At 44.8% G+C, this 287,574-nt stretch overlaps 9 protein-coding genes and 3 non-coding genes across 27 annotated transcripts in view; 7 read left to right on the forward strand and 5 right to left on the reverse strand.

The window, feature by feature from the left end:
• Positions 1-477: 477 nt before the first annotated feature.
• On the forward strand, positions 478-20,305 carry LOC118785372 (voltage-dependent calcium channel gamma-1 subunit-like). The gene is made up of 4 exons (XM_036539992.1): positions 478-1,066; positions 11,586-11,660; positions 17,458-17,595; positions 18,372-20,305. The coding sequence occupies exons 1-4, from the start codon at positions 826-828 to the stop codon at positions 18,602-18,604; spliced, it is 687 nt and encodes a 228-aa protein (XP_036395885.1). The 5' UTR covers positions 478-825; the 3' UTR covers positions 18,605-20,305.
• Positions 20,306-27,640: 7,335 nt separating this feature from the next.
• helz (helicase with zinc finger) lies at positions 27,641-88,036 on the reverse strand. Of its 2 annotated transcripts, none has more exons than XM_036539858.1 (31): positions 88,004-88,036; positions 82,787-82,993; positions 80,538-80,574; positions 79,901-80,025; positions 78,155-78,211; positions 77,775-77,823; positions 77,452-77,527; positions 74,513-74,711; positions 74,054-74,161; positions 73,574-73,871; positions 72,342-72,609; positions 67,500-67,833; positions 65,537-65,667; positions 60,839-61,018; positions 59,051-59,152; positions 57,431-57,609; positions 54,442-54,560; positions 52,529-52,674; positions 51,481-51,628; positions 50,666-50,849; positions 49,544-49,772; positions 44,892-45,108; positions 40,222-40,273; positions 37,043-37,227; positions 35,112-35,316; positions 34,855-34,937; positions 34,105-34,672; positions 33,287-33,491; positions 32,038-32,617; positions 28,532-28,778; positions 27,641-27,984 (listed from the first exon to the last, which is right to left on the reverse strand). In XM_036539858.1, the coding sequence occupies exons 2-31, from the start codon at positions 82,973-82,975 to the stop codon at positions 27,656-27,658; spliced, it is 5,829 nt and encodes a 1,942-aa protein (XP_036395751.1). In that variant the 5' UTR covers positions 82,976-82,993; positions 88,004-88,036; the 3' UTR covers positions 27,641-27,655. The 2 variants fall into 2 exon arrangements, with proteins under 2 accessions (XP_036395751.1, XP_036395760.1); XM_036539867.1 differs by having other exon boundaries at positions 82,787-82,990; positions 88,004-88,035.
• Positions 88,037-89,960: 1,924 nt separating this feature from the next.
• psmd12 (proteasome 26S subunit, non-ATPase 12) lies at positions 89,961-97,574 on the reverse strand. The gene is made up of 11 exons (XM_036539909.1): positions 97,371-97,574; positions 96,500-96,559; positions 96,190-96,318; positions 95,814-95,921; positions 95,533-95,637; positions 94,827-94,976; positions 92,837-92,971; positions 91,713-91,825; positions 91,330-91,504; positions 91,105-91,182; positions 89,961-90,706 (listed from the first exon to the last, which is right to left on the reverse strand). The coding sequence occupies exons 1-11, from the start codon at positions 97,476-97,478 to the stop codon at positions 90,497-90,499; spliced, it is 1,371 nt and encodes a 456-aa protein (XP_036395802.1). The 5' UTR covers positions 97,479-97,574; the 3' UTR covers positions 89,961-90,496.
• Positions 97,575-98,803: 1,229 nt separating this feature from the next.
• Positions 98,804-169,431, forward strand: pitpnc1a (phosphatidylinositol transfer protein cytoplasmic 1a). 2 transcript variants are annotated; one of them, XM_036539949.1, is made up of 10 exons: positions 98,804-99,655; positions 144,856-145,004; positions 150,757-150,845; positions 152,157-152,164; positions 156,369-156,440; positions 161,352-161,447; positions 162,763-162,918; positions 163,589-163,652; positions 166,443-166,579; positions 167,103-167,171. In XM_036539949.1, exons 1-10 carry the CDS (start codon positions 99,608-99,610, stop codon positions 167,106-167,108), a joined length of 825 nt encoding a protein of 274 aa, XP_036395842.1. In that variant the 5' UTR covers positions 98,804-99,607; the 3' UTR covers positions 167,109-167,171. The 2 variants fall into 2 exon arrangements, with proteins under 2 accessions (XP_036395842.1, XP_036395833.1); XM_036539940.1 differs by lacking the exon at positions 166,443-166,579 and having other exon boundaries at positions 167,103-169,431.
• Positions 169,432-172,328: 2,897 nt separating this feature from the next.
• Positions 172,329-179,936, forward strand: nol11 (nucleolar protein 11). Its single transcript, XM_036540003.1, has 18 exons — positions 172,329-172,479; positions 173,033-173,146; positions 173,350-173,406; positions 173,865-174,013; positions 174,302-174,359; positions 174,494-174,635; positions 174,910-175,107; positions 175,785-175,861; positions 175,998-176,121; positions 176,447-176,547; positions 176,759-176,824; positions 176,964-177,148; positions 177,811-177,936; positions 178,274-178,507; positions 178,762-178,840; positions 178,953-179,045; positions 179,132-179,239; positions 179,531-179,936. Exons 1-18 carry the CDS (start codon positions 172,333-172,335, stop codon positions 179,642-179,644), a joined length of 2,172 nt encoding a protein of 723 aa, XP_036395896.1. The 5' UTR covers positions 172,329-172,332; the 3' UTR covers positions 179,645-179,936.
• Positions 179,937-180,734: 798 nt separating this feature from the next.
• trnas-aga lies at positions 180,735-180,816 on the reverse strand. The gene has a single exon. It is a non-coding gene; the product is annotated as a tRNA-Ser (tRNA).
• A 2,585-nt stretch (positions 180,817-183,401) lies between these two features.
• trnas-aga lies at positions 183,402-183,483 on the forward strand. Its single transcript has one exon. It is a non-coding gene; the product is annotated as a tRNA-Ser (tRNA).
• Positions 183,484-187,033: 3,550 nt separating this feature from the next.
• Positions 187,034-235,119, forward strand: bptf (bromodomain PHD finger transcription factor). Of its 13 annotated transcripts, none has more exons than XM_036539805.1 (33): positions 187,034-187,723; positions 197,144-197,966; positions 200,176-200,396; positions 205,909-206,118; positions 206,863-207,054; positions 209,306-209,491; positions 210,057-210,238; positions 211,532-211,887; positions 212,216-212,347; positions 212,902-213,031; positions 213,306-213,441; positions 213,573-213,887; positions 214,097-216,401; positions 216,930-217,066; positions 217,689-217,817; positions 218,100-218,250; positions 218,584-218,623; positions 219,048-219,291; positions 219,391-219,558; positions 221,544-221,698; positions 222,163-222,292; positions 223,349-223,605; positions 224,042-224,074; positions 224,272-224,536; positions 224,968-225,620; positions 225,857-225,939; positions 226,723-226,948; positions 227,609-227,880; positions 227,981-228,154; positions 229,594-229,786; positions 230,182-230,266; positions 231,330-231,516; positions 233,157-235,119. In XM_036539805.1, exons 1-33 carry the CDS (start codon positions 187,243-187,245, stop codon positions 233,191-233,193), a joined length of 9,288 nt encoding a protein of 3,095 aa, XP_036395698.1. In that variant the 5' UTR covers positions 187,034-187,242; the 3' UTR covers positions 233,194-235,119. The 13 variants fall into 13 exon arrangements, with proteins under 13 accessions (XP_036395698.1, XP_036395725.1, XP_036395641.1 ...); XM_036539832.1 differs by having other exon boundaries at positions 222,163-222,277; XM_036539748.1 differs by having other exon boundaries at positions 216,930-217,054; positions 218,584-218,704.
• A 2,357-nt stretch (positions 235,120-237,476) lies between these two features.
• Positions 237,477-243,473, reverse strand: LOC118785328. 2 transcript variants are annotated; one of them, XM_036539919.1, is made up of 5 exons: positions 243,348-243,472; positions 241,673-242,314; positions 241,232-241,318; positions 240,157-240,348; positions 237,477-238,996 (listed from the first exon to the last, which is right to left on the reverse strand). In XM_036539919.1, the coding sequence occupies exons 1-5, from the start codon at positions 243,415-243,417 to the stop codon at positions 238,809-238,811; spliced, it is 1,179 nt and encodes a 392-aa protein (XP_036395812.1). In that variant the 5' UTR covers positions 243,418-243,472; the 3' UTR covers positions 237,477-238,808. The 2 variants fall into 2 exon arrangements, with proteins under 2 accessions (XP_036395812.1, XP_036395820.1); XM_036539927.1 differs by lacking the exon at positions 241,232-241,318 and having other exon boundaries at positions 243,348-243,473.
• A 1,567-nt stretch (positions 243,474-245,040) lies between these two features.
• Positions 245,041-245,113, reverse strand: trnar-ccg. The gene has a single exon. It is a non-coding gene; the product is annotated as a tRNA-Arg (tRNA).
• A 388-nt stretch (positions 245,114-245,501) lies between these two features.
• On the forward strand, positions 245,502-250,305 carry kpna2 (karyopherin alpha 2 (RAG cohort 1, importin alpha 1)). Its single transcript, XM_036539906.1, has 11 exons — positions 245,502-245,564; positions 245,872-245,983; positions 246,130-246,270; positions 246,708-246,796; positions 246,920-247,188; positions 247,289-247,383; positions 247,588-247,851; positions 248,851-249,084; positions 249,481-249,663; positions 249,779-249,928; positions 250,098-250,305. Exons 2-11 carry the CDS (start codon positions 245,918-245,920, stop codon positions 250,185-250,187), a joined length of 1,581 nt encoding a protein of 526 aa, XP_036395799.1. The 5' UTR covers positions 245,502-245,564; positions 245,872-245,917; the 3' UTR covers positions 250,188-250,305.
• A 1,425-nt stretch (positions 250,306-251,730) lies between these two features.
• The window catches only part of smurf2 (SMAD specific E3 ubiquitin protein ligase 2), a 67,897-nt gene continuing 32,053 nt past the window's right edge, over positions 251,731-287,574 (forward strand). The window contains exons 1-3 of the mRNA XM_036539879.1: positions 251,731-252,195; positions 285,351-285,389; positions 286,929-287,037. Coding sequence (XP_036395772.1) covers positions 252,144-252,195; positions 285,351-285,389; positions 286,929-287,037 — 200 coding nt within the window. The 5' untranslated portion in view covers positions 251,731-252,143. The remainder of the gene's footprint in view (positions 252,196-285,350; positions 285,390-286,928; positions 287,038-287,574) is intronic.

A 287,574-nucleotide genomic window follows, 5' to 3' on the forward strand; every position in this document is an offset into this window, starting at 1 on the left:
TTTTAATCATGACCTGAGCAAAGTGAGAAATGGTGTCTTTCCCCCCATTTAACAGAGTTAGAAGACATGAATAGACGAAGCAGCTGAACTCTGGCTGTGACTGACATGACTGACATGAAAAGTAGACCAACTCATTAAAAGGCAATGATGGAAATGCTTCCATGAGTTCTTACCTTGAGGTGAGTGACAGTTGATCATGAAGAATAAACCAATTAGGCAACACACATACTCATAATAAAAAAAAAATATTGCACGCAGGGTACTTTTTGAATTAGGGGGAACATATGAAAGGATGCAGAAAAAAAAAACCTCAGAAAAGATTTTGGGGAATTCTCTGAAGCATTATCTTTCAAACCGACACCCACCCACCCACTCACACAGATGTAACCTGATAATCAGAGCGGCCTGACATCTTGACTCACAGCACACATTAATAGCAGCAGAACCCCACACCCAGCCCAGGCGGTCTGTGGTGGTCATCAACTTTCCTGATATACCTCAACAGCTGTGGTCTGAGCCACAGCCCTCCTCGCTCAACGCAACACGGGGAGAGGGAGTGTGTAAAAAAACTAGGGCACTGTTCTCTGGCCCCTTTTTTCAAACAAGCAGCAGAAATTTGTGGAGAGCAAGAAGGAGTAGAGAAACAGCAGGGAGCTGTAAATTGTTGTTGTTGTTGCTGTTGAGCAGAGAACCCAGAACCCCACAGTCCCCAAAAGCCAAGTGCCACAGGGGGGGCCTTGTTTCTGGAGGAAGAAGCAAAAAAAAAAAAAAAAAAAAAGACAGAAGCAAAACCAATCAAGCAAGTGATCGAACAAACAGGCCATCATGCTGGAGGACAAGAGGACAAAGGTTAAGATCACCTTCTTCATTATCCTGGTGGGCATCGCATGCATTTTCACTGCAGTGGTGACGGATTACTGGGCAGTTCTGAGCCCCCGGGTGGAGAAGCTGAACACCACCTGTGAGGCGGCCCATTTTGGGCTCTGGAGGCTCTGTAAGAAGACCATCTTCATTGTGGATGAAGACTACAAGGGCAAGGGCTGTGGCCCCATCAGCCTGGGTGGAGGTGAGTGCACTTCTCATTTCCTCACCCCTTCCTGCCACACCTCTTCCACACTAGCTGATCTGAAGCTGTGAATGATCCTTGCTGCTAAGTATCAGTTCAGTCCGTTGAAAGAGGTCTGCATGTCATGCTGGATCATTTGGTGCAGAAAGCGTAAGTGTTGGTGGTGAGAGTCCTTTGGGGGAGCAGGAAGGTAGCAGGGTAGCATTTGGGGTACAGCTGCAGTGCCAGAGAGGAACACCTGTGTACACTGGATCCACACAACACCTTTGTGTTGTAGACCTCTCCTCTCCTCTTTCTGTTGACCTGGGGGGCTCCAATGACAGAAGTCGTTTTCTGGAAAGCAAGTGATAGTCAAAGCAAGTCAACATTTCATAGACAGAAACAGCACATTTAATAACTGAGGTGAACACTGCTGTCGCATGTTGGTCGGGGCAGCTAAGATGTAGCTATGTGTACGTCAGAACACACACTGTATATACCCCCAGAGAGCACCAAACATTTAAGAAGGAGTTTGGTCTTTGGGAAACTAATTAAAATGAGGTCTGTGTTTCAAGCTTAGGCATTTGTCAGCCCCACCAAAACATTTGTAGCAACTACGTCCTATTAAATCCATAATATTCCCTGATGTCCAGCTTGATCAGGGTTGAACCCTACTCCAATTCCTTAATAATAAACTGTATAGTGACTGCAGATGACAGCCACCAGTATGAAAACAGAACTGGCCAGATCTTATGCTTGCATTTGTGAGAACCAATATTTCAGCAATACAACGGGTTGCAATAAGCACATCTGATATCATATGCATTGATTCAACAGGTGTGTCTGGTAACCTCACACAAACATACATTCAGAGTGTTCCAAATATACACCATGGGGGGAAGGTCACTGAATAGAAAGTGTTCTTGCTTGGAAAATTATCTATCATGTCAGCAAAGCATTCAGTGTGCATGTTATGGGTTTCTTCCACATAAAAAGTTAACAGTAAAAAGGGCCATTGTAGCAGAAAGTTATTCAAGAGTCAGGAATTTGTGGACTATGGTGAAGGGCCAGTGTTGCATTGAACAGATTTATCAGTCACTTGTGGATCTGAGGCGTGTAATGGATTCCGGAAAACCCAGATACACCTGCTGATGAATGATTTGTGCCTTCGCCATTCACACTGGCCACTGGCACTGGTGCTGGTAAGAAGGAATCTTCCAACTGTTGCCCTAGAGAAACCAGCAGCTCACCCCTTCCTCCCCCTTGCAGTAGTGCTTCTCTTCTCCTCAATCACATCAAGCAGGGATCAGTGTGGCTAATCAGGGGAAGAGGTCATTTCCGTTCACGTCAATCAAAATAGGACCTCCTCCAATTGAAAGCCAGGCCTCCACAGGCCTGGATTGTTGGGAATTCTGACACTGTCTGGTAGTCGCTCAGGGTAAGGTGATGGGCTCCACTGGGGAGTGCCTGATTGGGGTTTGTTTGAGAACTACGGTTGGTATGTGAGGAATTCAAAGGAATTGCAGGCCCCCACAGCTGAAAAGAAACAGGGGAACCACCACATTCATCACCAGTTGCTGAACAACCGATACCATTTTTTAAATAACCATACACTGCAAGGAGAGCAGATGCCATTTGTTCGTTTATTTTTAAAAGTGCTGAGGGTGGGTTTGTTGTTGGAGCCCATTCCTGTCCTCGAATACCTCATACCAAATTTTTACACCAAAGTGTAATCTTAACTTGTCATGTGTAAGTATGAAGACAGTGGGTGAAACTGTAAGTTGCTCTGGATCAGAGTGTCTGCTAAATGACGATAATGTAATTTATAAATCTGCCATTTACAGGATAAAAGCTGCCATTATAGATGAATAAAATAGTAACCTATGTAAGTTGCTCTGGATAAGAGCATCTGCTGAATGACAATAATGCAATATAATGTAAAGCATAAAGACATATACAATGTGTTTTTAATAGACATTAATACCACACAGTGTGTGCTACATGGTCTCAACCCCTGAATCAGCTCTTTATGAGCTTATCAAAAGTCTACATACTAGCCCAAAGGAGATGAGTCTAGCCATTGAATCTCCTTTGTTTTGATAAAATAGGATTATCAGTCCCTGAAGGAACACAATTACAGTTAATATAAATATAACAGAGCATCACAAACAAACACACACACACACACAAAGTAACATGCATACATAAACACAAACACACAGTGTTGAGGAGTAATGAACTACATGTAATTAAACTAGTAGTTTACATTTTGCAGTAGCTTGCTGGTAACTCCATTCATATTTGCATAGTGATTCAAATAGTTTTTTGCCATTTTTTGTGTAGTTAACTAACAATTTTGGGTCATAAAAAGCTGACAGTCCTTGCACTTTCCCATGAACAGTGGGCTATTTTTTTTTGGTTTATCTGTGAATCTGACCTGTGAACAAGTGGGCACTTTTTGCAATAAACTCAATTAAGTGGCATTTTTTGCTGGCATGTGACTTTTTTGTATTATATTTTGTTATAATTTCATATCACACGTACATTGTCAATTTGATCATTTTTTTCACAAAGTAGATTGAACTACTTTTTCTAAGCAGCTTTAGTTAACCAAACTAGATTTCTCCTTAGGGTAGCTTTGCTGTAGTTCAACTGCTTCCAGTGTGAAGTAATTGGCAGCTTGCAAAGCTATGCTTTCAAAGTAGCTTCCCCAGCACTGCATATACATACCTATATACAAGCATACATGCAAATACGCAAAAATGCAAATGCAAACCTCTGTTTATCAGCACCTAGCCCCTGACATAACGGGAAAAGAGGACAACTCTGTTCTGGACTGTGCAGCACCTTGCGTGTGAGGGGATATGAATTGGAGGGAGGCCAGGATGCAAATAACCGTCCCAGTGCTCCTCTGTTGCATGCCTCAGTCTGTCACGGCGTCAGAGCTGTCTTTAGAAAAGAGCACATTTTATGGTAGGCCCACGTTTAGTACCCGCTGTTTACTCCGCAGCAAAGCAATACGCCCAAATAAATAGCGAAGGCAGGGAAAATTTTTTTGCATTGGTAGATGCACTGGGAGGGGGGCACGCTCTGAAGGAATTCCGTCACCTCAGACGGGAATGAAGCCACAGCAGGCGACCTCTGACATCGCAGCCGTTAGGTCTGTGCAGAAAGGCTCCTGTCAAGTAAAAATAAAGATTCAAGGCCATTGACTAAATGGCCATTTGTTCCAGAACGGCTGAACAAAATGAAGGCCACATGGATAAACACAGGAAGCTTAAGGCCGTGGATTCTCCAGGACTGGCTGCTCTAGAAGGGAGAATCTGAGCAGGGAATATGTGAGTATTAGCAGCCTGAATTCAAGATTGGAGTGAGCAGGTCACCTGCTTTGAGAAATTCTGAAATCCTAAGACAATAGATGGCAGAGCAGGCAGTGGTCCGTTAGCTGTGTGCTCCCTTGCGCTGGCCGCACACGGTCCAGATGTGAGCGCACATTTGTCGGACAGGGTAAACAGCTGTTATCGAGCAAGGAGCAGAGAGGCGTCTCTCCCCGGAGGTAATGGCAATCCATTTGAAGCATTAGCAATGTCACATGATGTTTGTGTAGTGCTGTGGGGGGGAGGGGGAGGCTGAAACACAACCAGGGTGTGGTGAGGAGTGGGTGGGGGGGTGTTCAGGGGGGTGCAGCATTTCTGCACTCTTAGAATAAATCTAAGTGTTGCCTCTGATAAAATTGGAGCATAATTTGAATTTCAGAGCCAGACACGTTACCCACTGTGAGCAAATCATTTTAATTAGCTTTGCATTTCTAAATAAGGACAAACAAATCCAATCTTTGTCTGAGCGCGTCAAGGTGTTGATTGTCACATTGAATGCTTTCTAATTTCAATTACTGTCTCTTTGTCAGAGATGGACAGTAAGCTTTACTGTGCATGTGATGTTCCTCTCGGTTTTCATCCAGGAGAAGCTGAAATAATAATACACTTTCGATGTTACTTTTTTCCACCTGTGAGGTATAACAGCTTGAGTCTTGTTAAAATCCAGTGACATAGACTTTGAAGTGATTAATCAGAACTGTGAAAAAACCCCCACAGACAGACAATCATTTTAAAACAGTGTAATGTGCTGAAGAAACGGCTCCTGCCAAAATATGTGCCGTATGGGATTTAAAAAAAAACTGTGTTCACCACCGAAGGTAGCCGAAGGCAGATAAATTTAGGTTGTGTAAATAGCCAGCTGTCCTGGGAAGAAGCAGAGAGGGAGTCAAGTGTGCACATGAGATCCGGACGGCCGTGACTGACAGAGTCAGCTGAGAGCACCACGCATAGCCATAAACCCACACAGCCCTGCAGGCAGCCTGGTGAGATTACCCCCCCCCCCCCCCCCCAGGCCACAGCCTGTCCACCGGAGAAATCATTACAGGCCTTGTGGGGGGATTCAGAGCCCCTGCGCTCACAGGGCACCCAGGCACGCGGACACATGGACGTAGGCGATAATCCCAGGAGAACTCCTCCGTCTCTCACAGCACTGTCAGATCTTCCCCCCCCTCCCCCCCCCCAAAGGCGACCCCCGCCCAGCAGCTCTCAGGTGCAGGCATTTTCACACCACCGTTATGAATGTGAGGACGTGTGGATTGTATTGAATATAGTTTCTACTGAAAGGGAGTTTTTTTATTATTATTATTTCATCATTTTCACAGACTTTACCACCAGCTAACACGTTTCCATTAAACACTTCCTTTTCCCACCTTGTGCACACTTGTGTATTAACTGACGCGCCTCTGGCTCCATTCCCAGTTCTGGGTGTTGCCACAGGGGATGGAGGTGGGATGGGTCATTTCCACTGTATAAAAAGATATCCTCACACATGATCTTAGATAAAGCAGATAAACAGTAATTCAAAGACATTTACCCATCTTCAGCAAAGATTATAATAATTAGCAGCAGAGAATTGGGCATTTCTCAGGGCACACCTGGCTTATTGATCACAGTGCAGTGAAGAATTGGATTTCAGTTCATTCCACTGTCCACATCACCCCCTCTTGAAAGTAAACACGTGTGCGCACGCACACACGCACGCACACACACACACACACACACACACACACACACCCTGGTGTGTGTGACCGAAATGGTCAATTTATCAGAGCCCTGAGCAGATTGGCTGCTGTACCATCTGATCTTTGATCATTAACCTAGAATTTCAAAAGTGGAGTGCATTTCCCTGCTCCAGCCCCGCTCATGTGCTTGATCCTCCCCGCGGGACGGGTGGGTCCCGAAGGGCGTGGCAGGGGAATTTCCTGTCTTTCCTGTTGGAGGGGGACCAAGGCTGGCAGCCCTGTAGAGCAGTAATCCCACCACTTAGCAAACAGGCTATTTCAAGGGTACAATATGGAGACTGTTTATGGGGATTATTCTGTAATGATGATGATTCACTCACAGTGACCCATTCCAACAAGTAAGTGTGACTAAACCTTTCACATGAGAGAGCCAGGCCCTTTAGCAAAAGGGATTTGTCATGGTTGTGGACATGTAGAAATTATGCCAGTGTCAGATGGACTATCGCCACCACACTTGCAATGTATCTCTTAGGTTATGATATATATTTGATATATATCAAATATAAGCCAGAAATAACAGGATGGCATCTCTTTAGTTTAGTTGATATGGTCTAATTTGGAACACAGAATTTTGAGAATTATTTCATCTGCTGTAATGAATGTTCATACATAATCATAGGATATTCTACTTTCTGTGGCTTTTTGGTGAAATTGGTATAAAAAAAGCACAAAAAATAGGAATTCTGAGAGTATATTAAAAAAGCACTGCATTTATTATATAAAAATGTCCTGCAAAAGCAGACATAACAGGCACACAAGTTGTATAACAAAAATGAAGGATTATCCAGGTAAAACAAACAAATGGCTATGTGTCACAGCCACCTCTCTCCACTTTGTAATCAAGTGCACTCTCTCAACACTTCCCACTCGCCTGCTTCTAAATCATCAACAGCAAGTGGGAGTGGCCATATTCAGGTATGAATCAACACCACACAGCCAAACCGCTACACAGCCTGCTTACAACCATCTCTCAACACGTCAAATTAATCAAACTTTGGGACCATGAAGATCATGATTAGCTATCCTCTTTGAAATGGTTTGAGATAATGGCAAGTAAGAAATATTACACTGCCAAAAGCATATGGCAAGGCTCATTTTTTTCCTGTTGTTATTCTGAATTCATCTGAATTCATCAAGAACAAAGGTCAGGCCTTATTTTAAGGGTCTATTTATTCTATTAGGAAACAGGTGGTTAAAGCATTGTCATTTACTAATCATTATATTTCTATTAATAAGCAGGTAATTGAAAGGTAATAGAGATACAACAGAAGATTTTAGTGGTTTCTTTACCACTAAGGAGAGAAAGTGAGTGATCTTTCAAAAAACATTTTTTATATATTTAGAATCTGATGTGAATTCAACACAACAAATGTTAACAGAATTACATCTTTCAAATAGTCATTCCTACATTTCAACCTATCAGTTTCCTTATTTCTATTTTTGGACTGCCTGCTATCTGTCACCTATTGTTATAAATATACCAGGGTACAGATTTATCTAAATAACAAGTGTTAATGTGTTTATAAGCTGTCCCAACAGAATTAACACACTGATGAAATAAAATGGACACCAAATAAAAGGTTTGATTTGTGAGGAACCGTGTTGTTATTCCATATGGGAGACTTTACATTTATAGGGCTATCACCAGTAACTGGACAGGGGTCCTTGCACATCTGTGACTGCTCTGATGTGCCATCCTGCCATCTCATAAGTGTGTCCATCACTACGTGGGGCTCAGGCGGCGATTTTGATGGGCAGCATCTTCACACACACTTAATAAAAGAGTAGGGATTAGGTGTGTTTGTGGAGGGGGGAGGGGATAATTAGGCAGTAATAAATCAATGACGCAGGCACTGCAGCCGCATAATTGACAAAATCCCAAGGCTAAGTGTCCCCTCCACTGAATCTGCAAGGTCAATGATATGGCCCAAAAGGCCTGCCTGCAACCGGGGCAGTTGAGACACACAACACCCTGTCCCCTCCTTTCCCCTCAGATCACATGACACAGGCCATGTTCCTTTGTTGAGGGATCTCTGCATGTCACACAGTCTTCACTGTGAAGATCTCACAGTCTGTCATGATTTACACAGCAGCTCATGGTGAGAATGCAAACGGCAGGAGTCAATATTCAGAACTGATTCTATTTGTTTTGACTGTAAGAAAACGAAGAATGCTGACTTTATTTCATTGTAAATGTAGTGCGAATAACCGAAGGCCCTTTTTTTTCAGAAAAGTTACCTTCAATCAAATCTACCTTCCTCTTCACCTGTCTACCCTGCCTGGTCGCAAAATGCTCACTCATACACACACACACACATACACACACACACACACTACTTGCAAGACCCTTTGGTGAAGTTGGAAACTCAAAATGTTGTTCTGGAAAGATTGACATCATTATAACTGTAGCTCACAAACAGTGGGGAAACTCTGAGAGATTACAGGTTTTTACACAACAGACTGATACAGAAACGACAACGTGCCATCAACACATACCCTCATTCAGGTCCCAGGCAATCTGTTTTGCTTCTGGCTTTTGCTGAGAGACAAAGGGTATAACCACCATCAGCAGCAATAAAAAAAATGTTTTTGGGTTGCTGGCAGAAGGGCATGCACAATAGCTCTGACACCAGTGTGCCCTCACAGGGATTGTTAAAAAAAAAAAAAAAGAGAGAGAGAGAGAGAGAGAGAGAGTAAATTCAGGTCTGGCGGCACCAGCATGTCAGACCCCTCCTCCCTTTTACTCATGCCTTAACTGATAAAGCACAGACAAGCCTGTTGCTAGGTAACGTCTTCTTTTTCTCTTTCTGATGGCGATTCTCTGGCCTGAGTCACAGTCACAAATAGCTCCTCTGTCTGTGTTGTCCATAGACTGTAAAAAGCCACAGCTCTTTGTTCAGATCTTTGAGGAGCTTGTCCCCAAGCACCTCCCTCAGAGTGGGCCTTTTGACTGGTGTCTTTCACTGAAATGAAACCCGATAAACGGCAGAATTATGGGAAACTGTGATAATGAGCTGCAGCAAATGCCGGAGACAATCTCCACGCAATGCAGAAACACAATGGCGGAGGAGTGTGAGCCAAATCATGTAATGCCCTGATTTGAAACTTCCTGTATTGCATATTGTGCGTTGTGCCACCAATTGCACCAATTGCATTGCTTCCCTCTGCGGCTTTCCTTGGAGATCTGAAATTAACAGACATCAGCAGGTGGTTCTGTAGAGGGCTGGAGACGTGGCATAACGCGACAACATGCATTGTCTGCATAATGCTGTTTTTCCCCCTGCTGAATGACAGAGGATTAGCGGAATGTAGGAGATACTTCACTCATCACCTAGCCCAGAGCCTTTGAAGCGGAGCTCGCGCGATATGAGGAAGTGGATTCTGTGGATTCTTGCGTATGCTTTTTACATATGTACTATGGATTTGTGGGTCCTCCTTTAATGGTTGTTTTAACATCTGGTTTGACATCAAAGTGTAGCGTATATGCAGAGCCCTTTTGAACCGTGGAGATCGGATTCTGTGCCGTGCTTAGCAACAAGGTCAAATACTGAACTGATCCCCAAGGTTTAGCACTTTTATAAGCATGTACATCGCCCCTTACGTGCAGAGCAGGAGTTGTTATATTACTTACTCTGACTGTCACGCACATACTGTTCGGGAGAAAGTCCAACAGAGATATTGCCAGGCAAATACGACAGGATATTAATAAAGGGTCTTGGGTAATATCCGTGAAGCACTTACGAAGCAATTTGCATCACTCTTTTCTGCAGTAAGGGGAAAAAAAGGATAATGCTTTCATCTGAATGCTTTTATATTCATTAACATGCTGTGTCACTATATGAGTGCGTGGCGTTACGTCAATTGTAATATAGCTTACAGTTGTTTTCTTCCTTCCAGAGTGTTAATGGAGATGGATTCCTTCCCAGACTCGTTCACTTTCGATGATCATGTTGCAGAATGTTGATGTATTAGATATACACCATGGAATATTATACCCTAACATAGTTCTCTCACATAGTTTTCTGCTCATTAACTGCTGCTATCAGGAGCTCCAGGGAGTCTAAAACATACAACTATTGCTCTTTGAAAATAAAGGAATTAGACTGCATTCAAGACTGATCTGTTTCTACTGTCAACTCTTCAAACAGAATCTCAGAATACATATCAGCCCAAATCATAGCAGAGTTTATTGTGTTTGCCATCTTTCATTCAGTTCAACACACAGAATTCACCCAGATAAAGCCTCACTCTGATTAGTACATAGTTGTCTGGAAAGAAATGGTGTTTTATTTATTTATTTGTGCTGTAATTCGATGACATAATTGAGACACATTAAGAAATATGGAGGCGGTTTTTTCATTGACTACTCATATTAAGGTATAATTATTTCTCCAAGGTATGTGCCCCTTTACAGGGGAGCCACATCAATGTCAAATGTATCATACACATGTATCATGTGTATAATCCTTTTTCCATGTATCATCCTTTCTAAATATGCCCTCTGTGCCCCCTCTCCATATGCACAGAAACGAGCATCTCCACTGCGTGGTAGCGTAAGGAATCGAAGACGGCATCAGGATAACGAGTAACGCACGCTAGGATTTGCCTGTTTATCAGGCCCTTTTCCTGCATTCAACTGAGGTGATGGATTCCTAGGCGGCTCCGCCTTAGGGAGGGGGTGCTTGATTAGCGTAGCGTAGAGCACACAGAGGAGCGCTCGCATGCGCTGCTCTGCTGCCTTTCATCTGTAAGGCGCGGACCGGAACAGGTGCCACAAACGGGACAAAGCCCCTGTGAATTCCCCCCGTTCACACAACCCCCGGAGGAGCAAGGAGCAGAGCTGCAGGCGAAGACCACCGGTGCAATGCCTCGACTGTGATAACAATGCCTACCTGCCCGCCGTAGATCGAGAGGCCCTTTCTCTTAAATGTTTGTGGCTTAAAAGCTCTTTTGATATTCATGTTGCAGTTTATTTTCCATCGCTGACATTTAGCAGATGATCTTTTCCTGAGTGACTTACATAGCTTGCAATTTTAGCCATTTATATGGTTTGATATTTACTGAAACTATTGTGGGTTAAGTACCTTGGCCAAGGGTACAACAGCAGTACCCCAGCAGGGAATCAAACCAGCAACCTTTATGTTACAAGCACTGTGCCTTACCACTACACCATGCTGCTGCCCAGTTTACAATAAACATGAGTCAGTTGCAATGCAGGATTTTATTACGCTTGTTAAAAATAAACCTGTCTTTGTCTGCACTGCAGGTGAGCTGTGTGTATTCAGTGTCATGCGTACATACATATACAGTATAGTCCTTGGAGAAAAATTTTGTGAATTTCATTGGTAAACAGGGGAACCATGGAAATGCCTGCAATCTGAACCCTCCGTTATAATCCCTCTTCACCTCTCTCTCCTGCAGACCACAACTGCTCCTACTTCAAACACTTCACTCCAGGACAAGATGCAGAAGTTTTTGAAGTGTTAACTCAAAAAGGTAGGCGCTTTTCCCCCTCCGCATATTTCACATTTCAAACGGACCCACTCCAGGATCCATCTGAAAGAAGCTCCATCAGGATTTGCAGGACATGAAATAAACCTCACGTTATCTCAAGCCTACTCTAATCTCAGCCCTGATACATCTACATCAGCATATAAATCTGACGTCTGGTGTTTTTGGTAGATGTCTTTCATGGGACGCTGGGAGTAAGATCATTCAGGATTCTGTGGGACATACCTGAAACAGGAGAGATACAAACATACAGAGTTGTGCTCATATTCATATTAAGATAGGATTAACATTAACATACATGTAATTTCAGGAAGAGGAAAATGGTCATTTTTCCAAGATGGTTGTTTTCTTATTCTACAGCACTATAAAAATGATCTCTTACTTTATACCAATTTTGACCAATAAATATTATCACAATAGAGTAGAAATATAGATAAACATAATGCCACATTGGTAATCTCAAAATATTTTACCAACCCACAGCATATACACAACATATCAAAAAGAGAGAATCACGGATGACTACACAAGTCAGGGAGAAGGGAACAGCTGTTGTGAGAAACCAGTGGGGTTTTGATGCAAAACCAGAGTCCGGTGCTCTAGCCAATGGCCATTTCTATGCGCTGATCTGTGAATTCCTTTCCCAGTAAGCGAAGGGTGGGTGTTACCAGTGGGGAGTCAGCGGGGCCATGATGGGTAGATAAGCCTGGCAGAGAGGGTTTCATTACAGCACCTGCTCCGTGGAGAACAGGGAGGCTCAGAGGGAGACCCTGGCCATTCTCTGTGTCGGAGCCACGGGCCAAAGCATGCAGCCAGCCTCTGTTTCCTTCAGCCTCAGATGCGCACCGACAGCTGCGGGAACTTGAGCCCCCCCGATTAAAGATTAGGCCCAGCGTACAGACAGCCAGATACATCGGAAAGATATGCATTCTGAGCTGGGCAAACCTTGTGCTCCAGCTGCTAGAGGCAGAGGAATTCCCAGCGACAGGACTCGCCCTCAGCTTCTGCTGCTGCCGCTGCCGCTTCTGCCACCTCAGTCCCTCCGTAATTCAGCGGGCGCCTCCAGTGCCCGCTCGGCACTCCGAACATGTTAAGCACAGCCTTAGCGTGTTTTTCTTAGAGTGTCACACCGCCTGCTGCCATGACGCTATGATGGCGTGCTCCACATGTGAGGCACTGTCAGACCCGATCACACGGGTGTAAGTCATAGCCCACGTTTAAAGGCGCCCTCACGCTCGCAGAGAACCCTAAAGTAACCATGGCCTCACTCAAATTCTGCATCAGCACATTCTCATTGGCTCTCCTAATCCACTTCCTTGGTGAGTGGCTTTTATTTATTTTCATTGTTAATAAAATGCACAGTAATAAACCATAAGATGATGGGAAAATTTTAGGCTGCAACCATTAGGAACATATCAAGCTACTATTTTTCTGTTCCATTTTGTAAAGCACTTGACATTCTAACACTTAGAAACTACTGGAAACTGGTTTACATTTACACCTACAGTTAGTCTAGAATTATCTGAAAAGCAGTTCTCCATAGTACAACTGAAACATTTTTGTGCTCCTAAACTATTTAAATTCAATATTTATTCCATAATTTGGTCTCAATTATTTTTACATCAGCTCAAAACCCACCAAAGCACTTTAATGCAACAGTCCTCAGCACCTTAAGCTCAAAAACTCACAAAAAAACATTCCTAAACCAGTCCAGGGGCTACTCACTTCTAATTATAAAATTCAGCTCCCATCATCCATAACTACAAAATATTACAGACATAAAAATCCATAGCTATCAAGCTACCTTGTCAATCCTAAAGCTGATGGAAGTACCTTTAAACATAAGTAAAGGTAACCATTTAGCTGTGCCTCTGATGAATTGACACCATTTTCCAATGGTGAAAATTGGCTGACTTTCATAAAATACAATTATATCCGTGTTAAAAACATAATTTAAGCCAATACCATGCAGACAGTTAAAATGCTGCACCAGTAGATCCTAACACCATCACCACCAGTAGCACCCCCAGTAGCAGAGAGTGAGAACATCAGTGAGAACTCCAACCAAGTGCCATGTACAACAGAACTGTATAGAAATAATTAGGTTACTGTTTAACTAATGAGTTGGGTAATTTTATATACTGCAGCTCATATATCATTTTTTACAAGGAATGGAACCGTATTGACCCATTGGGTACCAGCGTGGCTCAGGGGTATTAATGTAAACTGTTGCAGTGAAACTACAATTAAAAAGGGTTTTGATAGAATAGATATGCTTTGAAATCTGCTGCACTCAGTTCAAAATAGATTTATATATTGCCTTTAGCCTGTAGTGCCACAAGGCAATATACAAGCAGGGGTCAAATGTCAGCCTGAAAAAGGTAGATACAGTATTTAGCTGGAATTTAAAAATATAGAGTCTCAGTCTCTGATTGTCCTAGACATAGTTCTATAGGAAGCCCAGTGGTGGAAGATTGATTACCAACAGCCTTCAGGTGGGTACAAGGGGTAGTGAACAGGCCAGTGACCAATCATCTGAAGGTAGTAGATCGGGTATATTTAGGATGAGGAAGTTAGACTGAACACTGCCATCAACGGTTTTATATGGGAGCCAGGGTAACTGGTGTAAAATGGGGTATGTGTAGACTAACCCTTAAATCTGACTAAGGTGAGCAGCTGAATTTCAAAGAAGCTGAAGGTTGCATAATGAAGCTTTGGACAGATCTCTTAGGATAAAATTATAAAAGCTCAACAGGTTCAGAAATAAAATGATTGCTGAGGATAGAGAGGGCTGTTTGATTCAAGCGTCGCTTTGATTGGTCTGGTTTTTGCTAGCCTTTGCGTGTAATTTTGTCATGCTGGTCAGGTTTAGATTAAAAGCAGATGCACTGTAAACAAGAGAGATCAACACATAATGCCCACGAATGCATATAGCACCTACATGGTTAAAAATGCACGCATTTAACCCTGTGTACATTATAAATACATCTGGTATGAATCAGTCATTGCATGGGCACCCGCACAGAGCAAAATGGCATCAAATAGTGAGTGATAAATATAGCAAGATATGTCCTCTACTCCCCGTAAGGGCAATGCTCAGGCTTGAGGGGTGATTTCATTCAACCCCGTGTGTCCCCGACAAGAGCGGTGGTGGCCTGCGTTCTGTTGAACAGACAATTGATCAAAGTTCCTGAGAACATGCAGTCCTGTCCAGCCCTATCCGGTCCCTGACACTGGCACTCACTCCTTGCCTTGCTGTCTGTCAAAACGGCTTTAAAAAGCAATCCGTTGCTCTGTTATCAAAGATTTTTTTTTTTCTTCCACCTTGCTCTGCTAATGCAAAATGCAGAGCCAGCTGTAGATTAGAACGCAAGGAGCTGGCAAAACGCTGGGCCATGATTGCTCAGGGGCAAGTGCTGTAAAGCATGCTGTTGGTTTGTCATTTTTCATTTGACTCCTGATTTCTCCAACAAGCTGTTTTCTTAAACACCACCCTTGCTGTTTACCAAAGATCGATGGTTACAGCTCATACACCGTCTCCTCTCATTGTCATGCCCGCCATCCTAACATTGGCTATGCTTTTTTGACCAAAAAATATGACCACACGGTACCCAGAAACAAAGAATACTTGAATCATGTGTTCACAAATCAGATTTTTTGTTGTGCATAATGCTGGGCCCTAGGGGTTATAAAAGGATCCATGGTACATTAATGTAAAAATGAACTAGTTTCACAGCATTAGATAGGGCAGCACATCGCACCTCATCCCCTCAATAAACTGCTCATTAGGATTTCTATCTCCTGACATTTTGTTAGAGTCAGGGCAGTGAATTATCTACAAAAACAACATGAGACCAAGCGCCATTGATTCAGAGCTCACTGTACTTGTCTAACACCTTATTTCATGGACCTACCATGTTTAGCAAAAATGGGTGCTTATAAATAAGCCATTGTTATCTTTCGGAAAGCAGACCGGTTAAAAGCAGACTGATTAAGTGAACCTAAGCACTCAGTTCTCTACAGTGAGATGTCCAAGATCATGTCTTCAGGTGGTGTCCAGGTACCTTTAAATAAGAACGATTGACTCTTGAGGTACGAGTGATTCCGCTTCCCACACAAACAATGGCTGCATTTTCCTCACAGTAAACACACATGAAGTCATGTAAATGCACCTGTTCAGTATGTTGACTACATAACCTCCTTAGACAATCAGAATATATGATTTTACTATCTGAGTTGAATGAAAACCAGAAAACCCTGTGGGGTGAACTTGGCCATATCTGCCAAAAAAGGAAGTTCTTAAGTTCTGACCATGACTGGAACTAACTACTTAACAAAGTTGAATGACGACTGCCTGAACACAGAAGAGCGTTTATGGCAAAATAAACTGACTCGCTGACTTCATCTGGGGTAAATCGGGCTGTCAACAAGACTTCCTGTGTCTTGAGACGTGGTATGACAGCAAGACAAATTATTAATCACACACGATTAAAAACCTTGTCTTTTCAGTTATGTACAATGCTTCTCACTTATGTGCAAATAATGAAATAGATGCCTTTAATAGTATCTCATCCTCCAAAACAAATATGTAAATGAGGACCCACACCAAGTCTGTCTGCCTTATCCAATTATCTGTTACAGTTGTCAGTTTTTAGTCCTTTGAAAAAATCCACCCTGAGAGGCTAGTCTTAATATAACTGACAATGGATCATAATGGATGGATAAAAAGAATGTGCATATAAACAACTTGATGTTGACAAGACAAGAGCGCTGATGTTTGTTTTGGCATCCAACTGAAAAGCATTTTTTTTTTTTCAAACAGCAGTTTTGGGGGAAAAAAAAGAGCAACCGTGAGAAGTCAGACATACAGTCTGAGAATCTGTCACGATCTTTAATTCAGGGAGACTTCATCAGTATGTTTGTGGAACAAACAAGCAAAAAGTTGAGGCCGCTGCCTCCTTGTAACAGGATATTCCTCCGAAAGCCGAACGTCTCCCGCATTCCCTTTTTTGGCCGATCCTCTCTTTTATCTTCTTAATCATCAGCATCGAACTGGCGGGCTCCTGTGTTCTCCGTCTGCAGCGAGATGACTCAATGAATCAATGTAGGACGCTGTCTGCATACTCAACGTTTTAATTAGAAATCATCAATTCTTCCTCTGTCTGAGATTAACGTCTGATTAACACGGTAGCATTGCCTTTGCACCAAGCTAAATTTTAAAAAATGCTGGATTCTTCTGTGGTACATGGTTGATTTCACTGTTCAGACTACACCTGTTCATGCAATCTTTAACACAAATAAGCTTTTTTATATACTGCCTTTGATTTGTCTTTTCTCACCCTATGGGTGCGCAATTTCCCAAATCCATTAATTATCATTTAATGGTTCTACTTGACTTAAATATGTGATGTTACTCAAAATGACTGTATGCCCACATCCACCTGCACATCACTTTGTGTCCAACATTTTGTAAGAAACCAAGTTTAGGAAGTGTCCCCATTTTCAACATTATGTTCTGTTTTCCTAAGTTAGTTTTTTATAGTAAGTTTCATTGCAGGCTTCAGTGTTCAACGTCTATCACTTGCTAACGGTAAATGATGAAAAATCTTACCTTTCGAAGTGATTTCTACGGGAACGTACATGTTTACAAGCAGCTGCAGATCCTGCGTGTTGCCTGGTAATGACGACGTGCTTACGCACGGAACGTCCGTTTACGGGCAGAGTTCAGAGGTGCTGCACGCTGCCGGTTCATGTGCTTCACTTCCTCTGCTGTCATTCTCAGAGTACAACATCTCAGCAGCAGCCATCTCCATCTTCTGCCTGGTCTTCATCATTCTGGGCACACTGTGCATCCTGGCCTCCTTCAGGAAGGGCAAGGACTACCTTCTGAAACCAGCTGGCATGTTCTATGCCTTTGCAGGTAAGACAGAGCACTGGGGGGAAGAGATGCCTGTTTGTAGTAAGAGGGTAAGTCGGTAAGGTGTGGTCATAGTAGTGGTAGTGGTAGCATTAGTATTATTAGTAGTAGTAGTAGTAGTAGTATTGTGATATACAATGTGTGTTGTATACAATATACTATGTGTGTTAGATTAATTATATACTTTAGGCTAAAGCTAAAGGCTAAAATGTTTTAATGGCTAAAGAAATATCACATTGGATAAGAAAAGCTGTCTTGAACAGGAGGGACAGACCAAAGGTGAAAGACCACACTATTATAATGTTGGTGGGTAAATTTCTCCACAAGGAGGAAGGAGTCGAATTTGCTGAGGACTTTTACCTTCATGTTGAGGAGAATGATCACCAGCATTCTGGCTAGTTTGTTTATGGGTTGCAGCAGTATTGATGGAAAAGCACAGAGTAAATAAGTGCACACAAGAAACAAGCCAAAAATACTAACTCTGTCGTTAATAGATTTGCTTATTAATGGTCTCTCCAAAGACATCCTTTAAGAAAACAAGTCCTTTGTACCAAAATTCAAACAGTCCTGGAAACAATGTTGTTGAGCGATATCTCACAGATATTTGAGTCAGCTGTGCACAAATTCATGAATGCTACATTAGTTTTTTTCTTAAGACAGCCGCAAACATCCTGACTGAAGTGGTATAAAACAAGAGAACGAGGAAGCGTTCTAAATTACAGTGAAACAGGGCTATTAGCTATCTCAGTTTAAAAGCCCCCGTTCTGCTTTCACCTCAGGACTTTGCACCATCATCTCGGTAGAGGTGATGCGCCAGTCTGTGAAGAGGATGATTGACAGCAACGAGACCATCTGGATCGAGTACTACTACTCCTGGTCCTTCGCGTGCGCCTGTGCGGCCTTCGTCCTCCTCTTCCTCAGCGGAATCGGTCTCCTCCTCATTTCCATGCCTCAGATGCCACGCAACCCTTGGGAAACCTGTATGGACGCCGAGCCGGAGCCCATAGAGTAGCTGAGAGAAAGTACGACAGCAGACGCTGTGTTGCAGTCTTTACAAAGATCACGATAAGTTACACAAGCAGGTCACGAAGGATTAAAGCATTGTTTGTAGGTAGTGACAAAAAAATGAGATGCTCAACTATTTAAGACACGTATTTTCGGTGAGAAATCATGAACTGGTATCTTATGTTTGAAGCAATTAACTCGGTTCTACATACTCTGTGTTTTGTGTGATTTTTCTGTACATATATGTCCCCTTTGTAATTGAAATGGTTCTTGTGCTTTGGGGAATTTTCATTGTAGGCATACTCTCAGATATGCAATAATCCTCCAAAAGGAGTCTTAGATTTTGAAGTTTGATATGGAAATATTTTCTTAAATAAAGCCGAACCATATCAAATTACAGGACACAGGTATTTTTTAAAATATGGGACATTTAATATCAAGATCTAAGTGCCCATTGAATGCCATTTACAGGTGCTCATATCATGGCCTAATTAGCATTGGGCACTAGTAAAATCTTATTCTTGTACGGTTTGGGCAAATTGATGACTGGCAGATTACACAACTGAATATTGTTGCTTTCTTTTTAAGCTATTAAAGGGGTATTTTTATATAATTTCACAATATCTGAGAGCCTCTAATGACCAGCATGCTAGAGAAGGAATGACATATAATCAAACTGAGCCATCTCAGGCTGGGATAAGCAGGACAGCAGAGGCCTGTTTTACGTTAGTATTTGAGGAGACTGTTTTGAATGTTAATGCCCAGTCTTTCTGAAACATTGAACGCTTGTGCAGCCATGTTGGACAGGGTTCAAGATTTGCAGGTGCTCATAAAAAGCAAGAAAATTCAACGGGTTTTTAAGTTGCTTTTTACAGAAGACAAGCAAGCATAATTCCTTTTTTCCCCATTTATCAGCAATTCCTATGTTGGTGAAGCCAGCCTTTTTCTCCTTTTTAAATGAGGGAATTCAGTTTCAATTCCACTCTTTTAAGCCATTCTTTATCAATTGGTGGCATTTATCTAGGGGCTGTTTTAATCAGCTCTCCCACACTTGAGATGAAAAAAATCACTTTAATGGAAACCGTTTTTAACAGAAGCAATATTTTCATCTTTCCTAACAAGAGCACTTCATACATGCTGCATGTTTTGTCCCCTTCGTAAATGTTTCAGACTTCAGGCTGGGGCTAAATATCCTCACTTCACTTCTTGTGTGCAGGAACACAATATGCACGATTGGTCCAAACTGCTGAGAAATCTTCTGCAGAAGATGCACAAGGATAAAGAAATGGATGCACAAGCCCATTAAGTAGTATGTTTTGTACAGGGGGGGAAGGAATCGCTTTTGTATTATTCAATAGCAGCATTGTTCTGTCTGCTCAGATTCTCTTGATGCAGCAATAAGCATGCCAGTTTCCTCCAACAAGCTACCGCTTCTGATGCTTTTCTCCCTGGATGATATTTATTTGAATGGAGGGGGGACTACAGACAGCATAAGAGTCAGTCCACTTCACAAACGAAAGGACAGAAAAGGCACAAACAGCATCAGCAGTTTCTCTGGAACCCTTTAGGATTTTGGCATGTGGAAATACAAAATATAGGTAGACTCTGTCAAAAAGAACTCTTTGGGATGTGTACATGTTTTGACCTAACCACACAATCAGATGTATTTTTAATGAGAATAAATTCATTGAATTCATGTATTGACGAATCATGCGAGTCTTGCGTTTTGGTTATTTGTTACCTGGAAAAGTATTATTGTTATCCTATGTTGCTACTGCTCTTGATGATGACTATGATGAATATTACTCATTTTACTGACGACATCAACACCGATGTCTATTCTGTCCACGTGGTCAGAGTAATTTCTAGGTCTGTTTCCTTTGGGATTCATCAAACATTAAAGCAAACACTAAATCATTTACAGTATATTTTACCTATGTACACGATGACTGTGGCATATCCATTGTTTGCATGCCCAGATGTGCACAATATAAAACTGACAAGAGAGGATCCATGATAACTTCACTGTGAGGAAAGCACAGATGAGAGAGAAATCTGGTAAACTCCGTGTCCTCTGCTGCATCATAAATGATTAACACAATGTTTGATGCAGATGATTTCATTTTTATGCCCCCCGATAAGTTAATTGCAATTCCAAACTCGGTACTGCGGTCGGATGGCGGAGAGACATTTGTCTTTGTAGTGTCAGTTATATCATTAAGAGCAGCTGTCGAGAGAAGGCTAAGAAGACAAACACAATGCGGAGCGATTTAAATTTCACGCCTTGTTCTGTTTGGCAGCTGTTTAAGTGAGCTCACACCTGCTAGGATGCAGGTTACTGTCTCCTGACAGCAAGGCACACCTAAACTTCTAAATGCCTAATTTCTCTGCAATGCCTGCAGGACACTCCCGATTGCAGCAGGCATCTCCTAGCAGGCCCATGATATTGCAGAAAGACATTACCTTTTTTTTATTTTGACAACAATTCTCGTGAGCATTTCAGGAAATTTAATGAATTTAATGAAACCGAGTAAAAGTTGCTTTACATTCACCATAATGAAGTGCTGACCTTTGGATCTTTGATTTTTCTTAAAATCTTTTATGTAATAGCTACCATTTAATACAATGAACTGATAGAATGAATGATTACTAAGGGAACAACCACTGCATGGAGTTCAGGAAAAAGCCCACCATTACCCCCCTCCCCTCAAGGTATTGATAAGGTGCTTATATCATCTTGAGGCACCTATACCTTAACATGGTATTTTGAGTATTTATATTTGCCCTGGTATGCAGTGCCTAGTCCTAAATCAGAACCAGCCTTTGACTTCTTTTCAGGTATGAGATTCAACATGGCCAGAACCAGGATGAGCAGACGCATATATGTTTTGTGGATATTTTCATTTGCACACTTCCTTTAACTAAACAGCACAGCAAATGTTTTTGCTTGCTGTTGTGGTCTGATGCCGAGGTTGACATTTACAAAACAGGGAGGAAAGGAAAATCAAATGTTTTGGATAACTGCTGTTTTCATTATTTCTCCTATTGTAACAAAGGATATGTCCTAGACCACGTGGGAAGGCACAGGAGTCTTTTAATTACCTTCAACAGTACAGGTGGAGGTGTCAGTGGAAGCAGCTATTTTAGGGATACACTGCTAAGGCAGAGAACTGAGCTAGAGACACAGTGCAGTCGAGTGTGCTTTCTCAGACTGGGGAAACACAATTCAGGTATTAATGTCATTAGTTAACATTAGACCCTCGACTTCCTTAAATTCAAGCACGTGTTACATGAACTGACCGTTGTCAAGTTACACCTCAATGCCAATCCAATGTGATTTCATTGCTGACAACTAAGATGTTGCATGCGCAAAAAAGACATTAAAAAGCTCTACTCGTGGTCTTAAATGACACTCAGGAGCAGGTAATCTCTGGAATGGTTCTGAGGTCAGGCATATATAACAGCATTTCAAGTGGCCCCAAGCAGACACGCCACAGTCCATCTTCACTTGAATGGAGCCAGTAAGAATATTCAGTCCAAAGTTGATTGTCATGCAGTTACATGGTTTGCCAGATTGATTGGGTGCCATGCCCAACCAATCACAATGAGCCCTTTACTTGGGTCAGGGATTAATTTCATCAGCTGAGGGTTCTGTAGATGCTAAGAGGAGTGTGTAATGAGACCATAAAAAACCATACCAGATGGTAACATCACCACCTGGAGTCTTTGATAAAAAATACTCTGCATATTAGGACCTGGGTCTTTTGCCTAGAGTGCAAAATGTCTTCTAAGGTGTTGTCTACTATGCAGTTCTGAGGCTAGCTAGTAAGTCCACTTGTGGCCTAGTGCTATAGACTACACTAGCCACATATGCAAAATCGATTGTAGCTCCACTCTGACAAGTAAACCAATTAGTACTTTCCTCACTATTTCGACTGCATAAATAAAAAGATGAGAAAATGGTTTCAATAAAAACACTTTAATAGAGAAACAAATAAAAAAGCAAATCAAAATTAAACTTGTTTTTCATCACAGCCTAAAATCGTCAAAAGAACCACCACCAAATGAAAGCAAAAAAAAATAAAAATAAATATATTTATTATTTACCACTGTGTGGGAACTGAAGGGAAGAATGATGGTGCCATTAATTTAGGGGAAAACAGACTGGAGAGAAAGATGGCAGACAGCTGAGGATGATGATGTGGTGTCACAAAAGGCAGAACACAGTGCTCTTTACCAATGGCTGGGCAAAAACCACTCCTACCTGCTGACCAGCCAATCAGGAGAAGAAAAAAAAAATCGGCTCAAGAGCACGAGCTGTGACTGTTCAGTTAAGAACACACCAGACTTCAATGATTGGCTAGGTCCTTGAGACACACTTACAGAATACTAATTAGTGTACAAGCCACCGCTTGAATACACACTTTCACTTATTTCACAGGCGACACAAACAAACTCATTGTTTGATAATCTCTCAGCAATGTTCACCTTCATTTTTCCCTGTCATGACACAGCACAACATGGCCTGGGCGATGAATGTCTGACGGTACAGTAACGTATAACCCAACCGCAGCAGTCTCACTTTACTCTGCCAGACACACTTTTCCGATGAAAATCCGACCTTGAGTTTAACCTTACCCTGCAATTCCCGTGGGCATTCAATAGCAAACGAATATAATCACAGTGTACAAACTGGTCTACTTGAACGACAGAATTGTGCAACAAAACTTGATGGTAGCAACTGACACAACGCATCCGAACAGCTTTCCCAATAATGCTTCCTGAACTACATCAGAACCTTAAAACTAAAGATGTACATGTTATGCAGTACAGTACGAATATGTTTACATGTACCTGCACACATTTAAACACATACACACTCGCACACATATGTATATACAAACAGAGACAAACACATACACACACGCACATATAAATGCATATACAAAAGGATTCTTTCAGATACTTCATTAGGTTAACCATTCAAAGCATGAGTGGAAATGAGCTGTGTTGGGCAGCCGTGAGTCGTGAAGGTTAGGGCACTGGCCTCTGTACACAATGGTCACGGTTTTTAATATCAGGTGGGACAGAGCTGGTGTGCCTTCACCCGATTTATCTATCTATGGCTTCAAAACTATGCTGTACATACGTGCTCCACAGTACAGTACTGATCGTCCAGGTGTGAGTGCTCCAAGTCTCCCTGGATAGGGGCAAACAAAGAAAATAATGCTCCCATAGAGGCATGCTGATATATGTTATACTTCATCCTGTCAAAGTGCACTACAGAAAGAATAGAGAGAGGCTCAATGGTAATATAGTCACTATTTGATTTCTGAGACACAAATATCCTTCAGCTACCAAACTACCCAAAATAGTTTCATGGGCAAAGCTGACCATGAAACACCTATTATAGCATTCAGTCAGCCAGCAATGAGATCTGTACAAATTAAGCGCATAAATAAATGCATGTAATGAATGTAAGACATATGGTGGTGTTCAACACAAAAATTTGATCTACATGCGGGTAAGAAATGAATTTTGCTGAGAGATTATATTTAAGCCATATCATTGGGAAGTCAGCTGAGAAACAGCTTTTGCCCAGCACTGTAATAACAGAAAAATAAAAACATACATAACTCTATTGCATTATTCAACAACATGAATGTTAGTAAAATATTAGCATTCTTTTTCATAAAGTCACAATTTATTGTACACATCAAATAATATACCAAAATCTGACTTTGTAGGGAGACAACAGAAATTTGAATGCTGCACAATTCCGTATACCATTTGAGAAGTGAAAGAAAATAGCCAGGTCACTCTGACATGCACAGGAAAAAAGTACGCTCTTCACAAATTTGATCATTGAAACCACAAAGCACCTATGAAAGACAAATGTTTTCCATCCATGATTTATTACCAATAACTAAAAACAGGAAAAAAAACAGCAACAGCAATTTAAAAATAAATGATCTAAAACGGAAAAAAAAAGAGATTTATATGCCTGCAATACAACGTTCCACTTTGTAAAGCTGCCCGACACTGGATTTTATAAAAATTAGTTTAAAAACTTCTCTCTTCCTCAGAGATACCGCCAGTGTCGACACACCATTTCTTTTAGTCAATTTTTGTCATTTTTGTTTTTTTTAATTTGCATAATTAAAAAGAGCATACTTCCTCTTAACAGCTTCTAAAAAAGTGAGGCGCCCCTTTATACCTTGGTTGTAAAGACCTAGAAAATGCCTATTTACAGAAACGTATTTTAGTGATGAATTAAAAGCATATAACTTCTTGAATCTGGACAATGAGAAATCAAAATGGCAGCAAAGTATCAGAAAACGCACTGACGTCGCATTTTTTCCTTTGATTTTTTTTTTCCACCTTATGCCCAGAAAGAAAGATTTACCTTCAAAGAAATAACAGTGCAGCTTTGTTTGTTTTTTCCAGATTAGTCTGTTGTAGACCTATGCTGTTTATCTTTTATACACCCTCAAAATGGTACAGTTGACTATTAGCTGATCTGACCAATTATATTCCAACACAAGACAATGACAATGCAAAAAAAAAAAAAAGCTGTATTAGTTGGCATAAGTCAGAGTATTTAAACAGCAATAACCTCAACGATATTTGGGAACTTGACAGGTATTTTTATACGAGTGTTTTTTTTTTTTCTTTTTTTTTCTTTATCTTTTTAACAGTGCAAAAACAAGCCAGAGCGTCATAACATTGTTACGCCCACGATGACACTGGAATAATTTCTCAACGAATCCTAAATGGTATCTCGGCAATCTGCGTGGAATTTGTTCCAAATCTTAAATTCAGGGCACTGGGTTGGGTTTAGAACACACTTGCTGTTTATCACATATACATGTACAATGATTGCTGTCATAAAAGTGACATAAAAGCAGTTCTTTGTACAAAAAATGTGTTTCTACACTATAATCAGATCAATACAAAATCCCACTGCTCGGAATGCAATTAAATATATCAATACGAGTACTATGCACTGCTCAATGAATACATTATATTGCCATTAAGTAAATAGTTCATTTGTCTGTAGTCTATCTGTATAAAATGTGTGGCATTTTTTTACACTGCAGGGCAACACTGCCAACAGAAATTGCCCATTCAGGGGTTTTTTTTTATCTTATCAGAATGAGGGCTGATTGATCTGTAAACATCTGCTAGGCCAGACCATTCTACAGGGCAACATCAACTGATGGGTAACATTGATCAGTGCAACACACATTTTGTAATAACAAAGGAACAAGTGTGCATAATGTTGAAAGGACTCAATCTATTCTGGCGGAATCTTTTAGGGGTCCAATGCCAGGATTATCCCAGACAGGTTACCCAGATACCCAACTGTCATCCCACTTCTCACTGCGCCCACTTTGTGTGACAAGAGCCTTCTAAACCTTTCCCGTTTCACTTTGATCTCCCACTGGCATCATGCTATGTAACCCACCAGTAGCTCAGAGGTCATCGCTAAAGACAGCCACGGCACTGAGCAGGCGCTGGCCTCACCAGACTTCACCTCTCAGTGCTTCACCTTCATTCAGCTTCATTCGATCATCTGCATAACGTACCATGCTAATTCTGACCCGAGCTCTCCTGTGCACTTCCTTAACTCTGTGCTACACATCATCTACCATTCCCATCTCCACGAATGAGCCGCATTTTGGAGATCATTAAAATGCTAACGCGTACGCTACCTTCCCCAGCTCTGCCTCTCTGAAGAAGGAAAAAAAAAAAAAAAAAAAAAAAATCATCCCCAAACTTCAAATGGAGAACTGAATGTTCAAAGCCTATAATTTTGTCTATAGATGGTTTTCTGCACATCGGTGCACAACGCTGACCCTAGCAGAGGGAGACACTAGCAGCTTCTGACAAGCACAGTAAGTGGGTCGGAAAATTAGAATTGTTCATGACTAAAGCCTGTTTTATTGGTCACGTGGAAAGTGTGTGTGTGTGTGTGTGTGTGTGTGTGTGTTGTTGTTCAGGAAGACGGGGGACCAAAGACGCGCGCATCTAAACCTGGTGTTTCCGGTGATGTTCGAGGGGAATCCAGATATCTAGAAAAGATGTACATCGCTGATTGTTACCGTTTTGTCCTCCTCTTTCAGAAGGCATGTCTATGAACAGCTCAGGGGGCTAAAGGGTGTGTGCACTGACCAGCATGGCGGCTGACAACTGTGGCTGTCACTTCAAACCGGTTCCAGGAAATTTTAGCTCTATGTGTCTCTGAGCTGACATAAAAGCCTTCATTAATATTTTAAAAGGAGGATGAGGGGGTGGGGGATGGGTGTAACCGGCAGAGTTTACATGAATTGTGTTCTTTTGGCTTGTTTTGCATTGCATTGTTTTTTTTTTAATATCTGCTTTACCCATGATTATCTGGTCAAGTCTTTACAGTTGAAGTCTTTTTTTTTGACAGACAATTCACTAAAGGAAAAAAAAAACAGGTTGGGGGGGGATCCAAGATCATCTGCCACATATAAGCAACGGAAAGTCTTAAGTCAATGCTAACCTGGTACAGGAAATTAAGCACATAGCATACATCTGGTTTGTTTATTTCCATTATATGTACAGGTCAGAGAAAAGCTGAACTACTTCTATACAATGTTTCGTACAGTTTTTTTTACCATTTGGTTGACCACTCAGCTGCGCTTTTAATAAAGGAAAGTTATAATGATGAAGAAACTCAACATTAAAACAAGCAACAAAAAAGCCAGCCCAAATTAAAAAAAATATATTAAGAAAAACAAAGACAGGCAGCTTAGTGGTCAACTAAGTCATTTTGTGTTTTTAAAATCTTTTTTTAAAACAATTTTATGTATTTTTTTAATATATACGTTTTGTTTTCTTTTTTAAATCACAGATATGTCAAACTGTAAAAGAATGGAGCATTTCTAATATAAGTTTAAAAAACAAAATAAAGGCAAAAAAAAAAAATCTATCTATAAGAACAACTTCTAAAAGCACTTTTTATTGTCTTTTTTCAGAGGAGTATTTGCTATTTTTTTGTACATTTTTTCCAGGTATTTAATTGTTATGCTCATTTAAAATATGAATAATATCCATTGGTGTTGTTTGAACTGCCTATTCTAAGTTCCTGTAATAAGGACAAGGGGTCGCTGTTCTTTTTGACCTGTTCAGGCAGAGGTCGGGGCTTGGGCGGGGCACGGAGGGCGCTGGCGTACGACATCGTGGGGGTCTTGTTCAGGCCAGGACCTCCCCCTCCACCGGGGTCAGGGCTGGGCTGCTTGTTGGGCATAAGTGGAGGGAACTGTCCAAGGTGCTGAAGAGAGTTGAATGAGTGGACTGGTGGCTGGACACCCTCTGTCTTTCTGTGATCTTCTGCTGAGCGCACTGCCTTTGATGATGCTGGCGGAAAGGACAGAGAGGGAGGGGGAAGGCTGTTATTTCAATGTCCTAAACAAAAAAGGATATCCCTGCAGTTCAAGATGTCTTAAATACCCCCAAATGCTCAGTGAGGCACAGGTAATCTCACCAGAATACAACATAATTCATATTTGGCAACCTGTTGCTAAGCGCAACATCCCCTAAGAATATTCATTCTTTTTCTTTTGTTTTTGTCACGGTCTGGATTTACACCATCGCCGAGATGACAACCCTGTGACAAGCTTGTCGACGCATAGATTAATTCTGGCTCAAGTTTGCAAAACAGGCGGCGAGAGGTCCGAGCCTTAAATTGAATTTGGCATGTTTCTGAGAACCAAGCGTCCCGCCAACCCTGCACCTAAAAACAGATGACCCTGCTGAAACAATCTCTCGCCTCCTCCATCAACACCCAGACAAACACATGAGCCCGCTGTACGCGGAGTCCCTCCCCACCTCCCCCCCGAGGGCTTGAGACACTAAGAGGGGAGGGCAGCTCCAGCACGGCCGGCAGTCTGCCTCTGCAACCTACCTAGGAGGTCCCTGTGTGGAAGTGTGCTGCCTCCATTGCATGGAATGTTCTGAAATGGGACAGGGGCGCTGTTGCCGGGCCACGGTTCTGCTGATGGGTAGCTGTATGAGAGATGGGGATGGTCCTGCGGGTCCTTACACTGTGTGAGGATGCCCTGGGGGTTGCCTGAGTCGTCCGGGTACGGCTGCGCGGAGCTGGAGGAGATCCTCCTCTGGTACAGCGGCCTGCCAGGCCCTCGCGGTTCATACTGCACAGGGGGAGAGAGGCGGGGGGAGGGGAGGCGAGAACATGTTCACTCAGACGTCTCATCTATTCACCTATAGGACAAGGGGATCAATCACTTGACATCATTGCTGGCAGCCTTGTGTCCAGTTCCACGGGAGAAAAGGAAAAAAAAAAACTAGCTGGGCGTATTAAAACAGCTTTGAACAATCAAGCCCCTGACCCTCTGGACCCTCAACGGCATTCTTTTGGAAAAAAAAGAAAAAAAAAAGGGCTCCTGACACGGAGAAGCCCCCGCTAGTGGGGCACCTGCGGGGAAGGCAATCACGACAAAGAAGCGAACGCAAACATCTGGGCAAAGCGCGGCATCTGCGGAGTGCAGCGGGGAATAACAATGAGCTGGAAACCGGGGCTTTCTGGGGGGGGAACGCCGCAGAATGCAGGATGGAGCCCTGGCGGTCCCCGAATATCAGCGGCCCCCGGTCCCCCAATCCCAGCACACCCGGGACATCAAAAGCCACAGCTGAAATCCATCAGGATGTGTTAATTACTGAGGAGAGCTTTGAGATGAGGCGCCCAGTCTGCGAGCATGTCCCCATCCCCCCGGGGTGCTCCGTAGTGAATTTCACACTCCAACAAACAAATATATACATGGTTGTAAACACCTCATATTTGAAGGCACCTTTATTATATTTTTTAAATAAGCTCTGATTTTACTCTTACATTCAATAAACAGACTTAACCCCCCTTTCCTTTTTTTTTAAATAAACTCTTCCCAGGAAATAAAAATGTGAGACAAAGCTGCCGTTTAATCCTGGCTGAAATGGAAAGTCACACAAGCGCTGCTCGCTTTCTGAGCTTTGTGATCCGGCCGCGGCACAATTCCTGCCAGGCCACTGAGCCCTACTTTCAAGCCCCCAAAAATAACCGCTTAGAAAAAAAAAAAAAAACAAAAAAAAACACAGACCGATAGGGGCCCATCGGACAAATCTCTGATCAGTCTTCCTTTGTGCTCCCATATTTAAGACGGCTGTCTAGACCCAGTGACTTGGAGCCGTCTCTCAGAGAGAGACGCTTACCGCTGTAGATTAGAGGGCCCCCTCTGTCAGACACAATTTTACAATTCGCTGCCAATAACTGCTAAATTTCCACCGGATAACATTTCTGCTTTGTGGGAAGCGGGGATTTGGGGCTTGTGCTTCCTTGATTCTTTCCCTGAGAGCCACTCAGTGACCATTTATGTGGCATTATTCCGTCTCAGCATCACCGCCCTGCTCAGAGCTTGAAAAGGATGTGAAGGCTGCCTTTTATATTCATTTGCTTTGTTCAGGCTGCCCTGAACCCAACCTGAAATGCTCATTTGACCTTTATTAAGGTTTCAGACTGACTGGTCCTGTGTCTCAAACCAACACCCAGATATAGTCGATCCACGAAATCTCAAAAACCAAACTTTTTTTTTTTTTTTTACACAGACCCAGCAGCTGTACTGAGAGAGGCTTGTACTCTCAGTCTGCAAGAAAATGAATCTGCACCTGTAAAAACAGCTACGCAAATTGTAACAGTCTTAAGTTTTGAGATAAGTGATTTTGTTTTGCATCCTCTGAAATGGATGGGTAATTAGAATTAGATTTAAGCCTCTTTAATCTACTTCTAGAGAAACTTCATTTTTTGGAGGCACATGCACATTAACCTGTGCAATATGCAAACCAAACAAGGTAGAGATGAAAGTGAGTTGGAATAAAAAGACACATGCAATCATTATGCGCATTTGCTTGAAGTAAACAAAATCAGTAAAACTACCCGGAGTGGCCTGTCATGGCTGCCAATTCTCATTCCATCATCAAAAAAAGTAGTTATGTTTCATTACTCAAATTAAAAACAACAAAAAAAAAAAAACGGATGAATCTTAAAGACAAAAACATGGTTTGAAATGCTTGTAAAAGGGCGTGCAGGACGAAAGGGAATCTTGCATTCCTTTCTGTGGGTTTTTCCCATGATGCTCCAGCGCAGACGCTGGTGCCCTCCCACCCGGACGCTGAGCAGGCAGCCACTGCAGCGATCTGGCCTGAGGAGACACACCTCTTCATGCGCTCGAGTGTCCCTTTCGAGGACTCTCCTTCAGCGCGTCCCACCGCTGCTCACACCAGGAAAGGCTGGCCTTAGAGACACAACCTTAAAACATCCCATTATCTGACCCCCGGAAGCCAACGCTGGCGTGCAGGGACAGTAGACAAGAGTACCCCTCTATTCCGACTGTCAGGCAAAAGATGGCCTGCCAATCACCACAATGCTTACAGTCTACACGCAGAGACGGCCAGGCATGGCAGGAAAAGAAAAAAAAAAGACCAGAAGAGAAGTTCTTTACTAAAAACCAAACGACAACTCATAAAACAAAACTAACTACTAAAATAAATATTTCGCCACCATTTATGTTCAGCTGTTCCTTTTAAATTTAGTCAGTGTCTAAGTATAATTATTCAATAGGGCTTGACAGGAGTCTAGGTTTTCGAAAACAGCTTTCCAACTTGCACGGAAACACAGGCACACACAGAACCAGAGCAGAATTTTCCTGTTTATGCTCGAGTTACCTGTGCCAATAAGCCTACCGAGAGCCTGATCACCTCTCGGTCATTAATTTGAGATTTTCACTTACATTTCGACACGTTTTCTTTCTCATTAACAGCACAAACAACACTACACTGGCTGCAAAGACAATTTTCAATCATTCTGTTGTTCCTCGGAGCACTTCTCGAAATGACTGGGATTGCTTTTTTTAAGTCAGTGTTTATTTGATTCCAGCGTTCTTCTTTCTGCACGGCTGAAAATTAAAACTCCCTTTGAACTCAGATCCTTCAGATGTATAACGGATACTAAGAATTCAGAACATTAGAACAGTTCACTAAGCCACATTTTTGTTTTTAGTGTGAATCGCTAATCGAGGGTGCAGTAAAACATAGGTTGCCACTTTCCAGCCCTTGGCAGCTAACAGTGGCGTCTGAGCTGTGGAAAGACATCAATTCTGATCCTAAGCAGGGTGCTCAGACACTGATGCCATCTGCACATAAGTCCAAATCCTCTGGCACACACCCCACACTCTTTTCCATATCCCATATCCCAGACCTAGAATCCCCTGCTGGTAACACAATGCCTTGTAAAACTGTCCCCATGGCATATTTATTAAATATACCTTAAGAGTATGAATGTCTATTAACGCCTATAACTGCTTATTAACAGCTCTGCATGCCTACTTACTGGGCCTTACACGCATATATGCTGGGTCTTACCTCTTCTACATTGTGAAGGGAGGAGGCGGCCATTGTACGGGGGGAAAGGGGGTGGTAGGGCTCCTGCTGTCCCGGGACCTGGCTCTGCTGCTGCTGTTGTGTCTGCTGCTGCTGCTGTTTCTGCTGCTGCTGCTGCTGCTGGTGATGCTGTAGCTGCATCAGGTGGAGCTGCTCCTGCCGATGAGCCATGACAGGAACACCGAAGGGGAAGCCCTGGCCCAGCACGTGGTTCTGGGGGAGGCTGGCGTGAGTCCACTGGGCGTCTGAGAGGAGGTACTTGACCGGGGGCGGGGTGGAGTGTCCGGGGGCATGGGGGAAAGCCGGGGGGTACATCTGAGAGGCCGGATGCTGCTGGAAGGCCTGGCTGTTGATGATCTCCAGCTCCCGGCTGGCATCCGGGGAGGGCCCGGGGAAGGGGCCGCTGTGGTTGGGGCTCGCGGAGGGCGAGGGCAGGTCCCCGGGGTTGCAGGGCTGCACCTGCCTGTACTGCAGGAGCCGCGACTGAGGCGGGGGCATCTCCGCCGGGTCCCTCTGCTCGCCCTGCTCCGGGGGGGCCATCTCCCTCAGCAGACCGGGGAACCTGCAGCAGAACCACCCTCCATTAAGCCTCCATCCAGCGCACACCAGCCACCGTGAGGCTGATAAGGACGCTTTCGTTCACGTCTTTTTTGTTTTTTTTAATCTGCGCTGGAGGGCTGTTGACAAGCTCAGAGCTTAATGCAGCTATCTGCCATATGCAAAACCAAGACCGTGGCGTAGAGCAGGAGCTCCCGAAGCACTCAGCCAAGATGGCTGCGTGTCCGAGCAAAGCGGGGGCCGTAAAACCTGACACTGAGCAGGGAGTGTTCCCGCCCTGGGAGATAATAGGGGAGTGACACAGAGTGACAGAGAACAGGAATGGCTTTTATCTATTCGGGGAGATGAAAGTATGCGCGGGCGACGCTGATACTCAGGGATCAGCGGACAACCAAACACGAGGTTCAGCTGCTGTAAAAGGAATTCTGATGACATATCAGATGGTCGGTGGCCGCACGCTGGCACGGTTGCACTTTCCGTTGTAAAAGCAGGCTGCACCAGCTCGCCAGCCGCCATCAATCCTAGGTACCGTACCTGCTCGTAATGCGAAAGTGGCATAAATGCCCCCCCCCCGCCCCTTTGAAGTCAGACTTTCTTTAATCGCCTTCTCTCAGAGGTGGGCGCCGCAGACAGAGCAGCGGGCAAACGGAGAACAAGGGCTGATGAAGGTTACCTGGGGAAAGGGGGGCCGGCCTCGTCCTCGGCGCTGGCGCCCAGCCTCCAGTTGGCGCGCAGCAGCTGCGGGGGGAAACGCAGGCTGGGCTGGGCCAGGTGGGCCAGGTGCTGGGGCAGGGGGAAGGCCACTCCCCCCTGCAGGATGTGGTTGTGTTCGTTCCACTGGCTGAGCCGGGCCTGCTGGCTGAGGGCCTCCTGGATGTCTGTGGAGAGAGCAGGGCAGACTTTAGCCTTGTTGGACCAGAGGAGGCAGCTGGCTTCTTCTGCATCACAAGTACATATTGTTTTAAGCAACTTGCAAACTTTGGTTTGTTTGGAAAACATTTTCTTTGTAATTAAGAGCGCTAACTATGTGTAGTGTTTCCTTAAACAGATATAATACTTCACACATAGCATATATATGCAAGTATATGTATGTGTGTGTGTGTGTGTGTGCGCGTGTGTATATATATATACATATATACAAATAAGAGATTAAAATGAGTTGTTTGAGACCCTGTCATGTTTGGCCACAAAATGATGCTGAAACAGGACTGGCATCACTGGATCAAAATTAGTCATATTGGAATGACCCACTCTTCCTGATCACAAGGACATTTCACATATCCCATTTCATCATTACATTTTCCACCCTCCAAACCAACACATCCTGGACAGCGCAACACATAAATACTCAGTCATGCATAACTATATGCGAGGAAAACACGGCACTGATCACCACTAACACAAGATGATAAATAGGTCAGTCTTCTGGGAAGACATTAACATTTCCAGCGCTAACACACAACGTGCAGAGTGAAAATGAGGGACACATACCCAGCCCCTCTGCCAGCATAGCCTCGGGGTGCTCCTCCGCAAAGCTGTTGATGCGATTGGGCTGCGGCAGGGGCGGGGGGTGTGGCTGGTGGCCCAGCTGTGGGGGGATGGGTCTAATGGAATTATTAACATCCTCTGGCATCATGCTGGGCCCGGCGGTCTCTCCGGACATGGGCTCCAGGCTCGGGGACTGAAGGGCTCTGTTGTGGAGCGGGGCGTGGAAGAACGAGGGGTTCCCTACAGGAAAGGCTGGTGACAGCTGGGCTGAATGCTGCTGCTGCTGCTGCTGCTGTTGAGGAGGGAGCTGGTGCATTTGGCCCAGGTGCTGAGGGGGTAGATTGTTCTGCTGCTGCTGCTGCTGCTGGACTCTGAAGGGTGGCCTGGCCATGGGGTACTGGTGCGGGAACTGTCTACTGTTGGGGTGAGGGTGGATGGCAGGGTTTGGTGGGGCCAGGTGGAAGTTGAGGGGTCTCTGCCCAGGATTGTCCTTCCGGTGAAGCCGAGCATTCGGGAAGCCCAAGGCATCCTGGGACTCCGGACTCCTGTTCTGGCCTGTGTCTAATTCTCCCTGGAGGACACAAACACAACATCATTGCACCCAGGAACAGACACCGTCAGCTATCAGGAGCCGATAATGACACTTTTAAAACAAATGGCAACATGAAGAATTCACCATGAACGTTTCACTTTTTAGCAGACATGCTAACAGTGTAAGGATGGAGACTGAGAGCGAGTAAGCTACGGCAGCACCTGTTTTCCTTTGCCATCAGGAGCCTTCCTCTCTGGCGTCTGAAGCCGGCTCTGCTCTGCTTTCACGCCTCCATCCATTTTCCCTGAAGGAGATCAAACAGAACTTACACAACTCCAGCAAGGATATGTACGGGCCAACTGTTGCAACAGACAGATCACACCTTCAGTTCAGTACATTTAAATCACATACAGTCTCACAGTGAAGAAAACTACCTCTAAGGGCTGCTATATATCGGTTAAGAAATCTTCACACACACCGTTTCTGCTGGCTTCTGGCAGTAACTCCTTGTCAGGGGTGGACTGTTGGCCCACGCCCAGAGGGGAGGGGTGGCTGACACCGTAGGGGATGGGTGAGCCGCGGTTGTGGGCCTGGAGGAGGTTCATATTGTAGGCCATGGCTGCCTGATGGCCCATGATTCGTGGATCCATGGCGAAGCGGCCCTGATAACCCGGCCAGGGTAACTACAGGACACACAGGACACTAAATCAGCACACACGCAATCAGTGCAAAATGACCCTCCACACCCAGCTGTCTCACTGTTAGGGGAGATCTCTCCAGAGATCATCAGGGTACAGTACAGCAATAACGAAAACCACGACCTGCACGATTTCAAGTTTTTTTTGGAATCACAACAAAAGCAAGCCGCACAATGTTCAGATACTGCACCTCCGTTGAGAACCAGCAAAGTGATCGGCTTGAGCGGTTTGGACACTACTGCCTATCAGGATGACTGGCACATTGCGAAGAGTGCTCTTTGTTGCTGTGGATACGAGCAGACTGACAACAACTGAGCAACACAAAAAAACAGCTATTTTGAACCAACCATCCCAGATATGTCAAAACATCAATTACGGTGGAATTAAAGGGCCCAGTAGGCAGGGGCACAGACCTCTCCTGCGTTTCCGCCCCTGGTTTGGGGCACGTCACTCAAAAAGGCACAGGGGTGAGCTGGGGTAAGTATATCTTTGGGGTAAATATAACAACTGCAGATTTATGTCCAGCTGAAACGGGATGTGTCAGAGCCCGCGAGGCTTTTACCTACCGCGCGGAAATAAACAACTGCTTTAATGCGACACAAATTCACCAACACAGCCATGGAATCATGTCTGAAAAGTTTCCTACCAAGCCCGCCCGAAGGGGCTCAACATTGTAACACATTAAATAAATCATTACACTGCAAGTGGTATTTTTAACACTGCTTGCCCGAGTCAAAAACACAGGCCAAAGCCTTTAAATTAGCCTTTAAATTCTTGTATAAGGTGTGAGTTAAGATTAACACTGAACTGTACTGAACTCAGCAATGTTAACTGTGACCTATTGAAACTCTCAGACAATTTTAAAATGTCAGTAGAGTATCACCTTTCGGAGCAAGAATAAAGCGCCACCATCTGCAATGGTGATGAAAATCATGTGTATAATGACAGCGGAGCTGCTGCTTGAAGCAGGATCCTGCAGTAACCCAGAGTTTAATGATACGAGTGAACATGATCACATTTGCCATATTTTATTAGGGCAAGAAGTGAATTAATGACAATGCCAAGGCCTGCCATTTCATCTTGCAACATAAACAAATCCTTTGTTACTGTATGACAGGTTATATTTCATGAGAACTGATTACACTTTATGGGAACATCTGAATATAGATTTCATAGATATAGATTATAGATCTCTATACATGCTCTTGTGTCTCCCAAATGACTCATATTGCGCAGTCCTGATAAGTTGTTATGATCTGTAATGCATTAGTAGAGTCTGGACAAGATTCAGTCATGGTCACTGTGGGCTTCCTGCAGAGCTGTGGTGGGGCTACATATTATTCTCTGACTCCAATCAAAGCTGAGCTGTTCAACTCCCTACATGCTGTAATGTTCTATTCCGAGGTCTGGACATCTGGAGCCAAGTTCAATGACAGCAATTACAGAAATAGATGTCATTGTGCGCTGGATGAGAAGGGCTGTCCCATTTCCACATTATTAGGAAACTGCAAGGGTTTCCAGGAAACTACAAGGGCCCGGGGGGTCCTCCGCAATGCCACAAATAACTTTTCACATTCGCCGTGGTCTGATTATTATATGCGTGCATGGGCACGAATCTCAACAATATGCAGAGACACACCAATCCAGACTGCAAATGCGAAACAGCAAGAATCCCCCCCCCCCCCCCCCCCTCAACCACACACACACTTACGGGCAAAGGCACGGGCATGACCATGTTCCCCCCGTAGACCGCAGGGACGTAGAGAATGCTGGCCCCTGTGTGGGGGTCTATCCTCTGCACCGGGCTGGGAGACTTGCCCATAGCTGGGGTGCCTCCCAGAGGCGGAGTGAATGCTCGAATGGGGTTCCCCATCAACACAGCGGGATTAGGCTGAACTGGAGGGATGAAGAACAAAGAAAAAGATGAGCTCTGTTCCTCTCTGGGCGGAGCATGAGAACAACATGAGGCTGTAAATGGCCAGAGGTGGGGGGGCCAATGAGTATACCAATGGGTATCTACGACATTTTTACACCTCCAGACAGACATATATGAACCCCTATAAATGGCTTTGACTATCACTGATAGAGCTCAGTACGTCATAGTTAGAAGCTCATATTAACATAATCAGAATTGGTTAGAAGCAAAAAAAGAGCACTGAATTTTGCAATTATGGAGTAAACAGAAATATAACATTATTTTCTCAGCATGTACAGTTTGATAATGCTGAATCTATTTGCATTCAACATACACACTGACAATACACGAATATATTTCAATTTGTTGACTTTATAAATGATCGTTAAACACCCCAAATATGAATGCAGAAGAGGAATACATTAAACTATAATTCATGAATAATAAATCAATACAGCATGAAGTGAAAGTCACTATTCAGGTGGATACCACTGACACAGTTACATAAATGGACTCTATATTGCAGATACACCATCCTCACCTTTCTGAAGAGACAATAACATCACATTTGTATTGTCGGCTTTGTTTTCAGTGGTGTTCAGATAGCGTTTCACCAGAATAAAGAGGCGTGAGGCATGATGTTTACTGACATCTGAATATATGCAAAAGTCATGCATGTACATATGTTTCCCTGCACTAAAACAAACAGCATTTCACAGCAATGCGATTGTTCTAACTTCACTATAAGTAATTGCAATAGGCCTGGAACAAAGTCTCATGAATAAAGCTTTTCTGTAATATGTTCCAATGCAAAGATATGAAACACATGAAATGTAGCATAAAACGTAGTGTTTTTCCCTACATGTGAGAATGGTATCCAATCCTTCAGCTGCAATGGGAACTGGTACCGATAAAGAGGTGCTCCAACAGGTAGTTTAAATGGGAATATTTTGATTCGCAGCCACAAAAAGCACATGAATGCTGAATATAAATTGAATGCTGCTGCTTTAAATGAAAAGTACCATTTTCATTTTAAGCAGTGGTTCTTTTTTAGAAATGTCCTGTTTTTCCACAGTGTCAGCTTTACACCTTCCCTAGATTGCGGTCTACCTCTCAGAGGCATAAATAATTTAATACTCTAAACCTAAACTCATGTCTCTGATCTGAACTTCAACTGTTGAAATTACATTGTTATTTCCTAAATTTTCATAATGAAGAGGAACCCAGAGCTGCACTTCACAATAATAAAAAGCAATGTGTATTACTTTTTTTTTTTTTAAAAAACCAAAATCGCCTGTGACAATTTACTTAAGATAGATGCAACTGTCATACTGTACATCCAAACTGCTCACAGCTCAGCTGTGGACAATTTGCATTTAATTATAATTTTGAATATTTAATTTGCATATGTATTTAGGCTCTCCAAAACAGGATAGCCCTTCCTGCTGTAGGTAATCGTAATTTTCTCAAAATTACTTACATTGTAATACATACATAGCACATTTATTTTGCAAAAGTGTAAAATAAACTCATTGTGTAGGGGAGATTTTGTCTTCGCAAATATTTTCAACAGTAGCGCATTCCATTGATGCAAATCTCGTTTCGCACACTTGAGTAAAGCTCATTCTCTCCCGATTGTTTGTATAAATGATTTGATTCTTGTGACGTCAGCCAGCGAAACATTTGTGTTAATGCAGACCCCAGGTGCAAAACTGCTGATCCATGACAGACACGCAATGCAATTTCCCACTTGCGTGTCTTTTCGATTAAGTAACATATTTGAATGCATAAAATGTCAAACGCTAAAATTAGCGAACTAAAAGGAATATAGCTACAGCGCTTCATTCCAAGAAATACTTGCAGCTACAATCACCATGCGAGCGGCTACCTAACGAAGACGGAACTCAAAAACAAAAGCGTTTCTGACATGACAGTTCGTCATGTAGGAACATGTCGTTATGTTGCTTAGTGAAGTCATAATCCCCCCCCGACTCCTGCCACAGATCTACTGGGCTTTAGCTCAGATAACCAGCAGCCTGGCGGAGCCTGATGTCTTCCTGAGAGCACCGTCGCACATGCACACCGAGGCTCCGCATTCTGTGTTGCAGAGAGGCGGAACGGCGGAGGCTCGTGGAAGGCTGCTTGCCTTGTGATGTGCCTTTTTGAGCACAGTTGTAAGAAGCTCTTCTGTGTGTGGAGGCGAGGCGCACCTCAGAGATCCCGTGCTCACTCTGTCAGCCCTGAGTGACAGTTAAGTATGCATCTTCTCGAGAGCTCCCTCCGAGATCAGTCAAGCGGGGCATTCGTAGTGACAGCACAGCCAGAGCGGATGAAGCATACGCACTTGCAACACAGCACACTCGGCTCAAGAAGACAAGTGGGACAACACTGGCACAAAAGCAGCTTCCCTCAAACGAAGGTGGGTGAGAACGCCGTGGCCACTACAATGGACCACTGTGTACTGAAGCAATCAAGAGTGTATTAAAATGGTGAAGGATGCCTGGGTCTAGGCTGATGTGAGGCTTTAAGGCATCACAATCTCTGTCTATGCATCACTAAACAGGGCCTGTGAAGTGCTAAAACTATCTAAATATAAACTAAGCGATGAAGAACAATTCATGGAAAAATTAGCTTCACTTGACTTAGATGTGTGCAAACTGCTTTACTCCCATTACTCATTCAACAAGCAATGGACCCAACAACGGCCACTGGGAAAAAGGGGGAGACATCTGTTGAGAGGACTTCAGTTTCACCTATTCTCGCACATTTACACAAAATGAAGCCATTTTACCGCCTTCCTGTCCACAGTATGAACAATCAAACATCTCCATGCTAATGTGGTGAATTACTCACTAGGCAATCCAATCAGGAGGGTGCACAGCTATACCCCTGGCGTGATCTGACAGCAACAGCCTGTTTCAAGAGGTGCCTCTCTTCTATTATCACAGATCAGGACAGAGAATGGTGAAACTTACCAAATCCCTCTGGTGGAAAGTGTTCAGTCTGGTTTGAATGCTGCCCTTTGCCCTGGAAGAAGATAATGAGGGGGGGCATGAGAGCAGAATCATTTGGTTACCATGAAGAAGAAAAAAAAAAAAAACACAAGCAGCAGTAATAGCATATCCCCCCCCCCCACACTCTTAGCACATCATCTCCAGGAGACCAGGAGAGAAATGGACAATTGACTGGAAAGGATATTAAAGGGCTCTCAGAGAAAATGGTGGCAGGAACAGAGCCGGGAATCTCAGGGAAGCCTAAAAAAAGTCACACTTTTCACCACCTGTGAGGCGCGAGGACAGAGTGATGAGGACAGAAGCATCTTTACCACAGCAACGTGTGCCTCAGGTAGCCATGGTCTATCCATAGACTGCGTTCTATCACCGTGCGCCTGCTGTAGCATGCACTCACACTCCGCACAGGGCTGTCTACACGGCCGTTTCTCGTAACGCAGTCGCTACAACACAAACAACGCCGACGGCAAAACACATTAGTCAGAATTGGTATTCACATGGTACACAGGCTGTCAGTCCTTCGGTTGAAGTAAGAGGGAGAAAAAAAAAAAACAACAAGAAAGGAAGAAACAGACACAAATTTCTGGGGAAGAGATGAAAAAAATGACTTAAATAGCCTCAATCAACATGACTTCCAGCACAGATGTGTACCATGTCACTTCTGAAATGATCCATTTACATACTGCTATGATTCTTCCCATCTTTTAAATAGCTTAATTGCCATTTAATTCTCATAAACATGCAAACACACGCCGGATTTTTTTTTTTTTTTTTTTTTTCCCAGAAACAGCCTGAAGCATCTCTTGAAAGAGACTACACAAGAGACGGCATCATTCTCTCCCTCTCTCTCCCCACATTCAACCAACAAGAAAATAAAAAAAGGATAAAGGAATTTGCTTTCTTCATCGTTTGGTGTAGAAAGCCCCCAATTTCACAGCCACACAGTCTAACTGGATTGGCTTAATCTCATTCAAGCAAAACAGTGACAATATTAGAAATTATACTGAGGTTTACAATTTACAGTTGCACACCTACATTCTCTTAATCCCTCTCCTAAGAGATTGGCCTTTTGTTTTAAGTTAATAAGCACAAAATCAATCAAACACTGCACTGCAGGGTGTAAAAGCGTTTAACTGATGATAATGACAGGGGTAAATAATGAGGTGCTCAGGGAATTACTCTGAACCTCCGACTATCAGTCACTCATTCAGAGACCAAAACTCAAGCCCTCCAAAGCCAAAAAGAAGGTAGCAGACACAGCCACGTGGCTATTGTCAGGCTGGAAGATTATCAATCGACCACAAAATGCGAAGGCAGTCTGCAGCGTTTTACAGGGCTCTCCACTATGTGATAGATATCTTGAAGCGTGTCCATCACTCAGACATCCCAGCAGTCTCTGGGGTCTGGTCTCAAACGGAGGAGATAAAGCAGATAAAACCGATGAAATAATGGCCGCAAAGACTGCCGTGTCAACCTCCCTCGCTCCCGACTCCTGAGGGATGGAGCGTCGCTCGCGACTAAGCGCCTGAAAGAGGTGGATAACGCCACAGCCTCGGCGAGGAGAGTATCTGATCTCTCTCACACAACGGGCTCGGCCAGGCTTGTAAACACACAGAAACCAGAGGCAGCCCAGAGTCAGTGGTGCTGACAGCCAATCATATCGCCGCCACCCGAGCGCCCGGCGTCCACTCTTTCATCAGCTATGGTCAGCTCTTCCGGTCTCCGTCATGCAGAGCCACACACCCTCCTCCTCCTCCTCAGCGCAACTGTGAAATTCTAAATAGCCCCAGCGAGCAAATGTTCAAAACATATGTGCTCTTTTTATTCTGGTTTTCTGAAGGCATCTATTCATTAGCAAAAATCCCACATTAAATGCACACAAATGTTCTATGTACCAGCATATGGTGCTCTGCATTCTGACTGAAACAAAATACAGAAACAATTTAACAATTTAATTTGTTACAACCCCCCCCAACACAGACACTACAAGCTATTCTGTAGTACTAGAAATCATAGGGGGTGGGAGGGGAGAAAATGACTGTTTCCACACAACACAACACAACAGCTTTTCTCCAGTCCTGTCTTAATTAAAGCGGCTCGATACCCGAAGCTGGGGGAGAAGGCAGGGGTGCCACACGTTGAAATCCGGCGTGACTTTCTCCTGCAGGAAGCAGTTAATGAGGCCCGGCTCGAGCCTAGAAACACCACCCTCCCCAATCACAGTGATGAGCAAAACCACTTCAAACAAACAAGCCATGAAAAAACAGGCGAAGCTCTCCCCTGGAAAAACAAAACGCCGCTCCCTAATGCTGGCCAACAGTGTCTAATACCACTCTGTAACGCACAATGCACAAAACACAGCCTACTTAATTGAGCAATTCCAACCATGACAAATACACTACTGCAAGCACTTACAAAATGGCACAGCAGCCAGAGTAATGCACACCAAAAGATCACTCTGGTTCTGTAACCTGTAATATGATTTAAAGCAATACCAAGGCAACGGTTTGCCTCCAAAAAAAGGAATTAAGATACCGTGCAACATTAACTGTGCGCTTCTCTGTATTTCTATATTTAGCCATATATTTAGTCACCAAAGGGCCAATGCTTCAAACATTCAGCCATCTTGCAGCACTATGTTTGAATATTTGCGATAAAAATCTAGAGTGACTATCACAGAGAAAATGAACACATACCACGCTTATAACAATTTCAAAAATGACAACGTTGTAGGAGCCATGTCTTCTCATCATCACTTCCTGCAGCACAGCAGTAACCCCAAAGACTGCTCAACTGAGTCACTGGTCCTAGGGCCATATTTCTCTTCAAAAAATAACAAACAAACGGTGCACCTGAGTGGCTCAGACAGCGAGAGTACTTGTTTCAAGCACAGGCTGAGCCCAAGTTTTAAATCAACACTGCCATCTGACCAGAAGCCCACATCAGCAGACCAAACTGGTCTTGGTCCATTTGGAATAGCAGCATGCATATCCTAGTAGCTCTGCTCTCAACACCCTGTGACTCGTGTGGGTACCTACGATTTACTCCAATAGTGTATGGAGAATGTGCCTTCTGGTGCACTGTGGGACTTGTAGTGGAAAAGAGTCATGGTATGTGTACATACATATCGGGGATTGCATGCACCTCAGCCCATTCTCCTATAGGAGTTCAGCAGTCTTAGTCAAAAGCTTGAAAGCATAATGGTTGACTACTATATAGTAGGTAAAAAAAGAGAAAGAATGCAAACCAACAGCAAAAAATAAATGAAACTTTCCTAGCCTGCTTAACTGTTATGATGGTTTTCAAACATATGCGAGTTCAGGTAGATGTTCTCCAATGTATAAAAACCAATCTCTATTATTAATGTTACTGGGCACATACACAACAGTTCACTTCAGAGAGTTTTACTGATCAAAGCCCCGTTTGCCTCTTTGCTGACCATATTTACCAGATCCTGATTTAGCCTGACAATGTTCCCACTTTGATATCCTTCCACAGCACAATCTGGGTAGCGAGAGAGAGATTACTCTCGAAGTGCTTTGGCACCAGATTAATGATGGCTCCACTGTTCGGTAACCCTAGAAAAGGTGTGTTGCATCCCATTGAATGGTATGGGCTTCGGAGTGAATGGTATAGAGAAGGCCAAAGCTAATGTCAATAAATAACAAATTTGTGTGTAATCATATTAGATGTATAAGTATACCTTTTATGCACCACTCGATAAAAAATAAGTCTTGCATCAGCCATTTGCCATTAGATGGCAAACAATGAGACTGTTCCTTGAAAGTAAAATGAGGGTACACTGTCATCAATTAAGGAAACATGGAGGCAAATTGCTTTGCCACCGCCATACCTCAATGAACCCCAAATGGGAGAGGGTAACAGTATTAAAAGCATTCAAGTCATTCTAGCATGGCAGGTTTGCCTGCAGGCTAGTGAGGCTTGCAACTGTGTGCATTGCTTTGCCGTCACCAGCCCAGGAGCGGTACAGGGTGGCTTTGGCACTTCGGAGTCAGGTGTTTCAGCAGCGAGAGCTGTGCTCCCAGTGTTAAACTCCTCGGTGATAACTACAATTCACATCAGTCATCCGTGTAAGCCCACGGCATTAACTTCTGCTGGAACCACCTACAGCTATCACCACAGCAGACACTTTGAGCTGGTAACAACAGCATCTGTGCTTGTTTTGTTCCCCAAACCACCTCCAGCTCCTTTGTGTGTGTGTGTGTGTGTGTGTGTGTGTGTGTGTGTGTGTGTGTATGTGTGTGTGTGTGTGTGTGTTACAGCCAAGCAAATAGAACCTCTTGGACATCACATTCCTCTAAAAATACTCATAGAAAGAACGGAGAACAGGAAATTCATTCACCGTGATTACAACAGTCTGGAGTAGCTCTGAAGAAAATGTGGTGCTCAGCATCGAAGTTAAGAACAAGAAATGCAAGTCATTTTTTACACCACCTATTTGAAAAAAAAAACTCCCTTTGTCTTCCACCAACAGTTTACCCGAAGGGAAACAGCTTCAAGGTGCTATCAGCACTGAGGCACTTCTTCAAAGTGGCATTTATACAGATCCTGTGAAGGCAGCGCATGGGAGGAGATTGGTCACATGCCTGAGCGCGCAGGCAGACTGGGCTTACCTTCGGGGGGGATTGCTGCTGCTGCTGCTGCTGCTTGCTGAAGCCCTGTGGGTGCTGTGGCCGCAGGGCCCGTGGGATGAACTCGGGGGCCAGGGGGTTCAGCACGTAGGTCTTCTTCAGCTCCAGTGCCTCCAGCTGGGCCTTGATCTGCTCGAAGGTGATCCCGTGCAGGCTGCTGTTCTCGTGGCACAGGGAGACGAACCTCTCCCAGAACTTCCTGCATGACGACAACCAAACCGACAGAGCGCCGGCCGTCAGCACCCTCTCGCGGGCCCCAGACCGGCCAGCTCATACCAGCATAGACACGCCCGAGGTCGGAAGTCACGCCAGGCAGAGAGTATCACTTATTTCGAAGACAACAAAGACCAGGTCCATACGGTGAGATTTACTAAAACAATATGAAAGTTTAATTCATCAGTAATTGGGTAATGGGCAAAGGAGTGGTTTTGGGGTTAAAGGCTGAAATAATGCATCGGACTGTTTTTCCCCCACAAGCTAGAAACCACTCCATGTTTTGCGACACAGTTGGAAATTGTCAGAAATTACATTCATGGCATAGAATATTTTGTGTCACTGTAACTACATAGACAGGTCTGTGATTAGTGTTACTTTGGATGCACAGGGCCTCGTAGCTGACACAGTGCACTAGGCCAGGACCATGTCAACTGCTCTTAAAACACGCGCGCACAGTGTCGTCCTTAATGGGGGGGGGGAATGATTGTATAATACATGAATGAAGCATAAAGGGGATGAATTATTTCACAAGCAGTGCGGAGTTGTCAAATTCTTACGCATCAGGCTTATTCAAATAAAATCTTGGAAGATTGGGGGGATGAATAATTCACAGATTTGCATATTTACACGAAAAAAGGCGACTGAACCAAGGGACCCCGGCAAATAAGCTGTCAAGAACCTGCAGGAGATGGACAGATCCCCATTCAGAGCTACCTGTTCCCTAAATTGCTCCATGAATTAAAGAAAAAAAACACAGCGCGGGGACAGTCTGAATTGCCACCCCACTTCAGATCACAGGATCCTCGAAGAAACCAAGGAATTACTGCAGCTGGAGGTGAAATGAACAGTTCAGTTATTTAAAAAAGAGGAGATTCACTTATTATCTCATTTGGTTGAGACACCAGGCCGCTCGCCCTGAAGTGAAAACATACAGTGGGAGATCCACAATTAGGCCAGCATCATCCCCTCTCTCGGTGAGGCGGGAGAGCACGCGGAGAACGCAGCGTTATGACTCAAGTGACATTTGCCGTCTCCTATCATTGTTCCGGGGAGATGTGTGGAGTAATTGATCTGCAGTGACTTGTTAAAGCTATTTTTACCTTTCAGCTTCTCTTTAGACTTAATCGCCCTTCAATAGAAACGGTCTGAGGCTGGCCTCCGGCGCGACCCTTACTGTTTCTCCCTTCTCTTTCAATTACACCCATTTACGGCATCTCTTCTCTCTGACCCCGCAGAGTCCCGATCCAAACAGCCTACCTCAGATCCCTCCCTCTCGGTTGTGCAACACCTCGAAATCAGAACGAATTACTAGACGGTGCCCGATTATTCTGCATTAGCTGACAAGACACTTTGGCTTGCTGCGAATTAAGAGAAGAGCGTGCTTGAAAATGAAGGCCCTTTTGTGAGACAAGAACAATGGCAGAGTATAAAAAAAAAAAGAGTGCTAGCCTTCCCACAGGTGAGCGCTGTTTTTCCAGTGTCTGCAGTAGCCGAGAGTCTGACACCTAAGTATAGGTTGAGACATCACCTGTAAGCATTTGTGCCACAAGCCTTAACCTCCACCATTAGCCCGCGACAGCTACCACACTCAATGTGCAGAATCAGAGGGGGCGAGTCACACTATCCCACCCCCCCCCACCCCCCCCAATCCCCTCCCCACTCTCATTTAACACTGGCTCTTTATCCACAACCTGCCATTTCATCTCTGACGGGGAGCGCGGGAGTGGAGAGAGGAGATTCTGGCCGCGCGCTCCGGTCTGCTCTTTAAAGGCGACCGTTTGATCTGGGAGCACCCCCCCTCAGGCCGCCTCAAAACAATCCTTCCTCCCGAATTACCCACATTGATTTAATTGGCAGCTCTTCGAGTGACATTTCCAAACTGCTGTGGCCGGGCGGTCGCAATTGGCTGACGCGCAGCGGTTTCCATGGCGACGAGGGTACTGCAGCTGGGGTCGGCGAGCACCGGAGGGGGGTGGGGGCGGCGTTGAGGCTCAGAGCGCAGGGTGGCTGACAGTGCCAGGGGGACAGACTTTCCCATGAGGAAGGGGCGCTACCTCTAAAGTTTGTTAATGAGAGATCCTCTCATGTACTGTAAACAGCGATAAAAATCAATGTCTCACGGGCTCTGGAGTAGGAGGTGTGCGGCATCGATTGAAGAATACACACACGCCGCTTAAAGAATGCAAGTGACAACGCACGTCAGAACCGCAGCGCTCCTCCATCTTGGTTTCACCAACTTCACCTTATGTTCTGTTGCTTTTTTCCAGCAAGAACAGCACACCACTCTCCACAATTTAAACAATTTTCATTGGAGCAATAAACACACACCTGTCCATCTGCTGGTAAACACCAACCACTATCCAACAGACGCTGCAGACTATGATCAATGGCCACATCACCAATGAACACTGCAGTACAATGTTAATGTCTTCCCGGGAATTTCCAGTGTTTCCATATCAAGCAACAGAATGTCCAAGTGCCACTGTCTTTCCCTAGCTACTCAAACAGCATACAAGCTGACTGGAAAATGAAAGAGTCTCGACTGCATGCTTTAGAAGATATCACGTCATCAATATGTCATAATTGCTACCATAAATATACTCAGAACATTAAGCAACAACAAAGGATCAATGACAATGACAGAACTGTTAAAGGTACATAAACACATCTTGACTGACTGCAGGCAGCAATATTTTATACAGCAAGGAGGTGGATGCTTGCAGTTAGCTTATGGTTTAAGGCTGACAATAAGATGATTACAATTACAATAACAGTAGTTATTAGGGAAGCAGCAACGAAAGTGGAAAAGAAACATTCCATAAAATATGAGACCAAAGAAAGAAAGAAACAAAGCCAAGCCTTCTGGAGAAGATAAGGTGAGGGAGCACTTATAATTTGTTGATGGTGAAGGAAGACTGCTTAGATTTTACAGGCGTTCGGTTCACTTGAGGGGATTTATTATATGTGTTTTTTAACACTCGCACCTACACATGCACGCACGCTCAGAGGGAGCGATCCGTGATGGAATGGAAGCAGAACAGTGCGGTGGGGGGCAGGGAGAAATCCGATGGGGGTGGGGGATGGTGTGAGTGCATACGCAAGGGAGAGGGAGACATGCTGGCAGGCTTTCTACATTCAACTTTTACCAGGGAAAAGGAGCCCTTCTTCCAGCATTCTTCCAAACGAGTCAAATTAAAGCACACACTTTCTTGGCCTGCGTAATGACAGATCGTTTCAATTTCTGTCCATCAAAATGTTTAATGTTGTGCTAAATGAAGGAAAATTGCCGATAAACACAAACTCGTTTTCCCCTTCTGAATAGAGCGATTTAAGACATTGAAGTCCATTACATATTTAAGAGTAAATAGCCACTGTAATGAACAATCAGTGCATCTGTCTCATGCCTGCCTGCCCCAGAGAGCCACTCCGTCAACCCCTCTGTCCCAAAGCAGCACGCTGGGGGTTATCCAGGCAGGGAGACGTGTCCCCGCTGTGCCACATCTTCCTGCACAGCTGCCACCGAGAGGCCCTGTCTCCCCCCCCCCCCCCCCCCCCCCCAACACACACACACACACACACACACACACACACACACACACACACACACCCACGCTCTCCCCCTCCTCCTTCCTCTTTCTCTCCCTCTCTAGGGGGTTATGCCTTAACTGTCCAAGTCTGCAAGCATTAGGCTTATTCCCCAGACAAGTTCACAGGCCTCCAACAACCTCATTTAAAACCTGCACTACTTCCCGCCCTGCATGAGCCAACCTGTGCTTGATGGATTTTCAAATGCATGACAGGGGGAAGAATTCTGTGCAAGGTGAAGCAGGAAAACAGGCACGGCTGGTGGGGGAGGGGGCGATGGGGGGGGGGGGGGGGTGAGAGTGGGCCTGAGTTAAGGAGAGCATTCGGGCAATCCAGTAACAGAGGGTCAAACACAGGCAATTTCAAACCCGTGCTGCAACCAACACCTTCATTCTGTGTGTGGAGGGGGAGGGGGGGTCAAACACCATGGCAGAAATGCAGGGGAGCTCACAGATTCTCCCAATCTGCACGGCTGTTCATGGATGAGTCTTCTAAATACCACGTCGTTCTGGGTGAGCTGTGAAGCGTGGGGGTGCGAAAGATCAACCGGCCATCAATTTCTAAGCATCGCTGCCCATCACCCTTTTCACATTGTTACAGGGATGAAGCGGGCTCTGGGGAGGCAACGCAATTTCGAGCCCTCGTCAAATCGCAGGAACAGAGCCGGATGGGCGAATCATTCAGATAATTACTTGCAAGTGGCTTCAAGCAGAAAGGGAGCTCTCGCATCTCTGAAGTGGCAAAGATCGAGCAGCCGAAGCACAGATGAGCAAAACAGGGCAGCCAGCCTGATGTGAGCCTGAAGCTGAGGGACAGCCAGAGAGAGACTCTACCTGCATCTGCCCACAGAGCAGAGGGCAATGGGGTCTCCCACCACGGCTACCAGGGACTGGGCACGAGTGATGGCCGTGTTGAGCAGCTTGTAGTTGGACAGGAAGCCGTAGTCCAGGTCCTCCGTGGAGTCCTCCACCAGCTGCTCCTTCCTCTTGATGGCGGTCTGCTTGTGCTTGCAGGTGTGCCGTGTCCGCACCGTGCTCAGGAACAGCACCCGGAACTGCTTACCTGGAGAGAGACGTCCGATATTGCTCATATTCAGACAGGGATAACCACTCAGCTATCCCATCCCAACACACTCACACTCAGACAGGGTTCAGTACCCGGCAATCTCAACCAAACACTCTCAGACAGGGGTCACCACCTGGCAATCCCAACCCAACACTCTCAGACAGGGGTCACCACCTGGCAATCCCAACCCAACACTCTCAGACAGGGGTCACCACCTGGCAATCCCAACCAAACACTCTCAGACAGGGGTCACCACACAGCAATCCCAACCCAACACTCTCAGACAGGGGTCACCACCTGGCAATCCCAACCCAACACTCTCAGATAGGGGTCACCACCCGACAATCCCAGCCCAACATGCTTATTACTCAGACAGGGGTCACCACCCTTCACTCTGCACCCAACACACTCACACTCAGATGGGGCTTACCACCCAGCAATCCCTACGAAACTCTCTCACACTCAGAAAGGGGTCGCTACCCAGAACTCCCTAACCATGAGCCACTGTATCAAACTTGGAGTTTTTCCTGCTTCTCCTGGCTGCCTGCTTGGGGACCCAAAACCCAATTCAGTGGCTTTTTCCTCCTCATTTGTCAGCTCTTCTCACAGCCAGATCCCAGTTACACTACACATGGAAACAATCTGTCATTTGCTCACGTGGAATAAATCTCGAGCTCCGCAGCTGTCAGTACTTAAAAATTAATGAGCTAGACAACGGCTGCAATGGGGATTTTTTTGGCAGCCTTTCATCCCAAAGTGCAAATGTGAAGTAATTGACTACAAACTGGGGCTAATGGCGGCCATGTTCAAGGGGGTCGCCGAGGCTGCCGGAGCCAGGAGAGCAGCGAGACGGTGCCACCTGCCCCCCCCCCCCCCCCCCCCCCACTTACCCTGGACGTTCAGCACCCTCTCCACGCTGACCTCCGACATCCTCTTCTTGCGTAGCTCGGCGCGGATGCGGAAGACCTGGTCGGCGTAGGGGGACACCACCCCGATGCTGCCCTCGTCCAGCTTCCCCCACGCCACCGGCCACTTCTTCCGCATCTCCTCCACCCTCTCCACGATCTCAAACACCTGGGCGGGAGAGAGGACAGCCTGAGCGGAGCCATCGAAGTGAAGATCCCACCAACGCCACTGTATAAGCGCGGGTCAGGGCAGTTTTACGATGCAGCAGCAAACAGACAGAGATAACACTAACATTTTATAGAGGGGTAAAGCCAAACTTTCCAAATCCTGCAGTGACAAATTGGGTATTAAACTGAGGGCGAGTCATTTATACGGATCTCGGAGCGTATCCGTACGTGTCAGGCAATCTACCCGAGTTTAATTGGGCGTCACACGCAGCTGCTTTCAGACAACTTCAGGGGTTCCCCAGCATGCTCCTACCATTCAATAAGAGAAGCAGAGCAGGGGGCAGACCAACACCAAGATGTATTGAGCACGGTGGCGGGCCATAACGGTCTCCTTCTCAATAAGCAGGCCAACGTGGTTGTTTAACCAGAGGAGCATTATGTCTGCGCTCGTTTACAGCACAACCTCCTGGGAGGCTGTCCGGCGCTCGCGGCTTCGCAGCAGTCCGTGTCGGCGGAAGGGCTCCATCCACCGACATGGAGGCAAAGGCATTTCCACAGCAAATTTAAAGCAGGTGAGGCTGCAAGCAAGGCATTCTGATTGGCTGTGAAGGAGGAAAAGGTGAGGAAGGTACCTCGGCATTGTTGTAGTAGGCAGTGCTGTTCTTCTCCTGCACATCCTCCCCTCTCGCCGTGAAGAAGGTCAGGGGGTAGAAGTCCTTGTGCGAGGGCTGTTTCCCGCTGGCCATCAGCTTCCCATCATAGAAGAGCTCCGACGTGTAGCTGGGGTGGGGGGGGGGGACACCACAGGGCCTCAATTTTAACGCTCTTTAAAGGTCACATCTGCAATCTGCATTTCGGTTACATTTAGACTCACATGACAACGCTGATCTGACAGTCTAGCTTGTGTGTTCACCTTTATTATTGCTGGTCAAAATTACAGTCTTCCTGGCTAAAATTCTGTTCCAAACACATGGTCTCAGCTGAGCATCATGTTCCAGCAGGCTGTGTGTAAAAAGCAGATGATTTTCCTAATTGTGTGGAGAGGTTTTCACATACTGGTTTAATTTTGTGATAATAATCACAGCATGCTGAGCTAGATGCAGGGATCATAAGCATGGAGCTGCACCTACTGTGGTGGGAAAAGCACACAGCTTTGAAGAGAAACTGATCCAGTTCTTCAAAAATGTTGGATAGTTTTTTTCTACAATACAATGGCTAAAATGCAGCAGAGTATGGCGCAGAAGTTTAGCCTGCTTGAAAAGATGCTGATGGGTAATAAATATGTAGATTTTATGCGAAAGGAACCAAGACAAACAGATGCTGCGTCTCTTTTTCAAAGGACACAATATCACACCTATTTTGTATTAATTACCATTTAAACACTTCAGCAGACAAACCAAGGTCAGTTCACTTTTTCTCGAGTCATTTGACTTCCAAAGACTCAAGAACTTTGGAATGAAATCTGGCTATCGACAAGACACCTTCGGCGGAGCAACAAGAGGCAGGTTGGCAATTCACCGAGTTCATCTCGGTTTGGCACTTGGCAGGCGTTTAGTTGATGATGTCCCTGTGTTTTGTCCAGGCCTGATACCCTCCCCCCTCCCCCTCGGCCCCGGGAGAGAGGCGAGGCGAGGCGAGGCGGGCTCCGCAGAAGTGCGATGTGAAAAAGTTCACACCTACTTGATGATTGCCTCGTGGGAGCGGTAGTTTTCGCATAGCAGGATCCTGCAGGGGTACTCGGCGGGGTAGTGCTCGTAGAGGCGGTCCAACAGCGACACGTGCAGGTTCCGCTCCCGGGCGAACTCGCTGTACACGAACGGACTGAGCTGGTGGAGACAGGGGGGAGGAGGGTGAGGTCAGCGCGCTGCACGCCGGGACTACTTACATCCTTACTACCTGCATCCAGCAGCAGGCCTTCAATACCGCTTTAAACTGCTAACCCCCACAGAAATAGGTATATTGTTATCATTCTAGTTATCGCTATTTTTATATTTTAATCTATATTATGTATGTACATTATGTATGCACATTATTATTATCATTACTATATTTACTACTGAATCATATATCTAATATGATGCTGGTTTGTCACATAAAGCAACAATGAGGTTCCTCATTGTTGAAAAATGCATTTGCTATGAACAGTATTTCAGCGTTTAGGTATTTACCAGTTGCTGTGGTTACCTATATCCCCACCGAGCAGTAAGTGTCTCTTAGCTAAGAAACCATCAGGCAGCATACATGCCACATGGGATTTTAATCCTGAGCTGCACATGGAAATCCTCCACTGACTGCAGATATAGATTCCATAGCAATATGTGTCGTCTTCACATTTTTATGCGTTTTTCACAGGCAGCTGATCGCCTCTGGGCTCTGCCGGGCTTTGTGTCCAATGGTTACGACACTCTAGGCCTTTCCCAGGATAGCTGAAGCACTACTAGCTGTCAAAGGAATGCACAATTGGCCACTATCTTAGGTGTTTATATAAACAAATAGCCAATGGGAATGTGCATACCGGTCCGGAAAAAAAAAAAAACATTTACTATATATACAGTCGTGGGTTAAATGTAACTAATAGGAACATAATGCAACTGCAGCGCTAATGTTAGGGCTAAAAGATCATGCATATTGTCAATTCAATTAGCATAAGTAGATAACTGTGCATGTCTCAAAATAACATTAGAATAAAATATGGGACACAAACATTATCTTAAGGTGAGATATAATCTTTTTTTTATTCAAAAAAAATAAATAAATAAATAAACCAATTATTAGCTAATTAACTAATTAAGTATCTAAGAGCAGAAATTTGGCACAAAAACCCAGCGAGCTCCCCAGGAAATGAGATTGACACCCTTGGTCTATACAACATAAAGAACCCTCATACTGTTGAGTCTAGTCAATAGACAACACAGCTCCCACTCACAACTCATGTCTGGTGATTCAATACCGGAGCAAAACAGAGGAAATAAGGAAGAGTAAAGTGACGGCCAGGAGAGGGAGAAACAAAGGGCTCCGTAATCCTTGGCAACAGGCACGCTGCACAAAAACAATAGATTAGGCAACGGAGAGAGCGGGAGAGAGAAGGAAAAGGAGCTGTGAGGTGATTTCAATGCAGAATGCTTCTAATTTGCAAGGAAATCAGCTCCAAGTGAAGGGAACCTCCATAATTAAAACCATTTCGGTATTTGTTGAAATTCCAGGAGCTATCTTCTTTGAGGGCCTGTCCTTCACTCTGTCCTCTACACCAGCAGTAATTAAACACATTGGCCTGTGGAACTACTTTTCTCTGTGCCTGTTGGTCTGTCCCACTGTTGTACACACTCAGCTACAAGGGGATAATTACGAGAGGGGGGGGGGTCTAAGCCAAGTTTTGTTCTGCGGTTCAAGTTCAACAGAAACTTGTTTTAATGAACCCAAAGTTTGATCAATGGCTAATGATGAGGTAAGAAAAAAAAAACTGGTTCAACAGTTACAGTTACACAAGCCACAAACAACAAAAGGAGGAAAACTGGATTATGAAGGTACAGCTACGCACCTTAGCATCTTGAATTCTGAAAAGTATCACCTGGCTGCGTCTCCGTGGCATTTACCTGCATGTGGTCTCCTGCCAGCACGATCCGGGTGCTTTTGCTGGCCAGGGCGAAGGGCATGATGGTCTCACACTCCATGGCCTGCGCCGCTTCGTCCAGCAGGATGTGGGAGAAGAGACCTTCAGGCAGGGGAAAAGATGAAACATCAATGGAAAATCACCTTCTGGGCCGAAGAAATAATCGACAGGCAGTCCTGGATGATGGAAGCTCTTCGGCCCGCTGTGCCGTGGCGCGAGAGTCACAGCCAAACCTGCTGGGGATGGAGCAGTGACAAGCCAGCCCCTGTGTGGCAAGCGCTACTGAAATGTTCACAGGTAGCCTCCAAGGTAGGCGCATTTTTCAGAATCTGAGAGCTAAAACAACATTACATTATTGGCATTCAGCAGACACTCTTATCCAGAGCAACTTACATAGCTCATCATTTTTGACATGTTTTCCATTTATACAGCTGGATTTTTTCTGAGGCAATTCTGGGCTACCAGAAATGTACCTTGACCAAGGGTACAACAGCAGTACCCCAGCACTGCTGGGGTATATTTAATATACCCAAAAATATTACCAGCCATGTTTACGTTGGTGTCAGGGAGCTAGTTCCATCCATCAAATTCTTCAGCTAAGTGGCCATTCAAGGAAAACAAATTCTGATGAATATATATTTTTGCCAATTTTTTTCCACAACAGGGTACCCAGTAAAACCTCTATTGAGTGCTCTGCCACAGTCAGACTCAAGAGAGGGATTTGTGCTGTGAAGTTGGAGACCCTGAGTCTCCAGATACTGTCTCTATGTGGGAAGTGGGCCTATGTATATTTTATATACAGCTTCGCTTCAAAATCATCGGTAGCCTTCACCAGGTGCCTGTACTGTATTTGCTGGTTTAGTCATCATCAGGGACTAATGTTTCTCATATGTACAAGAGATCAATTGTTTAAATAAGAATATCAAATTCACAGCAGGGAAAAAAAATCATGACCATCTCATCCTTCAATGCGTTTTTCAATTCTGAAAACACTTGACTGAAAAATTTGAATAACTGTTGCACAACATTCACCCTCTCTAATGCATTTTTCCCTGCAAACTGATTTTTTTCGTTGAAAGTGATACTTCTTGAAACACTGGTAGACACTGAGTGTATGCCTAACTCCTGTTCAACTGTTCCTTCTATGTTCCACTCCTCACACTATGAAATTGACCATGTCATGTCCCCTCATTAGTACATAGCTACTGCACCAACAAAACTGATTTAGACTCACATTACATACAGTGAGATACAAGCCAGCTAAATACGAAGCTGACACCTACAGCTTAGAGAAAGGTTAGCAACAATACAAGCGGCAGGAAGAAAGGGAGGTGGAGGACTGGATCCTAGTTTCATACTGATAACCTAAAATACTACAAAAACTGCTTTCAGAACTGCCCGAATTCTGAATTATTTAAACTAAAGGAAAACTTTTCAACATGGATACCTACTGCCGTACAGCAACATCAAATTTTAGACTTTCAGCACAGTAACCCTTTAAGCTGTGTGGAGAGAAGCGCAGATCTGGAATATCCTGCGCTGAGGTCGTTTGATCCTCACTACCTTATCCTCCACACTCAAAAATTCAGCTTTAAACTGTCTTCAGTGCTGAGGCTGATTCATGCTTTAAAAGAGTGCAGTGGTAGAACTGAGCAGATAAAACAGCATAGCAAATTGCTGGGAGAGTCGAGCTACAGAAAGGAAAGAAACACATTTTAAAAAAAAATTAAGTTTCAATGTATCAAGACACCACCCTTAATTAAAAGGGTTACAGAGCGGTAAACTGTTAGTACGTCCTTGCATTATTCACTAAGTGCGGTGTACTTACACAGTACTTGCAGTCAATTTAATTACGTGCCACCAATTTAAAATAAAGTCTAATCCATTAATTCATCTGAGTAGTTCCTAAACTGTAGTCTATAAATCCGTAGTCTATAAAAAAGTTCATTTAACCCTCTGCAGCTCTGCTGAAAATCAATCTGAGTGCCAAAAGATACTGCTCTCTCAACTACACAACCAGCAGATAAACCTTGCCAGCATCCTCTGACCCTCTGATCCTCTAACCTGAAAAAACCGCCAGAAATACAAGCACAGACAATGGCAAAGGAATAACCAACAGAAACAATTAATCAATTATTTCATCCCTCCATACTGGAACAGGAGAGGGGGGGGAAGCTCTGTACTTTATTAGGAGGCCATGTTTATCGCCAAGGCAATGAACTTTACTGTACACCTGGGATTTGCTGCGGGCTTCCTAGAACGAGCAGGATATCGCATTAGCATACCTGCTATCTGTCATTTGGCTAACGACTGTGGTGGAAATCTGTGGAGCTCAGGGGGGGGCGGAGATGAGCTCACAGTGATTTGCCAGCCCTTTACCTCACACAAAACAGCCTCTTTAGACACGAACGCAACAGGCTCGGATTCAAGTTAGACGGCACAGGAAATAAACCCCCGAATACAATGAGGAGGGGAGATGCGTTTTGGTCTGAGGGGGTATGGCATTCGTGATTTGTTGCCTCCACAAAGGAGTCGCGGGCTCCCCCAAGCCTCATTTAAATCAGATTTTCATCAACAGCAAATGCACTGCTAAGGAGGATGAAACAGGAGCTAATATGTAAAGTGCGTTAGAGAGGCAGATGGTGTTTCCAAGCAACAGACAAACCTCTCAGCTGACGCATTAAAGCCGGTTATTAGCTCGCCCCGACAAATTGTTTTGATTTTAATGTCTTTTTGTGGACTTTAATAAGTTCTTCTGGAAGCGATGTCTCCTGTCCTCACCATTACAGAAACTTTCACTGCTCTAAGGCTCGTGGCCGTTTTCGCTCTGCGCATGAGAGTGCGTGTCTGGACCACTACAGATATCTTCATCCTGCCTTTTTACAGACTTAGAGAGTGACGTCTCTGGACATCGACAGGGCGCTGTAGACAGTCTGACTGCAGGTTAAGTGACCCGTTCGCATGTCACTCACCGGGCTCCAGGTCCAGCTGACACAAGTACTGGGAGGTGCTGAGGGTCACCACCACCACCCTGTGTTTGATGATGTCCTCCTTCTCCGGCATCTGGAAAGTGAACTGCGTGCTTGAGATCAGACAATACTGCTGCACGACAGCGTGAACCGTCTTCACCCAACGGTTCCTGAAGTATACCCTGCGGAGGGAAAACCGGAGAGCGACAAAGTCAAGGCTCAGGCGATGGGGCTGTACATTTAGTGCAAGTTTACGACTCAGGTCTATGCAAGTAAGACATGTAATACTAAAAGCAGACATTTTAAGCCAGTTCAATCCAACAAAGTCCCCAATCCAGGTAGGATATACATTTCAATGCAACCAAGAGCTTCTATTTGAACTAGCAGCACTGGTAGGACACTGACACCTTAACCCTAGATCAGCTACACCTGAGTAGGGCCATTGGAATTTCCACAGCTGAACACAGGCGTGTTCATCCTGTAAAATATCCTCGCCAACAGAAGTGTTTAACAATAATTCCAGCTAACAATGCTCTTCCTGAACATCCTAGTGTGAGTTACTGATGACAGGTGAGCATTACCCTCCTCTGCTCTACTATATTCGCCACCATCTGTTGCGCTGTTTGCATCAAGAAGCGAGCCACCACATTGAGGCGTTCCAACGGAACACTTGGATCAGAGAGATGTGTACCCTGGACCGAGTGAAATTCACATCCAAACCCATAAGTCATAACTCTCTGTCACAAGGGACCCACTCAGCTCGGATCAGTGAGACAGCCACTCGACCGCAAGCTCATGAAAAGGATCGGCACCCCAGAGAGCGGATGGGGGGAGGGATGAGGAGTCAAGCCACCTTGGCTCAGAGAGGAGCGAGGCTGGCGGATGCACACAGCGGCCGGCCAGACCCGCGCCACCCCAGCCGAGCCGGGGGGGGGGGGGGGCGCCCAGCTCCACGCTCACAGAGGCAGCTGTGTGATGCGCTGATAAGGGCGCTTGATGGAGCGACGCGAGGGCCGCGAATCTGACATCCAGGACTAAGCACAGCTGCTGCTCTTTCGAGGCACTAGACCCGCGTGTGGAAACGGGAACCAAAACGCAAGCGTGTACTGCAGGTCTCCCCAGAGAAACAAATAAATAATGAAATGCAGCGGGGAGAGAGGCAAGCCGACGCCAGGAGGGCAGAGCGTGAAGACGAAATTGGCGCTCATCTCCTCACAATGGGGAAAAAAAAAAAAAACCACAGCATCCAGCCAACACGTTCCAACACCACAGCTTTGTGGTATTCTGAACCAGCTGTGCAGATCAAGCCACAGCCGAACTGGAGGTGGATTTCACTGGATACAATGGAGGTGGATTTCACTTGGATAAATGCAACTAAGTTCCTCTATGGTAAATACCCATGTCACCAAAAGACAGGACAGATAACAACGGCACATCTAAATTTCAGCTAACAATTGTCGGGTAAATGTAAAATCCATAATAATTCACCTTTATTATTTTCTGATTTAGACACTGCATCACATATACCTGACAGTGAGTGACTGGCTAACGGCTCTGATGAAGTACCACATTGCTGTTACTGAAGTCATCTGAAAAGTAGATCCAGGCAGAGCCCTTACTTACCTGAGAGGCCTTGCATGTGGATTGCCTGCTTCAACGTATGGGTGAAGATAATCTTTTATGTACAAATCAGCAGCACTGTTGGAGTGGGTGCAAATGAGGACCCTGGAAAAAAAGAAACAGTCATCTTACAGAGCCGGGACTTTGGACATTTTCAAACCGTTAATGCATTGGGGTCTGAAAAAAGTACGACTGTACGCACTGAATTATTTCAAAAAAGCAATCCTAGCAACAACTTTAATTCATCATATTTTCCACCAAACTTAGTTAACAGTAACACTTCCACTCTGAAGTGGAGGTCATCACTAACTAGCTCACTGGTGACAATTTTGCATTAACAGAGCATTTGAAAAAGTGGGCAGGAGGGAGTGCTGTAAATTAGGCTGTTGGCTTGTTAATTGTGTTGAGATAGCTAGCTAATGGAATTAAGACAGCATGCATACATCTAACTAGCCAGCTGCATTTGCGGTAGTTTCTAACCAAAGCCTCTCATCATTTGCTACGCATAGTTGCTTTCACTGAAGGTACATTAGAAGGGCTTCTTCTGAGCTCATAATTTTTGATCATTTGAGAGAATACAACAGAAAAGACTACCTAAAATCAAAGGGCAAGACCACCGCATTCTGTCGGCCTTAGGGTTTTTAAAGGTCCCGTCTATTTTTTTCCCCTCTCAATGGAGTAAGCTGTCTTGCCAAGTACAACTTCTAGAGCCATCAAGAATACAATATATATTCATATTTTGTCCATCCAGTTTTTCAATTTGGTACACTGATGCATTTCCTTGCTCTGTAAACTTCACCTGTTAAAGTCATAATGCAAATGAAGTGGATTTTCGAAGGATAATATCCACAGTGTCACTGACTAAAACACATTTTATGAATAACTTGCTATGTAAATAAACTCTTCTAATCTAATATTAACAATTAGGTTCACATAATATTGATGTCATTCATCACTTTAAACTGTACTGTTACAGTATTGTGAACGCTGATAATTCATCCGAGCTGATCTAGTTAAAATGACATTTTCTCCATTTCTCTACCATTGATGGAGGGTTTGTGAATCATCTTGCATCTACATTTTACATATCCATTATTTATGTTTTCCATAGAATATTCAACGTATTCGGCAAGATAGTTCAACTGCAATTAATATTGCATCCATCTACATCTTTGTAATATTTTTTATTATGCATCAGCCATTTCCCTTTAAAAAAAGCATCACATTTTTGTTCATGCCCAGGCGGTAAACCTAAATGTGCTGTATTCATTTTTAATATGGCGCAAACACCATTTAGTCTGCCCTCTCTCCCAGCACATCCAACTTTATTTCACCCATGAGTATCTGCTTTGCATGAGGGCATCTCCAGCGTGCAGGTCAGTCTGTAATAAACGCTCTCTCCGCATTCGAAGTGCTATGTGCTGCTAATCTCTTCACTGTAGCATGCACGGTACTATTGACGTTTCCATACATTTCTATTGCTCACTTTACACACTGAACCCCCGCCCCCCCCCCCCCCCCCCCCCCCCCACTGTCCATAAGGTACTCTACTTTCAAACAATACCTCTAAATTAGGCCAGAGCTGCACACCCTTTATAACCAATCAACTTGCAAATGACTTAACTGATGCATATTTTCATTTCACTCATGTAAACCATCAATTTGCAAGCCTATTCACAGCATACGCACAAATAATTATTGATCAGCTGTAAAGCAGTGTTTATGTAATGCTTATGTAAGACTAAAATCCCATCCACGCAACACTGCGGTCCCACAGCGGCTCATGCTCACCTGGTATCCTGCTGCCTGAGGATGTGCTTGACCGCCTGCGCCAGGGTGAAGGTCTTGCCCGTGCCGTAGGGCCCGATGATGAGCACTGGGGGCAGCTGGATGGAGAGGGGCGTGGTGATTGCCAGGATGGCTTCCTTCTGCTTGGCATTGAGCCGGGGGTCCAGCTGCTCGTCCCATTGCCTGTGGAGAGGAGAGGAGACGCTTGAGGCGATTCAAGCCCCAGACACGCAAGCCTCACTTTGCAAGGGGCTGCCACTGCACACACGCACAACACACACACACACACACACACACACACACACACACACACACACACACACACACACACACACGCACGCACGCATGTACAAGCAAACAGATGCACATATGCACACAGGCGCATATATGTATACCCATGCATACTGACACATATGCACGCAGACAGGCTTACACAGATACAATCTATGGTGACATAAAGGTCATAAAGGTACTGCCACCTCGAACCCTAGTCAACTTCTCCATGCCTATTCAAGCTAAATAGAATAGACACATTGGCTTGCTGAATCACAATTTAGCATTACAGAGAGGAGTCACACATGTGCAAATTGGAAAGAGGGAGGTTATTTGGGATTGAACATTCAGGGCAAGGTTTTTTTTTTTTTTTTTTTATAACCAGCCTCTTTAGAGTGAGGGCCAATCAGACTGAATGTACAGCGAACCCATAAGCCAGCACAGAGCGCAGAAACAGCTTGAACATTCTTTCCTGATCCAGTGATGATTTTAGGAAAGGGGAAGAGATCAGTGGAAAAGATGGGCTACAGCTTCAATGTGGTCTGGAGATGGAGGAGTAATGAGGTCTCCGTAAGGGTCCAAGCACCACTGCTGCAATTCTTTGTGATCAAAGCCCCACTTCTGGACTGCAGGTGGGAGGCCAGGGCAGATTCGCTAATTAGGTCACTGTTCCCTGTCAGGTCTTAACACTCAAAGAACCCAAAGAGGGGAGGAAAGGCACTATCCAATTAAGGACTGCAGGCTTATTAATTAACAGCTCAAGTGACATTCTGTACCTTCAACGGTTTAAGCAAAGACCCGATTCCAGCACAGACCCCAGACATGTATTTACGCATCATTTAAACAAAGAGTGAGACAGCATAATATTTAACATCTGGAACATTTATCAACTCAGATAAACTGACACGAATGTGAGCTTTTTTGAATAAATAAAGCAGCTCTGCTAACACTGTCTCGAATATGAAAGAATGACAAGTAGGAGGGATTTCTCTGTCACTGGCTCATCAAATAGGCCTTAATGCCTTGAACAACAATGTGTGAGGAGGCAGACTCACTATATAGGTTTCTTTCAAGGCGTGCTGTGTGTTGCATCCTTTTGCAGTTGGGTGAGATCTTACCTCTCCCCAGGCAGGGGCCACACAGCAGTTTAAAACTTGTGAAAGTTTAATTAGAGTGAACACATCTGTTTCTGCAGTGCAGCTTGGTTGTTTGAGGTGCAAACACACCAATGGTATTACAACTGTGGGATAGCGGTTTGTTCATTTGTCATCGGGCTGCGGCTGTGCTGTATTCTAGGGCTCTGTTGTTACAAAAAAAAAAAACAGTCTGACTCATAAAGCATGCAGGATCCTCCACCTGACAGAGAAACTGAGAGAGAGCCTTTTCATATTTTCTTATTTGTCTGGAATGCCTAGACCGCCTAACTCCTTTCTGTAGTATACACTGTGGACAGGGGGGTTTTCAACCGCACCACTAGCAAGACAGTTTCTCCTTTTGTTTCATGTTTTGCTTTCACCTAATGATTTCCCTACTGAACAAACAAGCATGAAGGAGACGGGAGACTGCACGCTGGCAGCGCTGGGTGAGAGGTGTGATATGGGTGGGCTGGAGTAACAAAACTGCTAAACAAACAAACATTTTAAACTATATCTGTATATATACACTATATGAACAAAAGTATTTGGCCACACCTGTTTTTCAGGGTTTGGGCTAGGCCCCTTATCTCCAGTGAAGGGCAATCTTAATGCTTCAGCATATCAAGACATTTTGGACAATGCTATGCTTCCAACTTTGTGGCAACAGTTTGGGGAAGCCCCTTTGCTATTCCAACATGACTGTGCCCCAGTGCACAAAGCAAGGGCTATAAAGACATGGTTTGATGAGTGCGGTGTGGAAGAACCTGACTGGCCCGCACAGAGCCCTGATCTCAACCCCATCGAGCACCTTTGGGATGAACTGGAACGGAGATTGCGAGCCAGGCCTTCTCGTCCAACATCAGTGCCTGACCTCATAAATGCTCTATAGAATGAATGGGCACAAATTCCCAGAGAAACATTCCAAAATCTTGTGGAAAGCCTTCCAAGAAGAGCGGAAGCTGTTATAGCTGCAAAAGGGGGACCAACTCCATATTAAAGTATATGTATTTGAATACAATGTCATTACAATGTAATGGTCAGGCGTCCAAATACTTTTGTCCATATAGTGTATATAGTAGTTTTTTGTATACATATATATAAATATATATATATACATACACACACATACATATGTATTTATATATATATATATATATATATATGCTTAGAGACCACCCTTACCCAATCTTCTGTCATTTTTACAGTTCTTTCCCACTGGTGATTGTGGTAATTTCATCAAACTTACAAAAGAAGCAATCTTTAAGTCCAGTCTCCCTCCCTCCAAAAATGATGCAGTGCCACACACCAGATGCGAAAATCGTCCACTGAAAACAGCCTGCGACAGCGGTCAGAGTCGAAGTGGCAAGCCGTGGCACAATGAGCAATCAGACTGAAACTCCTGCAGACTTGGTACGTTTACAATTCCACTCTCTCCCACACAGACCCCTGACAGTTTGCACACCTGTTCCTGAGTCAGAAAAACTTACAGAGTATCTGCTTCTACAGGGCTGTGCAACAAAACTGTCAAAACCTGAATTCAACTGGCAGCTGAATTAGTCTTAAATATATAAACATTTAAGGGGCTATCATGCCCCCTAAATAAATTACCAGTGCTTAAAACTTTAATCCTCAAGTAGTTTTACTAACTTTTTTCCCCACCGCAGATAGCGTAGAACTGCAAAAGTAAAGGATTAACCCTCGCTGTCGATTCTTGTCAGTAAAGATTAGGCTGCTTCATAACCTTCCTCATCAGTCAAGCCACACAAGTGGCATCTTAAGCTGGCAAAACTGCCGCAGGGCCTCCAAAATAATCACAAAGTCAGCAAGGGCAACTAGTTTGGTAACCTTTCCATGAGGAATGCTGTCATTTCAGAACGCTGGCTTTAGCAAAAGATTTAGCAAAGTTTGAAAAATGCACACCACTGCTGGCGACCAGGCCAGGCATTTAAAGAACATTTTTAACCACTTTTAACCTCTTCACACAAGGGTCGCGTTCTAAATTTTGAACCACTGTCGGAGCAGCAAGCACTCTCACACCTATTCCAAGATGGAGATCAAGCATTTCAATGGGCCATTCTAGTTGAGAAAGCCCGCAAAATCTTCAAGGTACTACGTAAGGTAGGTTTGGTGGAACCTGGGTATAGCCATCTTCATCTCAAAATGAACCTTACTTCTGTACCATCCTAACATGTTTTCTTTGAAGTTGTCATAATAATAGGTGATGGAGGAAACTGACAAAAAGTCAACACTGATTACAATAGTTCCAGTTTTATGTTTGGTTTGTAAAGTCTGTAAAGTCATCTTATTGTAACACTGGCATGTATGGAATATTTCCACATTGCTAATGTGTTTGAAAAAAGCGACTCATCCAAACACACTTTTGTGGTGCAGAGGCATCTGCAGTGCATTTCTTCTAAATTAGTTTTAATTTAATGTTAATTATTGATGCTTCGTCTGAAGAGCGGTAAATCTCTTGGAAAAAAAGAAATGAATATTTCGAATCATAGGAACTCTACCATCAGTGCCCCCTCCAAACATACTTATGCATAAGCAAAATATTTTCTTTCTTGGGTTATAAATATTTCATTCATTTTAAAAGTCGAAAGAGCAATTTCCCTTTTCGTCGAAAAGTTAGATATGCAAATCACAGAGTGCAAAACACATTTTCACACACTATCTGCACACATATCCACCGACACTGATGAAACATTCGCAACACATGTTGAAAAAACCTAATGACAGGCCTGTGTACTGGCCTAGTGAAGCAAAACAAACACTGAGACCTTGTTTCACCACCAGCTCAAATAAACACCATCAACTAGGGACCCTGAGCCTGAAATAAAGTCCCTGATATTTCATCAAGCTTAACAATAACATTTCAAACCAACTCGAAACACAAACAGGTTACAGCAGATGATCATAAACACCCATTTAACAACAATGGGTGGCAGTGTGGCACGGTGGTAAGGAGCAAGACTTATAACCAAAAGGTTGCCAGTTCGATCCCCTAGAACTGCCACAGTAAATATCCAGCTGTTTAAATGGGTAGTACGTAAAAAATTATAACCTATGTAAGTTGCTCTGGATAAGACTGTCTGCTAAATGGCAATAATATAACGTAATGTAACATCTGAAAACAACAACAAAAAATGACCATTTAACTGGAATATATGTGAATGCTTGGGATGTCGGACAGCTTCACAACTTCATCACAGCCGTTTCTAACCGAGCAGTTCTTAACCAAGCAGCTCCCACACCATGCCAGGACAGGGCTGAACGTGAGGCAGGATACCTGTTGGGGCTCCAAGGGATGGTCGGGGTCAGGCTGACGTCAGGAAACAGGATGCCGTTGTCCTTGATGCGGTCCAGGGCATAGTGCATCTCACAGAGCGGCAGACGGTTCAGCTGGAACTGCAGCTCCACCTGCAAGCGCAGACAGGAGATCCACATCTACATTTCCAAGCATTCAAGCATGCTAACCACCATTAAAATTCTGTTAAATGAACACGAACCAAACCGCAGTACTCAAGAAACAGAAAATGAAGTCAATACAGAAGTGATTAATTAAAGATCACTACGAACCAAAGGAAGGGAAAACTGGCCACATGGATCCCCCTTTTCCTGTAGCAATTATGGTTACTGTAATTACTTAACCCACTTTTTATCATGGTGACACTGCTGCAAATATCATTTGATGTAACATTCTGCATCACTGTAATTGGGAGAAAGAGCTGTGTGACTGAATGTCAAACTCTGTTAGTCATCAGTCATTTTAAGAAACAGGTAAGAGAGAGTAAATATACCAACAATAAACCACCACAAGTAATCCCTCATTTCATTATATATTTAATTGGCATAGAAACAGTGACTCAATAGGCTAGACCACACTCCATTATATAGACTGCACAAACTAGCTTCAAAACCATCCCAACATTAAGGTTGGTGTTGGCACAATATAACCACTACAAAATATAAAAAAGACTGAAGTCACTGACACTGAATACAACAACACTGAAGTCACTAATGGTTTCCTGTCTTTTCCTCCATGAGAGTATTGTATAGAGTACTGGTTGTTGACTTCAGAAAGCATGGGAATTTTTTTTGAAAATTTGTTTGCTCAAAAAAAAAAAAAATAAAACCCACCACAAAAAATGCAACAAAAAGGCAGCAATTTCAGTGGTCAATGGCAGTCATCTTGAGGAAATACAAATGGTTTAAAACTGTCAAAAGCACAATACATGCACTGGAGTGGAAATGGTGATGACACCAGCGTATGCTGGAATCCTCAGGAAGACCTAACATCTCCAATATCACACAATTTCCAAAGCGTGGCCAACGCTCCCTTCCACAACCTGCCCTTGATTAAAATAAATAAGGTATAAATGACCTCTCCCTTTTTAAATGCCGAGCAGCGTGTGAACACAGGGCAATCCCTCCTGTCATCCTCTCTTTGTAGGCCATCCTGTTTGGCAGCTGGGACTCTCAGATGACAAAAGGCCGGGGGAATCCTCCACCACGATTCAATTAAATTTCTTAATGACGAGGGCTGGCCGCAGAGTCGCGGGGATCGTTAACTCCAATTCTGTCTCAGCACAGGCCTTGTCCTAATCACTTGAGCAGCCCATTTCGTTGACAGGGGCGAAGGGCCCTGATGCGCGCCCCCCCCCGCCCCACCCCTCTCAGCCCTGCGGTCGCGGATGATGGGCAGATTATATTCCCGGCCCCAACAGAAGTGGCTTGCAGCGCTCCAGTAATTGTTCATGCTGAGCTCGTTTTCGCCATTCAAGTCAGAGAGAAATACCATCTCCTGCTAAATAATCTGGGCTGGGCTCCATTTTCATATTTTCTTTCCCCCTGGAGAGCGAGCCTCCGAGAGATGTGTAACCTTTCCAAAGTTGCAATCAATACCGCAGCCTTTCCCCTTTAAAGTTGTCTTTGGAAAGATCCACCAGACTGTGCGCCTGGGCTCAAACCCGTCTAATGATTTCAGGACTCAAATGGCAAGGCGATGATAAAATGTAAAACCAGGCTGAATGGGCGTAAAAGGCAGACGCATGCACGGTGTCTGCCCTGCTGTAACGTGTCTTACGGCACGCCTGCCCTGTTAAAGCATCTAACGTGTGAGCGTGTACCTGTAGTTCCCTGTGAAAGCATCTAACGTGTGAGTGTGTACCTGTAGTTCCCTGTGAAAGCATCTAACGTGTGAGCGTGTACCTGTAGTTCCCTGTGAAAGTATCTAACGTGTGAGTGTGTACCTGTAGTTCCCGGTCTGGCTGCAGGCCCAGCTCCTCGCAGCAGTCTTTGCAGATACGCAGGAAGATGTACTCCTTGGTCTTCTCCTCGATGACAGCCTCGTACACGCGCTCCTTGACACCGGGCGGCTGGCTGGACGACTCCCTGGACAGGGGCAGCAGCAGGACCGAGTTGACCTTGGTCATCACCAGCCGGCCGGCCAGGGTGTCCTCCGAGAGCGTCTCCGTCAGTTTAAAGCGGCCGAACAGCTGCCCGTTCTGGGCATACTTGGCACCCCCTGAGATGCCCGTCAGCATAAAACTGGTCACCAGCTGTAGATTCACCTTGATGTTGAACCTGTGAGAGCAGAGTGTTATCAGGACCTGCGCTCTTATGATGACAGGGGGCTGATGTCTGACTGGTATGACCCCACACCCACCCCAACACACAGGGACACTGATCTACAGCAGAGGATGTTCACAAATACGTTTCACTTGTTAATCCTTAACAGCTGCCGCAGCACAATGAATATGAACTTAAAAAAAAAAAAAAATACTTCAATCTCAGCTGCCTCTGCTTGAAATTAGACTTTTTGATTATCAGTTTCATATTCACAGCAGACAGACAAAATCCAACTCCCAACCTTGTTCACAGTGACATCCTATGATCCCATGACTCAGCATAGATCCCACTGCACAAAAACTATTACATTTCATATCTGCATTTTTGTGTTTGTGCTTATGCATACAGCTGGTAGGACACCTGCGTAGTTAGCTAGCCACACCTGAACTCTCTCATGAGAATGAGTATAACAAGACAGCCTTAGTTAACCAACACGGTGAACAAACAGAGCAAGTTTAATGAAGTCATGTGGGTGCTATTATCACCAAGATTCAAACCTATGTAGCTATACATGCATCTTATTCGTGCAATCACTAGAGAAAATGTCTGATATCTTCAGAAACTGACACCGCCAAACAACTGGAGGATACCCTCCACCAAATTAGAGGAGTATATTCCCTCTCAGACTATAGGGGCGTATACTATTATTACTGAGGTATCTGAAAAATGTGAATGAATTGTGAGTAAACTATATGAAACATCTACAACATTTACAGGTAGTACGTACACAGCTAATGTAACACCCAGAGATTCACTCATGTTCCAACAACAGTATTGCCGGTATTATATTTGCTACAATATTAGCAGGCTGACTGACATAATTAGGTAGCTTAGTACTACATCTGATTTCAGATATTACTTTTTCTTCAGTTCATAGATGGCTAGATGGTTAAAGAAAGTGATAATAAATAATTACCCACGTAGTTCAGATCATATCTGTATAGCAATCAACTGAGGTATCTAAATTGGAGGTCAGAGTCATTAAGACAGTTTGATCAATGGTTAACAGCATACTCAACCCACATGTTAAACCTACATGGTTTTATCCACCTAGAAAAGCATATGACCAAAACCTTGAATATAACCCGAGTCAGCAAAGCCAACAGAGGAACTGAAAAATATGTTCAAAGAAAATTCAACGTATATCATCTGTAAATGGAACAGAAAGGCTTGAGCGACATGCCGTGATGTGTTTAGACTGGGTCACACACTCCGTTGTCTTTTCCTGTGTCATGCACTGTCCTCACAGGTGTTCCTGTTTGCACACCGTACTTACCGATCTACTTAACCTCCTTGTTGAATACAGATCACTTCAGCAGCAGGAATATAGCTACCAGTGGTGGGAATTATTTCTAGTTTTTTGAATTTTTATTACATCATTACCCTTGTATTACCTCACATATTAACTGATTCCTCTTTAACGACTGCAGTGGGTTAACAGATTCCTTTTTAAATAGGTCTGTTCAACCCTATCTACAGAACCCCAGTACATGAGAAAGGGAAAAGGGCAACATTTTTTACATTCAACTTTGGGTCTAAAGTGATTTCTGTAAAACTGCGAAAACGCTAATGTAGATCAACTTAATTTTCTCATAAATAAGACAAAGAACGGCTGAACACCACGGGACCACGATAATTGAGAGGAACAAATAATTACACAGCAAAGACAAATCACAATGGAAATGATGAGCGATAAGTGACGCGGGGCGGCGAGCGCGGTTAGTTCCACTCGGCTGATTGAGCAGCGGATTTTGCCTTTGATTTGGGCACAATCAGCGCTGGATCTCTGTAATAACCCGTCTGCTTCTCACCTTGTTAAAGAAATATCAGTCAGAGGAGCAGCAGGTGCCGAATTAACACAGAAATTGCAAATCGCTTCCATTTTCAAAAGAAATGACTTCTATTCTAACACAAATTTCCAGCCCTGTGGATTCTCAGGAGACACTTTCAGGATATGCATTATTAAAAGGATTAAACTCTGCCCCCCCCCCCCACCCGCCGCCACACTTGCACGGGTGATCCAGGCTCCCTCCCACCCCCACAGGAACAGCGGGAACTCACAAGCCTTCCAACCGGCAGATCTACTCTGACACCTTGTGGCGGACTCTGATTCACCGCAAATCGTATCTGCTGCTGTTTCGCATTCAGAAAACGTTCCGAGAACACATTCTAGACAGTAACGCGTTTTAAATAATCTCGACAGACAGCTGGACAGCTCGGGCAAGTGCAGCCCTACCAATCCACGTAAAGAACACAGAAACACTGGGGGAACATCAGGGAGTTTGAACATAATGTGCAAAATTATAACCCTGAAAAAACATAACTTATATATCAATAAACTCTAAAGGCCCAAAACAAGCAAGATCACTAACTAGCAATGAGGTACAAAGATGTTCAAAATATAGTAAATACAGCCAAATAAGATGCATATGAATTCAACAGAATCCTCAAATCATCCTCATACAAATTCCGTACAGCAGCTATCATTACAGGTGCTCCAATGAAGTAGTCACGTGTGTGTACGACTGAAAATCATTACATTATTGCAGCACAATTGAGTCTGCAGGTAAATGCATGCTCATGGTAAAAATAAAATGTTTTTTCTTAGGCTCCCTGAGAAGAATGTTACCGCAATCAGTTTATTTTCAACCATAAAATTTAATATAGCGCCCAACATGTGACATCTCACTATCGCTGACACCAATGTTCCAGATCAGGGGTTATGTGACATGAACTGCACCGCTCTGCTTCCACAGATAAAGTGGATAGAGAAATCTGCTTTGTGCGATTACAGGATTTATGACAATATGTACATTCTGCTGTTAAAAAACTGCAACAAAAACAATGAATCAAGATGAGCAACTCATCACAAAAAATCACTTCTCTAGACTCAGTTGTCTTTGTGATTGAACTTGATAATCTCAGTTGTTTTTGTGACTGAACTTGATAATCTCAGTTGTCTTTGTGACTGAACTTGATAATCTTTCCCAAGTGACAGCTCCACTAGTCTCAACTGCCGGGCTGCTAAGTAGATGAAACCACAGGTATCTCCTAAGTTTACAGAACAGCCTGCATATATTACAATCATACTCCATACATTATCTATATAGATATATTCACACATGCAAACAGTATGCATTAATACAGTATGTTTAGTTCCACAGCTTTTCAATATATCCATCTATATATGTATTGTGTGGCTAAATATGCATATAATATACAAAGCAGGGAGACAGAGTGTTGTGTGGAATCTTCTGAGAATGTCACATGCTGTCACAGGTCCCTGCATCCACATATCAATGTAGCCCATTTAAAAACGGTGTTATTGTACAATGAATTCATCTGATTTGCTTTGTTTCATTAATCTGTCATGGAAAGGAGCTGGTAGTGAATGTCCTCGGTTACGGCCATCTTTGTCACATAGGAGCTCAAAATATGTTGAGCCAACAGGAATCATTTCTTGATTCTTTGTCTGACATCTTGCCCTCACAGTTATTGGTCTTTAGCTTTACCTAAGAATGTGGGAAAATATTCACTCTTGTGCTCCTGCTGGTGCTCAATAAATAAAATTATATGTATGTGTGTGTGTAAGCCACCACCATGAGAAGAGAGACAGCACATTATGCCTGAAAAACTCACTCAAATTTCCTCCAACAAGCAGGGCTGAAGCCCTTCTTGCCTTCACAGGCCAACCCACTACACCAATCTATACGCAACAACTCAGATTTGATGTAGATTACAGATGCTCATGCAAAGTGTTAAATAACTAACCTTTTGCACATGCATCATTAACTGCTACCTGCATTTGGTGCCAACATCAAGGGCATTCACCTTTCAGTAAGGGATATCCTGGCACAAAACCAAAGCAATGAATTTGTTGTTTCTGAAAACACACTGCTCCAAACTGAGCAAGTTAGTGGTCTCTGAAACACTGTTGCCTAGCACTACAGAGTGAGAGGTTACAGGGAGCAGTTCCCATTTGAGACTGCTGAAAAATAGCTATGTTAAGGAGATCTGTAAAATGATAAACCAGGGAAATGGCTCCAAAGAACAATAATTTTTGATTCAGATGATGGGGGCTTCTGTGCTGTATGATATTGGGTGAGTTCTGACTTAGCTTTCATGTCCTAAAACAACATATGATTCAAAACCAATTTTTATGATTACTATTCATGACATCCTGATCATTTTCCTTAAAACTACCCGAAGAGCAGACAGGTTGAAAAAGTTGAGAGGACCTATTATTGCTGGGGCTTTTTCCCATTCACTAGTGAAATGCACCTCAGAGAATACTGGGTACTACATGTTAAGACAAATGTGGATGTGGAAGTGGATACCTTCATTTTTCAAAGGGGAAAGCATGTCCAGCATGACACGTTACAGGAAGAACATGTGGAACCCCCTGTATTACTGCGGTATCTGATTGGAGAAGGTAATTGGAGGTAATTGGAGAAGGAACTCACTTGCTGACTTCCTTGTACTGAGCAATCTCTTCGATGTAGAGGAGGTCATGCAGCCGGGCCTGGTAGTTCTCACGGGTCAGGGTCTTGTCCAGGACAGACTGAGTGAACAGCTGGTCGGCAGAGAGGGGGATCTGGTACCGGGCCAGCAGGCTACGGTCCAGCTCCATGGTTTCATTGGGCCCAAACTCCACAATGGTTTTGCAGGACGAGTCCCAGCGCTTGGCCGTCATCAGGAGCTGCTGTCGCGCCTGTTTCAGGTGCTCCAGGTCTGATGGCAGTTGTGTGGGGGGGGGGTGGAAGACAAGAAAAGGCTTCAGTTAAGACTCACCTGGCCAGACAAATGACAAGACACACCAGGAACCAAATGCGCTCCCTCATTGTTAGACTGACCCATCAGAGAACTGATTTTTGAGAAATCGCAAGTAAAATGCAACTGCTACCTCTGCTAGCATTTTTGCAGTTGTAGCGTGAAATAATGCCTGAGGGACAGTGCACATCAAACATATGGCTCCCTGTCATAGAGGAAGTCAAATTAACAGCGCGACCTCCAAATCTCTACCCTCAACATCAAAACTTCCACTCAAACCAGCCACCTGCGCCTGGCTCTGACATTCCTGCAAATCTCCAGAGCTGCAGTGAAAGCCTACCATTTGACACCGCGTAACATGCTAATTGCTTTAAAGTAGCTTTAATGAAGACTGACCGCCCAACAGCACTTAATAGGGTTTACTCTGCCTCAGGGCAATTAAGTCAGCAGGCGGTGTGCTCCAAACAAGCTGCTGCGGCCCCAGCTAACAAGAGACAACTGGCTGTATGGTCGACTTGTCACAGGAAGTCTTTGATCACTGGCTTAGGTGATGTTCCTCAGAAGGCCTCCCTCTGCACCCAAAGTCAGGAATGACTTCTGACTTTGAACCTGCACGCTTTATTTGAGTTCTATTCAATGCGGGCACATTTCAAACAGTAGGGAAATGTCTTTTTAAAAAAAAAAAAAAAAAAAAACAACATCCTTTCATAATCAAAGCTAGCGTTCACCACGGGAAACCCAGTTCTTCAGAGTGCAACCACTTCTTAAGGAATGAGAGAGAACAGACAGCGCAGTGATGTGGCCTGTGGCTACCATAAAGCAGGTACCTGAAAAGCCAACGCATGATGCAACGGTGCCTTTGTGCTGGGGAAGGCACAGAGACAGAGTGAAAGTAAAAACAGCGTGGGAGCACAGTGAAACACACCCTCTATCGAAGCGGCGTCCACCATGACCCTCTGCATCAGCACCGGCTCAGAGCCGAAGTCGAAGACGATGGTCTGCCGGAAGGTGCCGAAGATCTCTGTGCTGAAGCCCACCGTCACCTTGTAGAGGCAGTGGTCCATGCCGTTCTGTGCCAGGCCCTCCCCCGTCCACTCCTGGCAGCCCTCGGGCACCTCCTGCAGCAGCTGGGCGGAGGAGTCGCCCGCGGACACCGCCGTGATGGAGAAGTGGGGTCGGTGGGCGTCGTACAGCAGTGCGATGCGGTACAGTGCCCGCGGAGGCTAGAGAGCACAGGACGGAGGAAGAGAAGTGTGACATCAACGGACACTGCTCACGCAGACTCCTAGCACAGCAGAGTGATCTCTTCACAAATGCCGGTTACAGTGATGCTTGAGTGACTGTCATATCCACAGCGTGATAACACCCAGTAACGTTCAAAAGATCCAGCTGAGAATGTCCATACCTTGCATAGGAGCGAGAATGTCCAGGAGTGAGATGACTTCTTAGAGGTTACTGTCACTGAGAGATCCGAGCTGTGTTCCACATTCACACCATCCACATACTCACTCAACTGCACAAAGGAAAAAAATTGGCAGGGCAAAAACACCAATAAAAACCATCAATGGGGGAGAGTTTTCTCTTACTTTTTGAGCTATTCAATTCTGAATCAACTTAAATCTTAATTCCATAAGGCCCACCTGAAGATTAAATGGCTGAAGCAAAAACTGCCGAGAACCAGAGTATTTTTTATTTTACAGTGATGGATAAGAAATGGCATTACTTTGAGGGTGAGCTGGGTAAAACAGAAACTGCAGTTCGTAGCACTGGTTAACAATCTGTACACCTACTTCAGAGTGTGTTTATGCTGTTGACATAATACAGTCAGGATGTACCGATATGGAGGGGAGCGACAAATCCTTACCACTTTCTCTGGAGAGAGGGAGTTCATCCACTTCTCTATGAGCGCCTCCATGTAATTCTCTGTGAAGTGCTTGCTCTCCTGCTGTTGTTTTAGACGGATGAGTCTGGAGGCGTAGCGTTTCTGCCACTCTGTCAGCTCCTCCTGAGAGTGGGCCGATGTGCACTGAGCCCCATATCTGCACAGCCCCTGCTCCAGAAACCTGCAGGACACAACCACACAAAGGCTCGAGACTCAGCTCCAGACACCTGCGGTGCATGACCATATTCACACGTTTATACCTCAGCAAACACACATGTCCAGCAGAAGGTCACAAACACCTTTTCACCCAACACTTCAACTTAAGCATCAGTTCGCATCACAATTTCTCATGCCAGACTCATCTACTGCTGCATCTGAGAGAAACCCAACAATAGCGTAATAACCGTCGCATTTCAACAGTTCAGATTGTTGTAAAAAATGATATAGTTGCTTCTGTGTGTGTATATATTCTCATTCCTTTTTTGGTGTGCTCATTTCAATTTTCAACACTTTATAAATTCAAATTTGTTTTTCTTAATTGAAAAGAGTTAACTGCAAGAAATCGCATCGTATGTCTGCTCTCGATCAAGGATTCTTCTGGGGTCTGCATTAAATTCGGGGTCTGCGACTGACACCATCAAATCAAACGTCAAATGCGTTATATGACCAGTCAGAGATTATTCCAACATGTGAAACAAGAATGAAAACTTGTGCTATTATCTGTTGAAAATAAGCACAAATGAACCCAAATCCATCATTAGTTCACCAACACATGTCAGATTTGTTTTATACTTTTGTAAAATAAGCATGCCATGTATATGTTGAATGCAGTTTAAAGTGTATTATTTTCATCTTAAGCAGAGAGGGATCACTACAAGCTTGGAAATGTATAATTACACGCAAACCATGCATAACCTTATCTATACTGAGCCACCTAGTGCATGGGCCATGTCAGGTCTGGGTCTCAATTCCTTATCATTACCCAGAAAATAACAAAACGATTTCAACAAATTAATTCCAAATCAGAAACGATTTTTATTTTATTATATATGCCTAAAAACTGTGTGTCATTGCCCTAGCTCAATGACTGGAAGACAACTTGGACAAGACCATCTTGCAAGAACAAAAATTACTAACAAAAAAAAAAAAAAACACAGCAGTGATTAAAGAGGTAGATTATAAGCGTTAATTAAGCAAAGATCCCCAGCTCCTTAGCTGATGTGTTCAAACCCAAAAGAATTGACGATAAGATAAATAGAACACTTCTCAAAAAAAAAGACCAAGTGCTCTAAACACAGCCTACAGTTTTGTCTTCCTCATCTCTATTCCTGTGCTTTTAAGAATCACTTGCTGCTCAGGAATGAATGTTGTTTTTAGCAGACTGCATTTATTTCAGTACTTCTATTAGCCCACTCCCACTTTTTTTCCAAAAACGTACAAGTACATTTATTGTGCATGAAAGCTGAACGCATGCCATGTTAAATTTGTACTAATGTCATTCAAACAGGCTATCCTCATTATTGAGTGAAATGCCCACAGAATGTTTTTCACATTGTTACAACTTCGTTTTCATGTCTCCAGGCAGAGGTGTCATATTCTTTCTTGTTATAGAAGCTCTGTGCCTCAAACAAAAATATCTGCACCAGATTTTAACAGTGCTTCTTGTAGCAATGAAAACAGGGTCTGTTCTAATTGACAGAAATACATGACTTTTTCTGTAAATGAATTTGCTGAAGTATTCAGTAATAAGTTGTATCTATGTCACCTGGAAACCAATTTTAAGCAAACAAAGATATGGATAAAGAACTGCACCCTGAACACCTTTTCTACAGTTTCCACTAATTATGATAATGACAGTAGAATATGCAAAATAGAATGAATTGCTCAGCATGGCCCAAAAGGCACACATACATTACCTATATATAAAAATACATTTAAATGTGTCACTTTCCAGTCAACCACCTAAGCCTGGATGCTACCATATTTACTATGCATTTTGGAATAAAAGCAAATGAAAATTTGTTACTTCCTTAATACTTGATGGATTTTTTTTTTTAATTCAGAGAGTTGCATTTCTGCATTATCTCTCCTCTGAACATTTATACACTTTTAATGTGTTGCTACATCAGTGCTGCACAGCTTGTGTCATTTGGATCCAATGTCGACACTATCACTGGAATTTCCAATCCGTTGAAAAAAATGTATTGTTATCGGACACTACCGGCATCGGTGCTCATGATCATATTAAAAGTAAGACTGCAGGAGGCCATTAAAAACAGGGAATTATTAGACTATATACACAATGTGATTGATGCATGACAGCAATTATACAGTGTCTGTTGCACTTTGCATACTTTAAATATCCTTGGCAAAAACCGAATACCCATTAGCCATTTTGCAGACAATATATTGATATTACCATAATGCATGTTCATTTTCAATAAAAAGATGTTCTTCCCCCAGATGCATTCTTCCTACATCTAAATAGGCTAAAACCAGTTACCCTGGAGACAATTAATTTTTTAAATTGCAGCCTCTATTCTTTCTATTAGCATTTATGTCCAGTGTTTCAGCATGGCAATTTCTTTGCAGTTTTCTATTTCCCATTAATTTTGAAGAGTTAAACCCATTTACCTATTAAGGGGCCGAGGAATAATTTTCCATTACTTTACATATTGGCTTAATCATTCATTTACTTCTTCTATTAACAAAAAAAAAAAAACCTGTGCACTGAAGCCCTTCGTGACATCAGATACTAAATGATGACATAATCAATTAATTAGATTCAGCACATACAGAAAGCCTGTCAACCATAAATTAATGTCACAATTCTACAAGCAGGATAGGACAGCAGCCCAAAGCATCAGGCTATACTGCCTTGTGCGTTTAGCCTTGGTATTAGACTCCAGACTCAGCATTACCTTTTACACAGTGTGTACTCTTCACTACTGGTCACCCCTCGAGGCGGGGGGCGGAACTGCCAGCCATCCAGCACATCTGTGGAGAGAGGGATCCAAGATCAACACATCCATCCTCTATTGATCGCCCGTTGCCTGGGTACAAGGCCTTTGAATTTAAGTCATCATCTACAAATTAAAAGTTGGCAGTGACTGAGAGGGTGCATCAGAGGAGCAATTACAGCCATTTGTAGAGCGCCCCTGATTACCCTTCCCCACGGGCCTCATCGGATAGAGTTTTAACTTGAAAGGGAGCACCGTGCCCTTGGGGTAAGTGACCCGCTCACCTTCCTCGTTGTCTTCAGTATATTCTGAGGCCATCTTGCTGCTTGCAGCCTGTGAAAGGCAGGGAGGACTGTGAGAGGAGGAAACTACAGAAGCCATACAGACACACGTTTCACACATATTTATTTCATGAGCACATTCCCCATCTACTCCTCCAAAGCAATGACTCTGGATCACAGAAACGTCGCACACGCTGACAGCCCAAGTGGCTCCATCCACGAAATAAATCTTGCTGCAGATGTAAGACAGGGCCACACAATCAAGAGGTCAATCATGCAGAGAAGACTGATGCTAATTTCAGGGGAAATCTAAAGGGCACATATGGGGTTCTCCACCGCTAATTCTATGATATATACTTGCGTATGAACAAACACACACTTACTTCAATTTCAGAGAGAAGCAATTTCAGTCTCGTCAAATCCTTTGTCACGATCCCATTCTAAGCAAATGGACGAGACACATTTAAAAAGTGTTAAAAACATGTTGAATACAAGCACACTGTTGATTTCAATAGCTGTGACACATTTCTACAGCAAAACCTTTAATACACTGTAGTGCAGCTATTAATCATTAGTCAGTGTAATTTTTCATCACCACTGACAAGCGCCAATTCATTTCTTGCTGACGTCCTTGCCAAACAGGGGAATGCAAACGTTCATGGAGGCACCCTGCGTGTTCCACTGCGCACAACCCTATTTTCTGTCTTCACTGGAGATGACAGAATGCATTCCTTCTCAATGACACCTCCGCTGATAAACATTTCATGCTTGTTTTGCGATAACAAAAGGAAAGAAGCAGCACATTAGCTTAATTTCAAATCTGCGTTTTCAGGGGTGCCAGATAAGACACGGAGCCCTTTGTGCTCTGAATCTTATTATTCATTGTTATCTTTCATTATATAGGCACGAGTTGGAAGTTTTAATTACGGAAACGGAGGCACATCATCCCTGAAACACGGCATCTGATAGGAGAGCAGGATTACCGATACAGAAACTGAGTGCAGCCATTACACAGAGCTGATTGTAACAGGGACATAATCAGAACCTTAATAAGTCCAGCAAAGTCCCTCTAAGGCCATTAGCTACTGCTGCTTTCAAGTTTTCCATGGCACTTCAGCTATCCCCCAACACCTGTGAGGCACCTTCAGCGACACGGTACACAGATTCTAATCCAGGTACAATTTTACCACCTTGCTGGCTTGAGGGCCTGTTCAAGCGCTTCCACTTATCAGAATTTCACTCCATCAGAATTCCACGCGCCCTCTGTTTGCAGTAGGAATGCTGGGATTAATATGAAAGCAGCGCATATCAGAGGTGCTGCATCACAGCTCTCTCCTGGAGAGGTGCACTGGCAAATAAATTCTGAAGCTAGGACAAGTATGTTCGTCCACACTCCTCAGGGTAGCTGGCACATTGCATTTGAGATCATCCAGGTAACTGGTAATAAAAACCGAGGTGGCTGCAGATCACACCGCTATGGATCCTCTTTCCCCAATACCAATGTGCACTACTGCTAAACCAAAGCGTTTTACGTGTGATAAAAGTTCATTAGCAGCATCACTGATAATGTACTGCAAATTATTTTTACGCTGTTAAAGGATTAATAAAAAGGCAAATAGGTACTTTTAATTCCACAGTAGTGAACAACACTTAGGAACTTACTGCATAAAGCTGACCTAGCAGCATAGCACCGGTCCACATGCATGAGAGAGCGCAAAAGCGCGATCTCCCTGTGAATAACCTATTTCTGTTGGACCCATTTTTGAACAAAACCAGCAAGCTATCAGCTAGGAGCAACTGCAAAATTCTAAGTGGCTTTCTTCGTTGATGGGAAGTGTAATTTAATACGAAAACTACGTGTGTATGTATATTGAGGAAAGGTTACAAACAACATTTCACCAATGTGAAAACAAATTTAGTGAATTCGTGACACCCGTGATGCACCAGAGGGAGACAGGTTAGCATTCAAATGCCACATGTAAAAGCCTTCTTTAAGAACTGCAGAAGGCAACCTTTTTTTTTTTTTTTTTTAGAAACAAAAAGCATTATTCTCCCAAATTCAAATTATGCAACCGCATGTCTAGACAAAAAAAGGAACAAGCAAAGTAAGCAAAAAGCTTGCAACTTACCAATGGTTCCCCGAACAGCGACTTGGACAGAATACTGGACACTTCCTGCAGGCTGCCATCCAGCAGCATGCTGTGCAGCCCGGCCTGAAACGACCCATCTCCCTTGGCCAGTTCCTCTGCCAGGACTGAAACACAGGAGGGGACACTCAGCTTCACTGCACTACAGCCAGAACATCAGAACCAGAGTTTATATCTGACTATCTGCACAGCATCTTTTTTAACTGCAGACCAGCGTTAGTGGTTTTCAATGCCTCTGAAGGGCAAATCCTGCATAATCACTTACAGTATTTATACGGATTCTGTTGTTTTTATAATGTCCTAATTTATGTAAGGTGCCCCTGTGGGAAATCTCATAAACAGTTTACATGGAATGCGATCAATGAAGTGCTCTGTGACAAAAAGTATCAGATGAAATTGAAATATCCGATGGGTTCATTGGTTCATGTTTCTGATAGCAAAAATTAGAAAACAGATTAAACCGCATCTAGTTGGTAACAATAATAAATAAAAGGTTTTACACCAACCTGGACAGTCAGTTCTCATAACATGAGGTTGCATGTTAATTATACAGTGAGCTGGACAAGCCTTCCAAACATTCCCCATCTCATCAGTAAATCTTAGACTGTGATGGACTCACCGTGTTTACAGTCTTCGTCCGCTTGATCATAGTTCTTCTGTTGGAATAAAAACAGAGCAACTGTAAAAATCTTCAAGCCACTAAAAGTGAGTTTATTTCTGCAAATAACTGTTTGCAGAAATAAACTCAAAGGTTATGCCCAAAGAATTCCAGTTATGAATTATTTGAAGAGCTCTAGGTTTCAATAACCTCTGGACTTCTACGAAACCTCCCCACAAAAAAATTTGATTACAGTAGCATCTGTACGCTACATCATACCCTGAGGAAGTGAGAACACGCCTAAGTTCCTCATTGTTAACTTATGCTTAAGAGAATCACACGGCTGCATTTCCCCATGACTAACAAAAGTGCATACGCATACAAACTACACTCAGGAAAGGAGAAAGTGCAGCCTAGATGAACTGCTGCATGATTCTACACTTGTAACACGGTCATCTGTCAAACTCAGGAATCAGAAGGACGGATCAATAGCATTCAAGAATGACAGAGATACTCAGTGTACAGATACAGGCTGAATCACTTGCATGGTTAGGCTATTGCTGGCCCCCTGTGTTTCTTGGGAGGTCTGTGCATCCATCGCCACTTAAAACACAATCAGAGGGTAGATTAGCAGCTCTGGCGCTGCTTATTTACAAATGTAGGTGTGCAGTGTGTACTTATTGGCAGGGCCTGTGTCAGCGAGGGTGTGCACGCGGCTGGTGTTTATGTGGCTGGAAACGGCACGAGAGCTCCGGATAACGTTACGTGCCACTGCGCCCAAGGTCTGCGACGTGTACAGGAAGTGGACGTAGTGTCGGGATGTTGGAATCTGCATGCCATCACTGATACAACGCATTTAAAAAGACCATACTTCCCGCATGAACAACAAGTGTTTCAGATGTACAAATGAATCAGGTCATCCATTTACTGTGAAGACTGTAGCCTTTAAAAAGCACGTTTTGAGTTAGTCATCATTACAATGAAATATGAATTCACCTATCACTTCAGTATAACATGTGAAGGGTAATGCCAGCAGAGCAGGGTAGTGGAGTTCCCCCAAGGATCAGTGACAGAACTTCTGTTCCTCTATATGTGTATAAATTACCTTGATTGGAACATTAGTAGCAAAACAGATACATTTTTGACAACTTCTGAGGTTAAGAAAACAGCCTGAAGTTACTAAAGTAATACAGGAAGATTTAAATTTGATCCAGAATTGTGAAGACAACTGGCAAACTCAATCTTACACCACCAATTGCAATTATTTAAGAGAGAGAGAGAGAGAGAGAGAGAGAGAGAGTGTGTGTGTGTGTGTGTGTGTTTGTGCGCATGTAAAATCTATGTAAGGTAGGATTATTTTGAAAAAGACTTAAAATTTTGAAAAAGGCTGTTGTGGCAGACTCAAATATTAGACAGCGCACTGAGGCAGTAAAAAGGTTAATATGTTTCTGGAATATAAGTTACTGCAAAAGAAGTTCAAATCAAAGGGGGTATGTAAATGTCACACTGTGTGCTGGAACACACTGAAAATACTATGTACAACTTCCGTCACCACACTAAAGCTCTGGAAAAGGTATAGCGAAAGGTAGCGAGACTGTTCAGGTCTTTACCATGCCTTAGGAAAAAAGACTTAAAACATACTCTTTTTCTTTGCAATAAAGGAGGCTTAAGGCTTTTAATATTTTAAAAGCAAATAAAGTGAACCATGGAAACTTAAGTTCTCTCAACAAAACAAGAGGGCACAGACAGACATGGCTTACAGTACTATGAAAACATTTCACTGAAAAACCTGCCAATATTTGTGATGGAGACAGAGATTCTCAAGACTGGCAGTTTCAATGGTTGTCTTTCTGTACTCTCAAGAATCTGTTCTTGTTTTATTTCATCATTACTGCTGGTGTATTGCTTAAGAGCTCAGCTCTTACTCTGAAATGTAGTCATCAGTCATCAGTTATTGGTTGACTGAATGGACAATATGGTTGCCACATTTTAACACTGCAGCCTGACAATGCTACTTGCATGCTTGTCTGTTCTACCCTTGTGTCTTGCTTCTACAAGCTTCTTGCATGATCATGTTTGTGCTCACCTATGTGAGCCATGTATTTCTACCAAAGGAAAAAGTGGCAAGATGGCCTGTTCACTAACGCTGCACGCAGATATTCATAGAGGAAGAGCCTAACCAGGCCGCACGTGCCAAAAAGCCACTGCGCAGGTCTGCGCAGTCGTTCAGCACGCGGACAGAGACGCGCCCAAAAGGGGCAGGGGCTCACCAGCTGCAGAAGGGCAGCGATCCTGTAGAGCAGGGCCCGACTGCGGAGGGGTACTGCGCGGGGACTGGGGGGCCTCAGGCTGAGAACGAGGAGCGCCTCCGTGCAGTGAGTCACCGCCGCCTCGTACTCCCGCCTCACCAACGATTCACTGGCCTCTTCACATGACTTCTCTGGCCTCCTGTCCGCCATGACTCAGGGACAGAACTTCTGACGGGGAGAAAACAGCATGTCAGTGCCTGCTCTCCTTCCTGCACTTCCACAGGAAGGAGAGCAGGCAGGTACCCGATTTAATGCCATTAAGCTTTTTTTTGTTTAATCCAATGACAAGTGAGTGAGGAGATATTACAGGGCCAAGTTTTTTTTTTTTTAATTTTAACTTAAAATTATCAATTCAAATTATTTTCCGATGAAATACATCTATAAAAAACATCCATGAATGCATGAATTATTACTTTATGACAAACATACAGAAAACTAAATGAAAAAACATGGAAGGGTATTTTTGACAATGACCATTAAACGAGAGCAAATATTTAGAAAAGATAAATTCTTAAACTGCTGTGAGGGTCAGATATCCAAAGTTTAAGTGGGGCAGTAGTGTAGTATAGTGGTCAAGGAGAAGGACTCGTAACCGAAAGGTTGCCAGTTTGATTCCCCACTGTGGTGCTGCTGTACCCTGCCTTGGGCAAAGTATTTAACCTACAATTACCTCAGTAAATTATCCAGCTGTATATATGGATAACATTGTAAAATAAATAAACTATACCTGATGCAAGTGACTCTGGATAAGAGCATCAGCTAAATGCCAAAAATGTAATGTAAATTCAAGGGGATTCTCAGGGAACAATATTCATTAGGCCTACTACTAATTGATTCATTCCCTTTAAATAGCAAACACTAAATCAGTAAGTCTACCATTCAAATACTCTTCATGGACAGTCTAGCCGTTGTACACATAGAGTCAAGGTCCACAAAGTGTGTGAAGACAAAAAAAAAAATAAACTTGTGAAATTGCAGTGATATGTAATCACAATATGACTACACCTAGCCTAAATCGCAGCAACAAAACATCTTTTGAAAGTAAAGCCCCATGCAGGGGTATTGCTACTTCTCTTCTTGGATGACTTATTCTACCATTATCCTGATGTAAAAGGAAACTACAAGAAACCAGTTCACATGGTAGTGCTGCTGAATGTTGTATACAATATACATAAGCAGTGCTGAATAAAAGTGTCATATAATCACAGCAGGTCTCATCCACAGCCAAAATAACTACAGGGGTGGCCTTGAACCATAAAGGTTTGGGAGGCTCTGGCCCATGTTGTGTGAAACCAGGAACAACAGAAGAGAATTAGTGTTCTGTTCTTTGTACATGACAATTATTAGGGTGCAGAAGAAAGCTTGCTGCCACAATACTGGACTACACCTTTGTAAGGCTTTCCATTGCTGCTGAATGGGTGGAGGAGTGGCTGACACTTACATGAGTTTTTTTTAGTTTATGCTTTTTTTTAGAGGAGGGTTATGAAAATACCTGAAATTTACACAGAGCATGTAAGCCTTTGGGCCACAAACAGTCAACAGCAAGCAAGAGGTTGATTTTTCTTTCATTTCCCTGCCAAGTAAAGGAAGGTATCAGCTGTTTGCTCCGAGGACTCATTATCAACAGCAAACTCCCCTCTCAGCACACAAATTATTTTAACAGATAAACACATCATTATAACACTACACAATATGAATCAGGTAAGTAAACACACTGTCAACATTAGTCAGCTACCAGGCAATCTTATGATTAGGAAGTAACAGTGATGAGATTTATACACTACCAAATGATAATAGTAGCAAGTGTATTTTGCCAGTATGATTTTTTTGTTTTTACAGTAGGTTAGATTTCAATTTCTTAACATTTATCTCATGCAGTGTTATCCATAGGAATAGCTAAGCCCTCTTTCCCCTCCACCCGTTTCTGCTGCATCAGTGCAGAGTCCTTATTGAGAAAATAAAACTAAGAACTAACTATTAAATGCATTTACTTCCTTGTTAAACTCTGCCCAGACAGTGGCATCAAGGGATTCAAATCCTCAGCTTCATATAACCAGCACAAAGGCAGCAGTACTAATAGCAATACTAAAAACACACTTTGGCAATAAAGTGTAATGAGAAAAGGCTCAGAACAGAGGCTTGCGTAGGCAGATGGGTTGCAATTTCCTTTTATGTCATCCCAAAGTTGCTTTAGAAGCGATAATGCCTTAACTTACGGCTGCTGTGCAGCAACCACTTCAGTCAGTACATCAGGGAACCAATGAACAGTACTAGCACCCAGCTGGGACCAAAGTGCAGTTCTCCAGAGGGTTCTTGCATCTCCCACAGTGTGCTCCTCAACAAAAGCAGGGAAACACTGTGATGTGCCATTTCTTTTGTGCCACAAAAGACAGACATCCCCCTCCACTGATCCAAAATTGTCCCCCCTGGATCTGAAACAGTCTGTTTGTTTTTACAGAGTTCAGGAGCGACAGCCCTGTCTTACCCACTCACAGTCACCAACTCACTTTGGAACTTTTCACCAAGTCACTGAGTCAGTGCAGCAAACACAATGTCAACAGACACCCTCTGATTCACTGGTCTGTTTCAGCTGAAGGTTCCCACAGAAGCAACCCAAAATGCTGCTTTCCCAGCATAATCATTGGTGTGCATTTGACTCTGAAACGCCCAGTGACATCAAATGAGGTTTAACGCTACATTTAAGACCAGATTAAATCAATTCAGTTGTGATTCACAATTAAGTAAATTATTGATAATTGTCACGTATAATCTGTACAATATTGAACAGTTGTAAATATAACATAACTGATGCTTGAAGATGACGGAAAGTCAACAGGCCAACGCACATTGCCAAGTGTTAGTAAGACCAGAACAGTAATTCCAGACTACCTGATAAAATGTCGTGCAGTTTTAAATTATTTTCCAAAAGGAAACAAAGTTGTGTTTTCTTCCCTCAGAGTATTCAGGTGTAAAACGATCTGGATACACAACATGCTTTCATGGCAGTCATTCTTGCCCATAGCTCCAAAACATCCAATTGGGTCAAGTCCTCATAATTAACACTGTAGTTAGAGAAGGTGTATGATGTTCAAAAGTTAATTTCTGAGTTCTGAAAGACTTAATATGTGTGTTGGTAAGCCCAGTAGCACATAACAGTTAAGCACAAGACAACCTAAGTGTGCACATAACCTTAGAGAAACCCCAACATTATATTCTCAAACCTGAGAGTTTACACAACGTTCAACAACAGAATACTGTTAGCTATTTGTGTAAACAAACATAACCGGTAACAACTGGTTAAAAAGGGTGTGTTAGCTGAAGTCATAACGATGGCTTTGATAGACCATTTAGTTTCTTCACCAAACAATTATATTTGTAACGAGAAAGGACATAAACTTAGAAGGAAAAGACCTTTAAACTATACGAATCTCATAAAAAGGAATTTACTAATAATAATCACATAATCTTCTACCACTGTTTTTCCCTCAGTTTGGCACTATTGACCAGTATCTGACAAACCATAAATACATTTAGATAGAGGAGAGGGGGGGTGTTTGGCCACGACCAGAACTGATCTGTGATCTCCCGCGTCATACAGGCAACTAGCGAGCTAACCTCATCACTATCTAGTTAGCAAAAGTTAGCTACGATGGGTAAGAGATTGCGCATTCCTGTCCAATGCTGATCAGTGTTCACATTCAGCAAGGAAAATCGTCAGGTTGGCCCTAACAGCAGATGCCCAAGTAACAAGTGCTGAGGTTATGACATAACGTTTATCTCGACAGTCTAATTAGCAAGCTATCTAGCTAAATAAGGTGAATCAGTTAGCGAGCTCACCCAAAAATACAGTACACGCATACGCATGGCAGTTAGCTAGCTATTGATGAACTTACAGTTGGCAACATGTTATTGTCTAGCCACTCTACCAAGTAGGAAGTAACTAGTTAGTTACCGAGTTTGTCACTACAAATGACGCTTAGGCATACGCCACTGCAACTGTTGCTAGTTAGCTCACTCTTCCAAAACATGACTAACCTTCCACCAGCTAAACAGCTACATATCATCGACGTGAGCTAACTTGAAACAGCTTGCCAACTCTACCAGGGTTAACGATTTGGCACAGACAAAGCAACAACAAGATAGCTTGTTACCAAGCTATAATAATTTTCAGTTGCAGTCAGACCATGGGATGGATACCAAGCAAGCCATTTCTCGCATATTAAATAAAAGCGACCTACCAATATGATTAATAACAAATGAAAACATAGCTAATCACAGAATTTGACTTGCCACGATCATTCCAAAAAAGGTCATTTCAAGACAGAGATAAAAATATAAACAGTCTAACGTTAGCTATCTTTGGATTCTGGGTCAGTTAATAATAGCTAGCTAGCGGACTAGATAGCTAGCCACCCGTGTCTGAGTGATTTTCTGTCTTGCCCTTAAAATTTAAAAGCAGATATAAGGGCTGCTAGCTAGCTAATGTTTGCTACCCAGCCTACACCAAAGCGCACGTCTGGCCTTAAAGCCACCAACGTTCCCTGGCATTGCCAGTGATGTTACGTTAGCGTACTAGTTAGCATTTTGCGTCATTCAGCTAGCTAGTGGTCCCAAGCAGCCAAGTAGCAAACGGGCAAGCTAGTTAGCTAACTAGCTCGGTAGCTTGCGTATAACAGCCAGTGCAACGTAACTGGCTAGCAAACCAGCAATACACAGCGGTGTTATCTGACTGGCTAGCTTGCTACCTAAATATTCTTAAGCCTCATTGCGCAACAACCCGTCATCGTAAAATCATAACATGATTTGCATCCAGCTTCCAGGTGTTTATAGTTTAGCTACTTCACTATCTGTAAACATGTAGGTGACACACTGCGATGAAGCAAAACGGCATTGTCTGCACGTCAACCAAAATTAGGGCCCTCTATTTGTCTAGACCAAAAGCAGCAGGACAGTCAACTACCCAGCTAGGCTACGTTAGCGGTAGCCAGCTAGCTGCATACGGGCCTGTGTTTTGACTCGTTATATATTTGTAAGAATTTACATGGCGGGTTCTCTTTGAGTCAGCATGTAGTATTCGTCTTTTCTTTTCTAACACAGGGATATAAAGGATCGATTTGCCGACCCTCCGGAGCAGAAAAGCCGAATTGGAAAGGCTGAAAATGGCAAGTCTACACTTACCTAGCTTTACTTTCTACGCCATCTTGGATCCACTTGTCAGCCTATCGCGAAGGATCATGGGACACAACCTCTCGGTTCCATGGAAAAGCTGCCATGCTAGTTGGTCGAACTCATAGCAGCAATTAACTACCTGGTAACTTCTACTACTTCACTTACAACGCCAGAAATTATAAACATTTCAATAGATTAACCGAACAAGCCCCAAACGTTATGTGTTATAAAGGCTACTCAAAAGCGTGTAAAGGAATTAGAACAGCTCTGTAATAAACAAAATAATGTCCATCATAGTTTGAGCAAATTTGGCTCGCTTCTAACATAACCCACAGGAATGCCGTCTAAATTCACTTGAAAAATAATTACACACTTTTAAGGCATTCTATCAAATATTCCCAGTGCAAATGATGACTTAAGGACAAGAACAGATATTTAGCTTTTACATTTTCTGACTTAACTAGGGTTAGGGCAGTAAACTATCTTCATTCGTAGTTAGTTATCTAAAAACGGGAAATATAAATAGCCGTGTCAGTGACATGGTTATGCATAGAATCACATTTTGGAACTTTACACCATTTTCAGTATATTAATGTCAAAATACCAGTCGAGGGGTCTTTATTTGAATACTGTGATCAGTTGTAATATTTTTAATCGTCACAAGACGGCACTGTAAAAGAGTCAAGGGGGTTAAAATCAAAACAACAGATTTGAAAAGGGATTGAGAATAACTCTCAGACATGCAGTAACCAATAAAAATGACCTTTCCATCTTATCTCTTGTTGTAAACGATTTTAATTTTAAAAGATTATATATGTATTTATTGGTATGTTTTCTGATTAAATTAAAATCTTCATAGTACAAGTGCTTTTCCACAGAATACAAGAACTTGGTTGGAAACAAAGGCCATTGTGTTATCCATCACATTGGCCATTTAAGGTACCACCACCTACACCATCTACTGCCACCTACATTCTGCAGGCTCATGTCCATCATACTTGAGTACCGATCCTTTTGATGTCTCCCTGCTTAGTAGTCTGAAACACTGCGCTATTTTTCTATTTTTATGCAGGTGATAGATATGCAGATTCAGATTGTGCAGCAGAATCCAAAACACACACACACACACACACACACACACATCAGAAGACCTGCAGCTCTAAAATCCCCATAATCCAAAAGCTTTTAAAAGACCATTCATGGCTATTTCAAATAGTCTTGGATTTGCTGAAGTTCACTCCCTGTGCTCCCCGATTGTGCCAACCTTCAGACAAATGGGAGAGTAAAACCCTCCTCTGGATGAAGTGCCTAAGGCCAAACCAGTCACAGAGAAACTGATGTGCAGTTGCTGGTTTTCTCTGCCAGCTCATCTGATCCTGCATCCAGATTGTGCAAGCAGTGGACTGTTTTTAGCTTCTAAAACATCTGCCTGCCAGAACCTGAAGGCAGGAATAAGATAAATGCGACATAACTACACATGTACCCAGATTTTGTCAAGTTCTGAAAAAGACTGAGTATTTACTACCAGTACAGTTTCTTGGGTGCAAACCATCTAGTTCTACATATTAAAACAACAGTTTTTTTCCTGCTATATTTGAACATTTACAACCAGGATTAATGCACCATAATACTTTCAAAGGGTAATGGAACCATAAAATCTGTTGCTGGTGACTGAGGATCCTTGAACATGTTTCTAATAGATGGGAACCTTCTGGAAGATTTTTGTGAAGAGGTACAAAATGAAACAGGCCTTTTTCTTCACTAGTTATCAGCATGCCTTGGTTAAAATAAAGAAATGTGTCAGAACCAATGTTAGAGCTTGGTCCAACATTATTGCTAATCCATCACATGATCACATGCACTGTAAGTGAACATGTACCAGGGGAGTGTGTTTCACACTACCACATTAAATATTTAATGTAGACTCTTATGTTCTTTGGTTAATCAAAATAAGATGGCAATCTGATGGAGAAAAAAGATTTAATGTTTATGTTGCAACACAAAAAAAATCAACAAAAGCTTATAGCAATGTTTTAATACAGCACATCTTGCCCACGTTATGTATAGCATAATCCCTTATAACAGTTATATGTAAAACACTGTCAGAACACAACAGAAAACCTACAAGTCCATCTGTAACCAATAACCACTAGGCCACTAGCACAAGTTGCCAAATATTCAAGGGATCATTCTAAATATTAGAGCAGTCAGTTCAACACTGTGATTGCAACATAAGCTTTGCCACACTGTGTAGAACTGTTAGAGAAAGAGACAGTATAACTGTATAGGAAAATTCTATAATTGTACTACCATCTTTTCCAAAATATCATTTGTTGACAATGAAATAAAAATGCTCTGATCTTAACCGCTCAGGAGAGCTCTGTATGGTTGCAATCATCTTCCATGAAACTGGATGGTTCAGCGTGGATTTACATTTCCTTTAGGCTTGGCCTATGAAATCCAGCAACATTTCAATGAAGCCATATGCTCTCCCCACGCTCATTACTGAAGATTGTGTATCATTTCCTCTTTGGCAATCAGGTGAGTGGTTTTGTTCACCAGTGACATGAGCGAGTTCAGTTTGTGGGACCAGTCATTCAAGAGATCATTGGGGTCCTTTGGTCTCTGGAAGTTGATGATGCCGGCTAACCGGTCCACCTTGGCGTAAATGGTCTTGTTGACCACCAGGTTGGAGAGAAACTCCTCAGACTCCTGCAAGAGAAAAAAGCAAAAATCTTCCATTCATTTTCAGATACACTGCATTTCATTTAAATTTAAGCAGGAACATCACGGGAGAACTCATCTATCTTTTACACCTGCAATCTGAGGAAACCCGGCGGGTTGAGAAGACAATGGATTGTGTAAAGAATCAACTGTAGAGGGATGGTAGGGTGGACAGATTGACAGTGATGCACTCTAAAAATGTGCCATGGGATCTTCAGTGTCCACAGTGAGTCAAGACCTTAGTTTGATTTTGCATCCATAAGACAGATATACATGATACCTGCAGATGCAGACTGGAATATCCCCACACTGAACCAAACCACCAAAGGACATTTAGTGGGACTTGGCCCAAAAAACATTTGCAGAATAAAAGTAACTTTGCTTACATCAACAGACAGATCAAGAAGTCCAGCCATTCTCTTCATTGTGATCCTTGTATAATACTTGGCCATTATTCTTATGTTCTGGAGGAGAGAAACAAAGAACCCATCTGTTTAACAAAATGTCATGGCAATTAACCTGTACATGAACCTGAAGAAATGCATGAGATGTTCTGTGCCTTATAAAAAGCTTCAGTAATTCCATAAATGAGAAAAGGTATCAAAACTTACGTGTTCCACAACTCTATTTTTGAGATCTTTCCATCTCTTCTCTCCCTCCTCGGTGCAGGAAAAGACGTCAGTTGCCGGGCTGTCTGGGGAGCCTTCCCTCAGCTCCTTCCCATAATCCTCCACCAGAGATGCCCAGCGCATCAACTCCATGGTGGTGAACTGCTTCAGAAGATCCCTGTGAGAGGAGAGGGTCAGCTTTTTGAGCCATCACTGGAAGTGTAGATATTGCTAGGTACTTCTACGTGATTCAGAAAGACTATAACTATTGGACCCTGATGGTGATTTAAACTATGGTGAGGAATATATGACACCGATTTCAAAGCTCCATCAACACTCAATAATAATATTTTAGTGACATTTTTGTGGTGTAAGAGTGTGCTTACTTATATTTGGGAATTTCTTCCAATTTCTTATCAGCATTGATTCTGTGCACCAGGTCAGACTGCTCATTGTCATAGGGAGCCAAAATTACATAAAGAACAACACTCTTCAAAGCCTGAAACAGAATAAAAAGGACATTACACCCATCAGTGTGTATACTTTTAAGTTAACTGAAGGAAAAAATCATAATCTGGTCATAATCTATGCAGAAAACATCAATATCCTATTTTATCCATTATTCCAGTTCAGAGAAGTATTTCTTTACTTCAGTTCTAAGAAGCATTCCAAAATTAAATACAATGCAGTTTGTTGACTTTTACTTTAGTCTTCATTTTTAAAATATAACCATTTTGGACACTGTCCTCATAAATCATAAATGGTAAGTATCAGCATAAAACCCAGCAGACCTTCTCCGGAAACATTTCTGGGCATCTATTCCACAGATACCTCTTAGAGATGCATGCCATTATACAACAGAATGACATTCACAACACATGTCAAGAAGTGTGTAACAAATTTAAATATGCAAATAAACATGACTACACTCATGTCACCAATAGTTGAGAAAAAGTGAGAAAAGCTGAACAGAAAAGGAATGTTAAGGTGTAATTAATCATTCCCATAATCTAAACTAGTGAACTGTGGTTCATATTTTAAGTAATCATATTACCCCTGTAATGAAGGGGAGAAAATCTTGCTTGTGTAAAACAAAACAGTAGACCATGAAGTGATCAAACATGCAGACCATGCAGTCAAAAAAAAGGGAAGAAAAAAAAAAAAAAACAAGGGTAACTTCTATAGCCTTCCTGTTCTTGCACAGTCCAAGATGCACAATTGTGTGCCTCCCACAGCTGACAAAAACTATACCACGAAAACAGTTTCACATTCCCCAAAGTGCAAAAAGCGATGCATCCATTTCAAAAGATACTCCTCCCATATACTCTCAAAAAGCAATAAACTACAAGCCAAATAAAGTATGAAAAATACAAATATGAAAAATTCCACTGGTATGCACTTTTTCAATTACGCTGAGTGTTGTATGCTCTGTTCATGGAAACCGAGCTTTGCTTCAGATTTCCTTTTTAGAACACAGTGAATTTTTCTTAAATATAAAATTCAGCTTTACCTGCTGCCATTTCCCACTGTCCTCCAGGATGCAGGGAGTGTCATAGATCGCTCGATAGTGTTTGCATATTGAGAGATACGATCCTTCATGTTGATCCACCTGGATCATCAAATTGTAATACTTGAGCTTCAACTCCTAGAACACAGAGACAGAACCATGATGATATCCAATGGGGAGGGAAATAAATATAAGCATGTCTGCAGTAATGTTTGCAGTAATGAATTCAAAGAGTAACACAAGTACGTTTTCTTCATCATTATGATCAGAGTTACAATACTGCACATTTCATCATTATGACCAGATTTACAATACTTACAATATTGTTGAATTTATTAAAAATAGCTGAGGAAACTACTTAGGCTTTCAGCCTTTCACTAAAAATAAAACTTGCTCCTTTTCACCACAAAACAGAACTTTTTTCAAGATCACATTCAAATGGAAAGAATGAGGAGCTCTTATACTCACTGTCACAAATGGTCTGGAATAGAAAATACACCAACCTTGAGCTGGTATAAATCTTTTATTCTACTACATGTAAATACTCTAACTACTGCTAAGAGCTGAGCGATTCATTGGTTTTCTTTTGGTTAGGAGATTATTTCACAAACCATCCTTTTCCACTGTAGTAATCCACGAGCTTGAGAAAGGCTCTGGGAATACGGATCATTTTAACAATAATCACCATATTCAAAACTATTTGGGCATGTCCTAGGAAATTTCAACTCCTCTGAGAATTTTCATTCATTAATATTTTTCGTTAAGCTGATTCTGTTACATTGAACACATGGAAATTATTTTGATATTGTTTCAATCCATTTCTTACCTGTTACACAAGGACCTAAAATGAGACACGTCCTTTATAAACCTCTCTTAAATGTTAATTAGTCTTTCACAACAAATGCTGTTTTTTTTTTTTAAATCAACGGTTGTGGTAGTAATCAAATCCTTTGGGGATGTGCCTTATTCATTTCATGCTCAAAATGAAAAAGTTACCCTCTAGCACAGGGGTGTCCAAACCTCTCCTGGAGGGCCACTTGTCCTGCATGTTTTAGATCTCTCCCTGCTCCAACACAGCTGATTCAAATGATCAACTCATTATGAACTCCTGAAGCTGCTGAATAACAAACTGATCATTTGAATCAGCTGTGTTGGAACAGGGAGAGATCTAAAACGTGCAGGACAAGTGGCCCTCCAGGAGAGGTTTGGACACCCCTGCTCGAGCAGATCAAACAGAGACAGAGAAGCCTTCCTTAAGTCAGTTCCCTCTGCTATTCAATTTTTAAAGCTGAGCTGACTTTGATCTGAAGCATGTGATCTCTTGCATGTTGCTTTGAGTAACAGTAAAGGATTCATAGCTTTTCAAAGGAACCATCCTTTCAGAACATTTGCAGTGTGCGGATGACCCATAATGCACTGGAACTTCATTCTGTAACACCCAATCATTGATAATCAAGGCATTTCAAAGAAACAATTTGACACTGTAAGCATATAGCTGATGTACCGTGCACCAATGCGACGTAGCGAAAATACCTATAAAGCCTGAGTACGTATGATACCCACTGTACTATGCAGTTACACTCACAATAAACAAATATTGTGCTCGCTTCCCCTTGCCGTCTGAATAAGCATTCCAAATATCACAAACGGCTTTCCAAAGAATGCAATCAAACCAGGACCTGAACTTCAGGCATGTCATGGTTGCAAATCAATCCTTGCTTTAACTTCCCATTAACAAAACTATATTTTCTTATATTTCCTAACAGAACAATGGATAACTGTAGAAGCTTAATGAAACACATGACAGAAGCCATCTGCAGATGTGCTATGTAAAAAATGTCTATCTTGCAAATAAAAAAGCAGAGGCCTTCATTTGATCCAACAAAAAGAAAAGATGCCAGGCCAGTGCATTAGCCCAAAATGTCAATACACATCAACAAGTGGTTTCTGAACTCCTGCTCATCAGAGATGCCCCGTGTCCCCCCTCTCTCACCTCTGTGCCCTCTTCCTGGAAGAATTTGGTGTTGATTTTCTTGCTGATGATCTGAGTGCGGATGTAGTCTTTAACGGCAATGCACAGCCTCATCTGCTCCAGGATGAACTCCACCTTCTCCTTCTTCTCCATAGAGCCATATGTTTCAACCTGTGACATGACGCACGTCATAAAATCACTCAAATGGGTCCCACTGTGCAAGGAATATATGTTAGCATGTTATGTCAAAAATAAGGACCTTGACTCAGCATTTACATTTACATTTACATTTATTCATTTGGCAGACGCTTTTATCCAAAGCGACTTACATAGGTTGCAGTTCTTTACAATGTTATCCATTTATACAGCTGGATATTTACTGAGGCAATTGTCGGTTAAGTACCTTGCCCAAGGGTACAGCAGCAGCGGCCCAGCGGGGATCGAACCGGCAACCTTTCGGTCACGAGTCCTGCTCCTTAACCACTATGCTACACTGCCGCCTGAAGAAGTTTTTTTTTTTTTTAACGAATACACGTTAACTCGTTTTAAGGTTAGACAAGCATATGTAAGTGAAGCATAGCAATAATGGTGTTCCATCGTCTCACAATTGGTGAAGGTCAAAGTGCCTTTCTTGCATCACCTCGTCCATGGTAGGCATCAGATCCCTCCATCACAGATTAACAAAGTCATAATGGGGAACTCAAGGAACATCAAGGCCCAATCTTACCTGCAGTTCTTGTAAGATTGAAGCTGCTTCTTTCACCTCTCCATTCTGCTCCTTTATATTTGCCAGAGTTTTGGTGAGCCGGGCCCGCTCAATTTCCACATAGATCTGAGAGAGAGACTGAGCTTAGTTCACTTCTATACTGCATGCGCAGCATCGTTTCAATTAACACAAACAATACATTTTTACCTCATACCAGTATAAAATATTCATTCATTCAAACTGCGTTCCATTTCACATCTGTGTAAACGTATGAAAACATATTTCCGAACGGCAGAGCAGACCTTGCCTGCAGTTACAGTGCGCAGAGTGTCGATAAGTCTCAGCTTGATGGTCAGGTCCTTCACATCATCAACATACTTGTAGCATTCCTGCACCATCTTGGCAACCGCCTGTTAATGACAAAGAAACAAAAAATGTCAACTTTACCAGACCTCTGTATGAAATTTCAAATACACAGGGAAAAGAAAATGCAAACATCTTATTATTATTATTATTATTATTTTTTACATGTAATCCGTCAACTCAGGTGGATATTTTCTTAGTCTGCAACCCTGGTTCTAACTGTAGGTCCTGACCCAGCAACCCACAGTGCTGCCCTGCTTAGAATTTGTAAACTCTCGAAGACCCTCATTCTGGCCAGTGCATGGCAGACCACACCTGTTTCAGCTGACTCCTCCTTTTTGACAACAGCATGATGTTTTCATTCAGGGCATCCCAGTCTTTAGCCTCATAGCACATCTGCACAATTGCAACCAGAATCCTGGAGGTTGACACCATATCAGAGGCCTGGTATTGAAAGAGAGAAGCACATTACCACTTCATTTTATGTGACAAGAATTACACCTCATACAAATTTATTTTTTGGTTGGCAAGTAGAGTGAAGATGCAGAAACTGACAATCAGGTGATAGTAATTGTGTACTGATCAAACTTTAAATGATAAACGCTTGAGACGGTGTTCAACTTACTGTTCTTGTTTGCTTTTCCAAGGACAACAAGCTTTCTATGGCCTCCTGCAGTCGTCCTTCCTTCAAAGAAACAATTTGGCACTGTAAGCATATAGCTGATGTACCGTACACCAATGCGACGTAGCAAGCGGCAAGACGTGGAAAATACCTGTAAAGCTCGAGTACGTATGATACACACTGTACTATGCAGTTACACGTTCAATAAACAAACATTTTGCTCGCTTCCCCCTGTCGTATGAATGGTTAGCTTTTCCCTTAGAACTTCGAAGTAAATATACAACGTTAACTAGCTTGTCATGTAATGAAAGACACGTTATGGAAATATTTCAAATATATGCTAACTAGGCAATTAGTAAGAACTACACATCCGAATCAAAACAAAACCACAACTTACCTTACATGTATCTTTTTTAGCGTATAGCATACTAGCTAGCTGAGCTAGCTAACTTAATGAAAACAGATACATCAGAACAATGATGACTGGATAACCAATTCACTAGTCACCAATGTGATAACGATCTTAAACGTGGCTAACCAAATTACTTAGCTTACGGATAATTCATTTTTCACTCAACATCCCATAATTTATTAGCCTGCAAGCTACAAGTACTGTCACTCGGGTAAGTTAGCTACCCAGCTAACGCAGTTTTATTTTCATTTTGTTACTATGCTACCTAAACTAAATCTGTAGCTACCCAACTAATAAAAAAATAGGAAGTTAGCTACACAAAATGTTCCCTTTAGTTTCCAGCTAACGCTGCGAGGTTAGTAGCTAGCTCACCCTGACAGTAAAGGCCTACGACGAAATGTAGCCAGCATGACTCAGCCCGGCTTCTCATTTCATTCAGCCACTGATCAGTATTCAACTTACTTTAGCCATTTTCTCGCATTCCGGGAGACGCTGCTCCACGGTTGAACTGTAGTCAATCTCCATTTTCACAATCCTCCCGTCGGATCTCTCCGATCTTTCTTCAGCCATTTCGCTGCTTCTAAGATATCGCTCACCTAGCTAGCTAACTATTACCAAGCCGTTACACTTTGTACTGGACCAGCAATTCTCTCGCAAGACGCGCCTCTGTTCCGGCTGCTGTGTCAAACTCACCGGATATTGTTGAAAATTGACCAATCAATAAACAGTTGCCAAGACCGCCTAAAAACTACAAGGACCCACAAAGGACCTCAAAATGCCAGGCATTTGTGTAGTCATCTAAGGACAATCCTTCGCCTTTGCGACTTGGCCTTTATTTTGAGCAGCACAGGGAAAACATTGTGTACAGAAAAGGAACAGCTCTGAATTTTTAAGTTGAGGCCACACAGAAAAGCGGAAGGTATGAATTGACAGCATAAGGGAACCACGAATATAGCGATGTAAAGGATCAATTAATCAACATTTCCTCTGTAAACCATGTATTTCGTTCGCAAATGTAATTCATAACAATATACCAGCCTCTGTGTCCTAAAGAAACAAAGCACTGCATTACATAACTAGCCAGCTAGCCAATTAGTTTCAAATTCTCTATCTATTTCTACCCTCACAAGAGGATAGGAAGTTGCTAGCCAACAGAAATTCACCCACTGGCGGACCGTAGACTGGTTATTTCTTTTGCTATTATCGTGTCACTGTTCTTTTTTTTCTCGTGTAGCGATATTGAAAAATAAATGTCGATGACAATCAAGATGGCGTATATTGTTTTTCCTTTGCATCCGGTACCGTGACAATGATTTTTATAGGCTAAAGAGCACACCACAAGGCTACGGGTAGCTTTAATTAATGTCACATATTCAACAGAGTAACTTGACATTGCCTTGATCATGTGAAACAAACAAAACCTTATGATCTTGCCAGTAGACACTCTGCCTTGCACGCATTCAAATTTTGGGCAGCCTTGTCTATGGTGTTATTGTTTGTCCACTTAAACTTTTGGGACAATTTATCAGATGCCTGAACAGTGAAAAAGATTTAAATAATGCTGGAGACGTACTCAGGCTTACAAATGTCGTTTACTAATAAAATATATTAACAGGCTTCAACAAAGTGATATGGCACTAAAACTTTCATACGTTGTTGATATGCACGTTACCATTGGGGCATTTGATCGATATTCGGATCTGTAATTTGTCGTAAATTTCGCAAAAGCGAATTTCCTGACATTCTTTGGAATGGCAGGCTGGTGTTCTTTTACTCCACTTTCTGGTGGGGAAGGTCTGCTTTGATTAGCAAAGTCAACTCTGCAATGTGCTTACATGCGGTGCGTTCCCTGCCCCGCGCGGTTGGTGTAGATGTTTCAGTTGCTGCTACAAAGTGTCACGTCGTTCGCTCTGAGAGGAGAGATTACATTATACGGATCTACTGACTGACAGCTCCCAAGCGAGCCTGCTGTATTCTGTTGAATTCTTCGCTTTCCGAGAAGAGGAGAGTAAAGCGCTATGAATGTGTCGCGGGCAGAGGACAAAGCTTTCCTACTGATGATGTAAAAGCTCAGTACGGCGTGAACATTTACTCTAAGAAGAATACAGACGCGAACAGGATCTCGTCGCTTTGTAATTTCTGGGACATCGGCTGGCTACCAACGAAGATGAGCCCCTGTTGTACATTTTGAGGAAGCTGAATTTTTGGCGATTTGGAGCTGACATCTGAATGCCAGTCTGTTTTTTGTTATTAGATAATTGTTTCAGTACAAGAGACAGTAGCGTTTGACTTGCTGATGTTTTCTCTGTTTATTTTCTGACCCATTGAAACACGTTACTAATGTATTTTGCAGAGGGCATATCTTAGTGACCGTTTTTGACGTTTTTCTCCTCTCCGTTTTATTTCGTTCAGTTCTGTCCCAAACAGACAGGCCATTCTTAACTGCAGTTCGAGTGTCCAATTTATATCGACAATTTTTGCTCTACTAAGAATTCACATGTTCTGAAGTAACAACGAGACAGCTTTTAAAGGACATTTTGTTCATCTGTGCTCGCTTTCAGGCTCATATTTGAAGACAACTTATACGCACCGCCAAATGCTAGAGTTGAATTAGATCGTCGGTGGAACTGAAACTTTAAAATAACACCTATTATCTAAATACACTCAAAACATCGCGGGCATTGCCATATCAACGGAATATGTTGTTGAAGGAGTACAGAATATGTATGCCGTTAACGGTGGAAGAGGTAAGATTGCCATATTATTGTCGATATGATCAATAATCACCCAGGGATGCAATCTCTGCACCAGATGTTTCAATTTTGACAGTGATAGCTATAATTGAGTAAAATTGTGTCAAGTTAGAAGTATACGAATAGGTATGTGAACTTTCTACAAAGTGTGTGCGCGCACGAAAGAGTGAGATAGTTTTTGTAACTATTTCGATTAAGTTCGCATAGCTTCGTGTGTTTGAAATATCTGTTCTAATCTTAGTCTTTTCCTTTCTCTATGAACTGAACGACATTACATAATGAGGCTCATTTGCCGCTTATGACTACATCGCACAGCTGGATATTGGAAACAGATCACTGCTGAGGACTCAGAGTCTTTGCTTGCAGCATTCCCGGGAGAGCTCGTTCAATTTATTGTGTAATCTGTATGGTCATTGTCCAGAATTGAATGAAAACGTAAATTCATGTTTTGCGATTTCTTTAATTATAGAGTGTTTTTTTCCGTTGAGTAACGATGTCAATGACTCTAATGTCTGTAAATGCAGTAATCATGACGACATCAGCATATGAATGTCCTAATTTAATGTTATTTCATAACGTTTAATCTGTCATGTTCAACTAGCAGTAATGCCGAATAGTTTTGCGTGTGAGGGCACGCAGAGGACCACTGGATGGCGTTGTTGTAGCTCCCTCATATTGCTAGCAAGTACATGACCGTAATTTCATTTGGTTGTGGTTGACGTGAGCATGGTGGAAACATGGTGGAGCCGAAATTGTGTTTCTTCATGTCGCTGTTCTGGATATCTCCAAAGACACATGAATACACCGACGACCGTTGGCATGCTAGTTATGTGGGCATGTTAAATTCACCCTTGGATGAACCAGGCAGTACAGAAGAATGACGCAAAAGAATTGTTTTAATCCGAGTATAGTTCGCCTTATTGAAATTCAATGGTAGCTATTCATGACTATCAAATTACAGTGCACAGAAAAGGAGACATATGTAAAGGAAGACATGCTGCAGTACTGACAGTTTGCGTTGGTTCAAAAGTGGCGTTAGTGCAGCACACCTTTGAATATTTTTGAATATTCCATATCCCATGCGCACAGTTAATATTTAAAAAAAAAGCTCAAGGACTGCCGGATGCTTTTACAATATGATGGAACATCATCATCTGTTCCAGTCTTTGTCCAATGATAATAACATGCTTTTAGTCACAGGTGATGTTTGAAGTGGTTCCACTGCGGTTTTAATGAACTGGGCACAGTACTCTGTGATAGGGGGGCATCAAATGGATCCAGATTTGTCATGGCAGATATAGAGATTCAGATATTTCACTTAAACAGAATATGCCATAAAGCATACGGTCATATTTTGAGAGGGTGCATGGAGTGTACCACACTGCAGTGCTGTTCAAACATTGCTTTTGCTCCAGGGACATAGGTTCAGCTCTGATTCCACTTCTCAGTGACAGTTATTATTCTGAATGCTTTTAAAGCCTTGTGCAATGGTAGTCTTTTTAGTGACACAAAACAAAGTCCTAGAGCTAGCTTTAAAATCGACCAAAAGTACTAACCTATAAAATCAAACCAGGCAGGGCTGCCTCATCTGTAATTGATAAAAACAAATCAAAACAGCTATCATTAATTATTCAATATACAAAGGTCAATTGTAAGGTCTCATAAGTACTTGCATTTTAAAAATGCTGTCAATCAATACAGTGCAGCTTGGTTACCGCAAAACAGAGTGCAGGAGGCCATGGGAAAAGACTGCCACTGTTGCCCTGGCACTAAGGGCATACTCACAGTAGGCCCCGTTGCCTTGTACAGTGCCCGAGCACGCTTAAGTCATCACGATGCCACTTTTTGTGTTGAAGAAAAGCGCTCTTGTACAGCACAATAGAGTTCATGATTGTACTTACTTCTTGGCTTATTTGGAGTCGTTTTAGGCACGGTGACACACGGCCCTCTCACATGCCTTATAGATTTATCGATTATGCAACGCAGCGATTTTCAGTTAATCGTGCTGCACATATAAGAAGATTTTTACGGAGGCAGCTGACATTTCAGTCATTATGCTAAGGGACAGACCAATATTTTGTGTCAGATTACAGTAGCCTAATCACAATAATGTTAGCTAATGTTAACCAGTTGCTTAGTTGCTCTGAGTTGGAGGTCTTGGCAGTTGATTGTTAACTGTTCAGTTGTTGCCTCATTACCTCAGGATTTCATTGGAGAGGACAGAAAAAAAACAGAGACTAAGTGGCTTTTATAGTAGGAGAGAAGCAAAATGTTCCTTAATTTTTCATTCATCTGTGTATACAGGGGGGCGTTTGATGTTTTCATTCCGAAGTGCCTCCATGGTGATCATCTGTTCATTTGTAGCTTAGGAGCTGGCGTGTGATCTGCAGCTCTTTATCATGACTGTGCACATTGAGTGGGGTGTTGTCCAGTCACTGTGATAACGTGAGTGGCTGCTTCCTGTCCAAGGGAGGGGGTGGAGGGGAAGGATGCATATTCAGACAGCGGACTCCAGCCAAGTTCTTCCTGCTGCTGCTCTCAGCTATGCAGCGAGTGAAGGTCACAGCCCTGTTGCATGTTGCCTGCTGCACTGGAAGGCATGTGGCCCATCAGGAAGGATACCAATCAGGGCAGTCACTGTTTGGGTACAAACAGGAGACAGTGGGCCATTGCTCCGTCTGTGATTGCTTATCGTGTACTGTGTTGACTGTCCTCCATCAAGGTAATTTTTTTTAACAAATGGAAGATTGGGCAGATGGCCTGCAAGGAAGTCCTGTTGCAGTCCTTCTCTGGCACTAGGTGGAACTAGACCCTTCATATTTTCAGTAAGGGCTGCCATGACTGCCATGCCATTTCTTCCTTTTTTATACTTAGTTGCTCAAAAGGGGATTCATTTTTAACCAATGGAAATTTACCAGGGCATTGCTTAAGGTCTAAAGACCTGGGAAACCTTGGGATTGAAATTCCAGAAGTTCAGTAATGAGGAGTCATGAATGGATCCTTGTGTGAACTGACCTTGATCTGTGCTGTGTGTTTCATTGTTAAGCTTCAGTGTGTGGCTGTTTGTGTTGGCCTGCCAGGGCTAAGTTCCCACATTGGAATGGCACAGCAGACCCAATTACCAGCACAGCTCCTGTGAGAGCCATCCATCCAGCCGCATGTTTGTGGTTATGGGGAATAGGCCCCAGCAGTCCAGCGTGAAGAGGCTGTCCATACAAGAAACTGCTTCTGTCCCCACTGTGTTTGCCCTGTGTCTGTTGTCCTCAGATTCTCAGTAATGCTTCATTTAGTTGGTAGGATGCAAGCATATTAACAGGACCCTTTAGCTGTTGTCCTGCTCTGTCCTAATCCCACAAAAATGCTTGATGTCCTGCAGGAACAGTACAAATAATTAAATGACTGCGATATCTGAAATTTTGGCAGCCGTATTGGAATTACAGGACAGCATGGCCTTGTACAGGTGTGGCTCTGACACACATTTTCCCCATCTGTTTTTACAGGGCCATTGTCTTTGTGCAGTGATGAGTTAGACTATTGTAGTCATTTTTGGCATTTTGCCACCTCAGTGTAACTGTCTTGGTTATTTATTCATTTATTCACCATATGCTTTGTTTGAATGAGGTCAAGAGCCATCATTTTCCATGGTTAATTTCAGTCTTGCCTGAGACTGCTAATGCATGAAGGTAGTTATCACTCCATCTGTATATACATATATAATATTATTATTTTATTATTATTAAATTACATATTTATATCACTTACCAATATATATATATACATCCATCACTGTTACCACTTTTCTGTGATCATTTGTGTATGTGGTGCAGGTAAACTTTCTGATCTTTGAAGCAAGTAGGATCTATAGGTTCCCTGCTTAACAACACCATTGCTTTTATGTTTCCATGGTGATGTGATTCCACTGTGCTAGTCTGCACAGTGTATATATTACTAAAAATATACTCAGCACGGTGCAACTGATATAATTACTGCTGAGGTGGAAAAGGACTTTAAAAAGCATTTGTGAAATGTATGCGTTGTTCATAATGGGAAGTTCAATCTATTAAGAAAGAAGTCTGTCATGTAAATTATGTGTCAAACCACACGTAAACAGGTACAATCATCCATGCTCTGTGTGAAACATGGACAACCCTAAAGTAGCACCTGCACCCATCTGGGTCTGTTGTAGCAGAGTGCTAGGAGCCTGTAGCTTGAATCTCATTTTCAAAAAGTTGTAATCCCTTCAACTTGGTAGAAAATCTAATTTCCAGGAAATAAATAAAAAATAAAACCCTGCAGTACTTTTCTATTTTGTCTATATTCAGCCAACGCAATAACTGGGGATTACAGTACTGCTTGACGTAATTGTATATAATCTCTTATAATGCTTGACGTGAATGGTATTAATTGCTAAAATAGAATCCAATTTCTTTTTTATTCTTCATGACATAAGTAGTATTTCCAGGCCATCTGTAAACTGAAAGCTCAGAAGTGTAGCTTGCTATTTATATTCCTTTTAACAGAGCACTAAATCACACAGGCTGACCTGACTACTGACTCCTGTACACTGGGAGAGTTTGTAGACAGGAAAGCCAACAAAGGAGTATCCAAACAGTATACAGTAGGGATGCTGTTCATTGACTTTACTGTAGTATAATAGAGTCACCCTTATCTGGTACAAGTAGAGGGGTCTGGGAATGGGAATGTAATATTGTTAACGCAGTGTGTAAATGACATCTTGATGCATATTAAAGCCTATTGAAGTCCAGTGATGCATTTTGAAGCTCTGTACAAGATCCTGAGAGGGCCAATGCTCCAAGTGCTTTCTTTTCTGCTGTACGACGGTTCTGGAAGTGTGGCATGTACTTGCTTGTATCAGCTGGCAGCCAGGTGAATGTGTCACCCACATTGATGTGAGGCACCCTGGGTGGAGAGGAGTTCTCAGGGTGGAGTTGGGTGCACCTGGTTTACTGCATACCATACTGAGGGTTTCACCCACAGTAACAAAGAGGGAAGAGCTCTTTAATCTAGAAGTGAGTAGGAGTTCATTTCCAAGCAGCTGTGGTAATATCAGAGGAGGGCTGCAGTGTCCCATAATACTGCGGTTGAAATGTGGCTGAAATGTAAAGTCATAAATTGTTGAGTTATCCACCCCTGTTGATTCCGCCTTGGGTCCGGTTGTTATGTGATAGGATGGCGTGTGTGGTGATGAGAATGGTTCTAGATTGTGTATACTGCTTTTGGGGAGATTTTCATAAAACTCTTTTTTTTCAGACACAGCCATACCTTTGACACAAGCATGGATACGTACAAGGGTATCCACAAAGCTCTGACAATGTGAGCACATGGCTGCTTCTGAAAATTCTGCATTGAGCCTGGTAATCAAAGGCAGCAAGGCAGTACTGTGTTTGGAGTTCCATCCAGTGTGAAAGAGGTGAATGGGGTGTACAGACTGTAATGTACGCAGATGACCCTTCAGCTGCTTATATCAGCCACTAATATCAAAATAATCATCCAGAATTTGAAAGGATACTGAAGGAATGTGGAGCCCTGAACGATGGCCAGAATCTCCATGGAGATGCCATGTATATCAAACTATGCTGCAACCATTTTTAAATGTTCTGTGTCTGCAAGCTCTTGTCAGCAGAGTGGAAACTTTTCTGACCCTGATTCAAAATCCAGTCTAATTGTAGCACTGCTGGTCCCTGTGATGTGGATTTCAGGCTCCATTCTCCATGGCCGTGTAATACATCACAAGTTCTTTCAAGTGTAATCAGCAAAATGATGTACCAAGTCCAGTTTGAGGGGTTTTTGTGATTGCATTTTTATTTAGGTGTTATGGTGTGGCTGTTTTCTGTCTGCATTGGCCTCCTTGTCTGTTTCAGCACTTCACAGGCTACTGCAGCAGAAATCAATACAGTTCAGAAGCCTCCATCCACTCTCATCTTCCAGATAAAAACACTACTGCCACTAAAAGATTCAGCCCATGCTTTCGATGTCTTCCCAAGAAAACCTCTTTTGTGATATTTTTTCCAATGCAAAACGCTTAAGCCGTGCATGTGATAGCATGGCCATTGTTAACAAACCTTCCACTCTTTACTTGTAACTAGACACTATAAGATTGCTGCCCGTGTTAGATGCACATTAAGAGTACGTAATTCCATCTGAAAACCTCCACCCACAGACAGGAGATGGATATTGATTGACTGACATTCAAAGCACAGAGATGAATTCTCAGGGATATCAGAAGATTTTTTTTTTAATTTTTAATTCTAAACTCGATGTTTTGGTTTATTGCCAAGGGGCAGAATCTCACACACATATTGATCAAGGAGCAAAAGGGAAAAAGATTTTTTGAATTACTGTGCTTTTAGCAAAGGCACCATGGAATAAAGGTTCAGGGTGCTGTTATGTGTAATCTGAGTATGGTTGAGCGGGGCTGGGTGTTTTCAGTGATTTTCACCTTCTGCTTTCTCCCTTCACAGTGGAAACTGGGAACATTGTTGGGGTGTCTGAATGGAGAAAGGAGGCCATACAATCAATGTGGCTGTCATGTGGTCAGCCCTCCACATGTGGTTTTGTGATCACTGAGGCATCAGGGCTCATGTTTATGTGAGGCTTTTTCCCCCAGTGCTGTTTTGAGCTGGCTCGCTCCAAGACTCATTGCCATCAGGAAGAAGTGATAAGGCTCTCTGCTTTGATTGGACGGAGAAACTGTTTACCTTTCCAGACAGGCTTCCATCACTGGCTGCCAAAGACCATTATCTTTGGGTGAGACCTCCACTCATTTCCTCAGTGACTGTTTCCCCGGAGCCCGCAGATGGATGTTAAATAATGCGCCATGCAGCACGAGCCTCTCACAGCCTACTGACTGTCCCTTGCTCTAAAGAAAAGCTATTTCAGTGTAATTCTTCAAAAGGCAATAAACCCACACACTCAGAGGTTGTATTCTCTTTGAACGAGGTTGACGATTCATTTTGCACCTGCTTGTCTGTCGCAGTGTTCTAATAAAATCAAGTGGACTTCAAAAAAGGGAGGGGGAGTTCTGGAAAAAGAGAAAACAGGCACACTATGACATCTTAGACTAGCCCAACAATCCACAAGGCAGCTACTGAACAGTTCACAAATATATTGCAAGTTCATTTTATCAAGGGCTATTTTCCCCCAATGGTTTCAGATATAAGTCATTTTACAATCATAACAGCATGGTGTGCTGTCAAAAATCCCAGCATGCTGTTTCTGAACGCACCTCATTACACCCTCGCAGTTTGCGCACACACAGATGCGTACGCCCCTCCCTTCAATTACTCCAGCAGTGCTGTTCCCACATCCCAGTGAAAGCCATTTGATGTTCAATAATCTGCTAATCCCAGCTAATTCTCCCAAACGTTATCTCCGTCAAAGGGGTTCACCTCGCAGTGCACCACCTGCCCCTCATGACAAACACAATCAGTGCTCACCCACTTCCATCAGGGCCCAAATGAAACCAATTACTCTTCAGCTGAGGGGGATTATCATTTGCATGCCTGCGTGTCTGCAGAGGCAGGGGGAAATGAAAGCAGAATGCTGGGCTACTGTATATTTTCTGTGCAGGAACAGCTCATTTAGATTCCTGAATCAAAGCAGCAGAGAAGAATTGCAGCACACTGTAAAAGCCAGGCAGAGAGTGGAGTAGAAAAAAAAAACTGCTGAGCGGGGCCTTCTTCCAGGTGTCTTGATTTGAATCATGGTTCGCCTGATTATGATCTGACTCGCGTTTCAGACCAAATTGTTCGCGGTCACATTGGTGGATGTAGCAGGAATACGAGACAGTCAGGGATTCAGTGTTGTCGCACTGCTTTTGCTGATGGTTTGTTTTCTGCTTTGAACGGAAGGTCAAAAAGGACACTGGCCGTAAGTTACGTTTTATCTTTATTAAGTCTCTTCTAACACTAACCATAGATCATCCTACGTGTCTTTCTGCTCACCCTCCTCTTACCCTCCAGGTCAGGTATTATACATGTCCTAGAGGTCTGTTTTCATCCCAGTCCGGAAAGGCGCATCACCTGTGGCAATGGAGCCAAAACGCCTCTAGCTATGTGAAAGACTCCGACTCCCCCTGCAGAGTTTAGGCCCACCGGTCTGTCAACTTGAAGAGGCTGCTGAGCTTTGACCATAAAACCAGAATAACTTTTCAGTGGGCAACTGTTACCCTGCGTGCATTTGTACATTGTGTGTGTGTGTGCATGTGTGTATTCTGAATGGGTATTTCTGTGTTATGAAGCGGAACGCTGATGTATTCATTGAGAAGAGACCCCAGTGTAGTCTGGTTCTACAGGCTGAGCACACTGTCTACTCTGGTTCTCAGTGCAGTCGTAACACTGGCTGTGTACATCAACCAAATTTATATCGGCAGCACAATGCCAAAATTTACACAGCGGACCTTTGGAAAAGACCACCAGAAAACCCTGTGCAGATTATTAACAGGCACAAAGCGTTTCACAGCTTTCTGCATTTTCTCTGTGTCAAGATTAATACCAGTGTTTATTAGAATATAATGTAACCCAAGCAGTGCTTCACTGAGCTGTGAATTCCCATTGGCTATTTCTTGCCTTTCTGTTCATATTAAAAGGGTTGCGCTCAGTTTAATCACTTCTGTACCACGCTGAATTTGAACAGCTTTGTTGCACATGAATTATTCAAGACAGCCAAAGAGGAGCGCTAGAGGTTTAAACAGCACATTGGAGGAGATGCATTAATTAGATATTAAAATTAAGAATAATTATCTGGCAGTAACACATGTGCGGAATTACCCGCTTTCACCATTCAGGAAAAAAAAACAATTGGGATGACAAAGTAGAGGAAGCAGAGTTTATTCCATCTGTCTCCTGCCTACGAATGCTAAATTTGGTCTCAGCAGGTAAGCGCTGCCGGTGTAATTCTGGCTTGGATTAGTGCATCAGCAGAGGGGCTTTGACAGCTCCCGGGAATGCTGTGCTCTTCAGCTTGATGAGTTCATTTACACCCCCCTCCCCTGTCCCCCATCCCCTGTCTCCCGTCACCCCTCTCTCATCCACTGGCAGAACAGCCTGTTCACGCTGTCCTGGACCCCTTTCAAGCCGCCCATTGTGACACTAGAGAAATACAATTAGACAAAAGCAGTCATGAGAGCGCTGAGGTTTTCGGTGTGCAGTGCTTCACGCTAGAGCCAGAGTGTTCATCTTGGACAGGCCTCTCCAGTTCTTTGGGGCTGCGCTCTGGGTTTTGGGCTGCACTCCCGTCCCTGGGACAGAGGGGCTGATTGTTTCCCGGGCCCCAGAGGAGCTGCGCCAACATCGATCTGCATCTCTCTCGGGTCGCTGGACCTCGAGACCGACGGGCTCAGGCATGGGCCCAACACAGACTGGCCATTGTAAAGGGACATCTCTCTTGTCAGGCATGAGTTTGGAGAGTCCTTTTCATAGCTAACGTTGTCTTACCACCCCTCAGCTAAAGCTAGCACCATAGTCTGTAACACTCCTCTGATACTGAAACCATCAAATGTAGAGGTGAAGAAATGTTATCCTAGTTCAACAGAGCAAATATTTGTTCCCTAGTTCATTATAGTCCCATGATGGCTACAGTCAATATTTCAGTGATAATGTTATTGCTTGAAAGTCACCTCTGTGGAGGTGGAAAGCCTTTTTTCTCTGCGATAGACAGAAATACTGAAAAAAACAACCTCTCTGAATCACATCCCCCGGAAACCAGAGTCTAATGGTATTTTTTTTAAAGTGTGACACGCAGGCATTACCCTCTGACTTCACCTAAACAGAAAGTCAATGTGAAGGAAATGTGTTTCCTATTTTGCGTCTATCTGGATTACTTTAACAGCGTTTCCTCTCCCAGCCGAGGGAAGGCCAGGAAAGCTGAAGAGAACCCTGAGCTCAGCGCTGGAAAGCAGGCTGCCAGGAATGCTAATCTGAACACCTGCCCTCGGGCTCAGCTCACAACAGACCTGCACACATTTTGGATAGAGAAGCACAGCGGCTTGAAAGGGTTGAAGTGCCATTGAAACCAGTGAGAGAGGGGGCACCTATTCATAAAGTTTCTCCAGTCGTCTTTGATGTGTACTTTTACAACATGTCATGAAATGAGGGTGTTTGTGTGTGCTGAGCAGCTTTTAATGATCTCAGCAGCTTACCTCCATGTAAAACAAAGTAAACACTGTGAGCCAAGACCAAATATTAGCTTATTACAGATTCTTAAGAGCTGCAAGAAAGGAGCACTCAAGTTTAACCAGACTTTGCGTGAAATGTTATTTTTTGCGTCGCACAAATGCAGCAGGGTTGTTTTTATGAATGCTTTCCGTTCGTGCTTTTTGTGCCACCAGGGCAGATTTTATCAAAAGAAACCAGAAGCACTCCTTTCAGTAGCAAATATATCTGTAAAATCTACCCCTCCTCCACCTGTGTCTGCACATTGTTACTGTCAGTGGAAGCTAGCGCAACATCACTTGCATCTACTGTAATTTCTAACTGCCAGTAATCAAGCTCATAATATTAATTGCATCATGAATATGCAGTTAAATGCGCCCCCAACCGTCCTCAATATCGCCTTGGAAAGGATATTAAAACTGATCAATCTGTCGGAAAAACAATCATCCAAATTGCATGTAAAGAGGGATGTGTTCTGTACTACAGTGAGTGCACAGCATTTTGTATCCCAAGCATTAGATTGTTGTATTGTGTAAAGGTATGTCACACGCGTACCACAGTTTACAGAAAATGGCCGTCAGTGTAAAATGCCAATGCCTATGCTGACTGCATCAACGAAGTATTCCCATGAACATATGTAGCTAGACACTGCCGTAGAGTTAAGGCTTTTATGCAAATCTTGCGGTGGAGACAACGCCCAACCGTCCGCCACCTGCTGCACCAGGTGCAGTTTCGCTCTGTAGTTTGAGAGGTGATGGGCTCTGTGTTTGCGGGGAGATGGCAATGCACTGAGTGGTTTCCTGAAGCACTCCTGATTGAACTGCACATGATGGAGGGCACTGCTGATGAAACACACAGTGGAGCTCTGGCACGGCTTCTGCAGAGTAATGAGACGTGGGGCAGTGGTAGTGACAAGAGACTGCTGTCCTTGCTGGACTGCTGGACTAGCGGCCATGTCTGCACTGCAGCTGTGCTGTCTGAGTGAAACAGAGTGGGGGTCAGGAGGCATCAGGAGGCCATCTTATAGTGCAGCAGGAGCTAATGTGCCTTTCTTGTTCATCAAACTGTTGGTCCAAACCTGTAACCAGGAGGCTGACTGGTTTAATGGGAGGGCTCATCAGCTGTCAATATGTTGAGGATGGTGATTTAATCCACTGAGTGGGTCCTGGGATCCTGGCCACGGAAACCTGCATAGCTCCCCTCACAGCATGGAAAAAACATGGGTTTACCAACTCGGAGCTTTAGGTGTTTGCTGGTATTTGACACTGACCTCAAAGCCAGTAGGGCAATCATTGTTCTGTTTATTCTTAAAATTTTTATTAATTGTTCATTGCATATTTAGGTTATGTGTGTGTACTACGTCTGTAACCTAAGGTATCATTTATTGCAACATGCTTTGGAAAAATGCAGTCGTAAAGGTACATAGCTAATTGGACCAATGAAAACTGAAACAGAAACTAACATTTGTGCATTCCCTGTATTCTTATGATACTAAAATGTTCTTTTTACATTCTTCAAGTGGAAATGTTGAAAACTTACCTTGAAAGCATCAGGAGTGTGCTTCATGTCATGTGTCTTAAATAGACTTGATTATAATGAATCAAATCAATATCGTATTTCATCCTAAGATCTATGTTCATTTGCGCTGCCATACACAAACAGAATTCATGACATTTAAAATGCATGACAAATGGACCAAATGAAGCTGAATGTTCAAAATGTATGAAGTACATTCCTCAGCAATGGCTGCTCTAAAGTGCAAATTCTGAAGTGATCTTGATTTGGGACTTGTGGCAGGTGTAGAATTAGGGAGACTTCTTCCTGTGGAGACGCACTTTTTCAAGAGGGTTTTTCCACAAAAGCACGTTGACTCAAAGGCTGTCTGCCCCCTGCTTTTATATTCACCGCTCATACAGTGCTTAGAAGTCATACCGAGGCAACATGCAGTCAATGAATATCAACCCAGCTATGCAGATTTGCAATGCTTGTTGAATTAATTGACTGACATATAGGCTTCAGTTTTTCTGCCAGAAAATTGGCATTGTTATGATTTGGAGAACAATCACCTGCTGCATGTGGCAAAGTGTAATTTTGTTATCAGTTGTTATGCCCAAGTATCTGTACTCCATGACTCTTTCATACTTTATAAAGAAGTAGCCACTTTGTCATTGACATTATGTTTTTGTCCAGATGAAAGCACAAAACTCCCTTTGCTATTTGTCATGAGTTTTGAAAATTTCCTCAGTTTTAGAAATTAAGAGAAGGAGGAGGGGTGCCAAAATCAGAAACTACATCTGTACACAAGTCAGAATAGTCCTGTTGGCTTCCACAAAAGAGGGCAGCAGAACATAAATCACGTCCTAATTACTTTACAGCAAGGTTTGCATGCACCATTAATCTTGGAAATTGGTATGGAACGATAGTCTCTCTTCTGTGTGTTAACTCTCCTGATTTCCAACCTGCTTTGTGAATGGACAACCCCCTGATGAAGCAGACAGTACAGCATCTTCTACAATAATTTTTTCACGCTCTTCAGGAAATTAGGTTTTACCATAGGTTGGGAAGAAGAACATGTGTTAGTCGTTTGTCTAAATTATGACACAACAGGACAGTCTTGTCACCGCATTGCTGCAACGACGTTTCTCTGTCTCCCTGAGCTTCAGCGGTTGTTGCTGAGTCAGGCACAAGCTCCCTGACTGAAGATATGATTTGGAGAATTAGGGGTAAAAAAATGCTCTGTAAGCACTATCGACTTAAGCCAGAGAGTGAGCTATGTACATTCATTCATTAAGAGAAGAATCGATCACGGGTAGGCCATCGTGTCCTCCATGGTCAAGCATGCAGAGCAAACATCAGACCCTAGCGATGGAGTATGGTTTTGTGTTTCACTGGTTTGGGAGCACCGCTCTGCCAAGCAAGAAGGCTTTGTGGGTGTCCTGATGGCTGGTGCACAGCTGTCTCTGTGCGGAGTGCAGTAGTTCAGTTGGAATATAAATGTAATAATGACTGTGACATTCTCTGCTGATTTCTCTGCAGCTGGGTGGAACGAAAAGTCACGTTAAATATAGTCATTTAAGTTTCCATGACAAAGAAGATGGATATTAAAATAAAAGGGAAAAAGGTGGCCTCTGGCTTGAGTTGGAAATGGTCTTCACAGCTAGCATTTCTAATGAAAAATAAGGGGTGCTTATACTAGCGTCCTTTTAAGCAGAATGAACAATGTAACCTTTACAGTACCATATCAGTTCACATAGCTCAAAGGACCAAGTATTAGAAGAGGCTATCTTTACAGTAAGTTTCCATACAAATTTGCATTTGATACATTTATACTTGCTCATTGTCTAAGAGGGGAAAAATACACAGTGCAGAGCTTTATTCTGAAACAATCTACTGTTGCAGCGAGTGCACAGAACCACTCAATAAAGATGGCCAGTTAGTCCTCATTAGCAGGCAATGAGCTACGGTTGGAGGATGTGATGAGGCCGTGAGGGCAAGAGATGCCTTCAGTGAAATAATGGCATTTGATGAATTGAGATCACAGCAGTTAGCGCTGTAGGTTTCTGTTTTTACATGCAAAAACAGAAAAGTGTCACATGTCATATTGAGCTCATAAAGCCTCTATATATGAGCCACACGGAGCGCTCTCCCCTGCAGCGATACTGTAATCTGTTCTGCCCCTGGAAGCCATTAGGCTTGTATTTCCCAGCAGCAAAAACAGCAAGGATCAAGCCCTCATGTGACACGCTAAACCAAGCAAGCCGCGGCTGGTGCCATTACCAACGCTGACACGTCGCCTCTTTCACTTTCTTGTTTTATGGCCTCGAAATGCAAACACGGGCAGATGCAATGCCTCTTTAAATAGAATTAAAGAGCGCTTTAATGAGGGGCACTCAGCTCAAATTAAAGTCATGCACTCGCATGTGGGACATACAATAGGGCTATTTCAGGCGGAGGCAGGAGCGCTGCCCATAGGCCCAACTTCCGTGGCGGTTCATGTGATCATTGGGAACGTATCAGGAGAATCAGCTGTGCCATTTCACAGAACACAGGCAGCATTATCTCACTCTCCCACCACAGAGAGAGCACAGGTTTATCTTAGGAAGTGGAGAGAAAAGTAACAGCTTTATTTCAAATATAACTTCCCAGTTTATTAAACCACTTGATTTCCTAGATTTCTGTCAAGTTGTGAGCTCGGAAAAAAAAGATCTGAGCTTTTTTTTCCTGCTGTTTTTCATAGCTGTTGTGGTAGCTGTTGTCATCAAAGTGTCTTGAACTCTGCCTCGAGATGTGTGCTTTAAACTGACTCACGGATAGGATCTGACAGACAAAGCGCAACCCGTGTGCTGTTAGTGAAACAGATGAGGAAACATCTGTGAATTTATGCGGCACCTCAGCGTATGTCAAAACCAGGAATGGTTACCTCATGTGCAAAGGAAGAGAACAAGAATTGGTTCATTCATTACAGATTATCTGAAAACTGTTTGTCCTGTCTAATAGCATTTCAGATAAACAAGCAAAACTCGCCAACAGAAAGAATGCTTTACTCCTACCAAGGGAATTTGAAGTTGCATAAATCACTTCACAACCCTGACTTCTGTATTTGCCATTGGGAAAAAACAAAACGAGAAAAAAAGAATTAACGATGCTGTGTAGAAAGATAGGACTTTGTGTATTTGTCCTAAAGAAAAAGTTACATTATCTGCAGACCTGCAATACTGTGAGTATCTCCTGTTTTTATGAAAGCATTATGGCTATCAATGATGGAGAGACTGACATGCACTCTAACACGCCTGTCTGTGCGGCCGGTGCTGGTGTTTCAAGGGGGTGTTTCTGGTGTCTCTCGGAGAAGGCCCTCTGTTATTTGCCCTCTCATTACGAGGCAATCCAGGGGGCGTTCTTCCCACTCCTCCGCGGAAATGAAGGCCCTCTGTGCCTGAAGATCGTTGAGCGTTGTTGTATTCTCTGTTGCAGATGTCAGCTGTGCTCCACCCCCACAACACACCCCCCTACCACACACAAACACACATATACTTATCCACCCGTCCCCATTGTCTTCCCAAAAGCCCAAGCTCAAGGCTCAGCCAGGGGAAGGGAACAGTAATTATGATGTCATCAGGCCTCACTTTAGCTGCCTCCCATTTCTTTGTGACAGGCTGAGAACTCCGGGGTCTGGTCAGAACACTCAGCTGTCGAGCCTGGTACAGTCACAGCCAAGCAAGGATATTCTGCTTAACATTTAATGCTCTTTCAGCTTCCTTTACTTAGCTTGAGTGGCATTTATTTGCCTCTGACCTCTCCATTTGAATATCACCAACTGACTCTGGCTGACTAAGTGCGTCCAGTGATGCTAATATTGAGCACTGTATCATTGCTACCGTTTTTATCAGCATTTACGGTACAAAACTTTTTCAGCACTGTGCAGGGTGTGCTGTAGAATCACTGCAGGACTTTTTGGAAGACTTCCTCCTTTATCATTGTTTACTTTGTGCTGATACTGTCTCCGCTGGGCTTTTTCCTGATGTTTTCTGTTAAATTTTCCTAGCTCAAAACTTACCTGCCCTGGTGTCTTATCTGTTCTATTGCATTCCTCTCTCGTCCTTGAAAAAGTGTGGATGATTGGGGGGGGGGGGTCTTTCTGACCTTTCAGAGCAAGTGTGTTTTCATTCTTAATTAATAAGAGCTGCTCGGTCTCAAAACAGACATCTTCTGCTTCCTTCAGAGCAGAGCATCGTGACGTCGTTTCTCTTGAAATTCATCCAAGCAAGAAGAGGATATTTAGGAGGGCGAGGTTTTCCGAAGAAAATGGATTGGAGCGTTGCGCTGATGTTGTCTGTTTTGCGTCAGGGACAGATGTAACTCGGGACTTTTTTTTAACCCAAGTCTAGCTTACACTTGAAGTGCTCCATTCATCTTCTGCCACAGTCAGGGGAAGATTTCTGAGGACATTAAAATATCTTATTGGCACGGATTCCTCACTTTAAAATGCCAAAGCTGTCAGCCTTGCATAAGACCCAGCTGTTCGTTTTGTGCAAAAATGCACACATTGGCCCCTGATGTTAGTGGAAACGTGGACACCTGACCTCATCCACAGACCATGTCTAATTCATGTAGGAAAGGCACAGCAGTGCATGAGTTTATTATATAAGGCCTTGCTGGGTAGCGCTCAATACGTTAGCTTCCCTGACAAACCTAGAGGAGTGGAAATTTTTCATTTTCTGTTTTGCATCTGTGTGGCGTGAACTCATATGCCCAGTGATTTAGGAGGCTGTCCCAAAGGGGTTGGATGAAAACAGAAAATATGCCTCTCTCCATTCTTCCCGCTCTCCTCTCTTTTCACTTTGCAGCATGTGGAGATTATCGCTGCTGAGGGGCTGGACGCCAGGCCAGAAAGCAGGCCTGGCTGGAGGGGGCAATGAGGGAGGCCCTGGCGGAGCTGGGACAGTTGTGTGATATATCCAGACGTGTGTGTGTGTGTGTGTGTGTGTGTGTGTGTGTGTGTTTGAGTCTCAGGGCCCTGGCTGATTGAGTGCGTAACTGTGGAGCAGACTCCGCCAGGCTCGTGTTTGTCGCCGCCTGCTTGGTCAGTCGTTCTGGGAAACTTTCCGTCAGCTGTCCAAGCAGATTCCATTTATTTATCCCTGCTGGTCCCGCGGCAACCGCATTTCAGCCCAAACCTTGTTTACAGTGAGGGTCCTGGCATGGCAAATGGAAACAGAGGTACCTTTAAATAATCAGAGGCAGCCATGGTTGGGGATCTACTGAGGACACTTGTATCTCCTACTGTATGGTGCAGCGAAAGTTGTGAATGTGTTTGAATCTGTGTTTATAGGAAACACTGGAATGTAGAGTGCAGAGTAGATTTGCACCTTCTTCATCTCTCATTGATCTGGAGGCTTTCCTTCTTGCAAGATGGTGCAATATCCCACCACACATAAGTTCAAAACTTATATAACAGCATTCCAACAAGGATTGATGCAATAGTGAAAGCAAACAGCAGTCTGCTCCTAATTAGTTAATAAATGTTCTTATATTATTTAGTGCTTCCATTATTTTGTCTACCTCCTGTATATAGGAAGAGCTGTTGCCATGACAAAGCAGATTCATTACAAACATAGATATATCATACATTTGTTGATAAAAAAGAAAAAAAAATTGTGGACGTTGTGAATAAACCATTTTGTGTTTTGGTTTCTCCAGACTTAAGCAATAAATCAGATTATAGCTTTGTGCAAATCCCTAATGTCACCCCAGTATGAGGTGAATGGGTGGTAGATTCTTTTTCTTTTAATCCCTTTAGTGTAGTTTTGATCCCTGCCAACAAAAAGGATTTAAAGTATTTGGTCATCACTGTTCGTATTGTTTGTCTGACATAAAAAGTGTTATTTTCCAACGCCATATAAAAAAATGGGTGGTAAATGCGTGGCTCGTGAAACGAAAATCAAATATCAATCTGTGTGCTAGTGCAGCTTGTTTGAATGTGAAACTTGTTTCCCTTAATGGGCAACCTAGCGGGTAAGATTGGCTTTTTGTGACAAAATTAAACCATGCTCGCAAATGGAATTTTTCTTTGACCTTCCACTTTCGCTTAGTATTTACCCAGGTATATATTATATTGTCAGCATGTGCTATTGTGTGATGACTGGCCTCTGAAGAATGAGGCTGCCCTGCTCTGCATTTCTACTGTAAACACAACAGTGGGTAAGTCGAGGATTGCAGTCCCGGTTGTGCTTAACAAATATTTGTCTTTTGTGTCCTCTCAGAGCACAGGAAGACAGCAAACTGTTTAAATGGCTGTCAGACACATATTTGTCAGAGGCTCTGGTCAGTTTTACTGTCTGTTTACGGTGTGGGGGAGGACTTCGGAAAAAAATCCCTTTAGAAATGCATCTCTCAAATATGGAGTAAACTGTGGGCTCACTGCGAGCGGCGGCGGGTCTGTGGAAACGGCATTTGCACTCAGACGTTAGCGCGCTTCAGGTGTCACCCACCCACGACAGTCCATCCATAAACAAGGTCTTTAGAGCTGGGTGACCTTTGAGTCTACAACAGTCAGAAGCACGTAACGTTTTCGGCTATGGGACTTGAAGGTCAGGTCACAAAAGGTCCCATTTAAGGATGTGTTAAGGACTCACTTCATGTACAAATATATTTATAATCAGTAATAGTTTTTAAGTGCTGTCATTAGTGATAATGGTAACACCCTACTTCAATGTTATTTTTTCTAAAGTTGCATTTAATATACAATGTATTACTGAAATCAAATAACAGTCCTATCACTATTTACAGTAAAGTCTTCCAATAGGAGATGGGTACGTATGTACAGCAACACTATGTGTATGTCATGCTTGGACTTTGAATCCCTTTCAATTGGTAGCATTTGGCTGTGCCAACAGGACTGAGTGTTTTGGAAACACTTAGCAAACCTTTTTTTCATTAGTTTGACAAAGACACAGGGCTTTTTTTTTTCAAGTTAGTTTGTTCTGTCAACAAACTCCAGCAGAGAGTTGACCATTTGGACACTCAGTAAAGAGCCTGGTGAACCAGCTGCCCTGCTCCTGTTGCACAAATAGTGTCTGCTGTCTGACAGAGACCAGAGCTTGATATCACAGCACCACTCATGTACAAGCGTGAAAAACAGAACAGAGTGATGAGAGGCTGAATTAAGAGCTAAGAACTAAGGCTTAAGACCTCTGTCTGTGTCTTGGCAGCTGGGGGGGGGCTACAGGAGATTGGGGGGGTGCTAATGAGAGGTTGAAGAGAGGCAGAGGTGTGTGACAAGCCAGGCTCTATCCCCTCAGGCTTCCATACCATGTTTAGTGCCCAGCACCCATGCAGAATTAATGCCGTACATGAGAGCTTGATGTGGGTTACGTAACGGCTGGCGTGTGAGCGCTCAGCCCGCCGCAGGTGTCTGCAGTGTGACGGAGCGGTGCCTGTCTGCGATGAAGCGGCACACAGCAGCGAGCCATAGCTGCAGCTCCCGTGGGAGGAGACACGAGGGAAACGCACCAGACGACGCTGGGATGCACATCAGCCAACAGAAGCTCTCACTTCGAGGCGGGGGGGGGGGGGAGCAGGAGTGAAAACACTCCCCAGAGGAAGGGAAGATTAGATGAGCATGTGGTAGTCTCGGTGCAATTTTGCGCAAAAATAACGGGGCCTTAAAGTGCAGGTTTTGAAGCTGAGGAGAAAATTCGAACACGACCCCCCCCCCCCCCCCCCCCCCCCCCCATCCCTACAGACCTCAGTGACCACAGGGAGACAAACAAGGCTGTTTGTGTCACATACTTTGCAGAGCGTTTGAGATCATCACCAGACTCCAGTGGTCACACCCCCCCCCCCCGCCCCAGCCCTGCTGCAGACCCATGAAGCAGTCTGAGAAAACGTGAGAGCTCTCACTATTTGTGACTTAAAAAAGTGACTGGAGCAGCTTATCACAGGTTGACACTGACGTCTCCAAAGCCCAGATGAAAGTGAGTCCACAGTCATCCAGGGCAGGCATTCAGGTTGCAGCAGTGGGGTATCTCAATGAGTTCTGAAGATAAAGAAACGCTATATTTGACATCATGCTCAAGTGGCTATCAACTGGCAGCATAATAAATGGGGTCATGGAGCTTAACGCTTTGCCACCCACCTGCTGATATCAGGACGTTGCTCAGGACTCAAAGAAACTCTCACGGCCATGTGACAGGCATCAACAAGAATGTGAAAGGGATTATTAGTAGGTCTAGCCGTGGTATTAAAGGGGGCTCATGACGCGAGTCCTTAGGTAAGGGAGACTTTTGCGGGCGGGTGGGTGTGCAAAAAAGCTGCCCCCCCCCCACCCCAGCAGCAGCAGGAAGTGAGGCTTGAGCACGGAGAGTGGCGCGAGCTTTTCCTCTGAGAGGAAGTGACACCCCCTGCCCCCCGTTGGGACTCACAGCAGGCGGGTGTTTGGGGGTGGGGGTGGGGGGTCGCTGCAGTCAGGGCTGCTGTTGTGTCCTCTCTCATGGGCTGACTCAGTGGGAACCGGGCTGCAAGGCCGCACACCCAGCTAATCTCGCCCCGGCAGCGCTGAGCTCTGATTGCTCGACTCTCTCATAAGGCAATCATTATCTTCCTCTCATGGAGAGAGCAGAAAGGACGGTTTCAAAAATGGATCTGACAAAGGACAGGATATCACAAGCCGGGTAAACGAAGAGAGGCTTTCTCTTCGCCGTCTCCTAGTTTTAGGTCCATTTTGGCATGTCACTCAGTCTCGCCCCCCCAGTGCAATGCAATTAGTATTCCAAGCAGGGTAATCACCGTCTACTGCTAATTGCTACGGATTGATTTAGGCCCTGCAATTGAGAATGGAAAGCAACAGCAACTGTGCTGAATGTGGCGAGGCAGTGAGGAGCACTTCCACATGAATGGCAGAGCGGTCCATTCTGAGCTCCTGGAGGAGGGGGTGGTGGCGTGGGAAAGGTCTCACTGGCACAGAGCGGATGCTGGTGCCAGTGTGCGGGCAGCCAGATGGGCACAGGGGCTGAGCGGCCTGCCGTTTCACTGGGAGCACACCCTGGCATAAGGGTCTAAAGAGCCTGTTTCCGCTGGGATCATTTTCAAATTTTCACCACAGGTATAAACGCTTCATTTCACTTCTGCCGTCATTATTCAAGGTTACGCCAGGTGACTGCATTCACCGAAGGTGACTCATTGCACGGGGCGGGATGTGTGTAATATTAATATTCACAGAATTGTAACTGTTAGTGTGTGTGTGTGTGTGTGTGTGTGTGTGTGCGCATGAGAGAGAGAGAGAGCGTGATCTGAGCATATGTATGGGTGTGCATGCATGTATGTGTCTGCATGTGTGTGTGTGTGTGTGTGTGTGTGTGATAGAGGTTGGTATTGGATACAGGGGTTGGATGCGGATGAAATGGTACAGTAGATGTGTGTGCGGTATCACGGCGGCAGAGTCAGCTGCAGGTGTTGTGTGGCTGAGTGGGTTGCTGAGTATTGATCAGGAACACTGTGACCTGAGGGAACAGCAGGTGAGGTCTTTGACGTCTGCCAGCCCACTCGTCTGAGTCAGATCCCTGCAGTGCCGTGACAGACGGATATCGCACCTCGTAGTGTATGATGATACCAAAGGGCTGTTTCTTTACACGCCCCCAGTTCTAAAGGGGAAACCCTTAAATATGCGCAAGGATTGAGGGTTACTGCATATGATTATCCCTCGGTTCCGTCATCAAATGCAACAATGGAAACTGACCCAGCCGGAAGGATGTCTCATATGAAAGGAACCATGTCACTATGCTAAAAAAAAATGCATCTTCAGATGTTGCTGCAGCCTAAACCATAAGAACCATTTCAAACAGAAGGGATGTCACAAACATTTAAATTGTTAGTTGAATAACTTAGGTCACACATTTAGGTTTTTAATTTTTTTACATTTTATTTTAAATTGATTTTAATGCCAGTTCAGATACATGGGTCATAGATGAACCTAGATTTTACAGTACGATCTGGAAGTGTTTTTCATGCAATGTTGCATACAATAGACTTGATCTCCTGGGAGATCTGTTCATACCCCTGAAGGTAGGTTGTCTTGGCATTGTGTTTTGCTGCGGTGGGTGGCTCCCTATTGGCCAATTCTCCGGGGGAGCACAGTGGCGTTCTTGTTGTGCGGCTGTGCCGTAGAAGAGAGAGGAATTTGGGCATGAAGTCCAGAGACAGAGGAAAAAAAAGGGCCGGACCATTTTGCCTCGCTTTGCACTATGCAGCCGAGTGCAATACTGTTCCCCGCATGTCCTTTTGAACTCTGCAATGTCCAAAGGCGCTCATTCAGTCAGTCCTTGTAAGGCTTATGACACGCACCTGAGGGGACGCTGTCATGTTAACTCCGTTGTAAGTGTCTGTCCACAGCAAAGAATAATTCTGCCCCTAAGCAACGGATGTCTGAGGAGAGGGGGAGATGCAGAAAGGTGGCGCGTTGCTGATTTGCCGGAGCGCCCTGGCAGCAGCCCCGTTTGTGACGGAGCAGGGCCCGGGGGGGGGGGGGGGGGGGGGGCTGGGATTATTGATCCACACAGGTGGTGCTGGAGCAGTGGGCTCCACGATCCCGCTCCCAGACACGCGCAGAGACCAGGGCCAGGAGCTGGAGCTGGTACAGCGGCGTGCCAGAGACCCAGTCTGAGGCACGCCGATACCTCGCGTGAACCTAAACACACCCCCCCCCCCCCCCCCCCCTCGCTATAACAATCGGCTGGGCTGGGGGCAGACAGGGGTGTAGCGTTTGGGAAAGCTGGGGTAGCACCTGCTGAGAAAGTCACGTATGCATCAATCAGTCCACCATCCATCTGAGGGGTTGACAGTTGTATAACTTTACTACTATTACTATTTACAAATGTATGTGTTGTATGTATTCACATTAAATGTCCTCTCTTAAAACATAGTTTTTATTCACATTATTCACATTTTTGCACATATCTCCCTTAGGATGGTACTTATTACTGTTTTATTCAAGTGCCAGCTATAAGAAATTATCTAAACCTATGATCTCTTCCGGAGCTGTGAGGCAAAATGGAACTGCGAAGGGTACAAGCAGAAACAATCACTTGCATGATAAGCAAAGAAGAGGAGGGGGGCATTTGGAAGGAGGGGTCTTCGGATTGGAACGTGGTTGGCCGAAGGTGGATGCCTGCTGGAAGGTGGTTGGTGAAAGCCTACCAATAATGTGAGTTCATCTGACACAGACGGTGTGCCTAGAAACCCTAGATGCAGCTCAGCTATAATGTTTCCTTCATATGATGTTGAACTGCAAAAGCCTCACGCAAAGACGTGAGTGAGGGAGCGGCATCGCCCGCAGTTTCATAACCTGATCCATTACCGAGTCCAGCCGGCAAAGCTGAGAGCACGCTCTGGCCAGACCCATGGAACCTTGGAGAGGACGGACAGGTTAGGCCAAACCCAATTAGGCTGGCGGTGTTTCACGCCTCAGCGTTGCATAACTGGATTTGCTTTATGCCGTATATTTTTGTGTCATTTCGAAAACATTTGTCTTTTGTCTGACGTGCAAAATGTCTCACGAGTCAGGTTGTTGTGCTGCTTTGCTATGCCCCACAAATGGTCTGCCCAGAGCTCTAAACGCAGTTTTCTGCTTGGCCTTGTGACAACCATTAACGGAATGAATGTAGCACACACAGGCGAAAGCAAACAAGGCCCATGGTGCTTAACGGATGAAAAATGATTTCTTTGAAGTCTTTTCAGGTATTCGCTCGCCACTATACCCTGAAAGACACGCATGACTACCATGGCCATTAAACCCATGATATGAGTGGTACTCCTTTTGAATGTTTCCTGATTATCTATGATGTCTTAGGGTGATAGATGCCTGGAGGCGCTGGCGTTGCGCTCAGTAATGAACAGCGAGCAGTGAGAGAGGGAATCTCAGGGGGGGATGCAGCACCCTTGACATTTGGACACAAGTGGGCTCTCTGTCACTGATTGCTGGCTGAGGGGGTGTAACTCGGGGCCCTGTGTGATTGTGCCGGAATATGAGCTCTGCGGAGAGGCGTTCAGAGAAATTGGCCTTGGAGAGATGATTCAGTGTCACAACTGGATGTCAAACTGCGTCCACACGTTTCCGTCCCCACAGCATGTGACTAACACGACGCGTAGTGACAAAGCACGCAGTGAGAAGCATCCTTCGACCGGGGAATGCGACGAGCCATCGCCAGGCATTTAGCTGCTCATGAATTTAAATGTCAGTGCAGACAGTGGTGGGTGGGCAAAGGCCAGTGTTGCGTGGCCGCAGGTAATTAAAATCTATTCATCAGAGGCAGAGAGAGCTTTGCAGGGCAGACGACAGCTTACAAACTCTTAATAGCTTTAACTTTACAGTTGCACAGCGTACAGGGAGATGGCATTTGCCCACTGCATGATCAGCGCACCGATTCAGCACAGGTTTGGTAATCATCTTGGCGTCCTTGTTATTGTTTCTCTTTAGTCTTTTTGAACCTGCTTGAGGCTAGCTATAAGGGACGAGCAGATCCTTCGACCAGAATATCAGATGCAGCCAAACCATGTTCAGCTACATTCCAAAGTTTCGAAAATTTATACATGGTGGTGTGTGACCAGTGCTGTGCAGAATTTCATATTTGTGAGGGTTCTGAAATCCACCCAGAGGTGTGGGTTACCGCAGCAAGGGTAGCAAGATAATAGGCTTCATAATATGAATACAATACGAATATTTCATAGCATGAGCCACAAACAAAATCAGACACCCATATGTGAAAGTCCCAAGAATCTCCCCAGTCTCAAATATGCTCAAAATTCTTCAACACTTAGCTGTTTGCTTTCAGTCAGCTTTCCTGCAAATGCTTGCTGCTTTACCTTATTTGGTCAATCAAAAAGGTAATGATAATCTGTTTCTGAGATATCACATTAGTCTCAGTAATGGTTTGTTTGCGTGCATTGCATTGCACAGCCACTTTGTTTGATAGGTGGATTGTAATAGGGACGTATTTAGCCCTGTTTCAGCACAGAGTCTTATTAATATTAATCTTTTTTTCAGCAAACGACAAGGAATTCAAATCTTATTCTCTCCTTTAATGTTGAACACTGTCTGACATACCGTGGGCTTGTTGTCAGGGGAGAAATGATAAAGACGTCTGTTTCAGTCTGCCTGCGTTTGGTCTGATCCAGCAGGGTTGTCTTTTATTCAGGTAGGATGCATATACAAATGAGCTCTCTTTTAAGATGTATGAATTTAGCTTTCAGGAGCACTGATACAGCAATTATTATTTTCATTACTAATATTGATTTGCCGGTTTTTAAAAGGGAATTGCTCTGGGATATGCTTCTGGGATGTGGTTAATAAGGACCTTGTTCGCAAATTAGCATTGGCTCATTAAACTTTGCAATTAACAAAGAATTGATTTTTCTTTCAGTCTTGTCAGGAACACGGGGGAAGAGACATGCTTCCTGCCTGCACCACAAGCTGCTTTAGAAACAGACCTCAGTGTGGAATGCCACAAACTGAGAACATGGCATCCATTACTAGGGGTCACTCCTCTCTAGCTCAGACTGACACACTTTTAACTTTTGTCTTGTACAAGACCATTGGTATTTAACCAATGCTTCAGCTTGTTTCCTGGACAAAGCTTCACGAGGGGTAATAGCCACGTTCCCATGACAACAGTTGCCCTAGTGACCAGACTCCTGCAAAGCCTTTAGTCATGACTGTCTCTTTGTCTTGAAAAAGGTGTTAACAGGGAAATGGGTCTCTGTTACTTTCCAGTCATTTAGAAGTGATGAATAACTTTGAGGGTTAGGAATAAGTGGCCTTCCATTTCTGCGGTTCTCTGAAATAGAATTTCAAATGGTTCATGTATAAATTATTTTCAGTCAAGAGATAAGAGAGAGAGCGATCACAGCAGAGTGCTTCTCTGCCTTTTCAAAATTAAATATGCCAGGTGAAGAGAGCATGGAGTTCTTCCCTCCCTGTGATGGAATTCCCAGATGAGAGCATGCTGACCAGAAGAGTAAAATCTTGCCATCTGACACAGTGCCCTCCATTAGTCCTCACCTGTCTCCTGTTTTTCCACAATTAGTTTCCATTCTGAGCGTAAAGCCATCTGCGTCCCCCCCCCCCGTGTCCACAGGGAATGTCCGAGTGCTAAAGATTGCCCACTCTGTCCGCGGCGGGCTAGGGAGACCTGGCAGGGGGTTGTCTGTTTTTAACAGCTGGACCCCCTGAGGAAATACAGACATCCGGGTAATGCGGGGTCACAGCAAACCCTATTGCCATGTGAGCCACTTTCGAACGTTTCTTCTTTTTTTTTCCACCTTTCAAAGCCTGCGAATGACTGCGGTCACCGGCACACTGGGAGGGCATGTCTGGAGTGACGTTCCTCATTCACATGCTTTACATGTTGCCCCCAGTTTCCTGTTTAAGCGAAAGCATGTCAGGAACACAGGACACTCAACTGTGTCATGGTGCGTGTGTGTGCGTGTGCGTGTGTGTACGTGTGCGTGCGTGCATGTGTGTGTGTACATGAGTGTGCATGCATGTGTGCGTGTGTGTATGTGTACATGTGCGTGCGTGCGTGCGCGCACATGTGTGTATGTATGTGTGTGTGTGTGTGTGTATGTTTGTGATCTTCACCACATATGGCTAGCTCCATGGGGCTGTTTCCTGTTAGTGTTTAAAGGCTCTTCTCCCCCTCTGCGTCACACAGACCATTTCATCAGCCCCTCAGAGCCTTCGCAGAGGAGTCAAACACGTTGGGCTCCAGCACAAAAACCGTCCACATCATTGTGGTGATTATTGCGCAAAGCTGTCCTACATCTGCAGGCATTTTACTTTCCCCAAGATGAGACTACCTCCAGCTGGGGAGACTCACAAGATATTTGAAATATATATTTGAAATAATGCGGCACAATAAGAAAGAAACTGCTGTTTAAGTGACATTTTGTCGAACACATTAGTTTTGTTAGTGGTGCAAAGTGTTTGATAATGAGTGTGTAGTCAGTGGACGACCTTTTCAAGTTGCAAAAACCATGCAAGGGTGCCAACAGTGCGCCAAACAACTAGCGCAATATAAGCTTCAGACCAGTAACCTGTAAAATGAAGGATCAGCTGATGGCTCTTCCATCTTGTGTTTTCGTGTTTGGCACTTTGCTTGATTTTTTTTTTTTAAGCTTCTTTTTCTAGCATTCCGATGCAGTGACACTCCCAATGTGAAACAGCTGAGGACATCTTCTATGGCTGTCTTAGGAGCTCTTTGAAAACCGGAACATGCAATGCATTTAACAGGATAGGGGGTGTATAACAAGTATATTTGGGGAAAGGTATTCGCCTACATGTGCCTTTTGATATTAAACACATCACTTGCATTCTTTAGCGAATGGCTGATGGTTTATTGCTTTAATGGCTGGGATATTTGTATTAAAATCGAGACAATAAAGTGTCCTGATGCTATAAAGGCGAAAGGGGGAGTGGAGGGTTTTATTGCTGTCGTCTTGGCCTCGGCCCACACGACAGCACACTCCCGGTGAGGACATTTCATGCGGCGAGTTATAGCCCACCATAAAATGTCCGGCAAGTTGGCTGTGTGCCGCACGTTCACAAGGGCTGGCGTTGCCGCAAAGGTAATGGCTAATGGCTGCTAAAAGCCGTATCCATGGTCAGGTGGCTGAGTTGCGTAAGAGAGCCAGGCCCAGTGCAGCAATGTCAAGGCATGGAGGAGGAGGAGGAGGAGGGGAAGGCCGGGGGTGAAGGGGGGGGGGCTGCTCTCTGCTCTCAGTCATAATGAATGAGCACGGCAGGTTCCCACTTTCTGCGCACACATACACCTCATCCCTCACTGAGCCTCAGGGACCTCCCCAAACCCCCCCTCAATCCGGGCCGATTTAACACGCACCGCTAAGCCCTCTCCTACCCGCACCCCGAGGGAGAGTTTTTCGCGAGACACAGTTGAGCCGACCTTCCACGGCCGTGTTTTTAATGGCCGACATTGGAGAGGTACGGTAACAGATCCATAGGGTTCCGGGATGAAACGCTTTGCGTTTAATCCGCCGGAGCGGTTCTGACAGGAAAGCGTCTTTGCGTGTCGCCGGATTTAGCCGGGAGAATTCCGGTTGCCATGCCAGCATCTAGAGCGATGCGGCGGTTGTGACGGGGGGGGTCGGGGGGGGGAGGGGGGGGAGAGCGGCTGCAGCTGAAATGGAATGTGTCAATGAGCCCCTCCGACGGGCCGTGTAACGACATTTCCCCATATCATCAGTCATCCGCGTGATGCTATCACACTGCACCCAGAGCAGCACGGCTGCACGTGCCTTCAGCTGTTCACACGCGTAAACCGCAGGTCACTTCTTTGTGACCGTCACCTCTGCGTTGTACGTGTCGCATGCATAAACAAGGTTACAGAAGCCTCTGTATCTGAACTGTTCTGTGTGCTCACACCAACACATCAATGACAGATTTGTCATGGGGTTGGGCTAAGCGCAGTCTGGATTTGAGCCTGTACCTATTGAGTGGTGTGTCTTGTTCCACCACCATATTTGCTTGAAAATGTACATGGGGCAACGTAGTTTTCTGTAACTCTGTAAATTTGGAGGTATTCATACCAAAGGGACAGGAGGACCATGGTGGGAACATGGCTGCTGACAGTATGGGGCGGAGAGGGGCATATGGAAAATGGAAGGTGGAAATGGAGATGGAAAAAAGGTCACTTCCATCTGGAAGGTCTTGTGACTGTCCCTGCCATCCCATGACAGAAACCCAGTGGCTGGCTGGTGTCCTGGTTATAAATAGCCCCGGAGTCCGACCTCTCGATTATCCCAGCCCTTTCAGCCTCAGAGCACGCTCCGTCTTCACTGGGCCTGTCTGCTACCCCCCGACCCCCCCTCCCCCCGCCCTCACCCTGGGGACTCCTATCAAAGCCCCTGTGCCAGCACTGACCTTTCCTCTGTCCTACTACTCTCTATCCCTGCCTCCATGTATAATTCCACACACACACACACACACACATATATCGTCCATGAAAGTATCTGCCATGTGCCCCATTTTTTTCGTTAGTTTTTCTTCCTTTAGTTTGTAGTTTTTACATGTCCCTAATAATTCCAACTGTATTTGAGTTCATGGAAAATAGTTAGGGATTGTGGGCATTTTCCTTATTTATTTAAAAGTGTACATTCAATCGCGTGTCTGTCTTTGAATCATTTTGTGTTGCCCAATAGGAGCACAACGTCTGCACGGGCTGTGTTGCTACATGTAATGGAAAGAATGTATCATGTGTCCCTAGAGTGATGATGCCATTTCATCCCATGAAGGCTATCAAATGTCATCAGAATGGAAAAAGGATAGATTATGCAATTACAATTCAAATCAGCAATAATTTATTATGTAGGTAAAGTGAAAACTAATCAAGCAAGTAGTATTGACAGAAGTAGTAGTTGTTGTGGTCATAGGACCAGCATATATGATTTACAGCATATTAGATTTAGACTTACAAATCCAAACGTAACCAAATATTTGTACCGAAAAAGTAATAATTTGTGTGGAAGCTGTTAATCAGAATTACAGTCGTGAAATCACATAATCAAACAACGCAAAATCACACTGTGTTTGAAAAAGACTGCAGTCCCTACAGTCCTCACCACAGAGAGCCTCCCTGCGTCTGTAAATCTGGGTGACTACATCAGTGGGGGCTTAACTGCTGTTTGAAAAGATCAGTTATGAATTGCTCCAGCAAATCACAGAGAGGCCAGTTATGAAGATTACTACCTTATTTATGAAATGACCCAGGTACTTATCTCCAAGATGCGGGTTATCCCGGTCACAGGCAACAGCGTGCTCAGACAGGAATGGACGCATTTACGGTAATGACCAAGATTACTTGTGTGTGTGGTGGGAAAGATGTTTTCAATAGAACGCATTTGATGTGTAATTCAGTGTATTATGCAATAAGGTTTTCCATTTTCTGGACCATTCTCTTGGATCGTCCTTTGTGTTCTTGTGCCTGAGCACTGTGAGGGAATCTGGGGGGGGGGGGGGGGGGGGGGGCGTGGTTTAAACCAGTCTCCCCTGTTCCAGAGCTTGCCAAGGAATGGGGGCAGGGGCCCGGGTGTGCTTTTCCCAGCCCCGGGTCATGAGTGGTGGGAGACTCCGTCACCAGTGGGAGGAGCTGAAGGCTGGCCCCGCCCCCCACGGAGTGTTCTCATGGGCTCGGGGCAGGGTGGGGATCTCGGGTGACATCACGGGGGCCAGGGCCAGACACACTGAGCTGCACAGCAGCTCCCATGGGCTTAACCCGGGAAGGGCTGCGGAAACTGATCCCAGTACAGGCTGTCCTGCCACAGAGCGGACACAGAGAGCAGTCCCCCGTCACCATCAGCACTGTTAACGTAATTAGCACCCAGCCTGGGGTAAAGCTGAGTCAGCGCAAGCCCAGTCTATAACGGTGCTTGCCCTGCAAAGCGCTACGCAGTTCTGCGCAGCACCTTCACAGACTCTCCGGCTGCCACTGATGTCCCCGAGCTGCTGATCTTCTGCCCTGTTCCTTTCAGTTCTACGAAGTGTCCGTAAATGCTCTGCAGTTTGGTTTTTCGTCTGTGACGATCGCGTGCCTGTTTGATGAAGCATCACGCCACCGTTCCATTTCCGGCGGCTCTGAGCTGTTCGTCTGTTGGCTGACGATATAGAAGAGCCGCGCTTCGCTTTTCTCATCTCGCGTGCCTCGCTTCCCCTTTCTTGGGGGGGTGGGGGGGGTGGAAATATGTGCAGAACGCTGGCGCGTCAACGAGCTGAGCTCAGCCATGCAGTATGACCGCAAGACCTCTCTCCCCCTCCGCCCCGAGACGAGAGTGACGCTTGCACTGTGCTCCGCCACAGCTGTGAACCGTTAGCCCTCTCCTCTCAACAGCAAACTGAACCCATAACCAACGGCGCTGTCTCCGTTACGTCAGCCGAGCCTGCAGTCAGCGCTGACTTCCTCAGCAGACCCGGGGCATGTCAAACACAACAAACTTCACGCCAGAGTCTAAATGTCAGTGCAAGAGGCAGTTTCTGCAACAGTTTCCCAAGCTTTGATTGTCAATGATATCCTATCCATCTGTCTATTGACGGGCAATCTATCTAGCTATCTATCTATTGTAAAGACAGCTAGATTTGCCTATCTGTAATTTTACTGTACATTAAAACTGCATTTTTTTGCAGAGAATACAATAATAACATGTATGTTAACCTTGTACCTTGCATTTCCTATGAAATATCTTGGTTCTCGCCTGCTTGCTTGCTTAACGTACAGTAAGATATGATGATAATGTGAGTGGCCCAAACAGCTGCAGGGGACACATGCGTAAGGTGCCTGGATGGGTTTCCTGCTATCTCCTGTGGTTGAGTTGGGCCCTCAGGGTCTATGGTCATTACAGCCTCCCACTGCTCCTAATGTGGCTTCGACTGATGATGTGTGTTGAACAGTTGGTTATGGGATGACTCGGAGCACAGCAGCCCTCTTAGGGGTGAAGCATGAGCCCTGGGACCGCATGTTACAATGGAGAAGTGAGCTGAGTGATCGAACAGGTCCATATTCTTGTCTCTGATATATTTAACCCCAGTGCTTGAAGATGTGTAAGTGTTCAAGGGCCCTTTGTCATTAATCCAATTTAAACCTACCAATAGCAGATCCCACTTCATCAGTTGCATCCAAACCTGTTAAATGTTAATTGTGTAACTGTTTATCATTGTAATTGTCTGATATGGGTGTGAAGCCAACCATTGGGTGCTGCTAGGAGACTCTTGTGAGCAGCTTGTGGTGCCTGTGTCCAAGGCTGGCTTTCTTTACTTGGTATTTTAAAATAGATTATTAGATTTTTTTGTAAGTTTGTTCCTTCTGTTCTGTTGTTTTGTGAGAAGCGTTGGCCAGCTTCCTCACAAGGAGCTAGAGAGTGGTCGGCCCAGGGGCCCGATGAGTGCCTGGTCACAGGCTGAGCCTCATCAGAGTCCTGATCTTTGGTAGGTTCGGTAGGTTTTGGCAGGTTCGTTCACAGCAGGTCGACGAAGAGCAGCAGCGGCTGCAGTTCGGATTTCTTTTAATGTCAGACATATTCACCGACCCACTGCTTCCTGTGCAAAAAATAAATCCGCAAACTTCAAAGCGAAGTGAACCTGCTGAGACGTGTGAAGAGAAGAGATCTGTGCTGTCTTCTCGGAGCTGAACAGGTTTAATGTGGGCGGTATCAAAGGCACAAGCACAAAATCAGATATTGGCATTCAAGTGTCCTCATGGCTCGAGTCACATTCCACCTGACTAAAAGTATTTTAATGTTCTGCAACCGGCTGCTGTATCATAGCATTGATCAGTTCAGTCCTAAAAAACTGCCTTAAAAGAACCTTCCCTTCTATGTATTGGTACTGACCTGGACTGATGTAACACTTGTATTTATAGGACACTCAGCATGAGCTTTAAATGTAATACATCTCTAACTCAAAGCACAGTCCATAATCTGTGATAGTTCAGCATAGGGGCCTTTGTCACCTGGTGTATATACTCACAACAGGATCATTTTCCATCTGCAGCCAATAGTGCATGCCCATGTCTGATGGGCCATGGGTAATAAACTTCAATGCAAAGTCCATAATAACACTAGGGTATGTACTCCTAGAGGTGATTGTAAATATGTGTAAGATGAGATATGTTGTGCCTCTTTTTGCACCGTATGTAATCACAATCATACGAAACAACAAACAACTTTTGTTGAGTAATTCACACACAGCCCTCTTGCTGCCTAAAGGAAACAAACTCCAAGTTGATTTGTATGTGCATCTATAAAAATGTGTTTAAAAATTTACTTTTGTTGCAATTAAGGTCTTATTCTCATAAATAATGACGCCCTTCTCATTGCGGCAGAACATTTTGACAGAGTGAACAGTTACTGCTGTGATGCAGGGTTATTCTGAGTGCAAACTGGAGGGGAAAGGATGAATTGCTGTATTTGCCTTTTATTTTTCTCTTTGTTTTTCTTGGAGCATGAGGAATCTCTCCATTGCTCTACTCCTTAGATTCAGCGTTCATTAAACATGGACCAAGAGGGAGAAAAAGAAACTGTCTGTAACCACACTATCGAAAGCCATCGGCATTATAGACACGACATGAGAATTTACTTAATTAATTTTTCCATCCTTTGAACCATTTTTAAATTAAAATACAGCACAGGGCTTTAGACATAATGTTACTTTATTCTTTGGAGCCAACATTGCGGTTCCTGTGTGCAAATAGCTCCCATTGTTCTTTTTTTAATGGTTGTTTTCTTTTTATTATGTTTTGGGCCTGGTTTTCTTCCACTAAATGCCCTCTCACTTTAGATGTTATTAAACCGTGACCAACCGGAATTGGTTCTTCAGGGACCCACTGAAAAATTTAGGCATTGAATTTTTCCATTCCGCGCTCATGGTTATGAATAATTCTGGACGGTCTCTCGAATTCAGATCCCTCTCCCAGGCGCAGCTTGCGGCGCATCGAGCCGGATTTTGTGCCAGCCATTGTGTCTGGTCTCACCAGGTTGCATGGGAAAGTTTTCGCATCGCTTTGTGTGAGGCGAGTGAGAGATATGAGATGAGACTGCAATTAGGAACCTTTCAGCGGCGCTGCATTTCGCCCGGCTTCCCGATGATGGTAATGAGGCCGAGCACTCAGTTTGCGAGAGCGGAATTTGTACTCTCTCGAATCCCGCGGCCGGCCGTGTGGACGGCCTGAGATCGCTGGGAAATGCGAAGCATGCCTGATGAGCAGTGACAGAGGGACAGTGGCAGAGCGGAGTGGAGGACAATGAGGGAAAGAGGGAGAGACGTGGAGTGGCTTTGACTCATCGTCGTCGGAAAAGCTATTTTTCCCCCCCTATGTTAAGGACATGGAATAGGTTTCTCCAGCACTGCTGCGAGCACACCGTGTTTGCCATCAGAGCTAATGAACAGACAGACGCCATTAGGAACAGAGAGGCCATAGAGAGCTCTGGAGTGCTGATTTCTCACTCAGAAAACAGAGGAAATTGAAACGAACGCATGTGTAATGGCCCTTGTTCGGCGGGGTTATACTAATGACGGCACTGCGCAACGCCCAGAGGGGAGTAAGAAAGTGCTCTCTCTATACGTGTCCTTTATGTAACAGTCCCGAATGCTGCTCGGTGTCGGGCTCCGCCGCTGTGTGCTGGAAATCTGAATGCTGCCGCTCCCATGCTGAGCCGCGCTGCGGCGTCGGCGCGGATACGTCCGGCAGCACATGGCGCGTTCTGCTCGGCGCTCTCGGAGTGGGTTGTGACTGTCGGAGGCAGACGGCGGCGGCGACTCCTCCCGCTCTCTCACCGAGGCGCGCACAGACAGCCGCTGTCCTTGGAGCTATTGTGACCGCGTTCGCAGGCGACGGTCCCCGTGGTGTGTACTTTTATGTGGTGCGATGCGGTAGCCTTAAGCTGGCGTTAAGAGGGAGCCAAGGGCAAAGGCTTCTCAGAGCATCTGGCTAGCCTCAAAGTCACTGGCCATTCGTAGGCTACAGCCTCTGGAAGCAGACACATACACCCGTTGAGACCGGGCTTGTTTTGATAATGATCTATCAGGATCAGAGCAGAAAGTAAAAATAGACTTACATGCCGTGTAATGCTCAGGGGACAATCAAGCCTTTATGCTGTGAATTTAGCATCGGCTATTGTAGTCACAGCGTGCATTGTGAGCTGCCAATCCGCCCGGTGAAGCAGTGTTAGAAATGGGATGTGTGGGAGCGGGTGATTGGTATTACGCACGCTTCGGCGGTGTCGGCGAAGCGCTGACGCACCCGGCGCGCGGGAAGAGGGCCGGGCGGCGGAGCTGTGCCGGGCCGTGCCGAGCCCGTCAATCACAGTGATCACGGCCTCCCTGTGTCGGCGAGGGGAGAGTGACAGCCCTCTCAGCGATACATTCTGTGCAGAGGTGGGCGGACATTATCACAGCAGCCAGGCAGTTTTTTCCACTGCATTCACACCCTTGGTACACTCGCTGTGCTTGGAAAAAAATGCCCCCCCAACTCTTCAACAGCACTGTGAATAATGTGCGTCATGGCTACATGCACCAGTTAAGTAACCACTCTGATTCGGTATGCAGAGAATCTGAGGACCCAAGGAGCAAGTCAGACCCTGATTTAGGTGCTTCTGTTCCATTGTCTTGCATCTTTTAAGGTCCATAAAATGCTGCTAACGCATATGTACTTGCAGCTACATATGTAGCTTGCAGAACATAACTGGGAGATATCCATTTATTTATTGCCATTGCAATTTGTGATTCAAAATGCAATTAGAGACATAGTATAGACTTATTATTGTTTGTATTGCTGTACATAAAACATCTAAAAAATTGTATATTTTATATACATATAAACCAAAATCATATGATCTTATATATTCATTATACAACAAAGACTTATATGAACAAATGATTAAGTAATTAACTGCTCAGTCAAAATTTATATAATGAAAATAGGTTGTGTCACAATGTGTTACAGACACAAGTTCAAAGCTTAGAGATATAGAGAGAAATCACCAGTACTAGGCTGGGGACAGGGAAATAACCCAGTTTTCTTCCTGATTACCACATGCAGTGTGGGGCATTTAGATGTGCAGTTAATTAATTAAGCATGGTAACATGCTCTTCCTGAAATCTGAGTCACACATTTACTGCTCCAAAAAATAATAAGGCCTTACCTGGGGTGACACGAAAGATTTGGGAGGGAGGGATAGGTGATGGGACTAACTTAGTAGACAGCCAAAAGAGCCCTGCTGGCTGACAGCAAGAGACCGTATCTGCAGAGATGACAGGTCTGAAATGAAAGAATAAGATTTTAATACCCAAGTATGTGCACTGTCAACATTAATCTCTCAATCAACCTTTCATTTTCAGTGTAAAAATAGAACAATAAAAGGAACGGCCACCAGCAATGCACTGCGTGTCAAACTGAGACGTGCTGGGTTCTTACCGTGTGTCTCAGAAAGCGACCGGCCTCGGGCCCGGTCTCCAGTGCTGGTGTCCTGGGCTTACCCTGTGCGACACACAGCCAGTCTGCAGCCAGCAGGGCAATCATTGTGACAGGGGCAGGGGACACAACAGGCAGTCTGAGCACATTTGATCAATTTTGCCCCCTTCTGCCACATTGTGAAATTCAGGCTTTTGGATGAATGTCTCAGTTCATCTTAAGGAATAAATACACATTCCACGCCTGATGGTTAACATCACGTTACAGTACATTATTGGCATTTGCTCCAGAGCAACTTCCATCAGTTACAGTTGTTTACATTGTTATCCATTTATACAACTGGATATTTACTGAGGCAATTGTGGGTTAAGTACCTTGCTCAAGGGTACAGCAGCAGTGCCCCTGTGGGGAATTGAACCAGCAATCTTTCGGTTATGAGTCCTGCTCCTTACCCACTATGCTACACCGCCACTCCTTGTGTTAAGCTGCACAAGAACACTGATGGGAAGCAGAGTTTTGCTGGGAAACATCTGTAGATAGTAAAGCATGGATCATGGATAATACATGCTGCATGCAAGACTGTCATAAGTATACATGGAAATCCTTCGATTCCTCTGCTGAGATTTACTGCCACCTGGGTCCTTTCACCCTCCTCACCGTTTCAGCCTGTTTCGCTGCTGTTTCTGTTTTTTGTGTGTGTGGGTACGGGCATGTCCATTCATGGTCCGCACGCTTTTCAACCTCACGCGCTATTTGTGGCAAGCGACCAATCACCGTGATGAGGAGGACTGAAACGGTCTGGAAGCTCAGGAAAAACATCCCAAATCTGAACTGAACCAATGTATGTCAGTCAGTATTCTGGTTCATGTGCAAAAGATGCTTTCCTGGTTTTCCTCGTTGTCCTGTTGGGTACCCAGGTTTAGACTGGCCAAGGCCGACTGCAAGTTGAAAATACACTGCAAATGCAATAAAAGTGTTGCAAGTATTGCAAGTTTTCACAAGACTGTGTAGGTATGTGTGCATATTGCATAATTTGAGTTTGTGGTAAAACGCAAGTCTAGGCAGGGGGAGGACCGTCAATTCCACAGTTGTTGCTGTGATGATCGTTGTGTATTCTGATCAGGCCATTCACCCTTATTATGAGTTGATTAATTCCGAAATACTGAAACATTAAGTATGAAGAAGTACTAATCAGCAAGGACAGCACTCAGCAGCCTGTCCATTGTCAAGAATCCACAGTAACCAGAACAGGGTCATTCACAGAGCACTTTCTAATTTGCCAGGTCGCTTGCCTGTGTGCACTGTAGGCGTCCGGTGTCCTGTACGTGGCCTGCTCTTCGCTGTCCCCTCAACACTTTCACTTCAACAAAACTCAAACACAATCAATCATTTCAACTGCTGATTAAGTTAAGAATGCTGCTACTCTTCCAGCCCCTCCATTTGGCACAAATTCCTAGCAGGTAATGTTTTTTTCACACTGAGAACACACACACACACACACACACACACACACACGCATACACACACACACACACGCATACACACACATACCGTGCTCTGTCTCTGTGTGCGCATGTGTATATAGATACGTAAGTGAATAGACCTGCAGTGTGTGCTGTGCTTTTAGCTGAAGCAGCACTCTTTGGCCTAGCGGGAGGCCGGCGTGCCACTGATGGATGGAGTGTGAGTATCAGTGTAATCTGCTCAGCCCTGCACTGCAGGGAATGTGGGATTAGAGAGCTGAGAGCTGACATGCCACAGCATCTGTAAAGGAAGAGAACATTCCCAGGTCAATGAACCCCCAATGCGTGCGTGCCTGCGTGCGTGTGTGTGTTTGTGTGTGCATGCACATCTGTGTGTGTATGTGTGCGTTTGTGCATGTGTATGTGTATGTATGTGTGCATGTGTATGTATGCATGTGTTTGTACTTGTGTATCTTTATGTGTGTGTGTGTGTGTGTATCTGTATGTGTGTGTATGTGTGTGTGTGCATGTGTATGTATGTATGTATGTATGTATGTGTATGTACTTGTGTATCTTTATGTGTGTGTGCGTGTGTGTGTGTGCATATGTATGTATGTATGTATGTGTATGTACTTGTGTATCTTTATGTGTGTGTGCGTGTGTATGTGTGTGTGCATGTGTGTATGCGAGCGTGCGTGCGTGTGTGTGTGTGTGTGTTTGCGAGTGTGTGTATCCACTGCATCCTGCAGAGAAGCGTTGGGCACTCTGGACAGATCTCTCAGCAGCCTTGAGGCACCTATATAAATCACAGCACCGGAGCAACAGTGCTGCTGTGTCGTGTAAATTGAACATGCGGCCTGGCGCACTTGACATCCCTTTGTTTCCTCTGTGGGGCCAGGAGGCTGATCTAATCATAGCCTGACGGCGAAAGAAATACAAAAAATCACCAGTGTCCATTTGGTTCTGCTATAATGTCCCTGCAAATGACCCTATCACACGCCACTGCAGTGGCCGTGTGCTCGGAGAGACTGCCGCGCCCAGTGGTGGATGGGAAATAAATTGTTTGTTCTTGTTGTATTTATGACCCCACTGCAGTTTTCAAACCTAAGACCTGTCAAGACACATCTCTCACTCCGCTCTTCTAATTACATTCAGGCTTCGTGGTGCAGCTCCACACAGGGGCTGTGTTGCACAGACACGAGCAATTTGATGATTTAATGTGTACGATTGTTGTATTTTCAATGCCTCTCCTCTTGAACTCACTGGGGACATTGCTCAAAGCTGGGCCGGAGCTTGATGTCCCGACGCTGAATTGGCAAGGTGCTGTGAAGGTTTTTATTCCTCGGAACTGGTCTCGTTTAGACGTGCATTGAATTTTTTGCTCCGCCTGTGTTGTGGTGAGCCGATGACAATGCAAACAGCAACGCTGAAAAAGGACCACAATGGACTGGACAATCTCAAGTGCATGGAAGAACAAATCTTGATAATTCATCTATGTACAGTGCCCAATAGTAATACAATAGCTCATGACACACTACAGTGAACTGACCCAAGTGTTGGTCACGGAACAGCTATTTGATTGATACTGTGCACCGTTGCCGAAGCAGCCACCTGGACCTTTAATTATACGGCAGCATAGGTAGAGATTCTGTACCTGTTATTCCCAGCGTGGCGGGAACTGTGCTGGGTTTTCTTCAAGGCTTCCTCCCGCCTTGTTTGCCCCCTCTGTCAACCGGAGGCTGAGAAGAAAAATGAGATGAATAAACAAAAGCAGCATTAGCCGCGGCAGCCCTGAGAATCAATAGGGTTTTCTGAGAGGCATATCAACACTCCCTGGCGCTCGCTCCAGTCGATACGGCCTCAGCCTTCGGGGATGGGAAGTCGGTCCCTCCCTGGAACATTCAGGAGGTACTGGAGCTGAATTTACAGCTTCCCCCAGCCTGCTGTGTGAGAGTGAAGTCTGGAGCAGTATATCTGTGGGCCACTCTAATATGTCTTAAATCAGAGGCTTTCTCAAATCAGCCGCAGAGACTGGCCAAGAGGGAAAGTCATAACTCTGCGCACACACACATTTCACCTGCGCTCTGCCTGTAGAGAGATACTAATTATTCTGCCTAACACGAGGCAAAGAGCTCAGTGCTTAATTGCCATGTTCAAAAGCTCTGGGAGCAAAATAAAATGCTAATGCAACACTCTTTATTAGAATGAATGCTAATGCGTGTGAACTGATGTCTGACCAAACGTCTGTGTGAAGCCATTTATCTCCTGACAGATTTCTGGCCCACCATCAGCTCAAAATACATCCATCATTAGGGAATCGGCAGACATACTAGAGGAAAATCGTGCTCTGTGTTAAGTTCTGATGTTGTGATCTTAATTTTAGAGAGGTGGTACAGACAGTGTACAAAATTCCAGTATTGCATTATTTGTTTATTCCCTTAATGTCTTCGTCCAGGGCAGGTCACAACCTTACAGATGGTAAACACCTCATACCATTGGATTTCCTGTAAGAAATTACAATAACATTTTCCCGAAAATGTTCCAGACCCATAACTTTCCAGTCCAGAGTTTCAACCATCACTCCCCACTATTGCTCAAGATCAACCATGGGGAGTTTCACATGACTGCAGGATTTTCTACTTGAGTCGAGTCATTACACTTTTTTTAGAACAGAAGTGATTTTTTTTACCATTTTGAATTATGACCTCATCTCAGGATAAAATCAGCCTATGAGGATCTCTGTCACAGCATTTTACAGATATTGCAGTATGTGTGGGTGTGACTTTGGCTAATAATCAGTCATTTATTTATTATCTATATCAGTCATTTTATTTATTGTTATAACAGATGCAATTTAACAGGGCATTATAAAATGTACTGCAGAGTAATGTAATACAACTTGTCGCTCTCTAAAAGCCAGCACAAAGCTATTTTATACAAGTAAAAACGGTTCCCTTTGCTTAGCAGCTCCCGCATAAACTAGCCAAAAAAACAGCAGCTAGGTGTGCGTCAGGTCTCACTCCGAATGTGTTCGTTTTGGAATTGCTGATGTTCACCTGCACAGTTAGGATAATGCCCACGTATGAGGTGAGACCAGTTAGTGTGTTTGCCTCCATCTCTGCGTTTGTTGCCCTCCTGCCCGTATCCGTGCGAGATGAGGAGTAATTAGGCTTCTCCACACTGTAAACCGCGCAGAGCTGCGTAACCAAGGGGAGCAGACACTTCTGGGAACGCCATGGCAACCCAGGAGGGAGCAGCACTTTCATCCCACATAGAGCTTGTAGCCGGGGCCGGCTTTTTACAGACCTCGTAAACGAGAACAAAATTTCTGCTCAAATGAAAGAGCTGCAATAAATAAAAAAAGAAACAGCGGAGCAGCAGAGAACAACATCCAACGTTATTTGCGCATTACTGCTCAGCCGCGCCGTTTGAGAGATTCCATTAGCACTGGTGCAATCTCGTGTAATAGGGGAGTGATGGGGGAGGGCAGGGTCGCAGGCACTGAAGGAAGGCAAGTGGACGCACAGGCTGAAAATCAAAGCAATTTGAATATTAATTAAAGTATTGATCCCGGAGCATCTACGTTTTGCGTCCTTCCGTCTTTTCTTCGGTGTCTGTGCCACCTCAATCGAATGGGTGTGTAGCGGCCTTCTTCCTCATCAGGTTTCTCTAAGCTGGATAACTCCAGCGGAAATAAAATAGGTAACGTCCGCTCTCTGGAGTAAAGCTGAGGAAAATGACGAAACATAATGGGTTGCAACGATACCGTTGCCAAAAAAGTTACCGAACGCACAGGCCAATTCGCTGCATGGTGGCGCGTTTGTTGGCGGATTGCTGCCGTGACAGAGCTGTAGGTTTGGACTGTGTTAATTGAAATTGCTGGTGTTTTATGTAGCCTTTCTGAAGTATAGTGAAAGGGAATGTCCCCATACACTTGTACCCTTTCGGGGACGGTGTATGGGGCCTCCTTTTAACTCCTCAAAAGAATTCTCGGGGCTTTCATCAACCACTTGACAAAGGTCTGTTTGAATTTGTCACCCAGAGCTGTTACTCGAGACCCTTCAGAGAACAGAAGTCATTTTCTAATTTAAAATTCACCCAGAAGAGGAGACGCCACTGGTGGATCTATGAGTTATGAAAGAGTGATGTAACGGCGCAGAGCTGCACTGACAAGGCCATCGCTCTGCGTCTGATCCTCCGATGTGCGTTTAGACAGACTGCGGCTCTGAGGCTCTCTGCTCTCTGTACCTACCTCAGCTGCAGTCAGGTATAAATTATAAAGAGAGCTCAGTGCAGAATTAGTCTTGCCAAATCCTGCTATTTCTTTACCAATCCAGGACATTCCTCTTTAGGTTAAAGTCTTTTGATGGCGCTGTTACGAAAGCCAGAATTCCAGCCAGAATTCCATGGTCAAGATCAATACAGAGCGAATTCATTGTTTCATTGTTAACTTATGTTACTCCTTTGTACTGCAAGAACCAAAGGGTGGCTAGAATACAGCAAGCCGGGGTCTGCTTCTCCACAGTGAAACCGCAGCACTCCTCTGATGCTCCTGTCTACTTATGCAGAACAAAATCCCAAGATAGAAAACGAGAGGAAAGCACAGATCACTTGCAAAGCGTGCAAAGGAATACATGAAAATATACAGTACGAGCTCAGCTGCTTCTGGTCTGCAGTCATCACATGGTCTCTGGCAACCTATTGATACGGCCACTCATCCCATTTCAATTCCCCCTTGCTCTGCCCTCCTTCCCACTCACTCTCCTAATCCAGCCTCACATCTGCAATCTGTATGAAAGAGAAAAGAGACAATGAATTATTTACAAACCACTTTAACCTGAGAGCTTTTCATACTTTGTTTCCTATTTTAGGTACTTTTTTTGCGCTTTCTAGAGGTTGACAATGAAAGTTGAATTTCATTAATTAAATTGGCCTCGCCGTCTTTGAAAAAAAGCGGACACGTTTGAATTGAAAGGCGCAAGTTGCGCTGGAAGTGTTGTTTATGAATTATTTGAAAGAGGAACTCGGTGCATCATTCCAAAAACACCACAGAGGTATGTTTCCGGTCTGTGGGGGGAGTCGTGTATTGAGCCAAGCCTTGCAGCGTTCGGCACACGCTGCTTCTTTTTTGTCTGGCGAGTGCGTGTAAGTGGGGAGAAGTGCTGTGTTTTTCCATGAAGGTCATTGCACACATTGCTCATCCGTGCGAGGCTCACCAACATATGTCCGCCACGTGCCGAGGCGCGTCTGGCCGCGCCGTCGGAAAAGTCTGGAACGACGAGCAAGGGCGCTTCGGACAGCGCCAAAGCTCGTCAGACGTCAGGGAGCAGGTAACCGCTTCTGACTGTCTCCAGCCCAGGGAGGGGTGTGTCCTGTGTGACTTTGCAATCCCGGGGCGTCCGTCCCTCCGCCAGGGCAGAGCGGTTAATAATTCATCATATCGGGCTGAGAAACGCCGCAGTTTGGCTTTCTGCTGCCTGTGCACTTTTTTTTCCCCCGTCACTTCAAAATGCACTTTGTCCCTGTGAAACCTCAGACTTGACCGGCACCCAGGCCTGTTCACTCTGCTGCAGCTTTTCACAGCTTTCTTTCACTCGGACTATTTTTCACGGCGAGGGTGAAAATCAGAGGGCGGCAGAAAACATCACCAGGTCGAAGGGGATGGTGCTTTTTATGAAGGCTGCAAAGCGCGCTCTGCCCTGTATGATTTCCTCTCCCCCTCTATAATGAGCTGGTGTGTTCTGGGAGAAGTAATGCTTAGTCTGTATCTGTACTGTGGAGCGGTACATACAGTACCAGTCAAAAGTTTGGACACACCTGATTAAAATAATGGGAAACATGCAGTCACAGACATTTAGGTCTAAAGACTTATGCTTAACTGCTTCGAATTTGTTTTTTTAGACAAATATAAATAGTGAAGTTGATGCCTATGTACGAATTTCATTTCCACAAAAATTCATTTTAAAACATATTTTTTGGCTACTTTGAAGAATCTATAATAAAAGATAGTTTTGATTTGTTTAACACTTTTTTGGTCACCGCATAATTCCATTTGTGTTATTTCATAGTTTTGATGTCTTTACTATTATTCTAAAATGTGGAAAATAATAAAAATAAAGAAAAACCCTTCTATGAGTAGGTGTGTCGGAACTGTTGACTGGCACTGTATGTTTGGAAACCAGAATCAGAGAGACTGGGATTCAGGGGAGTGGACATCTGAGTGTGGATGATGCTCCTTACAGCTGTGGGAGTGGATGGCAAACTGAGGAGAGCGCTGTTCCTCTCATCACAACATAGGCAAAACATCTTTCATAAGAGCACAGAGGGCGGAGGGAGAGGAGGGACCCATGTGCGGTCGTGACTCAGTTCAAGCAAAGCAGAGCACGGGGCTTTTGTTGTCGGGGAGGATTAAAATAATATGAGCATCACAAAAGCAAAGAGGAATCATCTCTGGCAGGTTCCATCTCTCTCTCTCCCTCTCTGTCTCTCTCTTTACCGCTTTTTCTGTCTCTCTATCTCTCTCATACCCCCCTCCTTTTTAGTCCTAATTTTAATTCATTTCATTTTCTTTAGGGTTTTTGTTGTTTGTTTTTGTAAGCACTGATTTCTTATTTTAACCGATGAATGGAAATGTCTGAGCTTTTATTGTCTCAAAAAAGGAGGCTTAAATTCAAATGTCTCCCTCACACACATTCTCTCGTCCCCTCTCTCCCTCTCTCTCTCTCTCTCTCTCTCTCTCTCTCTCTCTCTCTCTCCCCCTCTTTCTCTTAAAATGTTGTGGCCCACAGCTCTGTTTGATGAAAAGCAGTCATAACTGGAGCCACAGAGTCTATCCTGAATAATTTAAACAGTGTTTGATTACACACATAAAAAACTTGGATGCGCTTCCATTTTTTATAGTCGTCTGAATATGCAAAGGAGAAAAGCGAGCCAAAAAGGCCAAACAAAGCACTGGCATGACAGCAGATGGAAAAATGTAGAAACTGCAGAGCTATTTTGAAAAGCTGCACCTGAGTGAGCAGTAGCTCAGATCTTTCATATGAATTTTTATTCAAAAGGTACTCTGAAACGTTCTGTAAAACATCTGAGCCTGGATTTCACTAAAACACAGTGTGGCCCTACCGCCAATTTGAACAACTTTTAACTCTGGAAAAAAAAAATTACTTGAAGTGGAGTAGATATTGACAAATTGACTCTGCACAGGAACTCCAGGGACCATATGACAGTGATGAGAGCTCCAGCTGTCTGACTCGGCAGATAAAAGACTACCTGGTGGATGCAGAGGTGTCACGCGCCATACTGTAGTGAGATGCTGAAAAGCCCTGAACTCGATTTATCACAGGATCTTTAGCGCCTCAGAGAAAGAGGTCGATGCTCCCAGGCTATTCAAGGTCACGGTCCATTGGCTGTTCACTTTCTTTTCTCAACAAGCGTTTCATAGGGGCTCCACTGAGCAACAGAGCACGAGTTTGAGTTGCAGCAAAAGTATCAGGAGAGACTATCAGCTGTCAGACTACCCTTTACCAGGCCGCTTCGGATCACAGATCTGGACTTCCTGTCCTTTTCGCTGGTCATTTTTGTTAATGGTGCCATGACCTGTTTATTTCACATGGATTAACAGCGCTCTGTTGCAATCCTCTGACCCTCAGATGACGTGACCGAATCATAGCAGCAAAGATATGTAAGGCGTGTTGAGGCATTCATTATTTCCAGTGTTGGAACACAGGCACACAGAAACTCTATAAAGCTCACCCCCATTGCTGTGTGGCTGTTACCACTATGGAGTCTTTTTTTGTAAAACAATCTCAGGCTAATTCCAGAGTGTGCTATTCATTTAAGCAACATTTCATGAACGCAAGAACACATTTATGAAAATGAAACCACAGCAAGTAAATAAAAATGGCTTGCTCAGGCTAATAATAAACAGGAGACCAATCAGAAGGGTTTATTGGAGGAAAATCATGTGGTCGCAAAAGAGCTCGCGGAATAAAAGTGAATGGGAGTCACATTGAGGCTGAATGCTTTTGCGCTGCTGTCAGGGATCCTGACGGTGTCAGGCGCTAACCCTGTCGCTGTGTTTCTCTGTGCCCCTGCAGTACAGGATCGGGCAGCTGTACATGATCAGCAAGCACAGCCACGAGCAGAGCGACCGCGGCGAGGGCGTGGAGGTGGTGCAAAACGAGCCCTACGAGGACCCCACGCACGGATCGGGCCAGTTCACCGAGAAGCGCGTTTACCTGAACAGGTAGGTCCCTCCCTGTCCTGCGGTGCTCACTCTCTCAGAGATCGGGGTCAGGTGGGCAGAAGGGTTCAGTGAGAAAACACGTGATGCCTCTTAGTTTTGAAAGAGCAGGGGAAGCCTGGCTGGTGATACACAAGCAGCCATTGCATGATTGGAATAAGCGCCGAGGCAGTGTGAACAATCCAGCGCACATGCTACTCAGACTGAACAGACTGTCCTGTCATAAAATTCAGAATGAGCAAAAAAAAGCAGAGATTATACCCACTGCAAAGCCTCATCAGTCCACAGCTGTTGTACCGGGACACAGAATACCTGTGAATTATTACAGCTGAACCCAGATCTGTGTGCATGCTCACGGCAGCACTAAACTGGGACATATTCCCCGCCGTGTGACTCTTGTAGCTGCGAAGCGGCGCTGTGCTTCACACAAGCCGTATTCAGCACCTGCGAGCACTGAGTGTGACCCTCCAGTCTGCACCACTGAGCCACCAAGGACAGAACTCTCCAGAAGCTAGCAAGCGCTGTGCCGCCCAGCGGAAAGCAGAGGAGTTCTCAGTGCAGCGGACTGACGATCCATTTCAACACAACTACCTGCGTCAGCACTCTGGGCTGGAGGGAACTTATGCAGCTGATGACTCGGCAGAACTCGGGGCTGTCACTTTCCTGAGCACCGAAGTGAGAAAGAGAGAGATAAAGAGAGAAAAGGTACAAGAGGGAAAAATATGATTCACTACTCCAGGTTCAACGCACATACACACAAGCCTGCAGTTCAAACAAAGCATATGACTAGCAGGGCACTTGTCAGGAATGCTCTGGGGTGTTACTCTGCTATGAAGTCTAATCAGTATTCAAGATCGTATTTGAATAATTGAGCACATTGGGATCAGTACAAGAGTCCAAATCATGCATACAACAGACATACACACACATACACACACACACACACACACAGCGTGCAGTGCCTTTTGAGCCTAGTATTCAGAATCTATGAGTGGCATCCATCGACAGAGATTAGGGCCAGGTGGCACAGCAGTCCTGCATCTGCTGGGAAATAATGACATGTTTAGAAAACAGGCACTTAGAAAAATAGTTGCAAATAAAAGAGTGGCTTTTGGCTCTCATCCTGCTCAAACATCCATGTAATCCTCTGAGTTCAGCGCGATCTGACCTTTCAGCCTCGGCGCACTGATAATCGGACTTGTTTACGTCTCTGTTTCAAAAGATGATCACTGCATGCTGGAATAATTAACTTTAAAATGAACATTTGTAAGAATGTTCAGAGGAAAACGGTACTCACCATTTGGTGCGCTCAGAGCCCTTGTTTCGGATTTGGGATGTTGGCGCAGGCTGCTTCCGTCCTCTGTCTTCTCCCATCTCGACAGTTGCCCAGCTCAATGTGCACGGAGCGTGTGCATGTGTGCGTGACGCTGGCACAACTCTCGCATCACTGCCCCGTGATCCCCCCCACCCCCCCACCCCCTGAGCACAGACACCTGATGCCCAGGTGGAATGCCCTTCTGCACCCCGCTGAGGCATTGGATGTGTCCCTGATCTCCAACATGTCCTACCAGCTGCTGCTCTAAGCCCTGGCCTCCATGACCCACATGGGTTATTTCTCTTAGGCACACTCATAGATGCATAAAGTGCCACTTTTCCCATGGACACTGCACTCTGGCTCAGGGGCAGATGGATTACCTCTGTCAGGACCCTCTCAGATGGGTCCCAGATCCGACCATCTGTCATTACTTCCAGTTGAAAAAGTTACAAATTTGAAATCGCTCCAGTCATACACCTCCTCTTAACTTTTCTTGATTGTCTCTAGATATTAAATAGGCTCTGTGCAGTGCCCCCTCTAACCATACACTTTGCTCGCAACACATTGTGTCAACCTCACTTCCCAAACAGGAGGGGAAATTAATCTAACCTGAATTATTCAGGTTTGTGCTCCTCAGTAATTGCTGCTATTGTTGGAATTCTTATTAGCAATGTTCCCCTGATTGGAAGCTCAGCAGGGGGTGGTGTGGTCATGCAGAGCAGAGAGTGACAGCAGACAGTTGAATCGAAAGGCAGAAGGAGAGCTGCCTTGGTTGCTGCACCTTCAGCAGGGCCCCGGAGTCAGCCAGTGTTAGGCCTGCCAAGCATGCCAAGCAATCTCTCCTGGTCATCATTTCAGAGACACATCAGGAATTCACACTAGCGCCAGCTGTCACCATGCAGTGTTAATTTAATTAATCCAGTCGCACATTTTTTTATGAAGCCTAAAGACAGATGGCCATTATTATACACATGCTGCCAAACTTGCTGTTGTAGTTATTCCACTTGTGGCTGAAATATTGAATGGGGTTTATTCTTATTCTTATAAGTAGTTGTATTAGTAAGTCATACTAGTGGCAATGAAGCAATAATTATTTTTGAAATAAATGTTATTTTATTATGGTCATTGATGTGTAGCAATAGAAAAATGTACATAGTTAATTTAAAAGTTACAGAGTAACAGAAGGATTTAGGGAGCACAGGGTGCATTGAAAATAGCTTTTTCAAATTACTGCATGTATTTCCTGTTAAACCAAACATTTTAAAACTTTGACTGGAAGGTTAAACAGATTGACACATCTGTTGTGAGAATTACACTCAGTCATCAAGTCCACCAACAGAAAGCATTCCTTTGCTGTCATATAGAGAAACCCCAAAACTTTTTGTCATTAACCACTTCTGTTTGTACAACAAATGAAATATACTTCATCATACATGTTATTTAATACAGTCAGTTTGTTTGAGCCTTTATGTGCAGAACTTCCACACATACATTTTAGGACTGCTCCACTTGCTGCTAACTAGGTAGCCGCCATGTTGGATATACAAGGGACTGAATGGATCAGTGTCCATAAGCTCTAACTTCCATTTCCTTTGGTTCTGTTTTTCCCCCCATCCAAAGATACCACAATCCCTGACTGATCAGAACCCCTTATCAGCTTCCTCCTTTGACACAGACGAGAATGACTCAGCAGTAATCTGAATGTCTGCTCTTGTGCTAAAAACGTTAATGTTGCCAGCACAGAAGTCAGGCTCTGCCATACATGTTCAGAGAAGCTCGGGCTTTCCAAAAATGAGTCCTGACTGCTACCCCTCAGGCACAGCACCAACTGTATAAACTGCACAGCGGCCACACTGGCTGGGAACAGCACTCGGTTGTGCGTTCAGAGCTGAGGAAAGCTTGGCCCCATCTGTCAGGATAACAGCACAGACGGGTCTACTTCTCGCTGCATCTCATTCTCACCCACCAAGGGCGTGCATTCGCTCACTTTATCAGAGGCTAAATGTCCGTACAACTCTCAAATGAGACAGATGGACTCTGGTCATTTTTCTGATTACTAGGCACACATTTTGCACTACTTTAGGGTTTGGACTTTAGCATACTGTTAGCGGGCCTGTGCTGATCCTCTCACTAATATGCCATTGTACACACATGCAGTTTTTGTCTCGATCTCTCTCGTGCACACTCACGTGGGCCCCGTCTGGTAAAAGTTTGTGCATGGGGAAGTGTGGGATCTCTGCATGGCTGGGTGCCTCTCTCGCTCTCTGTGGTGGCGAGATCAGAGGTTCGAGCCACCTGCTTCTCAGCGGGCTTGAACGGAGCCGTGAAGACCAGAGGATTTCGGTGGGAGTGAACAGGCGCTCACTGGGCTCAACGCTGCCCCCTGCCTTTCGTGCCAGGGGCCTGCATGTTTATGAGAGGAGCCTCTCATGCAGATGTTCACATCTTTTACCCTGGCTTTTTCTCGAAATGGGGAGAGCTGCAGGGTTATTCAGCAGAGACTGCACTCCATATGAGCGGGGGAGAGTGGACGTGATGGAGAGGGGGGACCGCCCATGTGTTTTCAGCCCTGCTTGCTGAAGAACATCCCACATTTAGCCAGATAAACAACCTGATAATCATGATTAAAAAAAAAAAAAATCCGGTAAATGGTTGAGCGGAAATCCGGAGTCAGGAGCACTGCTGTGCTGGGAAATCTATTGAGTCTTACTTTAGCTTGGCTCACTGCATGCACCTCTTAGCAGGAATAACAGTGCCTCATTGATTAGATCTCACTATTCCTTCCAGCAGGCTGAACCATTAGCACTTCAGCCAGCAGGAGATGCTGTCACCAAGTCTTTGTCAGGAAAACAGACATTAATTGTGTTTAACAAATATACCATATAACCATTTTGATTAATAACAGTACAACAAAACATAGTCTACAATTTATAGTAACCTATCTTGGGTTATGAAACAATAACTCATGGGACAGGTCCACAATATATATCCTTATCATATAGGTCTATAAAGAAAGTAATTGTCAAGGCGTAAATCCTTTCATATATGTTTTTTATCTTTGTTATTTATTTATTGACAGTTTGATATATCTGTCTGAATATGAAAAACAAAGCTATTAAAAACCTGCGGCAGCAGAAGCCGCCTAAGGCCAGCTTTAAAAAGGAGTCCAACTTGGCACCTGAACTGTGAATTTGGAAAGGCTGCTGCTGCCGCCCACTGCTGCTGTTATCGTGTGAAATGCTGGGGCTGATGGCGGCTGCGTGGAGCCTCAGAAAGGAGCTGAGAAATGCTCTGCAGGTGCGCACATGCTCCTAGGATTCAGTCTCTCGTTTGACTGCTTTATTCAAGCTCACCCTAAGACGAGTGGAAACTGTCTCTTATTTCCTCTCCGGAGTCATCAATGCACATAATTTGCATCAATTGTTACATGCCGCCTTGCACGCAGATACGGGTTCTCGTTTGATCTCATTTTGAGCGCCTAAACAGAGATGAGGTATTAAGAAGAGGTAGAGGAGATTTGAATTATTATCGCTAAAGCCTTTTCATCAGCTGCCCTCTTCAGATGTCCTCAGGCTTCCACAAATAGATGGAAAGAAATGGGGGGGGATAAAGAGGATAGCGCATACATCTCAGCCTCAGTGTTGAAGACCAACAGGGAAAACCCATCCCCTTCTTTTCAAGTGAACATCCAGCCAACATCTGTAGGCTTCCTCTTCACAGCGCAATTTGCTTCTATATGTTCAATCTGGTGAATTTCTACCCAATTTTCGCCCACTTTCACTAGAACCAGAGCAAATGGGACTCATCATTCAATCTGCTCATCTGAGATGAGCTCTTAGAAATTTCCAGTAAGTAGTGGTGTCCAGAGCAATTAAAGATCTTGCGAGTCCCCTCCCAGACTGGCCCTTTTAGTCCAGTGGTGCTCCAGTGTGCATTTCAGCAGCAGAGTTCAGAGCGTTCAGATGCTCCTTGGAGTTCCCTGATTAGATGAAATCAAGATGACACTGGAACCACACTCTCTCTCTCTCTCCCCTCTCTCTCTCTCTCTCTCTCTCTCTCTCCCCCTCGAAATAAATATCCTTTCCACTTTCTAATACAAGGACAGCTGTTGCACCAGATGAGCAATCTTTCCAGCCTGTGCACTCGGTAGGACTGAGCTCAGCAGGAGTCTAACAGAACACCGGGACACTGAGAGGGCCACTGTAATACAGACAGTGCCCTCTCGCAACCGTGTTATTGAAATAAATGACCATTACCGGAAAGTAGGGGCCATTCCCAGCAGGAACCTAAAAGCAATTTTTCTCCCCCTTTCATTTTGAGCATTGTCAAGGCCGCGGTATGTGTTTTGACCAGCCAGGCTCAACCCTGCTGAATGTGCAGACAGCTCTTCATCTTCAAGGTCAACGTGTCTGTGTAACCCATGTCATCGATGTCTTTCAGCAAGCTGCCCAGCTGGGCCAGGGCGGTCGTCCCTAAAATCTTCTATGTGACAGAGAAGGCCTGGAATTACTACCCTTACACCATCACAGGTGAGACCCCGTGCAAAAGGACATGGTGCTCTAGTTTACTGGAAGGCAGCAGATTACAAATGGAAGACAAGGGCATGCGTACATATAAGCCAATAGGCAATAGGGTCCATTTCCATTTGATTAGTAATGGGATACAGCAATAACCAAGATTTCACAATGGCAGAAAAAATTGACTATGCTTTGCTGGGGGATTTGGGGTGGGTAGATTGGCCCAGGGTTCCTCATTTCATTCCTCTCAGGTACCCTGCGATTCATCAGGCAGCTGCAAGTTGTTCAGATGACAATGACATCAGCAGAGTAATGCCTCTCCTATATTGAGCTCCTGCACCACTGTAGTGTTCTGTGTGGCTCGCAGTGCGAAAATAGCCTTGCCTGTGTGCGAGTTTATGAGAGGATTGCATTCGTCCTGCTTCAGCATGCCTGAGTGAATGCAGCGGTTGTCACAGTCAGACAAATCGAGTATATAATGGGTGATCCCAGAACAGGGTTGTATAAAGGGGGAAAGAAGCATAAAAAAAATAAATGGAACATGAAATACATCATTTCCTTACCCATAAAGGGGCATGGTAATGTGATCAGAGATGTGAAACTGTCATTGGTTTAAAGGACATCGGGACGAGATGAGATTTGCTATACTTGTCTCGAACCCAGAATCAATCGGAGGCCAAGGCGGGAGTTAGGACCGGGCAGTGGGTGTTGTTCCTCTCGCTCCCTGCACTTTGTACGGTGACAAATGACACAGCTGTGGCCATTACAGGGAAAAGTGTTTGGCCGAGAAAGGGCTGGTGGTAACTGCATTGCTGCAGTGCCGTGTTCTCCACAGTAACTGCCTGGCTGGTCGATGCCTTCCTGCGCCGACATCTCTATCTGTTATCTGGGAAGCAGGATCCCGTCAGTGCTATTCCAGCCAATTGGCGAATGCGGAAGAACAGGAATTCTGATTGCCTATTATCCACAAAGCAATCATCATCACAATTCCCTCTGTGAATCGAGTTATCGTCAAAGCTTTAACCAAGCCATCAATTTCAAATCACTGTACACATGTCTTATGCTGGAGTCCTATACTGGGGGGCTAAAAGTGGCACTCTTCTACAGGTAAAAAAAAACTGTAATGAAGAGTAAGATGGTGTTAGGTTTTCTGTATGTGACGTGTGAACACTGACTGTGTTTTCCTGTTTGTGCTGTGGTCTAGAAGGCTGCCTGTGTTCTATGCCATATATGCTGACTGTGACTGACCGCTGATTGGCTGATTTTGTCTTCTCTCTTTTTTTGCCATGCCGATGCCTGTTCCGCGTCATGACGTGACTCAAGAGTACACAGTGAGTATTTTATTTATTGCTTCTATCGATCTCTGTGCAGTGGGGAAAAAAAAGCCAGTCGATAATGTTAATCAAAACACTTGCAAGACTAAAACATGGGGAAACAATAGAAGACAATGTGACAGAGCTGTATTTTTCTCAGGAGTTCCTCATGCATATTACGGTATTATTGATATTCCCTAAAATGACTAGAGGTCATGTGATGCTCACTGTTCTCTCTTTTCTGTCATACAGTGTAACTGTATCCACAATAAAAGCCTGACAGTAGTGATTTCTCCCCTGCCGCTGTTGATAAAGCCTCTTTTCTCACATGAACGGGCAGGTACACACGGGCAACATATAGTGTGTGCTGTGGTGTGAGGTAGGAACATATAAGCACTTTCTGAAAAGGACAGTAGGCTCAATGATCCCTGCAGCTTACTGCTAAAGGAGAGTCCCCATTTGCTTTGTGGCAGTCCCATTTCAGATCAGTCCTCTACGCGTGAGGCTTGTTGGCAAACATTTTTTGTAATGTGTAAATTCTTTTTTTCTGTTTGTTTGTAGCAGGTGTGCAGTTTCACCCATGTACTTTAAGTCTCATACTTTACATCTATACAACTTCTGAAGTTAAATTGTGTCAGCACGATTTCTCTATATCTCACTGAATGCTTCATGAAATGTCATTTAATGTTGTACCATGTACATTCTCTCAGACCTTTAAATTCAAATATAAACATTAGCATTTTAAGCAGTGCTGTTCTATAAAATTATAATTATGGTGCATTACTAAATAGCCTTTCTCTCATGCTGCAGTTCAGCCAGCACGCTCTCTAACCACACTATGTCATTATTGAGTCAGAGACCCAGGGCTCCTCAGTGCCCTGAGTTTAGTCAATGGAAGGGTCACCTTTTGCTTTTAACGGGCAATTAAATGCTTAGTAGGAGCTCTGACCCTAAAACAACCCCATTGGCTTACAAGAGCAAGTTATTTGGAAGCCATCCATCAAGGATTTTTTTTTTGTTACTCATATATATCTGTGCCCGCGTGTGTGTGTGTGTGTGTGCGCGCGTGCGTGCGAGTGTGCGTGTGTTTAATCTGTGTGCTCTTGTGTATGTGTATATGCACAATGCATGAAATCTAGATAGTGATTTTAAAAAACCAATAAAGGTAAAGGGTGCAGACAAACTGAGGATACATACCTTCAGAAATGATTGCTCTACGTAGCCAGCGGAGAGCTCTCTGTAAAAGTAGATGGGTGTAATGGGTGTTTCTGTGTTCGCTGACCCGTAATGGCACATTCAGTTCAGAATTACCAGGAGGATAAACTTCTGACATGAGAGTATGGACATATGCCATTTATTCATAAGCACCTCTGTAATAATAAGTCAGTTATGTGTTTAAAAAAAAACATGAAATGGTCTTTTTTTTTTGGTTAAGTAACTCTAATTATCCATGGTCGCTCTGTTAATGTTTAACTTTAAAATTGTCCAAGCAGTGCTTTTTTTTTGCCTTCGTGACACTGTTTCAAATGAACCAGAAAGAGCCTCTTAGATAAGGACAACACTCTAAATTTAGAGTCAGGGGTTTTGCTTCTAGAACCCTGTTAATATTTGATGTGAGCATTCACCCCATAGGCTGCAGTTCATTCTGGCCTTTCACGGTGGGGCAGAGCAGTGTGATGGCTTGCCCTCACCTCCACAAGTTCCGCGAATTAGTGCCATCTCCAGGGCTAAAGTTAATTTATTTTGACACTCAGTGACCAGCAGAGAGAAAATGAATAAAACAAAAACAACATCAGGAGAGGCTGTGACAGATGATTAGCGGGAATGGGTTGACCGGTGAGTAATCCCTGAGCCGAGAGCGGTGCTGTTTCTCCGTGCTCGTCCCTTTTTAAGCTTGAACCCCCGGGAGCCATTGGACATCGTCATTGGACATCGTCACCCAACAGTACAGCCCTTGAGCTGAATGTACGACGTGTGGAGGAGGAGAGCGTCTCTAATTGGTCTGCCATCAAGAACACGGCAAAAGGTCAACACAGCCAGGAATAGCAGCGAAATTTCTGTGAAATCTGAAGGGCTTTTTTCAGCTGACGAGGCACGTGTCTCATCAGCGGGCTTTTTCTGGCACTGTGCTTAAGGACGACCACAGCGACAGGCCCACCTGTAGCTGGAGGGAGAGTGAGTCAGCGGAAGGGGAAAGAGGCGTTCCTCGCCCCATCGCCGCATTTGATCGCGAGCAGGAAGTTGCTCCATGCTGGCTCTTCCCAGGGTGCAATCCGCCACCACGGTCAGCCGATCAGGCCATGTGACCCCCCCCACCGCAATCACATCCACCCTCCACACTAAACAGGCCAGGATCAAGGCTCAGCTGCAGCAGCCGTAGCAGCGTAGGCCTGTTTTTTACTTCCCTGTGCTTAAAGAAAATAATTTAAAAATGTCAATTTGAAGAGATCTGAGTCCACTGACTGATGTTATTTGTGTGTGCACACAACATCCACATCCATCCTGCAGATGTACTTTGAATGCCATCCAGAGTTCTACATTAAAGTCACATCTGTAACTCATTGAACCTGGGCGGGTCTTTCACTTTTGAAATCAGTTTCATCCTTTGGGTTTTTGTTTCATTGATTGTATGTGATGCTCCCTGTATGCATCTAACTTTAACCTCATAACTGTCATTGCATGAATTTTAAACGGAGTGAGATTAGGAGGTTTTTTGTTTCTCAATTAAGAATTTATTTAGAGCAAAAAAATCACATTGGTGAATGCATTGAAAGGAATGAAATGAAAGGAAAATCCCATTACAGGATCACGGATTTAAGAACAAAAGCAGCTCTGCTTGCCTTTTAATTCCCCTGCACTTTCGATAAACACAGTAGATGTCTGTGCACACGCATCTCAGATGCATAAAAACAATGCCATAAATAAGAGAAAAGAAACCGAAGATGGATTGATGATTTCGCTCTCCGTCAATCTCTCTCTCTCTCTCTCTCGTGCAAACAAAGACACACACCTGCACACACATGTACACAGGGCAGGGAACGTCTCTCCTCTCCACATGTCAGTCTCACAAATCAGCCTTAAGTACAGAGAGCCACCAGGGCCCAGAGAGAATTAATGCAAATGAATTACAGAGATGCACACCCTTTAATGCCGTGAGCCCTCTCCTGTCTCTGTGCTGCGTTGTGATTGGTTCCCTCCTGCTTCCCCTCCCTGCCCACTCTATCCTGTAGTGACAGCGCTTCTGACTTTGATTTAGGTTATGGGGCCAAGAACTCATATCACCAGCCCCGCTTCCTGGGAATAGCTACCTGTGGGGAGATGTTCTAAGTCTACGAGGTGAAGAAATAATAATTATTGCCGAAGACAGGGAAGATAAAGACGTTGCCCATGAACTGCCTCAGCTCCCCTTCGCCCCCGGAGCTGCATTAGACTTCCTGGTCGAGTGCTGCTCCTCTGATCTCTATCATAAGCCTGCTAACTGAGTTGGAGGGATTGCTCTTCCAGTTAGAAGCTACAGAGCTCTTGACACTGCCTGGCTGAGCCTGGAGAAGACCACAGAGAATCTTAACAGGTTACACCTGTCTGCGTCCTCTGGCTGTCAGAGTGTCAGAAAGAATTGCACAGTTCTGTTTGGTCTCAAGGAAGGGCTTGTGAAACAATTGCCTATAATTCAGCACTAGCACCGGACAGCCACACCACACGGTCTCCAGCAACCCGTGCGCTTTAACACAGGCCTAGCCTTATCTTAAAGGGTTTAAAGCGGGCTGAGGTTTGACGAGGTAGTTAAGAGGGCGTGCCACGTGTGTATCGGACATCGGTGATATAGCTCACCTCGGGGGGCAATATGTTCCCTCCAAAGGGCAGGGGTGCTGTGGAGGAAGTGTCAGAGGCAGATTGAGTGCGGGGAGCAGCGAGATGCTCTGCCTCCCCTCGTCTCTGCACTCTGTCATACGCGCTGACTCTGCAGGGTCACACTCCGCTGCCCCGCAGAATCCAGCGTGATTTATCCCGGTCTTCCTCTTTAATTTTCATGTGCCGTTGTTTTTCTTTCACTATCTAATGCTTTCTGACAAATGGCGGGAGGGAAAGGGATGGGAGGGAAGACAAAGTGGGAAAGAGGGACTGGTTTATTAAATCAATGAAATGAACAGCGATAATTGAAGTGCTTATTTTATTTTCAACGTATCCGACTGTTAACAAAAACTGTTTTGTTTATTTTCAGTGCTCCTTCTTGCCAAAGTTCTCCATTCATATAGAAACAAAATATGAAGACAACAAAGGCTGCAATGACAATGTGAGTATATGTCATACACTTACATATGTGAGCGTGGGTATGTGTGTGTGTGTGTGTGTGTGTGTGTGTGCATATTTGGAGAGGTGTGTGTGAGTGTGTCTGTGCTTTTGTGCACATTTTTAAAACTGACTTTTATCCTGTATTTTTTGTGAATGTGCCCTAACCAACACCACCACCCTTCTCCTGGCCTCCGTCAGGGTGCTAAAGACATCTGAAACAGGTGCAGAGGCTTGGGCGGAAATCCCCTAAGCAGAATAGAGGGATATATATGATCCAGTAATAACAATGAAACTATCAATCATGTCAGGAATTAACAGCATTTCTAAATAAATGAAGCCATCATACTTTAGTTTTAGCTCCAAAGCTACTTTTAGCTCAGTGCTTCCCGGTAGCTGTCAGCACACTGAAGACACTAAATCACATTTGATCTCTTGATCCAGGCCAAGTCCTTCCTACTGTTTTCAGAGCTTCCCAGCAAAACTCCATGGGAGTTTTCATAAGTTCCATTCAGTTAGTGGCCTAGTATCTGTTTTGAATCTCTTTGTTAAGTTTTACAAGTATTCAAAGAAAAAGTAGAAACTCCAACTGTTAAAATATGCAAAAAATCCTAAACACTTACAAACAAAACTGAAACAAATAAAAACGTTTCCCTGAAATACACAGTGGAAAATTCCTCAGAGAGTACACATGCCATTTTAGCAGCAGTATTCGTTTATATATGTATCGGTGTGTGATTGAACTTTAGCTTGTGACTCTTGCTGACACAACCCTGTTAGTTGTCCCTCTGGATTTCATCCCATGCTCAAAGTTCAATGAGGGTGAGGGTCTCCACATCAGGTCGTCGAGCTGTGGCGGTTGCCATGGTTGCGACTTAGCAGTTATAGTTAGCTGCTGTTGATGCAGGTTGAATCGTGATACATGACCTGAATGAAAGCCATTTGTCAGCTGTATTTTTCCTGTGTTTGTGACGTCAGATCCCTCAAGCCTTTGCTGAGAACAGCAGGATGTGTGTTTGCATGTGTGTGTACACGTGTGTGTGTGTGTGCACGTGTGTGTGTGTGTACGCATGTGTGCATGCATGTATGTGTGCGTGGGTGTGTGTGTGTGTGTGCCTGTGTATATATGCACACATGCATGTATTTGTGTGTGCATGTACAGTATGTGTATCTATGTGTGCATGTGCGTGGGTGTGCGTGGGTGTGTGTGGTGCGGGAGGACATGTTAGAATTTCTAAATGAGCTTGATGACTTGCATCGCTTTTCACCAGCACTTCTTTTCACTGTCAGAATTAGGGAAAAAAGAGGTGCTAGCCAGCTCCTTCAGCGTGTGTGAAGGGGGCCATTAGAATGCTGCGCTGCGTCGCAGGCTGGAGTTAAAATGCTTTGTCTTTTCCCGCTCTCGGACCCTTTTCAGTATGCATAATGTGTGTTCCTCTGGTGCCCTGCACTCCTTTTAAGCTTTTTTCATGGCAAGATCGGACTGAATTCTCAGTCATTTGTTGATACCGTTCTATTTTCACTTATTTTCCCATCCTCCTCCATCTCTGTCTCTCTCACTCTATTTTTTCCCTTTAGAAATCTTCCCTCACTTTCACCCTGGGAGAGGTGGCAAATAGAGTGGTGTGGACAATAAAGAGTAGGGCTTTAATTCATTCAGGTTGTCCGTGTGGGCACATCATTCCGTCCTCCAAAAATGGCTGCTTATTAAAGTGCATATTTCAACTTGGCTTGCCCTTTTCTCCCTGGATTCATTTCGCCATTACTCTCAAGACTTGGCATGCGGCAACACTCAGGTATGAGCACGCAGTGGGGGACTGGTCAATTTCCAAATCTAACAAGAGGCAGACTCTCTGAAACGGCCTCTGAGGCATTGAGTGTCATTCCATTTTTTAAGACCTCGCATCTGGCCTGGATGGAGCTCCTTGGAGAGGGTCGCGTGGATGAGCGTCGGCGAGGGCTGACCGACTTTGAATCCCGGACGAGATGAAATGATGCCCCTCAGCAGTCTGCCAAGTGCCCATTATTCCAGGCAAAATGTCCTAACTCAAAAAGGATCCACGTCTTCAGTGTTTACCCTCACCGTCCTGCCTCCCCTCCTGGCAGCGGCTGTCAGCTCGGTACACGCGGAGGGTCTCAGCACTGCGTGTTCCCTCTCAAATTTTGCTCACTGCCTCCTCTGCTGAGCCTAAAATAAACAGTATCGTAGACACGTCCGTATCGCCGAGCGGAAAGACAAAGAGCAGGATCGCGAAACTTGCAGCACTGGGGTGCTGTTTTCTGTGCAGTTAAACAAGCTTCTGTCCTGTGTACAGGTTGTTGTTCATTCAGCATTCTAGAATGCTTTTTGAACGGTAACAGTGAAGGTGTGCTGCCTGTTTGTCAGTGATGGGGAAGGAAGGAAGAGGAGTAGGGCTGGAGGAGGAAAGTCTAGCCTTCTTCCATAGTGTTATGTGTTCATGTCACTAGGGAAAGCTTGTGTGAAGTTTACAGCGAGGGAGTTTATAACCGCCAAGAACATTGTCCGTTTCCATTAGCCAGCTGAAGCCACTCTGAGGCGGGTCTCCTGAGGCTGTGCACATTCGAAACAGCCGAAGGAAAGCTGAGCCTCGCTCTCTCGCTGAAGCCGGGCCTTGATGAGACTCCATTTGGTGTGTCTGCTTCGTACTGCGCGTTGAAAGAGGACTGTCTACACACCCCACAGCTAGCTGTGGGTCACACGGGGGCACGGCACAGTCGCCCTCCCCTGCGAAACCTCTCCTGACACTTGCAGTTCCTTACATGCACTCAAGGAGGCTCTGCCTGTGTGAAATCCTTTAATCAGTAGCTACAGTGGTGAAGCGCTGTACGAGGATACCTGACTCTGCTCCCCTTTTCTGGTCTGACAGAGGCAGCAGACGGCTCACCCAGCTGCGGCGGCTGTGTATCGATCACAGAGGAGCACACTGCAGCCGACTCTAGGCTCAGGCCGAGAGTGTAACATTATCCAAGGCTGAGTGAATGGCGAGGGAGAGCCCGGGAGTCCTGCTCATAGCCCTCCATGAAATTAATTTATCTCCTCATTACTTTTTCATGCAACGCATTATCTTCACCCTGTGCGGACACTTGGCTGAGTTTCGCACCACCCCTCACTTTCCATGCCCCCCTTCTCCCCCCCCCCCCCCCGCCACCACCACTACCACCACCACCACGACCACCACCAGCCCCCAACATATTTCAATTATAGCAGCTTGTACTGTAGGAGTCGTTGAAATATTCAGCGAGTTTTCCTCCGCTGTGCTGACGAGGCGACCCTGTGCTCTGTTCTTCAGATTGAGTGCGTGCGGAGTGCTGCGTTGTTTCAGCCTGCACCTGGACTCTCTTGAAAGCTCAGTCTTCTGAGCCTCACCTACCCTACCCCCTTTTAGAAAAATAATTATGTGGCAGTCAGATCTTTTCTTCTGCACACATTCGACTAATTATGGGTTTTCCCCCCTGAGCTGCAGAAAATCCCTTGACATGCAGGTCTTGATTATTATTAAGCTTTAAATACTATCTCTTTCTATAGTTCTATAGTTCACCCTGCTTTTTCTCTCTCCCTCCTCCCTCTCTCTCTCTATCTCTCTGTATATATACAGTATGTATGTGTGTGTGTGTGTGTGTGTGCGTGTGTGTGTGTGTGCGTGTGTGTGTATGTGTATTGCTACAGCTGAACACAACTTACAAATAATTTATGGAGAAAAGCAGCTGCCATTACAATGTAAAGGGGCTCTGATAGGACTTAAGCGCCTGACATCAGACCCTGACATCCTCCGAGGTACACACTGACCTCAGAGCGATGCAGGTCTTTCACCTGGGAGGCTCTCCGGCGCCAGCACCTTTTGATGCAGTGGGCCGCTCACGCCGTCACGTACAATGTCCCAGCCTGCCCCGCAGCTGCAGGAGGCAGCGAGCAAACCAAGAGCAGGGGGACAGCAGTGCAGAGGGGTTACCGAGTTTACACATTACCCAACCGCGCTGCACAAAACCAGAGGTCCCCCTAGTGGCTGGGAAAGGGATCGCCTGCTCGTGCGTGCGCAGTACTTCCACTGGCCTTGTGGCGGGAGCCGCCTGATTTCATTCAGGAGTGGAGCCGCAGCATTGAAATTCACCCTTGCCTCAAGGTGTTTTGCTGAGGCTTCAGCGAGATCAAGTGCGCACCTCTCCCCTCTGCTTTAGCTGCTGTAAGCGAGCCGGCAGGAAAGGAAAAATGAGTTGGTCTTTATCGCAGTAGGGTATGGCTTTTTAGAAACAAAACAAAGGAGGTATCAGAGATGTTTTCCCTCTTTGTCTGTAATTTCGCAGCGTGACCCTCTTGTGTAATAATGAGGATGCACGATGGTGGCCGTGAGCATTAACACCACAATAAAGACCGCATACGTAACGCAAGGACGGTCGTGATATATCAAGGGCTCTATGTTTTGTTTCATGTTCATTGTTTGTATCCTGCAAACTTCACAGTCGCCAAACAGTGTCAGTGCGGCGTTGGCCCATGTTGTACAGGCAGGCAATTCCCAGAATGCTTTGCACCCCGCCTCTGTCACCTGGTTACCTACCGACAGTGAGAGACGCTGAGAGTTAGACTATATCTGAGTTCATGGCAGAAAACATCTGACAAATCCAGAGCTAGGCTGAGGGAGGAAGATTTTGGGACGTAGCATAGCTCATATTGTGGGTGATAATTCTATGGAAGGGATTATCTCTCGAACAGACTCTGTATGCCTTACTAGTGTTATATACCAGCCAGGGAGATCATGATGGTGTTGTTATCACCGTCTAGGAATCACACGAGAGTGACACTGTATCGTGTTTGATTGTGCTTCGTCACACTGTTCTCTTCATCCACAGACACCAACTTTGGCCCTCTACCCTAAACTTTTCCTTTTTCGTTCTTCAGATCTTTGACAACGAGGCCAAGGACATGGAGCGGGAGGTGTGCTTCGTCGACATCGCCTACGACGAGATTCCCGAGCGATACTACAAGGAGTCCGAGGTACAGGGGCGGAACCGGTGGAAGAGGGAGGGTCTTTTGGAGAGAATGCGTCTGAGGGGTGTGAAGAGCTCTGCAGGGAAGCATTAACACAGCCTACCAATTTCTGCCCTTGCTTTCTGTCCTCATGAATAAAATGATAGATTTACTATGTAACACCCTCCAATTTCAAACACGTCATTCGCATTTTTAATGCAGGCGTTTTGCTGCTCTTTGCAGCTGCGGCTGTGTTACTTGCGCAGCTAGCTATGTAGGCTAGCGCATCTGGGGGACGGACACAGCGACCCCAAGTAGTGGAAGAGCACCCCTCCTCCCCCCGCCTGCGTTGTTTCCTGGTACTGGTCAGACTGGCGCAGCCTGCGCGCCTCCTGTCCAACCCAGCCTGCCGTTCTCTGCGCACCCAGGGTCTGCCCATTAGAGGGGCTCAGTTCAGCGTGACAGTGTGACAGCGTGACGCTATCGGCCCAATTAAATATGACAGAGTAATTAATATACCTGCTCGCGCTCCCTGGCGCAGTGTCCTCACGGCGCACGACTACCTCTCCTCTCCTCCTGTCCCCCCTCCCTCCCTCTTCCTCTTCCTCTCTCCCCGGCTTGTTTATCTTCAGTCCAAATTGCGATTTGCTTTTCCTGGCCCGGGGGCTCTCTGTCTGTAGGAAGATGGCGCGCCATTGTCTGATACTTCCCCAATGATGGCCACGCCAGAACGCATTTCTTCGGTTTAATGTCTTCTGTTGTTGCTGTTGATGCTTGTAATGCACGTACGCTATGCCCCGATGCATCCAGGCAAAAAAGAGGCACTGAAGCGTTCAAGACATTCTTGATTAGTTTTTTTTTTCCCGGTTGCTCTTTTATTGAACACCGAAAACATAATGAGATGCACAGATATCGGGGCGCCCTCTGGGCATGCAAGAGGGGAAGAGATATTATTCGCACGGCTGTGCTCTTCCAATTACCCCTCTCAGTCACAGCACTCAATACCAATCACAGCAAACGCTGAAGTGGTTTAGGGGCCAAAATGGCAGTAAAATATGATGCATTTGCACATGGCTTATTTGCAGGTGGCATTTAACCTTCAAAATGTGCTGGTCAGTATAATTAGATTATAAGAGAATGTGTAGTATAATTATTTAATGTTGATGTAGAGTGGCTTCCCCCTGTGCTCTTGCCCAGTGATCAATATATGTTGTTCAGTTTGACCCTAAATGCCCTACCCCCACGCTGTCATAATGTTGTTTTAAAGGTGGCTTGGTGGCGCCAGTAGATCTCAAAGGAGCCCCCCTCCCTCTCTCCTGTGCATTCCCACGATTCTTTGCAGGATCTGCGGTACTTCAAGTCGGAGAAGACGTCACGGGGCCTGCTCCAGGAGGGCTGGAGGGACACACAGGACCCCATCATGTGCTCCTACAAGCTGGTGACTGTCAAGTTCGAGGTGTGGGGCCTGCAGACGCGCGTGGAGCAGTTTGTGCACAAGGTCAGAGAGTCGTTCACTTGCCGGTTACCCCCAGTCATCATCTCCCTTGGCCAAGGGCCTCTTCCACAGCCATCACATCTCGCCCCGAAAGCTTTCACACAGTGCCATCAGGGTGGCAGTGTGATATGGCAGTTGAAGACTTGGACTTATAAGTTGCAGCTTGGGCGCCCAAATTAGGAAGTGCTGTTGTGCCCTTCAACAAAGTGGTTAGTTTGAATTGCTGCAGTAAATATCCAGCTGTGTAAATGGGCAACATGCACAAATATATACTATGTTAGTCACTTCATATAAGGATAATTATGTGTTATGTATTCAGAGATGGAAAATAATCATAAGGAAATCTGTAGTGGGGGCAGCAGTGTAGCATAGTGGTTAAGGACTCATAACCGAAAGGTTGCTGGTTCGATTCCCAGCTGGGGCACTGCTGTTGTAACCTTTGGGCGAGGCACTTAACCCACAATTGCCTCAGCAAAACATCCAGCTGTATAAATGGATGACATTGTCAAAAACTTTAACCTATGTAAGTCGCTCTGGGTAAGAGTGTCTGCTAAATGCCAATAATATAATGTAATGTAATGTAATCTGTAGTGTCTCACCGGTACTGCAGAATGTTGACTGCACTATTGTCATTATTAAATGCGAGGCTGACAGCCGACGTCTCCTTCCCCAGGTTGTGCGGGACGTCCTGCTCCTAGGACACAGACAAGCCTTCGCCTGGGTAGATGAGTGGATCGGTAGGTCCAGGCGTCCGCCGTCACCCTCTCACAGCCTCCTCACTTCGCCACACTAACACAACCCGTTCGGTGTAGTCAGGATTAGCGTGTAGTCCGTTCCACAGTCCAGATCAAAGGGGCCTCGGGTATTCATTTCCTCTCTGTTCCTCGATGCAAGGTATGCACCTTGTCAGGGAATTGTGAGGTGTCTGTCACTTCCGCTGTCACTGTGAGCCATCTGATCAAACATGACCTTTTTTGCTGACGGCCCGGTGTAGTTCACCGAGTAAAGGAACTCCGATATCAGGTAATTTGATCTCGTATTTATCTCTCCTTATAAACTGGCGAAGGTTCAATGCAGGCAGAACGGCCTGCCAGTCATGTGTAATAGAATATTACCAGCGCTCCTTTTAATCAAAACGCAATATCACACCGAGTCCCAGCTGACAGAAAAGAGTAAGATGAGGAATATGGAGTGATGGAACAGGCAATAAATTGCAGCTGGTATTTACTGTGATTCCTCCGGCTCAGTATTCATAAGCTGCTCCCACAAGATCATCCATCAAGATAAATATCACTTCCATGTGCAAAAAAAAAAAAAACATGAAGATTTTCTAGGTTTTGGTTTTCTGGCTTGTGCCAATAGAGCATTTAATTGCCATCACAGTTTCGAACTGTTGCTGGGATCGATTTAAGAGGAGAGCAGCAGCAGACAAAATGGAATTTTTGTCAAAGGAACAGAGAGTAGTTTTCACAATAGCTGTAGCCCTACCGCTAAACCAGGCAGCCATGAAAAAAAAGAGCACATTAGAGCATTTACAAGCAATAACCACCCTCTGTTAGCAGATTGCTCTTTTATTTTTATCAGTGGGAATGTGATTTATTGTTAATAGAGAGTGATGCATCATTTTTGTCTTAATGTGACCAGATTCAACCGCCACTGCACCGTGTGATTGATTTGCTTTTACTAACAAAGCCTCTGAAGCCATAATAACCCTGGCACATAAAATGGATCTGTCCGCACGTGCCCGAACGGCGCTCTCGCATAAAGATCAATACGCCAGTCCGCTTCTTTATCCCACTTTTGGCAGTGAAGTTGCTTTTGAGATAAAGCGGGGATATCAAAGAGCAGTACTGTTATCACCCACCACTGCTGTCAGGTCAAATTTGCAATTTGTGTTTAATGAATAAAATGAATCCTAATTTGTAAGTGAATCATGCCGTGTTGTTGATGCAGTTAAATGTGTCGTATTATAAAATGTGCCGGGGTGTTCTCCCACACATGAAAGGGCTTGTCCTTGGGGCACAGTGAGATAAAAACAAATCGTGAGCTGGCGAGGGAATGCGGGAGCTTGTGTGTGTGTGTGTGTGTGTGTGTGTGTGTGTGTGTGTGCGTGCGCGCGTGTGTGTGCGTGAATGTGGAGGCGATTAGAATCCACCCTTGCAGAGGGTCGTATCTTTCCCCGTCACACCGGCGTTCCTCCAGAGTTCCCCGCTTAACTCTGCAGATCTGTATCCCTTGCCCTCTCTAAGTGCTGTCGCACCCACCGTGGGGCGCAATCAATAAGGCCAGATTCCCAGTAAGTGGTGGCAGTGGCCTGGGGGGGGGGGGGGGGGGCACGGTGCCAATATCAACCCCCCAGACCACACCCTCGCTGCGCAAGCAAGCATCTTAAATCAATCCCCACACCCCACCGGCCGCTGCTCCGCCTGCCGTCCGCCGGCTCTGCACATTGCCCACAGGCACACTCCCGTTCCATAACACAGCCACACTGTGTGAGCGGACATGTTAGCTGACTGAGCGCATGACCCTCTGCACCTCTGGAATCATTACTGCCCGTCCTCTCGTTTCCCTGCTATTACATATTGTTGATAACGGAAAGAGACCCCACCCCATTCCTACATCCCCACCCGCACAACGACACTGTGCCCCCTGGTAGAGTCTACATAGAAGTAGCAGCCCCCCTGGACTGCTGTTATTTTTTATGGATTCTGGAATATAATAAGACACATCAAGATCAATGGCTTTATTGGTGGCTTAAAAGCATGTCAGATACATACCCCTCACAGCGATAAAAGCAGCTCATTTGCTGTTCTCGCTCCAAAAGTGAGCAGCAGCTATAGTTGTTATGGCTGAAAGAAAGGACGAGGCGATTGAACAGAAGCTAAAAGGAGGCATGCAGCATACACAGCATGCCTTAGATGCAATGCACAGTCTTAACTCCTTAAGACTGTAAGCGCAGCGCTTAGACTGGGCTCACGTCCCTCACTAACAATCCTTGGCTTTATTTTCTTCTGTCTCTGAAAGGTAAGTATGTAACAACCATTTAAGCCGCACGATGGAATGCAAACGCTTCTGTCCTCTGTTTTAACCCAAAAAACAGTCGCCCCCCTCTCCATCACCACAAACCGGACGATCTTCCAAAATCCCCCCTGCATTTTTGAAGATCCGCTCTCCCCAGAAGTGACTTCCCTGATGTTGAGTGGTGATGTTTCCCTGCCTTTCCTCAGACCTCACCCTGCAGGATGCGGATCATGCACTGTCCTGTCATTTACTTTCCTCAAACCCCCTCTTTCCCGCCTGCCTTTTTCTTCTTCTGCCCAGCTCTGGCCAGACTAGCTTTCACGGGCTCACACAAATTTTCCAACGTTGTGGGAAAGCTAGCTTCGGCCCTTCCTCCTCTTGCCTGCATAACCTCTGGCAACCACTAACCACCACCGAATTCCTACCCACCTTTGGTGTCCCCCTCCCCTTCCACCTAAATCTCGAGTGTCCTAACGGGAAGTGCCAACGTCTTGAACTTTTTGCAGATATGACTTTGGATGACGTGCGGGAATACGAGAAACAAATGCATGAAAAAACCAACATTAAAGTTTGCCATGACCAGCAAGAACATTCCACAAATTCATCTTCACTGGATGAAATAGAGATCCATGACAAAGCAAGTGTATGTGTTTTCTTTTTGTTTGTATTTCAATGTATGTTGACTCACCCCTACTCCCACCCCCCCCCCCCACCCCCACCCCACCCTCACACTTTAACTGTTCAGAAGTATAGTCATCACCAGTGTTCATGCCCCCAGGGAAAACTCAGTACTGCACAGCCGTGACACAGGTGAGAAGTCAGTGACATAGCAGAACCCATATTGATGGGGATTAGAACTGTGTTAGCAGTTTTTTCCATCCCTGCCCTCTCTGGTATAGTTGCAATGTATCTAAATACAACGTAGATGGTGGGATGGTTGGATCTTACAGTATGTAATGTTAAGTTTTGATTTGAACGACTACACAGGGATGATATTAATCAGGGGATGATGTTATTCTACAACCTGGTGATGGGTATTTACATATTAAAACATGCAAACTAACAGCTCAATATCAATAGAAAAAGAAAACAGTGAATTGTGGTCCTAACGTTATCTCTCCCTTCCCCCTCCTGCGCCCCCCATCCTGTTTATTTCTCCCTGAAAGACATGACGATGGATGAGGTGAGAGAATTCGAGCGGGCCACTCAAGAAGCCACCAATAAGAAGATTGGGATTTTCCCCCCGGCGATCTCCATCAGCGAGACCCCCCTGCCGTCCTGCGCCCGCAGCGGCCCTTCCAGCGCCCCCTCCACCCCGCTCTCCACAGAGGCGCCTGAGTTCCTCTCCGTGCCCAAAGACCGGCCCCGCAAGAAGTCCGCCCCAGAGACGCTCACCCTGCCCGATCCCGCCCAGAGAGAGTCTGGCTTTCGGCTCTCCAGCCTCTCCCCCTGGCACTCCAGCCCCCAGCAGCCCGAGTGACGGGCCCTGCTCGTCCCGCTTTAACTCCACCTCCCCCTTCAGACAAATCAGCCTCCATGATCCAATCTGCAACACAAGCTCTCCGGCCCTAATGTCCCCAATCATACACCTCTACACTCACAGGGCATGCTCTCAGGCTGTACTTCAGTAATCAATCCCCAGTCTCACAGGCCACTCCAATTATCAATCCTCACACTCTTGGAGGGGGTGCTCCAGCAATCAATCCTTAAACGCACAGGTTGTGCTCCAGTCATCAGACCCCAAACTCATAGGCTGCTCCGATAATCAGTCCCCAAAGTCAGAGGGTGTGCTTCAATCATCAATCCCCAAGCTCACAGTTTGTACTTTTGTCATCAATCCCCAAAACGTACAGGCCCTACATGCTCTAGTAACTACTCCCCCAAATCACAAACCATATTCCAGTTCTTCTTACACAGATGATCTGGTAGTGCCTCTGTCCTCCACACAAACTTTGGCAGGAGTAGGCTGAATCAGACCAGTCCTGAATGGCTGCTTCTCTGACATCGAAATACAGTGCAGCATGTGAGCGGTCTGATTCAACAAACCCCAGATATTCGCCAAGAAACTTTGCATTCAGTGTTGTGTGTCTTTCCGTTTTGTGTCTCTCTAGATTTCAAACATAAACCTATACTTGAAAGCCAGAATGTCAGTTAGTTTCTTCTTTCACTCATTTAGTTTATTCTTCATCATCATCAAAAGAAAAATTCAACTGGATAAGTTGATGTTCCATATGTGGCTTAAATCTGGTTGTCCTGGCAACACAACATCAGACGTGTTGGCAGTGGTCTGCATTATTTCCGCTGTACTATAAATATCCCCTCAAAGGAATGGAATAATTCAGAAAAGCAGAATTAATGAAACAGTTCAAACAGCTCATGAATATATACACAGAATCCACAGATAGAATCTCTAAAGTTCAACTCGGCAAGAGTGTCAGAATCTGCCATATTTACCTTATCAACCGTATCAACCTGGCAGTTCTGTTTGGATACTTTCATGCTACCTGTATCTACCCAGAACCCGTACAATCACTGAAAGAGATGACGCCTCTCAGGTCTGCATTACTCTTCTGCCTCATGGAAGCTTTTGATACACAGGGCAAGAAATCTGCCTCTCTCTCTCCTACTTACTCGATGGTTTTAACAATATACTCTAGCTGTATTTTTTGTATGTGTACTGACATATCAATATACACTCACAACTATAGCAGGACATGGAAGGTTTACACACAGCAAATTACACATGAGAAAATAGGAGCATGTTTAAATTAACCTTAAAGGCGTTTGGTGAACTTTGATGAATAAGGAATCAATTCACTTGAGGTATGAGGAACGGGGAATCAGTTCACTAGTGTTGACGTAAAATAAACTTGTTTTTGTTGCTCTGTATTTAGTATCAGTTTGTCTTCAGATTCTGAACAGGACAGAGTGTACTGGCAAAATAGCACAGAGACTAATGTGAACAGACTGTACAAACATTTCTGTGTAGCACAGCACAGCAAAGCACGAATTTAAAGACATTCACTGTTCATTTTTTCATCTTGGTCAGACAGACAGATAATGTGAGCGTTGTGATTACAGCTGTTGCATTATGTAGTTGCAGGAACTTAAACTTTGTCCCCACTTTTAAATGACCATTATTACTTTATCAACAATAATAAAAACATCCTGATGAGTGTCAAGCATGTCAGACATTTGAAATCTTTCCAATTACATGATGATAATGAGCGGTAAAATCGACATGGCTCGGTTTTACACTGGGTACGGTGGAGAGAGTGTAGGGGTCAAGAAGAGATAGAGAATGAACAGGGCCAGGTGAGGCACTTCAAAACCTCACCTCACATCCCTGGGTATCTAAATACAATCTAAATTCAATCGAAATCCCTTTTCCATTTTTGTCGTCTTTGGAATGCCAGTTAATATTGCTTGACAATGTCAGTGTATGGGTTTTGATGGCTAAGAAAATATTTTTAAAATCTGCCACAAGTTGCTCATTATCTGTGCCAGTTTACCTTTTGTGCATTCTTAGATACTATGCTGGGCGGGGGGTGGGTGGGCGAAAGAATTCAGTATATCCTACATTTATAGTCAATGGTGGATCCTAATGCCGCATGAAACGTTTGCAAACATATATACATATATATGTATATATTTCTATTTAGCAGGATTAGCTGGTGATGCAAAATGAAAGAGTATGGAAAAAAACTGAGTGCAAGCTGACTGGCTGCATAGTTACTCCTTGTATGATAAAACAGAGTGTCAAATGAAACTGAGCATGTTCCAGTTCTACCATTCTCCACTCAGTGCCTCTGCATGCAAAAGTGTATCTTCAAATCTGTATACCAAATTTGTAACATATTTGTATAAACCTTACTTAATGAATTCGTTTTAAAGTTAAGCAATGTTTTTTTTTTCTGTGAAGCAAATATCATGATTTATAGTGCAATGACAATTTGGAACACTGCTCAATATTTCAGACAGGCACACCAAATCTGTTCATTGGAACTGAGAGCCAACTTTGGTATTTCCTATTCCATTTAAGTGAAAATGACTCAAAGACTGTTGTTTTATGTTATTTTTATCCCCCTGTTAATGGCACATTGGAGCGTTTAAATCAGTAACAGTAAAGAACTGAAAATCTCTTAACAGCAGCTACTATCTTAGTTTGACATGAGGCAAAAAAATTTACTGTATACACAATCTTGTCAGTGATGATTTTGAGGTGTCAAAGTGTTTTCGTAATCCCATCTTGTCATTTGTGAGTAGTGAGTGGGACAATACACAACTGTTGACAAATGGGAAATACATAACAAGTACACATTTGAATGCTTCCTAACAATGATGACACAATTAAGATCACATATGGTGTTGACCCTTGAAAATAAACCAATTTTCCCATGAACTGATGTGCCTAAACCTATTCAGTGGAACAATTTCTGTTGAATCCCTGTTTTTTATTTTGAGCCCCTGTGGTTGCTCTCCAGAAATATGGGCATACCAAACTCACAATAATAAGCCTTGTAAGAGCCGTATACTTTTTATTCATGTTACTGAACACCTCCCCTGGGTTAATGCTCAACTACTTACTGAGTTTACTTAGAGAATGTAAACATTTATATCAAGCTCCAGTTAAGTTATAATAGTAAGGTTCAGTACAGTATTCATAATTTTCCCAGAATAGCCCTTTGGCAACCTTTCAGATAAGTAATGAATTGCTGCTTATTCATTACGTTGTGTAAATAGATTTTGTGCAAGTTTCTCAGTTTTGCTCCTTCCATTGTTCTGTCCAGTTTTGAATATTCTGTATCAGTTTTATCTGACCTTGTGCTCGGATATGAAATATGGATTCTGATAAGTTCTTATTACGACATCTAAATGCAGGCCTGGATTCGAGGAGGGCGACCTCTACCCTTATTCCTGAATTTATTCAAATGTTACATTCTTTTACCCCAGGATCCTTAATTTCCAGAAATCAGCTGTTGTTGTTATGTAAGTGAACTTCTTGAACTGGGTTACAACAAAGGACGTGGGCCTTCGTTAAGTTATTTAAGGACTGTCTGTGTGACTCACGGGTTTATTGAAACTGCTCTCAGAACTCACAGAAGCTGACAAATAGAATAATAATGCAGTTTGATGAATAGTTTCTTAAGCGCAAAGGTAGTTTCTGCCATTTTAAAACTTCTGTCTGTGTAGTGAGTGCTCAAAACAAATCTGTGATACTGACTGTCCTTGAAAATGGATTATCAGATCAAGAATCTGAAAACCCAGTTGCTGTTTCCCAGCAACTGATTTTGGTGTCCAGTTTGTCTTTTCATTTTGTTTGCTTTCAGGTTTGCTTGGGATGTCCTTTTTTTGATGTGTTCTCTGCTGTGCATGTTTCTTGAAATGTTGTCTCTGCATTTCATTGAAACAGAATTGGTCAAAATGAAGAAACTGACATGAAAAGGTATATATGTATATATACATGAGAAAGTATATATACCGTTCTGAAATGTATTATTTTCCGTTTTGTTTATTTGTTTTCACTAAATTGCAATGACTGTATCAATATTTGACAACGGGGGTTGGTCTCATTTTGGATTTGTCTGTTTTTTTATAGTCTGTATCACTGTGGTTTGAGTTTTGTGTTGCTATATCTTTTAATCCAATAAGTAAATGAAATAAAAAGGACCAAGCTTTTAGTGTCACTCTTCTTCTTACAGCTGGCAAAGCCAGGCTGCTGTGTTGTTCTCTCAGAAGTGCCATCCTCGTTCAGCTGCTGGAAGTTGCTCTGGGTTCTTCCATTTTGTGTCATTTTTATTGCTCATGTGTTTTGTTTAGTTTTTTATGTTTTGATGTTGTAATTATTTCACATTTTCTTAAATCTTGTAGTAAATAAAGTTTACTTGCAATTACATGTTGACTTGTTTTTATTTCTGTTGGTGGGATTCAGTGTTTGGGGTGAGTGCATTTCAAGTAAGGGTGCTAGATAGGTTTAACTTTAAATCTCTTTGATTTAGTAAGACTTCATATAATAATGCAACACAGAATGATATAATACATTAAAATACATGTAGTCCCAGTTACACTTCACAGAGGTATTTAATTGGTTCCTATGTTGGCCTGCTGGTCGATGCATAATGCATAAAAGAAATATAACATAAATGTGCCAACAAATTCTCTTAGGATAAGGACGCATAACAGGTGATTTACAAACGGCGATAGCAGTGCACCAGTTGTGTGAATCTGTGTTGGGATGGGGGATTTGAAACGTGTAGTAGTTATACCACAACACTACGAGGCGCAATTTGAATATGACAGCATACGTTCTGCTTTGGCTTCCCCTAAGTCTACTACTCTATGGTAGCCTCGCGTAAGTCTCGCGATCGCAGCAATTTGTTACTTTCTGCATGTAGCATGGCCGCGCTGTATGAGGGGTTCACGTTGTGCGGGCTTGTCTCGCCAGCGGACTCTGCTGAAGCCGGCGTTCAAGGGATTGAACCGGCCAAGGACACCGACCATGTTGTCGTTACCGACTCCGGAAGATCCGTTACTGTGTACAAGGTAAATCTGTATTAAATTAAGAATCGCACGCTTAACATATAGCTATAGGTAGCTGATCGCCTGTAGTTCTCGTGTTCATTGGGACTGGTGTCCGAGCATAACTGTTACAGGAATTATGAATTTATATTAGAATGTTAAATTTAGAGTACTCATTGCTAATAACAGATCGTTGGATGCCTTCAAGTGACACTGTAAGCTACACGAGCAGGTTCATTTTTCCGCAGTTTAGCAGTACGGACGCTCACTCAGTCAAATCATGTACGCAATCAAGCTTGTAGTTGTCCGACAAAATAGCAAGTATAATTGACGATGGCGAAATAAATAATTTGGGATTGAGAATGCATACAGTGTCATTGTGACGGCAGTCTGAGTACGAAATAAAGTATTAATTTCGCTGCTGAAGTACGTGGCAAATCTGTACCTGAGTGTGGCTGGTTAGGTAGGAAGCTGTTCGCTAGCCTGCTCATTTTCCTACGCGTCCATCGGTTGGCCACTCAAGAGTTTGTGCAACAACCACTAAGTCCCGTTCAGTCACAGTTCCGTGTTTTTCTAGGTCTCCGATCAGAAGCCACTGGGCAGCTGGACAGTGAAACAGGGGCAAACGCTGACATGTCCTGCGGTGTATAACATCCAAACGGGGGAATATGTGGTGGCCACTGATAACAAGGTAGGTAACAGTTTAAACTGTTACTTTTGGCTTGTACTTTTCTAGCTAATGAATTTAAGTGCGTTGTTACATGAGAACTGGTTTGACTCACCATTATTGACTCTATGTCAACATTACGCTGTAACTGTTTTTAGGGCATTTATTCTAACACGCTGTGTTACACTGTGATTATCCAGCATATAATCGTTATGTTTTTCCTCTAGGTCATCAGAGTGTGGAAAGACGACGATATCAATTTTGACAAAGTGTTTAAAGCAACTGTAAGTATCATTCAATATACATTTATATTTGGTTTTATATACATTGTGGTAGGACCTTTAAAGTTTAAATTGTTCTTTTTATTTATTTATTTATTATCATTATTATTAGTAGTAGTAGTAGTATTTTAGTAAATGTGTCAAACTGCCTGCTGCTATTCAAAGAGATACTAGTGAATATGGCCTGGCTGTTCAACTAGTTTCCCCTGTCAGCATACTAGTGGCCTCAGATGACCGAAGGAAAAATACACTTCCGTCTCAAATGAGGGAATTGCAAGTGCTTTAACACCAGTGCAGTGTAATATCATTTTTGTGAAGATCGTTTATCTTTAACAGCTTCAGCTTCAGCTTTAACCCACATATTGGAACCTGTCACTCTGCGTGGTTACCACTCCAAAATTAAACTTTGAATTTACTTCTCTGCTTATGCCATGTCTCTCACAATGCTCTGCTCTCTGCAGGTGTCCGCTGACATCGCGAGGCTGCTGGCAGTGCCGGACAGTGAGCCGGTGGTGCTGTTTAACCAAGGGGCCGTGAGGCTGCTGGACTCTCTCCTGGCCGCTCCACAGCAGCCCATAGAGGGCGTCCTGTCGGAGGAGGAAGTCATCAGGTCAGTCATGCGGCCTGTCTGTTTCAGCACAGCGCGGGTGGACCGTGGAAGTCTGGGAATTTAAAATACCTTTTATAATCAGTAAATATGACTTTTCAAGGCATTTGAAGCATTTTATTTATCTGTTTGAGTTCAAAAATGGCTCTTTAAGTTGTCCTCTATCACACATGCCATGCTGAATTCATTGGCATTTTGCTTTGAGTTGCCATTTGACTGACAGCTAGAGTGCCGTGACCAGAAAGCGCTTGGTTGTTTCATTATTGTGGTCTATTTCCCGACCCCCTCCAGATGGAGCAGCAGCGTTGCTGAGGGGAACCAGCAGGTCGTCATTTTCACCACAGAACAGGTAAATGAACCAGGATCTGCTTATATGTCAGACTGTCTGCCCTCGCCTTAAATGGTTATCACATTGTTTTACTTTCTTTCATTGAAATGTCTCTGTTCTCCATCTCTAACACAAGTTTTACCGCCCCGCCACAGAAAGGGAACCACTTCCTGTATCTGCAAAGATTCAACCCAAACTCCCTACAGAAGTACAGGCTGGAGATGGAAAGGATAGGCGATGTCCCAATAAGTTTCTCTGCAACAGTCAGGGATAAAAACATAAATCTCCAATATTTATGTAAGTCAGTGTTACCAGTAAAGCAACAGTGTTTTGTATTATATGTGAAATAAAGTACTTCACATATGACTGAAATTGCATTTAATCTCCTGTGTAGAGAAACATCTGTAAGAATCAGATAACATCATAGTACACATTACCATTATGTAAGAATTTACTGCGGGTAAACTTGATATGCAAAGCCATAGAACACCATCCAGTGATTTATGAAGGTAATCATGCAGATGACCTTTGTTTGGATGTGGTTCATGTTAGTTTATTTTTTGCCCTGCAGACTCGAGTGGCTGTGTGTACCAGAGTGTGGTCGCAGTGCGCGGGGCCCCGGTGGAGGGGGAGCAGACCCTGCCGCGTACCCTGCTGCTGAAGCTGCCTGTGGGGGAGGGCGACCTGTCCTCTGCAGCCCTGCTGTCCCTGGACCAGGCCCATGTGGCGGTGGTGGGTGTCCCCCATCCATCAGCCGGTGCCGGAAAAGGTAACACCTCCTTTCTGTTTTCCCCTCTCTCTCTCTCTCCGTCTCTCTGACTCACACATGCGCACACGCATACCATTTTTAAAATACACTGATGAAGATCCTGGACACCTGAACCAAGAATAATGCTATGCACATGCAGACATACTCTGTGGAATGCAGAAAAATGGATATTTGCACTATATTTGTGAGAGCTGTAATTGTGAGTGTCCTTTTATTACTATTAATTTTCATGAACATTACCACATTTTTCTCAAAATATGCAAGTTACTTCCTGAATTGCTAAAAGGCTTTCAAAATGTAATGAACTCATTCCATGGTGATTGCACATAATTATGCTCTCTTATAAATAATTTAGTACTGAAGTGCCTCTAACAAGGTAACGTTTTAAGACACTGCTACTTCTCTACAACCACACCCTGATTGTGCGTATGATTCAACTATCAGCTTTCCTGTAACATCAAGCAGTAATCATCTGCCACATATAGATATAAGAGAAAGGGCCATTTTTATTTGCCACTGTAATCTGCAATGGCTGCCTTTTTTAGTGTTCCCTGAAAACTGCAAACACCATTAAAGTTGGTGGCATCTATTCTTCACTTGATAATAGTTGGCTTTTCACTTTAAAATAATAGTCTGTTGTGATAGATCTTCTCTTGTTTTTTTTTCCTCTCTTGCAGACTTCCTGTGCATATGGAATACCAATTTCCAGACTTTACAGGCAAGCAAGGAGATGACTGGGAATATATATGGACAGGTCAGGATGGTTGACATTTTTACTTTGTTTTTGCATGTTCAGCACTATGCAGTTCAAAGTTAATATGTCACTTTGTTGCAGTATTGTGAGTACTCCATTATGGCGTGAAAGATGAATCTTACTGTTTGGCCCTCAGCTATGGGGTTACTCTGGGAAGCTGTATGTTCCTCATGGGAAGTCCCTGACTGTCATTCCCTACGAGTGTCAGAGGTCCTCGCTGGCTGCAGCCCTGGGGAAGCTCAAGCAAGCCGGGACAGAGGGTGAGCCACTCAACCGAAATAATGATCGTGCCACACAGTCTTCTATTCAGACTCACTAATTTTCATGCCAGTGGGGTTGCTTATCTCCTTCACTGTGCCCACCATATCAGCCCATCCAAACACCATGATATTCACTGAAACTGCACAGGATGTCATCCAACACAACTAGTGTTAATCACAACTACTTCCCAATAGGCTTGCCCAGTAGATATATTTGAATGTTATGGCTCCCTTCACATTAAGTTGAGTGTTTTACCTTCAATCAAGAGTGAAAATGTAATGTAATGTAATGGATAAAAGTGAGTCCTGGTTTTTGCTTGTTTAGGTTCTCGGTCAGCTGCTCCTGTCCTGTCGTGGAATAGCCTGCTCCATGGAGAAGCGGCCCAGCCACAGAGTGTTGCGAGAGGGGTTGAGACGCGGAAGAGCGTACGTCAAAATAGCTCTTTACTGATTTGATTTTCTGCTTCTTGGGCGGCTGTTGTCATTTTAAGTTAAGGTGTTCTGAGCTGCCTAACATTGTTATGGAAGTTCTGCTAACGGATGCAGGTGATGTTCTGAGGTTCAGCTGTTTTTTGAATGCGAATGCTGTGCATTCTGCTACGCCATGATGGACTGCCCTCGTTTTTCTACTCAACAGAAATTAATTCGGAAGAGCCAAGCAGCCCCTCTCCTCACATTGGACCAAGTACTGGAGCAAATAAAGGTATAAAGCAAGTGGACTGGAAAAATAAACTGCACAAAGTCAAGCAATACCCTTTTGTGCAGCGTTTGCTTCCAAAGCATTACATAGCTGTGATTGTGGAGTTTCTTATTTGAATGTGATGCCACCCCTCCTCTCACAGACCGCCCCAGAGGAAGACGTGCAGAGGCAGGTGGAGGAATACCTCTCCAGAGCCGCTGCTCCTGACCTCCAGCTCTCCGTCAGTCACGTGGCCTCCGAGCTGGTGGCACGCTGCCAGTCAGAAGCCAGCTTCTACGCACAGAGTGCCCTGGTGCAGCTGGTGAACACTCACTGTCTCTGTCACAGGTGAGGGCGTATCAGAACTTGGGTGCGTTGGAGGTTCCTACCTCAGAAGTGGGTGCCTTCAATGTGAGCAAATATGTCGCTGGTAAAAGGGTTTTGTACTCCCCTTCTTCCAATTGCCAGCGTCCAGTTATGCTGATGATTCTCTCCATTTTTAAACACATTCACTCTTCTTTATTGCATATGTCTTCTTTTCTTATGGTTATATGGTTGATGGTTTCTTATGGTTATATTGTTCCTATGTTTGACAGTCATTCTTATCCTGAGTGACTTACAAGTCACTTACAAGGTACATCATAGCAAGGAACAGTTCAGGGATAAAGCATAAGAAATATACATCATATCTTATCAAATTCAATCTATGCAGTCAAATATGCACAAAAATAAAACCAGGTGCTTATGATTAACACATAAACCATGCCTGGAGAAGTAAGTTATTTCTGAAATCAACTCTGAGTTCGAGTCATGGAATTTTTATGTTTACATCATCATGTCAACTTTTTGAGCAAAAGTCATTCTTGGCTCTGCTGTATGCAAACATTCTAGGATAAGTTATTGTAAATGATTTGTCTGCACTCTACACCAAAACAGGAGAGAGAACTGCACTATGATCTTTTTGCTATAAATGACTATTGACCTTCTGCTGAACCGTGCTGCTCTTGCAGTGTGTGTCCTGGCCTTCTGATGCTTGCGCTGGAGAAGAAGGACTATTTCCTCACACAGCTGTGTCTGCAGCACTTTCCGGACATCCCGGAGGCCGTGACCTGCGCCTGCCTCAAGGCCTTTATCAGGTCAGTCTGTAGTGTGCTTTCACAGCTGGAGCAATGATGTTGCTAGTGCGCGCCTTGCAGAGATGTAGATTTTGGATCTTGGTGTGGTTTTACCTGCAGTATGTGATTTTTTTTTTTTCCCTTTTTGTTACTGTTAGTTATTCATTTAGCAGACACTTTTATCCAAATCAACTTACAGTATATCGGAGGTATACATCTAGTAATTATGTGTACTCCCTGGGAATCGAATCCACAACCTTGGCATCGCTAGCGCCATGCTCTACGGATTGAGCCATAGGAGCTCAAGTGGTAGCGAACTGTTTTAACCCAAATGACACCCATGCCACTCCCCTTGCAGCATTCCGGACAGCGACCTGGAGGCAGTGAGTGTGGAGCTGGACAGCGTATCTTTCATGGAGAGCCTGGTGTCAGAGCCCAGCGGGGAAGGGGTCCTGCAGAATGGCTTCAGCCCTGTGCTGCTGGAGGAGGACAGCTGTGACGTCCAGATCGCCCCTTCCAAGCAGGAGAAAGTGCCAGGCTGGCTGGCATACAAGCTGACCTGCCCTGTGGGGCTAAAGAAGGCTGCCCTGCTGTATCCTGCTCTAAGTGCCCTCTCCCATAACGCGCTGTGTGGCCTTGTGTATTTCACAGTATTGTTGGTCATTTGTAGAAGAAGTGCTGTTGGAGCTGCACGCACCTCAACGCGGTGATGTAAAACAAGCTTCGCTGCTGTCAGATAACTTGGATCTCTTGATTATGATTTGGTGATCTTGTGAATCCACAGGGCCTTTTGTGAGTGTTTGATTTGATCAGCAGCGTGACGGCTTCCTTAGCTGTAGATTTCAGGAATGAAATCCTGCAGACAGCCTACAGTGAGAACTTCCTGCTCCCACACCTTAAGGACCTCTCAGCCCCACAGGTTATTGTGAGTGTCTGTTCACTACCTCTGTCAGATCTTCCTTGATTACTGCAAGGACAAGCCTAGGGACTTTAGACTATCTCTCACTGTGTAAACCTTTCTCCCCCCTTCTCTTCAGCTGTTTCTCCAGTACCTTCAGTTCCTATACTTGAAGTGTTCCCAAGACATCAGTTCACAGGTGCCTGGTTTAAGAGCACCAACAATGACACAGGTTTGTTGGTACATGGATGCTTACTGTTTTTCTGTATGACACAGAAGCCTCTGTTTGATATTGACTTTTTCGTTGTTTCTTTCTAGATCATGGACTGGGTTTGCTTGTTGCTTGATGCACACTTCACAGTATTGGTAATGCTTCCTGAAGCAAAGGAGTTGCTGTCCTATCTCCACAAGTTTGTGAGATCACAGGTGTGTTTGAAATAGGGTCAAGTAGACCTTTTTTGTGCCAACATAAGGAATGCCATTTAATGTTTTAAGTCCAAATGGAGTTGTCTTGCATCCCTACCAACACCACCAGATTATCCAGTGTAAATGCTAATGTGGACGCTCCATCCATAAAATTCCTGCTAAATATTCTTCACATGGGTTAATTGAGGATTGTTTCAGTGGGACAGATCAGCGTCGTCCAGGCAAAAGCATTAAAAGACCCAGCCTCAGCAACTCAGAGGTAACATACATCATCTCTGCCCTTTGTTTCAGGTGAAACTGTTCTCTGAACTGGGGAAAATCCAAGGGAGCCTTCAAGAGCTCCACAAAGTCAAGCCGACCGAGGACGTCGGCCAGTACTCCATCGAAGTGATAGAGTTGTTTTAAAGAAATAAATGTACATGTTTCCTTTTTAATAAATTGTGCTGCTGTTCTTTACTCAAATCCATTTGACTGACTGCATTCATGCCGTGTTTGCACCTAGTACGCCAAGTAAATCTCTTGGTATCAAGTGTATGGGTGGTGTGGTCAGCTTTTTATTTTTCAAATATATTTCATTGGAATTTAAATGTTCAAGTTGTGGATAGGCAGCCATCACTGCCAGTGTTTTCCACTGCACCATATTTTCCATCTGTGCTTTTACCCTCTTTTTTTAACCACATTGCATTTTATTGTGATTTTTTTTTAATATATTTTTTTTCTTTTATGTACATGGGTCATCATATGAAGTGTTTGTGTTTGACTGTTGGAGGGTAACATGTTTCAGGTCGTTGTTCCCTTAAAAATATGCGCTGTCAAAATGAAAAGATCTAGTTTAATATGAACTTTTTTTTATCCCCTGGAAGTCATGATTGAAATGACAGACTGTCGTTTGAAAAATAAATTCCAGTGGTATTATTGAACAGTGTGTTCCAAAACTTTGAGAACTGTTATCCAGAACTGCAGTAAGCATATAATGGTGGATGAAAGTGTCTACTGTTGTATTGTTCACCAGAAATAAACAGGTCCTCTGGCTTTGTGGGTGTGTTCTCAACATACGTGTTACTGTTTGCGTTCAGCGTTTATTCTCTTTTAGGTTGTGTGTAAAGTTTATGTTTGAGTAGTTTTGTCTTGAGTTATACCTGGGGTCCTCTGCACAGTTCCCACCGAGTTGTGTCCCACACTACTGTAAAAAGTAGTGTATACTAAGGGCGTAAGTAATCCAGAGTTGAAGGAAAATACCCTCCACGATCTTATTAAGGCTTTTAGCCCTAGATGGTGCTGTTCTCGCTTTGGTGCCGCTTGGAGGTGCTATTTATCACCTAATTCGGAATTCAGGTCATGTCACAATTTATGTTCATATCTTCATTGCATATTTGAAAGGAATGTTGTGTTCCTTTATTTCGACTCCCGTGAAAACGAGTGGCATATTTCAGGAAATTGTATGCTGTGTAAATAATGGCTACTAATTTCTAAAACGGTATCGAAAAGTTGAATCCGTAGTCGGCAGGATTCGAACCTGCGCGGGGAGACCCCAATGGATTTCTAGTCCATCGCCTTAACCACTCGGCCACGACTACATGTCGCATTGTTATGTCTGTACCTGTCTAATTATAGATTCGTGTATAGTGGATTGTATCAGGAGATAATTTATTAGTATTTGTTCATAAAGCAAAAGGTTTATTTTTTTATTCGTCTCAAACTGCTCCGATGATATTTTAATGTACAGTTTTGCGTTTTAGCTACCTGTTTCCAATCTAATATCGGGTCTGGTATTGAAAAATAATTGTTGTCTTTATCGCACGTAGCTAGCTAACGAGCTAACTCTCGCACAAAAAATTTGGGGGCGGGGTGATCCCTTACAATGCGGTTGTAGGTACGTGTTTTAATATACTTAGCTGTGTAATTCAGACTCTCTACAGCCAAGTCTTGAAATCAGACAGTAATTCCTGACCTAAACTGTTCAATGAGTCGAAAAGCTACAGACAAAGCATTTCCCTGTGCCAGGGGAAGCCAATAATTTAAAACTCTGTTGTAACTTGATTTACTTTTAAGATGCTTTTGGAATGTCTGGTTTTTAATCAGTGAGAATATGCCTTCTCAGCTGGAGCATGTTGTATATGTAAAGAATAAAAACAAGCCCAGGGTGGTGCAATGCAGGGAAACTTAATGTTCAGATTTTTTAAATGCAGTAAAAATTTTCAACCCATTTGGGATTTAGACCAGTTTAACAGAAAACAGCTGGGGCAACTTCTCAAAGTATTCATTCATTTTTGTTGTCATTGTTCCATTGTGATCAAGCACTTGCATTTGAAAGAAATAACTGTTTTGATTAAGTCCTTATGCTTACCAGTTTGTCATCAACCTTGGGTGACAAATTCAAGTTGTACCTCTTATACAACATCATGATCAATCACTGAAAATAGGGAAAATGTCTTAAAGACAGCTTGCGATACAGGCAGCAAATAGCTGCCGTTAAGTGACCATTTTATCAACTTCAGATTCTGTGCAAGGATGGATTGGAATCCAAACTTAAAAATGGTATGAGAGAGGAATATCCTAATTTCTTCATACTTACCTTTTCAATAATCCCATCTAATAACAACATGAACAAAATAGTTCTACATTTTGCATAAAATCAAACAGGTTAAAGAGAAGGCCCTGGTGCTGTCCTGCCTAGACAGCTGTAGTTCAGGCTGGCCTCCCTGCAAATGTTGTCTAACCAACTTATCCAGAATCCTGCTTTCCAGATGATCCGCCATGTCTTGCATGTTTTCTACATACTTTTGTCTTCTATGTCCCACGTTTCCCTGCACTGACTGCCAGGCCCTAAACTACACTGCCCAAAATCAAAGACAGGCCAGCTCACACCCTGTGCTGCACCATCTGTGGTCATTCTTCTGTCCTTTCTTTAAGGCCCCACCGTAAGAGTATTACTAGGAGTATTTCTCAGGGTAAATACTAATCTTCACACGTCTATTATCGTCTGTCATGATTTCATATAAACAAAGGATTAGCATGACACTGACCTTCTGCAAACACAGTATCAACATCACCCACTTTATTCAGAGGTATTCACACATTTACTACCCAGTGACATCTTAAACTAATTCTAGTGAACTTTCATTCACCTAATTACAACAAGAAATTATAATTACTAATTACCTCATGAAATTTTTTGAAAAATTCCAGCATGCATAACCTGACCAATTTTCAGTTATGAGCAGGTGCACAAAAGTGTTGACTTAATCTTTTGTTTTTGGTGGTGATGTCCTTAACACCACTGACTGACAATTAGTGTTAACCTGGGCTGGAGGCCCAGGTGTTGGGAATCACATTATAACAAGTGCCAAAACAGCTTCAATTACCTTTGTCTGAGGGCAAGATTTTATAAAACGGCTATGCAGTAGTTTATGATATAAGCTATAAGCACTAGCCACGAATGATTTCCTTTATGTAAATTCATGTTTTACTCATCAGTATGTTGTATGATGGGGATGAGTTATGTTTTGTTTGTTTACCTGGGTGTAAACTTGGGTGGAAACTGCTAAGGGTTGAGGTTAAAGGTACAGAGATGATTTCGAGGTTCTCTTATTCCACTGTTCTTTAGAACTTATAGTGCCATGAGTAAGCAGTAAGTCTGAGAAGTGCAGAGATACTCAGAGCGCAAGATTGAACTTGGCTTTGTGATATTTTGCTCAGGCAACTCCTGTGTGATATTCTGATGCACACTCTTAATGCAGTGTGTGATCCATGCAGTGTAAGCACTAGGCACAGAAATTTGGTCCAGATTGTGGCAATATTTATTTGTGACTTCAGCATTTTTAAGATGGTGTTAAACCGACTTTCATACTGTTTCATTGATTGTTTCATCTAAAACTAGCATTCTTTGAATTTGTTTCTGCACAGAAGATGCAATCTTTTTTCTTGAATTTATCATGCATCATTATTATTTCTCCTCCAGGTTGTTAAAGCCCAGTAAAACTAATTACAATAATTGTACTTAGTTGTACAATAATTTGTCCCACATATGTGGGCTTACTGCATCTTTCCAAATTGCTCCCTTAGCCATTTGACAATGGTGGTACTTGACCAAGCTGCAATGCTGTTAGAATATTAGATTTCACATAGGCCTAGAGTGATCAGATAGTGAGGGGTAGAACATGTAGTCGTGGCCGAGTGGTTAAGGCGATGGACTAGAAATCCATTGGGGTCTCCCCGCGCAGGTTCGAATCCTGCCGACTACGGGTTGGTTTTTTGGATCTAGTGACTGTGTATGGGTAGTAGACTGGCTTTCCTTGCCCTGTCAAGTTGGACAAGTTAACTCGTGGTAGGGTTTGAATAATGTTATGCTTACTGGTCTGGGAGTGTTGTTAGCCTGATCTGGCACTGTTGCTCATTCAGCTTGAATGGATACAATTCTGTTCTTTTGTGCTGGAGGTCACTCTGGATAAGAGCGTCTGCTAATTGAATGTGATGTAATGTCATATATTGTAGGCATAGGACGAGTCCAATTTTGATAATCAAACTAAAATATGCGCATGAATGATTGTCATTTTTGTCAGAATATGGTAACGGTTTGTACAGTTCTGATCATTGCAGGTAGATCCTTTTACCACTGGGTGGCAAATGAAAGTGAAAAAAAAAATCCTTCAGATGTGTGGCCACTGAGGGGAGAAACTGTTGGATGACCAGAGGTTGCAGAGGAGTGAGCTTGTGCAGGGGTATACAGTCTGCTGGCAAACTGAAGGCAGACCAGAGCTGTGCCTTTGACTGCCTGATATGTAAGCACCAAGGACTTAGATCTGATGCATGCTGCAATTGGAAGCCAGTGAAGTGAGACCAGAAGGCAAGACTGGGCATACATTTTGGGAGGGTGAAAACCCATCCAGTGGCAGGCAATTGAATGAGATGAAATGCTCTGTGGTTAGGCTTGGCACCTGGATTTTTTTTTTTTTAACTGTAACAACTCGATGCATGTTCATCACCATAGCTGGTAAAACAGTCAAGCCGGGTGGTGTGGTGGGAGAATGGCTACATCTGACACCTTCCAGTTTCAGCTTGCTTAGCCTATGACTCTAAAGTGAGTTTGTGTGTTCTCCACACATCCGTGTGTGTTTTCTCCGGGCTCTGGGCTTCCCTCCCACAGCGCAAACACATCTTGTCTAAGTTAACTAGAGTGTCTCAATTGTTCACCCTATATGTTCCTAGTGATGGCCCCGCATCCCATCCAGGCAGAGGTCCTGCCTTAAGCCTGCTGGGTTTGGCTCTAGCTACTGAAAATAGATAGACGGATAAGCATTCAAGTGAGAGCCAAAAAGGTGCAGTAACACCTTATTCAACAAGAGACACAAAACTTCTTAAACCAATATCTATATTTTTTCCTGTTTTCACTGTATTCAGAATTTTTAACATGTCACAAACACCTCTATAATTTCATGGGAATGATGACCACTGTTATCAAAATATAGTCTTAAAGAACAGCCATATGGTTTTAATTTGAGGAGGATTGAGGAGGAATTGCTCATTTTAACTGGTGTCAGTATGTCAAGAATATGCAAAACAGCAGTTAAATCAATGCACCAAGTCATCAGTTGACATATGTATATCTGCAGAAAGACTGAATTTTTCAAAAAAAAACATTCAGGAGGTGAGGAACTGACCACATGCCGATTATTATTATTATTATTATTATTATTACATGCATTTTATGTAAAGGCAGGGTGATGTAAAGTAAGGTCTGCATGGTGGTTTGAATTATTAGGAGAGCAATAAGAAATAAGAATGACAATACCAAACCAAACAAGACCATTGTGGGAATCGTTCCTTTGGCCTAACACTGCTACACAGAATTTTCTCATACTTGGAAGTTTGCCTATGAAGAATAAAAGAATATCAACCTTTTGTTGATTTACAGCACAGATAGCCATGTATTGCTGGAACACCACTGGATGTCACCATGAACCTGGCCTTTCTGGGTGTGGGTCTGATGTAGTATCAGTTTTGATTGGTGTAAGGCAGTTTATTATCATAATGCCTTTTGGATTGCAGAATGTGGTAGAGGTAAAATCAGTGAGCCTCCCTTGACAACAATAAGAAATGAATGAGGCAAGATTTATGAGGTCAGACTATTGTTTAGGCTCATAGAATGGGTCTTTGGTTTGGTTTTGCGCTGTGAGAGACCAGATCTTGAGCATAGCTAAGCTGTGCATTTGGATTCAGCATTAGATTGAAGAGCTGTTCTTAAAGGACTTGTGAGCTTAGTTTTGTTAAAATAAGGTTAAAAACTACAACTGGAATGCTTTAACTATGATATTATTTATTGGTTTTAATGGGGGAAAACTGAGTATTGAGATAAAGGTATGATAGAAGTATTTCTTTTTTACATTTTTTGTATTTAACAGCATTTCAAATGGTGACTAATAAACATTTGGCATGTTAACGATAATGAATATATTATAGGCCCACACAGAGAAAAAGAGTGCAGTTCTCTCTATATGCATTGTTGGACTGGCCAGTCAGGTCAAAGATAGAAGCCTAACACATTATTCAGTCACATTACAGCTGGCATCGGGAGGTGCAGTGATTTTTAAAACTCCTTTGCAATACATTTACACAGTTGTACCATTTTACTGTGTTTATTATTCTCATTCTCCAGTGAGACAGGAATCAGAAAGGCTACCAAAAAGTGCATCATTAACTAAACTTATTAATGCTTCATTCATTCAAGTAGTATTAAAAAGTGTTGTCTCAAATTGTAACAGTGTGTCAATATCAAAAAATTAAATATGGAAAACTATATAGGTAACCAAGCATATACATACCTAAGAAAAAGTACTTCATTCCATTTAACAGAACGTCGTATCAGTGCCAATAGCTGCAAGTAAATGCCACAGTCTAATTATTTTATTTACAGTCTGACACGTTGAATATAATGAAATAGCGTGCATTGATGATAAGTAGGTCACTAATATCAATATCAACTAAAAAAATAGTTGGTGTTGTTATACAGAGTTCTTTAATTAAAAGAGGTGCCTAGACACAGGGCTTTATTTCTGCGTTTTACATTCTGCACCTGGGCATGCATTACCGCCATTACAACATACTGTTCAACGCTATGGCCCTGGAAGTGGACCCCTTCATTTCAGGTGTCGGTGCTTGTATTCGTGCTTCACATTTGCTTCAAAAACGAATATATTTCGAAAACGCGCCAGGACTCAATATTTGGAAAATGAAATATGATCAATGAATACAATGTACAGTAAAGTGTCTCTGGAACCCAATTTTTGCCATGACATTGCTATTTATGTTCCTATATTTTTACAGCGGTCCAGACGTTTTCACACACGTATTAACCGTATTGAGAGCTATCAATAAAGAGGATACTGCACACGGGGGTTTATTCTGACATCTCTTTTTTGATTGGATATAATCTTGACGTATGGCGACATGGTTTTACTGAGTGTTTTGTTTTCATAACATTTGAGTATCTAGCGAAGTATCGTTTCATAATACTGCCCTTGTGGCTTGCGATTCCGTTTCAGCTCTCCCAGCTTCAGAATCAAGAAACTGACCAAGTGCATGCGGACAGCACACTTTTGCATAGTTTTACTGGAAATAGCATGTAAGCGTAAATAAACAATCGCGTAAGCACCAAGCTTGCGCTGCCAATTTATTGAGCTAACATGGCCATCACATCAACGCGGAGCCTTAGCTGTTTCGCTCCTATTGTAGAGTAGAGATCACGTGACCCTCGTACTAGGCCTGCTGTCTGTTTTCAGTGGAGGGAGAGAGAGGAAGAAAAATGGCGACTGTAGGCGACCCGGAGCGGGACGCCGGCCATTCTGTTTGAGCTTTCTCTCGCTAACTGAGTCCGGGGCTTAGTGGGACTACTTCTCAGCTATCTACGGAGGTTCAACTATCAGGCGGTACCCGTTTTCCCGGGTTTACGTGGGCGAGTTGCGCGCGAAAACTGAAATTGAAAATAATACATTTGTATCTATATAATGAGGGGGAGAAGAGGCAGGCCGCCTAAACAGGCGCTGATGCAGGAGCCTTCCCCCGGGCCAGTCCGCGGTTTGAGACCCAGGCGGGGATTGCGTGGAAAGGGTAGAGGTACGGCCGATGTCGAAATTGTGACTCCCAGGAGGGGAAATTACCACTCCTCGAGAGGCAGGAGGAAAGTGGGATCAACCACGACATCAAGGGGTAGAGGAAGAGGCAGGGTTGCAGGCAGTGGCGGAGGAAGAGGGAGACGGGCGGCAAGCAAGGTGGTCTACGATGACCATGAGAGCGATGAAGACGAGGATGCCGTGAGCTTGCGATCCGAGGAGGACGAATTTTTACACGAAGAACCGATATCGGATGAGGAGGAAGAGGCCGTGGACGATGAGTCTGATTACCTGGAGGAAATACCCGATGATGATGATGCCAGCTACTGCACTGAAAGCAGTTTTCGGAGCCATAGTACGTACGGCAGCACTCCAGGTAAATCTAGCTAAAGCTAAGCAAATTTAGCCAAGCAGAAAAGGGAGACGGAGCCGAGCACGGAGCAATACCAGCCAGATGAATAATAAATTGTCGGAGCGATTTTCACAGTATGCAACATTGCTAAACATTGCAGGAAGCTGCATTGTTCAAAATGGAGAATGCACTCCTAAGCAGGCCTCTGCTTATTGAGATCCAGGACAGAGCAGATCCCGCTGTACCCGCTGCCGCTTGCAAGATAGCTAGCTAGCTAAGTGGCTAACGTTATCGATACGACTATCAGCAATGTTATGGTGAAATTAGTGACCACCCCTTTTCACTCGGATATGGAGATAGTTTTTTTTTTTACAATGAATCCGTCTAAATTTACAATTTAACCCGTTAATGGAATAAATAACTGGCTGCGATATTATACAACCACTATAACAAGTGAGCTAGTTAGCTAATGCATCCGATAATATTCATTGAGCGCTATTCTCTAAACTAAGCGCTTCTTTTGGACAGACCTCCCAGAGTTTCAGTACACGTATAGATCCCCTGAAATGGACCGTAATTTATTTCCGTTATCTGCCATCTGAGAATCATTTTCCTTTGTTCAAGCTTGTTTGACGACGCAACGTAGCTATTATTACCACCGTATACAATTGCATGAATGGAAATGGGCATATCCACATAGCATGCAAAAGTTCCCATCAGTTAGTGGTGTTTGTAAAGAATGACTAAGTTAATGAAGTTAGTTAGCCAATTAGAAGTAATAAATTCCCACTTTTATATTTGGCCAGATTTTGAAGGAGGCGCATTTTATATTTGTAAAAGATAATTTAATTAAGTTATTTAATTGGGTAGTGCACTTTTCAAAGTAGCTAGCTATATGTCATTAGCTAGCTAGCTAGCTGGCTGGCTCGCTCGCTAAAGCAAATGACAGGATAGCATGCGGCCCTTTGTTTTGAAAACAGGCGCTTCTGTTTCACCTGTTGCCCACAGGAGGACTCATCATGATTGCTTGGCAGTATTATATTTGCTGACGAATATAGAAATGCACACCATGTCGTTTTTGAGTGAAAATAATATGTTTTACATTTTGATGTTTTCAACATTCCATGGTATAAAATAGTTAAGTGCGTTATCTTTTGCAGTGTTCTGTCAGTTGACTGAAATTAGATAATATTTCGCAGTTTCCTTTATATGTAGTTGGTTGTTGTACCTGCCCATTTTCAAAATGTGCCTTTATAGATTCTTGGCTGTGTGAAGTGGTCTAGTACGTTTGCATGTTAATAAGAGCACTGATGCTCTTTGGGATGAAAAACAAAAAAGGCAAAAGTTTTCGTAAATATAGTTCCCCTTTAAAATGGATTTTGATCTATGTTTTTAGTTCAGCAGACAGCCTTGTAATCCAGAGCTGCATATAATGGGTTCAGTTGTACCCATTTTGCAGCCCATTTACCCAGTTGGGTTGCAAAGAAGAGAGGTGAAGTATCCGGCTCAATGGAGTAACAGGACTGGAGTTACATAAATGCAAGATGACATTTTGTAGAATAATTTAGTGTATTATTATGTGGCTTTGATTCTGAAAGAAAGCAGAACACTGTATTATTTGCAGGGATATACATTTTCCAGTTTTCCCCGCAAAACATCTTTCAGGGTTTATTAGACCTCACATATCTTCTTTTTTATATGTCTCCATGTTGCCTCTATATTTCGCCGGGTGCCTGAAATCATTTAATTGAATGAAGTTTGTTTGTATGTATTGATTAGAACCTGGATGACAGATGAACGTAGTTGCAGTGTGTAATTGCAAACCAGCTGGCACCACTTGAATTGTGTGACACTACTTTTGAAAAGCATTGCGAGAGGACAGCGAGTGTCAAAACCTCTTACGAGGATCCTGTGGGCTGTAGCTGTATCTGATTGTGAGTGGCAGCGCTGATGATCCATTAAGACGTAAATTTCAAGACCTGAACGCGCTATCTGTTTTGCTGGGGATGGAGCTCTCATTTTGCTGTAACTGGCCTTGGTACTTGCTGATGGATGACCCATGCAGAACGTTGCTCCACAATGGCCCCGCCACGGATGAGGAAATCCCAGCTTTTCAGAGTGGCTTCTGGTGGGCAAGCTAGGTTGTCACTGTGTTTTTACCATCTGAAGTGTAATTGTTTAATGATTTATTTGGTTGCAAATGGAAAGAGCAGCCCTAGAAAGTTGGTGCCCCCCACCCCCCTCGCTCTCACTGGCTTCCTGACTTAGTTACTGTGTGAGCATCAGTCCAGGAGCGCCACAATGATGGCATTTTCTTGCAAGAGGTACTATAGGGTGAGCGAATTCATGGCAGCTAGAGTGAACAGTGCCTGCTTAGTTTTTCTTACTGTGCTGGTCTCTGGCCAATGGACATGGTTGTGTTTTGGTCAGGAAAAAAAACCCCCACAAATGTAGCTTTATTTAGTAGAGTCATGAGAATATGCTTTTAATGTGAACCTGGTTGCAGCGTGTATGGAAGGGGTTAACATGCTGCCAGCGGCCTCCCCTGTGGCTTGTGATGACACACACGTACAGTTGAGAGAGGCTGCCCAGAGGATGCAGGACTGGGGAGGGCAGAACAATGGAGAGAGGCTCTGTGCACCAGGCGCTCACTGAGGGAGCAGGTACTCAGGAGAGGTGGTTGTTTGCACTTGTAAGTACAGATTTACATGCAGCCCTTATTGTGTCACGCTGGAGCCACTTAATTTTGGAAATGTATCTCATTGGCCTTTGAAGGGGGCAGGGGGGTGGTCCTGGCTTTTTGTTTGTTTGAGAGCCTCTGACCTTACCTGAAAGGTAAAAAGGGCATATTATTCTCATGGAGCACGGAGCACAAGAAAAAAACAGTCTCCAAACAGCTTCCTATTCTCTTCTGCGTGCATCACACCGTGGAGGAAGGATTGTTCACCTGCCTCATCAGCTGTTCTACGTTTCTTGGTTCTGAGCTTATTAAATCGCTCCAGAATGTGGGCGCATGTCTGAAAGCTATTTTACATGTAAATAAACTATAGACAGTTGTTTGATGTGGGGTTCCTTTTAACTGAAATTGTGACCTTGTTTAGGGAGTACTGTTGATTTTTCTTCAGTTTTCTCCTGTGAGATTTCAGCAGTGTCGCTAACACAATTAGCTAAAAGTAAAGCGTGCTTGTGAATTAGGTTTGAAAATACAGAATATGAAAACATTGTATACAGAAGTATTAGGGTAGGTAAAAAAAATTACAACTGTTTGATAAAGAACTGAGATGTCGAAGTGTTGAACTGACAGTATTATAAGGTAATTGGCATGATGGATCAGTGCTCTTTCCTTTTGCCTCTCAACCCAGCTGTATAGAGGGTTGTAGATGGTGTCTGGTTGACTCAAGTGACCAGATGCCTTTGTCCTGTTGGCAGGAAGCTGTTCCATTCTGTCTTCGCATATGCTCCTTTGACTAGTAAGAGCAGTTGAAGTGACTGCTGAATTCAAGTCATAGACTGAAACTGAATTTTGTATTGCAAGTAGCTGAACTTCAGTCTTTGACTTCCAACCTCCACCTCAGTCCTTTTTCTGGCGAGAAAATGGCAGCACAGGTGTGCGGTGCCAGTGAGTGGGTGTTATGATACTTAGTGACCGGTATTTCAGGGTAGCGTTCACATGGCATTGAAGCATTGATGGGTGTCTTTGATTCCCATTCTATCATTTCAAAGCTGGTTTTCAACAGGTATCCCTTAGCTTTAACCTAATATTTTTCCTCACCAAAGTGTTCACAGACAGAAGTGACATCTGCTCTTGTGTACTTTCTGTACTTAATGCAAGACTGTACCAAGGAGATTAAGGACAGTTTCATTATGAATTACTGTAATTACTATGTAATTACTCTATCTATGCTGTTCTGAAACAGGTTTTCCTCTATGAGTGTTATCGTGTTATTACAAGGCAAGAAGCTGCAATTTTAAGGGAATTGAATTAGTATATCTCTCTTTTTAATGTGAATAAAATAAGCACCTTTTTGTGTGCTTAATGCACACTAGAATAAGATGAGTGTCCACTGAGGATGGATTGACAGAAAGACCATGTAATCAAGAAACTCAGATTCAGGAGACTTTCAAAATGATGATTGTGTGTGTGTTAGTAAAGACATAATAAAATACACATGTAATACTGGGGAAAGTAGCTACTCTTCTGCATGTCTTTTTTATTAAGCAAGTTCTCTGCTGAATACTATATTTTACAGTTTGTCAATTTATGTTTATAACCTTGGATGAGGGGTTAGGCTCTCAAGAATACACCAGTGAAAATATGCAATATGTGGCCTAAAAAGCAGGTCCATTAATTATGGAGATTTCAATTGGTCTTATTGATTACAGAGAATTCTCAAGAATGCTCAACGTGCTAATTTGTAACTCTTTTTTTACTCTTATTTTTTGTTTTTAATATTGTATTTGCAAATGGTAGCATCATACACAAAAATGAGGTTTATGTTATGGATTTTGTATAATGTGATATGTATTCATTTCCTGGTTGGATAATGGTGAATAATCCTGTCATAAAGCACTAGAGGTAACCGCAAGCATGTCTGTGTTGGGAGAACATACTAGTAATCTGACATTGAGGGGTCGAAGGGGGCAGCCAGCTTTTCACTTCAGACAGTGTAAAGATAAAAGTGGAAACCCCGATAGGGGAAAACGTTTAGGCCCCTGCGTATGTAAGAGATCGTTATCTTATGCCCATGAGAGCCCTCCTCGAGTTTCTTCTCACTTCACATCATACTGAGAATGAAGACTAGGTGTTTTTTTTTTTTTTTCCTTTCTTTTAGTGAACCGAGACACTTTACATTTCCTGTGTCTCACTGAAAAATGAAACAAAAAATGTGAGGTACAAATGCCATTTGAGCGCAGAATCACTGTGTTGGTGAGAGAGGCAAGTGATCAAATGACAAATGTGTCCGAGCCAGCTCTCACCGTAGCCCTCAGTGAGAGACCTTTGGTACCATCCCAACAGTGAGACATTTTCCGTATGGGAAGCTTCTTAATGTGTCCAACTGCTGTCAGGTCTCATTTGTCTTGCTCTAATGAGCTGTACTTGGTGAAATACCTTTCTCACCTTTTGTGGCGGAAACTTGTAAGCAATTGAATAAGGCCGTTCAGAGGTTCATGTTTAGGCATTACCTGAGATGATGTATGTTTATTGTTCACTTACCAATGGTGTGAACTGCTACTTTCATCTTTATCTTTGAAATTCAGTAATTTCACATTTCCATTGTTTTATTGCCGTGTGCATTGGCTATGTGGTGACTTGTGGGCACAGATATTCCAGACATTTTGTCTTTTCGTTTGCGCTGGCAGAAATGCAAAATGAACAGTTTCCACTCCCGTTCATTTTTTTTTTGATTCCGTTTGTCATACGGACAAACCCATTCAGTTGCTCCATGCAACATCAATTGCATACTGGATGTTTTTAATCACGTAGTGTATTGGGAGAAAGGAACCATCGCTGGCATCTGTTGAGGAAAAAAAAAGTCTTTGTATTCAGTAATTAAACATTTGTTACATTGAGCTGGTGGTGCTGATTTGGCAACTGAAGCGACGTGTGTTCCGTGATGGGTATTTTAAAAATGTCAGATACCTGGGTAGCAGATGGGAGATTAATTGTCGAATCCCGGTGGAAATTGTTGATTTTGTTAGGTAAACTTTGTGGCTCTTCCTTGTTTGCCCATGGGCTGTGCATTGTGGGTGGGAGTGGTGAGAGGCTGTCCTAGTTGACACTGCAGTTGGATAGCCCCACAGTGCAGGCTAGTCAGCAGTAATTCATGGACACAGCAGGGAGTACTCTTTGTCTTAAGAGACAGTTTTATACCTGTTGTGACCTGATTTTAGTAATTTCATGGTTTAGCAGCTTAAGTATGAGGACAAAACCAGCTTGTATTTCTCTAAGGCATCTTTCGTTGTTGAAGACTGTTAATTAGGCTCTTGTTTGGTTAGGGCCACTGTGTTTCCATTTAAAAAAAAAAAAAATTTTCATCGCAGCTCATTCCATTATTTTGGGGATCGTGGTGGGTTTAACTACATTTTTTCCCTCATTTACTAACATTAGGATTTATTTAGGTAACTCAACAATCAGTCTAAACGTCCAGTGAAATTATGTAATAATGGTTATATTATTACAGTTCCAGCAAGAATGGTTGAATTAATGCAGTAGGTACAATTAAGCAGCAGTTAATACACTTACACTGGTTTTTTCCTGGGCACAGACTTTGCAAGGTCCCAGCTGCATTCACTAACAGTATTTCATTTTCCAGAGCTAAAGACTGCTATAGATTCAGAGGTCATTCTCTGTCCATTTGTCATGAAACATCCTCTGATACAGTTTTTCTCAGGCTAATGCAGATAATTGTTAGATAACTAGATATTTAGCAATTTATTTATTTTTCATTCAAATCTGATATAAAATGTAGAAACTACTCATTAACAAATTCAGTCAACAGTGTACAATTAACATTATATAACAAGATGACAGCAACAGATTGCAGTTTCTTTATGTGATGTTTTTTTCATTTGTTTTTCATTATATTTGCAATAACAGTATTTTACCAATCATTATTAAATGTGTTGTTTAGCCTTTAAAAGGCAAAGTCCACATATTTAAAATGATTTCTTTCCCACACCAAAACTTAACACCAGCCCCTTCCACAGCTTTTGTGCTAACGCCAAACAATGCAAGACTAAAGTGCTGTATCCGATTTAGACCTTACTTTGGATTTATGTGTTGATTAATATTGTCGTTTTTGATTTATAAAATGTTAAAACCTCAGTGCCATGCCATTTGTATATAAATGGTGGAACTTTCTGAGTGTGCAGGCCAAGCCACCATGACTAAGGCAGGCGGTCGCCTGCTAATCAAGTAGCCCTTTAAATTTTGAAAAGTTTGCCAGGTCTTGCCCATATTGCCATTGTAACTGGCAATATGTTCTTCAGATCTTTTGATAACCACCAACATTGAGATTGAGAGAGGTTGGTATCTGGCCAAGTTACTGGTTGGCAGGCGGCAAACTGCCATACTAATATAGGGCTAAGACTTAAAGAAAAAAATTGAGGAAACATTATGTAGCATTTGTCTGGCATAGTGACTTTTTAGGTGAGTGAGGTGTTGTTGACTTAGTTGTTATTTGTAGGTTGGCGTCACTGATCCCACTAATGAGTGGCACAGCTCTTTTCACAAACATTTATGTACTAACATACAGAGAACGTGTGATTTTTATCTGAGTAGCTTCCTGTTTTGTGCACACAGGTGTTTTTCATAGAGATATTCACAAAACAAAAATATTCATATTCATCGATTGCCCTATTATGTAGCCCCTTTTATGCTTCTGAAAGCACTTTAATGTGGAAGGTGCTTGTATCAACTACTACTAATGTCAGACATGAAACTGCATGAACGGACACATTCCCATTTTTTGGGCGGGCGGGCGGGTGTGTGTGTGTGTGTGTGTGTCTCCCCCCTTTTTCTACCCATCCTTTTGCAACCTTTAATTGTACATGCGACTTGTCTCACCATGACTACCACTGCACACATAATGCAGATGTAAATGCAGCCTCCCGATACACATAGACTTTGGGCGTGAACCCAGGCCGTGTCTCTCAGCCTGTGCTCGGAATGAGTGCCTAAACTGACCAAGCCGCTTGGTAACCACAGTTACCTCATTTTTTAGCCATGACTTTGAAATCGCTAAGTGAGCGCTAAGCTCGCCTCACCACAACACCTCCCATGCATAAAGTACTGGCGTGAGGGATGCGCAGTCCTCCGATACGCTGACCCGAGCCATTTTAAACACTAGCCCTCTAGGACTGAGTCATCTTTCACTGATGACAACTTGGCAACTGATGGCACATAATGAGTGAAGGAACTCTGGCAGACATAATTCCATCCCACTCCGGTGGGACGATTCCAGTTCTGTCCCCCCTCTGCAGACTCCTGTTCGTAGTCGTAATCATAATGATGTAGCCCAGACTTGAACTAGAGATGTGTGGTCAGTAGGGCTTAGCTTGTGCTTTACAGATAAAGCCACCCAGGAATGCTAATGTAAATGAGCATGGGTATTCCTTGTCACTCCTCTTTTGTAGTCTAGTAAACCATCTATAAAAACAGCTTGCTTGAGAAAAATGACAATGTTTCACGAACTGAGATTAATGAGCCATCTGTCAAATGGTTGTAAATAACAGGAAAACTATGCTCCACGGCAACCAGATTTTTCTACCTGTGTTTACACTGCCCCAACCAATCAAATCAGATATGCAGTCAGCATGGGAGAAATATAGAAATTATGCAGGTTGTCTATAGTGTCTCAATTCATCATTGCTGCATTCCCCAGTTCCTGAACTTATCATAACAGTCTATTTCTACAGTCATCAGCAACCATTGTAAATGACATGAATGAGTGTAATTAAACAATGGTGTAGCCAGCTACCTAAGTGGCGTAACCTGAGTCTTGGTAAAATTGCTGAGTCTGCTAAGATTACTGACCAAATGAAACACAATAACTAGCGAAATAAGCATGTAAAGTTTTTCTAGCTAGCCAGTTAACTAATATTTTCTGGTTAACTGCAGCCATTGCTGGCCAATGGCACGACTCGGACTCTCCCTTCACTCAGAATGTGTACTTCAGCTGACCGAGCCCTTTGGGAGACCATGATGGTATCTCTCTTGACATAGTACCTGCCTTTGAATCCGGTAAAGGCTGTACTCATTCTTGCCATGCTCTTTGACCCTAACTTTTTTCAGATATCAATTTTCAATGTTCAATTTATGTTATTGGACTAGCAGCTGAGTCCAACTGAATGCTGAAATTAATACGCTCCTGATGTGTATGCTATCTTTGGAGTAGCTAGGTTGCTTGATCTGTGCTGACTGTCATAACATACAATGCTGAATTGACCAGGATGATCTACCACAAGGTTACATATGTATGTATATTGAACTGAACTGGCAAGTAATACATTGCATCATTGTCATTTAGCAGATGCTCTTATTCGGAACAACTTACAAGGATAAACATTTTTACATATTATCTATTTATACAGCTGGATATCTACTGAGGCAATTTTGTGTTAAGCAGTAGTGTCCCAGCAGGGAATTGAACCAGCAACTTTTCTGTTATAAGCCCTGCTCCTTACCACTATGCTATACTGCTGCCCACATTTTGCTGGTTAATGCTATGTCATGGTATGTAGGCTTACTCTAGCAGTTGTGTACTGTAGCTACTGTAATTTTCACTGTTGGATATTGCACGGCATGATTATAGTGTGTTTTTTATGGGTATACAGTGCAACATTAACGCTGTGAGAAATGCATTTGTATACAGTTGTCCCTTCCTGTGCACATTGAAGGGCACTCTCCTGACCTCTGTTGGTGTCTCTTTGTTCGGCGCACAGGGCCCAGGAGACCACGGGTGCACCGCCCACGCTCCCCCATCTTCGAGGAGAAAGAGATCCCTCTGCTGGAGCTGCCCAAGTCGTCCGAGGACCTGATGGTGCCCAACGAGCAGCTGCTGAACGTGGCGGCCATCTACGAGGTGCTGCGCAACTTCGGCACGGTGCTGCGGCTCTCGCCCTTCCGCTTCGAGGACTTCTGCGCGGCGCTGGTGGGGCAGGAGCAGTGCACGCTGATGGCCGAGACCCACATCTCCCTGCTGAAGGCCATCCTGCGGGAGGAGGACACCTCCAACACCACCTTCGGCCCCGCCGACCTGAAGGACAGCGTCAACTCCACGCTCTACTTCATCGACGGCATGACCTGGCCGGAGGTGGTGCGCGTGTACTGCGAGAGTGACCCGGAGTACCAGCACGTCCTGCCCTACCAGGAGGTGGAGGACTACCCCTTCGGCCCGCTGGAGAGCAAGATCAAGGTACTGCAGTTCCTGGTGGACCAGTTCCTCACCACCAACATCGCCCGCGAGGAGCTGATGTCGGAGGGCGTGGTGCAGTACGACGACCACTGCCGCGTCTGCCACAAGCTGGGCGACCTGCTCTGCTGCGAGACCTGCTCGGCCGTCTACCACCTGGAGTGCGTGAAGCCGCCGCTGGAGGAGGTGCCCGAGGACGAGTGGCAGTGTGAGATCTGCGTGGCGCACAAGGTCCCCGGGGTGACGGACTCTGTGGCCGAGAGCCAGAAGAGCCGGCCCTACATCCGGCAGGAGCCCATCGGCTTCGACCGCCACCGGCGAAAGTACTGGTTCCTCAACAGGAGGATCGTGATGTAAGTAAACGGACTCATCCTGGCACGCTTGCCTGCTTTATTCATCGCATAAAGCCGGGACGCTGTTGTTGTTGTGGAGCGCTGGTGCAGAATGGGTGAATGGATGTCTCTGGAGTGCAGAACTCTCGATGGCTTTGAAAAAAACACTGCAGTGCTCTCACTCTCTGCTCTGTGTGTGCTGTTGCGAAATGGGAGAAGCAGCTTTGTCTCCAGAACAGAGTGGGCTGAATACACCTGTGTGCCTCTCGCTAGCACACTCGTTCCAAGCACGAAATGCTCTGCTCGAGACTGACAGCCAGAAGCTAGTTGAAAGATCAGTCCCCAGGCACTCACCAGTCGGTTGATGAAAATTCTGAATAGGGTAAAGGAATCTTGCTTATGTCCTGGGTTGTAAGCTTTATGTAAGGTATTGTTTGCAGTTAAAATAATTCACAATTTAAACAGATATCTCCACTCCCCTCACCCCAAAAATAGGATCGGGTGCTAGTGAGCTGGGCAGTCGGGCTGCAAGTGGTTTTACAGCCTGAAGTGAATATTAGGAGAAGGTGATGAAGTATTTGCGAGCAAATTACACATCTGTCAGAGTGATCGTTTGCAGATTGCGTTGTCTCTTGACGGTGAGAAGGCCCCGAGTGCTCTCCGCGCTAAACTTCGGGAGAACCCGGCCGTGTAACACAGAACTCGGTGTTTCCCATAAAATCTGCATCCACACAATGCAGTGTAACCGATCTCCTTCGACACTGCGAGAGACGTGGGCAGGACTGGGGGGGGGGGTGCGGTGGTGGACTGAAGTCCAGGGAATGAATTCAACACACAAGAGCTGTGTGGAATGTGTGACATTATGGACGAGTAAAGTTACCAGCGGTACACTGGACCTCAGAGCAGACACGGTGTGTTCTGGGTCCTTCCCAAGCCACGCAAGAAATGTTCAGATGCAGTGCTAGTTAGTGGAATTTAAACGTGTGAATGCAGAATGGTTGAAACATTTCAGTAATCAAAGAGTATAATTCGCCGCTTAAGGTGAAGGGGTAGAAGGTAAAATTCCTGCACATGCACTAATTCTGTTATTTATAAGTGAATTATTTGTAACTTAACACTGCGTTTTATACAGTGACAGATGTCATCGGAGTTACAATTAAAATGTAAAGATGAGTTAAGGAAGAAGGTTAACGTCTAGTCTCAACTGAAAGTTTGCTCCTTAATTTGCTCATTAATTACTTATTGCAGGCTTCTCTGGTGGGCCAGTGATGAAGCAGAATGTTAAAGTTATTTCAAATGGCCTTTAGAAAATATCAATAACTGAGCACGGAACCCAGGCATCATTAAAAGGGAAAGAAGAGCTGACATCAAAGGTAGAATGTAGCGCCTTCCCAAAGCTCTGCGAATGATGCGCTTGCTTGATTGAGCAAGAGGGGGGAAAAAAAAAATGCACTATTTGAAATCACTTAGCTTGCGGTGGTCTCATTTAGCATTGTCAAAAACAGATTTATTCCGACCGCATTCGGTTCTGCAGTTTCAGAAAAAAGCAGCCTTTTCAGCACGGATGCATTACAGTGCATCAAGCCTGTTGTAAGTGTGTTGTCGAATATTGCACCATAGGCACCGTAACTGCACCCCTTTCAGCAGAAGCACCAGTTTGAGGACTTTTTTTTTTTTACCGTTCCTTTCTGTGCCTCACCATCTACTTCTTCTTAAACAGTATTTTACTCTGTACGCACAATGTAGCTAGGCTATCTGTACCTCCTGTAAGCGGCCGCTCTCATTCGTGGGGGCGCACACGCCGAAGCCGTGCAAATTTGATCGCGCAGGAAGCCGGTGGGAGAGCGTGTGGCCAGCAGCGATAGCGGGACGCGTAGGGAAGCGTGGCTCCTTCAACAGCCACGACCCCACGCGAAAGACACACAAGGCCTCACGCCGCTGTCTCCCGCTGAGACAGGCTGAAAACCTGCCCCCTTATCTGCTGCTCAGGCACCTCCGCTTTGTGCCTGTCTGTAATGGGACTCATACTGCAACTGGAATTATTTCCATGCGCTTTATTTTTAGCAGCAGAATGTTTATTTATGTACGGCTGGCATAAGTGCATTGGTGAAGTTCAACATGTGGAGGAAGACCTGTTATTTTTTAACCTCTATATATAGGCCTAATTGCAGAAGAGTTGGCGTCTTTGTCCGCTGGTTTAACTGCGGTCTCTCTCCTCCCCTCCCTCCAGCGAGGAAGACGGGGAACACGAGAACAAGAAGATCTGGTACTACAGCACCAAGGTCCAGTTAGCTGAACTGATTGACTGTCTGGACAAGGACTACTGGGAGAGTGACCTGTTCTCCACCCTGGAGGAGATGAGGGAAGAGGTGCACACCCACATGGACATTACCGAAGATCTCACCAACAAGGCCAGGGGCAGTAACAAGTGTTACCTGACGGCAGCGAATGGTAAGAGTTTTTTTTTTTTTTTTTTTTTGTGGGGGGGGGCAATAGAGTAGGGGGTGTGGCGAGGGAATCTGAATCTGGTGCAATCATTCATTCTTTTTTTTTTTTTTTTTTTGGTTGCGGGGGGGGTGGGGGTGGGGAGGCGGAGTTCTAGTGTTTGGATATGGGCAAGTTGCAAAGCAGTCATGCAGCGGGTAGTCCTTCCACAGGGGAATTGCTTTGTTCGAAAGGCTTCTGTATAAATCCACTTCATTAACACTTCTGTATTTAAACTAAAGGTGTGTTCTGGTGTTCAGTAGAGAGGAAAACCAGTAAAATCAAGACATTTAGCCCCCAAAAGCAATGAAAGAGGAGTTACTAAAAACTACACATGGTGCAGTATTCAGGTACATACAGAATGCTTAACTGCATTTGCTTATAAACATTTTAACTTTCAGAAGAACGGTATAAATGAGATTTTTTTTTACTGTCAGCGCTCAATTTTCCTAGAACAGTGTCTGCACATGTTCTGCATCAGTGGCTTGTCTTTCATTCATTAAGGCTTTTTTTTACAAGGTTGTTTTTTGAGAAGTCTCTGCAGGCTTTCCACAAATGTGGTTTTGTCATGATCAGAGTTCCCATGGCCCTGTGAAATCCTAGAAAATCCTTGGAAAAGGTTTGGCTCTGGAAAGTTCTGGACGAGTCTCAGAAAATTACCAAACACCCCACAGTCGAGGAAAAATATCATAGAACCAAAAACAGCAAACAGCTGAAAATCTCTTTCAAGTCAAAAAAAAAAATTTCCTGTTAAAAGGGGAAACGTTGTCTCTGAGATGTTTTTTTTTTTTTGTATTTATTTATTTTTTCCATCAGCCTCATTAGGTAAATATATCTGTAATCTCTTGAAATTGGCTTATTGCTGCCTGTAGTCCCTAATGCCTTCCATATTCATGTTGAGTTTGCTTTAATGATGCTTCATGTGAATTTTGATAACATACAATGCTGTGTCTGCATGCAGTTTGTAGTTGTGGAATAAAGAGTCTGCTGTAGCATGCATTGGGAAGGGCATTCAAGGGGCACCCTGTTGTGTTTTTCTGCTATTTACGCCCATTTCAAAGCAAAGCAGCGGGGGATGGATCAGGTAATGGCACTGACGCTTCTTGTGTCTGCAGCACTCTTAACAATCTTTGCTCTATTTTTAAAAGCAGATGACAAGCTCGCGGGATTCACTGTGTAGTGAGTGGTGTAATGGTATGACTGTGTAACATAAAATTACACCGGCACATGGGGGAAAAGTTGGATGCTTGCATTGAGAAGTTGTTCCCTTTTGGGCCAAAAACTTATTTGCTGTTGCAGTCATGTGAGGCCCGTCGCTCTGTTAACCAAAAAAGAAAAAAAGCTTGCATATCTGATGCTGTCTTTACCGCCATCCCTTTTCTGTAGTTCTGAAATGGTTGATGATCCCTTTCCTTCCAGCAACTCAGATAAAAAATGTGTCTGTGTAGCAAGACATTGACGGAATGAAGTGCTATGAAGTATTTTATTAAATCCAAGGGGATTGGGCATTGTACTTTATTGGGTGACATTGCGACTGGTTTGACAATGTTTGACAAATATGGTCTGGATATTGCAAATTGGTGTGTAACTCTTGTTGTCTGGGGATGATGTTTTGTGTGCATAGCTTATTATAGCCCCCCCTGTTGGGTGACACTGGATAAGCTTGCTTATCTTTTTTGTGCTAGGCAATTTATTCTGATCATTGTTATATTAATTTTGTATTCTACAGTATTGAGAATTTAAAACCTCTATCACATACCTAGATGTTGTAAATAATGCTAGAAACATTATGGAAAAATAAAATCACATTTTTATAGTCCTTGGTAACCCACTAATGTTAATAGTAGTTCCCATCAGCCCTCTGTGACATGCAACTTTGGACTGGAACGCACTGAACGCAGTCCAATGGCGGTCAGTTCTCAGTAATATTAAGCAGAAAGCAAATGTATTTAGACTGCTTGCTGTTTTATTCACAAGTGGAAAGCGTGGTGGCATCTTCTTCTTCCAATACTTCATTGCTTTTTAATGCTTTTGCTGGAGCCTGAGGGTCCTGCTGGGTGAATTCAGAATGATAACTTTAAAAAAATCACAAAGTCTTCCCGTCTATAAATGTCACTTTAATTAGCGCTTGTGTTTAAATTTTGGATCTTTTGGATATTCGTCTTGCCTTTGGTGGATCGTGTTTTGGGGTACTAATGAAGTCGGCCTGCCCTGCCTTTGGATGAGTGGTGCTTGAGGAGCGGCGGCTGTGACATCACGCATGCTAATCTGACCCGGCCGCTCCGGCGCTGTCACCCACACGGGCGAGAGCATGATTAAAGCGCGCCATTCCGGAGTGTCGGGTTTGTCGTTGGATCTGTGACGAGATTACCCAGCAAGCCGCAGGAGGAGGTGCAGCAGGCGGCTGCTGCGCCACATCAAAAGAGCCCTCTTTGTGTTCCCCGACGCGCAGTGTCCCTTCCCTCGCCCTGTGTGTGATGGGTAGTAGTGTGTGCTGTAATGTGTTTGCGCTACAATAGAAAACCAATCTCTCCAACCCCCCCCCACCCCCCACCCCCCCGCCCTCCTCCCTCCCTCTGCTCTCTGTGTCGATTTGACAGCTAGGTTATTCTCTCCTTGTCATCTTCAGCCAAGCCTGATGGCTCCCTGAATCCTTACCTACACATTGCTCCCAGGATCTTGGCTGAATCCAGACAACCCCAGTCCCATGCTCACGTTTTTTTATCAGTTCCGCATGAATGTGTCAGGCTCTTTTTTTTTTCGACTCTTGTCATTAACCTCCATCCTATTCTCTTTTTTTTTTTTTTTTAGCCTTTTTCAAAACATTATCCCAGATCGTCACATTCTGCTCATCCATTGTAGAAACTGATCTTTTTTTTTTCTACCTCCATATATGTGGATTTGTAGTTGCGCTTTTGCAGTGGTGAAATTTCCCGTCCTCCTGTAGAGGGGGGGGGAGAGAGACGCCCCCCTGGTGCAGCCCTCCGTCCTGCGTGTCCGGCCCTGCCCGGTGGAAACAGCCATCGCAGCCCAGATGAGCCAGAACTGCCTGTGAGGTGCTGCATTGTTAAGCCCGGAGAGACGGAGATGGGGACCAGTGGCTCCTGCACACTAATTAGTCCCCAGAGGAGCGGGAGGGAAATAATGCGAGATCCGTTTCATAACCAGCTTTAAAAAAATGCAGTTATTCGGCGCGTAGTGACGGTGTCGGAACGAGTGTTGCACGCATCTGGTGCGCAGCTTGGTCTTTGTTCCTGGAGTGTCCGATTTTTTTTTTTTTTTTTTTTTTCCCCCCCTCCTCCCCCCAAATGCAATTGTTAAGCGTCATTCTCAATGCAGCTTTCATGCCCATCAGTTTTCATTGGCCTCTTTGAATTCGTTTGGAGGGCACATCCTCCCAGAAAGCGCCTCTTGCTGTTTTTTTTTTCCCCCTTTTTTGAAGACATTGATAAAATGGTCAGACTACGATCGCTTGGAAACGGAAGCGCGTCCCCCCCCCCCCCCACACACACACACACACACACACACACACACACACACACACACACACACACACACACACACACACACACACACACACACCCACCCCACCCCAAGTAGAACATCTGAGATTTCAATTGATTCTGACGTTGGCTTTGACTGATGGGTAGCGGAGCACGCCTGGCTGCTCCCCAGTTCTAACATACTGGGGGAACATATGCACATTGAGACAAATTGTCATTCACAGAGCAACACAGCCCAGATTGTCTCCAGGAGCGGGAGGTTGGCGCTGCTTTCTGGGCCCGTTTCAAGACGGCGTCATCTTCCTGCATGGCTGCCCTCGCTACAATGCAGGGAGGAAATGAGATCAATTCCTAAAACCGCCTCGGTGGTGAATCACCTTCGGTTATTTCGCACATTGGCAAAGTGTGATCTGCACCGTCATCACGGATGAAATCGTCTTGCTGTTGCCCGGTTGCTATAGTGCACTGGTTCAGATTTACTCCTAAACGTGTCCCTTTACATTATAACAGACAGCATCGTGGTTGACACCGGGTTTTGTTACACAGTACGCACTGCTAAAACTTGCTATTGACAGCTAATGGCGTGGTAAGTGTGAACCCTGCCGTCATGGCCACGTGCTTGTGTGTCACTCAGGCTGGATTCACCTCTGTATGTCTCCTGTATCTGGAGCTTTCGTGTCAGACACCATTAATTGATGCTCAGTTCCTTCCTCATGGTGCAAGCTCTTTATTTTCCAAGGCTATATTTAGGCGGAGGATTAGAAACAAACTTAAGGTGGCTCTTCAGGTAGCAGGGTGTGGATTGCTCAGACAGCTGTTTGCGTTTAGATACCTTCGGTACATGACACACGATCCCTTCAGTATATGTCAGTGCGTGATACAATCCGTGTTAAATCTTTGATCAGTGCGACTTTGCCCCTTCTTAATCGTATTTGGCGTTCAGGCTTTTTATTAGGGTTTTTTTTTTTTTTGGAAAGCGAATGGAATGAAAGACGGTGCTTTTTTTTTTTTTTTTTAGGCCTGATGCAGACAGGTGAAGAGTTCTCCCAGCCGACACAATTTGCTGATTGGCCAGATTCTTCTCCGCCACTTCGGTTTCAGTTTAATGAAATTAGAGCCTGGCTGCGCTGCGGGGACAGGCCTGCCGCTGCTGCTCACGGGGCACCTGGGTGACTCCATGCAGGCAGCAGTGCCCAACAAGTACATTCACATGCCGTTTACAGCATGTATTTTAGAAGGTTCGCTGGAGTACGTTGGACTTCAGACCTTGCCTGTCAGTCTGCACAGATTACATAGGTTTGCATACATAAGTCAAGTTTTACTCTACATTATGTACATTAGATAAGCTGATTATTTATTTTCGTGGTTAAAAGAGAGATTGTTTCGCCTAACAGAAACATCCCTCAGCTGACTTATAAAACTTGTAAAAAAAGCTCCTTGCCATTTTGTTGCAGATGTTTGTGACCAGTCACTTTGAATATTTTCCAGAAATATTAATACCTAATACACTGAATATTAATTAATTTAAATAGTATTTTTCATTTCTGCCTTAGCCTGTGATGTCTTTCATTTTTATCCAGATGTTCATCTTGACATGTTGGTGTAGTTCTCTGATATGACACTGTAGTTAGTGAAATAATATATGCTTGCAGAGAAGTTTTAAGAGAGATCCTTGTTCAATTTCAGCAGCGCAGGAAGGGGGAAAGTTCAGGGACCCCCGACGGTAGCAATGTGAGTTTGTCCAAGAGTTATTTTAGCTGTTGAGCTGTGAGCACGATCCGACCAATGTGTTGTAAGCTTTCCTGAAGGGTGGTCCTTCGCGACGGCCACTGAAGTAGTTGGAATCACATGCTGCGGTCCTGTGTGACTAACAGCGCTGGAGGGTTGCCAGACAGGGGCTAAGCTGCCTGTCTGTGCGGGGCTGCACCTCTGCCCGCTGCGTGTGTGTGACCGTCCGATTGGGCCAAATCTTGCAGAGGAGATCCTGGATCGACTGAAGGCCAAGCAGGAGGCGGAGCTAGAGGAGGTGAAGCGCCGGGCAGCGGAGGAGGCCGAGAAGACGAGGCGGGAGTGCGGGCTCGACGTCCAGCCCGAAGCAGGCAAGAGCGAAGAGGAGGCCCCAGCAGACAAAGCACCAGGACAGGATGAGGAGCAGAGGAGCGCTGAGGGCCCGGGAGCTGCAGCAGGTAACACCCATATACACACCCTGCCTGGTGTTTCTAATGTATTCACTTGTATTTTTTCAGTGTTGGTGGTTATTATTTTCTGTTTATTAGTTTAATTGTTTTTTTTTTTTTTGGTTTGTTTTTTTTTCACTGAGTGGAAAATCTAAGGTTGTATTTTGTTTTGCATTTATTTTAATTAGTTTGTTCATTTTATAATCTCAGCATTAGAGCAGACTTCTGAATCAATTTATTTCTAAATTGATTCAGACAGAATTTACAAGCCAATTTGCACTGTTGTGGATTGCACTCAAATTTCGTCGTTGTTCATGTTACAATGACAATAAAGAAATTCTGATTCTGATTACAATAACAAAGCAGTAGCTTTGCTCACTTTGCTAACAAATTAAATAAGTACCAAACAAACATTCTACGTTTTGCTTTCTGTAACAAGTACACAGATGTATAAAAACTAAGTCTAGTTGCATTAATTCTCCTGAACCTCTGTTAAGCAATGACACATTACTTGTGAATTTATGATCTCACTTAGTCTTGTGTTAATGTGAGACCTGTATTAAAGGCACGTTTTTGGGCAACGGTAAAATGCACCTTGGAATCAATTCTCAGAAATGTCAGGAATCGTTCCTGTTGGGAGTTGACTCCCTCACAGTGCTCGGAACGATCACGTTTGGGTGTTCCTCCGAGGGAGGTTCTTTGTGGAGTGTTTCCAGAGATTCCAGAGTGTTTGTATTGTGCGTTCCACTGTAGCAGAAGCGACCCCTGCTGGAGAGGAAAACGGTAGCTCAGTGGGGCTGAAGCCTGACTCTCCCGCCCCAGACAGTGGCCTCTCCACATCTGAGCACCCTAGCCCCGTTGGAGGGGGCCAGACCGCCCCCTCTGCGTACGGCGAGCCCGGCGAGGAGGGGCCGGCCGGCGGCGAGGCCGTGCAGGAGTCTCCAGGTACAGCGGACGGGCGACCCGCGCCGCCTCTGCTCCCAGTGCTTCAGTGTCCCTCCCCTTGCACGCCTCGCGGACGTCTCTGTCACTGTGCGGTGTCTCTGTGCATCTCCATCCCATTGCCCCCCCCCCCCGACTCGGGTTCACGCATTCATCTCGCACCGAGTGCTCCAAAAATACCAAACTCGACTGGAAGACCTATATTTGCGTCTGATGAGTTCATCAGCACTGAAGTGTAAAAGCTTCTCATCGCAACCAGAAGAGCTCGGTTGCTGCTCTTTTGAGGAGATTTAAAAAGCTCATTGTTCAGACGCGCAGTCGAATGGCGTAGTCTGCCATGAATCGTAATAATCATCTCGAACAAAGCCAAGGATGCGTTCGGATCTCGAGATGAAATCAAATAAACCGGCTCTCCGGATGAATTTAAATGCAACTGCTTGCTAAACCAGTGTCGCAGCACAACTGCAGCAGCGCTCTCTTGTTGTGCGGATCCCTCTTGCTACTTATCCCTTTTGCATTATGCTGGATGCTAGCCTGACAGCTGCAGGGGACGGGGGGAAAATGGCTACCAGTACACACTCGAATCTGCTGCTGATCCATCATTGGCAGGACTCCTCTCTAACATAAATACTGTGAACAAGGGACTCTCAAATAGACTTGAGTCTGGACTTACTGGCATGAATGAAAAGCCTGCCTTTCTGCATTACTCTGTGCTGTGGTCTCTTCTGAGGCACACTGCTAAGGGCCAGCAGTATCCCTGCGTCTACAGTGGTCACCCAGTCAACCCAGCTTTGTATATCCCAGTGCGTCCATTTGTCTTTTGACTTGATGGACAGTTTCCTAAATCTGTGCAGTTACGTGTGCAGCTGTGGAAATTGCACTCCCAGTGAATTTGAGCCATTCCACTGCTCACAAGAAGCAGGCTAGTTTACGGCCAAAGAGGTGGACATAAGTCAGTGCGCTGGCCTGATTCTGTGGAAATGTGGAATTGTTCAAGCCACCGTGCTGCTGGGAACGCCGTTTCCTTTCCTGTTCGCATAAGTCTGACCTTTTGCATGTTTGAATTCTGAGATTGTGCTCCAATCTGACCGCTCTGCAGCGTTTTACACACGGTCATGATTTGCATTACAGAAACATGAATCCTCCTGATACCCACCACTGCTTGTGCCGTTACTGTGTGCTGTTCTTTTTTTTTTTTTTGCATTCTGACCGCACGTGGCTCCCTTGTTACAGCGAATGCGTGCAGCATGTGTGACAAAAGTTGGTTTCATGTTAATTATGGGGGATTTTTTTTTTTTTTGTTTAATTTTTTTATGTTCCAATGCATCTGTTCTGCTTGCATGCCCATGTTGTTGTCTCTGTTTCTGTGTTTTGCCACAGTACCCTGCCATTCTCCATTGTTTCATTGTCACTGCTGTGAAAACTGGCACTTTAAGAATCGCACAGACTGCAGCCAGCACCCCTGGCCCTGCTGATACTCTTCACCAAACAAGTCCGGCCACAAACCAAGTGCTTTATTTCCCCCCCTAAATCCACCCTGGAATGGGAACCAGATGATCTGGCATTGATGAGGCATTACTTAAGCTGCCCCGTCACGATTTAGGGCTTAATACAGGTGCAGCATATATAGATAACGCAGCCTTTGCCCTCTTTCTTCCTGGAGAGACCCTGAAACTCTCATCTGTCTGCTTTCTGGAAGTGCGAGTTTGTGGAATCGGCGGGCCTGTGCAGTGTGGTGGCGTGTGCTCTTCACGCCGCGCTGAGAGCGGATTGGGATGGTGTGTTATCTGCCGCCCGGCCCGCTGAAGTGTGCGTTTATCCTTGGAGCTGAAGATTAGTCACTCCCTTTGTGTTGAGCTAATTATGCCCAATCACTTGTGAAGGCTGTGGGAACTGGAGCGATAAGCATGCAGCTGGCCACTAGGGGGAGCTGTCTCCTTATCGAACTGCTTTCACTCAGCTTCCTGGGAAATTCTGGGAATTGGGAAATTTTGTCCATCTTGTTGTCTCCTCTGTTTTGTTTTGATGACTGATGCTGGCAGTCCATTATGTAGTTCTTTCGTTGTAGCACGTCATAGTTATGCTGTGAATTGGAATTCACTAAATTACAAACTGTGTTTAGTGAATTATTTGTGACTGTTAAGATATTTTGTTCTGTGCAATATTTCAGCCCCCCCCAGCCTCTCAAATCATAAAGGGTTGTGCTGTATTGCAAAAAGGCAAATTATTGACGTGTGTTGTTTATGTTCTCCAGACAAGTCCTCGGAATCGGGGTCCCGCAGTGAAGAGGGCGTTAGCTCCCTGAGCCAGCCCCCGCAAACTGGGGACGAGAACAGCAACAGCAGCCACATGTCCGCCTCCGAGGCTCCGAAGGGCCCCGAAGAGCCCGACATTGCAGACAAGTCCTCCCAGTCCTCCGTCACCAGCCAGGATGAAACAGGTACTGTCTCTTACTCACAGGCAGTTTGGCTCAGTAAGAGAGGGACGCAGGAGCATTATGATTCAGTTCTGCCTTGTGGTGAAAGTCAGATTTAGTTGCGTTTACAAGAGATTTCACAAAAGGGTGTGCCATGCATCATTTTGTTAATTCCCAAGATGTCTGAGCTTGCTCATTGTTATCATTGCGGCACATAAGTCATCCTCTAACACCCGCTACCTCTAGTATTTGATGTTTATTTTATGTGTTGTATCGTGATGAAATTTGAGTTCCCATGAATGGATGTATCGTACTGTACTTGACTTCTGTTGCCTGGTCAGTGCGCAAGTTAACTTGTGGTAGGGCTTGAATAGTGTTGTGTTCACGCCCACTGGCCCAGGAGTGTTGTTAGCCTACTCATTTAACTTGAATGGATACACTTAATGTTCTGTTGTGATTGAGGTTGCTCTGGATAAGAGCTTGTAATGTAAGGTTAGTCTGCGTTTACCTGCGCCGCTAGGACCATCAGCAGCCTTTTCCTCCCCGTGTGAGGGAAAACCGATGTTAACCGGCAGCGCGTGTCCCACAGGTGAGGGCAAGGAGAAGTCCAACGGCGAGGGAGCGGGCGCGGGGGCGGGCCGGGGCACCCTGGCCTCCACCCGCATGGTGACGCGCCTGCGCAACCCCGACAGCAAGCTGAGCCAGATGAAGAACCAGCAGGTGGCGGCGGCCGCCCACGAGGCCAACAAGGCCTTCAAGGAGGGCAAGGAGGTGAGGCGCGGCCTGCCGGCAGCAGAGGAGACCACTCAAAGCCACCCGCTTTACACAGGAAGTAAACACGAGCCGCTGCCAGCGATTTTTTTCAGTTTGCGCTTAGGATCCGCGGACCAGGTGCTTCAGGTCAGGTTAAGTAAGGCGATGTAACCGTCCTTTGATGCCTCGATTATCCACGGATGCTTTCAAATTTAAGTTATTAAGCAGATTCATGAAAGTCCCACTCAGCATCATTTACAAGTAATTTGAAATGTTTTATGTGTGGTATGGTGTGGTGAGATGTGGTAAGGAGGTCTGTTTAGTGTGTCTGAGGCGGGTAATGTAGAAGGGGCTGTTTGCTTCTCGGTTGGGTTACATAAGCGCAGGTGGACTACAATATGAAGCCAGCGTAGGTTTTTTCAGCTGTAATATGACAACATTGTTTAAGTAAATAGCTGAAACAGGTGCTGATCTGTCCCTCTCTCCTATGCGTTGGTCATCTCCGTATAACCATTATCACCAGATTGCTTGTGCAACGCATGCACGTATATAGACAGAAAAAATCTTGCCAGTCTTTTTCTTTGTTTGGAAGAAAACCTAACCTCAAAGGATGCTCAGGTTATGAGACCTGTACTTCAGTGATGTGCTTCTTCTTCTTACTGTCAGTTTGTTTTTCACCCCCTCCTTTTGTTACCGTACGTGAGAGCGACAGTGTCATTATTGGTTGCCCCGGGGGGGGTGGCCGGAGGATCTGTGTTTCCTTTTCACATCTAGAACAACTGTCAGGATGTGGACAAAACAAAACTGTAACTGCGAGGGTGACGTGAGCTATTGTACAGGAGTTACGGATGTAATGTGTCATGTGTAGCTCTAAGTCTGCTGTGAATCTGCTCTTTTTCAAAAAGACTGACAGGAGAATGTTTTAGCTCTCAGTCTGGCCGATCTGTGGCCTCTCAAATGGGTCTTGTATATTAATTTCTCCGTGTTCTCTTAGTTCAGGCGAGCGTTTTAAATAAATTGTTGTTTGACTGAATTATATATTCAAGGAATTTCAATTTAGGTAATTCAGTTTGTTCAGATGTGGTTTTTTTACAAGGTTTCATTGTAGCATCTGTTATGTTTTTAACAAGCTTCTTTCATTGAAAAACTCTTTTGCCTATAGTCATTCACAAAAAACATTACACCGACTGTGACAGAAATGGGGTTAACTCTTCCATCCCTTTCTAGAAGGCCTTTTTTACTTTCCTGCTTGTTGGTGTTAGTTAGCCTCTCCTCTCTGAGGTATTGAGTCTTTTTAAATCCCCCCAACAGGTCCTCGCTATAAGCACCCAAGGAGAGGTGTCTCGACTGAGCACCAAGAAGGAGATAGTGATGAAGGGAAACCTCAGCAATTACTTCAAGCTGGGCCAGGAGGGGAAGTACCGGGTCTACCACAACCAGTACAGCACCAACACCCTGGCCCTCAACAAGCACCAGCACCGCGAGGACCACGACAAGCGTCGCCACCTCTCCCACAAGTTCTGCATGACCCCGGCCGGCGACTTCAAGTGGAACGGCTCCGTCCATGGCTCCAAGGTGCTGACCATCTCCACCCTGAGGCTCACCATCGTCCAGCTGGAGAACAACATCCCCGCGCCCTTCCTGCACCCCAACTGGGCCTCGCACAGGTACACTGTCTGTTTACTTTAAAAAAACCTTAATGCTACTTTACTGTTACCTTAGCGATACCTTACTGTTAACGTGTGTGATAATTCTGATGATTTTACCTACCAAATACGTTGATCATGTGATTTGTACATGTGTACATTGGGGTGTAGAAAGTCTATTGTTGTTTATGCATACCCGAAGATGGCCTACATGGATAGAAAGGTCTCACAATAAAAGTTTTGTGTGAGCCCTCCACATACCGCTAATCAGATAATTATCCTTTTGGTGGGGCCCTACACTGAAGCACACAGCACGGTTTCACAGACAGATGTGGTTTCTTACCCGCAGGTCAAACTGGATCAAAGCTGTGCAGATGTGCAGTAAGGCGCGGGAGTTTGCCCTGGCTTTGGCCATCCTGGAGTGTGCCATAAAGCCAGTGGCCCTGCTGCCCGTCTGGAAGGATTCGCTCGGACACACCAGGCAAGTGAAGTTCACGAACCCGAGGGCTGAGGTTACCCATGAAAGGGCGGTGCCGTTTGTGTCATCGCGCCCACGCGGGGACGACGCTGGTTTGGTTTCCAGGTCGTGATTCTCCAAGGCGAATGGAAACGCTAACGCTAGCAGCGACTCTCTCTGGTATGCGTCGCCGAGGATGTTTGCAGTCTCGGGTTTACAGGGAGGCCATCAGCAGCAGTTCAAATGCAATCCTCTGTGTAAGAAAATATTTGTGCAGGACCGCTACCTGTTCTGCTGTTCCCGGGGCTTGACCACATCTTCCCCGCTCAAAGCGCAGAATATGCTTATATGATGTGAGCAGGCTTCCTGGCCTGGGTAGGTCTGGTCGGGGCGTTTGCAGCGGCCCACACTATTCCCCCGAGTGCACCAGGGGCGGGGTGTGTTATCTGTGGATCCGAGCCAAAACCAGCCGGGGAGTTACCTCCCTGCTTTGATCTTGGCTGGTCTTTTCAGCGGTGTGTTTCTAAGGCGCTTTTTGTGGTATCCTCTTGATATATTAACTTCTCTCAATTTTGTAGGTTACATCGAATGACCTCCATTGAACGGGAGGAGAAAGAAAAGGTGAAGAAGAGGGAGCGAAAGCTAGAGGAGGAGGAGACCATGCAGCAGGCCACATGGGTCAAATACACCATTCCCATCAAACACCAGGTAAGCAGGCCACATGTGTCAAGTATGCCCTTCCCACCAAAGGACAGGAAGACAGGTTGCAATTATTGTGTCCATGTCTGCTATTTTAATTGTGGGTGCATTCAGTGCACTAGCTGTACGTTCAGACTCTTCAGTAGTTTTGAGCATCTTGGGGTATCTCTGGATCACCCAAAATGTGGATTTAATTCAAACCTTTGTGGTGCCAGTTCTGCTTTTGTTTCTTCTGAAGCTGCTCATGTTTTTTCCTCTGCTCTGCTCTCTCCTTTGTGTGAAGGTGTGGAAGCAGAAAGGAGAGGAGTACAGAGTGACTGGGTATGGTGGCTGGAGCTGGATCAGCAAGACCCACGTGCATCGCTTTGTCCCCAGACTACCAGGAAACACCAACGTCAACTACCGGAAAGAGCTGGAGGGTATGGACCACCTAATCACTCTGCCAGACGCGCTGTTTTTTACGACTCCCTTGTTTTTCTGTCTCTATCTCAATTCCGACGTTAACATGAACTTTTTTTTAATGCTTATTTTTGTATTTGTTTCTGGTCAGCTGCCAAAAGTGGCAAGAAGATCGCAGTTGGTGATGCAGACAAAAGAAGGGGCCTTCAAAAATTAAGTACAGACTTGGAAACCCAAGCGAAAGAGGGTACTGCAGAGGACTTGTCTAAAAGTAAACCAGAGAAAGACAAGGACCTCCACAGCGAGGCATTAGGCGAGGAGAAGATGGAGAACAGGGTAGAGGAGAAGATGGCAGAGATGATGAAGGACAAGCCAGATGAGCAGGCTGAGAAGAGTATGGAGGAAGAGGCTGAAAAGATGGACGTTGATTCCAGCCCATCAGACTCAGGAGAGCATAAAGAAAAAGGTACTCAATCCATCCACCCATACACACACACACACACACACACACACACACACACACACACTTACACACGCAGTTATAAGTCATCGGCTGCCTTTTCCACTTGAGTTTTAATTTGAGTGTTACCACCTCTCTCAGATTACAGGTAGCTGCCAGATTTTATTTACGGTAATTTGACCTGGCCTGATTGATTTTCCTCTCCTCTCTCCCAGGGAAGAACGAGAGCATCAGCCCCGCGCCCTCGGACGACATGGACGTGAAGGAGGAACCCAAGGATGGCGAGGAGGGCAAGGCCGAGACGCAGCCCAAGTCCCCGCAGAGGCCCTTCAACTACGACGTGGTGAACGTTAGCGAGGGCTTCCAGCTGCGCACCGCCTACAAGAAGAAGGTGAAGGCCTCCAAGCTGGACGGGCTGCTGGAACGCAGGGTCAAGCAGTTCACCCTGGAGGAGAAGCAGAGGCTGGAGCGCCTGAAGCAGTCCTCCCTCGCCAAGCCGGCCGCCAAGGGAGCCGCCGTACCCCAGCCGGCGCTGAAGGTGAAAGTTGAGGGCAAGCCCTTGGCGGCGCTCCCTGCCAGCCCCGCGGTGAACAAAGGGCAAGGGAAGCCTGACCTTCCGAAGACGGAAGGAGGTGCCGGCACCCCCTCCAGTTCTGCTGGCTCAGAAACTGCGGCGTCCACCGTAGCCCCCAGGCCGGAAAATCAAATGCGCGGTCAGAGTGAGGGAAAGAAAGGCCCTGACCCGGTGTCCAAGCAGGAGGGGAACAAGCACTTGGCAGCTGGCGTCGTGGCGCACGGCCCCGATGTTGAGCAGAAGCAGCAGTCCACCAAGGTTCAGAGTTCGGCGGAGACCGAAAAAGGACATGAAAGGTTGGACTCAACTTGTAAGGGTAACGGTTCTGAACCTGCCTCAGAGGCCTTAAGGACTGCAGGCACTGAGTCTGAGGCGTCTGCCAGGGAAAAGCAGCCTGTTGCTGATCCATCCAGCACCACCCCCGCCCCTGCCAGCCAGGACGACCGTGGGAATCTGGTCACATCATCAGCGCCATCCGAGCCTCCATCCGGCAATAATTCTGAACTTAAAGCGGCGTCCCAGAAAAGCCAAGCACTTGAGAAGGAGGAGTCTGTCAAGCTGTGTCAGCAGTCAGAATTTCTCAAGCCTGAAGCTGTGGAGAAGGTGTGCGCCCCTGACAAAAGTCCGGAGCTGAGGGTGACTGAGGAAAATGGTAAGAAGCACGGCTATGAGGACAAAGAGCTGGTGGACAGAGAGAACTCCAGTACAGACAAAAGCCAGGATGGAAAGACAGCTGAAGCAGAAAAATCACTGCCCTCCCCGACAGTTCAGGTCAATGGGAAAGATGGCGCAGACGGCACGCCTCTCCGGGACGCTAAAACTCCCGCTAAAGAATCTTCCAACTCGGATCTGCCGAACAACGTGGAGGCGAAGGTGAACAACCTCACCAAGGGGAGCCCAGAAGGCGACCTCAAAGTTCTGCCTTTGAAGGATGCGCTCAAACCCCTGATGAATGGTGACCTCGCTGTGGACGGGTCGAAGGAGAAACCGAACAGCACGGCGCCTCCCGCCCAGCAGTCCAGCCCACCCTCAGCTGCTGAAGGAGAGAAGAAGGTGACTGATCCTGACTACCTGCCCCCCCAGAAGATACCTCGCCTGGAGAACGACGTCAGCGGGATTGTGGATTCCACCGTGACCTCTCTGCCCGCTGTCCTGAGCTCTACCACCCCAGCCGGAATCCGAAGGCCAGAGGAGAGCAACAACAGCACTGAGGCGGAGCCCATGGAGGCCGAGGCTGCGCCCCTCAAGAAAATCGTCCCGTCCCCCGTCCCGTCTGCGGAAGAATCCAGCCTCAGCAACGACTTCACAGAGGACAGCAACAGCGGGGCCTGCTCGGAGGCCAAGGCGGAGCCGCAGAAAGGCGAGCCCCTCACGACCATCATCACCCAGGTCACCACCACCACCACCACCGTGTCCACCGAGTCCAAGACCGTGCAGATAGCCGAGGTCTCCAGCACGCACAGCGGCGCGTCCAAGGTGGTGGCCACCGCGGAGAACAGCGCCGTCTCCACCCTCACCACCATGACCAAAACCACGGTGACCAAAGTCAGCTCCCCGACGCGGGACAGTGGGCCGGACGTGGTGTCCGTGTCGGAGGAGAGCAAGACCACGGTGACCACCATGCTGACGGATTCGGCCTCCAGCGCCGCCGGCTCCTCCATCACGTCCATGACTGTCAGCAAGGAGTACACCACCAGGGATAGGGTCAAGCTGCTCAAGTTCTCCCGCACCAAGAAAACGCGGTCCGGCACGGCACTCCCCTCCTACCGCAAGTTCGTCACCAAGAGCAGCAAGAAGAGCATCTTTGTCCTGCCCAACGATGACCTGAGGAAGCTGGCGAGACGGGGAGGCATTCGGGAGGTGCCCGTCTTCAGCTACAGTGCCAAGCCGGCCTTGGATATCTGGCCCTATCCTTCCCCGAGACCCACATTTGGCATCACATGGAGGTGGGATCATTTGTGTTTTTCTTCTTTTTTTTTACACCATTGACAACTATGTTCTTTATTCTGAAGCCAGGTTTATTGTACAAGGAGTTTGTTTGTCCTTTTTGTTGTTTGTGCTGTAGGCCCAGTTCATTATGCTGAGCAAAAACCCTTTGTTGTTTTACATCTCTGACTTTCCAAGTCGGCGTAGGCGTGAATCAGCTCTCAGTTAAGAGCAGGAAAGACACTGAAATTGTAAAGTGGCACGGAGGATGTTTTTCTCCTTGAGCCAACACCGAAAAGGGGGACTATCTTCCATTTCATATTTATTTTCCAAACATTGGTTCAACTTTCAAAAATAGCGCAAGCCAAACAAGAGGATGTTGCAAACAGTAGAGTCTGGTTCCTGATGGTTTGAGCGGTCACAATTCGCCGGAGACGCTTGAGTTTTCGTTTCCAGCTCGGGTCCTGTAAGTGGAAGTGAAATAAATGAAAAGCTGGCCTCGCCCGCGCGCCCATGCGCATGCTGACGGACGTGTGTCTTGGCTGCAGGTACCGGCTCCAGACGGTGAAGTCTCTGGCGGGGGTGAGCCTGATGTTGCGGCTGCTGTGGGCCTGCCTCAGGTGGGATGACATGGCGGTGAAGCCTTCCTCCACCGGGGGCACCACACGCACAGGTGAGCGCACAGGTATCTGGCTCTCCTCTTCTGTCTCCTTTTCACAGCATAGCACTTTTCAAAACACAACTGACCTGCAGAGTGCCCAGATTTTGTAAGTAAATGTGTTGAAAGTTCAGGAACACTACACATTCACCATGCCCACCATGTGACTAATGAGTCTTTAAATTTTGGAATATTTTGAGCACCGGCTGAGCCCTATTACCTGGGTTCAAAACATGGGTTGGTATCTGCCAGCAATGACCAAGAGTCCACAGCAGCAGAACAAATTGGCTTTATTCTGCTGGGGGTTGGAGGGGATTTGTCAGCAAGGTGTCCTTATCTTTCTGCTCTCGGGAACCCTTCAACTCAATCACCTGGTTGACTTCAGTGAAACCGCGCTTGTCCTTCAATTGGTGCTTACTTTCACTGTGGTGCACTGTAGGCCTTATACTGTGATAAATATCTAGTGGCAGATGTATTGGAGGATTAAATTTGTTACAGTGCAAGCGCAGAGGATGGCACTTTGACACACAGTTGGCAGTTCCAAAAAGCAATGAAAAAGGGGGGTAATGCACATAAAAGTAATACACATAAAGTTTTGTGTCATACCAGTGCAAACATGCATTCCTGTCTTCGCCTCTTTTCCCCTTAGAAACTTCAGACACTGAAATTACCACAACGGAGATTATCAAGCGGAGAGATGTAGGACCATATGGCATTAGATCAGAGTACTGTATCAGGAAAATCATCTGTCCCATCGGCGTTCCAGAAACCCCCAAAGGTAAGACATTCTTTCAGCTTTTTCCCAGGGCCGTCCTGAAAACCTAAGATCTAAATGCCATCAGTCATAGGTGCCTTTCTCACAAGATGAAAACACTGGCCAAGTATAGGATATGATTGAACGTTACACTCTAATGTTCCTGAATTTAAAGAACTGGGGATTTTAAGAATTATCTGAAATGCTGTATTTTCTTGAATTTTCTACTTTTTATTTCAATACATGTGTAAAATACATGGAAGTCGGTTGTAGAATCATCTCTCTCTCTCTGCTCCCCGTCTAAAGAAACGCCCACACCCCAGAGGAAAGGTCTGCGGTCGAGCGCTCTAAGGCCTAAGAAGCCGGAGGCCCCGAAGCAGACGGGCCCGGTGGTGATCGAGACATGGGTGGCGGAGGAGGAGCTGGATCTCTGGGAGATCAGAGCCTTTTCAGAAAGGTAAGACCTTCGGGCCCGGTCATACCACAGGACAGCAGCACGCCATCAGACGTGTGAAACCGACATCTAAAAAAACTCGAACTGAAGGTTGTTCTCGTGAAAATTTCCAAGATAAGATGGGTGGTGGTGGTGCGCTGCATTCTGTTGGTTATGGGTGCTAAGTTGGATTAAACACCAGCTGTGCGTTCATCTAAATCGTGTCTGCGTTTTGTCCTCTGAATTTCGGCCCCTGTGGTGGTGGTGGTGATGGCGGCAGTGGTGGTGGTGGCGCTTGCCGTGTGGGGGGGGGCTCTGCCTGCTGATGTGCTGACACGGCTTCTCTCGCTGTTTCAGGGTTGAAAAGGAGAAGGCGCAGGCTGCAGAGCAGGCAAAGGTTAGTGAGCAGAAGAAAGCAGTGGAGTGCAAGGCCCAAATGGAGGCTCAGCTAAAGCAGCAGAGATTGGCTGCCCAGCAGGTGGGAAGACAAAGCTGAGTTTCCACCTTGCACAGTGATGATCAGTAGCCTCCTGATGTGTCGCTAAATTGAATTGGGGTTGCACAAATAACCATTCTCATTTCAGAAGGGTAATATCAATTCTTGTTTGGCTCCACCAATTAGAATGTCATTTTAAAGAATTCCAAATTTATAAAATTTTTGGCTGATTTTTAGTATGATAATTAATATTTTCAACATTAGGCATAGCGCAATGTTATATTTGTGTACCCTGATCTATTTCAATATGGCTTTGCTTTAAGTCACATTTACCTTTAGTGTAGAGAAACATGGCCTTAGTGAATATCTGACCTCTGTGTTACAGAAACGCCTGGAGCAGCAGAAACTGGCCACCAGCACCACCACAGCGTCCACTCCATCCACTAGCCCTGCTGCCCCTGCCTCCACCCCGCAGAAGGTGATGGTCGGCTCGTTGACAAGCCAGGTCACCCCTGGAACCAAAGTGGTACTGGCCACGAAGATGGGCTCCCCTGCAGTGACATTCCAGCAGAACAAGAACTTCCAGCAAACCTTTGCTTCTTGGGTCAAACAGGGTCAGAGCAGTCCAGGTACGCCGACGGATGGGCGACTCGCTGCGCGACTTCGAGGGGGGGCCTAGCGGCGATTACGCGGCCGTCTCACGCGCGTTTGGCTTGTGTCTTTTGCAGCCTCCACCAGTTCTGTCGCCACGGTGGCCGCCAGCGCCACCACCACGGGGCAGACGTTCCAGATCACCGGGAGCCCGGTGACAATGGCCGGCAAAGTCATCACTGCCAAGCTGCCGCTCCCAGCCAACAGCAAGATTGTCACTGTCAACGTGCCAACCACTCAAGGAGGTACGGCGCAACACCGGGGTGGGGTTTTTTGGGTGCCTGGGGTTCTGCTTGCTCGGCCTGATGGTTCCCAAAATCCCTTCCTCCCAGCATTGTTGAGAGCAGCAAAGGATTAGGCGGTATGCTGTGACTGTTGAGGTGTGCCAGTAAAATTGGCTCAGGATCCCAGGCAGCACTAAGACGCTCATGGCGATAGTTGTAGGAAACTGGCCGACGGTCAGGGTGAAGCCCATGCTACACCGCGCGGCTGCGCGCGGACCTGTTCACGCTCCGCTGGCTTGTCACCCTTTACATCTTGGTCTGTGTGGTCAGTTTCTGTGTTTTGCAGGAGGAACCAGACCAAAAAAAGGAGTATTTACGTGGTGGCAGCGCAGCTCAGAGTGTATTTTCCCACTTTATTTACAGTGGACCAGTTACTATCTATTAGAGTGCTCAGACAGTTTTAAGCATATCTAGTTAATATAAATGACTTGTCAGAATCCAGTTAAACCACCCACAGTTCCCAAGGATTCCTGTAAAAGTAACCTCCACGTCAAGAATTTTAGGTGCCTCATTTATAATTGGGGACATGTGGCCGGAAGAGTGTGTTTGAAAAACAAAGCACTCGACCATTACTTTCCTGGTGTGTTTACAACACTCAACGTCAAGCTGCGTGCGCATATAGGTCAATGTTCCCTGTATACTGGGGATCCAGTTTAGCAGCCTTGGCTGGATGCCAGCTGAAGGTTTTCCTCATTTAAGTGGACCCTGTGGCAAACGTGAACAGGGTGAGATTGCTGCGCAGTCTGCTGCGCCGCCCCTCCGCGCAACATGCAGGTGTAGAGTTCCATTCAAAGCTGCGTCAGACTGATCAATAAGAGATTAGCGCTGAGTATCGTCTGCTTAGATACCCGATACGAGCCCGGGTATTGGAATATCAAAGTCTGGAGCAATCAAGACCGTTTGTCCTTGCAGATTATGTGAGAACGTGTGAATGCAAAATCAGAAGACGGAGGGGGTCAGTGGGTGTGTGTGCTCACTTATTTCCGACAGTTTGTCGTTCCCCCCCTTTACCCTTAATAGAAAAAGAAAGAAAAGGGTGAAGGTTAGCCAAATTCCATAAACCGTAATAGGCAGCGGAGAAACGTTCACATTCAAGCGGGGTCGGCTAAATTACTCCGCAAACAAACACAGCTCCTGTCTAGTGACAGCCGTGTTTCGTTAGAAAGAGGGTATTAACAGACAGTATATTTTTCCAGCGTGACTGTTTTAACGGTTGTTTGTTTTGGAAATGGTTAAGGAAGTGAGCATGAAAACAAGTTTATCCTGGGGTCTGGCTGCTCAGACAGGTATCCTGCTATGTGAGCGTGGCTCCTTGCAAACTCTACAAACAGCCCTCCGAGTGGTGGCCGTTTGAAGCCCCGCCAGGCCTCGCAGCTCCGGAGAGCAGTATAGCTAATCCCCCCTGTCTGAAGACTAACTTTTTGATGTATATCTTTACCTGATCAGTTGTGGTGTGAAGTCAGACCACAGGAAAGGGGGGGAAAAGGGGGGGATAATTTTAGACTTAGGAAATATGTTTTAATTTATGTCCACGTGACCGCTTTTGAAGTAAGGCCAAAAAAAATTTGAATGTGAAATACTTGCTTTGTCTAGAGGAAAAAAAAAGTGAATGGTATGAATTAGCTAAATCTATACATAATTTATGAGGATTCTGACGTGATAGAAACAAACCACCGTGGTGGTGATTCCGGTGACTTTTCAGCCTGGCTCTTTGAAGATGTTGTTTACCAGCTCTGCAAACATTTACTGTGGCTGAGATTAAAGGCCTCATAGACTTGAAAGCTTTTAAACCACAAATAATGCATTGAAAATAAAACTGATAAATGAAGTCTACACAATCGATAGTACATGTGAGCAGATTAGACTTCATTTATATAAAACAAATATGTCTGCAGTGCCCTCTGTTGTCCTTCGATTGTGAATAACACAAATGTGGTTCTCTGCAGGTGTAATGCAGGTCCAACAGAAAGTTCTGGGTATCATTCCATCCAGCACAGCAGGCAACCAGCAAACCTTCACTTCATTCCAGCCACGGACCACCACCATCAACATCCGGCCCAACACCCCAGCCTCCGTCACGGGCTCGCCCCCTCCGCAGCAGGTACCCATCCCCCACACACGTTCCCCCCGGAAGATTCCGAAATCGCCCAAAAAAAAAAAAAAAAAACCCACGGTTCACTCGTAATCTTTAGAGGTGGATGGGTTACTGGTCCCGTTATTGTGGAAGCAAATGTCTCCTGGTTATTTGATCTACAGTACCAGTCAAAAGTTCCCTGATTGCATGTTTCTCATTATCTTAAAGGCATTTTCATCCAAAGATAAATGCTTTTGGCAACTTTGAGGAATCTAAAATATAAGAGTTTTGATTTGTTTAACACTTTTTTGGTCACTGCATAATTCCATTTGTGTCATTTCATAGTTCTGATGTCTCTACTGTTTTTCTAAAACATGGAAAATAGTAAAAGTAAAGAAAAACCCTTCTATGAGTAGGTGTGTCCACACTTTTGACTGGTCCCGTATGAGTTGTAGTGTTCCTTTCTGACTGTGTTTGTCTGTGGTGCTCAGGTGATCACAGCGGGAGCTCAGATCCGCTCAGGAATGACGGTGATCCGCACCCCCCTGCAGCAAACCGGCCCCCTGGGCAAGACCATCCTGCGTACCCCACTGATGGTGCAACAAGGTATTCTCCCAGCCAGTAGGTCCAGCTCCCTTTCTCTCTCGGCATGCGGCTGCATGACCCCCAGTGTCCCGTCGCATGCGCACTGCGGGGGGATTCCTGACTGTGATAACGCTGTGTGGTGCGGTGTGTTCCATACGTATGCGTTTCTGACATAAGTACAAGATCTCCGAGTCTGTTGTGAAGCATCTTTTGTTCCAGATCGGGAAAACAAGACATTTGCACTCAAATCGAAGTATGAATAGTTTTGTTTTAGTCTGAGAACCATTTCAGTTTTCGTTAACAAAAATAATTAAATATCAATGCAACGTAGAAACGCTCATTTGATTTGGTATCCTGTGTGATGGTAAGTTCGAAAAATTTGGAAAACCAGGCAATTTGCATCCTCTCCTAAAGATGGCTTTGTCTCTAAAAATCCCGCAATCCCTTGTTTGTGGTGAACGCAGATGTGGGACATGTTCAGATCTGATCTGCCAGACAGGGCCATTTCCTAGCATTCAGCCATAACTTAGTTCACAGATGGCTTGGGAAACATTTTTGTACATTAATTGTATTCAGGAATCATCACAAATGTTTTCCCAGAACATGTTTTTGCTAAGGGTGTGGCTGGGTGTGCTATTGACGGTCAGCGCGATAATGCTCGCTGTGTAGAGACAGGGTCCATTGTGTTCCATTGCATTTGGCAGAAATGAGCCCTTTTTTCCCATCTGGGTGTTTCCAGAGCAAATTCTCTAAATTCTTTTAACGCTGCTGTTTTTTGTGTGAAATCGTTGCATTAACTACGTTATTTTTTTTACAAATCTAATACCATGCTCTGGCGATATTTTCTGCTTTCTTCCAAGAGACTTTGACATTAACAGAAGACAGATTTGAAGATGGAAGACGCACTTTGTTAGAATGATAACCGAACAGAAAAACAGGATATGCTGATATTGTATATGTGTCTTTTTGTTCCCAAATCACAGAATTGTTCACTGCTCCTCAGTTAACTCTGTGACCTCCATCAGCGATCCGACGCTGATCACAGCACTGTGTGTGTGTGTGTGTGTGCGTCTGTGTGTGTGTCTCCCACAGGCCAGACGCAGCAGGTGGTGACGCAGATCATCCGGGGCCAGCCCGTGTCCACTGCCATCTCCAGTGCCAGCTCCGTGCAGACGAGCGCCGGGCAGAGGGTGCTGAGTACTGCCGCGCCCTCTCCCCATGCCGCCGCCGCGCCCCCCGGCCAGCCGCCCGCCCCGCAGACCCCCCAGACCCCGCAGGGGCCCCGGCCGCAGCAGGGCCAGGTCAAACTCACCCTGGCCCAGCTCACCCAGCTCACCCAGGGAGCGCAGGTGAGCCCCGCATTGCCCCCCCCCCCCCCCCCGCTCCCCCCTCCCCTCCCCGGGAGCCCCGTGCCCTCCCCTTGTCTGTCAGCCCTCACACACTGCAGGACATGTACATTAGCCTGTGTGTGTGTGTGTGAGTGTGCACCTCTAGTGTATGTTTTGCAGTAGTGTGCTTAATGTTGCTTTTTTCATTTATTCATGCAAAGAAATGCTTCTGCCTTTTGTCTCTTGGTTGCTAAAGTACCTGTGGGTTCATTGGTAGGTATTCTGCAATATTTTGCCATATTTGTTCAGTTTTGTTTTTTTTGGTTTTTTTTTGCATTTTCTTTTCTTTTCTTTTCTTTGTTTTGCTTGTTTTGTGTGTGTGTGACGTCCTGAATTGCCATCGATTCAAACCCCGCCTCTGAATTGTTTTTCTTTGATACTTTATCCTTTGTCTCAGAAGCAGCATGGCGCAGCTATGGAGAGACAGCAGGTCAGCATAAAAACCCACACGGGGCTCAGGTGGGCTGGCAGGCCCATCCACGCCCCGCCTTTTCTTATTTCTCTCTGTGCTGTGCTCCACCTCTTGCTGAGACACTGTCCCTGTCTTGTCTTGTTTCCGTCTCTGTGCGTCTTGTGTGTGTCCGTATGTCTGTGTGTTGTCTGTGTGTCTGCGTTCATGTGTAACAGGGAGGCAACCAGGGCCTGACAGTGGTGATCCAGGGGCAGGGTCAGACCACGGGCCAGTTGCAGGTCATCCCCCAGGGCGTGACGGTCATCCCCGGCCCCGGCCAGCAGCTCATGCAGGCCGCCATGCCCAACGGCCAGCTCCAGCGCTTCCTCTTCACCCCCATGCCTCCGCCCGTCTCGTCGGGGAACACCTCGGTCGCCGCGGTCACCGCGGTCCCTGCGGTCACGGCGGTCACGGCCACTACCACCACGCCTTCGGTACCAGGTAATGTCCCAGCAGCGCTCTCACCGCCAGCACACTCCTAACCGGAACACAGGTTTCAGGATGAGTCTGTTTTGTGTAACACTGCATGCATCAGCGCTGTAACAGTTTTTGTTACCACCCTAGATGTCGTCGTCAACCATAGCCTGTGCCTTTTAGTCAGAAAGAGACGCACGGATTATTCCATTGACGGGCTTCATGGCGGCAGTGTAGCAAAGTGCTAAGGAGCAGGGCTTGTAACTGCAAGGTTGCCGGTTCAGTTCCCCACTGGGGCACTGCTGCCATACCCAAGATACTTAATCCAGAATTGCCTCAGTAAATATCCAACTGTGTAAATGGGTAATGTAAAAAAATTTGTAACCTGCGTTGCTCTGGATAAGAGCGTCTGCTAAATGCCAATAATGTAATGTAAGGTATCGCCCTCGGTTCCTCAGCAGGGCCGGCCGAACCCAGGGCCTTGCAGCCGCAGCTCCCCATGCCAGCTCAGCCTCAGGTCCAGTCTCCCGCCGCGTCTCAAGCGCAGGCCCCCGTGCAGCCGGCCCAGCAGGCGGCCGCCCCCGTGCAGGCGGGCGCCCCGGCCCCCGGCACCCCGCCCGTCACCCCGCAGGCCCAGCTGCCCCCGCAAACTCAGGCCCAGATGCCCATCCAGTCGCCCACGCCCATGCAGGTGAAGGCCCTCCCGGCCGTGCAGGCGGTGAGCCAGGCCTCCGTCAAGCAGGCGCCGGCCCCGACGCGGCCGCAGCTGCAGCTGGGCCCGCCGCAGCTGATCACCGTGCCGCAGCTGCAGCAGCAGGTGCAGGTGCTCTCCCAGCTGCAGTCGCACGTGGCGGCGCAGATCCAGGCGCAGCAAGGGGGCGTGCCCCAGCAGATCAAGCTGCAGCTGCCCATCCAGATCCAGCAGGGCGGCCAGGTGCAGGCGCACCAGATCCAGAACGTGGTGACCATCCAGACGGCCAGCGTGCAGGAGCAGCTGCAGAGGATCCAGCAGCTGCGGGAGCAGCAGCAGCAGAAGAAGAGGCAGGCGCTGGAGGCCAAGCGCGAGCAGGCCCTGCAGACCTCCACCCAGAGCGACATCATCCAGAAACAGGTGGGGCCCTCCCAGCCTGTCAGGCTAGGAGAGGTGACATGAAGGCAAAAAAACTGCATTGTGACATCACTGTTCACCTCCTGTTGCTAGGTTGCTTGTTGGAGTTGCATTGCCGAATCCCTTGCTGTTAGATGCTCTGGGCAGAAGGCATAGTGTCTGGATTTTTTTTTTTTTTTATTTTGAGTTTTATGTAAAATTCCGTGGTGGTAACTGACTTGCAGTCGTATGTGCCGCAGGTGGTGATGAAGCAGAACGCCGTGATCGAACACCTGAAGCAGAAGAAGACCCTGTCACCCGCCGAGCGCGAGGAGAACCAGAGGTACGGGCTGGGTGGAGCCGCTTCTCCCGCTACGGGGCCTGCTGTTGACCCACTGTCTGAGTTCTCTGTTTGTGTACACTGAAGGTGTCATCCTTTCCTTCAGCGTGAATCATAAGTTATATTTAGCCCACTTCCACTCCCCCCCCCGGCAGCTCTTGGGAAGGGTTACACAGAGCCCCAGAGGTGCTTTGTGGTGGGCCGGTACAGCAGACCTGCTGTGTGGAGAGCCGGTGAACTGTGAAGTCACCCCGTGCCTCTCTCTGTGTTCCTCTGCGGTCACCGGCTTTGTTGTGTTGAGTCTGGGAACCAGCGCTGACCCCGACCCCACAGCTGGTGAAGCTCTGTGTGTATCTGACTCCAAACCCTTTCCCACATGCAGGGGAGCTGCATATCCGGCACCATCCTGCACCGGCCCCCCACTGTCCCACTCCGAATTACACAAGCCCTAGTCCTTAAAAAAGACAAAACGCTATATACAGTAGCCTGTTTCTGTCCTGTTAAGGGCTTGAGCATTTGGCTTAGATAGAAGGATTTAAGCTTACATGCGTATTCTGCAGGGTGGGGTACCCGAGAGTAATAAGCGGTTTTGCCAGATTTGGGTGAAATCTCTCGTTCCTGTAGTCACAGAATGCGTGTGCAGCATGGGCTATTACTGTTCCTTTTTCTCCTCGTACGTTGTAATTTTACACGGGTCATTACGTAAGCGGTCTGGCATGATTGTGTAACATTGTGTTTGGCCATGTCCTCCCTGCCCCCCCATCCCCCCCCCCACCACCACCACAGAATGATCGTCTGCAACCAGGTGATGAAGTTCATCCTGGACAAGATCGACAAGGGCGAGAAGCAGGCGGCCAAAAAGAGGAAGAGGGAGGAGTCGGTGGAGCAGAAGCGCAGCAAGCAGAACGCCACCAAGCTGTCCGCCCTGCTCTTCAAACACAAAGAGCAGCTGAAGGCAGAGATCCTCAAAAAGAGGGCCCTGCTGGACAAGGAGCTGCAGCTGGAGGTCCAGGTGAGGCCCGCCTGCGTGACCCCCCGCTGTCATCCAGCACAAATTACAGTCACACTGCAGCCCCTTCAGTGATATTTTTAATATACACACTTAATGGTATTGTAGAGATGTCTGTGTTTGGGCAATATATTTATTCTTAAGGACACAGAGGCAAGGGGGTAGCGGTTTTATTTCTTGTGGCTGTTCAGCCGTGTGACAAAGACTCAATGCTTGGTGGGCAGTTTAAAGCATTGCAGAGGCCTCCAGGCCCCTCAGAGAATGCATCAGGCTGAATTAATCTGACCTCTGTGCCCCACTGGGATTGGTTTGGATAGCAGGTGAGATAGTGATTCCCAGTGTAAGCCAGTGGAACACAGGGCTCCAGAGTAATGGGGTGTGATAGACTGTGCGATTGGCTGTTAAACCTCGATCTGACAGCGTGTGATTGGCTGTTTAGCTTTGCTCCATTACTCTGTCTCAGAGAGATGGGGTCTGAAACCATGTGATTGGCTGTTAAAACTCGACCTGACAGTCTCTGTTTGGCTGTTTAACTCGAGCATGTTACTCTGCCCCAAAGAGATGGGGTGTGAAACCGTGTGATTGGCTTTTAAAGCTCGATCTGACAGCGTGTGATTGGCTGCTGAACCTTGCCGTGCTGCTGTGTCCCCCCTCGCGCCTCAGGAGGAGCTGAAGAAGGACCTCAGCAAGCTGAGGAAGGAGAAGGAGAAGGCGCAGGCGGCGGCGTCCCAGGCAGCTGCAACCGCGGCCCAGGCGGTCGCCCTCACCTCTGCCGTCACCTCGCCCTCTTCCACCCACAAACGCAAACGCGAGGACGACAAGGACCACACCCCTACCAAGCCCAAGAAGAAGAAGATGATCTCCACTACCTCAAAGGATGCCAAGAAGGACACCAAGCTGTACTGCATCTGCAAAACGCCCTACGATGAGTCAAAGTAAGACGTGACACTGCGCCTGTGAAAGTTAGCGTGCAGCCCAGTGACAGTCTGGGGGCAGGATTGAGGGTGCGTATTAAATCTGCCTGTATTTTCAAAGGTTCTACATTGGCTGCGACCTTTGCACCAACTGGTACCATGGCGAGTGTGTGGGCATCACAGAGAAGGAGGCTAAGAAGATGGACGACTACATCTGCAATGAGTGTAAACGGGCACAGGAGGGCAGCACTGAGGAGCTCTACTGCATCTGCCGGACGCCCTATGATGAAGCGCAGTAAGGGAGCAATGGGGGGGGGGGGGGGGGCTACAGCTGATAAAGATGTTAAGCTGAGAAATAAAAGCTGAAGGTTAAACAGACACATGGAGGCGGACTTCAGGAGGCTGGAGGCTCGTTTAGTAGTTTGTAGAGCTATGAGGAAGCAGTATGCACATTATTGCTTATCTATAGATTAAATTCTCTTGAAGCTGAAAACGGCAAGGATGTGGGAGCAGATGGTAGTACTTTCAGTTTGGCTTGTGTCGAGTACCGGTTATCTCTGGAAAGCTGTGAAACTCTTTCTCGTAAACCTTAGCACTCTAACAGATTTTAAGATTGTTAACGATTAAGTATAGCGAATGAATGTGTTGCCAGAGGTCAAGCACTTTGTGGCCTCCAGCATATTCCTGCCCAGACTCTGTTACTAAACTCAAACATACTTTTTCTGTGAGTGGAAGACACTCACCATACTTTTACTCTGCTCTACTCAAATTATTGAACTGAAAAAGTGGAAACGCTGATAATTAGGGCTGTCAACGTTAACGCGCTAATACTCGTTCGTGATTAATCTGGAAACTTTAACGCGTTAATGTTTTAACACAAATTAATCATATTATCAAGTTTGACCGCAGCTTCCTTCCGTAATTCCAGCGCGGATATTTACCTGGCTGAATTACTGAAAAGTGTGGCAAATGCAGATGTGCTGAACAGCAAATTTCGTTTTAACCCTTTCGCGCATACAGTCACACCGGTGTGATTAGCCGTTTAGCGCATATGCTAAAACTGGTGCGATTAGTTAGGGAAATTCTATCTAATTTTAGTTTTGAGGAAACAGCGATTTAACTCTAAAAATAAAGCAAATGCTAACTGAAATCTTTAAGAAACTTAATAACGCAAATGAAAACATAACGAACCATATAAGGTAGCACGCGCGCTACATACCATAACAAATAAGTTACATGCGAAAGGGTTAAAACGAAATTTGCCGCTCAGCACATCTGCGTTTGCCACGCCTTTCAGTAATTCAGCCAGGTAAATATCCGCGCTGGAATTACGGAAGGAAGTTGCGGTCACACTTGATAATATGATTAATTTGCGTTAAAACATTAGCGCGTTAACGTTGACAGCCCTACTGATAATCAAAATTATCCAGTTAATATATTTATTTCTTGGTCTTAGATCTGACAGCAGAAGCCAGAGTCAAAGGTTAGACGCATGTACAGCTGCTGTCAGGACAAGAAAAAATGTAGTCATCTGATCCATAGTCATCCTGCATTACATAGAAAGGCTTGTTATATGGCATGGGGCAGTGGATCCATCAAGCGTTGCTGGTGTAACACTGATATTGGCATACATTCTTTCTTAGTATGTGACTTTACTTGACAAAGGGAGTCTTGGAGTCGCCTCCTTAGCCGCGTCACAGCGAGGTGTAACGCCACGGCTTGCCCCTCCTCCAGGTTCTACATCGGCTGCGACCGCTGCCAGAACTGGTACCACGGCCGCTGCGTAGGTATCCTGCAGAGCGAGGCCACCCACATCGACGAGTACGTGTGCCCGCAGTGCCAGTCGACGGAGGACGCCATGACCGTCCTGACGCCGCTCACGGACAAGGACTACGAGGGGTTAAGAAGAATCCTGCGTTCCTTACAGGTATGCGCACGTGCCCAGCCCCCCGGTTTCCACAGCAACCGGCCAGACAAAGGCTGTACTGTTCCTCGCATCTCCTTTATCTGATCTTCCACCATCTCGGGGGCTGTTCTTGGATCGCTGCCTGGGAGATCTGTGTGTGTGTGTCTGTGTGTGTGTGTCTGTGTGTGTGTGTGTGTCTGTGTGTGTGTGTGTGTCTGTGTGTGTGTGTGTCTGTGTGTGTGTGTGTGTGTGTCTGTGTGTTCATGTTCTCATCGTCTTTCCATTTACACATTGCAGAAATGTAGCAAGGACTCATCTGTGTTGAACCAGCTGCTTCTAATACTGTTATGTGTGTGTTTTTTTTTGTTCACTGGATGTCCCTCAAGCTCTTGTATTTTAATGTCTTGTTTTGTCAGGCTCACAAAATGGCATGGCCGTTCCTAGAACCAGTGGATCCCAACGATGCCCCAGATTACTATGGCGTTATTAAGGAGCCGATGGGTAAGTGCGACTTCAGCTCCGTGTGTTGCCGCTGCTTTAATCCCTCGGCTGGCTCGTTTTCTGTTATTTTAGTGGGCTTTTGCCACACACACACACACACACACACACATTCGCTGTTTGAGTATGGAAGAAAACGGAGTGGATGCGTTGCAGTGACTCCTTAAACTGAATAGCAATTACCAGGGATTCCAAGTAGTTTTGCCCTGCATCGGCACAAGAAGAGGCATTAGAGGACTTACCTCCAGCTCAGATCAAACTGCCCACGTGAATGGCAACTTGCGTCAACAGGCTTCTTTGAACTTCCGCACAAACAAACCGTTAATGACCTGTGGAAAGGCAGGAGACTGTTTGCCCCTCTACTGGACTGGAAACATCAGGCAGCCGTCGTGTTTAGGGACAAAAAGCACCAATATTGAGATGGAAATCTAATGACCGTATATGAATGCTTCCTTATGTATCTGGTCCACCAAAAGACACTCAATCAGATTGGACCAATGCATTATGAACCATGTGGTTTCATATGGTTTGTCCTTTCTGTGCTGTCCTCAAATATGAGAGCTCTGTAAAGACAGTTTTCTGTGTAGCTTGTGAGTGATGAAACAGGTTGAGTTTGGTACTAGCATGTCCATTATTTTTGTTTGCTATATGAGTACCATCTACTGTACGCTAGTTACTGACTAACTGCATACTGGTAATGGTCCGAAGTACTGTTGGTAAGCATGCCTGCCTTTAATCTCTCTGTGCCATTGGAAAGTAACTGCTGTGAGAAAAATGCTCCCTGATTTAGATCGAGAGGTCTTCAAAAGGCTCTGTGGAAAAAGAGCAGTGAGTTATTTTATAAAGCACTTTTAAAAGCAGTATTGTAATCTTGCATGAAAGTCTATTTGAGGAATAACAAAAGCTTTCTTTCACTCTCTTATTACCCGTTTCAAGGTAAAGCTGATGTCAGAGAAGGTGCTACAGAACTAAAGTAAACGCTATAGAATTTAAATTCAGAATGTTTTTAGAAATTATAAATGTGCTTTGGTTGCTGACATTACGTTTTCCATTCTCCCCCTTTCAGACCTAGCTACAATGGAAGACAGGGCTCAGAAACGGTTTTACAACAAGCTAACCGAGTTTGTGGCAGACATGACCAAAATCTTCGACAACTGCCGCTACTACAACCCCAGCGACTCGCCCTTCTATCAGTGTGCGGAGGTTCTCGAATCATTCTTTGTACAGAAGCTCAAAGCTTTCAAAGCAAGCAGGTGAGGCCGCCGAGCTCCCTCTCGCTAGCCAGATCCGTTCCTCACTCTCTCCTCCTCTGACCTGCTGGTCCTCCCGCTTCATCACTCCTGCTCCTCCACCCCAGCGCCGTTTGCCTTGTTGTTTTTGCTCGTGTGAACTTTGCTTGCATCTGTCCCGAGGCGCACAGCCCCGTTTGGGGAAGATGGAAGGAAGTTAAGCATTTGCCCGATTTGTAGAACCTTCACTGCATTTCCATTGTTCTTTTTTTTTTTTTGCCTTTGGAGCTTCGGCCTCAGCTTCATGCACAAACACCTGTGTCCGTGTGTCTGTGTGCAGAAGTGCCCTGGTGGTTCAGACCTGCCTGTGGTCTGCAAATGGAAGTGTGTCACACAGCCAGCACCACCAGGGCGGTTCTTGCAGTGCTTGCATGCTTTTGATAAGCCCAATGACTGTCTTAGATCAGACTTCAGCACACTCCTGGTGTAGGCCTCAGTAGCTTGTCTCGTATTCAGAATTGTCACGGTTTTGTGCAGCTCATCTCGTCCTGTGTGTGTTCATTTGCTCCCCCGCATGCATTTATTTATGCCATCCATTCTCTCTCTTTCTTGCAGATTGTGATGTCATAAGTCTGACGTAATAGCTGGAATCTGAACTGGATGCTGGGGTCAATCTCTAATATTTAATCATGAAAGCGCTGTTTCATAAACAGCCTAAATTCTGTATGATTTATATGAAGCGAAACAAAAAAAACCTGTAATCAAACCATGCTATATAATTCATTTTGTAATAAAGTTTTATAACCCTAACTCCAAAAAAATGTCTCCAATGACAATCACAATATTGCAGCCATGTTGATAGATAAGTTACATGAAGTGAGGAAAGGATATGAGATATGCATATTAGCAGTTTAAAAGCCACCTGTACATTGCAGATCAGTTTGCCACAGAATGGGGATGGAAACCCGCAGGTAACCCAGGGGAAACAAACCATATCTTAATTGAACCAGTCAGGGTTCTACCCACACAGATTGGTTTACTACAAGCAAAAGTTTAAATGTGGCAAATGCATTGTTTGTTTTCCTTGTTGCCACTACCCTCTGTTTAATTTCTTACATTTCCATAGGCCCACATCTGACTGGTTTATCTTGCATTTCATTTAATTTGGCATGTGTTATTCTGGAAAGCACCAAAGCAATTTTGGTATCTTATCACTGCGTAGCTTTAATTATAGTGTTGTCCTTATCTGGACATTTTAAAAGGTTACAAGATGGATTGGTTAGAGTCTTTAATCCAGTTTATTTGTATATGTTGTACGCTTTTTAAATCCTTTTGTGAAGGATTATTTTATGGTTAAAAAGAATGCTTCTGATCCTCGATAGGAATTTCGATGATAGGAAAAGAATGAACTTCCAATGCCTTTTGCTTGGAGTCTAAGTTGATCCACACAGAAAGCCATCCTCTTGTCAAAAGCTGTATAGTTATTTCTGTTGATGAAGAGCTAGTGTTACACCAACATGGCTGCTGTTTCTTCTCTCATGTCTGACCCCTTGGCATCCTGTGCTGTTTGTTTTCATGTGACTATAATAGTTTACTGTCTGTTGAAACATTTAATAAAAAAGTCAACAAACGGTCCTCATCTGTTCTCTTTCCATATTCTATAGGTCTCATAACAACAAACTACAGTCTACAGCTTCTTAGAATACACAACTCTTTGCTCTAAGTCATAAACAGCAGGAATCTGGTGTCTCTGAACATTAATCCATGGCGGAACCAGGCTACCTCTTCAGCTTGGGTGCCGTCCCTACCCCCACCCCCACACCCCCCCGGCGAAAAAGGAAGTCTGTCCCTGTTAAACCAGCATACTCTCCAGAGGGGCCTCTGGCCCCCAGGGGCCTGTGCCGGACGGGCCTGCTCTCCGCTCTGCTGCCCTGCGGTGTGAAGATGGGGGGGAATACCAGGAGAAAGAGGAGGGCCTGACTGTGGATGGTCACATCCCAACACAAACTGGTGTCACGGGGGATTCTCACGTCAGTCATTTACAACAGGAGAGGGGGGGGAGGGATTTCATTTGTTTCTTTTGTTTTTCTTCGTAATATATTTTTTTTTTGGCAGTTAGAGGAAATTAAGAAAAGCTCTGGAGTCTAGTTGGTCATTATACCTGGCAAAAGACGAGGCACAAGTACATTCTGAGGGCTGTATTTATTCTGTAGCTAATTTCAGATTTTTGTATCGCGTCCCATTCGTCAACTAATTTTATTTGTTGCGGTGATATCTGATTTCACCCAACGTGCTTTTTTTTTTTTTTTTTTTTTTTTTCCACCTCACCCGATTCCTGTAGCTGAAAAGGTTTTGAATAACATTCACACCCATGGGTCTCTTCTGTGTTTTGAAAGGAGCTGTTCTAATGCAGAGTGAGTTTGGAGTCAGCAAGGGCCTTCCAAGTAGTGAACGTGTCGTGGCCCAGAGAGGCACTAAGAGACTGATCATATAAAAATAAATCACCCAGCAGTACTGACCGACTGAAAAAATTGGAAGAGCAATGTGTATTTGAAGCTATCCTGTTTGTAAAACTTTTGTCAGATTGAATTTTGTTTTCCTTTTTTTTTTTTGTTTTTCTGTTTTTTGTATTACAGCTGAAGAAATATTGATGTATATGAAACAAAATAAAATGGAGAAGACAGAGTTCTCTTCCACACTGATAGAGGTGTCTCCACACGTGCTTCATTGAAGACATTCACCCAGTGAAACCATGAAACCTTTTCTAAATCTTTCCCAAAGAAAAGAGGGACTTTTGGGAAGGATTGAAAGAAAGAATAAAGGGCATATTAAACCTAAATGTGATGTCATTTCAGACTCAAAACGGGGAGCTCAATGGGCCACAGCCTTTACTGGTAATAGCGTAGTTGTTAAAGCTTACTGAAAATCTTTAATTGAAATAACAAAGCAGGCTTTCATCTTAACAGCAGTTGAAAATGTTGCAGTCACACTGTTAAAATAATTTTTGAGTAGGGGGGAGGGTGGTCTTTATACAGTGGGTTTGTATGAAGATTTTTTTAAATAGATTATTTGCAACTTATTTGCAGTCTTGTTTTTGGAGCTCTTCCTGACCTGGAGTTTTATAAGTTAAGGTAATGTTTCTTATGGCAATGTTAAAATTGTCATGGTGTCCTTTGAGGAAACATCTCTTAAAGGGAAAAATGGAACTTTAGTTTCAAGTTTAAGCACACTTTTCTGTAGAGGAAGTGTCGAAAGCAACGCAGCCCCTGATATTTGGTCCGAGTGTATGTCACAGTCTTGTGTCACGGCACTATGATTTCACATAGTATAGAGCAGTACACGAGAAGTTGGGTTTGCAAATGCAAACCTGAAATATATGATGTTGACAAGGAATGAGGGGGATTATAAATGCTTTTTTTTTTTTTGCTCTTGAACATAACTGAATATAGTAGTCCTGCAAGTTTTAGCACTCAAGTTTTTCACTTTTTAAGTGAAATTTGCATTTAGGTGAAATTGCCCTTTATATTAAAAAATGCTGCATATTGTGTGCATATTGATTTGCAAAGGGGGGAATATATGGACTCTTTCATGAGTTGTGAAAAGGAAACAAAACAATTCTGCACATCTCTTCACTGCATCACAATATCTGTATTATTTATTCATATCTATGGAACTATTCATTTTGATTAATGTTGACAAAATTATTAGGGGAAAAGATTTTCCTATGAGTAGGAAATAGATGCTATCTATGTTTTTAACAGATTGTGGCAACTTTAAAGAGATCCTTTTTTTGTACTTGATAGGACATTTCATCCTAGTTAATAAAGTAATGTTTTTGACATCAAATTTGTAGTGCAGTCTTTAGTCGCCAGTTGTTGGTTTTTTTTTTTTTTTTTGAATTCCACATCTTTTCAGTTTTCAGAGCTGATTTTGTTCAAATGAACCCATCGCGATTTGCCTCTCAGTCATTGCATGCGTTGGTGTGCACTGCTTGTCAGGACCTTGGTCTGTGTGGATGTGTTTGTGCCCAGGTAATTCTTTAGGGCCTGAATCGCGAGCTACCACAGAGACCCATCCAGCATGAGAAAAACTAGTAACCATGGCAGGGAGAGAGATGACACACAAGGCCTAGAGATCTCATGGGAGTGCATCTTTCTTTGTCGGAGGGCCCCCAGCCCCCCTCTCTGTGGTTGCTATCTTCCTTTTCCAACGACCACTTAGTAAAGCAAGTACAAAACAAACATAAATGTTTAGTAAATCAATAGAATTTAGTTCCATCTCTCTGTACTGCCTGCTATTAACAGTCATTCTTACTGCATTACTGACAGTGCATCCCACCACAGTCTAGCATCTTATGATCTAAAAGCAGATCCTCTGGCATTTTGTTCTGCTGTAAGAGCTCTCACAGCATCACCCAATTGTTGGGTAAAAGCTGTTACCACTTTTAATGTATATAAATGTGAATTTAACTCGCTAGCAATTATCAAGCCTCACTATGTTGTGATGATGTACTCTAACTTTGTTCTGGATGTTATTTTTGCAAAAGTACTATTCCAGGGAAACTCCACCATCTTCCACATATTGTTTCAGGAGCTATAGAACATAAAGTGGAACACACCTGCGCTCACGATTAATGTTATTTTGAGGTCATCTCAAACGGTGGCTTCTCTGTTGTCCTTCACAGTGTGACGGCAGTGACATAAGGGCCACTGCTTATTACTGCTTGTTTGTGTGAACATACTGCCTGAAATGTTTCATAAATAAAACTTGTCATTTTTAAATGAGCTCCCTGACCAAACTGACATCAATGAAAGCTACAGCGGTGACGCATTTTCTGTTAGGTCTGAAGGAAAGGGTAACTGTATTTTTATTAAAACCTCAATATTCCCTCGGCTTTGTGACCTGTTGAGTTCTTTTTTTTTGCCCTTTTGGAGACAGAAGGGGGTGGGGGCAGCAAAGCTACTGTTCCTGGTGGTAGGAGGTAGACAGCAGGAGGTGCCCCAGAGGACACGGAGCTTGTAACCCCCACCGTCTTTCCCGTGTAGCCCGGTTAACGGGTAAACAGACACGAGAGCTGCCCCTCCAGCAGGCTTACATCACAAGTTTCCCTCCCACGTGCATTTTAAACGAAACCAGAGACCAGCATGGACACCAAATGCATTGCAGATGACCACGTCTCCTTCTCTGGTCATCACTCGATCTTGTCTCTGGAGCTCAGGGCTGCAACTCTGTCACACAGGAAGGAACTGACACACACACACCCCCCCATCTCTCTGTATGGAATGTTCTTCTGCTCCGGCTCTGATGGAAGCGGAGATGCACGGAGTCTGCGTTTCCTGCCAGCATCTGTCCCCTCGAGCACTGATCTCAGATACACAGCGCGCAGCCTGGGAAACGCAAAGCCCACTGGATGCGATGGTCCTGCGTTAACTCTTAAATGAGCTGGGGTTCGCACAGCACTCACTCCGCTTCTGTTAATCACGTCCTACAGTACACTGCCTTGGGTATTAACACGGAATGCGTTGCAACTGCAAGGTATACGGCAACTCAGCTGAGTCTGCAGCTCATTCTGTCTCTCTGTGGCATGTGTTGCTGGCTTGTTGGAGTGAAAATATATGGACAGACATGTGATGACACAAACCAGCTGTTCCAGGAAAATAACCAATTCAGAGATGTTTGATTTTTAAAAAAAAAAAAAAGTAAGTATGCTTTATTAGGCATCTTGGATAGCAAAAGGCCTGTGTACACACGGTGCCATGCTTTTCACCTCACTCTGCGCCTCTGTAGGTACGGAACAATCCGGCCGCTCGTCTGGGTCGTGGCGCCCTTTCATCCGCAAATGAAAAGGCTGGCCTCTGGAGCAGGAACAAGCACAGGGTTTCTCCCTCCATCTCATTTGCATAACCCTCTTCCTCCCCCCCCCTTCACCTTCCCATCTCTGTACCCCCCCCCCTCCACCACCCACTCACCCTCGCTTTGCCTGAATGTTCCCTTTGAGCTCCCGCCCCTGGGAGGCTGCCTGTGTGTGAGCAAACAAGGGCCATGGGTGGTGCTCCTTTTCGGCCTGGCTGCGTCTCCCGAGCTGCGCGGCCAGGTGCAGCGTGGATCAGATTCCTGCGATTAGATTTACGGCTTCTCCTGCACAAATACCCTTAATACAGCCAGGCCCTTTTGAAGTCGTTTTTTTTGCAGGCAAATATTTCAACGCGCACACATAATTAAAGGTAGGAAAATAACCCTCCTCGCGTGTAAAAAGCAGCATTTCATTCTGCTGCCATTTTTTCTTTTTTCCCTGGGTCACTGTTGTTTTTCCAGTCCTTTCCCCTTTCCCAGCCCCCACTTTCTTTTAGCATAACAGTGCATTTCCTGAATTCTGATAAGACGCAGAAAATAAAAGAGAGAGAGAGAGCAACAGCAAGTATACGTGGATTAAAAAAAGGACTTTCTGTTCTGCTGGCCAACCAGTGAATCAACAGAGACTCCCTTGGTTTTCTGCGAGTTTCCATCAGCACAGACATGCTGTTGTAATTCTACAGAGCTAATGTTAAGGAAACACTGCAGTTGGACAAGCGGTATTTACAGCCAAGGACAGTGCCATGTTTCCCACAAAAAAACTTAGATAACCTGGATATGCAAGTTACGGGAGGGTAATTGTTTGAGTTCAGGATTCCTAACTGCCAATGTCCCTCTTAGGTCAAATTTCATTTCATTTAAGCTGTTTTTACCATCACATCAATCGTACCAGATTGTTTAAACCTTTACTCAATAATCACAGTTCCTTTTCAACTTACAAAGTGTCCAACTGGCTATCCTCACTGGCGAAATTTTGTGTATATTGGCTGAGCTTGAATAGCTGAATGGGACACAGAGCTTGAAAGCTTGCTCATCATTGATTCATGTACCATTCATTAAAGGCTTTCCCATGCATCCACCATCTGGGATTTCAAAATTCCAACTTAAATTGTTTCCCCTAAAGCAGTTCGCTTGTACATCTGCATGACTACTTTTTGGGAGTGAGGATTTAATCTAGGACATTTGGCAATTCAAGGCCAGCTTTCGGAGGATCCTTGCTACAGTTTGAATGTTCTGGGTATCAACTATTTTCTCACATATCAGCAAAAAGGTGAAGCAACAAGAAGACAGGAACTGTTCACAATAAATATCAACATTCCACTTGTGATGAAATGGGATGGAGTAGCCTCTGTCTGGTCTCCCCTGTCTTCTGCATACTGAATGTTGTGTGAGAATACGACTGTTCTTGGTAGCAGCTGCAGTGTCTCTGCCTACGCAACAGGGGGCAGCAGTGCCTCCTGAGCTCACCGGCACCTCAAGCGAGATGCCTCCTGTGTCTTCTGGTGCCGCCTCTTATTGAACCTCTTGACGTAATTGTTGCTTCTCAGAAGACCGTCCCCAGGCTTAAGTTTCCCACTCAGAAGGACCAGGAGGTCATTGGGCAGGTGGCGTCTCCGGTGGTATATTTGTCCCATTACAATGTACCTGCTCCCTGCAAAGCAACACACATCATTGCTCACTCACTACAATGGCATCAAGTTCTCTGCCTGTCACACGGTCACTGTGCAATATGCACGGTTCTCTTGGGGGGATTTTTTTTCTTTGTGTCCTCAGCACCCCAAGAGCACCATAATCTCATTTGTATCATTTGTGTTCGTCCTTATTATACTAGCTTTATTTTTAATTATGGCCAGTATTTGTTTCCTCTGCAAAGTTTAGTAGCATGCTCAAGAGAACCGAAACAGTATTGTGCCAGATTTGAACCTCTAACCCTTATAAGCCCACTTCCCACACCACTGCTCTACATGGCCACAATATTGGATAGTGTTGAGGTAATTTGCCCCCTTTTAATGTTTTTTTATACGAGAATCACAGTCATTATGATATTAATCCTGATTACTGTTATATTAACCACAGTTACTGACATATTAATTATTATTGTTGATATACCAACCATTTACTCTATCTCTATTATGCATGTGGAGATCTGGAAGTGTATAATGGAACCAGACAATCCAATATGTTAGCCTTAAACAAACAATATATATACATGCTATTATACTTTGTATACATGTGAGCAGAAACTAAAAAGGAAGGGTCAGAAGTGTACAGGAGACTGTGGGAAGGTGTGCAGCTGTAAGATATCTTGAAGTAGAACCGAGAGGGAGTAGAGAAGAAAACGATTCTACTGTCTGTTGTTGGGAAGGAAAACGGGAGTTAGACACTGCCCGGACGCTGCCCAGAAGATGGACCTTGAGTGTAAGATTAAAGAATTGGACTCTGTGAGGAGGGGGTTGCAAACATTGGGGCTCTTTGTTTGTTTAGTGCTACACAAAAGACTTTGCTTAGTGCCTTATGTTTTTTGAGATACTCTCCTTGATGCTGCCGAGTGTGCATCTATGAGACTGTCTCCTGCAGATCTGCAATAAAAGACGTTTTTGGCCTCAGTTATTTTTGTGTAGTGTTGTGTTCCGTCTGCCTAATTTTTGAACCCATTGTGATTTATTACCTGGCGTTGATTTTATGGGTGAAGTAGGAGAGGGGGGGACGAGACGAAATTTTTTCCTACAATAGCCGTACAACACAGCTACAGTCTGAGAATTAAAAAGGATGTTGAGAAGACAGATGTCATCACACACAGAGGACACTTACCAAGTTTGAGCTCCGGACACGGCTTGCTGCACTTGTAGGTGTCCAGCACCAGGACCTGCACCTTGAAGAAGTAGCTGTCCGGAGTGACATATAGACGGCTCATTTTGTAGAAGCCGTCGCTGCTGACCAGCAGTGTGACGAGACGGATTCCTTTGCGGATCACCTCCACGTCATGCACAATCCCGTTGATGGCTGAGATGGGAGAGACGAAGGCAGGCCGGGTCATACGTCAGGGTAAACAGTGAAGGTAATCCAAATTAAACTCTGCTGAGTACAATGTCAGCCCTCAAGCAAGGTAACATTATGATGCTGAGAGGGGAGGATCAGTATGAGGAGAAATAAGACAGGTCAAGCTAAGAGTACAGCTGAGCCTCGTGTATCAGGATAAAACAGCCTACATTGTTTCATTCAATCATTTCAAAATATAAGTGCAGGATAGTGTGGATCTGACTCAAAATGGCAACGCAAGAGCCAAAGACCACAGACTGACATTCATTCACAAAATGAGAACAGCCCAGTCTTCCGCTGAATGTCTTACTTGAGAGTGCAGTGCAAAATCTTAAAACTTCTGCAACATCATGTGAGTTTTTTTCAACACTGATAATGAGATTTGTACATCGTATACCCAGGGATTTTCAGTATATGCCCTGAGGGGACTTTAGATAGGGCGGCTGTGTAGCATAGTGGTAAGGAGCTGGATTCATAACTGAGAGGTTGCCGGTTTGATTCCCTGCTGAGGCACTACTGTTGCACCCTTGGGCAAAGCACTTTAGTAACTATCCAGCTGTATAAATAGATAACATGTAAGAATTGTAGCCTATGTAAGTCACCCTATATATGAGCATCTGCTAAATGCCAATAAGGTAATGTAATATCCTCCTCCCACTACAGCTCCTGCCTGGGGCATGCACTTTTCCACGACCTCCTCCTGAGTCTGCACTTACTGAGAGAAGGAGGAGGTGGTGTCCTCCTGTGAGGACAGCACTCGACTTATTCTAAAGTCTTTTTGACCCCTTTTCTCTTTAGCTAGAGTGCTCCCTGTGAGAGCAGCTGTGGCTGAAGCCCCAAGCCTTACCAAATTCACTGTAGCAGTAGTACTCCCTCTCCTCCTTCTCTTTCCTGCATTCGCTTAGACAGACGGCTTCTTGGGAGAAGTCTGACTCTGAAATAGGAAAAAAAATTACCGTGCCATTATGAAACCAGGGCAGTCATTCCGGCGTCATTATAAAACCATGGCGTCACATTCCAGTGTCAGTGGGCTTGAGGGGGGGGCTTCTGAAATTTGTTCCAGCTCCCAAATTATCTCTGTATCATAATTGATCTCACTTACAGAGATTTAGCATTTTTCATAATCGTTTGCTGGTGAAGCTTTTATACAACGGATTTATTCAAGCAACAGCGCCTATGCAGCAATTTGCGGCTTGAGAAGTAATTAGGCTAATTCACAACAGTCCCCTCACAGTCACGCCTCCTTGCCATAGCACTCGCAAAGCACACGCATGGAAAAGTGTGTTACCTTTCTTGAGAACGTCGAAGTGGTACAGCAGGCTGGATGACCTGCGGTTCAAGAGCACAGACGGCCTGCTGTTGTTCCTGTGGCCGCTGCCCGACTGGTGCAGACCGGACTTTCCCGGTCGGTTCTCCTCTGGATCCAGCTTCCTGCCGGGGGGATCTCTACGCGGGGGGGCGGCGGGGACGGGATGACTGCGGGGCCTGGAGTTGTGACGGACATCGTGGTCGCTTACGGGCGGAGTGTGGGGCGGCGTGTCTGCTGTGTTTTTCTGCGTGCGGTTGGCTGTAACGACCACTGTTGCTTTGAGAAGTAAGTCAGGCGCCTGCGTGCGTCCCTCGCCCCGGCTCTTCTCGCTGTTGTGCTCGGTGGGCAGCCGCTCGCTCTTGGAGGCCTTTTTGCTTTTGTTGTGCTGCCCGGGACGGGGCAGGGGTGCCAGCTCGCTGTGCTTGGGCAGCCCCCCTCCCGGCAGCGGCTGCAGGATGTACTTGGACTCCTCTGCTTTGCTGCTCTGCTCCAAAAGCTCGTTGACCGGCAGAGACGGACCCTTGCCCACCACTCTGCTCTGGTTATGGGCAGGTTCAGATGTGTCACTCGGTCCAGCTGCATGGGTCTTCTGAGATGGCGTCCCGATCAGAGAGAAGAGTTCTGGAACCACACAACAACCAGACAATGTCCAGTTATACACCAATATTGTGCACGTCCTTTTCTGTAAACCAATACACTTAACATATTCACAGAATGTTTAATGTCCACATTGTCCACAGACAATGTCCAGTTATACATCAATATCGTGCCTGTCTTTTTCTGTAAACCAATATTCACAGAATGCTGGCGTCATTTAACCAATACATATCAAAGTAGTACAGAATATAACATAGCTTTCAAGTGTATTACCTCCTTTGTCATACACAACATAAATGACTTCAATAAATACTTCAAAGATACTAAATTGTTGTCTTCCATAATTGTATGAACTTATAAATATCCATATAGAACCATTTATACAGAAATTGAGCTACAATATTCAAAAAATTAAATACGTACAAAGCATTGTTGTTAGGTATATCAAATAGAACATGATCTGTTTTTTCTGTTAATTATAATCTACTGAATTATTTTTAAGATGATACACCATCGTCTAAAAGTTGGCATCAGCAAGGTCTATCCCAAAAAACCCTGGTACCTTTTTGCATGACATTTCAATAATTTAAATTAATTTAAAAACGTTCATTTCTGTAGCATATGAAAGTTTCAGTGCACTGTTGCATAACGATGTTATTAAAGCAGAAAATTAATTATTAATTAGTTATTAATGCACATGCATTAAGTCATGTGTGAATGAAAACATTTAGGAAATAAGCGTGATATTAATTTTACTGTGTCTTTATCATACAAGGACTCAAGCTGATATGCGCAATATTTCCAAATCATATAACGCTTCCGAAAATTGATGAAAGATGAAAAATAGAAGTAGCAACTTATGACAGAAATTCTGACAAATATTTTCCGCCTTGAAATCATTTTAATGCAATTAAAATGCAACAAAATGTCAAAACTTAAAATGATGGCTCCCTGCGCAGTGATTTTCATCGGCATTAATTTTTTGCAATGGCATATTCTTTCACTCTAGATACTGCGTGTTTTCCAAATACGCTGCAACTTTTGCTGATACACTTACCATTGACCGCGTGCTCCTCGGCGTCGCAGAAGGCGAGAGCAACAGAGAGGAGGAGGACAATTCCTGTCATTTTGAAGGTGTTTCCTACTATGAAATCTGCAGTCGGGTTTTCGCCTGTTTTATATGCCCACGGCTAATTCTCGAAACGGGAGGCGTGTCGCTCAAATGCTGTCTTCCTCCTCTTTGGTAAACAGACCGACATCAGAGAGGCTATTTATGAATGAACTACAGTGGCTATTCCACAAAGCTTCCACTCAGAACAGTAGCCAGAGGAATGTCCGTGGAACTGTAGTGTAACAGCCACAGTAGAAACTGGCGCAGACATCAAACCCAGTGTGACACCAGGGGATGCTCAAAATCATAGTGAAGGATGTGTTCATTTTCCGAGTTTGTCATGATGATGAAATAAAGTCGCACAGCAAGATTTTGTAATGGGCATCTTGCTGCTTTCATTCCATAGCATGGTGACGAAGCTACATAAAAATACATAATTTTAAGGCTTCGTTTTGTTATCAGACGCAATAAATGGATAAGACCATGACATGAACATTGCTATGGTATGATATCATTGAGAAATGATATCGACAATCACTGGTGTTCAGTCACTGCCCCCCTCTGGACATAATATTATAACTCTTTAAATAAAAATGCTGGTTGATTGAGTAGCCTAATTCTCTCGGACGTGGACGGAGCTATCTCGGCTCGATCCTTAGCTGTCATGTGAAAGTTTGTAGGCAACGAGGCTCATTGACCGTCTTGGCTGAGTTGTGAGATGAGCGGTCAGAACAGCGGAGTGCTGGCCACCTATCGTCGCAGACTGAACATCAACCTCATCAGGCCGCTCTTCGACAAAGCATAAACTCTCACTCCTCTTGTACTAATAGTCTCACCTTATGATATGTTGTAGCTTTTTCTGATATACAAGTTGTACTCTTTCTACAGAATATCTTGCATTGCTATTTTGTATTGCAGTATACACGCACTAGGTTCGTCAATATTTGGAGCTGACGCCTGTTCGAACGTGGTCAGTGGTGTCCTGTTATGTAGACTTTCATTCCATATGCAGTGCACTTCGTACTTGCTTTTGGTTGCGCTTGTGTTTGATCTTGTTCGCCCAGAGTAAGAGCTCGTATTCAATGACAAAATGTAATTATTAATTCACACACAAACGTGAATGAAGTGTATGAAACACGCAGACAATATAGCACATAAACTGATAGCTGACGCTAGCTATCTTGCTGGTCAACCGTTCAACGTGTCACGTTGTTGGTATTAAATATACAGCTGCAAATGCATTATTTACATTTTTGACATTTTGCAAATGCCCTTATCCAGACCGACGTACAAGATGTGAAAAATATTAAAATACTAGCAAATGTAAGTGACTCTCTCAAAAGAAAGACGGGATAGCGTTGCACAAGTCAGCCGTATATTTTCTGTAAAATAGCTACTACATTAATGTAGCTGGCTGGTTATCTTGTTTGTGCGTTGGCTATAGGCTTGCTTAATTGAAAGCAAATATCTAGATTAACTAGAGTATTGTATCACATACTGTGAGATTTCGCTGCAGTTCCTTAGTTGTGAGACTGAAATGACTTGGCTAACTACTTTTAAATGTATTAAGCCAACTGTAACCTAAGTGGGAGACAATATTATATGACGATCACTTGTTCTAAAATGGATGAACACCACCCGACCCAGATGGGACTCGAACCCACAATCCCCAGCTCCGGAGGCTGATGCCTTATCCATTAGGCCACTGGGTCATCACGTTCTTTTCAGGCACATGCTCAGTTCTTAATAATGACACAAATCCCGCCTCTTACGACATGGGAAAAAGGACGACATTTTACGAATTGAATTCTGTTCAAATATGTAGCCGCTTCAAATTATAAACTGGGTCGTTGCTATATTATTGTACTGTTGCATACATTGCATTAAATGCGCGTTCGTGCATGTTTCATGTTTCTGAAAATACACATCTCACGCGGTGGTACGCCCAAAACGACGAAAATTATGTGCGAGAAGTTCCTAATCTCGCGATGGTACGGCAGAATGCGTTTCCATTGACAACTCGTTCAGAGCATAGTATGATTTTTCAAAACAGACCAATGAAATGATGCTTTTACTCGAACAGACCAATCACGCTCCCTTGTTGCCAAGAATTTAAAGGGCGGCATCTGACATCGTACGTCACTACATGCTACCACGGCACTGGTAAGAGTACCCGGCCTCGTTTTTAGGAGAAAATATAACTATAATTAGTGATTGGTTGAATGTATTTTTATGTAAATTTTCCAAATTCACGTTAAGGTATATCTCAAATCTTCGCAAGATGAGTTTTGGATTTTGAAAAATGATATAATGAGCCAGTTAGCCGTCAAGTTCGGCCTTATGGCCGCGTTTGATGGCTGAAGCGAGGTAGCAGTCTAGCTAGACAATGTGTTCTTGACTTGTGTGTAACTAACTACCTAGAGCGGACATGTGGCCTCTTAAAGTAATAAAATGCGTGTCTCCCTTACAGCTGAGAATCAAGTCGCGTATCCTGTGCAGCCATTCTATAGGAAAGGATGTCTACCGTGAACGAGAACTCCTGTCGTCTGAACAAATTTAAAAATAAAGGCAAGGATGCCAATGTAAGTGAAAAGAGGTAACGTGTTAAGACTTGCTGAGCCAAAAGGCTCACAAAGTAGTCAGCAGCTAGATTAAACTAGTGCTTGAAATTAAGGTCTCCAATGTGGCGCAAGTAGCGGCCATCTGACCAAATTCGACGTCTCTGCAGGAACTCAGGCGCAGGAGGATTGAAGTCAACGTCGAACTTCGAAAGGCGAAGAAGGATGATCAGATTCTCAAAAGGAGAAATGTCAGCAGTCTACCCGATGAGATGACCTCTCCGCTCCAAGAGAAGAACCAGAACGCTCAGGTAAAGCCTTGTTTCGTGCACTTAAACTGGCTCCCGTAATGTTAGATAGTGACTCTGGCTTTAAAATTTCCTTTAATCGCCGGTTTAATATAACTTATGCCCTGTTTGAGCTTTAAAGTGTACGAAGGTTTTGCCCTCCAGGAGGAATGCATGTGTCGGTTAATGTCGGTGTAGTGGACCGCTTGTATTCAGGCGACGCCCATCACTTTCCACGTTCACGATTTTGGTTCCGGGTCGGAATTCGGGATTTTCGGCCGAACTGCAAAACGAATAAAGTTTTCTATACCTTGAGACGCATTTTAGATGAACAATTTTCTTTGTGTATAAATCCGTCGTATACGTGTATCACACGTAGAAAAGGTAAGCAATGTGAGTTATGAGTGAGAGCGTCTGTTAAGCAAGTATGTAACTCTGGTGTCTATTGCATTGCATCGCAGGCTGCTCAGCACTGGAGCGTTGAAGAAATTGTCAATGGTGTTAATGCCAGCAACCTCGATTTGCAGCTTCAGGCCACACAGGCTGCCAGGTAAACAACATTAGTCATTGCTCTTGATCTGAATAAGCGCTGACATTCACGCTTCAGCTTGATGGTGACGAGGCTACAACAAAGCGCTGTGATTTAACCAATGAATTTTTTTTCTGACAACAGGAAGCTGCTTTCAAGAGAGAGACACCCTCCTATTGACCGCATCATTGCTGCTGGTCTGATCCCAAAGTTTGTGAGCTTTTTGGGGATGGTGGAGTGTCCGCCCATCCAGTTTGAGGCAGCCTGGGCCCTGACTAATATTGCATCTGGAACTTCAGATCAGACCAGGGCTGTGGTAGAGGGTGGTGCCATCCCTGCATTTATCAGCCTGGTCACATCCCCACACCCCCATATTAGTGAGCAGGCTGTCTGGGCTTTGGGAAATATTGCTGGTAAGTTTCCCATTTTAGCTTAATTAAAGCTCAAACTTTACATGCAGCACACATTACATGCACTCCCCATTCCCTGATACCATGGTCTCATCTGCTTCAGGTGATGGATCTGCCTACAGAGACAAGGTTATCAAACATGGAGCCATTGATCCTCTCCTTACCTTGCTTGCTGTCCCGGAGCTTTCAGTTTTTTCTGTAAGTACTGTTGAGCCATTCATGGCACAGCATCCAGTAATGTGGTGTTCCTGTCTTTGTCTTTACTCCATAGCAGTTCCCTAAGTGTTTATTGAAATTTGATTGCTTGACCACTAGATGGCGCTAGATCTTCAAAATCCAATGTGTTCCAGGTCCTTTGCTTGACTGCTCATTTTTTCCTCCCCGACCATGTTTTTGTTGCAGTCTGGTTACCTTAGAAACATCACCTGGACCCTGTCGAACCTCTGCCGCAACAAAAACCCAGCACCTCCTATGGCAGCTGTGCAACAAATCCTGCCCGCACTAGTACGCTTGCTGCACCATGATGACAAGGAGGTGCTAGCAGACACCTGCTGGGCAGTGTCCTACCTGACTGATGGCCCCAATGAGCGCATCGAGGTGGTGGTGCAGGCGGGCCTGGTTCCCCGACTGGTGCAGCTGCTGGGTTCTGGGGAACTCTCCATTGTGGTAATTTTTTTTTTTTTTTTTTTATTTTATTTTATAAATGCATATATGCATTTTATTTTAAATATGGTCTTAAAGGATGGGCAACTCTGCTGTGGTATATCTGGTATGCTGTTGAAGTATGCCTATCCTGAATCTATGCTCAGAGTTGTATACATCGGAGGTCTTTTGGGGGGGAAACTAAAGCGAAATTATCAGTAAAAATCTCTGCATACCAGTTAATCCCCTAGATGTTCCACGTTTTAGACTTTATAGATGGGGCAAGATCATGGGCTAGGGATGGAGTAGAATTGAATATGCAGCCAGTTATATGAATCTGTAGTGTACTCGATGATAGTCATCTGGTTAATATTTGGTGGAGGGTGAAGAGCACCTGTTGGTGCATTACCCACCCCTTTTTTTTCTCCCCCCTACAAGGTGTGGAGTAATGAGTAGAACAGAGCCTCAAGACTGGGTGAACCTTGAATGCATCAGATTTTCAAACACTTATGTACCAAGTCTGAACAACCCAGATTTAACCAAAACAATTAAAGCAAGCCCGGAGTGAGGGGGCCCTTTGCCCTGTCTACACTGCGGCCCACATGACAACCCACATGACCTGGTGTTATCGAAAGTGTTTTTTTTTTTTTTTTTTTTAATTATTGCCAGCAACTGTTGCAAAACGAGGAAGATGCAGGGTATTGTCCAGCAGCATATCTGGAAAATGTTTTGTACCACACTGCAAATGCTCTAAACAAGTGGCAAAATGAACATTAGAATACCAAGCTGAATGCACTGGGAGGGATGTGTGTAGTGTTTTGGTGTCTTACCTGTTTGATAGGAGTTTAGTAGTATAGAATGTATTATCATAATCGGGTGTTTATGTGGGTCATACATGTACTTAAATTTAAAGTGAGGTCTTATTATGGGCTAAGGGATTTTGGTTCTGCCTGTTTAGTTCTGTCAATCAGCACTGCTTAATTTGTCTATCTGAATTATTTATTTATTTATTTTTTTTTAAAGACTCCATCTCTGCGGTCAATTGGCAATATTGTCACTGGCACAGATGAGCAGACTCAGAGGGTTCTGGATGCTGGAGCCTTGGCCATGTTCCCTGCCCTGCTTCGTCACCACAAGAACAATATCCAGAAAGAGGCTGCCTGGACCTTGTCCAATATCACTGCCGGAAAGGATACACAGATCCAAGAGGTCATCAATGCTGGGCTAGTACCAGTTTTGGTGGAGGTACTCCGACAGGTATGTCAGTGAGACTTGCACAAAGGTCTCTGCTTACTAGTAAGATTCATATCCAGTTTGGATGGCTGACAAAATATTGTGGCTATACATGTCTGTACCATGAATTTAAGTTTCCACTTCAGTTGGCTTAATGTTCACATTACAAGTTCCAATGTACTGTAAATGAGCAGGATGCTATTAATGAGTGCCTGGAATCCATAGTTTGAGCTGAGCCTACATCAGTGGGAAATCAGGGCATTTGTGCTATTGCCACCTCAAATCTGCAAATATGAGCTGTATAGTGCTTCCTGTACTGGTCAGTGGATTCTGCAATTGTGAAGCACTGAACTTGGCTCTGTAAAGCTAGCTCTTTCCACTTCTTTTATTTTAGCATTTCTTTCAATTTGTTCTAACCAGGGTGACTACAAGACTCAGAAGGAGGCGGTATGGGCAATAACAAACTACACCAGCGGGGGAAGCGTTCACCAAGTGGTGTACCTTGTTCAATCGAATGTGCTGGAGCCCCTGCTAGGCCTGCTGTCCACCAAGGACAGCAAGACCATCCTGGTCATCCTTGATGCCATCTCCAACATCTTCCTGGTATGTCAGCTAAGTACTCATTGCTGACACTTGATGCGCATGGTGTGCTTTGACAACTGACCATTTTATTTGCACTGCAGAAGTGTTAATGGAAAGCCATGATTCTGTCCTTCAGGCAGGGGAAAGGATTGGAGAGGTGGAAAAGCTGTGTGTAATGATCGAGGAGTGTGGCGGACTGGACAGGATAGAAGCACTACAGTCTCATGAGAATGAGATGGTCTACAAGGCATCCCTCAACCTGATTGAGAAATACTTCTCTGGCGAGGTGAGTGGCCTCTGCACAAATGCATTTAATTTGACAATGGTATAGCTTGGGTGCAAGCTACAATCAGAATCAGAATAGACTTTGTCATTGCACGGTGGGGGTACAACGAAATTGTGGAAACCTGCAACTAATTTTTTTTTTTTTTTTTTCCCCCTTCCACCATTCTCAGGAAGAGGAAGATGCATGCGTGGCCCCAGACGCTACCACTGATGGCTATGCCTTTCAGATCTCTGATGAGCAAAGCACTTTCAACTTTTAAATGTCCTTCTTACTTTACACTTTCCTTATTTTTGTAGTATGTGCTGCCATTTCTGTGTACATAATTACATGGACTGATGTCTTTTTTACTGTAACATCTGTAAATAAACTTTAATACTGTCTGCTCCCAGTTGTTTGCATGGGGGAGGGGGGGGGGGGTCATTTCACTGCAAGAGAACAAAATTGTGATTTGGTAGATGCTCAAATGTAGAATGACTAATATTGCATGATGCCCATTTCTGGAAAAGTCAGTACAAAAACTGCCAGAATTGTTGCTGGAAGCTAAAATAACTGGCGATGGTAAAACCACAGAGCCTAATTAAAGGTGCCATGGCTATGTCATGCATTGGTAAATGTACAGCAACCTTGATGCAAAAATCATCTTTAACCTCTTGTTCATTGTTCACATAAGCATGTTACTATAAATACTAGCCAATTGAAAGTTCTTGAATGGTTAAAAATTGAACCTCTGTGAACAGGTCAATCTGAGTTGTGTAAGTATTTAAAAGCAAACTTTCCCTTCTGCGATCCATCCTGTTTGAATGTAACTGTAGCTTAATACCATTGACTGGAAATGATTCCTTGCAGTTCCAGTTAGAAACTGAAACATGCCACCAGCCTTTAGAATCCACTGTTTTCAGTCGACACTAATCTTCAGGAAAAAAGCTGATTGGGACAGAAACAACATTGTAACCTAAGGAAGTTGCTCTGCACAAGAGTGTCTGCTAAATGCCAATATTTATTATAAACTTCAGGGAACTGCATTCAGAAGAGGTGCCTCTTAGCCCTCATATCTCCCAAATTTTGTCTGGGGTTAGGTGCATTTTACTGTTACTGTTTCCACACCAGAATGACCTATTACATTTTTTAGGCAGGTCAGTGGGTTGCTCTATGATGGTATCTGTGATGGTTTGTGTCCGCGAAGGTTAGGAGAGATGAGTTATCTGCACACTGACCAAATGAGCATAGTTGAAATGACCTCTGTTCATGAAACAGTTAGGAAAATTAGTCTCGTATGCAGTGTCTGTGTTTGGTACCTGTGAAGTTCCACTAGGAATATGTATGTAATATGTCATAGGCTCTGTTTAGTCCGATTTAAAGTGTAAAGTAATGCAGTTCTTTGTCTTTTTGGGCGTTTAACCTGGTAATGGGCTGTGTTTCATATGCCCTGATTGACATGAGGCGTAGCATTCAGTCTGCAAAGAACAGCGAAATTTAACGCAATAACATAACTATGTGAGTAATGAATGCAAACTATGACAATCACTGCAAATGCCAATTCGTTTAAAGTATTCGCCAAAACTAGTTACATTTTCGTAACTATATTTTGCAAAAGTCTTGTTATAGACAGTTTTGTGTGAATAACAAATGCATTTCCCTTATTTGGGGAAAAAAAAACTTAACAAGAAAAGAAACAATTATACATGTAGTTGGGGGTTCGTTTTCGGTTTGTTTGTTTCAGTCTGGTGATGTCACCAGGGAGCTACTTGATACTGGTAGCTGTAGCTATCCGAAAGGATAGTCCAGTTGGAGGAGCTGCGGGAAAGCGCACGGGCGCTGATCAACTTTGCACGGACTGAACAACAAAATGCCACTGCGATCAGAGCCAGCCACTTCGTGTTAGGCGGTTCGCGAGGATGTGGAAGAGCTTTGGTCATTTATAACCTGGATTTAAAGACGAAAAACGTCAGAGACTCTAGGGTTTTCGACATCGGATGCATATTTTTTTAAAATAAAGCTAGCAATCCAGCTAGCTACTTCTATATTTTTCTGATTCGGGAGCGTATGTGCGATGGTGTAATGGCAGTGCTATGCACATCCGGGCCACAATGCCGTGACTCCATTATTGTCCATTCACTGTGAAAGTGGCGAGAGGGAGAAAACTGAAAGATTTATTTTATATAGCTATATATTGTAAATATTTTTAACCATTAGTCAAGCTGGAACGCAAAGGGACATGTCTAACCAAGGGGTTAGGAGAAACGGCCCAGTGAAACTGCGTTTGACAGGTAAGAATTTTAAACCCGACTAACCAGCTAAATTGTAGCCATTCGTTTGCTAACGTTAGCTACATACTGTGGCAAGCAAGGCTTTTAGGACTCTCTTAGCTTTCTGGCGAAACCGAGTACTGTGTAAACGAGTATAGCTAGCTGGACGGAGCTTTTTGAAGAAGCTTGCAGCTAGCTAGATGCAGTTAAAATAGCCTGTTCCCTCTAGCTATATTACTAAAAAACCGTTTACGCTAATTGCATAGCTATCTAGGACGCCGTTGTGATGTAAGCATATTACATTTGTTTGAAAACTTTATTTCCATATTATAACGAGTTAACTAGTCAGGGAAGTTGCTTATCTTAGAAATCCAGATTCTGCATTTAACTTGGCTACCTAGTGCACGTTAACGTAGAAATGTCAGCTGGTGTAGCTAGGTAACGTTAGCCGGTGTCATAGTTGTGTTTCAGACAGTGTTGTGAAGTAGCTAGCAAATTAGCTAACGTTAGCTAAGATGCAAGCTGTGTAGCTAACCTCTACCGATTCGGAGTCGAACGGCAATTTCAGAAATTGATAGCTATCTTGTAACCTAATCTTATTTTCGGACTGCTCGCTGGTGTATAACTTCAATCAAAAGAAGTAGCTAGCTAGCTACAGTTTTCATAGTTACGTAGCCCAGTTGGGAACTTTTGAATATAATCGAGTTTTTAAAATAAGACTCGCTGGCTGTGTTATGAGGCAGTGCTATTGTTCGGTCGCTGGTTAGCTAACTTAGCCAACTAGGTGGCTGGCTGCAAGAGAACACAGCTTGCAGTTAGCTTCTTGGCCGTTTAGCTGTGGTTTATAGTCATTTGTTGTAAGCTTAGATTCCGGTTAGAAATACCAGTTAGCTCTAGGTTGGTCAATTAATTAGTAAAACAGTATAACTGCGGTAGCGTCAGCTAACAGCCTATTTACACGCTTCCAATTTGTCTTTCCAACTCTCTGGACACTTGGTGAAGGGAGTCCTAGATCACTGGACAACTGCCTAACTGTTTCTTTTAGGTCTTTATAGCCACGACATGAAAGACAGTGAACCTAATTCATTATCAGTTTGTTTTTCAACGACGGAACGTTTGCAACCTACCTTGTCAAAGTTGCGGGTTTCACAACAAAACGTGACATTTGGATACAGACAATTTTGTGTAAGATAACATACATCTTGTGCATTGGTCTTGCGAGTGAGATACACTTAATTGCTGATTAACTTTGGTATTATAAAAAAGCCAATTTAAAGATTTTCTCTGGTATAGGGCGAGTTCATACTCACTAAGTTACCTTCGAAACAAGTATTAGTGTTACAGAGCCTGATTTGAGCTTGCAGTTATCTAGCTACCAACGTTTGTGTAGCGTAGTGGCAGTGGGTTGAGACTGCATACAAGACAGACCAAGGCAATAGATGCAAACTGTGATCCGAATGATAATTAATATTAAACAAACGCAAATGTCAAAATTGCCATACAGATTACGTTGTTATTATAAAGCCAGGGGAGATAAGTGTAGTATGTTTGCTTTAACTACAGCCGAATAAGTGCCGTGTAAACCCGAGAGGAAATTATACAGGACTTACACTAGAAATTAACGCTGCGTGCCCTATGAAAAGTTAACTGTTGCAGCGAGGTATAGATTTATGATCCATTTAAACAGTACGCATATTTGATACCTTTTCCTAAATGGCAAGCTACATAAAGTAGTTGATTGTTTACGAGAATGTTCCGTGAGTGGCGTGGCAAATGGCTAAAATACTGCTTTTCTAATTCGAGGGAAAAAATGCACCGAGTGCTTGTATTCGGGACAAGACGGGAACTGGCAGCTCAGAACTCTTTTATATGGACTTTTAGCCACATTCGCCTGACCTAATGCGCCACTGGATGATATCCGTTTGAGAACTCCCCTGTTTGGAAGAATGTAAAAATGTTTTCAGTTGATTTCCTCCGCTTGTAAAGGTTTCTGGTTTTCTAAGCAACCGCCTGTATATTTTATTTAGCATTTATTGATTGGAGGAGAAAGTTAAGATATTTTCCCATTCAGTAACGCAACCTGTCGCATCACTGTAGGATAATAGCATTTAAAATAAACACCCAGTTAAAAATATGCAATCTATTATTTAAGGAAATTAATACAGTAATATTTTTGAAATGCAGTTATCTAAATTTAGTTTAGTGCCCTAGGCCTGTGCTATTTTTGTTTGTAATGTGTGTGCTTTAAACTGTTGTAATGTATGAATACATTAAAATGAGAAATTTTCTGTTTTCATCCAACACTGTTGAATCACATTCGTCTTTGGGGATTTCAGAATGAGCTGTAGCTTTCCTCAGTGAATGCTAGAACCGGGGGAAATTGTACTAGCTCTCCAGTCTTGCTATCAAACTACTGTTACATACTGTAGCATGTCAGAGTAATATAATTTAGCTGTTGTTCACAAAGGTCAGTTTAGCCCAGTTCACAAAGGATTTACAGTATACCAACGACTCTAAACTGTTCACTTGATACTCTTTAAATGATTTTTTTTTCCCCATATGAAGCAACAGAAAGCAATGTTACTTTTTATTGCTTAAATTACTGATTGAAGAGTAGTTTTGTTGAGAGCTAGTGGATATGATTACGTGCATATTTGTTTGGTTTGGTCACTTTAAACATCGTCTTTGTTTGGCTTTGTTTTGAAAGCAGGCCAAGCTTCCAAAGCCAGCCTGCTCTACATTTGCATGTTTATTATTAGACGGTGCTTTAAGATTTCGATGCCAAAGAAGGCATTGCATGAGGTTATGAACTTGTAAAAAGGAAAAAAGGCATAGTTTTCCTGTGATGTAGGTAAAGTAAAATAAAAACCCCTCAATTTTCTAATCAGAGAAATTGCGGTTATTTAAAAGAATGTATCCTGAATTTCACTGAGGGTTATAACATCCTTACACTCTTAGCAGTTCACTTAGTGCTTCGTTTCATGGCCGAATTAAACATTTCAGATTTGCCAGGACTCAGGACCTAAACTGCCATCACATTATAGTTTTGCAAATGGAATTTATCACACCGGTACACATTATCCCGTCATTTGATACTCCAGTCTGTTTTATGTCATGTTTTTAAGACCACTTACCATATATTTTCTGTGTTAAACGAACCTGGTTAATAACACCACCTCAGAATGTCCCCGGTTATGTCTGCAAAGCCACAAGGATGTTAAGAAGAATTCCCCCTTTACCAAACGCTCGCTATTTTTTGTGTTGTTTTGAGCCACCGACTTGTGATTTTATGTCTCTAGATCGAATTGGCAGCGTTCATCTAACGAGATGATTGTAGACATTGTGGCTGTTTTGATGCAATGTTAGAAAGGAATCCTGCATCGCGTTGCTTTGTATTGCATTCCTTGCATTGTTTCTCAGTGTATTTAGTCACCATTGTCAAGGAAAAAATGAAATCCAAACGCGCTCCATGGAAACACTGCTTTGGGTCATGCTACAGTACTTGCAGGGATTAGCTAGTTGAAAGGAAATCTTGGCTATATAGTAAATTCCTTCTTTGGAGCTCCTGCTCTGGTGAGTTTCAATGACATGCTGAGACGGGGCACTCCACTCTGAGGTCACACTACCCTCTGGGGACAGTCTTGTCCCGTGTGTGGGGATGTGCTAGCCGTTGTTGTTGAGGATTACATGCTACTCCCAAGTTGCACATAAAGGTTTGCAGAACCAAGCTAAAGAGGCAAATGGGTTACTCGGTGTGAATGAGCGCTGCTCAAAATTGAGCATGGTTTTTTTAATGATCTAGTTAAACAGTGAAATGTTGTCTCTGGTGAGCGCATTCTGCACCTATGATGAGAGAATGTTCTTGAAACTTGGAGGATGGGAAACGCTGTCCTCCTGGCGCCACATCTGTGCTTTAGCTGTGCTGCCCCGTAGCCTTCCACGGTCGACTGGAAAACCACTGGAAAAAAAGTATTCGCGGCAAAAATGGAGCCTGTGTATTGTTTTCGCAGTGCGTTATTAACAGGTGGCTGTCCTGCGAAAGCAGACAGCAGCGGGAAGCCGGGTGCGGGACGCCTCTGTGCATCGCTGACCGGCTTCATTCGACACTGCCTGTCTGTCTGTGACGAGGCTGGCAGCCGGGCCCAGCCAGAATGGGCGTCAGCGGCGATCAGAGCAGGCTTGTCCAGCGTCCCGCCCGGCCCCTGTTTGGTCTGTGCAGTTCCTTACAACGCAAACGTTTAAACGTTTACATGAGAAAACATTGTTTTGACTGGGAGAGGGAGATGACAGTCGCCGTGTTTGATGTATCTCCAGGGTCAGGTTGAAGCAAATTCCAGGCCTTGCTAGCTTGGAGGAAGAGCCAAATTAAATATTTAATCTAGCCCTGTTTCTGATGGAATGAGGTGGAGAAAGAGGAGGCGGGGATTGGGGGCTGGGCGAAGAGAGTTGCCTGATTACTAGACAGTTATTGAAGTCATTTTGTTTGTCCTTGTTTTATGGTATGTGGCCATGTTAACTAGTGAGTAATTATTCGGTAGTATTTATTTTTAACAGTTTGATTCTGATGTGCAGCATGCCACTTTATTGCTAAGAAATGACCAGCTCATAATATAAGATATTCATGTTAAGCATCAGAGGGAGTTGATCTCAGAGTTTGAAACTTACATTCGTTTATGGGCAGTTGTCTGAATTACCCTGCATGCTCGTTAATTCAGTTAAGTCAGAAGCATATAGATGTGTGTAACGTGTAAAATTGTAATGTTTTTTAATTTAATGAATGGCTTCATATTGCCCACCGCTGCTTCAGAGAAGACTGGCAAGTGTGGCACATCTGGATTTCACATGAACTTTTTCGCCTCTCTACCTTGTTCATTGTGTGTGTTTAGTGCGCATGTTCTCTAAAAAGTCTTCCTTGCACAAAAGAATGCCTTACTACTAGTTGCAATAATTTGCATTTTGATTAATGATGTGTTTAAATATTTTTTGCTCCAAGGTTTACATTCAGAAATTCAAATCCTGTGTTCTTCTACTTTGGTGAAACTCTAGCTCTGTGTATATAATGATTGCAGTGATCTGCTTTTCAGACACTTTATATATATTCAGGTAAAAAAATAATACAAATGAATTATCTGCCATTTTTGCAGAGCTCTTAGGTTCTCCTTTGTGAATATTGATGACAGAATAAAAATTGATTTTTGTCCACTTTTTTGGCTAATTAGAAAGGCATTTGAATACAGATCCAAGTCATTAGCTTGTGATCTCATGGTCACTTATTGAACTAATCAAAACTTTGGACTCATCACAAAAGATGAAACAGAAAATTGCACTTAAAATTACAGGGTCTGATTTGTGTAGGTTTTAAAGCTGTCAGTGAGGTTTTTTTAATGTGCATCATTCATCTTGTACATAGAATTTGTACAAGATGAAAGAAGTTCAGTGACAAATCATTTGCACCTTTACATTTATAAAATACCCAGTAGCTGCGTATTAAATGGTTGTTTCTTAGGAATTACTTGTCGGGGGAAAAGCTCAGTTAACATTCAGCCTACATTTCAAAATCATTATGTGGCGATGCTACTGGGTTTTTTTTTTTTTTTTGCATAGTGTACAGCGTGTGTGAAACCTGTAATGAACGTTTACTCAAGCAGGTCTAACCATCATAGGCAATACGCGTGTTTGAAAGCAACCATTAAAATGTAGCTGAATGGTCAAAGATAGTTGATGTCTCCCCTGTTAAACATAATAGATCTAATGCCAGGATTGAAACCCAATTATGGGCAACTGCCTGGAGTCGCATGGTTACATTAATGGACATTGAACAACATAAGGTGCATGTGAAGCATGAAGAATTTTTAGTTGTTTGTTGAATTAATGAAAGACATTTTTAACAAATACAAATTATGCCGGTTTCTGGCATGCGCTGCTCATTTGAATACTTGCAGCTTGTTTTAAAATCCTTCTTTAAGTTCAGCAGTCTGCTGTTCATCATTATAGATGGAGCTGTACTACTTAGATTTTTTTTTGTCTTTTTTTTTTTAATGAAATGGCTGGCCGTTACTGGATACTTGGCTTTATTGTGTCTTACAGGAGATCCTCATTGTGTTCAGCCTTGAGCTCTGAAAAACACTGACAAACCGAAAACATCTGCCCTCAACTTGTGCGCAGTTTCGTGCGGAACGTTTTTTTTCCCCCCCCGTTCATTAATTGAGCTTATGCTAGAAACTGTTTAGTTCCAGATGAGTGGAAGAGCTGTCTGCCACGCAGATACACCAATTGGTACTTTCAGTCTGAGCTTGGGCTCACTAAACATGCGGGAGTGGAGCAATCAATAGAAGCGGAGATGTTCTTGTGCAGCATAATGCTGAGCGAAATATTTTCACGTGGTCAATTTTGGACAGACGTGAGACATTTCCCCAGATTGCAAGCAAAAGAAAAAAAAAAAAAAACTGAGTTAGCCTAGCTTTGTCTAAATACGAAATGTAAAAGTGTGGTGCATTGGTCCAAGAGTGGAATTCTAAGAATGTGGATTCTCAGTGCAGAACAGCAAGTCTACCCAGTTCTCTCAAACCTTCTCCTGTGCTTCATTTAGAAGAACAGATTTCAAGGAACAAACCTCTGCTACTGTGTGTCTCCAACAGATGTTTAGTTTGGTGCTTAAAATGTTATCATCCCTTCACGTGTGAATGTATGCGTGTTTCAAGCTTGACAATTTGCCTTTTGAAGTGGGCTCAGTCCTGTCTTTAAATGCTTGAAATTAAGCATTTCCCCTGTGTGTGTGTCTCATTCCGCTGGAAGCCTTTCTTGAGAGTGATATGTGAAGCGTTGCCATGTTGGCCATATGCTCAGCTTCAGTCACAGTTCTGTCCGTTCTCCCCTTTAAAGATGCTTGCACACTGACCCAGTGGTCCCCGAGCGGCCGGTACTGGCTGATGTTGGTTCCCTTTGGAACTGAACGCATGAACATCATCTTGTTGGCGCACTGAGGGAAAAAAGGCCAAAAAAAGGCCACATTCCAGTACAGAAGGGAGCGGTGACGCAGTTTTTAGCTATTATCAGCTGTACTCCAGGATAAGGACTCGTCTGGAATTGTGTAGCTGTAAACATCCCAGCAAAGACCCATTTAAAAACGCCGTAGCAACCAAAAAAGTTGAAAAAAATTATGGTACATATTTCAATAAATTTGCATCCCTGAGACACTTGTGTAATTTCTCACAAGCATAATTGCTTCCTCCTGCTACAGATGAAAGAGCCAGTTGGACAGCTTGCGCTGTGTTTTGATATTCGGTAGTTGAGTCGCAATGCTTGGAATTTCTGTTAGGCTCTGTTCGTTGTTCAGTTTTAATTGTTAGCTAAATGAAAAATGAAATGATTCTTCTCTCCAGCAAAGAAGAAATTTCAGTAGCTTTGGAAATTTTACAGCTATGCTTATTTGAATTTCTGGGAGATCAACACCTCCCAGTTTGAACAACACATATCGCTTCATTAGGCTCGTTTCCACTGTCTTTGGAAAGGGGAAGTGTTTCGTCCTCCTCGTATTTTCGCCTTTGGACTGGATAACAAGCTTGCTAGCTGGCAGTGAAGCAAGCTCAAAGAACTCACAATGATCATTTATTCAGTAACCAAAGTTTGGTTTGGAACAGAAGGCGTACAACCCGGATCTGAAAAATGAGAAATGATACAGATTGAGAATATCAAAAAAAGACAATAAACACCGGTTAGTGTTTCTAAGTCTAGTATGGCCAGCAGGGGTTTTTTTTTAGTCTGGCCACACTCTGGAATAGCTTGTTGTTGGGACGTGGGACAGTGTGGGCTTGGAGGTTGTCTGCACTGGCCATTGTTGACTCTGTGTCTTTCAAAGCAGTGTCAGGATTCAGCCACGCAGTTATCCTTCCCGGGTTCTCCTTTAACAGAAGAGGCACTGACCAGCCACCAGCACGGGCCGACTGCATAGCCTGTCGCAGCTGTGAACACCGTCCTAAATGTGCATTTTAGGTAGTTTATTAGTTCCCTCCTCGAGAATACATTTTCCCAAGGAGAGTAATAAGGGGGAGTGGTTAGTCTGGATTCCTCAGACGTCTGAGATTAGTCTGTGTGCAGTAATTTTACTGCCTGCCTTTTCCCTTTCCCCAGACCCAGCTCTGCATACTGATCTGACACCAGGGCTAAAGGAAAGTTAAGGGTGAATGGGCTTATTGTTTCCTCTGTGAGATTTTCCCCACCGACATGTCATCACGCGTGTGGAACAAACGCTGCAAATTCAGTGCAGTCGAAGTGCTAACATTTACTATTAATTTCAAGCAATGGCCGCTGTTACGTGAACGCAGAGAAAGTTTGTTGCAACCCCGTTCTGTCCTACACGCAGGATGTAGGCTCTTCAGGCAAAAAAAAAAAAAAAGTTGAGATGGTGCCCAACTGTCTTGTTGCCCTGAGTCCCTCTTAATACCTCAGCTCTCTGCTGTTAAGAACTAGATCCTCTCCTCGGTCTGGAAGTTATTACCTCAGACTGCTGGACATTTCGCATGTCAGGCATGTTTTCTGTGCATTAAAGCGCAAGGAAGCCCGGTAGGAATAAGGCGAAGTCACGTCCGCGTGTCTGGTGCCATTTCTTATGAAAGGTGTGCAAAGACGACTCTCATGCTGCACTTTCAGCCTCTCAGCCTTCACTCGGTGGCTTGGGGACAGGCACTGTTGCCCATTAAAGTCAATTTGGGACTTTAAGCACTGGGTCATTTTCCTGACCTTTCCGGTTTTTTTATTTTCCAAGCCACATGTCCTTGGAGAAGCTCCTGCCCCAGTTCCAACTCAGCTGTTCTGTTGCTGCCTGTGTGCCGGGCTTCTCCCCTGGGCACCTCTTGCTTTTTCCGTGGATGTCTCAGGTATCGGCGCACAGAGATCTCCTTTTCCTGCCTGATGAGGTGCGCTGTGTAATTGTGAGTCCCTGTTCCCGTCGCTCGGATGAGCTCATGTGTCCCAGACGGTCCCTAGTAGCAGGGAGCCAGCTGTGTCCTCGTGCCAGTGGATTTCTCCACATCTTGAACCGCATACTATTTAACACCAAATGTTAGCTAGCCGTCATAGTCGTCTTTTAAACAGAAGCAGTGTAAGTGTTGGTGTGGATGGCTGCTTTTTACCTTGAAAGAATCAGAATCATAATCAGCCTTCATTGCTTAAGCATGCTTTTACACATACACGGGGACTTTGTCTCTGGTTCCAGAGTCTCTTGTAGTGCTTTCATACAACATCAAGGTGACAGCAGCAAGTACCAAACAACAGTAGTGCAGGACACATATATGGAATGTATGTGTGAAAGGTATTTTAGCCTCAACAATTCTTGTTTGGGAAAAAGTCTGCATGCAGGGATAAGCACATTTCATCTTTATTTGATTGGAGAGTCCTTTGTTTGCGAAGGTTTCTCGGTTTGGTCCCGCTTCAGACTAAAGCCAGGGTGCCAAAGCCCGCCTGTTAAAAGCGCTGAGTGTAGAGGGTAACGGAAGACGGGAAGCTGGCGATTGAGATAAAACTTAAAAGCGTTCAACTTAGGAAAATGCATTCATGTCAGTTAAGATGTAGGGCAGAGTGCATATTAGGGAAGTAAGTTAGCTTTCATCTGAGTGCTGTTAGTCAGAAAATAGACCATGTCTTCCACAGGACGTATCGTCAGCACGCGATGGCGAGCTAAATCGGGAGACGTGTTGACTCGCTCCTAAACTGAGGAAATTACATTTGAAAGCATAACTAGCCTGCGTACGACGAAGATTGAAAGCGACAAAAAGAACAATTGGTGCACCGCATTTGTAAACGTTTTTTCCTCCCCGTTCCGGAAGGATTTCATTTAACCGAAACCGTTTCACCGGTTCATGTGTCCGTTCTTGCATGTTTGTTTCAGCCGTTATCGAGGGGACGGAAGCTTTTTTGCGGTAACGCACGTGATCTACACCAGCCAGGACAGCGGCGAGGTTTAGAGGGGAACGGTGGGCCGCGTTAGTGTGGAACCTGAGATGGAAAAAGACGTGTGTAATTGTCCAGTTAAACAATTGTGCTTTGTTTCTTTTCTGCTCACTGAATTTGGTGTCACTTATCAGACCCTCTTCAAAACCCTGTCCATGATTTGACCTTTTCTTGCCATTTTGCTCATTTGTGCTTCGGCTTCTGTAGAGCCCCCGTATGCTTCAGTGGACTGCAATTGGTCTTGGCTGTGCTAGTCTCCAAATCTGCAAGGCCTCATGAGGACATGCATCTTTTGCAGCTGAGTGGTTTTGGGGGGGGGGGGGGTACATTGTCCCAAGCTGCTGTTTTTTGGTACATCTCCGCTTACATTACGTGCACTCCAGGCCTTTCCGTGCTGCAGTGCACACGTAACTGAAGAAAAGTGAAGCGCTGGTCCCTCTCGGCTAATTATGTCCTGTTCCTCTGTGCGGTCACATCAGTGCGTCCTTCGCATGTTCTCTGGGCTTATGTGGATACAGTTCGCCGCTGTAATCAGTGTAGATTAAAACGCGGCGCTTGCGGCCTCATCTCGTGCTCAGCTGAATTCCTTGACACATCTGGAAATTTCTGTCTAATAAGCATTTTTGAAATGGTATTTCAAGCGTATGACAATTGCGTCTTTCAAAAATTAATACAGGACATTTGCATATTGTATAATAAAACAGTGGTGCAGAATACCGGCGCGGGCCTAATTGGGACACTCCCATGCTTAGCAGAGAACAGGATGACCCACTTTGGAAGCAATCAATAGGCTTTGTGAGAAAATCCATTTGAGCAATCTCCTAAGTTTTAGTGTTGAGAGTGAAAAGGCTTTCTGTTGCTCATGAGCTGAAGACCGGCCCAGACGAGCATGTGTTTTGTGGTTCGTTGCCAGTGTCGGGCCATGATACAGCCACCCGTGCTCACCAGATTCAGTTCCGTTCGCAGTCTGTGTTTCGAGACGGGCACTGAAACCATTGCTCTGCGCTCTATTCCTGTTGTAGCGTCAGCTTAGCACGGCAGAGAATGCTGGGTTTGGTGTGAAGCGTGAGGGGGACAGTCAGCAGCAGGGGGAAAAATGTGCATATCCGCCGAAACGCCTGATGCCTGTCGTGCAGTAGCCACACATGTGCTGTCATTCACCTCAGGGGGGAGAAGCAGTTGAATTTGTATATATACGCGTTTTCCCATCCACCAGACTGTAAGCTCGTAAGGGCTGTTTATTTTCCCCCTCCCTTGCACCTGTGTCGCCTGCAGGTTGTCTGGCGAGATTGTCTGAAACGTCAGCGCAAGAGTGCTTGACTGCCAGTTACTCCAAAAGCCAGCTGTCGTGAACCCAGAACGAAAGTCGCACGCCTCAGCTCCTGTTTGAGAGTAGTCGTAGCCACCCCCCCAAAGTCTCAGTGTAGTTCATCTCAAAAGGCTTTCTCAGATGCTCTGTTTGTTGACCTGGCAGAACTGGTTAATGGCTTTGAATTGGATTTGTGGTCTGGGGCCGCCCTGCTAGATACAGCCTGTCATAAAGCAGGGAATGTGCTTGCAGACGCTGGAGCAGCACTGGGACCCTGTCATTTCTTTCCTGGTTTACCCCCAGCATCTGTCACTTCATTGACGACAAATATTAAGGCACTTGCGTCGTAATATTTGCAGAATCATTTGTGGTCATTTTGTGTTGTTAGCATTTTTTATCTTAGAGCCATAGAGCATTTACTCTCAGGACATCAAATTTAACTCTGTCTCTGACTTGCACAAATGTGTGGTAATTCACAGAGTTATCGCCGTCTCTTAGCGTTATCAGTGTCATAAAACTGATAAGCGTTACCGAATTTAGTAAGTAAAACTGCAACAGGCACAGCTTTTTAAAACCATTAAAATGTCTGGCATATTTTTAAAGATCTTTTTTTGATAAACTATACTCATAATTCTACCCAGCTGAGGCGTTCTAATATATGCAACTGCAAAGTATCACGTGAATTAAGCTTGTGTGTGGCTGGGGACGCTTTCACTTCTCAAAGAACTTTGCCGAGGCCCTTGTACAAAGCAACATAAAGCATGTGACATCGTTAAAAAGCACTGTACTTTTAATTGTTTTATTTTTCAGTGGTAAATATTGTGATACAGTGTTAGACTTAAAATGTAGCTCATTCTGAGATGAATCAATGAATTTGAAAAAAAAGACTTAAGTAACCGCTAAAAAGACACACTGCTTGCTACGGAAAAATACTTCACAAACGGCTTTGTGTTAGAGGAGGTGGAAGACTCAAGCAAATGGAAGGAATGAAATGACGTGGAAGAGAAAAGCACGATGGGAATCTGTGTGTTGTCGTCGGAAGGTGATTAATGGCTGCGTCATTGCCTCCTGGTGCCTGCCACTGTTAGGAGAGAGAAACAGCTGAGGGTGAAGAGTCAGGTGCTCCGAGGCGGATCCCGGTGCATCCAGGCGCCCTCTTTGCGGTTGTTTAGTCTGACCCTCGCAGTGTGACGGGGGGGGGGGGGGGGGGGGCGGCTGCGTTCACGGGCACTCACTCACCGAGTCTTTGTTCACTCATTGGCTCTCCAGGACGTTCCCGCCCACCGGGTGACTTCTCACTGACGTACTCAGATCGCTATCTGACATCACCCAAAGTCTCCGTTTTGGTCTCTTGTGATCACGGCATTTTGAGAATTAATTGGAAATTTGTCTCGTCATCAGATGCCGATGCCATACCGTGATACCACGATTATTACATGATATGAGTTTCTGAGATTTTTTTTTTATTTATCGTTTTTTACTGGCAGGTGGAAAATGTTCCTGCTGAGGGTTAATAAAACCACTTACTTCTGCACATGCATCAGGTTACTTTACAACAGAAAGGGAACAGTCATAGTCCCTTGGCTGGTTTCACGTATTGTAAAATTCCTTGAAGCACTGTGCAGGCTTTGTTGCGAACCCGGATCAACACAAGTTCAGACAGGGGAAACTTTGCCCCTCGTTCTCTCCAGCAGATGTTTTTGTCTGCTGAACGGCTTGCTGAGTTTAAACGCTGCAAGGTGATGCGGCGGGCTGCACGGTGCGTCTGTCTCGTCTGTGACCCAGCAGCGGAGGTCTCGCGGTTTCCCAGCAGACCAGAAGCGCTGTTTACATTTCGACATCAAACAGCGCTTCCCTTGAAGGTGGCATGTGCTGGGCCTTCCTCTGAGGGGAATTCAAACACAATGGAGCCTCTCGTCTCCTCTGACAGACCGGGCTGGCGTGCTGCACCCCCCCAAACCCCTTCACTTTCTTCACTCTGGGCTCACGGTTCGTCATCTCTCTGGCCTGGAATTCACATGGAAATATGCCACATTCTGTCGTCCGTGTTCCCCCACCTTAAGCACCGGCTCTAAAGAAGTGAGAAGATACACGCAGGCTAATACATCTTAGCGAGCCTCACCCACCGCTCCTATCGCGGATAGGCTCTTGCCCCTAGTCACTTGAGCCGTAGGGGGGAATTTTTTATTTTTTAACCGCACTACTGCTTTGAAGTGAAGTGCATACATGCAATCTTTCTTTTTCATTCTTCACGGTAAATGTCACATTATTTTGCAGGTAGGAGCTGATGCTCTCTTTTAGGTTTGCTCTCAGAAGGTTTTTAAAATGGCGGTGATGTGAAAAAAATGCCTTTATCGGTGACACAAAGAGTGCTGCACAGACGCCGCCAGCTCACCGTTACCTTTTGGTGTGTGGTCGGCACAGGCCACATGGAGCGGTGGAACTCCCCTTATTCGCTGCCGTTTTGTTTGGTTTGCATGTGCTTAACGCAAAGAAGCAAAGTAGGAGTGATTTATTTCTTTGGGGAATTAGGGAAAAAAAGATTAATTTCCAAGCGTCTGGTTTTTGTTCTATTGTTCTGGTGTTGCATGTTTGGCCCTGTTGTTTTTAACTGCCTGTTCGCTCGCTAAGGCCGCTGGCTGCGTGGAATCGTGAAAGTGCCTCCTCAGTCTGGGACGGCCATTTAAACAATCACTGTTTTGATGATTCATGTAGGTTTTGGGCAGACTGAGTCTGGGGGGGGGGGTGCACTTCAGAAACCCTGGCCAGCCATTAAAAATCTGTCTAGACAAAAACCAAAGATCTTTTGATATTAGAGTTACGAAAGCTCAGATTAAAAACGAAACCGATTGGAGCCAGGGCATTTATGACCACACGTTCGCCTGCGTTTCGTTTTGAAAGGCTGACAGGGATTGTTGTCGGGTGCAATGGCACAGGGCCTCATTTGAAGTGCAGTCTTGTGCTCTGCTCATGCTTTCTGCTTTCTGGTGTCAGGTGGAGCATGCGGACGGGAGCAGAATGTTTGAAATTGGTTGCAATATGGTTTTATTCCTGCATTTATTTTCCCTTTGAATGTGCGAGTATATACAGTAGGGTGGCCCACTGGCAGTTATTGCCACGTGCATTCAGCTACAGTGCAAAATGCAGTACGTTAAATTAAATTTTTCGGTCTCATATGTGTCTCGGGTGAATTATTCTCTTGCCGTGTCACATTGTCATGTGTATTAGTGGATGATATATGAACAGAAGTTGAGTGTTGCTCCTGACCTACATATGAAACATGTGAAATAGAATGTGAATTGGAATAGAAGAGAAGTTAATTAAGAGAAGTATACTGCTCTTAATAACGAGCCTCTTGGCTGACATCTGAGAGCAGACGATATTTAGGCTAAATTTTGCATATGTTTTGAAGCAGGAAGCAGAGCCCCACGGTGCCTTTGTGTTGATGGGGGGGCTTTCATCACAAACAGAATGAGATGCTGTATTATAGCAAAAAATACCCAGCAACGTGCGACATGCATTTCTTCTGCGTGAAGCTGTCCCATCAATGCAGATCTTCATCTGGAATTTGTCTGCCTCTTCCTCGCCCCCCAAATCCCCGCAACCCCCTGTTCGGGGTCTGGTGCTTGGACGAGCACACTGGTGCTATTGTCTGCGGATGGCCCTGTCTGCCCATCCACCCCCCCCCCCCCCCCCCCCCCCCCCCCCCTTTCCATCCCAACAGCGCAGTGTTATATTTATTTTCCAGACAAGGTATCACATTGGCCCAGTTTTAGCTGCAGCAAGAACACTGTGACATTCCTTGTGTTTTGTAGCAGCAGCAGCAGCAGCCATAGCCGCGGCCGCCCAGCTCTCCCGGGCCCTCCGCCGCCGGGGCCGTTACCGGGACGACCGCTGGCAGCTCTCCAGCCGATCGGCCGGGGAAGGTGCTCACGGTTAGCGCAGCCGTCGCTAACGCCCCGCATGGCCTCCACGGCCGGATTCGCCCGTGCGTGTGCACAGCGTCCGAGACTCGGCTGTGCATGCTGCCGTGCGGCTCATAGCTGTAACCCCTTCCATCTCTGCAGGGGGGAAATGAAAGTGCAGGGCCAAGCGGCTACGTGGAAGCATTTGTGGTAGGCCATGTTTGTTGCTCTACAGACAGTGACACAGGGCTTGTTGCTCGGTTAAGATCATGTGATCATGTCATTGCTAGGTGATGTTGTGCTGTGTATTAAAAGCATCTAAGGGTTTCTTTGCATAATTTATACACATCCTTACATCCCTGAAGATTGAGCCAGTTTATCCATTTCAAATTTCAAAGAAGAACCACTTAACCCATTGGAGAATAATGGCGTTGTGTTATTTTCGCGAGGTATCACATGAAATGGGACCTTGCGTGGGAGGCAGGAGCGATATTTATTATGTCTTGCCTATTTATTTTAATCAATACTGTACAACATGTTATTCTTCTCGTTGAAGTTTCAAGGATTCTTTAAGAAACCCGTCGAGACATAAATTGCGGTTACTATGCCTGCAAATGAACGTGATTGTTTAGAAATGTCTAGTTGCTTACAGTAGCTACAGTAATACGATACAGCCCACCCAGGCCCGCTTGCTTTCGTTTGCTGGCTGCGTCAATAGCTAAAAAGCATGGCCATATCGCTCAAAATGAAACGTGTTGTGCTTCCTGTCCAAATTGGAAATAAAAACAAAAACATCGAATTCTGCTTCTGGAGTGGAGGCATGGTATGCTGTGATTTTTTTTGGTACAGGAAAGGGCACATCAGCTATTCGTAAGGGGTACTAATGCCTTTCATTCGGCAGAAGATAGAAACCCTCTTTGTCAGACAGTGTCCTCAAAACCTCACATTAACTGTTTTCTTTGGCTATTTTAAACTTCACTGTAATGTTTCATTACAGACATGGAACAGTATTTCACGTTTTCTAGGTCAAATTCAGTTTGAATCAGGCAAACGGAGGGATTTAGAAGCTTGAATGTTACAATTGACGTAAACATTATTCATCAAGGAAGATCTTATGCATTTGTCCATGATTATAGGCACATGTCGTCAAACTCTCTGGTGGTCCAATAGTGTGAGACTGAATGACATTACGATTAGAATCTGTGTTTGTATAACCTGTAGTTGGTTATGCTCTTTTTTTTTTTTTTTTACAGCTGTGTTTTATTGTTATATTCAGTACGTTGGTTAACGCCAAATGACTCAACGACACAGTTATCTGGGATTCTTTTGACTTCCCTAATGTGAGAGGAACACTCCTCCAAGGTGCGCATAATTATCAATGAAAAAGCAGTGATATAAAATGCTCTGTCCACACAGTGTTCTGGGCAAGAATAAGCCTTTTCTCTCTCATCCGTGGCAAATTGCTTCTGGGTATATCGCCGTCCGCATCCGGCTTGTGTCTTCGGCATGTGTGGGAATTAACATGGGGATTGGGAGCAGGTGCTAGCCCTCACACATCAGGCTGTCTGCGTGCTGCGGATGCAGAGGAGAGCGCCTGCTGCTCCGGCAGCACTGAATTACACAGCGCAGGTGAAAGTGTTAAAAACCGCTGGCTGAAAGGAGGATTTGTGTACATCACTCAAATTAGGCGTGCATGGCTTTAATACATTCTGAAACGTGCCAGTGTCTCGAAAACGTGAGCGAGAGACGTGAAATGCAAATGCGCTGTGAAACGTGTTAAGCGTTTGACGTGTACTTTTGAAGCTGAATTTGGAGTCGTGTCTGAAAAGGCACCGGCATTATACAAAAATGCATGAGCGTTGCTTATAGCTTGTCGTGTCTGTGACCTACATGCATATAGATGATATGACAAAAAAATGATGTTTTCCTGTCACTCCTGTGTGTTTGCTGGAGTTTTCGGGGCATGAAATCCACCATCCAGTCTCTCACTACTCACAGATATGACAAAGGATGACACCCAGCGCCCCTTGTCAAGTGCACAAGCACAGACACGTACGTACCCAGCCCGGGCTCAGAGCTCCCTGTCCACATGAATACTGAACGCTGCTCTTGTCAGCCGCAGCGAAATATTTATTCCCCACACTCCCCTTGCTCTCTGCAGATCCCGGACCGCTTGGAGAGGAGGGTGAGTGTCGTCTCAGTGCAGGCTCTTTTGATGCAGTGGGGGACATGTTGGCTTGTTGGGCTTGTTGGCTGAATGGGCTTGCTTTTTTTTTTTTTTTTTTTTCCTCCCAGAAATGTAATGAATTCACTGTGTCCAGCGTATCTAGAGAATGAAAGCTACCATTTAGGAAATCAAGGCTTTGTGTGAATGCAAGACCATACGCAAACTAGGGCTCTGTTGCTGTTCAGGGTCTGTTATGTTCCTTGGTCTTCCTATTTCCAGTAACGTGTGCACTTCTAATGTAAAAGTATTAGATGGGTCAGGACATGGATGTAAGCTGCTTTGATCATGTGACGACAGGGCGAAGAGATTTTTTTTTTTTGTAGGCGAATGTGAAGGTTTTTGTTGATTGCCTGTCGCATTGAGGCCCGCAGGCCTGCGGTGCGAGCGAACCTGAGACAGGCACCCGCCGTCGCCTCGACGACGTTGCGCGCGCGCGAGAGCGGGGGGGCCGGAACTGCGCCAGACTGCCGCGCTCAGGCAGCGGTGCCGCTGCCTCCCGTCGCGGTCGGCGGCGCTTAGATCACTCTTCCTGTCGCCTCGCTTCCAAAGTTCAGCACCCCCGACCGCAGCACAGCGAGCACCTTTCACCGACACTGCCGGGCGCGCTTCTAAGAAACGCGGAGAAGCCGGAATACGTGCCGCGCCGATCGCGCAGATCTGTTCCGACTGCGCCGTCGAGCGCACGCCACGGCCTTCTGAAACGGACTCGCGTCTACCCCTCCTGGTCTGATCGGGGGCAAGACGGAGCAGGCTGGCCAGTAGCAGTCTGTGCCTGGAAAGGATGAATATCTAGTGTTCTTGGTGCCTAGTAATCGCGGGTGTGGAAGCTCGTGTTCTTGGTGCCTAGTAATGGCGGGTGTGGAAGCGCGTTCGGCGGATCCCAAAGTCCCTGAAAGCTTCCGTTCTTGGAAACGTGTATGGCGTACGCAGCAGTAATGGTGCATGACCTTAAGATCTGCATGGGTTCGTAAAATACTGCCGACGGCTGATGCAAATAACATGCCATTGGAACCGTGATCGTTGCGGTTGTTCAGTAAGGTGATGCAAAGGCTACGTGCAAGCTAAAGGTGCCAGACGCTTGACTATCACTTACCTCAGCAGGGAGGTTGATGTGGTATTTTATTTTCATTATTTGCGATACGCTGTACGCTGTGTTAAAAATAGTAGTGACAGTGTTTGTTCAGTGATCGACAGTGTTCACATTTGTTGTGTTGTGTCAGCAACAGATGTCTTAGCAACAGTTTCCATGCAAATTCAGCATATGAGGATGTGAAAAGCATCATGCTTAAGGAAGAATGAGGCTCCAAGTTCACACCAGCTTAATTTGAGTGCCAGTCTCACTTATATCCTCTCAATACAGTCAAAATCGCACAGTAGAGTTACAAAAGGGAGCGACCATTAGGATTGCTAATTTGTATGATGGGAATTGTAGTAGTAGTAATTGTATAGTCAATGACTTTGCAAGTGGTATGATGGCATTAGCTTTCAAGATTTTGTCTTTTTTGTGTGCCAGACTTTAAAAAGGGCGTATTTTGTGAAATGTTCAAGCAAAACATTTGATCTGTGTATCCATGGGGGGATATAACCGCAACTTTAATGTTTGAGTTACAGAGAGGTCAAGGCGCTGTTTATTAGCAACACTGTGAGGACTCCAAATTGACTTGTGAAAAAGTGCCTCGTATCGTATCTTTGAGTGTGTTAATGATGGTGCAACTGTTATTAAGCCTGTATGAAGCAAGTCCTCTCTTCAGTGTCTACCTAAAGGAGTTTAATTTCATACTCCAGCCACTTTCTGTCAGCCATTTTCTGTTACGTGTTAACAGCAACTACATTAGCAAATTTAACATCTTGGAAGCCAGGTATTAATTCTCATTTTAAAAATGTGCGTGTGCCACCTTAAAAGCCAGCTGCGTATTATAATCATCCTCAAGAGCATGTCGTTATTTGTTTCAGCTAGTAAAACAAATTACAGAAGTAGTAGCCTAGTTAGAGACGCGACTCTTAATTTTTGCATTCAGTGATTGTCTTAGGTGATTGCATTTATAAACAGTGTTTATAAATGGTTCTACACACCAGTGCAGAGGTCATAACCATGCCTGCCTTTGTACTCTGTGCTACACTTGGTGAATGATATGACTGCAGTAGAAATTGTCCTTTCTCTGGGCTGATAAGACTGAGCTGTAACCAAATGCCTGAATCATTGCCGGTATGTCACCATTCACACTAGTATGATGCCTTTGACTGGAAATTCAGGGGATTCTCAGTTGTTCAGCTTTAGTCTGAAAAGGGTTACAGTGTTATGTCATAACAATAGTTCAACATCTGTCTCCAGCATTCCCTGTGCGAGCCTAATAGCTAGGCTCCCTGGGAACTTGTTTGTTCATGGTTTGTACCCCCCGAAAAATGATGAGTGTTTTTGTTTTGTGGTCACAGTGTACATTGGAGGCAGCATTTCTTTAAAATGTTTCAGCACTGCTGGTTTCCCTTGTTCTCCCACTTCCTCTGCACCCCCCCCCCCCCCCCCCCCCCCCCAAGAGCAATAGACGTGCGTGGGAGAGGACGGTGTGGGATGGAACAGACAGGTTTTCTAGTGTTTCATGTGTGTCTGGTTCTAAACCGTAGAAATGCACCATCCAAACAGTTTGTTGTCATCACACCATCTTGTTGGCATAATACAGCCAGGAGTTTAACCTCTTCGTCGGTTTTTCTCTGCGATTGTTCTCACTGTCGCGGTAGCGCTGCGAATCCGAGCTCGGTCGTTCGGGCTGACCGAGGCTGCCAGGCAGACCGATCAGACGGGCCAGAAAGAGGATCCGCTGTCTCGAATGCGCTCCGACCCCCGGAGACGCAGGTGTCGCCGGTCTCGTTCGTACGCTGCCGTTCCCCGGAAGGCGCTGCAGTGCTGTAAGGGGGGGAGGGAGAGGCTCACCGCGAAAGCCCTGCGCTCCTGCGAGCCATTGCCAGGCCCAGCGGAGTATCTATATATGTATAAAGACTGGAGCAGCAGCCCAGTCTTTTTCCTTGAAACTGGAGATCAGCGGAATTATTGAGGGGAGGACACCGCACGACAGGCCCAGCCTGCTTTTCCTCCCTGATTTTTGCAGTGGAGATGTTTCGGTAGTGGGGGGGGGTGTTAGGGGAATCTCCGTAGCGTTGAGAGTCGTCCCCGGCAGAAATCGTACCTCCTGTTGTCAGGAGGGTGTGTTTCGGTGTCCGTGGGCACATGCCACAGCCAGGAGCCTCTGACCTCCTTCATGTGCTCCTCTGTGGGGAAACACATCCGTCTCGCGCTGTACCTCCCCGAAGCCCTCAGCGTCAGATGTGTAAAATACGCACTGTGTCAACCGGTAAATGGGACACCTCCTCACGCACCAGCCGTGTCAGCTGAACAGGAGCGGGGGGGTTGTCAGGTTAGTAAAACTGGCACATCCATTTCCCCCGAGCGAGCCTGTCGCCCCACCCCCCATCCCTCCTCGCTCCTCAGGCTGATCCGATGCCAGATGGGAAATGATTCATCGTCTCTGTATGGGATGTGCACCGTGCAGGGATTGATTGAAAATTCAGACTGTTTAGTTTGAAAAACCACAAATGAGATGAGATGTAAGCCGCTGCGCCGCAAGAAACGCTTCCCACCCTCCCCGCTCGCCCTGCTTTTGAAATCATGTAAATGGTGGAAATTAAAGAAACAAGAAAGCGTCCACACACACACACACACACACACACACACACACACACACACACACACCCAGCTTCCCTGCCTCTCCTCCTCGTCCTCCTCTCCCCTCCTGCGTGGAACGACGTGAAGGTCATGCTATCCTGAGTCACCAGCCAGCCGAAACTCGGCCCCGCGGGGCTCCCTCGTGCCGGGCTGCCGGGAGCTGGCGTTTCACCGGAGGCCGAGCGCACAGGGCTCCTGTCTCGGGCTCACGGAAACTTTCTGTGAACTGATACGTATCAGTCAGCCGGGCGGGGCGCTGCGGCGTTCAGACAGACAGAGAGCGGCCGACGTGCTCCTTTCAGAGGGCACCGAACGGAGAGTTTACTTTCATTTCTCACAGGCTGAGTCTGAGCAGCAGCGTGAATGCCGCCACCCCCTCCCTTCCCTGCTGTGGAACTGGAAATTCTGCTCAGCGTTTGGGGGGGGGGGGAAGCTCTCTGAGGCACATGAATATTTTTGGACACCATTAACCAGACGTAGGTATTGCTGAGTAATCTGAGATATCAAAACTGAGTTCCAGAAATACTCCCTAGTACGCCAGTTTCTATCCACTGCATTGTTTACTGAAAGTGAACCACTTTTCGTGGTATTAGTGTGGCCCTGCCTTGTTCTTTCCCTGGTGAGTGTCTCGCTCAGATGAGGGGTGAGAACCTTGGGCTGTTTAATGAATGACAGAACTGGCAAGGAAGAGGGTTTTCTGGGGGGGAAAGGGGTGGAGGATCGGCCGCCAAAAGGAAGTGCCGTAGAGATTAGAAGCCCCGGTCTGCAGACCCGGGCCGATTTGGGATTTTTTTTTTTTTTTTTTAAAAACCAGAGGAGGGAGGAGCGGAGAAGGGAAAAGGAAGCCTTTTGTTTACAATAGAACAATGCTGTGAATGAGACAGTGTAGTGCTGAAACAGGAGTCAAAACAGGGCGGGGGGGGGGGAGGCGGGAGGGGGAGGGGTGGGTTTGGAGAAGGGGGGGGTTGATGTGTCAGCCAGCCCGGCATGTTGGGGTCAGGGCACTAGGCTGGAAACTGGGGAGAGGCTATTCGAGCTGCACGTTCGGTGGGGGGGGGGAGAGAACGACACTCGATCTGAGGAACCGAGCACAGAAAAATGTCAAATTCCAAGTTTTTGACTCATGACCTGAACTAGCTGGGAATCGGTGGCAGTCATGTTGCGGTATTTTCCACACCCTTTTCCCACACCCCCACATCCTCTGAAATATTCTTTTCACTCCGGGGCAGTCCTTAAATGCATGTCATGTTCTCTTAACGGAATTTGAACTTTTTTGTCACGCTCAGTTTCTGTGGAAATGTCGGGGTCGTACAGGTGAAATTTTTTAGAACCTCCAGGCCCAGACAATGTAGGGAGATGGAGAGGTGTCAGATTTCTCTAACAAGATGGTGGACAATCTCCTGGTACAGAAAACAGAAAATTAACAGTAGTTTTTCTTGGAGAAGATGTCTGCTCTTGATTTACCAGGAATATGCGGTATTAATGTTTAAGTCTTGAGATTAGCCAGGCATAAAACGTGCTCATAGCTCATTAGGATTGTTAAATGTTTGTTCATTAGTACATTCCCAGTGTCAGTGTTCTGAAATTTGTTCTTTGTTCAAGACTCACCGTTAAGAAGTGCTCTTGCTGTTCTGGCAACGTAGCAGTGTTTGCAAGATTGCTAGTTATAACATTATATTATCTAGTTCTGTAGCCAGGATCAGCTTCTCTCAACAGCAAGACGTTTATTGTATAGAAAGTCTTGAATATTATGAAAATTGTGACAGGCGATTTCAGAATCATATCATGGCTCCATTGAGTTGAGGAATGGCATTATTTATTCAGTGCTCTCCTGATATGCGTTTGCCGACAGCCTCGGAGAGGAACGCTGGAAGTGGTGGATTAAAACAATAAAATATGCTTGCCTACATGGGGGAGAGGTAGAAAATCGAATAAAATATCAAAAACATTAAAACCTTTTTTACCGCAGCTAAAATATGCATAGATGTTGGCAGCCGATAATAAACAGCAGTGTAAAAGCCCCTAATGCGGAAAGCTGCTTGTTTGGGTAGACACCAGACTGCTGATGTTTTTTTTTTTCTTTTTTCTTTTTTCTTTTCCTCAACAGGTTAAAGCCAAGCTGCAGTGTGGCTTCTCTCATTTTAGGGGCAAAATTGTAACTGTTTTGAAAGGCAGAGATTGTTGTATGCACCCTTGACTTTTCTTCAAATGTAGGGAGTTGGAAAAACTCTGTTTAAAGCCCACTAGCCATTCTTTTCTTCATACCTGTTTTAAAGTGTGTCTTATCTGGATTGCCTCAAGGTTTGAGAATTTGTAAAATAATTTAAAGAATTCAGTTAGTTTTCTTTTACCTTTTTTTCTCAAGTGATTCAAGAATACACCCCAAGAAGTTGAACTTAATTTAAGATTTCAAACTGAAAGGCGTTTTCCCTAGTCTTAGCACCTCTGAGAGCTAAATCTGTAGGGATGGTGGTCAGGAGCTTCTCTGGAAAGTTGATCTTGGTGTCACAGGGGCCTCATTGGACAGCACTTGGTGTAACTGCTGGTCCTGTGTTGCTTCTCAACACCCTTGGCTTGTCTTTGTAGGCACAGGCAGTAGTAGTGTGGACACAGTTTCAGTTGCATTACATGCTACTGGGTGAACTGCCCAGCATATATAATATATTTGTATCTTGCTGTCATTCGTAGTAGTACATTTCCTTGTTTGTAGCCAACCAAACCACAGTCTTCTGTGACCGCCAGTCTCGGTGTCCTAGAGTGTCCATAGGAAATTAACAGGAACAGAGAAATCCTGTTCACAGCCTTGATGCGTATCTTTGTTACCATGGCTACCTAAGCCTAAGATATGTTGTGTTAAGCGATTTTTTTCACTCCTTAAAATGTGGTGTTACTTGGTCACAGGGCTGTGTTTCTAGGCAGAGCTTGCATGGTCTACCATTTTGTATTATTTGAGACATTGCAAGCTTATGAATACAGTATTTTGCTCTCACAGGCTGTCTGTGTTGGTGTCTGTGTGTTGCCCTGCAAAACAAGAAGTGAGAGCAGGGACACCTACCAAGACAACTGCTCTAAGTCTGCCACAAAGAATATGCCTGTTCGGGGGCTCGCAATGTATAACACTGAGTAAACTGCTGTGTTTGGGATTATCTTCTGTATTTTACTTCCGAGTGACACGAAACCGGGATCGCGCTAATAACAAAACAGGGATGAAGTCATCCGGGCAGAAGAGTGACACGGTTGGGTTCAGCACAGTTGAACAGTTGTCGTCTGGACTTCTTCAGTTTGTCAGATTATGCAACCCCTGCCTTTCCTTTGCTGATTTATCGTTGGTAATGTGTGAATACCCACCCTGTTGGTATCTTTGTGTTGTTGCAAAAAGACGCTGTGGACTGTGTGGTGGAATTTGGATATGGATCCAGGTCGTGAACTTTCTTAAATAGCTTCTACCTAAGGGGAAAATGCATATTATATAATACTAAGTTTCTGCTTTCTAGGATGGAACAATTTTTCTGTTGGCCCCCAAGCAACAGTAACGCCCTGCTTGCTGTATTCCAGTAATGCAGGACTACGCTAAAATTACTGTATAATGCTTGATTCGAAGTAGCTGAAGAATTCCATTTGCTCCATATGAGCAGCTAATGTTTTCAATATCATCGCTTTTCATTTTCCCCATCTATGTAGGTATTTACTGAAGGCCAGTTGTTTTCATGAATAATTGAATTGGGGGGGAAAAAAAATCAAAAGAGCTTCCCAAACTGAACTGTAGTGTGGTTTGAGACACCTGTGATTTAGCACTGTAAATGCACCATCCACCCGAATCCAAACCCTGTGTAGCACAGAACTTTTCCCGTCCATGTGAGCAGGCAAGCAAACGCCTTGGAAAATCACCCGTGTGATGAGTATCTTTAGAAAACCTCTCCTCTCATACAGTTTTGCTAAAAGTGCAACGGAAACATGGCACCCCACCGAAAAAAAAGACTTTGATGAGGGTTGGTGTATTTCTGGACGCCGTGGCCATGTGAATGCTTTGCGTGGACATAATGCCTAAATGGCCCTCTTGGCTCTGCAGTGCATTTCATTCTCAATCAATAAATGCACAATTTCAGCATTTCAGGCCTTGCAGAGCCTCTCAGCAGTTACTTGGATGGTCATCGTAAAGAAATCGTAAAGTGCCAGTAATAGAAATGCAAGTCATGGTTCTCATTTTTGACTCCATTAATGCTCTCGGGTCCTGTGAGTAGCTGTTGCTGGGCTCCATCAGCCATCAGGACGGGAGAGGTGCTGCCCTGAGTGCTCTGGGGTCACCGGAAGGCCCTCTGTGTACTGCTTGGCTCAGGTCTGCCCTCCTTGAACTCCCAGCCGAGCAGACGCGCCACCGCAAACGTCCTCCTCCCCCAGCGTCTCGCAGCTGGACGAGCGGGGCAGACGGGCAAAGGTTGTGGTCGTGGTGAAGGCCGCCCTCAAGAAGCATGAATCTCGAAAGCCGTCACGGCCCTTCAAGGGCACTCAAGGTCGCGCGACCCCACTGTAGATTATAGCCTCTGCAGTATTCCAAAACCTGTCTGTCTCTGGTGGTCAGATGAGTTTTATCATCCAGCCTGTGGAGTCTCAGGCAGGAGTGCTTTTCTGTCCCCCCCCCAGAAAGCTATTTGAATGTTCAGAGCACAGCATAAAACTTATCAATTTCTATGACTGGATGATGCATTTAGTTCAACCACAAAACCGCAAGGAGTACAAGCTTGGAAGATATACACAGAGGAGTAATCTTCAGATCAGTTCTGTGTTCCATTCCGCATGTTTAAATGTGTCTTCATTTGATGTAAATTTCTTTGCTAGCAATTTAGAATAGGTTTTTATAACAGGGTGGAGACAGATAGTCCTCACCCCATGACCAGCACAGCAGATTTATGTCACTGTGCTGTAGATCCAAGGCTGTGTATTTCTCTGTCTTTGGGGGTGAGTGTGTGTGGGGGGAGGTTCCGGTCAGCGAGGTACACTTCCCATAAATCCTGCCCCCTGATGTCTGAGGGCCACTTGTTTTAATGCTCGTATCTTTATGGGTTTCATCCCATCTCTTTTATCCTGAGTGACTTCAAGAGCATCATGCCTTCTTATTCTTCAGTATTAATTTTGCATTAAGGCCCCCCCTATATTGTCAAAGGTGTTTTTTTATGTGGAAATTTTTCTTTTCCATGTGACTAAAGTGTTTTTTTTGTTGTTCATCGGCTCACACAAGATGTGCTTTGAGTGCTAAGCAGTAAGTAAATGTCAGGCATTCGGTTTGTCCTCAGTATTAAAAACCATTGTTTTAATGGAAATCTTCTGCTCGTGTCGAACACCAGGGTATGCTGAGGAGGCTTAATGTTATCTGTGCTGTGCTGTGCTGCTAAACCTGAACAGAAGTGCCTCACAGACAGGTGTGAAGTGCTCTCTCAACAAGCAGCATTTCTGTAGGTCATCATATTAAAAGTAAGCTATTAAATACAGACTTTTTCCTCAAACCCAAAGTGTGGTCAACCCCTTGGGGTGATCAAATGTTATTGCCTCTAGAAATAAAGTGTGTACTGTCTATAGAGCTAAAAAGTAACAGTTAAATGCTGGCTGGTTTGGTCTCCCTACTATCAGTGAGTGCAAGTACACTGTAACATTTTTTAGGTTATTAGCTTATTCCTTAGGTGTGTTCATGCTGGCAGATGCCTTTATTTAGAGGATACCCGGACTTAAACCCATGCACACGTCTCTTTCTCAGCATAGTACCCTTCTAAGTAGCCGTGGAACAGGAATATAGTTTTACGTTTGTGAGACAGATCAGATAACATCCGCAGTTCAGAGTATTATTCAGATTAGAACATGCCAGGGCTGTTTGATTATGTGTCCACTTTGAATTAGCAGCCACATGCCATTGTGTTTCTACAGCTGGGGTTTGTCTTTTCTCTCCCGCTCTGGCTCTCCCTCCCTCTCTCCCTCCCTCCTGCGCCCCACACTTTCATTTCAGCTGCATAAGACTAAATAAAACGGCAGAGAAAGGAAATGTGGCCCCATTGAATCTGTGGGGGGAAAAAAAAGAGGGTATTTAAAGTGTAGATTTACAAAAGAACACACGCACAATGCGGAGCGGCGTAGCGGGCCTGACGTGGCGACGGAGCCTTGAGAAATCGCTGCAAAGCCCCTGCTGCTGCACGGAGAGGCCCTGGAGTAGCCTCCCGTCGGCCCATAATCCCCCTTTCAGATAGTGTTTTGGTAATGTGAGAGCCCTCAGTTCTCCACCTCTCCCCTTGAGTCCCGGGGCCTGTGCGCTGCCCCCGCGTTTCTGTAGCGTTGAACGGGCACAGGTGGCCCCCTTGTCCACGGGACAGTCCCCCCCCCACCCGTGGGACGCTGTCCCTCAGGATGAATGGCTCAGGAATGTTCCGGAACCAGGAAGCTCTCTCCTCTCAGCCCCCCTGTCCAGCAGGAAGCCAGCAGAGGGACTCACCCTCAAGTCCCTCTGTTCATCAGTCACAATCAGAATCGGGCTTCATTTGCCAAGCGCGCCTCTACACATGCAAGGAATTTCACTCTGGTTCCAGTGTCTCTCGTAGTGCTTGCGTACAGCGTCACGGTGACAGCAGCAAATACCACACGGCAGTTGTCTTACAAGCCCCTGCTGTCACTTTGCTCCCACATCCCCAGGGTCTAGCTCTGTAGGAGCCACACCTTCATTTGCAAGGCCCTGGCTAGAGAATCTGTCAGGACGGGGCTGAACAGATGAAACGTCCCACAGTCATTAACATGCCAGTGGGCAGACGTAGCAGTAAGATTGGGACTCTCACGGTATTGTTTTGTTGGGTTATGTAATGTAATCCTTTAGGGAAATGCGCATAAGTATATCATGTGATATAAATGCCGTAAGATCCACGTCCAGGGTTTTCCTGCTTCAGTGTAAGTTAGGGCCTTCATCAGTCCGGCTAGTTCTAATTTCCCCCAACAGATCGGGTCTGCCGGAGTGGTGTCCTGCATTTCTGTGTAATTTGGTTAGTGCAGGGACAGTCGGTTTTGCACTGTAATTTGATTGGTGTCCTGATTGTTGTTTCTCAGTGTAATTCGGTTTGTTTTCCGATTGTCTCGCACGTTGCGATTTGTCTGAGCGCCTGTGTAATTGTGGTCGCTTGTACTGGTTGCCGTTTTTCTAGTGTAATTTGGCCCGCTGGCCCCATTGTCTGCCGTCTCTGTAATTTTGGTGGCTGCCCTCGTCGTGGCTTTTCTCGCACGTCCCCTTGGCTCTGCAGGCTATTTTCACGTTCCTTCCCAGTTTAGAGTGCTGTGAAATGCCTTGAGCCCGGAGCCGGCCGCGGCCTGGAGCCGGCCGCAGCCCTTTGGCCGAGCGCATCTCTCTGCGGCTTTCCTGACAGTACGGGCACGGCAGCGCCGCTGCCCCTCCCTGTCGTTACAGTCCCTCCTGGGGCAGGTCCACGCAGGTGGTGAGCGCCGCGGTCACCCCGCAGTGACCGCTCTGACCCCAGTCGCCGGCACTGTGTTCCTCCAGCCCTGCCTGTCTTAGACTGTGCTCGCCTGCGTTATTTTAACTGTGCCCTCTGTGCCTGTTTTAACTGTGCTGCTCTCCCTCGGACCGGAGAGTTGGGGGACGCCGCAGGCCAGCGGCTGCTGTCTGACAGCGCGGCCGCGCGCGGCGGGATACCTCGCTCCTCCACTCAGCGCGCAGCGACAGATGTCACAGTGTTAAACGGCGCTTTTCACTTTGTACCCCGCCCTATCTCCTGAGTGACGGCGTGTTTGAGGTGAGCGGGGACCCTCACCTCACCGGGGCGAGGATGAGGGTGCGGGTCGCCCACGCGGGTCAGGAGGCCCCGGTGACCGCGGGGGGTCATCGAGAGATCGGGCCGAGGCGCCGAGGGAATGGAAACCGTCCTGTCACCTGCTCCTCCCCCCCGTAAATAAGTAATGAAAAGGCTGTGGAAACGGTGCGGGGAGCTCGGCGTTGAAAGGCCTGGTGTATATCGTGATAAACGCACAGAGAAGGGGGTGGCGGTTAGATGGAGGGAGAAAGAAAGAAAGCGAGAGAGAGAAAGAGAGCGCGAGAGAGAGAGAGAGAGAGAGATGCATACCAGATGGTTGAGTAATGAGGTGGGTTTCACTGGAACAGAACACATTCCCAGGGCTGCCTGACTAAAGAATGTCTCCCTTATCTGTGTCTCCTCATCGGTTTTCCCCCATGAAGACTTACATTTAGTCTAGTCTTTTTATCTTTTTTTTTTTTTTCCTTTTCTTCCATTTAGTGTAAATGTTTACACAAGGAGCATATTTGTAGACCCGGAGAGTTTGCAGAGGCTCGATAGCGCAGGCATTAGCGGCGATCGGGGCTCCGGCTCATAACTCAGGTTGAGGCACCTCTGCGCACCGCGCACCTCACCTGCGCCGGTCCGACGCTGGAAGTCGAAACGGGCACCAGAATGACATTTAACCGAAAAATGCTGGTCCTCTGATTCATCTCCGATAAGGGTATGTGCTGCGTAAACAGAAACTGACGATAAGGCTCGGCAGCGGCGTGATGCAGTCTCTCTGCAGAAGCATTCCAGTCACTGTGCTGCGAAAGGTGAATTCGCAGCTGTCTTCGGTATGCCGTGCTGCTGTCCTTCACTTATGCAATGTGGAGATGACTGTAAGTGATTTTTTTTTTTGTTTGGCTTTTTTTTTTTCCCCATCTGTATAAGATGTCTTAAAATAACTTCATATAGGCCTACTTCCTGGTTGAAGAACAAAAACTGTTGTTGAACAGTTCAGAGCTGCTGCGAATACGTCCGCATAACTTCACATCAGACGGATTTGATTGATCCACAGTGGAATGTTACCGCTCTGCCCTGAGTACAGGTGGCCTGTGTACTCAGTCTCATCGCTGTGTTGCAGAGTGGCACAACGCTGGAACAAACCAGGGGGAGGGGCTCTCTAATTACATGCACCTAAATAAACAACCCTTGCAACATATTTGGGCATAAATTACTAATCCGTGTCTCTGACTTTTTAATAGCAACCTACTGTCTGTTTTTTTTTTTTTTTTTTTTTTAAGTAGCCATAGCTACTCTTTCAAATGTAGTGATTTTTATCTCGGAGATGCCACAGATATGCCACGCACACACATATAGACACCGCTGCCTTTTCCGTGCAGACAGAAACTGTGACGCTGCGCGTTGAAAGCCCGAGTACCTCAGGTGGTGTAGTCTGTGTGCCCTCTCTAGGCCTGCAGAATTTCGGCGTTTGTGACGCATCACGACAGGTAGCCCTCCAGGCACGGCATGCTCTGTAGCGCCCCGCCGTGATTGGCAGACGCCTCGGGGAGCTCGGAAAAGCAAAGGCAAAGCACAGCACCTGGAGGTCGTCTTGGCAGTGCCTTTAATGTGCTAGTCCATAACACGGACAGAGAAGGTGTGTGTGTGTGTGTGTGTGTGTGTGTGTGTGTGTGTGTGTGTGTCACAAGAGAAAAGGGAGCATTTTGTCTCTCCATTTCCTCCCTCTGTTGAAACTACACAGCGCACTCAGTGAAGCTGCTTCCATTAAAAAAAAAAAAAAAAGCACTTGTCCTTTAGCACACTGGCAGAGCAGTGGCCTCTGTTCTGCAGAGCAACTTGGAAATTTATAGTGCCACTCCTGGCAAGCAGTTCTTTATATTTGAAATGAAGAGCCCGCAGCATGCTGCCATGGTGTGTTGGAAGCCTGGGTGTAAAGTCCTGACATGCGTGCTTTTATTAGTAGGGTGGTTTTGACTGGGCACAGCTAATGCTAGCAGGATTGAGTGGCCTGCTTTGGTGCGGAGGAGCCTGTCCTGTCAGCGGCTGTCCTTATTTATGGCCGCGTGCCGGGGTTGTGTACGGAGATTCAGTCACACACGGAGCCCGTGCCCTTCGCTCGCGCTGACGGCTATTCCTTGTGGGTATTCCTCGCGGTATGAAGTTGCTGACCCAGGGGCACGGCTGACTGCCCTTGAGTGGCCTGTCAGACTCCAAACAGAGCCGCCTCCCGCCCCTCCGGAAAGCAAGCAGAATCGGCGATTTCTGTCAGCGGAACGCCCTTCTCGCCCCGTAGTGCATTAAGATTAGGCCACCTGTGCAGCTGGAATTACAGCACACAGGGACAGCCCCTCTCCTTGCAGATGTCTGTACGTCAGCGCATTCCCCCCCCGGGAGCTGGCTGGCTGGCTGGCGCTTCCCCCTGCGCTCAGACGCCGGAGCCCGTCTCGGTGGGGTGATCGGGAGGCCACGGGGGGTCAGACTCGCCGGCACCCCTCGCCCCCTCTCCGCACCCTCCTTGACAAGGCCGGACAACTGCGCTCCTCCTCAAGCAGCCCCCCCCCCCCCCCCCCCCCCAACCGGAATGTCTCAAGATGGGCGCGCTGACGTAAGGTGGTGGAGTGTCCCCGGGGACCGTATCGCTGAGATTCGGGCACGCGATCGCGGCTGTCAAACCCCCCATGGAGAATCTTGGGGACTTCAAAGACGACGGAGCCTCGAGGGGGGGGGTTGTGCGTGCGTCTGCTGCAGGGGGATCTGCGTCCCTGCTGAATGCGTGCACAGATAGCCGTGTAATCAGAGAGCGGGCCGGCGGAGGCGATAAGGTGCAGATAAGGCAGGAGGCGCGCAGCGGCGAGGCGCCTCGCGGCAGCTGAGGGGGATGGGGGGGTTGTGGGGGGGTACGCGCACGGCCTACAGCGAGGTTCCCCGCGCGGCCCGCATTCTTTTCCGTCCTCCGGTGTTATGAAACCTCACAGCTGTCTGAACGCGGGTGCTCTGCAGCTGTTTCTGGGCCAGGGGCCTCGTGTTGTGGAGATCCCACCGGAGGGGGGCGGGCGGGCGGTCGAGGGGGGTCAGAAAGCGGGTGAGAGACGATCCAAGGCTCCGCGGCTCCAGACACCGTGCAGTAATCGTACCCACTCTCTCCAGACGTGGAGAGGTGAAGTGCATTCCCCTGTGCACGCCCCAGCACTCTCCCACTCAGAGGCTGCTGAGAGGCGTTCAGCAAACCCAGCGCTGCAGAGATCTGTGGTAGATGCACTGGTTCCTCACACACTCTACACTCCTTTACTCACATTACATTACTGGCATTTAGCAGACACACTTATCCAGAGTGACTTACATAGGTTACAGTTTTTACATGTTGTCCATGTGTATCCACCTTGCCCAAGGGTACAACAGCAGCAGCAGTGCCCCAGCAGGGAATTGAGCCTTGCTCCTTAACGCTATGCTATATTGCCGCCCAGACTCTACTTATCTATTCAGTTTCTCTTTTTTGTTTGATACATACAATGAAAAATTCATACGATGGACAGCTCTTGGTATGTAATTAGGTGTTTCTAAGGGTCAGTGCGCCTTTTGTGTGTGCACAAATTGCCACATTCTGTCCTGAGCAGTCTGGAATGCATTCCGTTCAACTGGCCATTAGCGGCCTGTGATTCCATTAGCACACCAATACTGCCTGTGGCCAGCCTGAGTCTGCTCTGAGACAGAAAGAGCTGTAGCAGGACAGCGGCTCCTTGCAGCCATTGTGTCTTGGCTGTGGCGTACGCCCCGGGGACTCACTTTATACAGGAAAGAATGCCTGTCTACTCAATATTTTACACAGAGCTCTCCTAACTCCTCTTGAAGGTGGAGGAGGATGACGTGTGGATATGCATGGCTTGACACTAGCGGTTGCCTAGGGAAACCCCCAGATTTTGGCCAGGAAGCCTAAAAAAAAAAATCCAAAATAATGCAGTGGTTGCATTTTGGAGAACCGGCATGTGAAATAGCTGGATTCTAGCCCTGGGTAATACCCAGCCTGAGACTATATTTATGTATGAGAAATCTAGTGATTATATTCTTTTTTTTTTTTTTTTTTTTTGAGACACTTCATTCTTAAATTGTCCTTGTTGGCTTGTGGGCATTTTCTGTCCTGGGATTTCAGTTCTGGAAAGACATCTATTCCATCCTCGTAATGTAAATAATATTGCTCTTTTGCTGAATGTCACAATGCAGGCAGGGCTGTTAGGCCCTTCTGGTCACCACAAACCTCCTAACATCTTTGTCTCTCTTCCTTCCACAGTCCTGTGTGCGAAAAACCTGTCGAAGAAAGACTTCTTTCGTAAGTAACCCATTTTTCAAAGATCTATTTCTGTCCCATGATCCCCTGCAAATTACCATAGTTCTTTTTTGCCAGAACTTGTCTGCTTTGAAGTATGCTGTATGAGAGATCCCCCAGGACTTCAGCAAAATGTGGGTCATTTTCAACAGATAAAACAAGTCCTGCTACCAGTCACTGCCAACATCCAAGCAAGTGATTCGCATAGAGCCTCCGTTCTGTGGACGGAAGGGAAAGGGTTAAAGCCTTATCAGTCTTTTAGATCCAGGGATGAGGGACTCACTTTTGAAGAGCTGATTTTGAACTGTGGAAGACTAAAATCATACATCCTCTCTTGCAATGTCTTTAACTGGGTGTCACTTACAGCTACCCTTAGTTTAGCCTCATAAACCAAGTGACACAGAACACAGCAGGCCCTTTGAAACATCTCTCATCTAGCAGCATTTCTGCTTTTTTTTATGAAAATATGTCTTTAATTTGGACTCTTCCCACACATTGTTCCATTTTTGTCAGTCTTTACTTAAAGAATTGAAACAAAATAGCTTGAGTAAAAGGCTGCTAGGTCGGCAAATTCTTGTAAGATTTTCCCAGCCTTTAGTACCATTTAAGACATGTTTAACCTGACTGACAAAGTATTTCTGAGCTCAAGCTCAGTTATAGAAATGCGACTCAATGATACCTACCTCTGCAACTTAAGTGAAAAAACATTGGTATCACATGTTGGACAGGACACAGAATTACTGCCTTCTGTGTTTTCATAGGGTGAGACCTAAAACTCAGACAGTGAGGGCTGCTCTCAGAAAATATGACCGGAGAAAGTTTCAAAGTGTCTAATTTCAAACCTTTAAATGAAATCGTAGATCCAGGGAGTGATGGGAATTTTTGTGATTAACGGTCTGCATGGCGTTGCATTCCTGTATCAGCCTGTTCCAGAAGCTGCTATCATTGCTGCCACAGACCCATTTGGAACCATTGGACCTGTAGCTGTTTATTCAGGTTTTTTTTTTTCCTTCCTGTAAAAGTCTGGGTCTGTGAGAAGGCGCTCCTCCCTGAAAGGGAAGTCTCTTTTACCTGTAGTCACGCCAGGGCAGTGTGTGGGTGAATGTGACTCAACAGGTTTCACCTGCGCGAGGATAAAGTCACAGTATCGTTGCCTGGGGTTGCGGCTGTAAACCAGCACAAATGTCATAGTATCCCACTCTCCTCACAATCGCTGGGAGCGAGCTGCATTCTCCGTCCGATTCGCAGAGAGCGAAACCGTATCGCATAACAAAACACGCTCCTAGCGCTCAGTTCGCGACTCGTGCATGAATCCCCCTCCCTCCTCGGGTAATGAAAGAGGTATATGATTTCCAGTTATCTCCCCGGCTTATTGAATCGGTGTAAATGTTCAGTTTAAAAGGTGAATGCGTATTGTCCCGGCGCGGTATCGTGTGACCGGGTAGTTGAACTCTTGATTGTGAGTGATTGTGTGAGCTGACACTGATGCACTGCTCTTCTGAATTTTTTTTTTTGTTTTGTTTTGTTTTTTTGGTAATCCAGGACTGCCTGACCCCTTTGCCAAGGTGGTAGTGGATGGGTCAGGACAATGCCACTCTACGGACACTGTGAGGAACACGCTCGACCCCAAGTGGAACCAGCATTATGACCTGTAAGTCTTACCGTCCCTGTACAGACCTGGGCAGCAGCACGATGGGAAGGTCATGTCCTGCAGTTAATCGAGAAAGCCGTGTACTGCAGTCTGCACTGTTGTCGTAGCGAGGGATAGAGTGACGTCGGAGCAGCGGGGGCGGGGGGTAAAACATACGGGAATGTACGGTCTGTGACGAGTCGTGGCGGCTTCAGCTTTGCTCTGCTCTGCCGAGCAAAAAGGACGCAGCAACACCCTCTCCGGTTTGTTGTGCTGTTCCAGTTGACAGTGAAACCCCGAGTGCAGGAGTGAAATGATACCACTGAACTTCTGGTTCAGGAGTATTTCCTGACTCCTTTGTTCTAGTGGATTGGCGCCAAGACCCAAGGCCTCCTTATGTGTGTGTGAGTGAGAGTGTGTGTGTGTGTGTGTGTGTGTGTGTGTGTGTGTGTGTGAGTGAGAGTGTGTGTGTGTGTGTGAGTGAGAGTGTGTGTGTGTGTGTGAGTGAGAGTGTGTGTGTGTGTGAGAGTGTGTGTGTGTGTGAGAGTGTGTGTGTGT

This window comes from Megalops cyprinoides, chromosome 1, assembly GCF_013368585.1.
Source record: "Megalops cyprinoides isolate fMegCyp1 chromosome 1, fMegCyp1.pri, whole genome shotgun sequence".
In the NCBI taxonomy this organism is placed as follows: domain Eukaryota; kingdom Metazoa; phylum Chordata; class Actinopteri; order Elopiformes; family Megalopidae; genus Megalops; species Megalops cyprinoides.

Excerpts from the sequence above, each read along its gene's own strand:
- helz (XM_036539858.1), bottom strand. The coding sequence starts at position 82,975 with ATGGCGGACAGGAGGCCAGAGAAGTCATGTGAAGAGGCCAGTGAATCG. Across the intron at positions 40,274-44,891 it reads AGCAGCAATCCCCCCCGAAG|GGCAAAGGGCAGCATTCAAA; the intron begins GTAAGCCCAGTC and ends ATCTTCTTCCAG. Across the intron at positions 35,317-37,042 it reads TCATGCCCGTGCCTTTGCCC|TTACCCTGGCCGGGTTATCA; the intron begins GTAAGTGTGTGT and ends TGTGTCCTGTAG.
- LOC118785372 (XM_036539992.1), top strand. The coding sequence starts at position 826 with ATGCTGGAGGACAAGAGGACAAAGGTTAAGATCACCTTCTTCATTATC. Across the intron at positions 1,067-11,585 it reads CCCCATCAGCCTGGGTGGAG|ACCACAACTGCTCCTACTTC; the intron begins GTGAGTGCACTT and ends TCTCTCCTGCAG. Across the intron at positions 11,661-17,457 it reads TGAAGTGTTAACTCAAAAAG|AGTACAACATCTCAGCAGCA; the intron begins GTAGGCGCTTTT and ends TGTCATTCTCAG.
- psmd12 (XM_036539909.1), bottom strand. The coding sequence starts at position 97,478 with ATGGCTGAAGAAAGATCGGAGAGATCCGACGGGAGGATTGTGAAAATG. Across the intron at positions 92,972-94,826 it reads TCCAGGAAGAGGGCACAGAG|GAGTTGAAGCTCAAGTATTA; the intron begins GTGAGAGAGGGG and ends TCTGTGTTCTAG. Across the intron at positions 91,826-92,836 it reads ACAGTGGGAAATGGCAGCAG|GCTTTGAAGAGTGTTGTTCT; the intron begins GTAAAGCTGAAT and ends ATTCTGTTTCAG.
- nol11 (XM_036540003.1), top strand. The coding sequence starts at position 172,333 with ATGGCCGCGCTGTATGAGGGGTTCACGTTGTGCGGGCTTGTCTCGCCA. Across the intron at positions 172,480-173,032 it reads GATCCGTTACTGTGTACAAG|GTCTCCGATCAGAAGCCACT; the intron begins GTAAATCTGTAT and ends GTGTTTTTCTAG. Across the intron at positions 173,147-173,349 it reads TGGTGGCCACTGATAACAAG|GTCATCAGAGTGTGGAAAGA; the intron begins GTAGGTAACAGT and ends TTTTTCCTCTAG.
- kpna2 (XM_036539906.1), top strand. The coding sequence starts at position 245,918 with ATGTCTACCGTGAACGAGAACTCCTGTCGTCTGAACAAATTTAAAAAT. Across the intron at positions 245,984-246,129 it reads ATAAAGGCAAGGATGCCAAT|GAACTCAGGCGCAGGAGGAT; the intron begins GTAAGTGAAAAG and ends ACGTCTCTGCAG. Across the intron at positions 247,384-247,587 it reads CGGAGCTTTCAGTTTTTTCT|TCTGGTTACCTTAGAAACAT; the intron begins GTAAGTACTGTT and ends TTTTTGTTGCAG.
- pitpnc1a (XM_036539940.1), top strand. The coding sequence starts at position 99,608 with ATGTTGTTGAAGGAGTACAGAATATGTATGCCGTTAACGGTGGAAGAG. Across the intron at positions 99,656-144,855 it reads TGCCGTTAACGGTGGAAGAG|TACAGGATCGGGCAGCTGTA; the intron begins GTAAGATTGCCA and ends GTGCCCCTGCAG. Across the intron at positions 145,005-150,756 it reads AAGCGCGTTTACCTGAACAG|CAAGCTGCCCAGCTGGGCCA; the intron begins GTAGGTCCCTCC and ends GATGTCTTTCAG.
- LOC118785328 (XM_036539919.1), bottom strand. The coding sequence starts at position 243,417 with ATGACAGGAATTGTCCTCCTCCTCTCTGTTGCTCTCGCCTTCTGCGAC. Across the intron at positions 240,349-241,231 it reads CTACTGCTACAGTGAATTTG|CCATCAACGGGATTGTGCAT; the intron begins GTAAGGCTTGGG and ends CTCCCATCTCAG. Across the intron at positions 238,997-240,156 it reads GTGTCCGGAGCTCAAACTTG|GGAGCAGGTACATTGTAATG; the intron begins GTAAGTGTCCTC and ends GTTGCTTTGCAG.
- bptf (XM_036539748.1), top strand. The coding sequence starts at position 187,243 with ATGAGGGGGAGAAGAGGCAGGCCGCCTAAACAGGCGCTGATGCAGGAG. Across the intron at positions 225,940-226,722 it reads GAGCGCGAGGAGAACCAGAG|AATGATCGTCTGCAACCAGG; the intron begins GTACGGGCTGGG and ends CCACCACCACAG. Across the intron at positions 230,267-231,329 it reads CGTTATTAAGGAGCCGATGG|ACCTAGCTACAATGGAAGAC; the intron begins GTAAGTGCGACT and ends TCCCCCTTTCAG.